A 288,358-nucleotide genomic window follows, 5' to 3' on the forward strand; every position below is an offset into this window, starting at 1 on the left:
TTTTGGAGTTTGGCACAGATTAGGGTCTAAAGGTTGGAATATCATCCTCTGCTGCTTCAGTTTTGACCTTTATTTTTTAAAAATCTGGGTCTCTCCTCCATCTTTATGATGCCCCTAAAACCTGACTCACTTTTATACACTTGATACATAGCAAAAAAATATGTCTCAAATCACAGTTTTGCTCGTTTAGACAAAAAGACGCTGCTGGGATGACTGCATCTAGGTCCATGTTTACATCTACATCCAGTAGTCCATGGAACCTAGGCACCCATTCTTTACATTCTAAAATAATTTCTAAATACAGTGACATTGTTACACACTACAGCAAATAGTCAACCTGCAGTGTAAGTGAGTAAAACTCCCTAATTTTATTCATTTTTGTGACATTCAAGAAAATAGAACATAAGGGAGATGTTAGAGTATTAGAGAAAAGAAAAAGAAGAAGAAAAATGCACCTATCATAGTCTTTTATAGATTGTTAGCTAAATTGTTTGTGTTGGTTTCTCATTAGCGCTTGTCTCTTTTAGTAAAAACATCCAATAAATGTAAAAGATTAAAAATATATACTTGTTTTTTGGTGGTGGTGGTGGGTAGGTGGGGGTTGTAGTTTGCCTATGGGAAGCCCTGTGCTGGATATGGTGCTGTGTATATACTGTGCATATATTGAAAAGGGCAGTGCGAGCTATGACATCATCGCCTGCACACTGCCAGTGTCACACTATAATCAGGGAGCTGATAAGAAAGGCCGCAGAGTGCAGCGTGCTACGTTCACTGGGATTACAGCGTGTGAGAGAAATTATGCTGTGTCACACTCAAACAACGCATTGAGTCTGAGATGGATGACCTCCTGGCCAAACAATGGGCTGCTGGCTGGACTAGAAATCTCCCAGTTTGCATGGTTGGTATGGCAACGGTGCTCTATCAATATAGAGGCAGCAGAGATCACATCTGAGAGGAGGCTGAACAGCAGAGAGAGAGAGAGAGACTGCACCTCTGAGCAGAGAAACCCGAGATAGTCGGCCTCGGGTGCTTCGTGAACATCTACCCTGTGCTCCAGTGTGAACTAATGAATTAATGACTGGGTGCCTGAGTTCCATGGATGAATCATTAAAGAACCAGTCAAGGTGAAGAGGTGCACCCCACCTCTGTGTCCCACTGGGCCTCGGAAAGAAAAATGTAAAGCTGATACAACAAAAACATAATATACTGTGCAATGAGTAATCACGTCGATCTGCTCAGCTCTATAAAATGAGTGGAACCTCAGCAGCAAGGCTCAGTTTCACAGGGGAATACAGAGCGTGTTGCTCTCAGGGAAGAAAATGCTGACACAACTCACTGTGCTCGAATTACTGTCAGCCTCAAAAGACCTATGGCAGGCAGCAACACACATAAGATGGTGGATCCAAACATGCATTCATTCAGCCTTACCCGTGACATGCACACAGGCTGCTAACTGGTTTTAAGTCAACAAAGTGCCATAGCTACCAATGATTTGCTGAGTCTCTGGCCTGAGAGTAACAAACCAGTAACACCTGGGCCAGCAGTCTGTTATTTCTTTCAAAAGGAAACCAGAAGCTCAAGACACACTGTTGTGTGTGTTGTTAAACCACCCCAACAGGCCCTGCCGCACATAGGAGTGGGGTGGGGTGATGTGTGTTGCTACTACAGGATACAAATGAAGGGTGGGTCTGCCTTGGGGGACAAGAACACTGTGTTAACAACACTAAATCAACAAGCAAGCAGTAAATAACACTCCAACTGAGGTGGAAAGTAACTGAAACTTAGTGGCTCTTTCAGTTAGGTTTTTCGGTACATTTTAAGAACAGTAAGTCTATGCTTTTAGATGGCACAGTCATGAAGATATTCTACATAAGCTTCATTTGAAACTCCTTTCCTTAAAAGGCAACCTTTGCTTTCAGAGACAAAATGGTCTTGAACTGCACAGGAATTGTTGTTCAAGTATTCACTTTAATGTGGATTTAGTCAGGACCTCACCTATGACCACAATAGGCTGTGTGACATTCACAAGAACTGTTAAAATTAGTCTCTTTTGCTTGAGTAGCTTTAACACAAGTAATTTTACTCCTCACTGAGTAATGTATACTGCGGCTCCAGCAGGAGTACTTCTATTGAAAAGGATACTCTTTCCTCTCCTGGTGAAGGATCATTAAGGTTTTAATGAATTGGCTTCAGCAAAGGACAAAGCACAGCTACGTGAGGTTCTGGCTTGCGAGCAGACGTCAGATGAGGGAGACGATATGTGGAATGTGGAAATGTCATCTGTATTATAGCCTACTAAGTGATAGTATGATATGATGACATGATCAGAGCGAAGCACGGATCTGACCAAAGTAAGATTAATCAAGCTCTCAGGCTCGATTATGTGCTGAAAATAGCAGCAGCTTAATGAGATTGCTATGAAGTACTTTGCTGTGATGATGTTATCTATCTATCTATCTATCTATCTATCTATCTATCTATCTATCTATCTGATCCTTTGCTTTCAGGGCCTGTCTGATACACAACACACCAATCCTGGACAATTGCTGTAGGCTGAGGTGGAAGAAAAAAAAAAAACCCATTTGCTTAGTCAAATTAACTCATCTGCATTCGGAACAGATGCAAATACCAACACTAAACCCTAGATTTTAACCCTTTGCACTAAATTGTCCTACAGTTTTCTTACATGAAAATAGCTCTGTGTAGTCATGGTTGAGATTTTAGATAGAAATTTCCTTGGATGTTTAATTTCCCTTACAATACAACAACTCCTCCCATTGATTTCTAGGTATCCTTATTTGGGAGGAGAACGTCTTGAGTGCATGTGCCATTCATTGAGAAGGAGTGCTGTGGGCGTCATCACACGGGAATCATCCAATCACATGTCAGATTCTAGTGAGATGGGCGGGGCTTCTGAGGGAAATCCTGACACACAGTGGCTGGTGGCTGAAGGAGGGGGCGGGGCTTGCAGACGGAAGTGTCTCCCGACTGGTCCAGCTGTCATCTAGAAGAGAGAAGAGACCATTTACACCGGCTGCCTGTGAAATGCAGAAAAAGGGAAAACGCTAAAATATGGCAACATCTAAACGATAAGGTCATGACGCCGAACTGAAGGTAGCTATGCCCGACATATATCTAAATACACACATTTGTCGATACGTTCAAACGGCCGTCGAGGTTGCGTCACGGTGTTTCGAGATGTAAAAATGATGACAAGGTTTGGTAGGCTGTGTGACATTGAACATACAGGACACGAAACAGACGAGGTCGTCTAAAGAGCCATACACCATTTCTAACCACTCAAGTCCTGGAAAATTCCGCCGTCCTGTCGTCGTTAACGCTGTCGTGTACGTTAGTGAAATTTCGAGGTGACGTTTTAGCCGTTGAATTCGTTTATTGCTTCCCAGCTGGTGTGCAAATATGCTACAACGTCTCTGCGGTATCGGCTATTATCCTAGCCTAGCGGCTTGGTGAAGGGAACTACCCTAGATTCAGAACAGACAGGAGACGTCATCAACATTTTCCTGTATTTAAATGGTTGCGTATGAGGAGGTCATTGCTGAAAAGGGAAGATTATTTGGTAAGTGTCCATGCTGTAAGCCCCCACGGTGCTTGAGCGTTCACGGATGCACTGTAGTGCATAAACGTACTTTAAAATTGACTGCTGGGATCTGCATGATTAATAGGGCACATGGAAGGTGGCGGAGCAGCTGTTAGCTTGCTGCTAGCTGCGTAACGACCTTTAGAGACGTAAGCCTCACCAGCACAGGCTGCTAGCTGTCTGCGCTGGTGAGGCTGGGTGTTTTCCGTGGTTGCCTGCCTGCCTGCTATCCGAGTGTTATATTTCATCCAGGCCTCCCATGGCCAAGCGAGTCAATGATTTAATCTCATTGATTGCATCACAAGACCAGACAGGGTGCAGCCCAAGCACATTTACAGGGTATGGCGAGGCTTGTTTTTTTTTTAGAGGCCAGATCAACTTGAGTGTAACAGTCTTGTGTTTTTTGTCACCCCTCCCCTGCCCTTCCTCAACCCTTGTATTAGGATAAAGAAGACGGTGAAAGCCAAAAGTGAATTGAAGATTTACTGGGTGTCCTAAATGGGGGACTACGGGTTTGGAGTTCTGGTGAAGAACAGCAGCGGTAACAAATCTGCTTTCCCTGTAAGGATCCCTCCTCACCTCCAACCCCAGCACCCACACCACCCCTCCAACCCCCCCAGCCCCCCTTCCTTCGTAAACAACACCTGCTCCACCAATGGGGGCAGTGCTTGGCTGTTCCCTGCCGTAGCCCAACACAGTAACATGCAAGATGAGATTCTGGAGTCAGACAAGTCCAAGGCCTTGGACCTCCAGGACATGCAGGAGAAGTCTCAGGTCCAGGCCCAGCCTCAGGCCTTGTCCCCGGGCCAGCAGGAGGCTGGGGGAGGACTAGGAGAGCTTGAGGGAGCTCTTCCTGAAGACAGCCCTTTGGAGAAGGGTTCTCTGGAGAGCAGTGGTGGAAAGGAGAAGCTGAGGATGGAGTCCCCTGTGCTCAGTGGGTTCGACTACCAGGACAGCCTGGGAATGGGTACAAGCTGTGCACAGTCCACCTCCTCCTCATCCTCGCTGACCAGCTTTAACAACTGGTCCCCTGCTGTCCCATCCACCCAGTCTCCAGTGGTTGGGGAAGACGTCGGTGGGTTCTTCGGCCCGGCTGGCTCTAACGCCAACGGACCTCCCCTGCTGTTCCAGAACTTCTCCCACCATGCCGGCCCTGGCTTTGGAGCCGGAGGTAGTTTCTCCCCGCAAATTGGACCAGTCTCCCAGCACCACCCACCCACACCTCACCCCCAGCACTACCACCCCCATGGTCAGGGGGTCCCACAGCAGCACCGGCGCTCTCCAGCTAGCCCTCATCCACCCCAGCCCTCCTTCCCTCCACATCCCCATCGCACAGGACCGTTCACCCAGCTGCCCCACCTCACTCCTGCCCAGAGCAAACCCCCTTCACCTTGGGGAAGCTACCAGAGCCCCTCCACTCCCACATCCACGTCCTGGAGCCCCGGTGGGTATGGTGGCTGGGGAGGCACGCAGGGGGTTCGAGAGTACAGGCGGGGGGTAGGTGGAGGGATGACGGGTCTTAACTCCATCTCTCCACTGAAGAAGTCCTTCCCCAACAACCAGGTAGATGTAGATCTTAAACACTTATAAATGGTAGCAGATATTTGCATTAGTTGGTATGATAGCACACGGTACATTTGGTGAGCAGACATGCATGAAACTAATCCATCTGTCCTACAGGTTCCTTCTCAGAAGTTCCCCAGAAATAGCTCTGGTTTTAATCACAAGGGCTGGGTGGAGGACAGCATGAGTCGCAGTGACAGTGTCTACCCTTTCCAGGTGAGCAGATCACAGGTAATACTCTGGCTGGTTTTAAAGGAATTACGAGATGTGATGCCTAATAGTACTAAGTTCAGTTTAGTTTTAGAGTGTCCAGCAGGAGCAAAGGATATTAACCACATTAAACACGCTCATCTGTAACAAATGCAACAAATAAGCCATTGAGCAAAACGGGATACGTGACCGTTAAGCCAACTAAACGGATGAATTGAAACTTATTGTGCATGTGCTTATGTCTGAGGCCTTATCTAGATCATTGCGTTGAAGGAGAGCAGTGTTATCATCTGCTCTGATCACATGGCCGTCTCTTGTCCTGATTTGAGAAGTCTTGTGCTCCTCTGCAGCTTTGCATGCTCTCAACCCATTTAGATACACAGTGAAGCACCCTCAGTTGTGTTAAGTATTACTCATATCTTTTCTGTGCTTTTGGGATTGTTTCAAATGCTAATATCTTTTTACCTTAGGCTATTCAATTAGAATTTGTATTGATTAGAAATTGGGCAAGTGGTGACACATTTTTTGCCTCCTAAGTAGCATATATTCTGATCTGATGCTCTCAGATAGACAGGAAAGATATGATTGCAGATATACACAGGTGATTTTGTGTGACATACTCTCGGCTCCATTTTCTGTTTACAGTGCTTTCCGCTGAACGTCTCTACGGGGATATTCTCTGCAGTTTTTTTATTAGCTATTAGCATCATGGCAAACTATGTCAGGGCTCTTGCAGCTTGTCCCGGTTTAGACGGTGATGTGGGAAGTGAGGAGGCTAATTGTTGTCTTCCTCTCTTTCAGCAGGAGAGAACACGGTCCTTTGATGGTTTCAGTATGCACTCTCTGGAGAACTCTCTGATTGACATTATGAGGGCTGAGCAGGATTCCTTGAAAGGTTGGTTCCCACACTAACAATAGTTAGGAGAGGATACTTTCCCTCACCGCTGGCTGTAGATAAATACAGCCATTTGTTGCATGTATTTGACAGCAAATGAAGAATGGGTATTATCCTCACAGTGCCGACAAGTGATTGTGTTGATGGCGGGGCTTCAGTTTGAACATACATGCTGCTTATTGGGTCCCAAAACTGTGTGCGCTAGTTTTACTTGTGATTACACTTCTTCTTTGATAATAGAGTTACATGTGTGGTTAGGATTTTGAGACTTTTTGTCTTGCAACACACTAAAACCAACATACAAATACAAAATTATAGTAATAATACAAAATTAACCTAACATGTTGAAGTACATGTTGATTATACAATGTAATGCCTACAGAATGATGACACCATCTGCGTTTAGATTGGTTCCCTATAAGCCTCGCTTTCACTATGTAATTCTGTCTGCCACTGGGTACGATCTCCTGGGAAAATGAAGGCTCGATTTACAGCACAAAAGATGTGTGTTAGCCACTGCGCAACCAAAACAAGAAGAAGATAGAGCTTTTGTTTTTCTGGGTAGCTATCAGTAGCTATCCCTAGTCACCAAAGAGTAGCTATGTAAATTCTATGCAGTTATCATTCCCAGTAGCAGGAATGGCAGACATAAATACTCCCCATCCATTTCAAACATTGGAACTGCTCTCATGCTTCCATGCGTCATTTATAATAACATAGATACTTCCAACTGACGGCAATAGAGAGCAGAGTCACAAGTTTTACACAACAAAAAAACGAGGCAATGGTGAAGGAGGTTGTGATAATGAACCTTTAAACTGAGGCAGTAGACAGTGGGGGTCTGTGAGGCCATTAAATACATCTCTACATGTGGAATGAGAATTATTTTAACTATATTACGGATTTATTTTGTTCCGCCATTTTTTAAATGTCCTCATCATCTTCTATGGAAATATCTCACTTTAAATATGCCACACTGCCCCCACAATCTCCGCTGGTACTGCTCTACTGATCTGTATCCGTAAGCTTTCAAAGAATGGTAAATAGGCTGCACTTATATAGCACTTTTCTAGTCATCCGACCACTCAAAGCGATTTTTTACACTACGAGTCACATTCACCAATTCACACACGCATTCACCGAGGCTGTCATATGAAGCGCCACCTGTTAAACACACTCGCACACCGATGGAACAGCCATCGTGAGCAGTTTGGGGTTCAGTATCTTGCTCGAGAATACTTCAACATGCAGACTGGAGGAGCTGGGGATCGAACCGCTGGTGTTCCGATTAGTGGACGACCCGTTGAGCATAAAGGAGCCCTAACTGTGGAAACTGTGGTTGTTGCTAAGCTTGGAGGAAAACTAAAAGCAATCCAGTTAGGTTTTTGATAGTCGTGGTGACAGGGAGTAACTCCCAAAAATTCGAATGATGATTTCGAATATTGCACAGTACAATGCATCTTCCTGTACATTGTTGCCCCCTAATTTCAATAGAATATAATTTAAGTGCTGTTTAAGCGGGGATGTGTATCTTATATACCTCTTAAAGGAATACTTTTCAGATACTGATTTTCAGCCAGCTTTACCAGTGCCCAGGTCTCCCTGCTCACCCCTCAGCTCAAATCTGCCAGATGACACATTGCGTGTCATTGTGCAGATTTTCACTGGCTCTGGGGCTGTTCGTCGCACCACAGATTGTACTTCGGCATTTTTGTATGCCCGCCCCCACGGACACAAAGCGTATAGAAATGGACCAAACTTGGACCAAACTATAACACTCAGCAGTGCTGATTAAATTGAATCCAAGATTCTGTTACTGTATTGCCAGTTTCTATCATAAAATGTCTTCAGAAACCTATTTTGGTGCACAGTTGACTGTGATATGAAAATCTGAACAGGAAGCGGGCACCATATTGTTTATTTTATTGTGAAAATCGAGGCTGAAAGAACTCAGATCAACTGTGTTGCTTTTCTCTCACCTAAAATGTCTTCAGAAACATATTTTAGCTTGCTGTTCAAATGTAATATGAGATCCCTTGCAACTAGCAGGCCACCATATTGTTTTTAGACCAGCCACCAGCGGGAGCATTAACTGTAGTTAGTTAGTTAGTTAGTTAGTTAGTTAGTTAGTTAGTTAGCATTAATTGTGGTAGTTGTAGGTTTTCTACCTTTTGAGCAAAAGCGAGTGCCACAGTCCTTTTTCACTGTTTTCTCTGGCCATGTTGTTCCAATTTCAAAAGTATTTAAGCCTATCTGCTGCATAGACAGCCCAACTTTATGAAAAGACCATCTTTCCAGCAGTGAAATAATTATTTAAGTACCAACCAAAATGCGTTCACAGCAGTCAGAATCAAAGTACCAAAAGCTGGCGTGGCATATCTAGGTAGAATATTTTATTAGATTATCAGAATTTGGCACATTTTAGGCACATTTGTACTTTGACGACTGCTTTAGTTTAGACAATTCACATTAAAGAGATATGATTTCCTTTCTCTTGTAAAAGAAGGATTTTGTGGTATAGTATCAAAAAAATGCTTTTGCATCGTTGCAAAATGCATATATGTCGCATTCAAATCAAATCGCCACATTTCTCTTTTTCTGTGTGACTCGTGAAAACCGTTGCCTGCAGCATTTTTGCTGTGGAGGCTCTTTGATCTGAGCTAACTCTCTCATTAATAAAACATTTTAGTTCAGTTTTTGTTGCAGTCAGTCTTAATAGAACTCTGTTTTTCCATCACAGCCAGCTGATGCTAATGTGGGCCAGCTGATGCATGTGCCTTCTTTTTTTGAAACTTCTCTTTTTTACAGCTTCCTCAATTATAAAATCCGCTAATAATTTGCAAGTCTAACACATGTCCTTGGACTTATTCCAGCATTTCTCTCGCACATGATATTACACTAACATGCAGTTTTCTCTACATGTATGTGTATGCAATAGCTACATTCTTCTTACTTTCCCCAAATGTGTGCTCCTTTAGAGACAGAACAGAATATTACCCTAAACCATTTCAAGATAACTTCAGTTGGAATAGATTTATATGTTAAGGGAAAGGAGTGAAATGTCATGACATGATGTTCTGAGGCCTCTCCTGTTTTTGTCATGTAGGACGCTACAGCTTCTCTCACCAGGGTGGAGACGGGCCTCTACCTATGAATGGTATGTAAATGACATGCATACAAATATGCAGCGCTGTAGCAGAAGTCAGGGCTTGAAATTAAAGTCTGCCAAATGCAGAAAAAAATATTATTTAACCATGCAAGTAAAGATGTAAGATTCAGTCCTTCATTACCATTTAAACGTAGTTTATAGGAATTTGGTGAGATCATACAAAATATACATAATATATGAAATCCCATAACCCCAGTGAGACATAAAGCAAGTAGTAAAAAACAAAATGACTGTGACACACCCAAAATGGCTGACCAAAAGGAGATGAGACCAGACCGGCTTCTTGGAGTAGAGAAATAATACTGTTGTTACATAGGTTCGGAGACCACACAGAGCAAATAAATTATACTGTGAGCTGTCAGAGGCAGATGATGTATGGTTGTAAGTTTTATTTATCAGTATTTCCATGCATAATGATGAGCGTTATGTTCTGAAAGACATTGAGTCACACAGTGTTTCTTCAGTCATATGCGGAGTTAGTGAATGTGTAGCAAAAGAAATCTTAGTAAAAAATAAAGGTCAGCTTTAGTTTGTTTTACATGCATAGTGATTAATGAGGCGTTCAGTTACTGTGGGCTACAGTTACATGCCATGTTGGGTTCTCACTCTCAATTATACAATATATATATATATATATAGATGTATTGCTCTCAATTAAATGCAGTTCATGGATACTGGTGTATTTTTCAGAGTGGCTGATACTTCAAAATACAGAAGCCATTTTAGCTGGTGATCCAACAAATTAATTTCAAGCCCTGGCAGTGTTTTACTTGCTGTTTTTGACTCTGCACCTTTTTCAAAAGCCATTTCAAGAGTGTTTTGTGTTGTTTTACATGCAGCAAGAAGTTATGGCAGAAGACGAGGTAAAGATTGTGGATGTGTCTTGATTTCTTCCATGTGATTTTTAGAGAACGGTGATGAGCCCTGAGATAATGACTTTGTGGTTTTCCTTTTGTGTTTGTCTGCTTGGCTGTTAAGTGTCACTGATTATTGTGCCTTGAATATTGTCAGGGTTTAAATCCCCTTTTTTCTGTAGGGTGTAAATGCCTTCCCATGTTGCCTGCTGAGACCTTGTAGTGTTAATACTCATGCTTTTACTGTGTCATCAAAAATGGCAATCATGGCTGCTTTTGTATGTATTCTTTGATGTTATTTAGTTAATTTACATCTAATCAAATCCCCTGCTCATTATAATATCATTAATACTTTTTCAAAACAATAAGAATCTTGGTTCAACCTCACTGTTGGTGAACCCGTTTATGTAATCCAAATCGTTCTCCCTGCTAGGTCACTCGTCTCTGTTTCCCATGGAGGATGAGCGCTCCTTCGGAGAAGATGAGTCTGGTGACCAGGGGCTCGCTGGCCTAGGTTCAGCCCACTGTTTCCCACACCTCAATGGTGAACGTGTGGAGCGATATTCGCGCAAAGTGTTTGTTGGAGGGCTGCCCCCAGACATAGATGAAGGTAAAGACGTGTTACTGTCACAGAAGATGCTTTTCATCTGCATGTTGGAGATCAAAAGCTTTAACAAACCCGTAATTTTCAACTTTCTTCTTTTTTTATCGATAATTTTTGTATGGCGGGAGTTGATTAATATCGCAAAATTTGTAATGGGCACGGCAAAATACGAATGCTGACTGATTTGAGTTTCCTTTTTCAGATGAAATTACTGCCAGTTTCCGCCGATTTGGTCACCTGTTTGTTGACTGGCCTCACAAGGCAGAGAGCAAGTCCTATTTCCCACCAAAAGGTAAGTCTAACCAGTTGGACATTATATTTCTGCCAGCGTGTTCACTCTACAGCTCTGTGATGATGCGTATTAGCTAGTTCTGCACACTCATTGTTCCGTTTGTCCAACCTTTCCAGGATATGCATTCCTACTGTTTCAAGATGAGAGCTCTGTTCAGGCCCTGATTGATGCCTGCATTCAGGAGGATGGCAAGCTTTACCTGTGTGTCTCCAGTCCCACCATCAAAGACAAGCCTGTGAGAGTCATCTTGTTTTGCCGCTACATGCTTTTTATCCATCTTGCCCAGAGAGTACAAAACTAACACAAATGTTAAAATCATAGACTCGCACAAGCTTTCTTTTTTTTTAGTGTGTCTGGTCATTTTATCTCAGAAAACTGGGAGGTTCAGTACAGCTTTATTTATTTTGTGTGTGTGTCCAAATGTGGACTTCGTAGTAATTCATTAGATGTATATGTTTAGTTCACTGCGCATTAAAGTGCAGAATTTTAGCGAAAAATCGACTGATGGCTGCTGCATATTGAACAGAATAGTCCGCTTGTAACACTCAGTTTCCATCTTCAGTCTGACATTACATCCACTCTTACTGGTTGCCATGATGAAGAGGGGTTCATTTTTCCCTAACCGATCACGAGAGACTAACGTGTCCGCCTGAATCCAATTTAATTTTAAGTCCGCACTGAGGCATTACCTTGCCAAAATACTGGTTCTGCGTGTGTGTTAAGAGTGAATCAGAGCAAAGTAAGACAAACTATGATGTTGTGCGATATTGAGAGGACACTGATAGCAGTGTCTATCTTGTCATTGGTTCCTGTGCACCACCTCATATCAGCGTTAGTCCCCCCATGGTGCTCATTGGATCGATGGATTGCCAACTGAGAAACAGCTGTTACATGTCATGATGCCAGACGAATCAGTGAAGTTGGTGGCGAGGGCGGATTCAAAGGTCTGGACCCAGACAAGACTGGTAGCCAAGTGCTAATCATGATCAATTGAAGGCTAATTTTGACTGTAGTGTTTGTTTGTTAGTTTATATGTTCAGTTATATAATGTACATTTACGTATATGTTGCAGTGTTCTGCCCCACAGCACAAAAGGTGGGGAAAATGTAACAACAGTGACCTCCCCAGTTGGAGCACCTACTGTATTCCCCCTTCATTGCTTCCCGTAAAAATCCACAGCCACCACCAGCAGCAGTGTGCTGCAGTGGCAGTCAGACTGAACCAAAGAAACGTGTTAATCCATATTACATGAGCAGCAAGCCGCTTTCATTTTCACAATCCAAACTGTATCTTGCTCACAAAGTAGTAGAGCCTGACTGAGAGGAAATGAATGCTTTTCTCATTTTGGTCTTCATAGGTTCAGATCCGGCCCTGGAACCTAAACGACAGTGACTTTGTAATGGATGGCTCTCAGCCATTAGACCCGAGGAAAACTATCTTTGTAGGAGGTGTCCCTCGTCCCCTTCGTGCAGGTGAGTGTATGCGGTGACTCCTCTAAATGTATTGCAGTCTCAGGAGTCAGTTAGATCCCATTAACATACATTGTGTTGCACTGCTCTTCCAGTGGAGCTCGCCATGATCATGGACCGTCTGTATGGTGGAGTCTGTTATGCTGGGATTGACACAGACCCCGAACTCAAGTATCCAAAAGGGGCGGGGCGAGTAGCCTTCTCCAATCAGCAAAGCTACATTGCAGCCATTAGTGCCCGATTCGTTCAACTGCAGCATGGGGAGATTGATAAACGGGTGAGTCCATCGGATGTTAGCAGCTTCCCATTCAGGTCTTAAAAAATGAAGAGTGGATGTTCATGAAATATTAATTTAAACCTATCCAACATGCTGCTGTGCACGCATTTCACATTTTTCTCAACCTCCATTTTAACACAGTTTTTCTCCTGTCGTCCATTTTCTTTTTCTTTTACAGGTGGAAGTGAAGCCATATGTTCTGGACGACCAGCTGTGTGATGAGTGCCAGGGCACCCGCTGCGGGGGGAAGTTTGCTCCTTTCTTCTGCGCCAATGTGACCTGTCTGCAGTACTACTGCGAATACTGCTGGGCGGCCATCCACTCCCGGGCCGGCCGTGAGTTCCACAAGCCGCTGGTGAAGGAGGGAGGGGATCGACCACGACACATCTCCTTCCGCTGGAACTGAGGCGAGAGGGCAAGGGAGGGAGAGGATGCAGGATCGGGGAGGGATTGAAAGACAGGGGTAGTAAGGGAAGGGGTACGGGCAATGACATGAAAAATAAATGCACTTTTCTTTTAAGTTAAAAAAAAAAAAAAATCTTAATTTATTTTTTATTTTATTTCATTTTAATTGGGCCTTCTAAAAGAAGTAAATGCTAAGAAGAGAGTGAAATCCCATTTATGTTTTGACTTTAAGTGTGCATGAGCATATGGATGCATTAGATTTGGATTTAGATGTTTTCTGACTTGACTGTACTTTTCTTTTCGTGTTAGCTGGCAAAGCTGCTTACATTTGTTGTCAAGAGTAACATAAAATTTAAGTGAGGTTCATCATACCTAAATCAGTATACTAACTATGGAAGTTGAGTTTAAGAAGGGTGCATTTTCTTACTTTTTGCTTGCAGGATTAGAGAACAACTGTACCATTTACCAAAGGTTGAGTGCAAATGGTTGGGTTGAACAGAGGAGGAACGCCGTTTCCGATGGTCGGACGATTGAGTTTTTCTAAGAAGCTCACGTGTACAGCATCTGGCCACGTCACAAAACAAAATCTCCCCTCAGTCTGGCCCACGTGTTTCGATTGCTGGCATGAGTTTTTAGGTTTTGGTTTAAAAGTCGACACTTTGTAACCAGAAAGGGCAAACCAAAGATTGGCCTAAAACGCATCATCAAAAGCAGATGTTGATCTGAGGGTTTTCAGGATAATGTTGTGTCCTCCTGTCATTCGGCGGAGGAAAGGCTGGAGTTGTCTGGAGTTTCGGTTTGTGGGTGTCGGCTAATAAAGACACAGCCCTCAGGGCTCAGGTATTGGCAGTAGTATTTGCTCACTTTATATTGTCAGGGATATTAGCACTGGAAGCTAACATGCTAATGTAGTACAAACTAATGGGAATGCACAGTCCAGTCTCCCTGAGCTGTCCTCATGGTGTACCACTGCACGCTCTACCATGACTGGAGCTTCTATCACAAGTGTTGTGGTTGGATATGGTAGTAGCTAGAATTTGCTGTCACAGAGATAAAGATATTATTTTATACATGGCCTGCTGATTTTTGTACAGTGTTTTATAGCTGATTATTTTGTCATGAACATATATACATTTATTATGCACTACTTTTCTAAATATTTTTTTCAATAGTCATTTTAGGCACATTTTTCACAGATGGGAGAACTCCTTTTGCAATACCTCATTTTTTTCACTTGGTGAAAAATAATTTTGTACCTTTGTTACTAAGAGATCTGCATTTATGGTAAACTTAATTTAAAAAAGAAAATGAATGATATTAATATAATTTTCAATTAGCTTTTATATATTTAAGTGCTGGTAAATCTGAAAATTGTCTGGTGCATTGGTGTGATTCTGTAGATAAATTAAAAAAAAAATGAGGCTTTCATTAGCCAGTCATATATGGATTCTCCTCTGTCCTAATAAACATAATTACAGGATCCTAAGGCATGACAAGACCTTTCTAAACTGATTTTGATAGTCTTGAAAATATATTCTGATATTTCGCTCCTAGGTGTAGTCATTAAGGTTATCAATAGGGTAAATGTTTTGGCTTTGGTCAATGTGAAATCTTCCCTTCTATCACCGGAGTGGATATCAGCTGTTTGAATATTTAGATCTTCTTTCTGGGACTGCCTGTAAGTTCTACTTATTCTTGGCATGCATAATGTAATACAGAAATAACATGGCTAGTGTTAATGCAGGACCTAATGTAATGCACTAGATCTCCTTTTTCCTTTTTAACTTTCTTTTCCTTATCTCTTTGAGATCACCTCTCTTGTAGCCTCTCTTTACATGATGGAGTCTGCCTTCCTTACACAGACATGATGTTTATGCAATCTACACAGTGACAACACTTTGGATGCGTTTTGTAATGTAGAGGACACTCAGTAGGACATAGGTGAGGAGACTTGATCACTTGACCCCCTTTGTGATGTGGCATGCTTTGGGACATAACCTGAATGTGATTTAATGTTGCAAGTTAACTTTGAGCCATTATGTGCAATACTTATTCTTTCCAGAAACAAGTCTCCGCAGTGTAAGTCATTTAATCCATATAAACCATGCAGTCATTTACACATTATTTGTTTCCTATTGTTCATGCTGATGTCTGCAAGAAAAAAAAACTAATTTATACCTGAATTTATTTTTAAACATTAGTTTTGTGCTTATTTACTTATTTTGCTACAACCATGCTACTGTGATTGAAAACATTGTATATACTAGGTCGATAATGTATTTAGCATTTGCTATATTTTCAATTGAAATGTATAACTATCATTTTGATCAGATTTTTGTTATATTTTTTGGGGTGATGTGTTAAACTCGTTGATGTGTCTAGTTTTTCTAATTGCTGTATTGTGCTCCACATTTTCAGATGAAAAGAATATTGATTATGTCTGTTAGTATTACTTGATTGCAAAATTTCAATAGTTTTTAATTGTATGCTGGGAAGGTTATATTTATTAACTTTTTTTTTTTTTTTTTACCTGATATCATTTTGATTTTTATTAAGTCATTTCACATTTATACGTAAGTTCCAATTTTTATATTTTCTTCCTGATTAATTTACGCTACAATACAGACGTCAGTTTTTATAGTTGGTTTGTAGAATTGAAGTAAAACAAAGATCTAATGTCATATATTCATTTGCTGCCAACTGTTTGTAACTGTATGCATACATTTGAAGTATTTGTAATGTGAGTTGTTGAACGAATAAAACAGCTGTGAGGAAGAATTACATGCCCAGTGTTGGTTTTTCCTTTATTTGAGTGTTTTCGGAGAGGCTCCTGTTAATTGATTTGCCCTGTGAAGGTTTTTTACCTCTAAATGTGAGTCTTACACCTGATGCCGTTGTTATGCCACAGCAATTTTTTGGCACATCTGGTGGGCTGAGTTGAATCAGGTCAGAGGTATTTATAGGCTGAGGCTTATTTCAGACCTTGGTGAGTGATAGGCCTATTTAGCTCACCCAAATCCCCTGTCTTTGCCCTAACAAACCTTTTCTAGTCTTAAACATAGGCAACAAAATGTCATGAGATTTTCTAATTTTAATACAAAAATATAATTCAATAGCTGATTTTTTTAAATTGACATACTAAACTCCCGATGAGCTGTAAAATGTGATGCATTGTTTACAGATTAAGCTACAGTATAAAAAATGTTAAAATTAGAACCACCTTTAGCCTGAAATGCTAATTGCACATGAATGTATCGGCAGTATAATAATGTAGTACAGCAGGATATCACTTCTATTTTTAAAACCTAAAGTTCACTTTGCTAATAATCTAGGCGGTAATTAAAAGTGAAATTTAAATAAACTTGAATTTAAATTAAGTTACAGAAATTTGACTTTTTTTTTCATAGACTGAAAGACGCGAACCGCTTGCCGGAAGCCAAGGGATCGGGATAACACTGCCACCTGCTGGCTGAGAGCGGGACAGGCACAATTTAGGACAACAGAAAGGAAAAATTCAGCCCAGGTAGAAACATACCTTTCATTCGTCAGTCTCTAAAGTAGAGTTTACTTAGAATAAAAATGGTTAGGACCGTGTATGTGCCCCTGTTTGGCTCACAGCAGGGCTCCAGTCAAAGACATGTATCAGACCGGACCATGGACGAGACTGAGCCCCCCTCTCCGCGGGACAAGCGCGGGAACAAGCGGGGTAAAGTTAACGTTAGAGGCCAAAAAACTCGGTTCGTTTTGAAAGTCAAATTTCCAAAACTCGACAACAGCACTTTGTCCAAGAAGGCGACAGAGGGGGAGACAACAGAGAGAAGGTGGACGGCAGAGGCCACTGCAAATAAAACCAAGGCGACTGTGAGCAGCGGAGGTAACGGTTATACCCATATACCAATGTTAGCTAAAAGTGGTTAGCTCAAGTTAGCAAGTTAGGCTAGCCGTCGGTCAGTGCTAGCTAGCAGTCATTTTTTGCCTGTGTACCATAGTAAACCAGTGACGTTACTGTACAGTCTATGTGAGTGAACCCAGCAAAATGAGTACTAGAATATCTTGGGTGGACACAATTAAAGATGCACAATATATTGTTATGTTACAGCAGTGGTTCCTAAACTCGAGGCTATTAAAAAATCTGATGTGTTACAACTAACTAGCCTTTTGGCTAGTGTTGGTCAGTGTACCTGGGCTTTGTAAAAATAAATAAACACACACACACACACACACAAAATTTGACATATCTATCTATCTATCTATCTATCTATCTATCTATCTAACTATCTATCGTGAAATACTGACTATTTTCACATTTGTAGGCCACTAAAAGTCAGTCAAATAAAACAAACTCAAATGGAGATCATACTTTGGCGAGACTGCTCATAACTAATCTTGATAATAATAATAATAATAATAATAATAATAAAAGAAACAATAAACTTTATTTATATAGCACCTTTCATACAAGAAATGCAGCACAAAGTGCTTTACAATAAGGGCAGTATAAGCACTGAGTGCTTCACATGAAAATAGACATATACAGACAAGGTTATTCAATATAAAAGGACATTCAAAACAGTTTAAAACATGGATTAACTGATTCATAAAATCATAGTTTTAAAACAATAAATCAGAAAATCAAGTAAGATTTTAAAAGAGTTGCAGCACCGTGAAGTGTAAATAAAAACTAAAAGCATAAAAACAATTAGTTTCAGACCTGTATCAGAGCTAGTTAAAGGCTAAAGTGAACAGATACGTTTTTTTATATTTATAGGTCGTGTGTTCCATAGCTTTGGGGCGTAATCTTGATCACGACTAGAAAGGGTACAAGCTTAAATGGCTGGAAACCACTACAGTTAAGTACACTATTCCTGCAATAAACTACAATTCATAATATCATCAAAAGATTCAGAGAATCCAGAGAAGTCTCTGTATGCAAGGGGCAAGCCTGAGAATCATTATTAATTGCCCGTGACTTTTGACCCCTCACGTGGCACTGCATTAAAAAAAATGACATGATTATATAAAGGATAGTACTACATGGGCTCGGGAACACTTTGGAAACCCACTGTCAGTAAACACAGTTCATTGCTGCATCTACAAATGCAAGTTAAGACTGTCATGTGAAGTAAAGTCCAAATATCAACAATAGAAACGTCACTGCCTTCTCTGGGCCTGAGCTGATCTGAGATGGACTGACAGAAAGTGGAAAAGTGTGCTGTGGTCTGACGAGTCCACATTTCAGAAGACAGAAATTATAGATGTCGTGTCCTTTGGGCTAAAGAGGAAAAGGACCATCCAGATTGTTACCAGTGCAAAGTTCAAAGCCAGCATCTGGGATGTATGGGGGTGTGTTCGTGCCCAGACTGCCCACGGCATCATGGTTAACTACACATCTGTGAGGGATCCATGAATGCTGAAAGATACATACAGGTTTTGCCGCAACATATGCTGCCATCCCGATGACGTCTTTTTTCTTCTTAAGACAATGCTAAGCCACATTGTGCATGTTACAATAGCGTGTTTTCATAGTAGCAGAGTGTGGGGAATAGGCTGGCCCCCTGCAGTCCAGACCTGTCTCCCATTAAATGTGTGGCACATTATGAAGTGCAAAATATGACAACGGAAACCCCAGACTGTTGAGCAACTAAAGTTGTAGCTCACGTAAGAACAGACAAAGAATTTTACTTTTTAAAACTTCAACAATTAGTGTCCTTAGTTCCCAAACACTTACTGAGTGTTGTTAAAATAAAAGGTGATGTAGTAGTGGTAAGCATGCCCCTGGCCCTGTCTCAACTTTTCTGGAATGTTTTGCAGGCATCAAATTCAGAATGAGTGTGTATTTTAAAAGCATTAAATATATTGTCTTTGTACTGTGTTTAACCGAATATAGGTCAAAAAGGATTTGCAAATCATTGTGTTTTTATTTACGTTTTACACAGCGTCACAGCTTTTTTAGATTTGGGGTTGTACTTTTGTAAAACATTATATATGATAATATTCACATTTTTGTTTTAGATTTTGTCATTAGTTTTGATTCAGCTGAATGCCTTTTTTTGTTTGTGATGGTGTGCTCAGGATTGTATTTAATGGTTTTCATTAAAGTGTTATTGTGTCCACCCCTGGAGTTAACATCTGTTTCATCTCAAGTTAACCACACAGACGTAGGTCTGTTACTTTATTATCACAAACCTTTTTCAGATCGCCTTCCAAAGGTCAGAATCTTAAAACTGGATGATTGTGGTTTAAATTATCTTGTGTAGCTATCAAGACAGTAAAATGTCAAACACAGACCTGCTTTATTCAAATTGGCAAAACTCACCTAAATAAGCAATGAACTAGTTCTGCATATTGTGGGAAAACTAAAACTGTCGCATTTATGTTTTGTTGTCAGGTGCTGGCGCTGAGTCGGACTCTGTTGGTAGAGATGTTTTCTTCTTCTCCCAAAGACCCACCAGCACAGCAACAAACGAGAAGGAAAAGGTAGGCCCCTATGCAAAGAGTACATTATGTGCAACGATGAAGCGTAATGGGGGAGCAGATACTGAACAAAGGAAAAACGATACACCCTAAAACATTTTGTAGTTCAGGTATGTTGAAATGAGAATGATTTTGGGTTCAACTGACAAAAAAATCAAAACACGTATTGTGAATTCCATAATTACATGAGGCCGACTGTACATTCAGTCTCCTGAACTAACAGGTATGTTTAATTGACTATGTCACTTAATATTCAAGATAACCAGTTTCCCGTTGAGCTTCCACTATGGCAATGGAGGTTATGAGTGCACAGATGACAAAAAGCAGAAGGGTGGGCTGTGTGTCCCACTCATCAAGATAAATAGGAGCATTATTGCAGGTGCTCAGTATGTATCTTCAGCTCTACTATTTATTGCAGCATCTGGGAGGTAAAATGAATGGCGTGTGCCGCAGTCGCTTAAAGTTTAACCACTTTGTAGTTGAAGACTATCTCGAGCCCAGTCATTGGCTTTGAAGAATGGCATGTATATGTGATAATTATTGTGCATTTATTTATTCAAATACATTTTTTGGATAACTCTTCACTATGTAAATGTTCGCTGGTACTTCAATACTAGCCAATACAAGTCAGAGTGACTGTGTTTTATTAACTCTGTAGTCATTGTTCACAGAGGACATTTTAACATGTCACAGCAGGAAAAGCACAGGTCTAAATGAGGCAATTAATGAGTATGTTTGCATGGACATTTATGATTGGATTTTTTTGAGTATCCCGTTTATGTACTTGAGCATGTGAACACCATCCTGTTTTCAGAAACATGAGAGGCTTACCGCCTGTGCTGGTGTGTTTTCAGCTAGGAGACATAGCAGAAATACAAACAGTGGCGGCTGCGATAGTGTCTCACTTCTGGAGCAGAAGAAATTGAGTTTTGTCTTTCGGTAATCAAAGATGCTGCATATCTTCGTCAACTGCTCCCCTGTTCTATATACTGTGACTCTGACTAGCTTGTGCCAGTGTGAAGGGTAGTGTTGTAGGTGTAGTGTAGCTGCTTTCAGGAAAAACCTTTGGTGTGTAAATATGGTGTTTGTGTGTGTGTGTGGGTGGTGAGACGATGTGATTGGAACAGAGAGGAAATTAGACGTTAAGCTGTCAAGTGTTAGCTTAGTAAGTGTACAGTGGAGTGTTGAATATTTCGTGTTGCTTCTATCTCCCATTGCCGGTTTGTTTTTGTAAACATGACAGCACCTGATCGTAAACTTTGATTAAAAGCAAAACCCTCAAATTCACATTGATTCCGTTTTACTTGCCAGACGTGGCTACACATTTTGACAAATGAACGCGGGTCTTAAATAGACGCTGTGTGTGGTTGTTTCTGTTTCTTGTATAAAACCTTTATGGTGAACAAATGATTCGTAATTGATATGTTTTTAAAAAATGGTTTCACTCTTTGGCCTATATGTCCACTATGTTGACTAATGTTAAGCGGATTCTATCCCGGGCTTGAAAAATATGCAATTAGCTACTAAATGCAGGAGCCACTTTGACTTATCCTAAGGGATCCAGCTAAAAACAAGTTATGGCTGGTCGCCGGTACAAGATGGCCACCACAGAGACTTAAAAAAAATGGAAAGATTGGTTAAAGGGTTTTAACTATTAATTGAAGTTTTTTGGTTACCATGTTGCTAGTATTTTTCATGTATAAGGGGAGTATGAATAATCAGATTTGTCTGTGCTCATGTAAACACCATATCCCGAATATGATCATAACTGGGATAAGCTTCATAAACAGGTTAATCATGTCTATGTAAACAAACTCAGTGATGGCTGACTTCTATTTAGCACACTGTCATGGCTTGGTGGGACACTTAAATAGAACAGAGCTATTGTTTGTATCAGTAACGCCTGTGTTTTTCCTTCTGTGAGAGGTCAGTTTTTTTCGGTGAAAAGTCCTGTTGATAAATGTGCAGACTCTGCCTGTACTCATCCTCCTCCACCATAGAGACACACATGTACTTTGTGTCCTCTGAACTCATGAACCAGACAACCAAGATCTTTTTCTTTTTCTGGGAATGTACTTCCTATCCCACATAGGCCAGGCTTGCAGTTCTTAGGACCATCTCCAAGATGCTGGAGGAGAACCAGCTTATCAGAGAGAGACTGGCCACCGTCAGCCAGGCCAACTGAGGCTGCGTTCACTGACTGAAATTACCCACAACTGTGGCAAGTCACTTACCGTGTTTTATTTTACTTAAATACATCATCAGTATTTCTCCACATCAAAGTTCTTACTAGTTATATCTTTAGTTCCTTAAGCATGCAGGTTTCAAAACCAATGTTACAACAAGGCACAGTTTGGTGGTTCATCCGTGTTTGTCCTCACTGGTAGTGTGCCCTGCGACAATAAGACAATCTGCATAACAATGTATTTACCAAAGAGAACAGTCTTTTACACAGTGTTCAGTTAACAGTGTCCTTTTATTAAAAGAGTCCATGTTCACGTGTGTGTGCTAATTTTTTAAAATTCAAATCAGCCTGGTATTTTACAGTTTCATCATGTAGGCAAATTATGATTTTTGGCCATGAGTTATATACAAGTCCAGTACAGCACATGCTGCCTTTGTACAGATTTTATTGCTCAGTGTAAGCTGAGACTGTTTCAGAGCAGTTTAGTATATAATAGTGTAGTATAGTATATAATTTTTCTCTCAATTATAGTGGATAGAGAAAATATTATATCAACATTATTGACAGTATACTAACACTATAAACATCTTTCTTGTTATAAAGTTGTGTTGCATGAGATTGAACAGTTATTTATGATATTGAGTTCACAAACCGATATTACAGCATGTTGCAGGAATTACAATACCATGAGGTTATCTCACATAAAACTATCTTCATTATCCACCAGAGGGCACCAGCTCCTCCAATATCAATGTCTGCTGCGGTAGTTATCAGTTCATGTTCACACAACTCTCTCATTCTGTGTTGACTCACTCCTTTTTACTACCTGCTCACAGAAATTTTACCAGCCAGTTTTATAGTAGCATAAGAAAACTAATAAATGCCTGTAAATCTGTGGGTGGTGCAGCATCCTGGCTGTGTTAATGATGTTTGTTAGTATTATATTTTTTGCTATAAAAATGTACAAAATGGCTTGTGCATGCTTCTATTAGTGGAAGAACATTTTTCTAAGATTATGTAGTTCTCATTTTGCTGCTTGTATGGTTACAAGAGCCGCTACATTGTCAGCTGCCGTTACCAGTACATCCATTTTGAGAGGAAACAGAGCAGATGATTTCGGAAGACCTTTGAATTCATCTTTTATTGCGGGTCAAATCTTTGGTCAACTGGCTTTATTGACATTGTTCAAACTGTTTCCACATTCGTCATTAATAAACAAAAAGTGTTCAAGAATATTGAATAATACCACTGACCTGAACTTGTTCACCAAAGGTTTCAAGTGATGAATGTGTCACCAAAGGTTTGCTCTTTTTATCAGAATTTATATTACTAAATCAACTTGGGAGCATATGGCTGTGATTATTTTAACTGTAAAATAATTGCTGTTAGACCATGGACAATTTACTTTAAATTGTTCTGCAGTTTCTTAATGTTTTGATTGATGAGCCTCATTGCCTCTGTGTTTAGAGGCCAGTTGTTTTACCCTTTTCTGCCCTGAACACAACATGGCAGCCTTATCAGAGTTCTCACTAAAGTTCAGCACAGTATGTGCTTTAATATGCAGCAGTGAAGGGTTTAATGCACCCATATTTACAACTGTATTATGATATGTGCAGATATCTGGCATTTCTACCGCATTTAAGACATGTTGTTCTGGCATCTGTAGACTTGGGCAATATGGTTTATCATTAAACAAGATATTGGCTGGCCACAGTAATGATCCTTATGTATCCACAATAACACTATGATATTCAATTGTGCAATGTCTCATATGAATTTTGCCTATTCTCTTGCTTTCTGTATGCTTCACCTCATTATTGTGGTGTATCAAAAAAAGTAACAACATGCCAGCATACATCTGACACTGTAAGTAACTACCCTTTTAACGTAAGCATATGCTGTATTACATGACAAGCAAAAAAGCAGCAGTGTGGCAGCTGTGTTGTTGTGTTGTCTTGGATGCAGCAGGAAAGATTTCGTTAAGCTTTCGTTAGCAAAAAGAATGCAAGTGCACCTATTTGGGGATTCTTTGTTTTTAAATCAAACAAAAAAAGTAGAGCCAGAGAATATTTGATTCAGTTCAGTTCAATTCCTTGTCATTCTCTATGTACACTAGCATACGGTGAACGAAATGTCATTACTCACGAATCCAAGTGCAGTAAGAGCATATAGCAAACAAGCAAAGACATTCAACGTGGACATGACAACATTAAAGTTCAATGAAAAGCATTGCGAATACTCATAAAAATAGAAATAGGTAACTACAGAGAGTTAAATAATGCATTGTAATGAACTAATAAAACAGCAAAATGATGATCTGGGTAACAGTTAAAATTAGTTTCAGGGTATATTAAAACCATAGTACATTAAATTGGGGCAGCAGTAGCTCAGTCCATAGGGACTTGGGTTGGGAACCAGAGCGTCGCCTGTTTGAGTCCCCGTCCAGACCAAAAATATAGAGCGTGGACTGGTGGCTGGAGAGGGGCCAGTTCACCTCCTGGGCACTGCCGAGGTGCCCTTGAGCAAGGCACCGAACCCCCCAACCGCTCGGGGCGCCTCACCAAGGGCAGCCCCCTCACTCTAACATCTCTCCACTTTGTGCATGTATAGGTCCTGTTTGTGCATGTGTGTGTCTTTCGGACCTGTGTGTAATTGACAAGCAAGAGTGAAAACATTGAATTTCTCCTCAGGGGGATTAATAAAGTAAATAAACTTAAACTTAAAGACATATATACATGTATGTACAGGATAATAAATAGTTAAAAGCAATGGACAGAACATGAACAAAGTGATTTGTAAGCTGTGCGATGAAAGAGTTGGCACTAAAAATGGAAAAACCACAGATCTCTGCTCCGTCTTTAAACTTACCATCCAACAGACTATCCACAAAAAACTCTCTACCACAGTGACCAATGAGTCCTCAGTCAAGTGGAAGAATGTAAGCCCATATCTGTGTTATCCTCATTCTATCAAAGGTGATAAACGTACTACTGAATAAAGATAACCTCACCAGTTGATTGATCTGATTTATTGGTCTCAGCATGCCATTGTGTATAACAGCTCTTACTGCCTGTACATTGTGGGCACTTATGGGTATTGCATATGCATTCCCAGTCTATCTATGTGGGTCAGTTGGGGATTTAAATATTGCCTTAGGCACCTGTGTTCATGAATGTGATTTTCCTCGTTACCCAGCACCATGCCACAGAATCCTTATACCTGCCGTGTATCATTTAAGATAAGTTTGATGAAAAGTTGCACTCTTGATTTGGTGCTTTCTAAAGCAAAACCTGCTCAACTGGTTTCAACAACTTATTATTTTGAAAATAATTGATTTGGGCACATTATTAGTTTACTTCTATATAATACATCTACGAGCAGCTTGGATATAGCGTGTAACGTGGCTACTTTCAGAAAATTGAAGGCACTTTGGCACTGTTTCAGAAACGAATCCTGAAGATCACAGGCTGGTGTGCTCTGCAGCAAATAGAGCTGGTGGTTTGAATCAGTAAACAGGCGGTTTATTGAGAGTGTTTTTACAGCACTGAAGATAAATTGCTTCTGGACTGGTGATTAGCAGTTAAACAGGCCTTTTAATCAGAGCTGTGGTCTGCTCGGAGACTGGCAGACTGTGGCAGCTGTACCTCCAGACCACACTGTGAAGCCTGTTGACCGGCAGTGTGCTGCATTGTTTACATGGACAGAGGCCCCAGGATGTTGTGCAGTTTGAAACAAGCTGGTTTTGTTGTACAGAATCTGTAGTGAGCTGAAACACTGGTCGAGAGGAGACATGTAGAAGACACTGAGCTATAAGATGTAATGTAAAGGGATATAGTATGTTGTGCATTAAGTCTTGTTTGGGTAGCTGTGAATTCATGTTTATATAAATTCATCCTATGTTGTTGCAGCTCTAAAATTCAAAGCCTTTGTTTGGTTTCTAAGCAGCTTTCTGACGCTGGGTTTACTCAAATGCTGGCATCGTAGATAGCAGTATGGTGGTGCTTCTGAGAATGATGGATGATTCATCGTGTTTTAACACCTACTGTACCACATCCTGACTGAAATGGCTCAATGTGAGAAACAGGACCCAGTAATGTCAGCACATTTGAGAGGTGTGGGTGTGGCACATGACTAGCAGGGGAGCTAGCTCATTCGTTTTATCTTTTTTACTCATTCTCATCCTCAGCAAAATGTTAAAGTAATGTATTGTTTTGGTTGAACTTCTTCACTGTAGTACTTGCTCTCCCTTTGACAAATAGTCGTGCTGTCTTCAACCTCTAGATGATTTTGATCACAGAACACAATATAAATTGACTATACCTGGATGTACCTTTCTTTGATACAGATACATGAATTTGCTTAATTGGCTCATCAAAGTCCTGATTAAACAGCATCATTATTACACAGGTCATGTGTTGGGATGGTCACAATAAAGGGCCACTCTAAAATGTGCAGTTTTGTCAAAAAACACAACGCCACAGGGGTCTCAAGTTTTAAGGTAGCGTGCCATTGGTATGTGGACTGCAGGAATGTCCACCAGAGCTGTTGCACATGAACTGAATATCGATTTCACTATCATAACTCCCCTCTGATTATGTGACCAGGAATTTGGCCATACATCCAACTGTCCTCACAAATGTGGTTATGTGTAACCACATCAGCTCAGGGCCTCTACATCGAGCATCTTCACCTGCAAGATTACCTGAGACCAGCCACCTGTACAGCTGACGGAACAGTTGGTTCGCAAGGTTTGCTGAAGAATTCCTGAGCAAACTGTTAGAAATTGTTTCAGGGGCTCTCATTTCAGTGGTTGATCTCAGAAAATCTTGCAGGTGAAGAAGCCGGCAGTGGAGGTCCGTGTTTGGCTCACTAGACTGGTTGGATGTACTGCCAAATTATCAGAATGACATTGGAGATGTCGTATGGAAGTAACATTACCATTCAATTCATGGGCAACAGCTCTGGTGGACATTCCTGCAGTCATGCCCATGGCACGCTCGCTTGTGTTGTGTGGTTAAACTGCACATTTTAGTATGGCGTTTAATAGTGACCAGCTCAGGGCACACCTGTGTAGTAATGATGCATTTCTAGTTTTGTTAAGTGTAAAAGGTGGTAAAATGCTTCAGAGAGCTGGTCACTGGTTTCCCTAACCAATCAGTAGAGATCAACGACTCACCCAGAATCTGACGTCATTAGTATCCATGCCTCGGGGGTGCCGAAAACAAGCGAGCATTGCCCGTTTAAAATGTCTCCGTCGTCGTGCACGCCCAGCTGCATCGCCGTTAAATCCAGTTTAGCAGCTTCCTTAATTTGGTCCTCCATTAATGCGAGTAGTGGTGAAATACCCCGATAGCATCGTTAATGTGGTCTGTAGGATTTGTAGCGGTCGCCATTGTTGCTATCCTTACCAGTTACCCACCGACGTACAGCTTGACATCAGCGTGGTGCTGATTGACTAATCGCTAGACCCCCAGCGTTCATTGGTCCGTCCATCGTTTGGATGAGATAAATTGCAAATTCATTGAAGTATGCCAGACCAGAGATGCAAGCCTACTCAGTTGAGTGGGCGGGGTCTATGGTCTGGAACCAGGCTAGGGAACTATGAAGTATGATGAAAACTGTCTGGGTTTCATTACATTTTATCTGTTGTTTGTATAACAAGACTAATTCTGCAGACTCACTAGCAACTCTACGGGGTTGTATTCAGGCACAGTGGTACTTAGAGCTAAATGCTAATATCAGCATGTTAACATGCTCACAATGACAATGCTAACATGCTAATGTTTAGCTGGTACAATGTTAACCATGTTCATTATCTTAGTTTAGCATGCTCGCCTGCTAACATTTGCCAATTAGCAACAAACACAAATTACAGATGAGGCTGATGGGAGTGTCATTAGTTTTGCAGATATTTGGTCATGAACAAAAGTTTGGGAAATTTTGAACCAATAAGGGAAAAGACAAGTGGTCCACAATGTTATTAGAGTTCATCTTGAGGGGGACATCAATGTGTATACCAAAGTTCATGGTGATTCATGCAACAGTGGTTGAGACATTTAACTAAACATCTCAAATGTAAACCTCACCAAGTCATTAGTTTGTCATCTGGGGACCATGGTTCCAAATTTCAAGACAATCCCTCCAATAGTTAAGATATGTCATTGTGGACCAACGTAGCGTAGCAGCTGACAGATAGAGAATGCCATCCATAGAGCAATGCTGCTAATGTGGCTAAAGATATTGATTACAGTGGCTTCAAAGAAAAAAAAACAGCTGGCAATCTAATCTATCAAAATCCCCACACCTTTTTGCGTAAATGTTCAACACAAGATTTTGTAGTAAGTTCTTGTTTTTGCTGATGGTAAGAGGAAGCAACCACATTTTTGGAAAGTACGGGGTTTGACAGCATGTTAGCACCTCCCTTCCTCTCATCCCTGACGGAATTACTGAACAAATTCCAACTCCTCAAGAGCATTTCATTATTTTCACTGTCAGACATAGTTCAGGGTGTTGAAATTTGCAGGAAAATGAACGCTGTCACAGAGTTTCATCAGCTTTACTTAAGTCAACAGGCAGCATCCCTTTCCAAGCCGAGAGCAAACTGCTGTGACTCCTTTAGTTCTGCGGAGAAACAGAAGGCACATTAACCTACCAGGCTGTTCTCCACACTTGAGAATGTAAATCATGAAATAAAAATTAAAAAGAAGTGGTTCTTTAATCTGTTCTCAATCCATGTGAATACTTAGTAGGGATGCACCGAATATTCGGTAACCGAAAAATATTCGGGCGAATATTGCAGAAAAACATACATTCGGTATTCGGTGGAATAAGTTAAAAGCAAGGCCGAATAATAGCGGCGTGTTTTGATAACGCAATCAGACGGCGTGCCGTGACGGGCGGATTAAAATGTTAAAGTGTTAAAGTGTGGCGATCCGTCCGTCACGGCACTCGCATTTGTGACTAAAAATTGTTTTGAGCGAGCAAAATAGGCTTAAATCATTCAGCACGCTGTACGAGCAGCCTACGGATTTCTACCACCAGCAGAAACGAAAGGCGAATCCCACCGATTGTGGGTTGAACGGGGGTCACAGACACAGACAGTAACGTTAATGTATTCCTGTCAAATACGGCGGCCATCGGCTTACCCGGCGACGGAGAAGTCAGCTCCAATAATATCCTCTTCTTGGCGTCATGACTGCCCAGAAGTACCTGAACAGCCGAGCCAGCTGAACACAGACCGTACGTGATGTGTCAGAGGAGAAACAAGCCTTTCACATTTCTCTCTTTTGTGCTTTCAGTGGCAGGTAACGGCCCACAAACCTCACTGCACTTTAGGGACTGTTCGTTACTTATGAAGGGACTGTCAGGGGAGGAGGGTGGCTGGTTGATTCTTATTTCTTTTATTTATTTTATTTTGATCCCCCCTATGTTAATCACTTATTGATGCTGTTTTTGAAGTATGAATAAGTCAGTAAGTAATTTATTCCATTGAAATATCATTGATGTATTATAGAAAAGTGATTTATCTTTTCATAAATGACAAAAGGCACATCTGCCTAATTTTTGCTGTGGTATCGTGATACTACTCAGAACCATGATATTTTCATTGGTATCACGCCGTGGATCCCAATTTTGGTACCGTGACAACACTAATCTGGAGGGGGTTCATCTGCAAAAACTAATGAAAAACTAAACAATGATATTCGGTATTCGGTACTCGGTATTCGGCCAAGCGTTTAATAATATTCGGCTTCGGCTTCGGCCACAAATTTTCATTTTGGTGCATCCCTAATACGTAGTTGATAGTTGGTAATGTTTAGTAATGTAGGCTCATTATTAGACTGGTCTTCTTTAAATGGCCGTCATCTATACTGTACTCACTTCAGAATGAGATGTTATTGCATTACAATTTGCCAATATTACTCTACAATTGATCATTGTAGCTGAAACAACAACAACAAGCTGTTACAGAAAACGGATGGATGTTTATAGGTTGCCTGTATTTTAATACTCTGTTTGTGTCACGTTGTAAATGATGAAAATGCTTCTACAGTCATGGCAGCCAATAGACTATAGATAGCTCTCCTTCATTGTCACTGTTATTTTAATGTGTAGTAATTGTAAATACTGTCTGTCATTTGTAAGAAAGAAAATTATCCCCAGAAGCCATGAAAATGACAAATGAGGGAAGATGGTTTTGGGAAGGGGGTATATTACCTGTGGATCACCTGGTTGTAGCTACACTACAGTGTAATAATCACTCTGCCTGGAGCAACTGGCAAAGCCATGTGAAAGGCGCCACTCTCACTCTCGGCAGATGGTGCTCATGTTTGTGTTTGTGGGTTAGAGCCAGAATATATAATTTCAAGTGTAAAGCAAGCTAAGCATGTCGTTTACATTATGTACTTCACTTGCCTCCATTTTAGCACGCTTACTCCCAAACAATGTTCATCAATCCACTGTTGGATTGCATTTAAGCCCATTATCTGGCTCAGAATTTCTACACATTTGCACATGAAAGAGAGGAAGCTCAGTGACATGACATTGCTGTTAATTCCTCATTGCTTGTACTATGAGCCTAAATAACCCTATGACCTACTTAGTGTGACCGTGTGTGTAATAATTCTGTCACTCATGTTCACAATCTTGTGATAACTAATATTTCCTAAATGTTAATGTGTTCTAAAGATGCACAAATGTGACTTCATAAAGTCGCAGCTCATTTTCAGGAGGAAGCTTTCAGGGTTTCGATGGGTGGTTGAAATCCTTGAAAGTTTGTGATTTTGAGTGTAAAAACGTCAAGGCCCTAAAAGTTTTTGAAAATACACAAATAGACATGGGCCATTGAGAGTGCTTGAATTTATATATTTTAAGCAAGAGTAGATGTTGAAGTTCTCTTGATTTTTTTTTTTGATTTACTTAACGTTAGTAAATAGGCTTTGTTCTGCTGTCTGCATGTGTGTCTCCTGCAGTTGTGCTGTTGTTTCAAGCGCCACCTATGCAGCACAGTTGAGTGTTCACACATTCAAGCCTCTCTCACTTTTTAATTTTTTAAAAAGCCCAATCAGTCTTTGGCATTAGCATTGGCAGTATAAAAACAAAATCAGGGAGTGCGGCAAAATGCTGCCTGCCTATTTTTGTTCATACAGAATGCGCCTTTTTTGGGGCAATGGGGGGCGTGAGCAAGTAACAAAACGTGTAGCTCAGTGTGTGACGTAAACAGTGACGTACTCCGAGGGAGGCCGCGGCTAGTCAGTCCTTCGGCGATTCTCTCATAAGTTGGCCCGTCCTTCACCGTCCCCATCACTTGACGGTTAATGGCCTCTTCATTTGCGAGGGTAAAGAGGGCGCGCAATTCCTTGTCGCCCCAGTTGCCAGCGGGTCGCACGTGCCGCGTCATCAACAGCTCCTCCCACAAGTCATCAACAGCCGTGGCGGAAGGGCGCCTCGTTCTTTTTAAACCAAAAAGGTTCCGCCAATATGTCTACCCTACGAGGCAGAAAATTGGGCACCTCGGATCAACTTGCCAATCCAGGCTCTGTGTATCTAAACGCTCGCAGTTTGCCGGCAAAACAGCCCAACATTCGGCAAAAATCTGGCAGTGTAAAAGGGGCTTTACTGAGCTGTCAGTTCAGCATGCCAAGATGCCACCAAAGTATTCAAAAGTATGGCTAAATACATACTTGTGGCATCTGGTGGCAATTTTTGCAACTGAATGCTTCCATTCACACAGTAAGTATCAAATGAAGTAGAAAACAAGGTATCAAATGAAGTAGCCTACTCTATGGTATCAGTATCACTTTAAGTGTACTGGTATTGGTACTGGTGTTGTAATGTTTTAAGCGATACCCAGCCCTATAAATTTGTGAGATAATGGCACTGAATCATTTTCTGTCTTTAGCTTTTTGTGGTTAATGTGGGTCAAAGTTAAAAAGTTTGACGTGCTCCCACAGATATCACGTGCACATTTGCATAACTGTAATGTTGTTGTGGGTGAGACGGGGGATTTACTGTAGCTGCAGTGCTTTCGTCAGTCAGGGGATTAGTTTAATATGTTTTGGCTTTTGTAATATTATGAAGTGACTCGCTTCAAACAACAGCAATGTGTGGAAACACAATGAAGGGCTGAAAGATCCGTCAGCTAACTGTGAAGTAATAATTGCACTGTCAGAAGAACCTGAGGATGCAATAATGAGAAAACACGTCTGACCACTTTCAGCATCCCAGGAGATAATTACTCCCTCAGACTGAAGCTGGTTTTCTCTTTGTACTCACAAGTCGCATTAAATACGTAATGTCTTCTGCATTGATTACATTTGCCTCCAATAGCCAGGTTATACTTATAACTAGAGCATAAATGGCATAATTGGGGTACTTGAGTATACTTTTGTTAGCTCTGTTTAATTGCCACACTGATGATAGTCATCTCTGTGCTTCTTGACTTTAAGGATGTTGGAAATAAGTTGCAAAGTAGAGAAGTACAGTCATATACATTAATGTATAGAAAGTAGCCTGCACTCTAACCACCAGCCTTCAGTAAATAAACAGCTCTGGGAGTGGTGGGTGCCAGCTTTATAACACAGGACTCATCTGAAAACATGCAGGCCAAAATGCGACCCAAATAAACTCCTCTCTGTAGATTTAGGAAAACAACTTAAGAGCTCGTTCTACTTTTAGCTGTAATCCACTCTACCCTATACTTATAAAGACATTAGACATCAGTTATCTTGAAGCTGTCCGTGGTTGTGCCTTTGTTTTTTATGTCGTTTATTTTGACTGTCTTCAGATGAAATATTGATTCAGTCCTGATTGGCCCGTGATGGCTGCAGTGAGAAAGTCCATGGGTTGCTGTGTGGAGCGGTTGTTAGTGTGTTTAAGTCAGCTTTGAACATGATGAAGCATGTCCGGGAAACAACAGCGAGACAAAAGCTGACACTAACATCACTTTTTAAAATTGTGTGGAAGGTTATATTATCATTAAAGTCAGTTATGTAAGATATCAAGTATTTTGTATCCAGCACATGACGTGAGGATTTATAAAGGTCTGTGTCCCTTTAAAGCAGGGGTTCTCAAACTTTTGTGACTTACGACCCACTTACATAATTAATAAATACTGATTAATAAATATTTTCTGTACATTTGTGAATCCAATTTTAATATATTCAGGGTCATATTTCTGCACCACACGCTTTGAAGTAATGGGGCGGCTTGTATCCCACATTATGTTTTCATTCAAAATCTGATCCATTTTGTGTCACTGCAATCGAGGAGATGTTAGCTAGCCAACAATGGTTGTCTCTACCATAAGGTGAATCATGATTTACGGCGTGTTACTAAAATATCAGCTGTCATTGAGATTATGCATTTTAATTTGATGGGTTTTTTTATATTCATGTGAATTCTTTAGCACATTTATATATAAAAATACATTATTTGGACAATTTTAATTACAGTTATTTGGCAGTACCCCCGCAGCCCACTAGATGACACTCTGAGGCCCACCAGTGGACCACCTCCTGCTTGTTGAGAATTGCTGCTGTAAAGATAATGAGGATAAAAGGTATCTGAATAAGACTTTTTCCTTTTGCCACTCAGATGTGTGTGTATATTTGTAAAAAAGCATGTGTTGATGTTCATATTAACAGTTGCAGACTGTAGACATTTGAGCCATGTGTGTACATTTGTGTGTGTGTGTGTCGGTGTGTGTGTCGGTGTGTGTGTGTGTGTGTGTGTACTCCACACTGTTGCTAGCAGAACTAATGCAGGTGAAGTGGGGCAGAAGAGAGAGCAGTGCTAATTACTGTTTGGCGTGATCAATGTGAGCTGAGGACGTCCGTTCTCTGGTCTGCTGCTGCTCTGCCTCATACGGAGACTCTGATTCTGTAACATTTGCTCGGATGGTCAGGTTGCAACAGCTCTGTCAGTAACTTCCCTCGTGTGTGTCCCCCCCACAGTTTGATACAGACTCAGCAGGGACCTTCTCAGTGACCAGTGGACAGCAACGAGCTATTTGGGCCTGGTTACTTGAGGAAAGGCTACACAGACAGATTACAATGGTGGAAGATTAAAGGGGGGATTTTATGCAGTGTCGGATTGCCCTCAAATTATTTAAAAAATCAGGCTACTTCTGTTGATAATTAAAGGGACACTTTACTGACTTGTAATGCCATTAATTAGTCTAGATTGTTTCGGTGTGAGTTGCTGGGAGTTGGATATAACAGCCATAGAGATGCACACTGAACATATCAATGTGCAGAAGGAAGCTTGCATCTACTGCTAGCTCACCTAGCACCACTTAGCCAACTAAAGTTACAGCTCAGCCAAGAAGGACACCATTAATGTTTACATCTCAACCTCTCGCCCACGAGTAGAAATGCGCTTCCTTCTGCACGGTGATATGGTTTGCGGCTGTAGTTCAGGTTCCTACATGAAACTACTCCCAACAAGGTCTGTGGATTATCTTGAGTAACCAGGTCATGATTTCTGGAAAGAGACATTGCTGTTGAGTTTTTCCAAATGTATTTTCTTTGGCGCTTTGAGCACGACAAGCAACTCACACCTAAATTTAAACGTTCGCACACCTGTTCCATCCATGCTGCAAATTCAGACCACTGCTATTGTTACTGTTTAACTCTCTGCTGCTGCTACTCAGGTGCTCTAACTTTATTTACAGTTGACAGAACAACTATTCCATCTACCGCTGTTAGCATTACTTTGTAAACTACTGATGTTACTGCTTCTTTTGACATGTCAGTTTTAATCTGCTTTTTGACAAGACATTGGATTAACCCATCATTCCTCTGCAAATTATGTTGACTCATGATGCCCTTCTCTGCGAACATCCATAGACTGTTTACACACAGTAAATGGTCTCTGTAAGAGTCAAAAAGCACAAAGAAGACTTTATACAGGATGATACTCTCTGTTTTGACTGCTTTTACTTGATGAGACTGAGTTTGATTTATTTAAGCAAAGCAATCTTTTATTTTCCTGTGGTATTTTCCCCTATCATTCAGTACTGAGTGGTAAAACACAGTGATACAGTATTCTAGAATAAGAAGTCAGTGCATTTTTGCCCAGCAGTTTTATACTGTACATAATTAGCAAGTTAATTTTTGCCCTCTTGTAGGAAGCACACTGAAATGATAGATAGGCCCTGTAATTGATTTGCATGTGTTTACAGGAGAGCGAGCTCATGCTGTGAGAGCACTTTGCGTCACATGGAGACTAATAATATTGAGGCGCTAGGGAGTCGAGCCCCTGATGCCACTGTAATCCTGCTGATTACAGAGTGAGGGTTGATCACAGAGCTCCGGACAGCTCACTCCAATCACTTCACAGGTGGCCTCGTGTGGGCATATGTATATAAGAAAAACTCACATACTAGACAAGGAAACAGACGTGAGAGTAAAGATAGAAACTGGGAGCAGACTATAGGAGACAGCATGGAATAATGCACATTAATGTTGCATCAGCAGCTGTGCATGTCTTTCATTGGCTGAATGAACACTAAACCTCACTCAATGACATTAAACCTTCTGCTTTGTATTTCCTCATGTCAGTTGTAACATCTATGACCTTTTTGGCTGGGTTTCAGGGCACTGCGTTGCCTTATCCCATCAGTGAATGGTTAGAGGCCAGATTTAGGAAGGCTAGAGCTGCTGTTGTACTTCTCATGATGTTTCCTCAAACTCCGGAGCCCTACAGGTATGAGCTTCAAACAGGCACAAGACGCCTCTGTCTCCTCCGACAGAGCAGAGACTGGGACTAATCGCAGCGGGCGCCACACACCTCAGGAAGGTAGCAATTTTCCATCATTACCGTTAAATCCTGCTTAAAAGAACCGGATTCCACAGACCTAATTACAAGGTGTTAATAATAACAATGTAATGACAGTCATTTTAAAGCCTGCCCAAAACCATAATCCATCTCCCAACTGACTCTCACATTAAATGTGCGGTTTCTCTACAGTGATAGTTGGCATTCAAAAGCACCGTGATTCTTATTGATTACCATTGTGATTACTCCCACAATTGGTGTGTCAGGTCCTGCGTGTTAGGGCTTGAGTCAGGAGCTCTGTCAGCTTTTGTTAAGTGGAAATACAGCTCTTCAGATGTCACATTGATGTTTTTCATCCTGCTGCTGGTGGTGCTCGTAGAGACAGCCAGGCCAATCCACCAGCCTAATTGCAGGATGGAGTAGACAGGGGATTGATTTACTTAAAATGAGTGTTTTTTTATTTCCAGAAAATACAAGGCCTCATCCAAAAGTTGTATGCATCAATTCAGCACATCAAGCAGGACTATTTTCCTGTACTTTCAATGTCAGCAGAGCGTTTGCAGTCTGCAGAGTGAATAAAATACAGTCAGTATTTATAAAATCGTGTGAGCTGTTATCAAGAAACAGTCTTCCTTCTGCGTAATTGCTGCTAAATGAGGCTGACGTGCAGCTGATCGCCTGTCTAGTTGGAGGTGTGGCGACACAGGGATCCAGACCAGAGGGCCTCAAACGCACCGTCCAATCACAAGTCTTCCGCGAACCCGGATCGGGACGCATCACTGAAATTCCCGAGAACCTCCCAAAGTTTTTCCAGCAACAACATTGTAACAACTGTGGACTCTGTGTGTTTGCACTCCGTGACAAAAGAGTTATGCGCTCTCTGGATTGGAATTAGACATCGATCCGGGCCCTGAAAAGACAGCATGCCATCCCCTGGAGACTGGAGAGACGAGTGTTCGACAGACGAGGATGTACAAGCACCGCGGCCGAGGAAGCGCGCGGCGCAGGTGTCGTGCCTGCCCTTCAGCGTGGAGGCGCTGATGTCGGACAGGAGGTCGCTGAATGCGACGGACAGAATAGATGGAAAACGTCCTTTGAACGATGACCAGGCGCACAGGTCGGATTTGTTTTCCCAACAACTAGTATCTATCAAACCAGAGCCATCGGAACGAGGGGACTGTGCGTCCTGGATATCCAGCCCCATTAAGATGACAGCACCACCCCGTAAGTGAAGAGTTATTAATAGGAAGGATCCAGTCTAACATGGTTTACATAGAGAAAGTTTACAACTGATACATTTAAAGTCTTGTAAATATATAAATGAAAATAGAGATTCAGTCTTTTTTTGAAAGCACATTGATAATATAGTTAATTTAAGTATTTATAAATAATTTATTTTTGTACAATGAATTATTTTCACCCTTTTTTGTCCATTTATGACTGGACCTGATAATCTACTTTTAGAAAATCGTTTTTTTAAATCAGATTACTTTTTTAATCAATCATTTAGTATATACAAATTCAAATAATGACAGATGGTCATCACAATTCACTAGAGCTTATTGATAATAATGATAACAATAATAATTATAATAAACTTTATTTATATAATACCTTTGATACAGGAAATGCAGCCAACCGGCCAACAAGGGAATTCAATATAAAAGGGACATTTAAAAACCATGTGAAACAAAAATTAGGTAATTAGATGATTTTCATTTAAAAGTGGAGGTTATTTGAGATCCTATTAATCAAAATCTCAAAGTATTTAGCCTTCATAAGGTGAGGTGATGATCAGCTGTCCAAACCCAAACTTAATTAGTTAATAGTGACTTAAAAAGGAAAAATAGCCCTCAAAGAAACAGAAGAAGAGAAGCGGCAAACAGGGAAGGTTTTGCACTTATCAAAATTGTTGTCAAGAACGTTTCTGTCAGTGAACTAATTGAATAACTGAGTAATTGTTTCAGCCTTTATTTAAGTATAAAAGTATATAAAACTGGGTGAACTCTCAGCCTCACATCTGTCCCATGTCCTGTAGGGGAGCTCAGTCCAGCAGTGTGCTCTTTGAGGAAGCACAAAACCAACCGCAAGCCTCGCACTCCCTTCACCACCACACAGCTTCTGGCCCTGGAGAGAAAGTTCCGTCAGAAGCAGTACCTGTCCATCGCCGAGCGAGCTGAGTTCTCCTCTTCCCTGATGCTGTCCGAGACCCAGGTCAAGATCTGGTTCCAAAATCGACGAGCCAAAGCCAAGAGGCTTCAGGAGGCCGAGGTGGAGAAACTCAAAATAGCAGCTGGCATTGGGCCCAAGGCAGTATTCCACCCAGGCTTCCCTTCCATAGGTTTCCCCCTCAGTGTTAACCTGCAGGCTGGATCAGCAGCACTCTACGGACTGGGCTGCTCATACAGCCGCAGCCCCCTTCTCCCCGCCACACATCTGGCCATGTACGCCTCACAGTTTGGGCACAGCCTCTTCCACCTCTCCTGAGATGAAGCAGCATTACACAGACAAAGAGGCATGGAAGTGTGTTAAAAAAGAGGACAGGAGTGTATCATGAAGTCATACACCTTATAAAAAACCTAATTAAGGACCTGAAGTGGAACTGAAGCTTTATAATCTTACTGGTGCAGCTGGAGTTACAAGGAGAATTTATAAATGTCCTTTTACAAGGCTGTAGCATCTTGAAGGTCCTGTGCTGTTTGTTTATGCCGATTCAGCAGGGGTCACTGATGATGAATAGGAGACTGACCAGGCAGCGTGTTTCTGATTATTGTACCAGATTGCATATATTGCAGCCTTTGTGAGTTGTTTTTTCTACTCTTCTTGTTTTCCTGGATGAAGTCAGCATTGGGAATAATGTATTCACTTGTTTGCCTTGAACATGCAGGGATATTGTTTGTTATACCCCTCTCAGAACAAATAAAAGGCCACAATTGGAGAATGACATTTTGGCCTGGCGATGTGCAGGCTTGTTTAAAAGCCAGAGCATTCCCAGTGACTCATTTATTTATGATAACCCTTGGATTCATTTACTATATCATAATGCATAGCTACACTTTTGAAGGTAATATTTTGTGTGTTTGCTATTACATTAAAGCTTTTAGTTAACCCTCTGTTTTCTTCTCCAATTGATCTCCTCATGTAGCTGGTGAGCTAACTCTACTCAAATGCAGTTGTCCAGTGATACACAACCTTTAATGGGTGTTTCAGCTCTCCAGTTGAGTCTTGTGAGCCCTTCTGATTCTGACTTCCAGCTGCCTCTTCGTGTGTACTCAACATCTAGGACAATGCTTGGTGGTTCTGTCAAGCTATGTTTTTTCTACAAATGCTCAGAGGAGTTACAGATCGCCACACTGATTATGCCAGGAAGCCTCACAAGCAGATCTCTGTGGTGAACAGATACGCTTGAGATCTTTTGTGTATGCAGATTAGGGTCTGATATCTTGAGGATTCCCTCACAGCACTGTGGGCCTCACCGGATTGATCTCCTGTTGACATTTATTATTATGGATCACCTTTGGGAGCGCAGCAACTCCCATTATCAATTGTCATTTCCCATCTTCTGATCGTCCTGTCCCAGCAGACATTTTGATTTGTCATAGCAGAAAAGGCACAAGTGTTACTAATGACACAAACAATGGCTCTATTTCAATCAAGTGTATCAGTAAGCCGTGATAGTGTGACATTCATTTAATTCATTACTCATTTTATTTTCCTCCTGTGACATGATCATGAAGGGTTTAGTTCCATCCTGGACAAAAATAACTCAGGGTTCCCACTGCTTCCTGGAAAACCTGGAAAATGAGAGAAAAAGTGATCTTGTGCTGTTCTGGAAAATTATCCCAACAATCTCCTATATTCTTTCAGCTGAGAAAGAACTACCACCGAGTATCTGTCAAAGCTTCCCAAAACAGATAACATTCACAACTGATAGGGCAAAGTTACGATCAGGATCATATCAACATTCAAATGATAGTTAATGGAAGAGAGTACTTTGAATAGGCTGCGCTCGGTTATGTTGTGGAAACATACCCCCAAGCACTACAGGTTGGATGACATTACAACTTAAGTGGCCGAAACTCAGAATAAAGCAGAATAGAGTGGGAACCCTGTAAATATCTTCTCTCATTGCTGTGCACACTGGCCATTATTTTCTGCCTCTCTACTGTAATTTGCATTTTTTGCGTAAGAAAGTATGAAAAACTCATTTTTAGTTTAGAGCCTGTTGAGACATACTTATTTATAATGAAAAATAAAAACATTGCAGTGTTTTGCATTATCTAAGCTGATAGGCGGTCCTTATTGCAACAATAAATCACTTGGGCCTACCAAAAGTGTAGCAGTTAAACAGTTAACTCTGTGGAAGTGTTCTTTAGCCGAATTTGAACAAAACACTTTCCAAGACCTTTGTCCTGCAGTTGTTTGGAGAAAAACAACCAAAACTTTGCATCTTAAACAAGGTTTAATCTGGGCTGGAATTAAAAATTTCTTTAGTATTCTTCTGAGACTTTGACTACATTCAGGCTGCAGGCAAAAGTGGCCCAAATCTATTTATTTTGCTTCTGCATTACACAGTTATTTTTTTCTTAACAATGTGAAAATGACAAATCACATGGAATCTGATCATTTTAAATCAGATTTGGGCCACGTTAATATGCTGTCCCAAATCACATAAAGGTCCAGTTTTTGCATTAGGCCTGTTTCCACCACAGGAACTTCGGGGTAAATTTACGGGGCCAGGGCCGTTGGTGCGTGTCTCCACCGCAGGAACCACCCCCGAAGGACAGAGTTCCGGAACTTTTACAGGGGCTAAACAAGTCCCTGCCTCGGAGTAGGAACTCAGAACGGCCCCGAGAAACTCCTGGCTGGGGCTTGGGGATTACTTGGTGCTGATTGGATATACTCAAGGCGGAATGTGACGTCAACAGAAAGCAACAAAATAGTCGGCATTTTTAAAACTCAGCAGACGAGGGTTAGCTCGTTCATAGCTTCCACCGCCATGTAAACAAACTCAATAACCGGTCCGTGAAAAACATATTTTTTTCCGGCAGATATCTTAGTTACAACATGATTGAGCTAGCAAAGCAGTTTTGTGTTGCTATGTGTGGTATTTATTCAGTTTTGGGAAATCACGATGTCTAGAAAGCATCAGCAGACAGGAACAGCTAACAGCAGCAGCAAAGCTAACATCAGGACGTCATCTGTTAAAAGCCTCCCGTTGTCGGAAACGACATGAAACTACTCCAGTTAGCTCAATCATGTTGTAACTAAGACATCCGCTGGAAAAAATATTTTTTTCACGGGCCACTTTGTGAGTTTAGTGAGTTATTACAGACTCCGCTATCGGCTAACAGCTAACAGCTAACAGCGTCCCTACGCCACTATGTCGCCCGGTCAAAATGGTCGCGCAACGATTATGTCACATACAGAGCCCGGTAACTTTACAGGAACCTTCCTCCTACTACGCTCTCTCAGTGGAGACACGGCGGTTGAGAGGGCCGAGCGAGAGGACGTTCCTGTAGTAGTTCCTGCCCCCCACATAGTACCAGGAACTTCTTCAGTGGAAACGGGCCTATTGTGACCTCACGTTGAACAGTTGTATGGGAATAAATGTGACGTTTATGACACTCACAGATGGGCTGAGTGTCTCGCCACAGGAGTCTTGAGTAGCTGCGCTGACGGATGTTGTTAAAAGTAGCCCTTGACATTCTGAAATTTTGGATGAAATCAGTTACAGTGAGGCCATTTACCCACCACTCTGGCTCACATGGGAATCTGATGCTGGCCACATTTAAAAAAAAAAAAAAAAAGAACAGCAAAACAAAAAAAATCAGATCAGAGCAATAAATCCAAATTCAGCACTAAGGTTTGCAGTGTGAACATAGCCTTTATGTTGAATTTTTGTGCTCATTAACCAAGAGACCTTTGAAGTAAGGAAGCTGTGCATGACGAACCGAAACATATTAGTGAAACCACTGAGCTATTTAGTTTTCTAATCTGCTTCAGAGCTTCACACTGCAAATAGAAAGCCTGGTGTAATACTGTATGGCTGCATGTATGAATAAACTAGGATCTGCTGTATGTATGTGGGGGTGGATGTTCAACTGGGTGGTCCGAATGAGGAGGTGTTGCACTCTTTAATGAATACTTATCCAACCAAATTTCCTCTAAAGATGTGAAATTATGTCTGCAAAAATGAATGTTTTCTTCAAATAGCACATCTCATATTGTCTTAATTGCAAACATGTGTTTTCACATTATCCTCTTGGACACCATACAGGTGGAGATTTACTCCTTTGATGTGAGCTGTATTTTTAAACTGTGTAAGTGAACTCAATCTGTGAACTTCGCAGCGCAGCGTTACACCAGGCTGTCCCTTTGCAGTCCCTGGTTTAATTGTCCTTGTCCCTGAATTCTGACTCCAAAGCTCTGTGAAATTATATGTGTAGACTCAGTGATAACAGCGCAGGGCATTATACGGTCTCTCTCACTTTCTGTCTTTCTGTAAACTTGGGGAAAGCTTGTTACCATTAGCACATATTTCACAGTCCATTTGCTCCCCTCCATTTTGAAATTAAACCCAGCATTAGGCTGATAGCGAGGTCTTTAATGGCTTTGATTGCTCAGTAACCCCAGCCTCCAGTTTCAGATGCTTGCAATGTGAAACCTTAGTGGAGGAAATGATCACAGCCCAAAGTGGAGCAGCTGACCTCTGATAAAGAAAAAGAGAGGTCTTATAATGGGTAAAAAAACACATAAGATTGAAATGATGAGGAAATGCATTATTTTTATGGAAATATGCTTTGATAAGTTATTAATACAATGACTGAGCTAATGTGAGTTTCACAGGTAGAGAAGTCAGTGGGGATTCAAGTTATGCAAGAAACATATCCTCAGCCAAGAAAAGAAAAGGTTCAGAAGAGCTCATAGAGGCTTAAAGGATAGGTTCACATTTTTTTAAGTCTCAATACAATACTCACAGGCCTTTATGTAAATTGAGACAGTTTCTGGACACTAATCACTCCTGTTCTCCATACTGGCTGTGGGGAAATTCACTCCTAACTCGATTCTACTGTAGGAGCTGTGACAAAATCCACAGTCCTTGTTCTGTGCAAAAATTCTTTCTAAAGTTTGGCTGATGATAATATGAGGTATTGAATTCAAGTTTGTGTCTTTCAAAGTTGCAACACATTCTCACTCTGACCTCGTCACATACAGTGGTGGAAAAAAGTTTTCGGACACCCCATGCATTTGTGAAATATTGCATTAAGAATCACTCTTAGGTCTTCAAGTGCAATTTCTTTTAGTACAGTCACAGCCAAAATACTAAATAAATCCTAAAAAAGCCATTAAAAACTTAAAATTGATTGGTTCCATAAAAATACATAAGAAATTTTGAGTATTGGGTCATTTTGGTACCAGTGATGAAGGTCGTTCTTTTTATTAAAAGACACAATTTTTGTTGCCAAGCTTCGTGTCTACATAAAGCCAGCACATTTGAAAGTTCTTCAGACACAAAAATGGCTAAAACAAGGAACCTAACGCAGGAAACACGCCTGAAGATAAAGATTCTCAGCCAGGAAGGATACAGCTGCCGCCAGATAGCCAGGAAGTGCAGATGCAGTCCTTCAGCAGTTGGATACACTCTGCAGAAATACAGACGAACCAACAGCTTGGAAGACAAACCAAGATCTGGGCGTCCAAGGGTTTCTTCAGCAAGAAATGACCGCATCCTGATCCGCATGTGCAGGCAAAACCACCGAATGACATCACAGGAGCTTCAGCAGCAGTGGTCAAACCAAACTGGTGTCCAGTGTTCCACCCGCACTGTACGTGGCCGACTTTTAGATCATGGCTTAAGGTCCTACAAGGCTATCAAGAAGCCCCTGATCAATGAGAGACAGAGGTTAGCCCGGCGTCGTTGGGCCCAGGCACACAAGAACTGGACAGCCAGGAAGTGGAAGAAGATTTTGTGGTCAGATGAGTCCAGTTTCCAGCTTTATCTTCCTCCTACTAATGTGAGGGTACGCAGAAGGCCAGGCGAAGCATTATCTCCAGCATGTACAGTACCTACTGTCAAGCATGGTGGAGGCAGTATCATGGTTTGGGGATGCATGAGTGCTGCTGGTGTTGGTCATCTCACTGTCTGTGATGGCACATTGAACTCTACCAAGTATTGTACCATTCTCGAAACCCACATGCTCCCTTCTGCGCGTGCACTGTTCCGTCGAGGTAAAAACTGGATGTTTCAACAAGATAGTGCCCCTTGTCACACATCCAAGGCCATTAGAACTTGGCTGCAGGAGCACAGTATCCAGGTCTTAGAGTGGCCAGCTCAATCCCCGGACATGAGCCCCATTGAAAATCTGTGGTGGATTATCAAAAGGTCTGTTTCAAAGCATAAACCAAAGAATTTAGAAGAATTAAAAGCAGTAATTCAAGAAGAATGGGACAAGATTACCCCTCAACAGTGTGAAAGGCTCGTGGGGAACATGCCAGCCAGGATTAGAGCTCTACTACATGCCAATGGCAGGACTACTAAATATTAATTTGATGATGTGATGGTTTATTTATTTTTTGTTCAGTTTTGAACACATTCTCTGTTATTTGTTGACTTTGATACTGTCAAGAATTTAGTTTTGGTAGTTTTTCTTGTTGTCTAATGCAGCCACACCTTTTGAAACACAAAAAAGATTTTTCCACAAATATTTCATGATAATATTTGAGATTGTGTAAAATTTTAAGGGTGTCCGAAAACTTTTTTCCACCACTGTACGTTTGGTCATGGACTTTCCATGCCCAGATACGATGTGAAAGGTAACCTGGGTGTGCTGGATGTTGACCTTCTCGGATGCCATGCCATGTTAAGCCTGTCACATACATTGTTATTTTTTCAAAATAGACTTCCGTTTTCACGGGAAATTTAACGTTTACAGACTCTTTCAAAATAAACACACTACGTTAGTAAAACCGAGAATAGATGTTTTTTCACCTTCAGCAGCTAACGTACGTGGTTAGGTTTGGGCAATAAAATCACATGATTAGCTTTAGGAAAAAAGAACAGGGTTTGGCTTTATAATGTTACGGAGTGTGAACACCGCTCTCCTGGGTGAAAGCCATTTTTTTGGACCCATCAACCACACCTCCCGCCTGCCCCACTTGGACTTTTGTCGCCTTAACTTCAGTTCTTGTCCCACTGCGTTTCCCCCTGATGCCGCCGATTGCCATTAAACTGTAAGGGTGATCAGGCGTCTATCATGCAAACATAAAAGGACAGCTTTTTTGTCATTGTCTGACGCCGCAAGTCACTGTCCAAGCGCCGGATTTCAATGACTTCGGGGTGAGACTTGGATGAAAGTTACAGTCCTTAAAGTACCAAATTTCCTTTTTGTGTTTGCCAGTGTTTTCTGGTGATTTCTCAGTGATTAAGTAAATAATAGCCTGGGCTACTAATTGAAGTTTAACGGTATGTCTCATGTACTTCTCTCAATTCGTAGTGACAGTCCAGAAAGTGACACTTTTTTTTAATATAAAAGTTACCAACTGTAGCTTTAACAGTCTGTTTGCATTTATTTTAGCCACAGCGTAATCGCTAATTATCTCTTCTATCTAATTAATAAAGGTTACATTTCCTATTCATTAACTTGTAGATAGATTTTAAAGGCATTTATGCAGCATGTCAGTACATAAAGTCTTGCAGTTCTGCCATAATCCACAAGGTGTCGCAGCCTCCCATCTGTTGCTGCTCAGATTTTAATAAGGACATACAGTGCTGGCCACTCTCATATTTATAGACTTATTCTTGGCATTTAAAAGACATTTCAGACCTCCATATTATCGTAGAAAAATTGTTATCTAACTTGCAACTTACAGTCTCTTAGATAATGTCTGTTGAATTCGTCATGAGAGCCCTCGTGAATAAAAGATGAAACTTGTATGTGTTGCTCCATTGTGCTGATGGTAAATGGCATGAGTGTGGGGACTGGGGATTTCTAGAGCTCAGTGTTGTGGAGACAGAAGCATTTTAGTCTTTGTACATGCATCATTGCAAAGCACTGTTGCATCAATTCTGCTGAGACTAAGAATAAGATTCAATCTGATCGAGAATAAGTGCAGAGAAATATTGTGTAGTTGTGTAGCTCTCTTTATTGTGATAAATGCAGATATTCACAGCAGCTGTCTAATTGCTTCTATCACACTGGCATTTCATTAAACATAACTGCACACAATTTATGAATCCATTTACTGTGTTAAAAATGTGTCTAAAGCAAAACAAAGCAGTCGGAGCCATTGTGTTAAAAGGACAAGAAGAGCCAATGTGGGGTTTCTCACTGCCCCCTTCCTCTCCTGTCCCAGCCTGTTAGGCAAAACTGAGATTCGGAGGAACATTTCACCATCTAACTGCACGCAGGAGCAAAACTGAAATATAGTACGCGCTTCATCGCACAGCAGAAAAACACAAATTTAAGGATCACTTCCCACAAGGGTGGCAGTAATGTGAGAGATGACAAATAAAAGAGGGGTAAGGGAGAGGAGAGTGGGAGTATTTTATGTGGTACTTCCACACACCTCACAGGATGAGGAGGAAAGCACTGACATTTGTGTTGTTGGAAGTGCTGTGATTAGAGGACATGCTTTCATGTCTTCATCAAAGCCGTAGAGCAGGTGTGTTTCCCTGAACAATCCCTGCTCTATCCTCCACATATGCAGTGGATTTCTGCATCTCTAAACATCTTTCCCCCCTCTGCCTTTCTGTCTCAATTTCATTCTGACTCCTTAACTTCAATGTCACACAACAGGCAGGAGGGGCTATTAACAATCATAATATAATTAGGCACCCAGTCAACCTTTGTGATTTTGCTGTGAAGTCAATTTGTGTGCTGATTATAATGGCAAAGGAGCGCCCTGCACAAACTGTGGTGACAGGCTTAGATACAGTAACAAGTTGACAGATTCCTCACAGGGAGAACCTGATCTCAACTGAAGCACGCAACCTTACACACACACACACACACACACACACACACACACACACACAGAGGCAGACCTCGTCCTCAGAGTAAACCCACCTCTAGCAGTTTCTGTCCTTTGTTTAGTTCTTTCAGCTGCTTTTCAAGAGACGTTTCCATCAGTCAGGTCCGCCGAACGACATGACCTATTTATACACAAAGACTCACCTAAAAAGCTTTGGCTTTGAGGTTATATGACAAAAAGCTTCCTCTGGGGTCATGGCTGTTTTTTTGAAGATCTGGGGCACCAATGGCAACAGGAGGAAGAAGTCCTCACAGAAATGAGAACAACACACTCCAGGATATTGTTTTTTTTTTTTTTTTTATTAGTTCTAATGTTAAAGGCTTAAAATACTTCACCATTTCACCCCCTCTCACCCTGTGTGTTTTTCTGTCTCTTTCTCTAATTCTCAACTCTTGTGGATTTGCTTTTATTTCCCAGGGTGTTATTGTAGGAAAACTGTTCTCACCCCCTACAAAGCAGCAGCCTGGTATTATCTGCGTGCTGATGTGATTGTTTGTACGTCCAATGCTTTTTTGAAGGCCTGAGATGAACACATCTGGGCTCAGCATTGCTTTGTACCTCTGAGACTGAATAACAGCATGAAGTTTCATGGCAGTGAGTGTTTACAGTACATCCAGTACATACTGTCCTCCTTTCTCTCAGATTTGTTTCAGCTTAAGCTTACAAAGTACCATACTTTTAAAATTAGATCTCTTCTATGTTTTGAGGTGACTTACAGATAGGATGCACCAATGTCATTAGAGTCTTGCAGTGACATCCATACATTGCCCCATGGGAGGTTTATACCCTCCGCTCAAGCCTTTTCAAAGCGCTGCCATCTGTAGCCATCACCATTGTCCGTGTCTTCTCACAAATCTGTGCGTCCGCTCCGTCTCCTGAGATCCTATGAGTCATCAATCTCCCCCATGGCCTCTATTGTACTGAAGGAGATCTAGCCCTCCAACACTTTCTGGTAACTTCATAACACACTCGCCGACATGAGATATTCACCCAGTTACACGGAAAGACTGATGCACACAGACGCATGCGATGGGGATTAAATTCCACAGATGCCCTAAGCACTGAAACCTGAGTTATGGTACATATGGGACAAAGCCACAGTGTTGTAACTCTCTGCAGAGGCTCCGTTCAGCTGTCACCGTGTTTTCATATTTGTTTGAGAAAATGTTGAGCAAAGCTGATAGCATCTTTTCCTTCTCTGATTTGCATCTGAGGAATATGAGGCTTATGCTCACTTTCCCATGTCATTTCCGTTCATCACTGAAGATGTTTGTCTTTTCTGTGGCAGATAACAGAAGTAAAGATAAGACTGCTAGCTGTGGAGGCTTAAGAATCAAGCGAAAAGAAGTAATTTGGCCCATGTGGTCCATAATTTGACCCCGGTAAAACATCAAGGGAGGACTGTAAAAGTTTTGTGCTTATTCTTCACATTTTCAATTCAAATGTCCACGTTGATAAGATGTAATACATGCAAATAAAGCTGGTCTTGTAAAGCATGTAATTCAGCAAAACAGGCTTGACCCCCTGTCTGGACACATATTGAATTATTGATAAACAGAAGGTGGGCTAAGCAGGGGAGCAGACTTCCAGATGGGACAATTAAAGCAGATTAACATAGTCCTCAAAAGGACCATCCATCTCCACTTCCTGTCAAGCAGTCTGTCTCCCCAGTGTTGATGTAAACCCTTTGAATACAAATCCCTTGTTGAAACAGACGATGATGAGTATTTGTTTTACCTCCCCCTTGTTACGCCAGCGGCTCTTTAGTACTGTTTACACCATTACTTCTCATAATGCGTATACATTCACTACAGTCCTGTTTACATTCACTTTATTCATTTGCATTGCTGTCTACAGCAAATCATATTACTTTACTCATATTTTATTTATGTTTATATTTTAGCCCTATGTTTCAGCTTGCACTATTTTAGGGTTTAGATTCAGATTGTGCAATTGCAATTGTTGGACGTATGATAAAATAAAGAACTTGAACTTGAGTTTGTTGGTTGGTTCACAGTTTTGATCCAGACAGAAATATCTCAACAACTGTTGAATGGGTTGACATGAAAGTTACAAAGACATTCATTCTCCCCAGATGATGAATCCTAATGGCATCATCAGTTCAAAGTTTTAATTTGTCCAACTGTTGGAAAGGCTGTTGATTGTTGTAATAAATAGGCGGAGCAAGAGGCACATCTCTGGCAACTCTGAGCAAAACCAGTTATTTCTGACAGAGCAGGACAGATACTGGTTGCTTTTATTAGTGCTGTTTTACATATGCTGAGCTAATCTACTTACCATGTGTTTTGCTCATGCTAAGGCTAATGCCAATTGTCTTCATGGTAAAAATGTTGGCATTGGTGGGGGGTTCGAACCCAGGGTAGGGGAGCTCCTCTGTGTGGAGTTTGCATGTTCTCCCCATGTCAGCGTAGGTTTTCTCCGGGTACTCCAGCTTCCTCCCACGATCCAAAGACATGCAGGTTAGGTCAATTGGTGATTCTAAATTGCCTGTAGGTGTGAATGTGAGTGTGAGTGGTTGTCTGTCTCTATGTGTCAGCCCTGTGATAGTCTGGCGACCTGTCTTGAGTGTACCCCGCCTCTCGCCCAATGTCAGCTAGGATAGGCTCCAGCCCCCTAACAGGATAAGCAGTTATGGAAAATTAATGAATGAACATTTTACATAAACTGAGCTAATCTACATACCATGTGGTTTACTCATGCTAATGCTAATTCTCTTTATGGTAAAATGTTGGCATTCTGGTATGTAAATGGAATGGAAGTCAGTTTACATCACAACTTTAAGGAACAGTCAGTATCATTTCTTTCTTGTGTGTATATGAAACTGGTTTAATATAAGTTTTGCTGGTCATTTGTTGATAAGGCCTATGAAGCATATGTGCAATAGCAACCAGATCATGTAAACCAATCGCCAGCATAAATGTTGCCATTGTATGCTTCTACAAACCATGGATATGTTACATTTGTATGTTATTATGTAGCGGATATGTTTTAATTTAGCATGTCTTTACATTTCAACAATGCTGTGGTTAAAGTGGTTTTATCTAGGCACAAAAGCCACTTGATTATGGTTGGCAAAAGATCATGTTTTGTCTTAAAATACATATGTTACCAGCTCAGTGGCCTTGTAGTAGAGTGTCCGCCCTGAGACTGGGAGGTCGTGGGTTCGATCCCCGGCCGGGTCATACCAAAGACTATAAAAATGGGACCCATTGCCTCCCTGGTTGGCACTCAGCATCAAGGGTTGGAATTGGGGGGTTAGATCACCACATGATTCCCGAGCGCGGCACCGCTGCTGCTCACCGCTCCCTCAGGGGATGGGTCAAATGCGGAGAACAAATTTCACACACTCAGGTGTGTGACAATCAGTGGAACTTTACCTTTACCTTTACTTTACGTTTGATGGCACAAAAGTTGCCAGCAATGCATTGATGCCTCACTAAAAAAACACGTTTGGTGGCACAAAAACTGAAACTTAGCAACGGGTCACTAAAAAACAACCTTTGTTGTCGTTTGTTGGTCTCAAACAGTGGTTTGCTGCTTGGCCATTGTCTTGCCGAGGTGTCACACCATTCACCATCCGAGTCAGCTCTTACACATTTAATCAGAACTTCATCACTTAACAAACATAGGAAACGTACTAATGAAATGTATCTGTGGTTTGCAGAAATGTACAATGCCAACATTTTCTTAGAGCAACTGGACAGGATCATGGGAAAATATATTTGTACTTTTTGACATAATATATTTGATAACTTGAATTCTTAATATATTTTGGAACCTTTGCATTTGTTATCGTCCTTCAACTCGTTACCTGTAAGCCTTGACGGCTGCAAACCTGTTTAGTTGTGTGAAGATAAATGTCAGTAAAGAAGAGTTAACGCATTTCAGGGTGAACATCAATCTTCATTTAACCAACACATTTACAGTCCTGAGTGTAGACCTATTCTGTATCAATACTTTTGATAATGTCCAAATTCCGGCATAATTAATGGCATTCCCATCAGCCTCAGCTACTCTTTGTGTTTTGTGCTAATTGGCAAATGCTAGCAGGCTAAAGTAAGATGGTAAACATTCCACCTGCTGTCTCAGCACCATAGCTTTGTCATTGTGAGCAAGCTACCATGCATGTAGCTGAAAGCAAGAGCCGATAACATGGCTATAGACTCTTTGCTTAGATAACTTGTTGATACATTTAAGGATGATGAGAGTGTGTTATTAAATCACAGCTAATCCAAGCACTTAATTATCATAATTAATGTTGCCACACTATGAGGAGCCAAAGAGCCTGATAAAGCTTGTGGACCTCTCCAGATTAGTTGAAGTTGGTGTTTTAATCGTAGGATGAATTGTGTTATCCTGCGTTCAGACACTGATGAGTGAGACAGCTAAAGAGAGATCTGTCCACTTAAAAGCAGATTCTGCTGACAAGTGAGTTTTACTAGAAAGACTGTAAAGTCATGCACTACAGCTGTAACATGGGGGGGTAATATAGCATCAGTGTGGTGTTATGAGCACAGAGACCTGGGTTCAAGCCCCCGAGCATCCACCTTGCTGTGGTGTCCTTGACAGATTTACACAAACACCCACACATACTGAATCCCTACCAGCTGCAGGGAGGCTATTCTGTAGCTGACCCTGACCTTTGACCTCTCCATGGAGGAGCAGCAGGGAAGAGAGATTTTTCCTATGGGAGTCATATTACATTGTTACATGCGCAGTAAGCCCAGCAGGTTACACGGATTACAGCAGCATTTTGGTCAGCTGGTAAATTGTGAGGGCAGATGGCTGTGTAAGTGGTGGGCTTTTTTTCCTGTTCTGTTGTTAGTAATTCAACAGCTTTTCATTAAAATCAAATATAGTAACAGTCTGTCAGGTAGAGGCAGAAAAGCTGTCAGTCGTCCTCTCTTGTTTAAGTTTCTCTCTTAATGGTATCACTGAAGGTGACAGAAAGGGCCCGATTTTTACGCATGGTTGGAGCGTGACGCTCAATTAAACAGTTACGTGGCAGAAACAGAGGTTTGGTTCTCTGGCCACTGCCAAAAAAAGGATCCAAAATGCTTGTTCCCACAGTCTCCCAGCTGTGTCTCTTGTGCGCTTGTGTGTGTACTTGTGTGTGTGTGTGTGTGTGTGTGTGTGTGTGTGCCTGAGCACATTTGCATCTGCTCGTGCTCGTGTGGTCCCATCTGAACTTTCCAGAGGGTAAAAGAGGCTCCTGCTGTGCTCCTGTTTGACAAGTCACTTCCTAAAATAGACCAAATTGTGTCTGCCGTCTGCTTCCCTCCTATGGAATAAAAAAAACCCAACAGCAACACAAATGCACGGCCACAGCACCATCCTGCCGAGTGAAACTGTGTTGTCCCGACTCTCCTCTTTGGCCATGTCTTGTTTTATGTTCATTTTTGGTTTAATGATTCATTCAGTGCATTAAATATCAATTCTGCCTGCACTGATCTGGTAAAAGAGATGAAAAGAATGAGTCACTTCAGCTTCAGCAATGACACTAGGCTGTGCATCAAAGTACTTGATTTTTATTTATTAAAGCACCTCATGCTAACATATTTTTTTGTGCGAAATGGAGCTCTGTGCTCACGTAGCTCACGACAGTAGGGCTGTCCCCAACCAAGAATTTTCCTAGTCGATCAATAGTCGTCATTTAGGGCCATTAGCCGACTAGTCGCCTGCATGTTTACGATATTAATTTAATTAATAAATGATATATTTTGGGCAGGGCAACAATGGTTCGAGTTCAAGATGTGAGAAAGAATAGTATCAGTAACATTGTTAACACTGTGCTACATTACAGAGAAATACAAAACCATACTAATGAACCTTCATTAATATAGGCCTATATTTTATCTACAAGTGCACGTCACACACTGAGCGAGCCACCTGTTAATGACGCTGTCGGCAAAGCAGTAATGATTGTGGCTAAAGGTCAAAACACACCGGCGCCGTACGACATGCGTCAAAACAGCTACCCCCATTATTTTCTATTTACAAACCCACACCGGTGGCGGCTCAACGCGTGTCGATTTGTCCTATTTTTCCAGCGTCACCGCCCTTGAAAAAGTGCTATTTTGTACTTCCCAGCTCCCATAGTTAATTAATAACATAAACACAACTACAATAAGCAACGTACCGTCATTGTCTAGTTGTCGTGGTCGTCCTGCGTTGTGTGTTTTCTTCTTGCACTTCTTCTTGTCTTTTGTTCTAATTGGCAGTTGGCAACCAGTACCGCCACCTAGCGGACTGGAGTGTGCAATAGAAATCCAGTTGACGCCCCGCAGCGCGACCTTTTTTGTGTGTGTTGGGGGTGGCACTTGACTCGCATCAATGATGCCGCCGTCATATGACGCCGCCGTCATATGACGCCGCCAGTGTGTTTTGGCCTTAATGGGCATGTTGCTACTTCCATGTTTCAGATGATACATTATGTTTTTAGTCAAGGAATGAAGTTGAGTTTATATATCACCTTGGGTTCGTCCTGCACCTTCTCAAAATGATCCCACACTTTGGATTTCCTGTCCGACATGTTATTAACTAGCCTGTGGAATAACCGCAGGTACCAGTAAATTAGGGGCCATACACATGCCGTGTCTTGAACTTCCTGAAAAACGCGAGGTCGGGCTCTGGGCACTACTCATGTGCCTTTTTTTGTGCCAGCTTTCAAGCGCGTGGGGCAAGTTGCGTCTGAGGTTGCTAAGCAACCTTAACAAGCATCCTATAGCCTATTTACCTGAAATCCTGAGAGCAGAGCTGATCTTCTTCCAGGTGCTGTTTATAAGTGTGTAGGCCTATCGTCCGTGAGACAGATGTAAAGCTCTGGGTGGCCCTGCACTAACATGATCAACTCTTCCATATTTATCACAGACTGACTATTTACATTAGAAGGTAAAGATATCTCTCAGCTGTGATTGGTTTGTAACATGACTTATGCCTCACAGCTGAGCTTGACCTCTTCCTGTGTCTGTCCTTTCAAATTAAATTCCCACATGGTCCAGTGATATAGTTTTGATTTATTTTGACAAGGCGCAGCTCCTAATAGAGTTATATGTTTTTTTTGTTTTTTTTTCTGCGACCAAGGGACCAATGAAATCTTGGCGAGCAATGACTTTTCCGGTTGACTAACATTGGTCAACTATTAGGGGGCAGCACTCGAATTGAGAACCAGTTACAGTTGAGATTCTGTTCCAAATTGTCTGATCCATCAGAATAATATGCCTCAATTCCTTTTATCAATGCCGGGATGTTTTTCTGACAGCTCCACATTGGGAGTTTGCAACAAGAAGGAATCATGGCAGGCAGGAAGAAATGGTCCAGAGTTTGGCTTCTTTTCACAGTGAAAGACGACAACAGCGCAGCTTGCAATGCCTGTAAAAACGATCATTTTAAGTGAGGGTGGAAATACCAGCAATATGTTGAAACAATGAAAGGTTAAAGCTTGACTGATCCTCCACTTAAAGCTAAAGAAAGAACAGAATTTTAACATGATCTCTCCCCTCTATCACTTGTACTTGGGTTGTAGTCCCCTTAAACGTGGCCTCTGAACACCCTTTAATGGCAATGTTAAGTCCTACAGCACAACTTTCAGAGTCTGTCTGAGATTTAGTTCCCTCAAGGAGAAAGTGGACTGTTAACTGCTTTAAAGCCGTTTTCTTATCGTACGGCTTGTCACAGTCTGCTCCCAGTTTCTTCCTGAACTCTCAAGCTGTCTTTCTATCCCGCCGTCCTTATCTCCCTCCCCTCTCCTCCTTCCTGCTCTCTCTGTCTCTCTGTTGGGGATGTTTGTGCAGCTTGTCACCGTGCCATCACTCGAGTGGGATGTCTGTCGCTGAGTGGTCTTCTGTACTGCCCTCCCGCTCTGTTAATCCCCTTTTCAGATGCACAGAGCAGAACCTAAAAAATATGCCTGGCTTTTATATTCTCCAAGGAGTTGCTGGCTATGATTGTAGATCGTGTTTACACCACCCTGTCCTTCTGTCTTTCTAATCCTGACAGACATATTCTAGTCAGTGATTTACTATAGCATTGCAAAAATATTTTATTTTTTACCACCTGTCATACAAACCCATGTGTATATTTACTGTATGCAGAGAAAAGGTCGGTCTAAATTACCTCCTCCAGTTCCTTCTGTGCAATGCATTTTAGGAGTGTAGTGTGTACCAGTGCCCCCTTAACCCTTTGGAACAGAGTTACAAGTGATCGTGGTTGAAATCTTCCCATATGAAATCAGACCCAAGACTCTGATAAGTCATCAGTATTTTCATAAAACAGAATACACATAACATAAAACATAGTAATGATAAAGCAGTTAAAATCACCAAAAGGAAATTTTAAACAAGTAGGTTTCCAGAAGCGATTTAAAAGAGGAGAGCTGAGTTTTCAGCCCTGATCTGCTCAGGCAGCTCGTTCTAAAATGGAGGAGCTCTGACTGCAAAACCTCCATCACCTTTGTGAATTAATCTAGATCTCGGAACAACAAGAAAAGATGCATCTGAGGATCTCAGGGTGCGAGAGGGAACATAGGGCAATAAAAGATCTGTTATTTAGCTTGGAGCAAGGCCTCTCAGGGCCTCTTTATAAGCAATCAATAAAATCTTAAAATCAGTTCTAAAAGCAACAGGTAACCAGTGTAGGGAAGCTGGGATTGGTGTGATGTGGTCATATTTTCTAGTCCGCAGAGTTTTGGATGAGCTGGGAGAGGAGTGAGAAGGATTTTTTACCGATGCCAGAGAGCAAGGAATTGCAATGATCAAATGGAGTGGTTATAAATGCATGAATAACAAACAGATGTTTGTTGGAAAGGAATTACGTATATGATCCTGGAGATATTTCTAAGATGGTGGACGCCAGATTAAAGTACTGAATTTATATGTTTATTATTGCTCGCGGTTCGTTGACAACTTAAGTGTCATGCTACCAATCAGTCGAACAAGTCATCAAATCAAAAAGAACACTGCTTCATTACCAGGCCACTAGTGGTGCTCTGTAGGCTAATGTTAGCAACCTGTGCTCCTACCTTGCCATTGATCACTGTTATAAGAGGAGCGGCAAAAGTGCAGCAACTTTGCTGCTGGACTTAAGTTAAATTTAGGGCACCATATGCCTTCAAAGGAGGGAGGAAACATGGAAATATTGCTATGCATAAATTGACAATAACAAAGTTACATTAGCTAGCTGGTTAGCTACCGAGACATCACCATACTACTAGTGTTTTTTTGTTTGTTTTTTTTGTGCTTGTTAAAAATAAAAGGACCATAATACATTATGGTTATTGTCTCTAAATTCTCTTATTAACAAAGAAACTTTCTTCTTGTTGCCTGTGCAGCTTCTTGCCAATGATTACTCATAACACTCAAAGTGTGCCTCTGAGAAATCTCCATTTGGAAGGCCATGCAGCTCTATCACTTCAACCTATCTCTCTAGCTCAACAAGAATCGGGACACCCTACACTGAGACGTGAACACACAAAACGTATAGGTAAGGGCTAAGTGGTAGGGACAAGGGATGTGTAGGGACTGAGCCTCAAAATACAAATGAACATGCTACTGTTAGAGTTTGGGCGTAGCCTCTCCCTTTCCTTGTGTTTTCCTGTTTTCCCCTCCCTATTGTGTCATGTTTGTCTCAGTCTGTCTGTGTTGCTGGGCGTGGACTCTGGGTTCCCTCCTCCTGCCTGCCCATCTGATCTCCTGCAGCTGCTGGTTCTCCTCACCTGCACCTAATCTCCAATCAAGCCCTGCAGTGTATATAACCTTGGTTCAGACCTCCAGACTCCGCCAGATCGTTCAGTTTCCGTTGTGGTACAGACGTCTAGGTCTCCTTTCCTAAGACTATTTGGATCATTTGTATTTCTGGTGTTTTTTTCCCTGGACAACCAGTTTACCTGTTTTTTTCTCTGTGCCTCAGATCCTCCACGCCAGCTCCACCACTATACAAGACTCGACCTGCCTCACTTCTGTCTTCAGCAGCCAATTTGGTTTCTCCTCCTTCAACTCCACCGCCTGCCCTGCTCCGCCGAACCCAACCTCCTCAGCCTGTCCACTCCAGCCAAGCCTTCAACCAACTTTCCTTTTTTGTCCAAAAATAAACTGTCTAAACTGTTCAGTCTTCTGGTGGTGTCTGCTTTTGGGTCCTAATATTGAACTGCCGTAACAGAACGATCTGGCCAGCATGGACCCATCAGACACAGACCCTGAAACTGTAAATTTACAGAAAGCCGTCTCCAGTCATGGTCAGTTATTAGGACAACATCAGCAACATCTCCGAGCACTCTCCGAAAGCAGCCAAAGCATGGTAAATCAAATATCTGAACTTACACACCAAGTGTCTCTACTCACGTCTCTGCTCACTCCTTCAGTGTCCCCAGCTCAACCTCCTCAGTCCGTTCCACCTGCTGCTGCTCCTACGCCATCTCCACCTCGGGATTCCTATGCCACCGACCCAGAGCCCTTCTCCGGACAAATGGACAAATGCCAAGGATTCCTCCTGCAATGTGCCATGGTTTTCCAGCAACGGCCTCAAGCATTTACTTCGGACCAATCTAAGGTACAATATTTACTGGGATTATTAAGAGGAAGAGCTTTGGCTTGGGCGGAGGCAATTTATTCAAGTCAATCTGTGGGAACCTGGTCTTATGAGGATTTTGTTCACAAGATGAAAGCTGTGTTTGATCATCCTGACTATCAAGGCAATGCATCTAACCGCCTGTTGAATCTTCGGCAGGGTAACAGGAGTGTGGCTGATTATTCTGTTGATTTTTGGACCTATTCTGCTGATGCCAAGTGGAATGAGGAAGCCTTGCGAGGAGTATTTGTTAACGGATTAAGTGAGCAAATGAAAGATGAATTGGCAACCCGTGATGAACCTGCTGACTTGTGTTCTTTGGTTTCTCTTGCCATTAGGATTGACAACCGTCTACGTGAACGTCGTGCAGAAAGATTCGGACGTTCTCAGCAGCCATCTGCTTCTCGTCCCCTGCCCTCAACACCTACAAGAATCCAGCCTTCTGTGAGTTCCTCTGTTAGAGCCACTGTTTCACCTCCCGAGGAGGAGCCTATGCAGTTGGGGCGTGCCCATATAACGCCTGAGGAGCGTCTTCGGAGAATCAGGGCTGGTGAGTGCATTTATTGTGGCCAAACGGGACACTTTCTGGCAACCTGCCCTATTCGGCCAAAAGACAGGGCTCATCAGTAGAAGTGGGGGTACTGGTGGGCCAGACTAGTTCTTCCTCCCCATCCAAGCCACGATTACAAATACAAGCCACAATCTGTTGTAACCAACTAAACTTGCCTCTTTTCGCCTTAGTAGATTCTGGTGCGGAAGAGAACTTTCTGGATTATGAAGTAGCCATTCAGTCTGGAATAGCCCTGGAACCTCTGGAAAGACCCCTCACTGCCAATGCCCTGGATGGAAGATTGCTGGCTCATGTCACCCAACAAACTGAACCCATCACCTTGGTACTCTCAGGAAATCACAGGGAAACAATCAGGTTCAACATTATTTCTGCTCCCAAAACACCATTGCTGCTGGGATACCCATGGTTAAAATGTCATAACCCCCACATTGATTGGTCTGCCGGGAGGATTGTGAGTTGGAGTTCATTTTGCCATTCATCATGTTTGCAGTCTGCTTTGCCTCCCACAGAGGGTGCTGTGGTATTACCCAGTTCTGAGCCTCCAGATTTGTCTTCCGTACCTGCTGATTACCATGACCTTGGTGAGGTTTTCAGTAAAGATCGTGCTCTTTCTCTGCCTCCCCACAGACCTTACGACTGTGCCATTGATCTCCTCCCTGGTGCTCCTTTGCCATCCAGCCGCTTGTATAACCTGTCTCAACCCGAAAGAGAGGCCATGGAGAAGTATATCAAGGAATCTCTGGCAGCTGGCATAATCCGCCCTTCCTCCTCCCCTCTCGGTGCTGGTTTCTTCTTTGTGGATAAGAAGGATAAGACCTTACGCCCCTGCATTGACTTCCGAGGTTTGAACAATATCACAGTGAAGAACAAGTACCCCTTGCCATTACTCACTTCTGCTTTTGAACCTCTCCAAGGTGCCACCATATTCACGGAGCTGGATCTACGGAACGCATATCACCTGGTTCACATACGAGAAGGAGATGAATGGAAGACGGCCTTCAATACTCCACTGGGCCATTTTGAATACTTGGTGATGCCATTTGGCCTGATAAACGCACCTGCTGTCTTCCAGGCTTTGGTGAATGATGTGTTGAGAGATTTTCTAAATCGCTTTGTTTTTGTCTATCTTGATGACATTCTGATTTTTTTCCAAGACCCAGTCAGAACACATCTTCCATGTCCATCAGGTTCTGCAGCGACTTATGGAGAATAAACTGTTTGTCAAAGCAGAGAAATGTGAATTCCACTCCAGCTCTGTGAGTTTCCTTGGGTACATTATTGAGAGCGGGCAGGTGAAGACGGATCCAGAAAAGATCAGAGCAGTTGCTGAATGGCCACAACCCACCACCAGAAAACAGCTTCAGAGATTCCTTGGCTTCGCAAATTTCTACAGGAGGTTCATTAGGGATTTCAGCCGTGTTGCTGCACCACTTACTAGCCTAACCTCCTCTTCAGTTCCATTCTCCTGGACTCCTGAGGCAGAGGTTGCCTTCAAGGAGTTGAAGAATCTCTTCACCTCTGCGCCTGTCCTGATGCAGCCAGACCCATCCCGGCAGTTCGTTGTAGAGGTGGATGCATCCGACACAGGAGTGGGGGCAGTCTTGTCTCAGCGCCTTGAACCAGATCAGAAGCTCCATCCCTGTGCCTACTTTTCTCGACGTCTGTCTCCAGCTGAGCGCAATTATGATGTTGGTAACCGAGAACTTCTGGCTGTTAAACTTGCCCTTGAAGAATGGAGACACTGGCTGGAGGGGGCTGAACAACCATTTGTGGTGTGGACTGACCATAAAAATCTTTCCTACCTTCAATCCGCTAAGTGACTGAACTCCCGCCAAGCTCGCTGGGCACTGTTTTTCAGCAGGTTCAATTTCACTCTTACTTACCGCCCTGGCTCCCGTAATGTGAAGCCAGATTCCCTCTCACGTCAACACATGGTGGAAGACGCAACCTGCTGTCCAGACACAATTCTCCCAGCTGAATGTGTTGTTGCTGCTATAACTTGGGAGATTGAGTCAGCTGTGAGAGAAGCTCAGAAGGATGAGCCAGATCCAGGAACTGGTCCCCCTAACTGTCTGTTTGTCTCAGATTCTGTTCGTTCACAGGTCCTGCAGTGGGTGCATGCTTCACGGTTCTCCTGCCATCCAGGGATTAATCGTACTCTCACGCTGCTCAAGAGATATTTCTGGTGGCCCACCATGGACTCAGACACCCGTGCCTTCGTCACTGCCTGCACAGTTTGTGCCCGAGGAAAGTCTTCTCACCGCCCTCCTGCTGGCCTGCTCCATCCTCTACCTGTTCCCAGTCGCCCATGGTCACACATCGCCTTGGATTTCGTCACCGGCCTACCCCCTTCCAATGGTAACACTACTATACTGACCATAGTTGACCGTTTTTCCAAGGCAGTTCATTTTGTTGCTTTGTCTAAACTTCCTTCAGCCAAAGAAACTGCGGACCTAATGATTAATCATGTTTTTCGTCTCCATGGTATCCCAGTAGATATTGTATCTGATCGAGGCCCTCAGTTTATCTCTCGAGTTTGGAAAGCCTTCTGTCAAGCCCTTGGTGCATCAGTTAGCCTCTCCTCTGGGTTTCATCCTCAAACAAATGGCCAGACTGAGAGAGCTAATCAAGATCTGGAGTCGGCACTACGCTGTGTTGCTGCTTCAAACCCTGCTGCCTGGAGCACCCACTTAGCCTGGATTGAGTATGCGCACAACTCCCTGACCAGGGCAGCCACAGGTATGTCACCTTTTGAAGCTTCTCTTGGTTCTCTTCTCTCTGTTCCCGTCCCAGGAGAGCGAGTTGGCTGTTCCTTCAGTGCAGCATCATCTTCGCCGGTGCCGTAAGGTCTGGAAGGACACCCGTGCAGCACTCCTCCGAACCTCCAGCAACAATAAGCGTTTGGCGGACCAGCACCGAACATCGGCTCCACAATATGAACCAGGTCAGACTGTTTGGTTGTCCTCAAAGCATATTCCTATAAAGGCAGATTCAAAGAAGTTGTCACCTCGTTATCTGGGCCTATTCTCTATTGAGAAGATTATCAACCCTACTGTTGTCAGGTTACGGCTCCCCAGTTCAATGCGAATCCACCCAACTTTCCATGTCTCCCAGCTTAAACCTGTGGTTGTCAGTCCTCTGTGCCCTCCAGCCGCACCCCCTCCACCCCCCCCGGCTTATTGATGACCATCCGGCTTTCACTGTCTGCCGCCTTCTGGATGTCCGTCGGCATGGCAGGGGGCTCCAATATCTGGTTGACTGGGAGGGATATGGACCAGAAGAGCGGTCGTGGGTTCCCCGTTCCTTCATTCTGGACCCCCAGATGGTGAGGGAGTTTCATCGGTCCCATCCCTACAAGCCTGGTGGGTCGCCAGGGGGTTCCCGTTAGAGGGGGGGTACTGTTAGAGTTTGGGCGTAGCCTCTCCCTTTCCTTGTGTTTTCCTGTTTTCCCCTCCCTATTGTGTCATGTTTGTCTCAGTCTGTCTGTGTTGCTGGGCGTGGACTCTGGGTTCCCTCCTCCTGCCTGCCCATCTGATCTCCTGCAGCTGCTGGTTCTCCTCACCTGCACCTAATCTCCAATCAAGCCCTGCAGTGTATATAACCTTGGTTCAGACCTCCAGACTCCGCCAGATCGTTCAGTTTCCGTTGCGGTACAGACGTCTAGGTCTCCTTTCCTAAGACTATTTGGATCATTTGTATTTCTGGTGTTTTTTTTCCCTGGACAACCAGTTTACCTGTTTTTTTCTCTGTGCCTCAGATCCTCCACGCCAGCTCCACCACTATACAAGACTCGACCTGCCTCACTTCTGTCTTCAGCAGCCAATTTGGTTTCTCCTCCTTCAACTCCACCGCCTGCCCTGCTCCGCCGAACCCAACCTCCTCAGCCTGTCCACTCCAGCCAAGCCTTCAACCAACTTTCCTTTTTTGTCCAAAAATAAACTGTCTAAACTGTTCAGTCTTCTGGTGGTGTCTGCTTTTGGGTCCTAATATTGAACTGCCGTAACAGCTACATACTTGAAATAAAAATGTAGTTTAGAATCAAGCCACTACTCTGGTCTTGAAAAATAAACTGTAAAATTTGGTTACAAAGGAAGAGAAACAGTGGGCTTTGTACCTAAACAGAAAGCTAACCAAGAGTTGGTAACCAGACATTTTCAAACTTTGTCAGAGATAGAGGTGTGGCCATGTGAGATTACAGTAACTTCAGCCAATGAAAGAAACTAGATTTTAACACATTTCATTTTTTATTTTTATGAAATTGCATGAATCACCGTCTTGTGTTTTTCACTTAAAACTGAAACTGTGTAAGAAAAACACTTGAATGCCACATTATGTTGCGGTTAAGTCAACAATGGTGTGGTTAACATGTGGTTATGTTTCAGCCCAAAAACCTCTTGGTTATGGTTCAGAAAAGATCCATTTTTGGCTTAAATTACCTTGTTTGGGGGGCACAATCCTGTCTGAAAATTCAGCAATGTCCTGGTAAAAAAACAACCACTTTTGTGCCTTAAAAGCTGCTGGTAAAACAGCAGTGAGTTACTAAATCACAACCTTTTTTTGTTTGTTTGTGCCATCCCACCATCCCCTCCACCTCCCTATGGAAAAAGTCACCTTATATATTGGGTCTGTTTTCAAATGCTGATATAACATGTATGAAATGTACAAATGTAATGTATTGGTGGTTTGCAGAAATGCACAATGCCAACATTTGCTTCTGGTGCCAGGGCTGCAATGGCACACACGGAGTGGGATCAGCTCCAATCCTCTCATGGTCAGCGCTGTTTACCAACACACTCAGGCCAGACAGACAGAGGCCATCACCTATCTTAAGCTCAGGTGGAGGGGACAAGTATCTGGGAGCTTCCCTGCATAGTTGTCAGCAATCACTCTGTTGTTCTGTCTCTGTCAGTTCCTGCTGCCGATGTTGTGCTCTTAAAGAGATAAGACACATCTGCTCTCCCCCACAAGCTAGCTGATTAGCATTCACATCGTCACAATTCACCCATAGGGCATCCTACCAGCATGAGCATTAACATTGGCATCATTAATAGCATGATCTCCGCTCAGAGCCCTCTCCGCCAGACAGCACCTCTCTCCAGCTAAGCTGTGCACTGTGGCTGGAGTGGACATCACCCCTGTTGAGCACACTATTCATCAGCCAGCCTAATTTGGACCCGGCTTATTATTCATTGTATAATTGGACTTGCTTTCACTGACTTGGCTTAGTACTTATTTAACATGCTTCAGTGATGTTTTCTTCTCTGCCGCACTGACAATCTGTGATAGGCCACAGTGTTATTTGAGCAATTATACGGGCAATACATCAAATCTGTCTTTATTTCTCTGGAGGATTTGATCAGGGACGAATTTAGCAAAGACCCAGGTCAGCTCATCTCCATTTCATCTCCAGTGGAGGTCACTCCATGAAACAGTATCAATACTGGATCAGTTTATGAGTCATTATGATCTCAAATGATTTAGGCATCAGTTCTGGTACTCTGAGGTTTGTGTGGGGAACAAAAACTAAGAAATATTACAGAACTAAAAACAGATAAATGAGGTAATTAGATAAGTGGATTAAAGGGTTACTTTGGTCTTTTTCAATTTGGATCCTATTTTCTCTTGTTTTTAAAAGTGACTAATAGAGACAACAGTTGGTCCAGTATTGACCAAGAACGCTGTAGCCGACAGCAACTAAACAGGCTGCACTGTAACCAGTTGGGGCATTTGTGCACAGTAAGTGCGAGTGTTGTCAGTTATGTCCACTAAAAGTGCTTGTTTTTGCCACTGACAGGCTCAGACTGTGTTTCTAAGTGTCTGACACATTGTGAAAAGGATACAGACATTTTTGATAAAGATTAAGATCATTTTTGTTTGATCAGAAACACACCCGAAATTACTACTGCCAAACCCACAATACTCCATTTCAATAAAGAGTAATTATATCATCTTAAAATTTAGGCTAAGGCTGCAATGTATTGTTAATGGGTAGCTGCGTACCATCAACTTACGTACACTAAGGCGGAATTTATACTTGTGCGTCAGCTTTATGCAGAGCCTACATTGTAGCCTACGTACATGGCCTATGCCATTGTGAGCATTTATACTTGTGCGGTGGTGTATCTGTGTCACTCTGCAGTTACACCTCCAAAACACTGGTCAGTCGTCTGGGTTTCTGTTAAGTGCTGTTAAGTTTAGCTGATTCCAAACACACCAAAAACACACATTAAACACACATTAAACATGGCTTAATAGAGACAATTTCAAACACAAAACAGTTCGACTTAACTATAACCTGCAGCATACACAGACAAACACTTGTCTTTTGCTGGACACATTTTCCCCACAAATACAACATGCTAATGTTATTAGCACAAGCCTATAGCATGTTACGTTGTATAAATTAGCCTAGCAGCTAGCGATCTTTTCCTCTTCTCATATGAAGCCAGGGACAACAGCAACATTTTACAAAGGTAACTTTACAAAATTCGGCTCCATTAAAACTCACAAGGCTCACTGACAAAACAATTGTCTTATACTAAATATGTTGTCCCAACAAATATAACATGCTAACGTTATTAGCACAAGCCTGGGGCATTATACATTGTATAAATTAGCCTAGCAACCAGCGGAGGCTTCCTCTGCTCATAGGAAGCTAGGATGAATCCTAGAGAGTAAATCCCCTAAAGAAAACACACACACAAGACTTAAAATGCTATTTTTGAGGAGGCTTTATTATCTACACAATTTTATTGTTTCTTATCTCTGAAATTTAAGTAAATAAAAGCTTTGTTTCCACTGAGGGAAATGGTTTCAGCTCACAAAAATAGACAAGAGGTCTGTGTTGCTGCGACCATGTAGTTACATCTCTAGGAAGTGCACATCAGGCTAAGGCTTAGGTTATGGCGTCAGCTCTACATTGATTCAGAGCCTACGTCATAGCTACTGCGTCGATTCAATGCAGAGGTATAAATTCCGCCTCAGTGAACGTATATTGACGGTGCACAAATGCCCAAAGTGGTTACAACGCAGTCTGTTCGTTGCTGGTGGCTTCTGCGTTCTTGCTCCACACTGGACCAATATCAAACATTGTGGTTCCCATCAGTCACTTAGACACAAAAACACAGTAAAATAGTTTTCAGGTTGAAAAAATATGTAAGTTACCCTTTAATGAGGATGTTTCTGAACAGTAGCTCTGTTCTTCTCATTAGGAAGCCTTTTGCTTCTACTGTACCTCTCTGTTCAACAGCATCGTTTCTCGCTCTCACTCACTCTCACTTCCTGCCACTTACAGATGGGTGACAAATTGAAGGAAAAAAAACTCATTAAATGGATCAAGCAACATAATGGAAGCAGATGCATAAATACAGAGCATGAAGGGCGACTCAGTGATTTAATGAAGGTGAAAATGATGTGAATCATATGATCTGATCACAGTCACAACAACTTACCATAAGTCAGCACCTCCGCCACTGTCATGGAAACCCCTGATATATTTTGAAGAGTCACTCTTCAGTAGAGTTTCAGAGACTTGCATGGTCTTTATATTGATTTTTCCTTTAATCTGCCATGCATCTGTGTATTCTAATGTTTATTTTGACCCGTGGAAAAAGTATTGAAAGTCAGAAGGTCCCCATTTGTTGTGTACTCCCTTTCTGTCTTCTATAATAATTCTGTTTCTCTGCTCTCATCTCTCTCTCTGAAGAACCCTCTCTGGTTCTCCCTTTCCCCTCATTCCCTTGCTCCTTTCCCAGTGGTGGGGTCAGAGAGCCTGTCCTCTCCACTGGAGCCAGTTGGAGTGACGAATGGCAACGCAGCACTGCCGGCGGCCCACAGCACAAACAGTAAATAGAGCGAGGGTGGAAGGAAGAGCGCGGAGGGGTGTGATAAGAAAGAGAAATGAAGAGCAGGAGTAAACTAGGAAGAGGAATCGAGGGGCTTGGCGCAAAGGACAAAAACTAAAGGTCAAAAGATGTGCGGGGCGATCTTGTATCTATTTTTGAATCACTGGATGAAATGTGTTTACATTCCTTTAAAATGTATTCTACTGTTTAGAAAATAGCCTCTCAAATTCCCACTAGATGACTGAGTGTGTTGCAGCAGGGCCCTGATATGTCTTGTTGATATCTTCTTTCTCTGTCAGTTAAAAATGAATGTAGAGCATCTGTTTACCTCAACAAGGAGACCAGACAAACAGAGCGACAGCATTTTTCAACATGCAGTGCATGGAGTGCTTTCATGTCTGTCAGCATGTAACTGTGTTGACGCACTTTGGATGGAGCCACCAACACGCTCACTCTCAATTATGCTTATCTTGATGTCGTGTGAGGTATTAAAAATGCATTAGGCTCTCGCGCAATTATGATAGCTCTGCCAGTTGTGAATAATACATATTTAATGGAGAGTAATACAGATCACGGCAAACTGTTTAATTGCATTTTAATTCCCCAAGATGCCGACTGGAGAGACAGGGTGACATGGAAATCATTAACTACATTAAAAATCCGCTTTTCACGTGGCCAGGTGTGCCCGGCCGTAAGCAGACGGCCGCAGACCGCAGAGGATACTGCATTATGGATGTGACAGCAGTCTGACTTTGGTGATACTTGTGGGTTATGTGATATTTACAGAGCATCCTTTGAGTCTCCCTTTTTAAGTAGCCATTGCTTGATACTTACATAAGACTCTGTCTCTTTCCTTGCCCCCTTCTCTCTCCCTCCCTGCCTCAGTAAATCATTTCCTCAGGGCAAGTCATTAGCATCATCTGAAGTTGCCACGTCTAACATCGCTCCTCCGACGTGCCAATCTAAAAAGACAGTATCGCTTTGAGAACCCCACAAACTCCACGGCAACACAAAGATAGCGAAAGTAAACAAATTCTCTGTGTTTACAGAGTGCAGCTGACATTGCAGGGACTCTGGGCTGGGCACTGGAGCAGGTGACAGTCACACTGCCTACACCACACACATAAACACACACATGCACACACACCCTGTCTTGTCGCCACCTCAGCCATCACTCTGAATGATGTCAGTCAAATTAATTACTGTTCCCTTCCCGTGTCACGCTTGAGGAGGTTTCACAGAGGCAAGGACAGTCCGGGGCCCAGAGAAAGTGGGCTTTAAAGGACAACTGTGTGTGTGTGTGTGTGTGTGTGTGTGTGTGTGTGTGCAAGCAAGCAAGCAAGAGTTATCATCACAGTATTTACACTTTTTCATATTCCTAATGAACATGAACTGAATTTGATTAAAAAAATCTGTCCTCTAAATCTTTGGAGACTTGCCTTTTAATGAGAGTCGTTCATGATTCTTCAGTCACTTCCAAGTGTTGATGTGACAACACGCTGTGGCCGTTTTACACTTAAATACATCTCATTCCGATTTTTATGATTATTAAAGACCTGGCGCATCGACATCGAGATATTCATTAGTTTGAATAAACAAAAGCTTAATCTCAAATCATCTTAGATTTTGATTTATTAATAAAGAGATAGCAGGCAGATTCATGAGGGGATGTTTAACGGGGTCTCGCAAAAATAAAATCCATCACACGTCCTTGTCGCTGCTCTGCTCTCCCTCTGCACTTCAACTACCTCCATCTCCCTCTCACTCCCATTCAAGCATCTGAATAAATTAGGGCATGTAAGTTCATGTGACAGGTGCATCCTTGATACAAAGTTACTGAAAACTGAAATGTATAGTCACCTCTCCTTGTTTTGGCTGTGATCTAAAAATTCACTTTTAGTTTTAGGTATTGTTGCAAGAGTTCAGGCATTCACTTAGGGGTAAAAAACAACTTTAGTGCAATAAATGAATGAATGAAACAAAGTCAAAAGGTGCCACAGTGATTGCACTGCTTTATTATTCCAGGCTATTTACAAGTTCAGATTGGGCCTTTGACTTTGCTAATGATGGCAATATATCACCAGACCAAACAGACACATGAACACCTGAGTTATGTGAGAGTGAAATTTTGGATGTGAGACACAGCTGGTCCCGGTACGTTTTACCCTTTAGACTCTGGTGTGAAATGTGCTTGAGGAGGTTTGATCTGTGGAGGTCAAAGCTGCACACAGCACATCACACATACACCACACAGCGGATTTCACCAACATGGACACATACACTTTTATTAAGCTGTGCATTGAGATATTTCCACATGGCTGAAGCAGACACTTCCCAACTGTTTCTTCTGATGGCTTATAATGTTATGAATGAAACATAACAACATTAATTCATTCGTCAGACCTCTACTACATATTCTAAAGAGATCGTTTTTTAGCAAAGTACAAACACCTAGAGCTTTTGTTTGTGTCATGAATGATCACTGTAGCTCACGCGAAGTTAGCATATAAAAAAATAAAATAAATAGAGTCACCAAATTAGAGGTGGCCGGTGATAATGATGGCTATGCATCATAGTCTGCCACACAATGCTTCACGTTATAGAATAATTCCTGGATCTTGTCATAGATTTGGCTTTTATTTTTGATAAGTACTCACAGAGTTAAGGAAATAGTTTGACATTTTGGGACATATGCTTATTTGCTTATTGGAGAAGCAAAGCATCTCTAAAGCTCACTGATTTACTCTGCATATCTTATTTGGTTGTTTTGAAGAGAGACAGTAAAAACAACAAGGTTTTCCACAGGATTACATGTGGGACTATTTCTTGACCGGGCTCACTGACTTGACAGGCACTCCAGGAAGTCATCCAAAAAAAGCTGACTTTCTGGAATGAGTCAGCCTGAAGCTAACCCTCCCAAATTGTTAAACTTTTTCTTTAACTGCTGAGACCTGGGAACACACACTAAGGGTGCTTTCACACCTGCCCTGTTAGGTTCGGTTCAATCAAAGTCAAGTTTGTTTGCCCCCTAAGTGCAGTTTGTTTGGGCAGGCGTGAACACAGCAATCACACTCTGGTGTGCACCAAAACAACCAGACTGAGACCTTCTTGGAGAGGTGGTCTCAGTCTGGTTACAGATAAACTCTGGTGCGGTTCATTTGTGGTGAGAACGTGTTCTGACTTCGATCCGAACCAACTGCAGTCACGTGACACATTGTTTGGGTTAAACATGAGCATGTTACAGTCCTGGAGGATTATTAATGTGTATCTCCTCCTATACTGCCTTAATATTCACATTCAGCACATCCAATGTATCAAAACATTGTTTTCTAGTTGGAGCCGCGCCTCGTTTTCAAACTGTATGGTTTGACTAAAATGAACAATGACAGCAATATAGTACACGATGACCAGCGCTAAAATCAACCTGCGTAGTTGTCCCTCCATTGTAACATAGAAAGTGTCACATTTATCTAGAAATCTAGAGCAGCTTTCCTCACGCAAGGCATTTGATCTGGTCTGCTTGTAAATGCTGCAGTGAGAACATGAACCAACTCTAGGCAATTATGCAACTTTGTAACAAAGTTAGTCCCTGATTCAGACCAAAGCCAGACAACTCTAGGTCTGATAATCAGATCACAGGTTTCAAACACACCCTCAGCTTAGCCAAGTTTACATGAAAAAAGGCAAACTCTGCTATTATTCTTTTGGCTAATGCATACTAGCATACTACGCTACATTGTTAGTAAAAGAAGTCGGAGATATCCCCCCATGGGTTTATCTTTGATCTCTATACAACAGTGCTTTATCATTTTTTTTATACCACATCTCCACACTTCCTACTCTGTGCTGATATTAATTTCTAGTGCCACTAAAGTGCACCACCTTACAATAAATGTAAGTTTTGTAAAATGCAACTGCATTACGGTAATATTAGCTTGTCGCTCACAAGAGGCAGCAGAAGTATCAGATGAATGTTCGTTCCACAACACAGTTTCAGATTAGATTATTTGCTTTCAAAATAAGTCAAACTAATTACGTGCAGACTTTTGGTTTCGTCTCCAAATGTAGTGGCTTCAATGATCTGTGGGCAGATTTTCAACTAGTCTGATCATCTGTCTGCATCTGACTGACAGCCAAACCTATGTTGTTATAAAGCAAGATTATCCTTTAGTAATTCACTTTAAAGAGCTAATTAAAATTGATTAATCCAAACATAACATTCAGACAGTTCATTCAGCTCCTACATGGTCACAATAGTCAAAGACACCACAGGTCAAGCAACACCTTTGTTTAGGTCAGTGTCTTCTCCTTAAAAGAGGTCATCAGCTGTTGTTTGCAAAAAATACAGGACACAAATATGAGACTCATCCATAAAACACTTTCAAGCGACTAACAAATACTTTATGAGGTGTCTGTTGAGTAAATTTGGTTTAAAGTCACAATGATCTGACATTTGGATGAGCTATAAATTGTGAACCAGCCGTGAGATACAAGCTGCATTTTTCACGTCTGTGTACTTTCACCTCCAAAAGAGACGACTTCTCAGAACTTTCTTCTAAAATCACAACATTAATAGATGTAAAATCAAATCTGGGTTCATTCTTGCTTTAATATTTAATCACATGTGGATGTACTTAACCTACATGCTCATCTTAAACATGATTTGGTTTGACGCTTTACTGCTGGACTCCTCGCAGAGCACAGGATGTTAATGTAATGAGTAACAGTATTTCTGTGTGCTGTCATGTACTTTGTCATAGAGTGCATGCTGGGTGCTGCATTTACACTAAATTTGGAGGAGCATGTTTTGACAATGTTTGTGTTTGTGTACGTGTGTGTGATGGTATTGAAGAGAGCGGTGTCTGACAGCATTAGGGTGTGTGCTGCCCAGTCATGGGATTATCTATCCCAGGGGCGTGTCAGCACCGCTGCGCTCCCAGCTTCCTGGCACAACAGCGAAGAGTCTTAATCTCAATCCCTAAATCCCCTCTCCTCTTTCAGGAGCATCTTCCACTTGAAGACGGTGCAGCAATTGCGGTGAGCACGGCGAGCTCACTTTGACAGTCTGCACGTGGACAGGCCACTCGCCTAATGCAAACACGGGTACATGTAGGGTCACCGTATCCTTCAGTCACACTACGAGTCAGCACAGAGAGCAGCATCCTCGTTTGAAGTCGATCAGACCGGCCTCTACAGGAACTAGGACTCTTAGCATTAAGGATGAGTCAGTGCTGTGAGAGAGTCATGAGTCATTTCTTGTTTAGACTGACTGTCTCTATGTTGTGGCCTCCTGGATACAGTCTGTGGCAGCCCAGCAGGATGGAGAAGGCCTTGCGGAAATCTGCATTGAAGGCATAGATGATGGGGTTGAGGGAGGAGTTAGCCCAGCCGAACCACACGAACACGTCAAACGTGGTGGGGCTGATACAAGGGAAAGCCTCCCCTCCGCTCGACTGCTCGCAGAACGGCACCATGCAGTTGAGGATAAAGAACGGAAGCCAGCAGCACACAAACACCCCCATGATTACTGACAGCGTCTTCAGCACCTTGGTCTCCCTCTTGAACGTCATTTTGAAAGAGCTCTCAGAATCTGCGATGCTGGAGCCTCCGCCCATGCTGTCGTGTCTGTTCTTGGCACTTTCAGCCGCGCGCTCCAGGGCAGAAATCCTCCTGATTTGTCTGTGGGCAATGCGGTATATTTGGGTGTAGGTGGCCACCATGATGGCCACAGGGATGTAAAAGCTTATAAGGGAGGTGGAGATGGCGTAGGTCCTATTCAGGCTCGAGTCACAGTTCTCTGGGCTGCGGTAAGATGTAGCATTGAAACCTGAAGAGCTAGAGGACCCAGTCAGAGGGGTGTAGGATTTAGTTTGGGCCTTGTGCCAGTTGAGCTGCACCGGGATGAAGGAAATTAGCACAGATAGTGTCCAGGTCACACTGATCATCACATAGGCAACCCTGGGTGTCATCTTCCTCTCGTAGCGAAAGGGGCTGGAGATGGCCCAGTAGCGGTCCAGGCTTATCACACAAAGGTTCAAAATGGACGCAGTGGAGCACATGATGTCAAAAGCCACCCAGGTGTCACAGAAGGAGCCAAACGGCCAGAACCCGGCGATCTCTGTCACCGCTTTCCACGGCATCACCAGGATGGCAACCAAGAGGTCTGACACGGCCAGCGAGATCACAAAAAAGTTGGTCACTTTGGAGCGCAGATGTCTAAACTTGGTGACGGCAGCACAAACGAGCATGTTTCCCAGCAAGGTGGTGAGGATGAGCAGCGAGAGGAAACAGCCAGTTAGGACACGGCTCGACGGAGCCTCGTCCAAAAACCCGTTGTCGATTACAGTTGTAAGGTTCATGGGATCCATCCCTGAACGTGTTGGGGTTGGGGGGAGTTCATTTAAGTCATGCTGAAGAGTTGTGCTACATTATATCCACAGGGTTAGAATCTAGGAGGCTCCTGTGCTTCAGCCTTGCAAACAATCTTTGCCATTGTATCTTCTGACAAATGACAAAGGATGAGATGTTTGAAGCAAACCCTGTCTGGGCAGGACATTTGGCCCCTGACTCTGTAAATTAGATTTGACATCATTTGAGCTGCAGAGCTGAAGAAGTAGTGGTACCTTAATTCCTCAGTGGAATGACTCTCTCTGCCCAGTTTATGGTTCCCAAACTGCTGTGATGTTAAGCATCCTCTGTCTGCTTACTGAGGTCATCAGCACCCCTGTGGATTAAACAAATTAATTATACAGCATTTGATATATCTGTATTAGTTTAGATAATAGTTATTATCATAAAGTGCAACATTGGTTAGAATACTTTATTTTGGTTTTAGGTTTATTTAAGCTCTTAAGGTGAGTAGGGGAAAACAGGGTTGGTTGTCACATTCATTATATTATATTATATTTTGCTTCCTGAAGGGCCCTGTTAAAAAGTGTTGGTTCTGAATTTTTCAAAATTTTGATCAGAGGTCCCCAACCAGCATATTTTTTGAGTGAGACACTTAACACTGAGGTGAGATGAATGTTTTTCATGTCAAAATGTTAACATCCAGCTCATCTGTGTTTCTCTGCTGGCTTTTACACAATGGGTTTACATTATAACAGTTATTACTATTAAGAAGTATGAAGGGAGCACTTCAGTTTAGATTAGTTAGATAAGTTTAGTTTTTTCTTAGTCACAGTGATGAGTCTTCCTGTAGGTAGCAATTTTTTTTCATTAAATGGAAATGGGAAATGGTGGAGTTGAGTGTGTGGAGAGAGCCTTGGAGTAAGAGACAATTAAAAGGCAAAACCACATGCTGTATTGCCAACACATTCTCACTCCGACCTCGTCATATATTGACGTTTGGACCTTCCATGTCCAGATACGACGTGAAAGGTACCCTGGGTGCGTTGGATGTTGACATTCTGGGATGTGAAGTTCTGTTACATGCATCGTCTTCTTTCAAAATATACTTCTGTTTTCACAGGAAATTTACGGTTTACATACTATCTCTTTCAAAATAAATGTACCACATCAGTGCAACACTGCAAATTGATGTTTTTTTTCTCCAGCACGTGGTTAGGTTTAGGAAAATGGAACAGAGTTTGGCTTTATAATCTTACAGGATGCGAACACTGGCCTCCCAGATGAAAATTGGTGTTTGTTTGACCCATCCACCACCACTGCCACCCGCCCTACTTGAACTTTCGCCACCTTAACTTTGGTTCTTGTCCTGCTGTGTTTCCCCCTGACGCTACAGAGCGCCGATAAAATATAACAGCGACCAGGCGCATATCATGCTAACATTAAAGGACAGTTTTTTTCGTCAGTGTCTGAAGCCACAAGACACTGCCCAAGTGCTGGATTTGGACGATTTCGGAGCAAGACCGGGTTTGTATTGCACATACCATTCTTATTATTATTGTTTGTTAACTACTAAGTTGTTTATCTGTTGAGTTACCACTGGCTCTCATTCTTGTTAGTAATGAATACAATAAATAGAAAAATTGTTGTTAGATTAGGTGTTTGCTAAAATATATACATAAAATAAAATATAAAACAGTAGGGAATGCTTATCACATTCTCTTCGAGGTTGGTTGTCCAACCCGGTCTCACTCCGAAGTCAAAATCTGGAGCTTGGGCAGTGACTTACAACTGACAAAAAAGGCATCCGATACGCAGCCGGTTGCTGTTACAGTTTAACAGCGCTCGGTGGCATCAGGGGAAAACACGACAGGACAAGAATGAAAGTAAATGCAGCAAACATCCACTTTCACTCGGGAGAGCGGTGTTCGCATCCTGTAAGATTATAAAGCCAAACTCTGTTCCATTTTCCGAAACCCACCCATGTGTGTTACTTGACAAAGGGAAAAAGGTCAATTCGCGTTGTTGTACCAATATAGTGCATTTATTTTGAAAGAGACAGTGTGTACACAATAAACATCCTGTGAAAAGGGAAGTGTATTTTGAAAGAAGACAACACATGTAACAGGCAGAACTTGACACAGCGTCCCAGAACATCAACATCCAAAAGGGTACCTTTCATGTCATATCTGGACGTGGAAGGTCCATGATCGGAGTGAGAATGTGTTGGGTTGTCACATTTATTGTTCTTTGTATGCTTATATGCTTGTTCCATCTCAATCAAATTCAAATTCATTTTTAAAATTATCTCCAGTTTTATTTCTCTTCTATTAAAATAACAAGGATAACCAGCTCCATAGTGTGTGACTACTAATGCCACCATTAGTAGGAGGAATGTTGTCACAGACAAGATGTTTTTGACAGTCCATATCTTTTGAGCAGAATAAGGTAAGGAGAGAAACGTCCCTCTATTTCTATACCTAACACTTCGGGCTTCCATTGCACATTGGAAGAGAATCCATTAAAGATACTTTTATTAAGGGATCCAAATTAAAGTAAAAACGTTTGACAACCAGTCCCGATCTCTCCTATGCGATAGCTGATTGCATTGTGCATTGCTGTGCAAATGATCCGATTACAAACAGAATAAATAGACAGAATAAAAAGGGATTTCCCGTGAGCGCAATGTTATTATTAAGGCATAACCAATAAGAGTCACACCTTCCTACGTGCATGCCCCAAAATTTCTATTCTGATATTAATCATCATCACACTCACCTCTTACTCACAGTGCCAGCTGTAGCTTGATGTTGACATTTCAAAATAAACGTCCGGTCACTTTCATGGGAACTTAACAGCTTAAAGTCAATCCAAAAGGGCACACAGTCTCCATGTCCGACAAACACAAACCAGAGCACAGCACAGTCCCATTAAATCCTCGACGGGCTCCACATCGCTGACAGTTAATAAATAAATAACACACACAACAAATACTCAGATGTCACTCAGCCATCGCCGCTCCGGCTGCGTCCTGCTGCAGCCTCTGCTTGCGTCTGCGGCCAAAGCCCGGAGACTGTGCGCTCCCGCGGCTCGGCCTAACACCGGCGCTCTGACGTTGTCCCATTCAAGAGAAAGTGAATGAGAGCATGTGACTTTGGCCCTTTGGCGACCAATCACGCTATACTGCCTTTAATGCACAGCACGACGCAGTGCTTAACACTTGACTTTTTATCAGTGGCCTCTTGTGCAGACTTTAGAGGTTTACAACATCATTAAATTTACCTGTTAGCAGCAGTGCTTTCTCTTCAGCTGACCTGATTAAATCTTAAGTAACATCTTAATTAAATTGAGATGCAGGTTATAAAATTGAGTGAGGACGGGGCAAAACATGCGTGGTCAGTGTGTCGCTGAGGCCACCTAATGGAGAAAGTGAACTATTGCGCCTGTGGAGGGAAATCAAGCTGCAGGGACATTAAACTCTCCCTGTGAAGGTTTTTACTCCTGTGCAGGATTATAATGAATTAAATAGAGATATTTATGAAAGACAGGTTTATGCCCAGACAGAAGATTAGATCAGAAACTCTCATTTTTCATCCACCTGTGGCAGAGTTTTCCATGCAAAGACCAATGTCACCTTCAGCAACAGTCATTATTTCTGTCTGCTCTGACCGATAAATCGTGCACTGCTTGGAAGAAGAATCCTAGCAGTGTCTGTCAGCATGCCCGTAGTTGTTTTATTTAGTTCAAGCTGGTATCTGGCATGCAGAGCATCATGGGATGCAGAAACAATCGTGACATGCCAGCTGTCACCTTGCAGTGATGTAAGTAGTTCTGACAGGAGGAAAAGAAACAGCTTTTACCCTTTTCCTTCACAAGCATCCACCCTATAAGACGTTTAAAAGATGGGTCAAAGCCATGACACTGAAGGAGTGATAATAAAATAAGAAATACACACTGCATGTCACCCAAAATAGGCCTAATTCCATTAGCCATTTCCCTTACCATATCTCACTCTGTCTGTTAGCCTTAATCCAGATTATGCACCAATAAACTACTCTGACATTAAACACTACATTTGTAATATGACACACAAAAAAATAAATTATGTAAAAAAGAAATAGCATCGGCGTAAAGTCAAACTCGTTCTTGGTGGGTGTTGGCCTCCGCCAGGGTTGTCCCTTCTCACTGACCCTATTTGTGACATTCATGGACAGGATCTCGAGGCGCAGCCAAGAGGAGAAAGGGGTGTGGTTTTGGGGACCTCAGAATTGCTTCTCTGCTTGTGGCAGATGATGAAGTTCTGTTAGCTTCATCACACTGTGTCCTCCAGCATGCACTGGGGCAGTTTGAAGCCAAGTGTGAAGAGGTCGGGATGAGAGTCAGCACGTGCAAATCTGAGGCCACGGTTCTCTGCCAGAAGCTGGTGGATTGTCCCCTCTTTGGGTTGGGGGAGAGTTACTGCCTCAAGCAGGGGAGGTCAAGTATCTTGGGGTCTTGTTCACAAGTGAGGGTAGGATGGAGCGTGAGATGGATTGGCAGTTGGTGTGGCTTCTGCAGTGATGCAGGCGCTGTGCCGGACCATTGTGGGGAAGAGGGAGCTGAGCTGGAAGGCAAAGCTTTCGATTTACTGGTCCGTCTATGTCCCAACCCTCACCTATGGTCATGAGGTCTGGGTAGTGACTGAAAAAATGAGATCACAGATTCAACCGGCCAAAATGAGTTTCCTCCCTGGGGTGGTTGGGCTCTACCTTAGAGATAGGGTGAGGACCTCGGACATCTGGAGCGAGCTCAGACTAGAGCCACTGCTCCTTCTCGTCAAAAGGGGTCAGTCGAGGTAGTTTGGGCATCTGATCAGGATGCCTCCTGGGCGCCTCCCGCTGAAGGTGTTCCAGGCACGTCCCAGTGGTAGTCGGTCCCGGGGCAGACCCAGAACACGCAGGAGGGATTATCTCATCTGGTCTGGGAGCACCTTGGGGTCCCCCAGGAGCTAAGTTTGCTCCTAAGGAGAACTTTCTTTGTGCTTTCTTTGTGGAGCCAGCCTCAAGTGGCTATTCATAGAACTGCGGTTTTTGCCACGTGTTGGCTTTATTTATCAGACCCAGATGTTGCCTCATGGGCAGAACTGATTACACTTTAATATCTGTTTATTTACTGTAAGTAATGAAGCTCAGCGTAAGTTCAATCAGGAAGACTTTCTTTGCGCTCATCCATTCACAGTTCTCTCCCTCCTACTCCCACTGCTTCCTCTAATCAGCTGAATACGGTCGTTCACTCTTCTAATTATCCAGTCAAACTTTGCCACGATCTGTATCCGGCCAATCAGGATTCTGCTGCAAAATTTTTAATCTGCTCTCTCCCCTGCTGTTGTCAGCTGTCATTTTAAGCAGCAATTGTCGCGCCCTCCTCCACCCCGTTCACCTCCAGTTATCATATCCAGAGTCCAGAACAAGCTCAACAAAGGCTCATTCCTCTACTCATCCAGATGATCTGCACTTCTCCATCGTCCTCTCATCTCATCTTCACCACCTCTACCACCACCAGTGTCTAGACCCCAGGGGTGGGTCCTCCTCAAATCATACAATCTCTATTGGGTCTAATCGCCAAAGACTTTCCACATTTTTCTTTCTTATGTGCACATGTTGATAAATATTTTTTACTAGAAAAAACAAGTCTATCCTGATTGAAATATTGTTATTGTGATATTCAGTATCAACACTCTGCTGATCACCTCCCTCCAAGATCATTTAAAATTGGCCTAAAAGCCTGTGAAAGAGTAAAATATCAGTGTCCTTTTCTCTTTCTGCTTATTAGTCATGTGTTTATTGTTTTCATTCTTTTGTAAAAAGACCTCATGTTCTTCCCTTGTTCCATGGTCTTTTTCTGAGTGCTGATTTGAGGACTTCAAAGACACAGCAGCCAGACAGGATCCACAGTTCAAAGGTCAGAGGTGAGACCAGGGACCGACAAGCAAGCTGAGGTGCTGAGGTACTTTTCTGTGTTCAAGGGTGCAGCTGCTGCTCCTCTTGACTCGTATCACACACAGTTCACAGGCTCTCACTCCACATGGAGGCTGCTGCTGCATTTACTGTGAGTTAGGGTTTATCAAACATGGTGATTGTCTACTCATCTGAACTTTCCTTCTCAAACAAATACAGTGAGTCACTGAGTCATTTGCTTCAGACAGTTATACGTGACAAAGATGATGAGAGCAGATAAGGCAAACCTCAACTGCAGACGCATTTTCGCACAGTCTGTCAATCACACCATGCGCTCATGGAGACTTCTGCTGATACAACTTTAGCATCTCCTGTGCAGCCATTCAAGTCATGACAAAACTCCTGAGTGCTTTTATTCTGATGTGGGCTGACAGGTAGCTAGCCACCCGCAAAACACACTAGAGCTATGAGTAAGACAGCTGAGAGCAAAACGAGCTGTTTTAGGACCCAAAATGTTAGAAAACCTCAGCCCTACCTGCTGCTACTGCGGCTGTGGCTACATGTTTGTGCGTGCACATGTGGGTACATGGCCCTGCATATTCATCAGTCATGCATATCTCTGCAGGTTGAAGTGAGTCCATGTGTGTTTTTGTGCGCTGGCATGCAAACGGGTCATGTCTTACTGTTCTCCAGATGGGTAGAATAGATAAAAGAGACAGTGAATCGCTTTAGCGCTCTCTATTATGTAAGAATTTACACAGACTGAATTAAATCTTACTTGCTTGGCCTTTTCTCTGTTGACACCCAAATAGCGGCTCATAAAACATAGCAGTGAAGGATTTACAAATACTCAGTGAGAACAAATTATGAAAGTAGTTGATTTATTTGACGATAGCAAATTAAAAATATGAATAACCTTTTTAACATTTTGAATATTACTTTGCACCATCCAACAGGCTAAATACATCATAGAAAATGTCTGACAATGTCAAACAGTCTCATATAAATAAATAAATATGCTGTGAAATAAATAGACATAAATAGTGATGATAAATACATAGATGCTATTTAAAAAAAAAAAATCTGATTTAGAAACTGCATAGTAATGCATTCTCCGGTCATATCAACCTATCAGTGACAACTGAAGCAGCCCTGCATGAGGCAAACAACAGGCCAGAGTTTTCATCTTCTCTGTGACAGGTTTAGTTTCTTGAGGAAAAGTGTGTATGTTTTAAAAGGTAGCAAACTCCTTCTCTGCACCATTCGGCATATGGGGTTAGCCTGGAAGAGAACCAGAGACATTTCGGTATTACATCTCACACCACTGCTGAGCTCAGTATGTTTCAAGAAATCATACAGACATTTTTTGGTTGACTTACCTCCTGATGTGGGTCCAGAGCCTGCAGGTTTGCCTCAAGTTCCTGGAGAATATGCTCGTTCCCTTTATGCACCGTCACGTTGCCAAGAAGGTGTTTTAGCTCCCTGACATAGACGCTCACACAGGAGGACTGCAATTGAAAAATGACCGGGCCATGAAGTCAAAACAGTTGAACATGGTGAACTGAGTTCAACGTAACAAGAAGAGCAACAAAGCTTGGTCTAGAATCCTGGTTCCCAACCTGGGGGTCCCAATCCCCACTAGGGGTCACCAAAGCTTCACAGGCCTTCCTGATTTGAAGGTGTTTTTCTTTTTAACATGCAGCAGGTGCAGGCCTGTATCTTAGCACTCTTTTTGTAAAGTAGAAGATGTTTAGATTATAATTCAAGATATAACTGGATAAGGGCACGGTGAAGAGCTGAACACAAGCTCTGTTCATAGAGCCTTCACTCTCTGCTAAACAGCCTCATCCTGCTTTAGAAAAGTACCCAGTTAAGACAACCAAAGAGCTAATAGAATAATGGCCAAAGGTCAGGGAGAAGAAAACACTGAATTTGTCAAAAAAGGAAGCCTGTTTAGTGTGTGTGATTGCTGGAAATAAAAAATAAAAAATTAGGAACACTCATCTCTAATGCAAAAAATTCACAGTAAATAATCTGCTCAAAATTTACCCAAACTGCTAGTTTCACACAAACCTCCTGTAGTTACTGTGTTCATATTGTTATGCATTAAATATATTATGAAATATCTGTGAATTATGTCACATAGTCAGAGGTCATCCGTTTACTCAGTGACAGACAAGGGGTCCCTTAAGGAAACAGTTGGCAACCGCTGGTCTAAAACATTCAAGGAGCAGATTCAACACTTACCGCGTGTGAAGTCATTTCAGGTCCTGGTATGCGCACCATGTCTGGCTATAAAGACAGAAAATTCATTTAATTGATTTATTAAGCACGGGATATTTGAAGTGCCAGTTTATGACATTAACAGTCATTGAGATACATATAGTAAGGGCAAAGTCACAACAAGCTGCATGTGTGATTTTATCAATGCATCATACTCACCGATGTGATATTGACTTCTTTCTTACTGCAGAGGTGATGGAGTATGTCCAGTTTTGCTTTAATCTCCCCGTTCAAGGTTTTGTTTAACTTGTAACTGTAGCATAAATGCAGCAGGGCAACAAGGGCAAACACACACTTCATCTTTATGCAGCGTTGTCTCACTCAGTCTTCCTTAACCAGCTTCTCTTGTCTTAAGTGTGAGAACTGATGTCATCTGTATCTGCTCATTCTTATATACACACAGAGGTCAGAGAGGAAAAGGAAGTCATCAGCATGTCATCTCAAACACCTACCTGGAAATGCAAGTGAATTTTTTCCTGAAGTGTTATGTGCACATTGCACATTTTCAAGTCAGCAGAAATTAGGATAATTTTAAAATCTTTTAAAAGTGGCAAATGATTAAGAAACCACTGCAGACTATCGTTTTGACGTTTCATTATCTCTATTATGAGTGAACGGCAACAATCCTGTTTTACTGCATTCTGTAAAAAGACAGTCTTGCTAAGAAAACAGGGCTCTAGATATGACAAGGTTCCCAAGGTCATGAAATTACTAGAAAAGTTATGAAATTAGAAAAACTGATTTCTAGGCCTGAAAATGGTTTGGAATACACAGAATGTTTTTGAAAAATTTTGAATATGCATCATTTTGGCTACTATTTAAAATATGTTCATAAAAATGGCAAAACATATGTAATGTTTAGTGAAATTTGTTCCCTGTTATACTAATTTAACATATAGTGCTGTATTTCGTCTCTGTTGAAACCACAGACTGTATGGAAAAAGATGTAACAACTCCCCAAAAGTGAAGTTAAAACATCTTGATCACCTCCTGGTGGCTGGCTGCAGTGAATGTCATATAGCCTACTCCCTCCATGTTAGTGGATGAGATATGGGCCTAACCAAATACTCAATCTACACGTCAAATTAATTTTTCCCAAAGATGGTTTCTGTCATTCTAGGTAGTTCATATCACACTGATGTATATTCACATGTTTGTTTTTCTGATAAGTTTGGTATAATAGTTATTTGACAGGTGTTTGCCAGGAACTCAACAATGCAGCAATCACTACTGTGCAGACTCCAAGTGACGTCACCAGCACAAGATGGCAGCTGCCATATCCAGCATATTTTGGCTTAATTTTTGTATAAGTAAGTATAGTAAGTGGAGACACTTTGTCTATCTTTATATACAGTCTATGGTTAAAACGTTATTAATAAAGAAAGAAAGAAAAACACACGCACATCCAAACCAGAAGAAGGGCAGAACAACAGAAAAATCAAACAGCTCAGACTTTTTTTTTTTTTTTTTAAAAAGTGCGATGAAGAGCCTGACGCTCGAAACGTTACTAACTTGAATAAATTACGACTGAGCATTGGAGCCCTGCAATGTGCGAGCTGTTTGATTTTTGATTTTTCTGTTGTTTAAAACGTTATTAATATCATGTGATACACATGGACCAGATCAGCACTGTGTCATTGCCAAGGCCAGGCCGCTGTGATGGACGTAGAGGAAAGAGAAATACAGTGACCTTTGTCCTCCTAAGCAGTTCACCACTAGTTCAATTACAGTATACTTCAGTTCAGACTACCACAAAGAATCACGCTGTCACATCAGGAGAGATGTGGAAAAAATGCCAACAAGTCGTTTTGTAGCAGGTTAACCGAGGTTTTCAAACTAAGATATGAGGCACATGAGTATGGGATGATGCCCGACAAGGTGTCCATTATCAGGAATTAATGGCCGATGAGCAGCGGCCTCCGCGAAGGCCAAAGACTTCTAACTATGAACACCTTGAGAAGAATATTCATTTACATTTTCACGCATTTTGCAATTGAAATGCTGAGTTTGTCACATAGCACATGCCTTATGCAATGGAAACATTATTGACTACTCCAGTAAATCTTAGATGCAACTTAGCAACAATGGATATTTCTAGTCCGCTGAGCTCATAGAACCTTTTTGGCTCAGCTATGACCCAGAAAGCTAAACTTACGCTAGCAAGATTAAAAATCAATTACATTGTGTGCGGCTGACAAACAGTAAATATAGTTTGACAGTATGTTTAACAACAGGACCAGCTAGTTATCCAGCTACCCAGCTATTTATTGTCATATGCAGCTAGTTGGTGGCAGGAACGTCTGAGCAAATAAAGCTAGTAAGTGCTAGCAGTTTGCTTATCCAAAAATGCCTGGGAAGTGCATGTATAATAATATATGTCAGTATCGAAATATGGCCCCATCCACTTTAAACTACTTAAATAAAGGAAATTTGGTAAAATATTATGGAAAAGTTTTGAAAATTCTTTGGTTAAAATGTGCAGGACCACTGCTGTGAGTACTTTGTTACCTTGCAAATGTCTTGTCTAGACATAAAGAAAGCACAATATTTGGAACTGTGCTTTCAGAAAGAAGAGGCCTCCAATATTCTGTTATGAGATGCAGACATGTAAATGAAAATGTACTGACTACAACAGCCACAAATAGTGCCATCTTAAAGCTTCTAACATTTGATTCTGAGGTAAAGTTCAGCAGTATCCTACTGTGTTATATTGAATGGTACAGTGAGTTTCCTGTGAATATATAAAACACAATATAATTTCTCATTTTGTCCACTTCTCAGACTGATAAACTGATCGTCTTCTTCACAACACCCCTGCAGTTGTTGCTAGTGATTCAGAAGTGATGCCATTTATGTGGGAAAGCCTGTGCACATTTCACAGGTTGCACTCTTGTTTCCTCAACTGGACAGCCCCAGCTCAAAGCTTCCTAAATACATCACCCTGCTGTCATTTTTTTGAAAATTAAATTGTGGTAAGAGAGTGGGCGCCCTCTCTGCTGACATCATACCAAAAAATGCACAGTGACCTCATTGGTGACCATATAGACTGTTCATCCTTCTCAAGAATCTGCTAAATTTGAAACATCCTCTCACATTCATTAGTGCAATACTTTGAGGTCTGACAGCAGATATCAATGCTCCTACTACTACAACTGTAGTAATGACATCAGATAAACTGAGAAAGCACCATCGAGAGCAAAATATAGCAGTTTCTTCAAGTAAAAGGAAGTGTGTTCTTGAGGGGTGCAAAGAAACTAAGCTTCTGCTTTTTTTGTCTTCCCCACTGTCCAAATGTCCTCACACCTCAGTTTCTGTGGTCAGAATTTTTTTTTCGTTACTTGTCAGACTACAGCGTCATTGTGAGCCATGGTTGAACTGTAATGTCTGGTTGACTTTTCCTACGTCCAGTGCATGAGCAATTCTGATGACTCACACCAGCATGCCTGTGGTGCTTTTTTGTTTATCTTTAACAGATTTGTTAAAGAGGGGGTGGGGACATCCCTGACATACATTGTGGCCACTGACGGCACTTACAGCGGTGTAAAGGTTGGCGCAGTTTCGCCCGGAAACGCCTGCGGATGTCAATTCAATGTTCAGTGTCTGATCAGTGTTATTCAAGTGAATATATTTAATGAGATTACTACTGACATGTTAATGTGAGTAATAAATATATTTGGTAACACTTTACTTGAAGGTATCTACATAATAGTGTCATAACTATGACATGACACTGTCATGAACTTGTCATAAACATTATGTACATGTCATAAACGTTTATGACTGCTGTCATTAAGTGTCATTCGGTTTTTGTAATGACAAGTTGACATTGTTTTGGCTGTATTGATTATGACAACTTGACATTAATTAAAGTGACATTACCAGAAGATGTCGTTGTCATAACAACTTGACATTAACAAAAAAAATGCACCTCTTTTTGTGTTTATGACAAGGTGACATAATGATTATTTTAATTAGATGTCCAAGGTTACAGACTGATTCTAACACTCGGTCAGATAGATGTCTGGCAGGATATAATCTCTCAAGACAGATTCTGCAATTTACATTGTAAAGGAAGAAAAAAAAAAGTTTTTTTTGTTTTTTTTTACCGATGGATTTCCAGATTGGGCAGGATATGACACAAAACTGGCTGTCATGACACCATTATGACAGTGTAATGAATAAATTCTTTGACCTAAATTAAAGTGGTACCATTTTGCTTGTTATTAAGATATCATGATATAGTTACATTACTTTTGGATTACTCTGTCACATCACCTGAGATGCACCATTACTTAATTGCCAATATAACAATATAAAGTTAAACCTTATAGATCAGCACAAATCCTAATTCTAATACAGACATACACAAGATCTCTCTTTTATGCTCTTTGACAGCCAACTGCAAAGTTGTGAAAATTAGCCCAAACAGCCCTTCACAGAAAAATGTATCAAGAACAAGGCTACAGTACCGGCAGTATGCAAAATGTCTCAAAATAAATTATGATTAAAACTGTTATCATCATTAAATGTCTATTTCTATTTTGAGGCCATGAGATAAGCATTGTCAAACTGAATTTCTTTACAATACAACAACATAAAAGAGGTTGTCCTTCCAACCATCTAATGCAAACATGAATTTGTTCAAAATAATATCAATAAATAAAATAAGATACTGGCCTTCATCATCATATCAGATGATGATGAGACTTTAAAGGAAAACAACATTGCATATGAAATGTAATTTGAACTGTGCATTTAACAGGCCAAACACACTCAACTCACTGTAGCTCACTCACCAAACTAGGGCTGTGTTGAATTTCATACATAAGAGCCCCTTTTCCACCAACATTTCCAGCTTATTAGTAACAATTCACTATCAGCCGAACTAGCGTGCTGTCCTTGTGTAAGACATAATGTTACAGAGGGGGTTCAAATGATATATTTACTATCACCATGGGCATCGGTCAGAATGCAATGAGCCAGGAACTCCAGGAAGTGAATCTTCAAACTTAGGTTTATTTTTTAGAGAGTTTAGCTGAATTTAAATGATGAATTCAATAAAGGGTACAAAAACACACATAGGTGGTGAATCTGGAAGAAAGCAAAAATAAGATTAAAACCTAGAAGGTTATATTATAATAAGTGAAATAAGGTTACATGTCCATCTTAAAGAAATAAGGTTATTAGTAAACTAACATGGACATAGGACAAAACTAAAGAACAGATAACTTAAACTCTTAGCAGCACTGCCGCCCCATGCAAAGGTGAGGAAGAAAAGAGTGGTGAGAGGGAGTGCAGGCTTTTAATAAGGAGTGACCAGGTGAACTCAATCAGCTAAACAAGGAGTGACAAAAGGTGAAAACAAAAGCCAATCAGAAATGAGGAAAGGAGAGGAAAGGAAGTGAGGTATAGGAAGTGACGTGAGTGAGAAAAGGAATGAGAAAAAATAAGAGAATAAGGATCTTTACTACACATGACGTTAGTAACGGTGGATGAGAGACTGTGAATGGAGCGTACTGAATATCACTGTCTACATGTTTACATGTTGCTTACTGAACACATGTATTGATAAAGTATTGGCTTCTTACTCGCTAAGGGTTAAAGTCACTTACAGTAACGAGTGTAGCTGCTGTCAATTCGAGTTACCCATCCTTCATTAAAACACAAACAAAGGGAAGCTTGTAGAAATGAAATAAAGTTTTCAGCAGCTGCCCATGCCAGGAAGTGTGGAACGTTGCAAGTGTGAGTCCACCAATCAGCGTTCTTCAGCAAACAGCCTCGCCCCTCAATCTGAAAAGTCCTACCCCCCTACTAGGTACTTTTTCCAGGGTAAATTTGGGGTTGAGGGAAAGTGCATTAATGCGCAGAGGTTTTTTTAAAATTACGGGTAATTGATAAAAGTTCTTGCAGTGGAAAAGGGGCCATAGTCTTTATTATGGGGAAACGGTTCAGAATCTCCATCTCTGACCCCGACTTAAAATACTCAACGACTGCTAGAGGTGGGGATCTGTGGCATATATACATCCTGCTCATTGTGGGGGGAAGCACGGCATTCGGTGGTCAGCAGTGTGCTTAAAGCATCTCTCCTATCCTCTTCTTTCAGCCACCGCACCTTAAATTTTGGCAGTGTGACAGCTGCAAGGAGAGCATCTTTGCTGTCCAACGCCGACCCAAATCGTGTCTTGATGACCTGTGAATGCAATATAGAACGATTTGATAAGCTTGGCTATGTACAGTGTAATTTGTGCTGCATAGCTCAGCGGGGAGCATCATGTGAGTTAATGAGGGACTGTAACATATCTGCGGATTCACTACAAAAAAATAATAATAGATCAAAATAAATTTAAAAAAATAAAACAATGTATTTGGCTTTCAGATTTAAAATTATAAAACAGATCTACCTGTACTATGACATTAGGCAGACCCGCTGTCATCCGGGAGAGCCTGTTTTGCAGTGCCAGCGTCTTTGACGTTAAAATCTCCAGTGTTGGCAGGACACTGCCACGTATGTTAAGCTCTCAAATGTTTTCTTAGCTCAGTGTCCATCTTCACACAACACTCATCCAAGTAGCTTGCAAAAGTTTTCCTGTCTGATGGTGGCCGTCCGCTCCTCGTTACCTGTCCAAGGACAGAGGGATGTCATATGCTGTAAAGCCCTCTGAGGCAAATTGTGATTTGTGATATTGGGCTTTATAAATAAAACTGAACTGAATCAAGATAAAAGTAGCAGTGAAAATAACATAATGGAACTGTAATATATAATACATGTGCAGTATATGTACTGTCATAGTACCAGTACTGCAGATTTTTTGTTATGTCAAGCAAAATTAATCGACACTTAACCATGAGACTATACCAAATACTCTCAGGCCATACCATATACAACGTACATTTACTTGAATTATGTGGTGGGAGGCATCCTCTTGCACTGCCAACTGTGCACTTTCTGGTCACAGCAAAATATTACATTACATTTTTTTCAGCCGAAGCTTTTACCACAAGTCAACCACATGGGAACAACACAAAAAACGGTACATCAGCTTAATCAAATATGCTAATATACTTCAAGTGCTACATTTACAGACAATAAGGGTTTTTTTGTTTATAAGTTTGTATTTATTGGCCAAGGTTGAGTCTGAACAAAAGAGTTTTCAGTCTGCGATGGAGGATGTGTAGAGTTTATGCTGTCCTGATGTCATTAGGGAGTTTGATCCATCGTTGTGACTTAGTAGAGCAGTAGCCGGGCCCCCTCCGTAATTAGCAAGTAGCAAGCAAGCTGGGGTGTATGGCTTGCAAGTTTTTTCACCTAGGATGGCAAAGGCATGATCCGCCTTACTCTGCCTCTGATTGGCTTCCACTGATATTCTTACCACAAGCAGCAAGTCCTAGCAAATCAGAGGGAGAGTAGGGCGGACCATTCCTTTGCCATACCAGGGAAAAAAATTTGATGTGTTGTTTGACCATGTCCTGAATGTAAGATGAGCCTGAGCCATACACAGCACTGTAGGCAAATACCAGGGTCTTAAATCAGATTTGAGTGGCCACCAGAAGTCACTGCAGGGTGCGGAGGAGCGGGTTAAGATGAGAGCTAAAGAGAGAACTTGAAATCCTGCCTACTTTCTCACCTTTGCACAGCTGTCCAATGACACAGTACCTGCAGCCCTATCAGATTGCACAGGTAGTCCATCTCCTCCAGGATGGCACATTCGTACGTGCAGTTGCAAGATGGTTTGCTGTGTCTCCCAGCACAGTCTCAAGAGCATGGAGGAAAAACCAGGAGACCGGCCGGTACACTAGGAGAGCTGGACATGGCCCTAGAAGGGCGTCAACCCAACAGCAGAACCGGTATCTGCTCCTTTGTGCGAGGAAGAACAGGAGGAGTACTGCCAGAGCTCTACAAAATGACCTCCAGCAGGCTACTGGTGTGCATGTTTCTGACCAGACTGTCAGAAACAGACTCAATGAGGGTGGCATCAGGGCCTGGCGTCCTCTAGTGGGACCTGTGCTCACAGCCCCCACCGTGCAGCTCGATTGACGTTCACCAGAGAACACCAGAATTGGCAGGTCTGCCATTGGCGCCCTGTTCTCTTCACAGATGAGAACAGGTTCATACTGAGCACATGTGACAGGCATGAAAGAGTCTGAGGACGCCGTGGTGAATGTTATGCTGCCTGTAACATCATCCAGCATGACCGGTTTGGTGGTGGGTCAGTGATGGTCTGGGGAGGCATGTTCTTGGAGGGTCAAACCGACCTCCATGTCATAGCCAGTGGTACCCTGACTGCTGTTAGGTACCAGTATGCAGTGGGCCCTGGGTTCCTCCTGGTGCAGAACAATACCCGGCCTCATGTGGCCAGAATGTGTAGACAGCTCCTGGATGAGGAAGGCATTGATGCCACTGACTGGCCCTCTTGTTCCACTGACCTAAATCCAATTGAGCAGCTATGGGACATTATGTATCAGTGCATCCAATGCTGCCAAGTACCACCATAGACTGTCCAGGAGCTCACCAATGCCCTTACCCAGGTCTAGGAGGAGATCCCCCAGGACACCATCCGCTGACTCATCAGGAGCATGCCTTTATCCATGCTGGTAGCATGTTTTCCCAAACTGTAACAACTTTGGTGATTGCGTTCCATCTACTGCCATCGTCAGGTCAATTTTTTTTATATAGTTTACAACTAAATGCAAGGCCTCCAGGAGCAAACAAGGCTTTGAAGCCAAATTTGACACAGCAGCCAAACCATGTAATTACAATTTCCAGGTCCCTCACGTGATGCTATTGGGCCAAAAAATACTTTTGTTGCTGTAGATTTATAATGTGAAGGAGACATCTGTAAATCAGTGGATACATTTTGAAAGTCTAGAAGAGCCGCACAATTAAATAATTTTATCCCCACTGAAGTCATTGAAGTGCCAAACCGGAAGTAAGCCACTCAGCCGGTGGGAGTCTCATATGTGATTTGCTTTGATGCAGAAGATCCGGGTAATTCTATGTCCAGGATGACGAAGCTGAACTGGGCAAGTTTGATAGGATTGAATTGGACCCTGCCTCCAACACTGTATCCAGTTTTCTTTATGCATCCATGCTAAATACTTGCAAAGCTAATGGCATTCCCATCAACCTCCGCTGTACTTTGCTAACCTAAGATATTGTTAGTGATGGTCTGAAATGAATGAACAAATCTTTTTGAACGACTCTTTTAACTGTCCGATATGTACCAGGTCAGCCCATCGAACGTCCAGGTTCTCATGACGACCTCCTCCCACTCGCAGTTACTGTAGGGTACCACTCGCACAGCCTGTAAGTGAACGTGATGCGTTTGAATCAGACTCCAGTTCAGACAGCCTACAGCTGCCTGAGGTGGGGGACTTGAGTTACATGACTTGACTCGAGTCCGACTCGAGTGGCAAATCATAGGACTTGAGACTTGCTTGACTAACACTGATGAAAGATTCAACTTGACTTTGACTTGGTATTCATGACTTGAGACTTTACTTTGACTTGAAACAGATGACTTGAAAGGACTTGAATTTTTTATTCAATATTTGTATTTTTCTAGATATTGAGAATTATATTTTCTTTTTAAAATACGATGACAGATATATCACAATGGAGGAGGACCCATCAGCTGATATTCGTGCCCACGCTACCACTACCTCCTGCCCGCAGCTCTCCTCAGAGGAATGGCAGTATGTACAGCGGCATCATGAGCTTCACCGTGTGATTTTATTCAGTTCTATCTGCATGATACACGTGAGTTAGGTTTTTAACTCATTAGTGGTGAAAGTGCTTCGCCACCAGCGACACACTGTCAGCGAGGTTTTTTGATGGTCCCCTGTTCCTGCTCAGCTCGCATTTGGGAATTGTAACCGTGCGTTATTATGTCAGCTGCTCTCTCACAGCAGCAGCTACAGTATCTCATGTGAGTAGATTCTTTCACCCTGACCAGAGGGCTCGAAGCAGGAGAGGAAGTATTTAAATCCTTTAGTAAAATAACTAATACCACCTGTAAAAATACTCTGTTACAAGTAAAAGTCCTGCATTTAAAATACTACTTCAGTAAAAGTATGTAAGTATAATCAGGAAACAGTATTACAAGTAAAAGTACTGTTGTCAACAACTGTGTATGATCTCATTAGATGATTGTGACTCATGCATTAATGTAAAAGCAGGATTTTACTGTTGTAGCTGGTTGAGGTGGAGCTCATTTTGAACTATTGATTATTTACATGATGTGTTAATCTGCTGATTATTTTCTTCGTTATTGATTGTTTGGTTTGTAAAAGCTCTGGAAATAATGAGAGATAAGATAGTGTCACACTTACAGTGCCCAAAGCGACACCTTTATAATGTTTGTTTTGTCCAACCAACAGATCAAACCTCAACATCAAACTCAAAAAAAAAGAAAAAAAGATGCTCACATTTGTGAAGCTGGAACCGTGAAATGGTTTTGCTTTAAAAATGACTTACGATTATCAAAATGGTGGCAAGTTTATTTTCTCTCAGTTCAATAACTGATTCAGCTGTACATTTTTATATGTTGTGCAAAATCTTAATTTGTAAACTAACTAGAGTAGAGGGCGGCACGGTGGTGTGGTGGTTAGCACTGTCGCCTCACAGCGAGAGGGTTGCCCGTTCGATCCCAGGTGTGGGAGCCCTTCTGTGCGGAGTTTGCATGTTCTCCCCGTGTCAGCGTGGGTTCTCTCCGGGCACTCCAAAAACATGCAGGTTGGGGACTAGGTTAATTGATAACTCTAAGGTGTGAATGTGAGTGTGAATAGTTGTTTGTCTCTATGTGTCAGCCCTGCGATAGTCTGGCGACTACCCCGCCTCTCGCCCGATGTCAGCTGGGATAGGCTCCAGCCCCCCTGCGACCCTCAAGAGGATGAAGCAGTTAGAAGATGAATGAATGAATGAATAAATGAATGAACTAGAGTAGAGGTAGACAGTGGAATGAGAAGAAAAGACTCAGATTTGTACTTACAGTACCTGAGTAAATGTATTTAATTACATTCCACCATTGGGTGCAGTTTATGATATATTATTTTTATAAGTTTGTGAGTTTGATCTGACCAGTGACTTAACTCGACTTGCTTGACTTGTTGCAAGGACTCGACTTGCTTGATTTTCACCACAGTGACTTGAGACTTACTTGAGGCCTGAAGGTCATGACTTGAGACTTGCTTATGACTTGCACATGTGTGACGTACCCACATAGCTACACTGACTGAAGGAGACCGAGTAAACCATTCTCACGAAGTGAGACATACCCTGCTGCACAGAAAAAGTGAGAAACGGATGCCGTCAGGTCATGTTTCTGTGCTTAGAGCAAACATTATATAACATTATAGGTGCTGCGCAGTGATGGGTCGGGTCCGGGCATTTTTAGGCAATTCTCAGCAACTTCTGGAACCTAAGACGGTCATCTACCGCTCTGAGCTAATTGGCAAGTAGCAACTCAACAGTGGCTTCACAAATTGAGTAAGCCATTCACTGTTGTGTAGGAAAGCAGCCATCCGTGCATGGAAAGGCAGATTTGAAACCACTGTAAAAAATTCAGTTATTAAGACAAAAATCTGAAAATACACATATTGCATCTAGACAGCATGGAGATGTTGGTAATTTGTTTGTAACAATGATTGATTTGCTCCATAAGTGAAAAACTGATGTTTAAAATTGCCATTTTTACAGTGACTCCAATTGTTCACATTAGAGCAAAATTCAAAATGCTGTCAAAAATTCAGTTTTTGAGATAAAAGTCTGAAATTTGCCACACATCATCTACCATGACTCTCGAATTTTGTCATTTTTTTCATGAACATTGAAGATTTATTTAGCAAGAATTTGCATGTATATGTTTACAGTACCGTTTACAGTCAAACATTTTGATGCACTGTAGGCTAAATTTTTGATAAATCAAAAATCTGAGAAACGTAGTTTTTGTAGGACAGTCTGAAGATGCTCTGTAGCAAGTTTGGTGTCAATTGAGCAAAAATTGTGGAGATAGGTTTAAGAAGTTGTTTTTTTTTTTTTTTTGAAAAAAACAGTGATGAACTTCATAATTTTTAATAGGTTTAAATGTACAAAAGTTTCTTCAGTACTGGGGCTACAGTTTGATGAAAGTTGTGAAGTTGTAGCACGTATGGTTGATTTGTTATGAATTTTGAACTTTAGACGCTTGCTGTAGCGCCACCATCAGGACTATTGGCTTGAGTTTACAGCTGAGGATATCTGGCATGAGACTGGACCTTTGTGCAAAGTTTGGTGAGTTTTCACCCATGGGAAGTATGATTTCCTCGGAAGAAGAAAGAAGAATAATAATAAAGATAACTTATCAGAAGTTAGATGCTTGACTAGACACAATGAAACATTATTTTGTATTAGTACTCCCCTGTTGCTCGGAATAATGTTACATTCCACAGATGCTATTACAGCTGTAAGCTCGCCACTTTAACAGCCTGCTAGAGGTCATGTTGTCACAGGAAAGAGGACCGCTGGTGTCGGAGGAAGACACAAACAAACCGAGAGACACTGCAGACACTGACACAATTCTGGGCTGTACGTAGAGGAGCTAGAGGAAGATGGTGTTCCTGAGGAGCCGGTGCTCTGACAAATAGAGCTGCCCGTGGCATAGGCAGTATAGGCGAATGCTAAGAGCGCCGCCATCAAATGGGGGAAGAAAAAAAAACATCAAAACGTTTATCTTTTACTATTTTTCACTAATACTATTACTATAATTATTATTTTATTAAATACTGAATAAGGCCACAACAACATAACTACATAGCAAAGCCTACTAAATCACAGAAAGGCCTTTATTTCTGCACCCCCCTCCCCAGCTTGTCACACTTTACCTGCTCTCTGGGGGAGATGGGTGAGTTATCTGACGTCACGTGAACCCTGAAACATGCTGGAAACAAAGCTCTCTGGTGCTCACTCAACTACCACTAAACTACTGAGAGGGGTTTATGTGGAGAGAAAGGAAAGGTAAACAAAACGACAACAAATCTGTCTTGAAATCAGCAGGAGGAGAGCTAGTTATTGTTACCTCCAAGCAGCTGGTGGCCGTGTCAAACAGCTCATGGAGGTTGCACTGTTTTTAGTTTATAATCAATTCCCAAATCACGATGTTTGACAAATTTGGGCCCAGACCCTTAGAAAAATTCCATGATTTCCTAAGAAGAGTGACTGTTTAAATGTGTATTTGTTTAGTAGATGAGGATACCTAAAAGTTAAAAAGACCTGTCTGATTAAAAAATCCAAAGGCTCCCAGTTAAAGTGGGTAAATAAAAATGAGTACACTGTCTTGTGTAACTGTAGGAGTCACACTCAGTCATACCGAAAGTGCTGTGTCATTTTATTGAATTACCAAACATTCAAAGTGCTTTGAATTGACTGAAAAGTGGCCTTTTCAAGAATCAAACAAGCCTTTATCAGTGAAAAATCTCACACTGAAGTGAAATGTTGAAGAGAGATAAGATAAAGCTTGATAAGACATAATCGAATGTATTATTTCTTCTAAATGCATCTGTGAGATCTTTGTGACTCATACTGTGTGTGATGTGGGGGATTCAGCTGCAACGTTTTGCAGCTGTCATGGAAGTGATTGTGGTGTATTTGTCACTAACACCATCAGTGTGCTGGTGTGAATTTGTAGGAATTCAGGGTGATCATCAGTGTTCTTCCGACAACTTTAGGGGAATCTTTGCATTCAGGGAAAGTGACTGAAAAATGACAGTTAAGAAATACAACTGTTTGTCTGCAGTCACAATTCTCAGACCAATGTCCACCACCTGTTCTCAACTCAAATGTGTACATGTCATAGGGTCAAATATACAGCAGTAATATGTGTTACAAAGGCAAATGTACATATTAAGTATTATAATTCCACAGAATTTGTTTCAGTTGCTATTACCTGACACACTTAGGCCTCCATAGTCAATATGTGGAACATCTGATACTCAGTTTCTGTACCCCTACGATCACCTTTGGGGGTACCCCACCTATTAAAGGGGTGTCTCCTGCCTTACCTCTCCCCTTTTGCTGTTGTACTCCATTGGAAGAGATAAGTGACTTTGCTCTTGTAGTAATTTCCGTGTTTTAGCGCTGGTAAGCTACGTTTTTAAGTACATTTAATGCTAACATATTCCTGTGTCACTTCATTTGTGTAGGGGCTCGAGTTATAGGGTCGTAATTGACGGAGGATTTTGTTTTTACCTCTTGCTGTCAGGTATGTTTCTATGTTTTATCGTACTGAACTGAATGTAACATGGCCGCCCCTTTTGCTGTTGTGCTCCATGGGAGAGGGGCTCGAGTTATATGGTTGTAATTGATGGAGGATTTTGATTTAACCTCTTGCTGTTAGTTGTCAGGAATACATGGAGATTGTCTCCAAAGATATCCACGGTCTAGGCCTCTGCATATCAACACAACCCAACATGTACATGCTGTTTGCTTTAATGGTGATGTTGAGTTAACACGTGTTGGTTAGACGGTTGTTAGTCCATTCAGAGACCTGGTAGAGCTCGGAGCCAGCTGCTTAAAAGTGTCAGGGTTACATATGTTATGGTACTGATGCCCTAAAGCCCCCCTCTTGGCCCTGTTGAGTAATCAGTCCATGGTGATGGCTGCAGACAAACACAAATGCTTGCACGGTGCTTGTTAACATGAACCAGTGACCTCACCATCACAAACCGATTACTAAGGATGTGCGCAGTTGGATTTTCTGCTCATGCGGGAAACATTTTACTTGGTTTTGAAAAGGAAAAGTTAGTTACCCCTGCAGTGATGTGTGCAGTCTACACTAATGGAAAGATGAAGGTGCGTGTGTTTGATCTCTCAAAATGGGACCTGCATGTTGCTAGTAGGTGTCATGCAAGTGGGTGAACCTGAGACTGCTGAATGCGCGCGCGGAAAAACTTTGGTCAACTCTTGAGAGATCGTGTGTTGATAAAATCTGAATTGTGCATTTCCGTTGAGACGACATTTAACCTTGAGCTTGGCACATTCAAAGCTTAACCTCAGTACAGTAAAGAAATGTGACTGAAAGCGTAGGACCTGGCAAAGCATAATTTTTGTGAAGTCTGCTTCACACCTTACCAGTCTGCTGTCTCACAAAGTGCATGCAAGTAAATGCTTACTAGCTGACAATGAGAGTGATAACCTGTGTGTCCGTGTGTGTATGTGTGTGTGTGTGTGTGTGTGGTGAGAATGTGTACAGGGTCGGAGAGTACTTTTCTGAAACAAATAAGCTTTAAAGGCCAACAATTTTATTCCCGATAATGTAACTACAAGGTCATTTTAAGGATAAGAACTTCAAAGGATGAAGGGAAGGGCAAATCAGTGTGTAGAGATAACGTACAATGATGACAAAGGAAGGCCGCGAGCCGCGTTGAGTTTCCTCTGCTGAATTTGTATTATCTAATCACTAATGCGAGTAGAAAAGGGACTTACTGGGATACAAGACACAAAATTAGTTAGTTAGTGAGATCTCTATAACTTACTGCACTTTTGAAGTCTTTCTTTGAGTCAACAAGTGGCTCCATTAAAAACATAAAGTTGAAAATTAGACCTGAACAAATGAATAGAGAAAAAAAAACAAATGCCAATGCTTCTATATTGAGCACAAGCGGTCACTGATTCATGAATGGGAAGATTTTGTGAATCCTCAAAGCTCAATTCTGAGGCCGTTCTGTAAATTGTTTTCTAATGAATACTAAGTATAGCAACTTCTGATCAACCCATATCAATTGCCCTTAATGGTCCGACAAGTTGTCGGAGTAAGCATGAAGCCCACACTGTAACTAACTGCACTCCCTGAAGAAATATTATCATAGTTTTGGAAAAATGAAATAGTGATTCCAGAGAGAAGCAGACAGAGGGGTCTACAGTCTGTGTTTGAAGGATATATCCAGGACGTCAAACTGACTCAGCAGCAACAACAGGTTAAAAAGACAAAGATAGTTAGAAGCTAAAGCCGAACTATAGGCTACAGATCACAGTGTAAAAGTGAACCTCCACAGACAATGAATATAAAGGGAAACTTTGCTGATTTTGAACCAGCTGTGTGGCATCGCAGTGTGTGCAGATGAACGGTGGTTGGCTTCGCCCCGGTGCCACCGCCAGGAGCTCCAATGGAAGTCACTGTTCTTATGCACACAATGCGATGCCACACAGCAGGTTGAATATCAGCAAAGTTTCCCTGCTTCCCTTCACTGGTTCCTGTACAGCAGGGTCAGTCTTTTTTTCAGTATTATAATCATTAAAAAACAACAGCAGCATGTGTATACATTCAGTAGGCTATATCTTCAGTAGCTAGATAGCTAACTACACTTTTCAGGGTTTGATTTTGGTTTTGGAACAGGGAAGATACCTCCAACCTCTCCAGGTAACGAGTATCATTAATACACAATGTGCCCCAGGCACAACATTTAGCTCCAAATCCACAAAACCAGCCTGACAAAATCTGAACCGATTGCAATAGGGTCAATGGAGCACAGTTGTGATGTTATTGGACCCTGGTCTGAGCCGACTTGATGCTACGTTATGATTGGCCAGTCTATGTCCGGGGGCGGGACTTAGCAAAGGGTCAATTGCAGGCTTAAAATAACAACTTCTGTTTAGTTCCTACCTTTTCTGGTTTAAGTCCCACCCACTTTGAGTTTGAACCCCCGTCCATTGCGAGTAGAGATACGGATACAGATAATTTAGTTGCTCAAACAGACACATATACAGAAACAGATAATGAAGTACTCGCTCATTCCTGGTAAACATTAACAACTCTCCCTGAATCGAAAACTAGAGCGCTAATTCTCAAATTTGTGATGTCATCAAGGATAAAGTCTGGTGCTGCTCCATAGACAATGAACTGGGAAAGCACCCAGGGGAATGTCCTGTATATGGGTGCATTCTCTGCTTCAGAACTGAGAACGCTACGACAGAATAAGGGTGTTTTCATATTAGGTATAATTGATTCTTGCTGTGGATGAGTACAATCACAAAGCTAAATCTGGGTCTGTCGATGGCAGACTGCACTGCCGCCAACCTGTGTTTTCTATAGGAAGGCGCGCATACAGCTTTTATATGTATTTCTCTTCATACATATGCTTCTTCTTCTTGGTTCCTTTTTTTTTAATTTTAGATGTATTTAAGATGTTATCATACTGTAACATCTTTGCGGCAAGCTGCACACACCACATACTTCCTTTGAAGGCCTAGCTGCATGCAAAACTGTGTTTTTATCTCATTTTGAGGCAAAGATAAGCACTGAAAGGCTGTTTTATTTCAAATGTTATGTGATGACATGACAAAGAACACTGAAAGAGAAAGCTGAGAGAATAACATACAGTGTGAAGCATTAGGATATGTAATAGGTATGAAGAAAGTTATGAATCCAAATTAAAGATTTGAACCTCCTGCTGGTGCTTTTATATTTTTTAGTCATACTGTGATATATAAAATGTAGTTTACAAGTTAGTTGCTTTTTTTTTACTGAAGAATAAAAATAAAGTGATTTCAGATACTGTAAGAGCTTGAATACCAAATTTCCTATTTGTATTTTATAAAATAATCCGCTTACTCATTTATTCATCTTTACCAGCAGTCCTTATGACGCTAATCAGAAACCGCACTCAGGGACATCCACGTCACTTAACAGCCATTTGTAACAGCACACACTGAACAGGACTTCATTCATTCTCTCTAGCCCCACCAAGTGTTTTCAACGTCATCTAGCAGTAAACGTCTTATTTCAGCCCTATACTGTTCCTCAGACACTGAAGGCCTGGTGTCCTGGTGCAGAAAACACTTAATAAATAAGGCCTTTGTCAGATAAGTCATTGTTCCAGCTGTTAAGGTTCCTTTATTTCACATTGTGGTCTATTAAACTGTAAGAGTTTCTGATAGTTTTTTAGCCCTTTTCCTTCAGTGCTTTCAGTGTAATGGTCAATCCTCCAGCATCACAAAGCTGAAACTCCTCTTCTACCGCATCGTCACGGGGCTGCCGAAGAGCAGCACTGTGAACCGAGGCCACTTCATCCTCATATTCTTCTTCCACCTCAGCTTCCTCAAAGTCATCTGGATACTCTTGGTCTGAGACATCAGGAGCCTCCGGAAATACTGTAAGAGAGAAAGAGTTGTTGAAGGCTTTTGTTTTGATCATTCCTGTTTATATACATAACTACCTATTAAAACCTTGATTTGTAGCTGTATAGATGTATAGCTTTGGCGCTTATAGGTGCTTATCAGTCTCAGACAGTGAGAATAATATTAAACTATTCTCTTGATGTCTGGTAAAAAAAAGCACAAATGACTTTCTTGATAGAACATTTAAAGAGCCCCTCCAATGAAAATCAAGTTTCAACCTTTGTAATATGTTCATATTGAGTTTTTTTTAAATGCCATAAGACGCATCATGAGTCAAATAAGTAGTCAACACTGTGGCTGAGCATTCCCACTTTAAAACTGAGTGAACCAATAACACAAATTCAGACAGCGTAGGGTGTCAGAGAAGTTAGCTGGAGCTACTTATCAGTATTTTACAATCTAAGTTTAACTTTCACTTCAACTTCTACGAGCTGGTGATCAGGAACAAGGTCTATCTAACATTAACAGTGCCTGAAATTCATTTTTAAAAGGGGGGATGGGGCTTAATAACACTCACTACTACTTTGTTTTACTCATAGTTTTCACGAGACGTCACGTCCAGTAAGTTTTTAGCAGGTTTGTGGTTTGTTTTGTGAAAAATGCCGGGCAGTTGCCATTCAGTCGGATGCAGTGAACAGGCAAGGTTGTTCTTATACAGAGTTCTGTCTGAAAAAGAAAACCCAGAGAGGAGATTGGGGATTCGTGCTATTAGACATGCCTCTGTCCCCAGGGAGGGACAAGAATGGCAACCATCAAAGCACACACGTCTTTGCAGCGAACATTTCGTCAAAGGTGAGCTCAAGTAAACACTGAGCAATTTAGTTATTGTAGTTTTAGCGCTTTATGTAATCGTTCTGATATGGTTTGTTTTCATGTACCGACGTAACAACTCCAGTGGTCTTGACGAGTTAACGTTACACTAGCTAGATAAGTTATCTGGTTAAGAGGAATGTTCATTTTGAGTCTTAACAGCTAACAGCAGTTTTTGGAAGGAAGGGGGTGTTACCTGTCTCCAGGAATGATGGCATACACCTGACTAACTTAACACATAACTTATAACTTGAAAAATGTTGGACATAATCACTTTTTGTATCGTTAGAGGTACCAAATCTGATAACTCGTCGTCCCTTGACTGGGTACCATCTGTCTTGCAAAACAAGATGCTGTGAATGTCCTCCTAGAACTGTCATCATTGTCAGACGCTGAACCGGAGCCACCTACTGAGGATGGGCAACAGTGTGACAATAAATCATGCAAGGAAAAGATTACAAAGGGAATGTAATGACCTCAGAGAGGAAGACCATAGGCTGAAGGACATTATTAATTCGGGAACATTTGATAAACTGGCTTTTAAACAAGATGATAAAAAAGTGGAGGCAATGACTGGAATCCCCACATATTCCAAGTTACAGGTAGCTTTAACGTTAGTGATTTCATGTCTGCAAACTGGTACAAACCTCTCTCCCTTCCAACAACTGCTATTAACTATTGTGAAAAGCTGAAAATGAACCTTCCCTTTTCATTGGTTGTATCTTTAAGATATCAATTCCAGCTGCCAGCGGAATATTTAGAAGCACCATTGAATTGTTGAATGCAAAACTTCTTTAAGCACTTGTGTTTTGGCCAGATTAAGTTAAGCTGTCAATGCCCATGACATTTAGACAGCTCTTTCGTAAATGTGCCTGTATTATTGATTGCTTTGAGATTTTTATTGAAAAGCTGAAAGACCTAAGAGCAGGAGCACAGACATACTCAAATATGATGTAGCAGATTCAGTTGGTCTGTACAATGCTGAGCTTAAGATCCCAGCTTTTACTAAGGAGAAAAAGCAACTGGGTCTAGTGGAACTGGAGTCCACACGAGGATCAGTTAGGATCCATGTAGAGGGTAAAGCCCCCTTTCCACCAAACACTTTCGGTATGGTAACTGTGGAACCAAAAGTAACCCTTCAGACATGGTACATAGACCCTAGCGTTTCCACCGCAAACAGTTATTTTTCACGTGGGCGGGACTGTCGTCACTCACTGCTCCGTCCAGCATTCACTGTATTTCCTCATTACCGCTGACACAGAGGAAAGTCTGTATCTCATTTATCGTCCACAGAACAAGGCTCCACGCCGACATTTTCTGAACAAAATAAAATAGTCTGCAGTGAGAGTCTCTTAATGGGATATTTGAAAATAGCAGGTTTGTGCATTTAGTCCTTCTCAGGCAAGTTTAGGGTTTAGTGTTGCTAGAGCCAACAGGAACGACGCTGCACAACAATTTTTTTCTCAGAGGTTTAGAATATATGCAGTTCACATAACCTGGTCGAAATGACTATATATAAACGCTTGAAGATCCAGTCATTACTTAAAGTATATGTCATATAGAAACTTAAGTACTAGTCAAAGGTATCACAGTGACATTTAAGGTGTGCTGATTGACAAACGTTATCAACTCATACATTGAGTAATATTACAAGTTAATGTGACACCTTAAAAGTTGCCGGCAGTCGGCCCAGTGAATTAAGTTATTTTTTTTCTCAGACTCCAGCTGCTGCCGTACAGAACGGTTCCATTGGTGCCATCCACAACTTTTCACAGTGGAAATGGAAAAAAAGTGTACCGAACTTCCGAACCTAATATATATTTACTAAAGTGTAATGCAATTCACATACAAATGGAAGCTTTCTCATAGGCTTAGAATGATTTCTCTATATATACACAGGCAGGGCACGGTCTGCTGGAGGCTGCCCTCTTGCATCGCCATATTTGAATACAGTGGCCAAAAGGGATATACGCGCTTCGCCTTTCGCGTTTACCTAGAACTTGCTGTCACTGGAGACAGAGAAGGTGAACATCAATCCGGGGCGCTTCTGCATGAACCTGCTTTGTACTTCTATGATTCTGTCACACTTTAAATGGAGGACCACACATATGTTTTGCATATGTTATGAATATTGGCGTTGCTTATTCCAGGTGGAAAGAACTCTTGAGGGAGAAGGATTTCACAAGGGATGCGGAAGTCGCCTGCTTTCTGCTAGACAGGTAATTCAATCTGATATTTTAAAATCATTTTGTCTTCATGCTTGCAACTACTTTTCCCTCTCGTCTAAGTTCGAGTGAGGGCTAACATTACATTTACGTGCTAACGTTATCCTAGCCTTGACTACTGTTATCCCAGAGCTACAGCTAAATGGTTAGCCTAGCCTACAGCCTAATCTGTTGATTCATCTCGCGCTGCTGTGAAGGCTGCCATCCTCTCCTCCTCCTCTTCCCTCTGGGTAGCCGAGACACACCTCTTCGCCTGGCCGTTACTGCACCGCTTCTACCCCTACGCCCCCTTCCTCTCCCTGGTCTTCCTCCTCTTCCTCTCCCTCTTCCTCATCCTCTCCCTCTTCCTCCTCTCCCTGTGTCCTGTGGAAGAACACTCCGGAAACGCATATATTATAATTGTACCAACCTATATTTGCCGCACTGTGCCGTGACTATCACATAAAACATGTTATTTTAGCATTACTGTGCTAATGCTCCTTTTACCAAAACAATTAGAAATAAAACACTCTTAACATATATCTCACAGATAACCTATATCTCACTGGTAAGCTATAACATATTGTAACATGGTTTAGATTCCTAAATAAATATTCACCTCGTCGCTAGATACTCCTGAAAAACTCGAAAAACTCTGCTGTCTGCGTAAGGCTTTTTGTCCTATGAGGCCACTGTCACTTACCCGACGGGAGGAGTGAGTGAGTGAGCGCTGCAATCTAGAATTTGACCGCTGATGTCACTGTTACTCACCATTTTTACACACTGAGGCTTTAACTGAACTGAACCGTACTGTACTGCTCAGTGGAAATGGGGCTATAGAGACAACCATTCACGCTCACATTCACACCTACGGCCTTTTTTAGAGTCACCAGTTAACCTAACCTGCATGTCTTTGGACTGTGGGGTTAAGCTGGAGTACCCGGAGAGGGCCCATGCTGACACAAGGAGAGCATGCAGGCTCAATGGGGCCTTTTGCTGCTCTATTGAGGATTTTGAATGACAGGTTTGAATATTTTAACACTGTTAATAGTACTTTTACAAAGGATCTGACTGTTTCTTCTATCACTGATAACAAGATGTTTCACTTTACCTTCTACATTACAAATAGCTTCAGCAGAATCACTCCTTATGGGCGACGCCAAGTGTTCACTGCACTCCTCAAGAGAGGACAAACTTTCATCTTCATCAAAGTCCTCAGGATAGAGGCAGTCACAGTGGCTTTGTCCTCTATCACTCACATGATGTTCGTCCTCCAAATCACTGGAACTGGCCTCCGTGTTGTGCTCTTTTTCCTCCCAGAGGTGGGACTGACTGAGAACATCTGGCTGTAGTGTGGTGTCTGTGTTTTGCCCTTCTACATTATTGTCACAGCTCTTCCCTTCAGATACAGACACATTAACCCAGCCAGTCTCTGTGTGCTTGATAGACTCCAGGTGATGTTGCACATTAGCACTGTTGAGTACACAGGCAGCTGTTGGCCTGTTTTCTGGGTTGAGGCAGAGCATGCTCTGGATCAAAGAGGAGATGCTGTCGGAGTAGATGTTGGGCACGGGATCATACTCTCCTTTGGTGATCTTGTAGAACAGACTCAGGAGGTTTGTGGCTGCAAACGGAGGTCTGAGGGCACATACCTCATACAGCAGACAGCCAAGAGCCCAGATATCAGACTTGGAGCTGTATGGGACGTCCTGGCACAGCTCTGGACTGAGGTAGCTGGGTGTCCCAACACATGTGGAGGCCATGTCAGCTGTGTTGGTCATCACTCTGGATATCCCAAAGTCACCTAACTTCACCATGCCTTGCTTTGTCAGCAGTACATTGGATGTTTTGATGTCCCTGTGTAGTACCTTAGCTGTGTGTATATAATGTAAAGCCATAGCGACCTGTGCAAACCACCCCAGCACTGTATCCTCTGTGAAAAACTCCTCTGGTTTCCTCTCTTTCACTTTGTCATCTAATGTCCCACCATCGCAGTAGTTCATCACAATGTAAATGAATCCATCAGAGTTCACAAAGGCATCGCTGCATTTAACTATGTGAGGGTGCTCCAGCCTCCTAATGATCTCAGCCTCTTGGAGAATTGCCCTTTGTGTTTTTGCTCTCCTTGTATCCTCTACTTTTATCCTCTTCACCGCGTGCAGGCTCTTCTGCTCCACGTGCCTCATCAGGAACACTTCCGCCGATCCTCCCCTGCCCAAACACAACACCGTCTCATACTCCTCCATGTTTTGTCTGGAGCTTTTTTTAATGCTTGGGTCCTGACCTTTGAATCCACCCACTCCACTCAAGATGCTCAAGATGACTTTATACCGAGTTCACAGTGCTGGCTCATATCAGGAAAGGTTAATAAAAACAGTAAAAACAGTGACGAGGCGAGCAGCACCGCTGTCAATGTCAACATACCTCACCAAGCGTCTGTGTTCAGTTTCGTTGCCATAGTAACCACCTCGCTGTGACGCCCTAAAATCGGATAGGAGGAATAATAATAATGAATTGTTTTTTTTTCAGTAACGATAAAGTTAGTTAGTTATTAATGAAATAGTCGGCAATGACATCTTATCGATTTATCTTTGCAGCTCTATCACTGTATGAATTGCACTATGACTGTATTATCTGAGACTGCACGCTCTGATATATGACACTGGGTGGCGGTGTGGCCATTGAGAGGCTGCAGTCTACCAAAAAGTAGCCGAAGAAGAAGAAACACTTGCGCTGTCAGCCGGCGCAGGTTTCTGCGCAGGTCTATCACAACATAGCATGAGCGCGTGCTATTACAGACTGTGTTTTTTCGTAATTTCTTAAATTTTAGCAAACATTAATCTAAAATGCCACCTAAGGGAAAAGGTGGTAAGGGTGGTAAAGGTCAGTGGTCCATCAGCTGTCTGTTGTTAACGACGTGATATGAACTGTTAGCTTAAAGTCAGCCACATAAACTAGCTAGCTGGTGGCAAAGAACTAAAGTACACTAGCTATAAATGTTATGTGGTTCACAAGATTTAACATTGTCATATCGTTTGCGACAGTGTTGTTGTATGTGACGGTCTTTCATTGGTGTTTAATCTCGTAACTGTGTAGGAGCAGCCTCAGGAAGTGCAGACGCTGACAAGAAAGAGAAAGCACCAAAGGGAGGCACTGCTGTGAAGGTAACATTTATTACACTTAGCTGCACTGGAAAAGTCAAATGTGACACAACAGGGGATTTTTTTTTTATCAAACGATGACTCTTCCTCCCACCTCAAAGCCACTTTTGGATGAGCTGGCTGGGAGGAAATGATACCTCAAATGTTAAGTTTTTTCTTTAGAGTGGGGACCAGATTTTGCACTTGGGCATGCCTGATTAAAAAATAGAATAGGAGGTAAATCAAAGAACCATGTACAAATTTCTGTAATCTAAAAAAGTCAAGAGACAACCTGTTGCACCTTTGAAATTATTTAATATTAGAGATTTTCCATCTTTGTCAGCAGATATCTTCACAGTCACCGTCTTTCTTGGGGTCGGGTTTGACAGTAATTTCAGTTTTAATCACCATGTCACAAAGCTTGTGCAATCATATGTTTATAGTCTTCAAAATACAACAATGCAACAGCGTCTTGGCTTGCCTGAATCAAAACTGTATGAATCGACTCCAGACTGTACAGAATTCAGCTGCCAGGCTTTTACCCAGAACCAAAAGACGTGATCACATCACTCCAGCTTTAGCCTATTAACACTGCCTTACACTATGTTTTAGTAAGGTTTTACTGACTACTTTTAAAGCTCTTCATGGTCTATCTACCAGCTGTATTTCCGACCTCTCAGTGCCATACTTTGCAGTCCTCAGGCAGATGTTCGGTCGTTTGTCTGTTGCAGAGGCTCGGCTGAAAAGGAAATATGACAGAGCGTTGGCTGTCAGGGCCCTGAGGCTCTGGAACAGTCTGCCCGAGGAAATTAGGTTGGCAGAGTCAGTGATCTCTTCCAAATCCCTTTTTAAAACATACTTTTATCAGAGAGCCTTTTCTAATTATACTTGAGTTTAAATTCATTTAGACTGTCTTTTATTTCTTCTGTTTTTATACACTAAATTGTTTTTATCAGTTCTTTTAAAAGTTGTCTTTTTCATATCTAGTCTGTTTTGATTATTGACATGTAAAGCACTTTGTAACTTTCAGAGCTACAGTTAATTCTCAGAAAATACCTCAAGCGTCTTGTTTTATCTCAAGGCTATTGCTGGGAAAATACGATTTGGCTGCATGAATATGAGCTTTGGAGAAGTTTAGGAACTTTGTGACGTACATCATAAGCTGTATACACGATCTACCACTGGGATGCTCTGTTTATGTTTACTAAGCACAGTGTCTACAGTGATTTTAAGTTGTTCAAGGTTGAATTTTAATCACGATTTATTCCTGGAAGTCTAACAGTGCCTTTTATGATCTGTCCTCTCCCCCAGGTTCGACACATCCTCTGTGAAAAACATGGAAAATGCATGGAGGCAATGGAGAAACTGAAGGCTGGAGTCCGTTTCAGTGAAGTAGCGTCACAATACAGTGAAGACAAAGCGAGACAAGGAGTAAGAACACGCACACAAATCTGTTCTGCAGCTTTTTTTTTTGGCTCTTGTTTATCATGACTCATTTAGAAATGAAACATTTGTCACAACTAAGTTACTAAGTCAGCATTTGTCATATCCCATGGTATGCGGTGTGGATAATGTCATTGTTGCAAAGTCAGTTTAACTGGAAAAATCCAAAGAACACAATAATATTTGTACATATACGGTCATATAAATAGGGTCTGTTTATGGCAGCAAATCCCATAATTATGTCTTCATTCTGGATAGGGAAAAGCTGCATTAAAATTAAAGCACTGCCTTTTTTGAAGGATACATTTCAAGACAGAAAATTGGCGGTGGGAATCAATAAAGGCCTTGCAATAACATTTTATCACAAACTTACTTAAGTCACGATACATTATTATTGCGTTTTAAATGTGCTTCGATATACTGAGTATTGCAACTGTTCACAATGTCCCCAAAAGAAAACTTTATTTGTCTGTATTAACTTTATTTATTTTTTCTAATAAGATAAAGTTTTCAGTCTGCTTATCTCACTTTAGTAATTTTTATAGCAGCAAATTGTATCTAGTGTGCAGAAAGAAGGTTTAATTATTATTCTAGCAGGCTAACAAAAGTTTAATTTGTATTTTTAATATCAATAATTTCCATGATAAAAACAAATAGATGAGATGATGTACAATAAACAATATATTGAACAGGCCTAAAACTCATAACGAGTCTTAATGGTTAATGAATTCCAGCATGATGAAAAATAGTGTTTTACTTCCCGTTTACTCATTACAGAAAGTTGGCTGAGCATATGTGCTATATTTCACCAACTATGTACATCCCCTGCTTATTCATAACTGCACGCCAGCACCACACCTACACTGGTGTACTCTCAGATACTGGGAAGTGTCAGTGGGGATGAGGCTGTTACTCAGGGACACTGTAAATATTTGACTCGCTGGAGTCATTACTTGCAACAAAGCACTGATCTCACGTCCTTATGTGTGACCTTATTATGTCTGGTAACTGAAGCTATAAATATAAATACTCCAGGTTCCTGCGTTGCTCGCTGCCTTCAAAGCTTCACAGTTTCAATTTTCAGTACAATGAACTCTTTGTCTTTGTTGCTCATATACACTCACCTTTGTCCCGGCTTTGGATCCCTATCAGGTGCATACAATGTGTCTTCTTGTGTCATGTCAGGGTGATCTGGGATGGATGACGCGAGGATCCATGGTCGGACCTTTCCAGGATGCAGCATTTGCCCTACCTGTCAGCTCCATGGATAAACCGGTCTACACAGACCCCCCTGTCAAGACCAAGTTTGGGTACCACATCATTATGGTAGAGGGGAAGAAGTGACGATGGGCGTACAAATTCTGCAGTGTGCTATGTTGAAAACCTGATTATTTTCTAATCGATGTTTGCTTTTTATTTTACAGAATGTTTAAGAGTAAGAAAATTAAATGACCCTCGTGTGTCAGCTTTGTCTTTGCCGAATGTACACTACCTTACTGACCATTCAGCCTGTGGGAATATTCTTACAAACTTAACTTTTACATTCAAACAATTCACTGGATTTTCTTTTTCAGTTTAATAAAGTTTGTGGAAGTCAAACCACAAATGGCCAAATAAATACATTTTCACTCAAGTAGTTCAAAACGTGCGAGCTCTGTTTGTGTGTGCATTACAGAGTGACAGAGAGAGATGTGATAGAAGAAGTGTCGGCCTCACTCCTAAAAACTCTAATTGTTTCAGAAAGGGAGGTGTTGCCCTTTCACTGATGTGCAGTTTTTATTCATTTCCAGAAATAAAACTCATATTTCCGCAGGTGGAAATATCAAAAATAATGTTAAGTCTTTATTGCGGGCAGTGTTGGGTAGGTTACTTGTGAAATGTAACAGGCTACACACTACAGGTAAAAAATGTAATAAGCAACGGTCAGTTACTTCATCACAGTAATGTACCTTATTGCATTTTGTTACTCTTGTTCTTTTCTAACAGATGTTTTAAACTGGGCAATAAAGCTGAAAAATTGCCAAAAATAAGACTATGCCAAAAGAAGGCATTCCTGCACGGCCTAATCTGGATGTAACCCCTTTGTAATCACCAACATTTTTACCAGTAGTGTGATTTAATTACACATTTTATGCTCAGTAATAACTGATTTCAGTCACATTCACATGGAGCTAGTTACTCCCAAACACTGATTCCAGGGACAAGTCACACTCGGCTGTTTGAAAAAAGTACACACATTTTTATAGATGCTGAATATGAGACAAAACAACAATAATATGAAAAACATCTGACAACAAATATCATTTACCAAAGAAAGTAACAATCATTACAAAATAATTTGTTACTGAGGAGCTGCTGCAAACATGATTATTTTCATTATCGCTTATGGTTTATCCAAAAATGTTAGGTTTGTCATAAAATAGTAAGGTATGCCTTTTATTAAAGTCAATAGTCATGTCCTCAAATTGCTAGTTTGCACTGTTTTATATATTTTCATAATGTACAACATTTCAATAGCTAACAGCAACATTCTTTGGGATTTGACATCTATGACTCATGAACATCGAGGTCAAAGAGAAGATGGGTGTGTCACTTTCATTTTTGACAGACTATAAATATCCCCTGACACAGATTTCACCAATCTGAATTAATGGTGTATGGATATAGATTTGTCTCAATATTATTTCTATATATCTGTAAATACATTTGTAAACTCACAAAAACATTTGATATATGTCTGCAAATACACAAAAAATCCACTCATTAAATATCTCTAAATACATTATTTTACAAATAAATTAAAAGTTTCATTGATAGACTGTGGGTTCGTTGAAATGTGTAAATGACACTGTCCACAGGTGTTAACGTGCTCTCGAAAATGGCCAAGTGGTACTGACAGATTTTGTTCAGAAAGTTTGTCTTAAAACTCTATTTTTTGTAAAATGCAAATCAGTTAGCGTAGAATTGAGATCCATAACTGCCTTGTTGATACACAAATTTAATTTTTGTAAATATTAGGAAGATATTCACGAATGCCTTTCATTTATTGGTAAATTAGGGACTGTTCATTACTTGTGGGGGGGTGGGGGGGCGTGGTACAAAGCATGTCATAATTTTTCAAGCACTGGGGACAGACTTGTGTTTTGTTTTTTGTTTTTTTTTGTTTTTCTGGCTTGGGGAGGTGCATACAAATTTAAATGGTTGTATTCTGTATTTATTTTATTGCAGATTTTTAAAGAAAACGTGTTTGGATGGCATTTTTTTCTTTAAAAATCGCCAATATTACACCAGCTCCAGGATTTCCACTTAACCTTTTAACTTTCAAACATAAAAGGGTAAATTTAAAAAAAACAAAAAAAAAAACAATTTAAATATTTTATGGTGAGGGAGGGTCATGCATCACTCCGGGAGGCTCAAGGAAAAATATTTGTAGCTTCGGGGAGGGGGGAAAAAAAGGAAAGAAAAAAAAAAGAAGTCACACCTCAGCCTGTTTTTTTTTGTTTGTTTGTTTGTTTTTTAATTTATTTGTGTATTGGCGAATTTTTTACATTTCTGTAAGTTTACTTATTTTTGTTTTTTGTGGAGTGTTTTTTTACTTGCAGTTAACACATTAACACACAGTGGACCATAGTTACTGTAGACCGCTGTGGAGATGCTCCTGGTCACCTCCAGGCCGCTAGGCGGCAGCAGCCCGCAGAGGTCAGTAGAGCACAGCCAGAATCAGGAAAAGACAGTTGACGTTGTTACGCCTTGCTAGATGATTGGCGAGGTAAGATGGCGGCGCCAGAGGAGCCAGAATTATCTCAGGCGCAGACCGAAAAACTCCTTCAGTTTCAGGTAGACAGCCTAAATTCCACACTAACACGTCTCTATTTGAAACCTCACATGTTAATACGCTATCGTTGACACCGGCTCGCTGTATTTAGGCGGAATCGGGCGTGTTTTAACGCTTTTTGCACAGTCAACTTACCCCCAGCCCTCGAACGTTACCCGTCAACTTGAGTCATAGCTAACGTTAGCAAAGCTAGCTAACGTTAGCTAAGCTAGCTAACAAGTTAGCAGACTTTAAGGGCCATGGGTGGACAGAAACAGCCTAACGTTTGTTTTGTTTTACTCAAAGACATACACTAAATTCATCTTTGTCAACCAGCATCACTCGTGCAGCGTTTTTAAATGTGATTTCTGTGACTTTACGTTAACTTGGCTAACGGAAGATGTGCACTGACGCTCCCTACTAAACAGTTGCTGAGTTAACATTAGCACAGCAGGCAAGATCGAGCTGTCACTGAAGTTTCTCAGCGACACAACACAACAGTTTTTAGCTACGTTAAGATAAATCATTGTTTTTATGAAAACACGGGTGATGCATATTTCCTCTTCGTTCAATAAGTAGCCTGTTCTAAAGCTAGCAGATTTAGACTATAATTGGTACGCTCTCCGTCAGTTGATGTGGTGGAGAGCTAGCTAGCGTTAACCATAAACGTCAGCCTGCTTGGGATAAACGATTTTTCTCTGTGCATGTTGACGTTAATTTCGAGTTTAGTTAGCTGCCCAGCTGAAGAGTAGGTATTAAGTTACATTAATCAATTCATTTCAAGTCTTTCACAACCGTGCCAGTTTAGTTTTGGATGATTCTTGCCAACTTTTACATGAAGAAGTTGCCCCAGCTAACCGGTAGCCTGTAAGCCACTGAAGTAAGCCCCGACTATACATACCTGCTGTCCTGAGCAACATGAAGCCTTCAGACTGACTTTCTTTTTATGTCTTAACAGGATCTAACTGGTTTGGAGTCAATGGACCAATGTCGTCGAACATTAGAGCAACATAATTGGAACATAGAGGTTAGTCACATGGGGAAAAACACAATTTAAAAGTCTCACATGATTTACAATTGCATTGTCATGTCTCTCTTTACATTTTACTTCTTATACAATTGCTGTGAACTGTGTTGGCTTGCTTTGATTAATCCGTCTTTTTTTTATTATGACTCTAATATGATGGGCTGAAATGTATGTGTTTTAGGCTGCAGTACAAGACAGACTTAATGAGCAGGAAGGAGTGCCCAGTGTGTTTAACCCTCCACCATCCAGACCATTACAGGTCAATACAGCAGACCATAGAGTATATAGTTACATCGTCTCAAGGCCACAACCCAGGGTAGGTCTGCATATGTCTCTTAATGTTTGTGTTTTGGGATCAGATTTCTGCATAGGTATCATTTATATTTACGGCACAAAACAAGATACAAGATTTCTCTAACAGTATACTGTAAAACTATTGCAAATGCCTGACACACAGCCAAATTCTAGCATGACTTTAAAGGTATACTATGCAGGATTTTCCTTAAAAATCAAAGCATAGACTCAGAAGAAATCCCTCCCACTCATCTCTTACAATCCACTAGAAGTGTGTTGTGGTGTATTTTTGGTTGGGACATTTATGGGCGTGTACCCCCACAGCACTCAGGTGAGGTTGGGGCTTCATAAAAAGGTAGCAACCAGGTGCCAGACTATAAGCAGCAGGCATATAAAAGGCAAAATGCAAATATAGTGAAGTTAAAAGTGAATCTGGGGTTTGCTTTTACTTAAACTTTTGCTGGCAAGCATGTTTACAAACTGTAACCCACAATCCTGCATAGTATACCTTTAAGCCAGTCCTTACGTAAGGTTTAATCTAAGTGGTTTCTTTTGTTCTATGTGATTCCGTAATTTTTCATTGCATCTTAATGTCACAAAACGGAACTGGAATTTTGTTTTCTACCTATTTTCCACTGTTTAAATGTAATGTAGTGCTATGGTTCTTCTTTTCAGGGATTACTAGGATGGAGTTACTACTTGATAATGCTCCCTTTCAGATTTACATATTACACACTTCTGGACATATTCAGGTAATTCAAGCGCATTAATTTAAACTTGAAGCTTCTGGACAGAAGAAGGTAACTGATCACCACAATGTTCTGTTTTCTTCAAGGTTTGCCCTGCGGTTCATCAGGCCAGATCCTCGTGGTCGGGTGACAGACCCTGTTGGAGATGTTGTGTCCTTCATTCATAGTTTTGAGGAGAAGTATGGTCGGTCGCATCCTGTATTTTACCAGGGAACATACAGCCAGGTGAGACCAGAGAACAGATGCCCAATTTCAAACACAGTTCTGCTCACAGTTCTGGACAAGATGAAATTACAATGTTTTGCGTTGCTTTTCTTCACTCTGAAACATGTAGGCACTGAATGATGCCAAACGGGAGCTCCGTTACTTATTAGTGTACCTTCATGGGGAGGATCATCAAGACACTGACGAGTTTTGCCGGTATGGTACTTATTACCTTACTCACCTTAGTGTCAGCTGTTATACAGCACCTGTTGTTGCTTTGTCATGTTGTTGCTGTGTCATACAGTTGCTTGAGTTTATTTTACTGAAGATACAGTCTGGTTGGTGTTTGCCATATGTTATAAAGGCACATTAGCTCTAGTTTGATATTAGTTTATTAATGTATAACCTGTGTTGGTATATCCATGTGCACAGAAGAAAGTGTTCCCTTTGTAAATGGTTTGTTCTGTGCTGCTGATCTGTCACTTCCTAGCTCCACGTTATGTACAGAAGAGGTCGTAACCTTCCTCAACACACGAATGCTCTTTTGGGCATGCTCAACCAGCAAGCCTGAGGGCTACCGAGGTATGCAAATGTATTATTTAACCCACCACTTCATATCTACGCTGTCAGTGACTATATAATATGGGTTGCACTGATCATGACAAATATATGAAATATCACACTTCATTATGTGCATGTCCTGTGTTAAAAAGATATGCGACAATCGGGGTGGGATGTTTGTGGCACAGTTTGGTCTTGGTTTCATAACCGTTACACCCCTCACAAGGACTAAGTGGGATGGTTTGTTGTGTGTGTGTGTGTGTGTGTGTGTGTGGGTCGACAATCTAAATTAGATTAATAAAAATATAGTTGCAGCATTCTTGAAATGGTGAGATTTGACAGTGTGATATTTGGGTGTGTTTCAGTGTCCCAGGCATTGCGAGAGAACACCTACCCATTCTTGGCCATGATAATGCTGAAGGACCGCAAGATGACAGTGGTGGGCAGGCTCGAGGGTCTCATTCAGCCAGAGGACCTCATCAATCAGCTCACCTTCATCATGGATGCCAACCAAACACATCTGATGTCAGAGCGCCTTGAAAGGTACTGAATGTCAATAAATTCACGCTAGAGTGCTCGATATGAGACGTCTCATCTTTATCTATATTGGAGAAGACTGGAAGTTATATCTGTTGGTTTTGAGATCAGGATTGAGGCTCAAAATGTGACAGCCTGGTGTCTGCGATCAAGCAATTCAGTTTATTTCAGTCTGACAGTTACAGTCCAAAGCATATAGACATATCGCTAATGTTTAATTTAAAAGACTGACCTTTTTATATATTTCACTTTGATACTTGGTTCATTATAAACATTGCAGTTAGGATTAAAATCTAGCTTCACAAATCTCAGTGGGGATCGGTTATCTGATTTTTAGCAAAAAATTACTTTCAGATTTGGTGTTGAAACAATACATCTGTAAGCAGACAAATCGCTGTTATGAATCATACCTCCCTGTGACACAGTGATTACATCAAAGGGAACCTCCAAAACCCAAGCATACCATAGTACATGTAAATGAACTCAGTCAAAGCACAAATGATTTCAAATCTTTGTCTGTTTAATGCCACACTCTGCTAGTAGACCAGAAACATTTCAGAGTTTACAAGTACAGATTTTATTTTTTGTTTCAGGGAGGAGAGGAACCAGACCCAAGTGCTAAGGCAGCAGCAGGACGAGGCCTACCTGGCCTCCCTCCGTGCCGACCAGGAGAAGGATCGAAAGAAAAGGGAGGAGGAGGAGCAGCTGAGGCAAGAGGAAGAGAAGGTCCGACAGAGTGCTCTTGCCGAGGAGCGGAGACGACGAGTGAGTCCTACTTTCTGTTAAGCTGATGTTGTACATGCCGGTCTATACATGGAGACCACAACCAATGAATTAAATTAGTAGAGACAGTCATCTCTAAAAAATAATTAACATCCATAAAAACATAAAATTCTTTTTGGGTTCATGTTGTCAATTTTTGTTTTGATTCCAGACACTCGAAGAGGAGAAGGAGAGGAAGTCAGAATGTCTTCCCCCAGAGCCACCTGCAGATGATCCAGAAAGTGTCAAAATAGTGTTTAAGCTGCCCAATGATACTCGAGTAGAGCGACGATTCCTCTTTGGGCAGTCTCTGACGGTGAGCATCACTGTGTTCAAAACCCAGTGTACACACCTTGTTGACCCAGACTGATTTATCCAGTTGTTTTCAGATTTGACAATGGCTAGTTTGTTCAAATAAATAAGAAGCTGCGAGTGTCAAAGGATGTGCTGTGTACAGCGAAGTATCTGGAGGCTCATCCAACTGCCCCCAATTCACTTGGGTATTTTTTTCTTTCACAGGTAATATACGACTTCCTCTTCTCTTTGAAAGAAAGCCCAGAGAAGTTCCAGATAATTACAAACTTCCCTCGCCGAGTCTTGCCCTGCCTTCCGACTGAAGAGCAGCCCAACCCTCCAACATTGAAAGAGGCGGGACTCAGCCGCTCCGAGGTCCTTTTTGTTCAGGACCTTACGGACGATTAATAGATGACGTACCTCCTGTACATGGAAACACATTTTCCTCCAATGCCCACCAATCCCCTTTTTTCTTTTTTTCTTTTGTTAAATGGCCATCATGCACAAGGGATCATTGAGATCAAATCCTAACCTGGAAAAATCTAACCATCCTGCATCCAGTCCTTGTTTGGTTGTGTTTACGGGGTTCCCAATAGCCTGGAAAGTCTTGAATTTTATCAAATAAATATTTCTTGAAGTCCTTCCTTGAACTCATCTTTGTATCCGTGTGGACAAAGAAGTTGGTTTTCCATTGTCTGTACTAGCTACCAGTTAATTCTTGTCCTTCCTCACCAGTAAGTGTTGCAGCAAAGGATTAATCATCTACTGAAATGTACTGAAACAGTAGCATAGCTTTGTGCAGAACCAGAACCATATCCCAAATTAATGTCTGGGCAACTGAGGAAGGCAGGTTGTATTAATCCCTACTGACACACACACAGGATGCAGCATGGAGAAGTATGGGTTTGTGTGATGGTGTGAATGCCTTGGCTATTTTTATGTCAAAGACTTGATGTTGTATCCACATGTCCAAATTCAACATGCCGTTTGCTCAGAAGTTTGCAAGTTTCCTCCGCAGTGATGGTCAAGCATGGCACTGGTCGAAATTGGGGTTGGCATTGCTTCAGGTGTTAATCAGTGGGGTGTAGAGAGCAAATGGTTGGTGGATTTGGACATAAAGGAAAAATGGGAACCCTGTTTTAAATGAGCCATGACCTGTACATAAGTTGGATATCTAAAATCCCAAAATTTACCATACTTTTTTTTTTTCTTTGACTCATCTGTGTCATAAAATGACCAAATGCAGGTTGGTTACTATGTGAAGCAGACTGCCTCAAAATGATGAAGTTTAAAAATACAATATTTAACAGGCCACAGCTTTTCCATGTGGCTTTATCTAGTATAGTACAAGTCTGCCCATAGTGTGCCTGTGGTTACTCATAGATGCCTGTTTTGCCTGTAACATCTAAATGGGCTCATGTAAAGATGTAATTTTCCAACTATAAATTAAAAACATTTTAAAAATGTGGGTTTATTGAGAATGTTGGACGATTGTGATAACGATGCATCATATAAGCAGCTGGTGACTGTGTGAGAAGCTCACTTTGATGAGTGGGATATTTCACATAGTTTTTAAAATGACTATTATTTCCAGTAGGAATACACTGACTCATACACCCTCCCTGACCCAATCCTCTGAGGGGGTCCGGGAAGACATTTTTTTTCTTATGCCATACTGTACTATCACTTCTTTTTATACATCATTTTTATATACTTTTATAAACATACTATGACTTTTTTAAATGCATAATCATCCTTATACATTATTTTTAAAAGGATAGTATACTAGTATAGTATACTATTTTTATGGCTTTTTTAATGATTAACTATACAATGTCATTTTCTGTGGCAAACTATGACATTTGTATGACATAGTATACTATGACTTTTTATGACATACTATAGAATGACATTATTATGACATACTATAGTATATCTTTTTTTGAGTTTTTTTAGAACATTATAGTATGACTTTTTATGACATACTATACTATGACTTTTTTATGACACTAAACTGACTTTTTTATGACATAGTATGACTTTTTAATGACATACTATACTATGAGTTTGTTATGACATACTCTAGTATGACTTTTTTATGACATAGTATGACTTTTATGACAAACTATAGTATGACTTTTTTATGATATACTATAGTATGGCATTTTTATGACATACTATTTTATGACTTTCTGGCATATTATACTATGACTTTTTTATGAAATACTATACTATACTATGACATTTTTATAACATACTATGAGTTTTTTTATGAAATACTATACTATGACATTTTTATGACATACTATGACTTTTTTATGACATACTATACTATGACTTTGTTATGCCATACTCTAGTATGACTTTTTATGACATACTATATTATGACTTTTTTATGACATACTATACTATGACTTTGTTATGCCATACTCTAGTATGACTTTTTATGACATACTATACTATGACTTTTTTATAACATACTATATTATGACATTTTTATGACATACTATACTATGACATTTTTAAGACATACTATACTATGACTTTGTTATGCCATACTCTAGTATGACTTTTTATGACATACTATATTATGCCTTTTTTATGACATACTATATTATGACTTTTTTATGACATACTATACTATGACTTTTTTATGACATACTATACTATGACTTTTTTATGACATTATTTTATGACTTTTTATGGCATATTATACTATGACTTTTTTATGACATTATACTACGACATTTTTATGACATACTATGGTATGACATACTATTTTATGAAATTTTTATGACATACTATACTGAGGTTTTTTATGAAATACTATACTATGACATTTTTATGACATACTATAGTATGACTTTTTTATGACATACTATAGTATGACTTTTATGAAATACTACAGTATGACTTTTTTATGAAATACTATACTATGACATTTTTATGACATACTATGACTTTTTTATGACATACTATACTATGAGTTTTTATAACATACTATAGTATGGCATTTTTATGACATACTTTAGTATTACTTTTATGACATACTATTTTATGAAATTTTATGACATACTATACTGTGACATTTTTATGACATACTACAGTATGACTTTTTTATGACATTATACTATGAGGTTTTTTATGAAATACTATACTATGACTTTTTTATGACATACTATATTATGACGTTGTTATGACATACTATACTATGACTTTTTTATGACATACTATATTATGACTTTTTTATGACATACTATACTATGACATACTATGGTATGACATACTACAGTATGACTTTTTTATGACATATTATACTATGAGGTTTTTTATGAAATACTATATTATGACGTTTTTATGACATACTATAGTATGACTTTTTTATGACATACTATATTATGACTTTTTTTATGACATACTATACTATGACTTTTTTATGACATACTATATTATGACCTTTTTTATGACATACTATACTATGACTTTTTATGAAATACTATACTATGACATTTTTATGACATACTATACTATGAGTTTTTTATGACATATTATTTTATGACTTTTTATGGCATATTATACTACGACATTTTTATGACATACTATGGTATGACATACTATTTTATGAATTTTTTATGACATACTATAGTATGACTTTTTTTATGACATTATACTATGAGGTTTTTTATGAAATACTATACTATGACATTTTTATGACATACTATACTATGACATTTTTATGACATACTATAGTATGACTTTTTTATGACATACTATAGTATGACTTTTTTTATGACATATTATACTATGATGTTTTTATGAAATACTATATTTTTGACTTTTTTATGATATAATATGCTGAGTTTTTATGACATACTATAGTATGCCATTTTTATGACATAATTTAGTATGACTTTTATGACATACTATTTTATGATTTTTTTTATGACATACTATACTATGATTTTTTTTATGACATACTATACTATGACTTTTTTATGACATACTATTTTATGACTTTTTATGGCATATTATACTATGACTTTTTTATGAAATACTATACTATGACTTTTTTATGACATACTATATTATGACTTTTTTATGACATACTATACTATGACTTTTTTATGACATACTATACTATGACTTTTTTATGATATACTATGGTATGACATACTACAGTATGACTTTTTTATGACATATTATACTATGAGGTTTTTTATGACATAATATATTATGACTTTTTTATGACATACTATATTATGACTTTTTTATGACATACTATACTATGACTTTTTTATGATATACTATGGTATGACATACTACAGTATGACTTTTTTATGACATACTATGAGGTTTTTTATGACATAATATATTATGACTTTTTTATGACATACTATACTATGACTTTTTTATGACATACTATACTATGACTTTTTTATGATATACTATGGTATGACATACTACAGTATGACTTTTTTATGACATATTATACTATGAGGTTTTTTATGACATAATATATTATGATTTTTTTATGACATACTATATTATGACTTTTTTATGACATACTATACTATGAGGTTTTTTATGAAATACTATACTATGACTTTTTTATGACATACTATATTATGACGTTTTTATGACATACTATACTATGACTTTTTTATGACATACTATACTATGACTTTTTTATGACATACTATATTATGACTTTTTTTATGACATACTATACTATGACTTTTTTATGACATACTATATTATGACTTTTTTATGACATACTATACTATGACTTTTTTATGACATACTATGGTATGACATACTACAGTATGACTTTTTTATGACATTATACTATGAGGTTTTTTATGAAATTCTATACTATGACTTTTTTATGACATACTATGACGTTTTTATGACATACTATACTATGACTTTTTTATGACATACTATGACTTTTTTTATGACATACTATACTATAACTTTTTTATGACATACTATATTATGACTTTTTTATGACATACTATACTATGACTTTTTTATGACATACTATACTATGACTTTTTTATGATATACTATGGTATGACATACTACAGTATGACTTTTTTATGACATATTATACTATGAGGTTTTTTATGACATAATATATTATGATTTTTTTATGACATACTATATTATGACTTTTTTATGACATACTATACTATGAGGTTTTTTATGAAATACTATACTATGACTTTTTTATGACATACTATATTATGACGTTTTTATGACATACTATACTATGACTTTTTTATGACATACTATACTATGACTTTTTTTATGACATACTATATTATGACTTTTTTTATGACATACTATACTATGACTTTTTTATGACATACTATATTATGACTTTTTTATGACATACTATACTATGACTTTTTTATGACATACTATGGTATGACATACTACAGTATGACTTTTTTATGACATTATACTATGAGGTTTTTTATGAAATTCTATACTATGACTTTTTTATGACATACTATGACGTTTTTATGACATACTATACTATGACTTTTTTATGACATACTATGACTTTTTTTATGACATACTATACTATAACTTTTTTATGACATACTATATTATGACTTTTTTATGACATACTATACTATGACTTTTTTATGAAATACTATACTATGACATTTTTATGACATACTATGAGTTTTTTATGACATATTATTTTATGACTTTTTATGGCATATTATACTACGACATTTTTATGACATACTATGGTATGACATACTATTTTATGAATTTTTTATGACATACTATAGTATGACTTTTTTATGACATTATACTATGAGGTTTTTATGAAATACTATATTTTTGACTTTTTTATGATATAATATACTATGAGTTTTTATGACATACTATAGTATGGCATTTTTATGACATAATTTAGTATGACTTTTATGACATAGTATTTTATGATTTTTTTTATGACATACTATACTATGATATTTTTATGACATACTATACTATGACTTTTTTATGACATACTATTTTATGACTTTTTATGGCATATTATACTATGACTTTTTTTTATGAAATACTATACTATGACTTTTTTATGACATACTATGGTATGACATACTATAATATGACTTTTTTATGGCATACTATAGTATGGCTTTTATGACATACTATTTTATGACTTTTTATGGCATATTATACTATGACTTTTTTTATGAAATACTATACTATGACTTTTTTATGACATACTATACTATGACATTTTTATGACATACTATGGTATGACATACTATAGTATGACTTTTTTATGACATACTATAGTATGGCTTTTATGACATACTATTTTATGGATTTTTTATGACATACTATACTATGACTTTTTTTTATGAAATACTATACTATGATATTTTTATGACATACTATACTGACTTTTTTATGATATACTATTTTATGACATTTTTATGACATACTATACTGAGTTTTTTATGACATACTATTTTATGACTTTTTATGGCATAGTATACTATGACTTTTTATGACATACTATAGTATGTCATAAAAAAGTCATTCTATAGTATGTCATCATTTTTTTATTTTTATGACATAGTATTTTATGACTTTTTATGACATATTATACGATGAGTTTTTTATGACATACTATAGTATGACATTTTTATGACATAGTATTCTGACTTTTTTATGATATACTATACAATGAGTTTTTTATGACATACTATACTATGACTTTTGTTTATGACATACTATACTATGACTTTTTTATGACATATTATACTATGAGTTTTTTATGACATGCTGTGTCTGTACTTGACAGAAAATAAATCATGGATTAATGGGAGCTCTATCGGTGTGCGGATCATTTTTTCCTTTTTTGATGCTGTGTCTGTTCCACGTTTTTCTCCTCACTGACTTGGTCAATCCATGTGAAATTTGGCACAGTGGAAGTGTGAAGCAATATTACATCAATTGGCCAAAGGGGGGCGCTACAGCAACCGACTGAAATTGCAAACTTTGAATGGGCATATCTCATGCCCCTATGTTGCAGAGACATGAAACTTTGCACAGAGATACCTCTCCTCATGAGGAACAAAGTTGCCTCAGAACCCATAACTTCTGATTATACAGATTTTCCGCCATTTTGAATTTTTTGAAAAACACTTGAAATCGATCTCTTCCTAGGAAGTTTGACCGATCTACATGAAACTCGGTGAACATAATCTAGGGACCAATATCTAAAGTTCCCTCTTGGCAAAAGTTGGAAAACTTACTAAAACTGAGCTTCTATAAGGCAATGAATATTGCGGAGGGCGTGGCTCATCACATAAAGGTGTATAACATCTCAAGGGTTTCACCGATCACCACGCAACTTTGTAGGCTTATGACCACACATAGTCTGAGGGGACCCCTCCATTATTGACCCGATCAAACAAAATGGGGGCGCTAGAGAACTAATTCCTTATCTAGGCCTAACCACCATATCGATTTTTACTAAACTTGGTAGATATGTAGAACAGGACGCCTCAAGGTGACTGGAGAAATTTAACTTTAATTGACAACTGGGTGGCGCTATAACAACAGAAAAATGCTTAAAAATGGCTAAAATGCGACCGATTGCTGTGGCTCCCCCTGTGGTCGAATGTTTTGTTGTTTTTTTTTCAAATTTTTGGTATGACTAAGTCATGGTATGGTATGCTGTACATAATCACGGAAACTGTCAGTGTGTCATTCTGTCTGTCCCCCGTTTTTCTACTCGCTGACGTGGTCAATCTATGTGAAACTGCACATAGGCACTGAGGATTGGCATAGGTAGAAGGTGACAAAGCCACCAATGGGTATGGACTAGTTTATGATTAACTATACAATATGTCATTTTCTATGGCAAACTGTGACATTTTTATAACATACTATATTATGGCATTCTTATGACATACTATACTATGACTTTTTTATGGCTTTTTTATGATTAACTATACAATATGTCATTCTCTATGGCAAACAGTGACATTTTTATAACATACTATATTATGGCATTTTTATGACATACTATACTATGACTTTTTTATGGCTTTTTTATGATTAACTATACAATATGTCATTCTCTATGGCAAACAGTGACATTTTTATAACATACTATATTATGGCATTTTTATGACATACTATACTATGACTTTTTTATGGCTTTTTTATGATTAACTATACAATATGTCATTCTCTATGGCAAACAGTGACATTTTTATAACATACTATATTATGGCATTTTTATGACATACTATACTATGACTTTTTTATGGCTTTTTTATGATTAACTATATAATATGTCATTTTCTATGGCAAACTGACATTTTTATGACATACTATAGTATGACATTTTTGGGGCATTTTTATGACATACAATATTACATGTTATTTTCTATGGCATACAATGACTTTTTTATGACATACTTTAGTATGACATTTGTTTGGCTTTTTATAATGACATACTATGACTTTTTTATGACATACTTTGGTATGACACTTTTTGGGGCTTTTATAATTATATACTATAGTATGACATCTATGACCTACTGTATAATGTGTCATTTTCAATGGCATACTATGACTTTTTTATGACATACTTTAGTACGCGATTTTCGTTGGCATTTTATAATGACATAATATGCTATGACTTTTTTATTATATACTTTGGTATGACACTTTTTGGGGCTTTTTAAAATGACATACTATAGTATGACATTTCTGGGGCTTTCTATAATTACATACTATAGTATGACATTTCTGGGGCTTTCTATAATTACATACTATATTATGACATCTATGACCTACTATAAAAATAGTCATTTTCAGTGGCATACTATGACTTTTTTATGACATACTTTAGTACTGTATGAGATCTTCGTTGGCATTTTTTAATGACATACTTTAGTATGACATTTTTTGGTAATGTCTTATAGCATACTATAATATGACATTTTTTCTGTACTATGACTAGTATGACAATTTTTGGCCTCTTATAATAAAATACTATAGTATGACATTTTAATGACATACTTTATCATGACATTTTTTTAATGCCATACTATACTATGACATTTTTATGACATACTTTGGTATGACATATTTGGGGCTTTTTTAATGACATACTGTGGTATGACATTTTCTTTGGCAGTGTCATATTATACTATGACTTTTTTTGGCATACTGTAATATGACTTCATGGCATTTTATTATATACTTTAGTATAACATTTATATGGCTTATTATACTATGACAGTATGATGTTTTTATAGCATATTATACTATGACTGAAATTTTCATGAAAATTTTATTTTCTATATAATTTTCTTTGTCATACTCTATTATGACTTTATGAGTTTTATCACATACTGTAGTATGACCTTTATTGAAACAACAATTTAATAGCAAACTATTTTATGATATATTATGATGTATGATACTATTATGTGTTTATCATGGTTTTTTCATGGCATACTCTACAATGATGTTTTTATGACATTTTTTATTACTTACTATGACTTTTTAATGACATACTTAATCATGATTTTTAACATGATTTCTCCATGATACTTCAGTACTATATTTTGATGGCATTTTTTCTATGGCATAATATACTATGACTTCATGACATTTTATGACATACTTTTGGATGACATATTTCCTTTGGCATTTTATTCATAACATACTATAGTATGACATTTCTAAAGCATAATACACTATGACTTTCTGACAATTTTATGACATACTATCGTATGACATTTTCTATGGTATACTCTATTATGCCTTTTTTATGACATACTTAAAGGATAACTTAAGTATTTTTTAACCTGGGCCCTATTTCCCCATGTGTATGTGTGAGTATGATTCATACGTACAACTCGTTCTAAAATTGGTTCAGTATTGAGGGAGGTGGATGCAGGCGGCAGCCGCGAAACAAGCTAAAACGGTAACAGGGGCAAATGCATCCCGTATAAGTTTGCGCATTAAAAGTGCTTTTTTTTCGCCACTGACTGGTTCAGATCGCCAGTGCTATCTCTGTAAATAGCATACTAAGTGTTTCCCTTACCTCTGGGCTGTGACGTCATCTCGCGAGAGCTTTGCTCCCTGTGTCTGTAGCTCTCTCTACTCGTGGGACAGCCGTTTTCTTGAGGGAGAGGTGTTTCGGGATTGGATGTCTTCTCTTCTTTGGCTGGCAGTAGTCATCTTGGGAGAAGTGAGCACTGCAGACCCGATGATCTGCAAGGCGCAGTGTCTGGACAGGAGTGTTAGCATCCATTTGTAGCACAACTAGCCACAACTTCAGCATCTTGCCGTCCGACAGAGGCAGCCTATGAAAGCTGTACAGGGTGTTGCGCAACATCCTGTTCTTGCAATTCGGATAAGCACAAACATGAACCATTGTTTTCAATCGATGCAGTAAAACTCTCAACTGTACTCCGGGACAACCAGAGCCACTCTGAGCGGCGCTCAGCATGGCTCCTCTGTTTTCTTCCGGCAACAAGCAAAGCTCTCGCGAGATGACGTCACAGCTCAGAGCAAGTGAAAGGTAAGGGAAACACTTAATATGCTATCTACAGAGATAGCACTGGCGATCTGAACCGGTCAGTGGCGAAAAAAAAAGCACTTTTAATGCACAAACTTATACGGGACGCATTTGCCCCTGTTACCGTTTTAGCTCATTGCACGGCTGCCAGCTGCATCTGCCTCCCTCAATACTGAACCAATTTTTTTTGTACCTATGAATCATACGCACACATACACATGGGGAAATAGGGCCCAGGTTGAAAAATACCGAAGTTATCCTTTAAGCTTGACTTTTTTTTCCCTTGACATTTTTTATGGCATTCTATACAATGACTTCATCATGACATTTTTATTACACTATAGTATTACATTATGACATTTTTATGACAATAATTCTTATAACCTTTTGTTTGGCATACTGTTCTGTGACTTTTTATGACAATTGTATGGCATATAATAATACTGGGATGTTTTATATTACGTTAAAAAACTACAACTTTTTTTTTTTCATTGATTACTATTAGCATACTACAGTATTAAATTACTTTTCAATGACATCCTTCATTTTGATTTTTTTTGTATGGCATATTTTAGCGGACATCTTTATGATATTTTTTATGACACACTTATGACATTTTATGGCCTTTTTTTACATTTTAATAGCACACTTTAATAGAACTTTCTAATCACATACTTTATCATGTTTTTATGGCATACTATATGATTTTTCTATACATACTTTAGTATTACATTTTTATTACATATGATTTTTATCTATTTTTATTACATGCTATATATATGACATATTTATAACATAATATTGATTATTTATCACTTTTTAAGACATCTTTATGGAATACTATACTGACCTCTTTATGAGATTATTTATGACATAATGTGACACATCTGATAGCTGAGTGGGATCAAATACTACCACTGGTATGGCAGAGTATACTACCATTTTTTAAACACACATTTTATGATATACTGTACTATGATATATTGTTTTACTGCATAGTATACTATGAATTTCTAATGTCAAACTATACTATGGCATAATATACTTTTAATTTTTAATTTCAAACTGTACTATAACATTTTTTAATAACACCATTCTATCACATTTATATGACATACAACCACTCCTGCAATCCTTCAGGATTTTTTAAAATTCATGACAGGCTGCGACATCATGACACTTTTATGGCATACAATACTATGACAGTTTTTAATGGTATTTCTTGTGATAAACTATAGGCTACTGTGACTTTCTTGTATTTTTCATGGCATTGATGATTGAAGATGTTATGATTATATAACTGTTCCTTGTCAAAGTCATTGTTATGAGGTCAAATGGCCAAAGCCCAAACCTTGAGGGCCGTGGTTATACTACTTTTATAGAGACTGAATTTCTCACAGAATTTGAGAGACAGCTGGAATCTCACACCAGCTGTTTACCAGTCTGGCGTAGACCCTGCTCATCTCAGTCACTTTGCTCCTACTTGCCTCCAAATAGTACTGTGATTACACCCCAGCACTGAGGGATCAGGGTCGTAATCATTTTTAAAACTGCATTTTAAACTTTCAACAGCTCAAGTCAGATAAGACGTTATATTGGTATACATCATACATTTATTAGTGAACAACCCTTTCAAATCAGCCACAACAATTAAAAAAAAAATATGATTGCACTACTTGGTAAAGCATAACTAGCAACTTTCATTTAAAAAAAGTACAAATCTTAAAAATTTCAAACAGTATACAGATGTATATATAATACACTAACTAGTTATGTTAAATGCTACAAACAATATGATTCCAATGGAATGAAAAATTATAACATTAATAAGAACCATTTCCTATATATAATATATATTAGTTGTTTTCTCCCCCCACCCTCCCCAATACAAACATGGAAAAAATGAGGTAACTGTAAATGTGCAAGTACCAAAGCAAAATATCTGCCTAACACAGAACACATGCCCCTGGCTCTGTTGGCGGGTGGGTAGTCTGGTGTTCAGGCAAGGACCCCTAGAGGCCAGGGAGAGTAAGAACAGTAAACCACTATCCCACCACAGCAAAAGTCATTGGTAAACAATAAATGGCATCTACGGAGCAATCAATCACAAATCCTAAATAAATTTTAGCTGCTTATTGGAACACATTTTTGCACCACACAAGCTGTGAGATTATTTAATAACTCTTAACAGAAAGACTACAAGACTCTATTCTCAGTTGTCATTAAAAGTTACCTCATTACCTAGGCCTTAATGGGAGGTTCTCTTTTTATTTCATAGGGTAGCTGGATATTGTCAATTAAATATTTACTCCAAAAATAAGAGTGCTAACATTAACATGAATTAAGGTATCTATATGTGAACAATACATTTTAAGATATTGATACACTGAGAGCAAGAGCCTGATAGGCAGGTACAGTACTACACTGAAATAAGTATGACAACACTTTATTCTTTTTTTAAATCCCTTAAACTATATTGATTTTCACTGACATTGTTTAGGGGTATTAGTATAACATGCTTTAAGAATACATGGGATCCATGACAAACTATTGCATTCACGCAAGTGAGTTTTCATACCTACAAAGCAGAACATCTAGCACCTTTTCACTATGGCTTTTGATAAACTACAGTAGTTTCAGAGCATGTCATTTTCAGTCGTTAGGGCAATAACAGTAACACAATGTATGTAAGAATTGCTGGATTCAAGACCAGTTTTTTTTCTCTATAAAATGAAGTTAGCGCAATAAAATCTTGTAGTCATTCAGTTCTATTACAAATGTGTGCAGTACAATGCATGGCAGTTATCAGCTGAGCGTTAAGATCCAAACCCCCAGAACCCAAAGCCAACTAGAGCTAAAAATCAGTTGGGATCTGGTTGACAAGCATGCATATTGTGCACCATTAAATAGGTCCCCACCAGATTTTGAGATATCCTCCACTATAACACACTTGTTTTACTTTTTTTTAAGTCATGCAAAACACCTCTGAAGAAGATTTGGGAGTGAATTAGGTAGGATAGTGTGCGCCACGGCACATTTAGAAATGGGATCACAACCGCTATGTTGAACATATGGTTTGAGTAAAAGAACAAAAGTCAAAAAGGTTTGAATAATACACTTGTAATGAGTTGCAGTGTACATTGCCTCTTTTCAGTGAATATTAATGACATATTTACTGATCTTTTTTTCTTGCATGCCTGTCTTTAAATGATGTAATATCTACTATTTCCGACAAAACAGAATATTATAATTGATTACATTAACTTATTTGTGGTCTGAGGAAAACGACCACACTAAATTCAGATATACCCTTTTCATGGCATCCTTTCCATTTGAAATGGACTGTTCTCCTTTCTTTTTATATACTGAGAGGCCCTGAGTGATTTTTTTTTTTTTTTTACTTACAATATATGCCAGCGAATAGATATGTACACATAGGTTAATTCTCAAAGCTGTGGGTTTAACTCATTAAATGGCTTCTTTTTTTTCTCTTGAAGGTGGCACACACATCAAAGACTCACATTCACTTAAGAAACAAAAGTAAAGAAAAAGGCAAGATCCCTTTACACATCAAAGCAAAGGTTAAAACTGCCTGTTAGTGCTTACTGGGGCAGTTAAGAGACAAGAGTGAATCCAAAGCAAAAGTCCATTTGTTGCTCTTTTCCCTCCCACCCCAAATATATCCTGTTGTTGTTTTTTTTAGTGTGAACACAAGCAGGGAACTAGAAGTCTAACAGTGTTCCTACACTACTAAACACTCCAGCTCTGTGTCATCTGAACCCCGTCCTGATCACTGTGATACACAGTTGGCGTTAACGTGGAGTGTCACCAGTGACTTCTACAAGGGTTTTCAACATTCTTCTGTCTTCAAACGTTTATCTAAAAGCATTCACACTGAAGCTATACATACAGTTGCTCTTTTACAACACCATTACCATAGCCTAAGACAATGACCTGACCAAGTAACCAGATTATAACACATACGTTACACAAACATGTTAGTGCTCCAACTGTTTCCTTCTATGTATTTTCTCTAGAAGATAAAACCAATAAATAAACCTTTTTTTTTTTTTTTAAAAACGGCATACTTTTAAAACAAGTGGAAAATGACAAAGTATTTTCAGGATTAGTAATAGGTTTGTGCTTGTCAAGGTCATAAGAAGGCAGATCTGAAATCTTGAACAGTAGGCTATATCTGTATATTGGATTTGGCTCACAAAGAAAGAAATAAAAAGCCCAGTCTTCCTAAAAAGGGGAAGAAAGTTCATTTAAAACTCGCCACTCACTGCACATATTGCTTTCTGCACAGGCCTCCAGAGCTCTATGGCATCATCAACATAGCCTTCAGACGAGGACTCCCATCTTTAAACGCAGTCAGGGTGGAACCACATGCTAGTCTTCCCTCATGGCGCTCTCTGAATAAGCAAGCAGTTCTTTTAGTATGCTTCTTTGTCTCTTCTTTTTCTTAAAATTCGATAATTTTGGTGGCAATGCTTGAATAAAATATTGCTAGTCTGAATCAACAGTTCATGCAAATCCTAGCATGCTGCCCTGTATCCAGTGGTTACACAATGCATTGGCTCTGTGAACAGGACAAACATACACACACAATATGCACGCACGCATACACACTTGCCAGAGGAACAATGCTGACGTGGAGGGTGGATGTAGCACTTGTGCAGTTATGCCAGATGACCTCAAAAAGATGCAGTCCATTAATCCATGACTGCTTTTGTACAGATCTGTGTTCCAGAGTGGATTATCTGGGGTAGAAGAAACCCCACGGTTGCATGTCCCGTCACTTGCAGTCCACAACCTCAGGCTTAACAGAATCTGCATTTAACCACAGCAAGTCACACTGTCACGATAGTATTGGCAAATCTAAAAACAAATAAGGGGTAAAACTGTTGAAATGATCAATACGTTATTGCAGAACATACATTATTAACAAGTCACTTTGCCCAACACCTACACAAACATGCATCTATGATGGTCAGGCGTCGCCTCCAAACACAGATACCCATGTTGAAGCATTCCTATTATTTCTCTGCTAATTGCACAAGGTGTCCAGCCCATCATCCTCCAGGCTCCAGACTCACCTCTTCCAATGCAGGACTCCCACTATTCATGAACACCACAACCAAATCCACTAAATAAAAATGTAAACAAAAGCAGCAAATAATGCATTGTAGGGGAAATCTTTGGAATCTGCAACGAGGGGGCAGAGAAAGAACTGGCTGGCGATCCCAGAACTCTGGCTATAGGCTGCGATAGGCAGTGGGTTTCATGAGACTTGGACAATGAAGCACAGCAGAGGTACAACAGGCTCCAGAAACAAATCCTGGATTGCTTATTATTTAGGGAGGGGCAGGAGTGGTGGGTTGGTAAGCTATATTTACTGGAGGACGCAGGTTAGGTGGCAGGTGTCCCCAGTTTTGGGACAGACTCTGGTGTGTGCAGCTTTCCAGTTCAGCACTCAGAGACAGTTCTCACTCCACCTCCCGGTGTACGTCCGAGGCATCAGCTCGGCAGATAGGACAAGTGCGATTGGTCTGGAAATTAAGCGGGAAAATGAATCATTACGTTGTTAAGCACAGCATAGCAACATACTCCCATTAAACTATGAGGATACTGTGAAATGGTTTAATTGTTGAAACTGGCATCAACTTACCTTTAACCATTTATCCACACACTTCGCGTGGAATTCATGGTTACAAGGTAATACCCGAAGTAGCTGCCTACACTCAAAGTCACTAAAGCACACAACACACCTGAGGGGAGGAAAGGAATATAGATAAATATAGATCCATATATATAAGTGGTTTCTTCTATAAAAGAAAAGGTAAGGAAAAGGCTTACAGCGTTTGTTCAGATAGATGATTCTCTGAGTTGAATCTGTAGGACGGAAGTTGCTCTATATCTGCTTTAGTGAGTCCACGTGGTTTCGCTTCACCCAACCTCTCCGCCAGATTCAGTAATGCCTACACAGACAGAGAGATGGGGAGGACAATGCTTTATGTGAAATATATTATCATTTACAGTGACTTACAATGGACTGAACACTTACGCTGAAACCAATGGAAACAATACGAGCTCAATCCCATTAGTGTATATTGTCTATTCAATGTGTGAAAAGAGACTGCAAGTGGACAAATTTGTTCTTCCATGAACCACCACACTAACCTCATAGTTCTCCATCTCCACATCATCCACATCCAGGTCTAGGCTGATGGCTGGGCCCACTGCTGTTGGAGGCACAGGAAGCATTGACCTGAGTAGGGAGAGAACAGAACTTTTTGAGCAAACATTAACATAGTCCCTGCAACTTAACTTTGATTGTGAGCAGCACCTGCTCTGCAAACACCAGCACTAAGTGCTAACTACAGCTAGTCATCCTTTCTGGCCTGCTTCTTCATTCCATTAAATTTTTTTTTTTTGAAAAGCACTGATACAAAAGCCAGAATACAGTGGATTATTAACTAAATCAATTAAAATTTTACATTTAAGTAAATAAATATATGATCATGACTGCTATACTTCATAAACAGGGTAACTGTGCTGCAGGTACTCACAGGAAGTAAGGGAGGAAGCCTGGGTAGTAAGATGGAGGGGGAGGAGGAGGTGGGAGAGGTTGCTGCAACCGATATCTCTGTCCACTCACTCGCCGGGGCAGCATGTGGGGATATGGCTGGGGAGAAATACAGAGATTTAGAGAATTATGTAACAGTGAGTGTAGAGTGAGTTTAATAATAATAACAATAATATTGATATAATTAATTATAATTATATATAATGATAATTACTTTATAACGATAGCTAGTTAAAGAAAAGTCTAACTGCATTGGAGGGACATTGTGAGGGCCACGAGGACAAACTGAAAATTCTTGTTGAGCAAAGCAAGTAAGAAATTAAAAAAATAATAATAAATACATTAAAAAAAAAAAAAAACAAAAAAAAAAAAAAAAACATCTATACACCTATAAACAGCAACAAAAGTTTTACAGTAATGTGACACTTCTTTTGGAATACAGAATATGCAACATGTGGTGGCTTTAGAGTTGTCGGAAGGCACCACTGACAGTAATTACTAATACTATTAAGTAAAGTAATTTTATGATTACTTCTTCAAAAAGAAATAACAAAAGCGTGTAAAATGCCTTGGCTAGTTAAGACAGTAGATCCCAAACTTTTTTTTTCTCACATTTGACAGAAGTTTTTATTAGCCAGAAACAAAAAATAGCTATGTTGACTTTTTACTGATGTAAACATTAGACTTTGCCTAAAGTATCAGACTGTTTAAACACAAGACCCATTTTATTGTTATTACTATGCTATGCAATTCTTTAAGTGAACTTGAAGGCAAGATAAGCTTCTTCATATTTTGGATTGAACTGATGCATTTGTGAGTATCACCAGCTTTTCTTTTCTTCACCGTAAAAGGTTTGTCCATTTTATACTCTAAGTGCCATGTACGTTTATACATATGTAAGAGTACCTGTTTCTTTACTGTTCAAAATTAATTAACTTCATACACCTTTTAAAGAGACATTTCAACCTAACATAGCAGGAGGAACTACACCATGATCAGTTAAACAATTAATGTAATGTAATACAGGAATTAATGTTATTAGACCTGTGAAAATGGTCTATTAAGTTTAGTGTTACTCATACTATTACCCTCTGCTTATAAGCACCCTATGGGTTAAAATAACACTCTTGTCCCCCAGCAACCATCTTTGTGTCTTTGAGCTAGATAGACAGGGGCAGACTGCTGCCGTGGAGCTCCTCTGTCATTTCAATGATGACAGGATTCAATGATGGAATACCAGAAAGCTAGAATTATTATTACATCACTTGTCTTTCAGTACTTTCCGGCAGTTTCTTATAATGATTCCTAATGATATGCTCAGTTAAATTAATGTGACTTAGACCGGGATAAGTAGCATAAAATAAAAGAATAGATTAACAGATTCAAACTGACAAAGTTAGTCAAGTCTTTGTTAAAGGGACATTGTGTAACATTTTCAGTTGTTTATTGGCAAAAATTGATGTCTGCATTCATAAATATGTCATCACTGGTGTACTATTACCTCCACCAATAATCTGACTTATTCTCGTAAAAGGAGAATTTCGGATTTGTTTGTACATTGTGCGGGTAAGTCGTCTGTGGGTTTCCATTACGTTTCGCCATCTTGAGAATACACCCGCCAGCAAGGGACATACAGCACCGCCTTCGGCGTTTTCGTTGAGAGCCAGGCCAGCACTGCGTGACTGAGGAGCCGAAGGAGAGGAGCAAGAGGCGCTTCGCTACTACCCTGGCAAATTTGAAACAAAGTCCCACTCTTTGAGCATAATGCAGGATCATGCATATGCAGCATCATGGGAGACGGAATCCTTGTCGCCAAGAAAGCGCAAAAGGGAATAGAAAAGGCAGCGTGACCGGCGAATTAAAAAAACGAAGGCCCACATCGGGGTAGCCTTTCCCAGGTAGAGAGCTGCTGAGGGAGAATGGTAATGCAATCACAGGCCAGCGCCGCTGTTGGCTGTTAGCCGCTGTTAGCGGCCAGTCGCTAACAGCCTCATCCCTCTCCTCGCATCACTGCGCCGCTGTTAGCTGTTAGCCGCTTTTAGCGCTGGCCTGTGATTGTATTACCTTTCTCCTTCAGCAGCTCTCTCCACCTGGGAAAGGCAACCCCAATGCTGACCCTTGTTTTTTTAATTCGCCGGTCACGCTGCCTTTTTGATTCCCTTTTGCACTTTCTTGGCGACGAGGATTCCATCTCCCGTGATGCTGCATAATACATGATCCTGCATTATGCTCAAAGAGTGGGACTTTGTTATGCGGCAGTAGTGCCGCTGGCCACTAACAGCTGTTAGCGGCGCAGTAATGCGAGGAGAGGGATGAGGTGTGTGAGGTTGAGCCACTTGTCAGTTGTCAAAGGACAAGACGTGATTGGTTTGTTTCAATTTACATCCGCCCTGACAGTCCTACGTTGTAAACACAGCCAGCATGGTGAGGAGGGGGTTTGTCAACTCGCGTTGCCTGTGTCTGTGTAGGAGCCTGAATGAATACTCCATGTAGTATCAGATGACATGGTTTCATCAGTGTTATCATAGCTTTTTGGTACACAGCGGCTACAGTTGTTGCAATACGTGTTTGAAACAGTGAGGCGCTAGAGTGCGCCATCTGTTTGAATACAATATATGATTTCAGCGTTAGATGGGAGAAATTCCTACACACTGTGGCTTTAAAACAACACTTGCCCATTATGAGACGATGAGCTTTGCTACAGGTGTGATGATGCTGACAAAAACTCCACAAAAAGGGATTAAACAGTCTCTTGCAAAGCGCGTGCACAATCCACTGTCCAAACAATCCCATTTCCACTTTGTAAATATCTCCCACAAACAGACTCAAAAACATTTTTAACTAACACTACCATTTAAGGGAGGAAAGAAAAAATAATTAGACTTTTAGCAACCAAATTTTAAACCCTTTAATACCCTCCAAGGCATTTTTAAGGAAATAAAGTTCAGTGCTATTGAAGACTTTCAAAGACCTGCAGATGCCCTATGTGCTGGACAACCTCCCGCTGTGAATGTGTCAGTCTGAAAAGGTAAGAAGCAGGTCATGCTAAAAATAAGTCATAAGTGCACTGTCAATCTCCCTGGAAAATAAGGGTCTGAACATGTCTCTGAGACTTTCTTACCACTCCAAAGGGAAGCTCCTGATGCAGAGGCTCTTGAGGAAGATACTGTAGGGGCAGAGAAGGAGGCAGCGCTGGTGGGTGATGAGAGGGAGGGTAGGAGAAGGTCCCTAATGGGTGCTGGTCCCCTCTTAGGTCAACTTCATTGTCTACCCTCTGTAGAGGCTGAGAAGAGAGAGATGTACAGACAAGGGTTGCAGTCAGACATATTTATTTCAATCAACAAACCAATGATTACATTCTACTATGAGAACATGTGTATGATGAGGACTACTCACCATGCGTGGGTGCTGAGGCTGTAAAGGGACAAACTGGCTCAAAGGAGTAAGGTGCGGCGGCTGGTGGGGGGGTACAGATGGGGTTGGGTGCAATACAAAATGTTCGCTGGAGATCAGCGGTGGAAAGGCTTGATAAGACACTGGCATATGCTGCATGGTACATGCCTGTATGAGCTGCAGAGAGGAAATAATACACACAAGAGTGGACATTAATTTATATGTTACTTATCTTTTTTTCATGTAATCATTTCAACAGTCAAACTCAACACTGTGAAGCAGCCTCTGCCTAACCAAAGTAAATGTGCTTCTTATAATGACAGTGAGGCAGTTACAATGAAAGCATGGTGTAAGCTTGTAGTGAACAGAAGCGATGCGTTACATAAAACCACAGCAATGACGGAACTGACACCACGCTATTTATCACACTGAGGTCGGTTTGTTTCTACAAATAAACCAAATTAACAACAGGATCATATTTCATGTTGCTTAACTGTTTCTAATAATTGCCCTAACATTAAGACGAAGCCACAAATCCTGCACAGTAACAGCAGCAGCTCATTTGTTAGTCATGAACAGTGACAGATTGCATGGCTGGTGTGGTGTGCTACATGGATGCCACTGACATTTGGGCTCTTCCTTTTCAAACTCACAGGAGGAGGAAGGCAGCAGAGCAGAGAGAGCTGTCCGCTGAACATTACCGAGCATGCTGGGAGCTGCTGAGTGTTGCACCCTGGAAGGGGCTGCCCGGTGTGGATGGGAAATCCATGGGTCGTCACCGTCGTAACAGTGTATGATATTGGAACGGATCCCTGGTGCATCTTGTAAGAGAAGAGACATGGAGTGACTTCTCATTACACCAATACAAAACACCCTGCGTGTTTCATATTAAAGCTGCACACTACCGAGGAATATGTTTGGTCAGACGAGACAGCAAGTCACGTTGAATAAATGTAACTTATTTACCCTTCAGGTCATTGTTGTTCGGTTACCTGGTCGTGTAGATCCACCATGATGGGGCTCTGCTGGGGCAGGTGAGCAGCAGGGTGAAGCATGCGTGGTGGTGTGCTGGTGTGGCTGTATTGTCTGGACTCATCTAAAGGAACCTGTTGGTGATGTTGGGAGAAAAGCAGGTGATGGAAGTTCTCATCCTGGACCAGAGAAGTGTGCAGTACAGGTCTGTCTCGTCTCCCCCACTGGCGTCTCACTGGTGGGCTGTAACATCACACAGAAAAATGATTGTCACAGATAGTTAAATACACTATCCAAATACACATAACTCTGTCGGGTAGATGGATCACATGCTATTTCCTTAAAATTAACTCTCAGTTGCATTTTTCTACACTGTGTGCACAATTATTAGGCAAGTTGTATTTATGAGGATTAATTTTATTATTGAACAACTACAGTGCTCTTGGTCAATCCAAAATGTTAATAAACCTCAAACTTGAATATTTAAGAAAGTAAAAGTGAGGTTTTGGCTTTCTTAGGAGAAAATCCATGTGTGCACAATTATTGGACAACTATTAGTGTGCAGAATTATTATGCAACTAAATGAAAAATGAAAATTTTCACATCTCACTTGTTTATTTTCATCTATTAAAGTGAGAATAATAAACAAACAACTCAAAATCTACAAACATACATTTCTGACATTTCAAAAAAAAAATTCAGTGACCAATATAGCCACCCTTCTTTTCAATAATGGTCATAAGCCTTCCATTCATGGAGTCTGTCAGTTTCTTGATCTGTTGACGATCAACTTTTTGTGCAGCAACAACCACAGCCTCCCAGACACTGTTCAGAGAGGTGTACTGTTTTCCTTCCCTGTAAATCTCCCGTTTAAGAAGGGCCCACAAGTTCTCAATAGGGTTTAGGTCAGGTGAGGAAGGGGGCCATGTCATTATTTTTTCATCTTTAAGGCCTTTACTGGCGAGCCACACAGTGGAGTATTTCGACGCATGCGATGGAGCATTGTCCTGCATAAAAATCATGGTCCTCTTGAAAGATGCAGACTTTTTCCTGTACCACTGCTTGAAGAAAGTGTCTTCTAAAAACTGGCAGTAGGTTTGGGAGTTCATTTTGAGTCCATCTTGAACCTGAAAAGGTCCAACTGCCTCATCTTTAATAATACCAGCCCATACCAGTACCCCACCTCCACCTTGCTGGCGTCTGAGTCGAAGTGGAGCTCTGTGCCCATTACTGATCCAGCCACGGGCCCATCCATCTGGTCCGTCAAGAGTCACTCTCATCTCATCAGTCCATAAAACCTTTGAAAAATCTGTCTTCAGGTATTTCTTGGCCCAGCCTTGACGTTTCAACTTATGTGTCTTGTTCAGTGGTGGTCGGGTTTCAGCCTTCCTTACCTTGGCCATGTCTCTGAGCACTGAACACCTTGTACTTCTGGGCACTCCAGGTAGGTTGCAGTTCTGGAATATCACAACACTGGAGGATAATGGGTTCCTGGTAGCTTTATGTTTGATTCTTCTCAAATCTTTTGCAGTTAATTTGCGTCTTTTTTTCTCAACACGTTTCTTGCGACACTGTTGACTATTTGCAACAAAACGTTTGATGGTTCTGTGATCACGCCCCAATATCTTGGCAATTTCAAGAGTACTGCATCCCTCTGAAAGACTTTTTACAATTTTTGTCCTTTCAGAGTCAGTTAAATCTCTTTTTTGGCCCATTTTGCCTGAGGAAGAGAAGCTGCCTAATAATTATGCACACCTTGATATAGGCTGTTGATCTCCTTAGGTCACACCCTCCCTCGTTAGACAAATACACATCACCTGATATGCTTAAATCCAATAAGCATTCAAGTTTATACAGCTTGGAGTTGGAGAATATGCACAAAAATGATGATATGGTCAAAATACTCACTTGCCTAATAATTGTGCACACAGTGTATGTGCACGACTGCTTTTCAACGTAGACCATTTACATGTTAAAATATTGTTTTCAAACTAGTGGCCATACAGTGCTAACACCACTAACTTATCAGACACAGTACTTGTTCAGTTCTAGTGTTTTTCCCTTTAGGTGTTATTAAAATGTATCAATAAAAATTACGGCTGAGTGATATGATGAAAATCAAATACTACAACATTATTTTGATAAATAACCATCTGTAATCTGGATATGATGACGATATAAAGGTGAAATAATTAATCTATATACTGTCAACCATTAAAATAATTGCCTCCTATATGATACTTGATTAATCAGTCTGAGTAATATTTTAGGAGGAAAAAAACTCTGATTCCAGCTTCTTAGATCTGAATATTTTCTTTACTCCTCTATGACAGTAAACTGAATATGGACAAAACAAGACATTTGAGGACATCATCCTTGGATTTGGGAAACACTTCGACATTTTTCACCATTTATTGTCTTTTTATAGACGAAACAATTCATCCATTGAGAAAACAATCAACAGATTAATCGACAATGAAAATAATCATTTGTTGCAGCCCTATTAACTGAGTGGGTAAAGGTAAATAATATAAATATCTTGAACAGTCTGGTAAATTTGGAAAATTACATCACTTTGTTATAATGCAGCATTTAAAACCAGGAAAAGACAACGCTCACAGCATTACAATATCCAAAATTTGAGACAATACCTAGTCTCATTTCACGGTATCGATATATTGCCTGGCCATAATAAAAAATCTGCCTACAAGATGTGATAATTATAGATATTTATATTACATGTATGTATGATCTAATAAAAAAAGTGGCATGTTTATTATAATTTTGGCATAATAGTAGTTGGTACATGTCATCAAATACTAACACACTTTTTTTCTCACAATGTAGCAGTTTTGTTTGTCCTTTGAAATCTTAAATATCTTGCGGTAAAACAAGCACGCCGCGCTTTCAAAATTTTGTTTAATGTATGTCAACATGTGGGCTTATGGTGCTTCAAAATCACTTTTACTTTAATGAGTCTGTGAGTGGTTTCACTGGATAGAGGGTGGAAAACATGTTGCATGTAACAATATACTGTTTATTTACTGTTAATTTACATTCAATAAAAAGAAAGGTGCAATTAAGTTTGTTTTTTTTATTTGCCTGAGGGTGAGGCAACATGAGTCACACACAAAGCTGACATTTGGTTGATGTTGAAACTATCCCACTCTAATTTTGAATACTTTGACATTAGATACAACAAAATAAACGTGTCTTTATAAGAAATATGTCTTGAGGAAAGATAAGGCAGAGTTTTGTACCTTCTCCTGAGATGCACTGGGGCGTTGCAGGGCTCTCCAAGGAACCTCCTTGGGTTTAAGGGGGCTGTTGGTGGCAGCCTATTTACTGCTATTTCCCATGGTCGCATTGGTGACGTCGTGCAGACGAGTCACGCTCTGGGAAAGGAAACTGTACAGTGGAGGCACTTGTATGTTGCCTCTGATTGTCTTAACCCTGCAAAAACACACCAAATGACAAAATCACAACCCTGCTTCAAATTCATATCCTTAATCTATCAACTGAGCACACACTCCGGCCATTACAGAAAGCCATGAGATAAAAAACATAATAATGACAGCTAGTTTCAGTCGCTTTAATAGGCATATACCAGCTATCAAGTAAAATGTAACAAGTAACACCCTATATCATCTGTTAACCCACACACCCCTGTGGGATTAGATATTATGCTGTAAAATGGAATTATATGACTATATGGTAATAAAAATAGGGGTTCAAATAATATCTCTGAGGACTAGGGATGCACCGAATATTCGGTAACCAAATACATTCGGCCGAATATTGCAAAAAAACACACATTCGGTATTCAGTGGAATAAGTTAAAAGCAAGGCCGAATAATAGTGGCGTGTTTTGATAACACAATCAAACAGCGTGCCGTGATGGGTGGAGTAAAATGTCGGCAGTGTGGCGATCCGTCTGTCACCGCACTTGCATTTGCGACTAAAAATAGTTCTGAGTGAGCAAAATAGGCTTAAATCATTCAGCACGCTGTGCAAGCAGCCTACAGATTTCAACCAGCAGCAGAAATGAAAGGCGAATCCCACCGGTTGTGGGTTGAACGGGGTTCACAGACACAGACAGTAATGTATTCCTGTCAATTACGGTGGCCGGCGGCTTACCGGCGACGTAGAAGTCGGCTCCAATAATATCCTCTTCTTGGCGTCATGACTGCCCAGAAGTACCTGAACAGCCGAGCCAGCCGAACACAGACCGTACGTGATGTGTCAGAGGAGAAACGAGCCGTTCACGGCCCACAAACCTCACCGCACTTTAGGGACCGTTCTTTACTTATGAAGGGACTTGTCAGGGGAGGAGGGTGGCTGGTTAATTCTTATTTTATTTATTTATTTATTTTATTTTGATCCCCCTATGTTCATCACTCATTGATGCTGTGTTTGAAGTATGAATAAGTCAATAAGTAATTTATTCCATTGAAATATCATTGATGTATTATAGAAAAGTGATTTATCTTTTTATAAATGACAAAAGGCACATCTGCCTCATTTTCACTGTGGTATCGTGATACTACTCAGAACCATGATATTTTCACTGGTATCATACAGTGGGATCCAATTTTGGTACCGTGACAACACAAACAACGATATTCGGTATTCGGCCAAGCGCTTAATATTATTTGGCTTCGGCCACAAATTTTCATTTCGGTGCATCCCTACTGAGGACCACTCACAGTGCCCAGACCAAATGTTGGTTACAACAAGCTAAATCTCAAACAAACCTATTCAAAGTTAACTACACTGTATCCCCAAAATGAATTGGGTAATAAGTAGGAATGATTTCAGAAAATGTTTGTGACTTTCTATTTTACCCAAGCACATGATGTGACGCAAACAGGCATGTTAGGGAACTGACACTTTTTAATACTAAAATTCATATTCACTTGCTTCAATATCCAAGTATCACTTTCAAATGCTATTTTAATAATGAACAACACATCTGAAAAACCTAATACATGTTTAAGGCACATAGACAGAGTTATTCAAAATTATATGACAAATACCAGTATAATGTCCTCTACAGGTGACTAATTAGACTGATCAAGATCTAGGTCATTTGTAACCACATTCATTTTATTTCTAATAAAGAAAGAAAGCCACTTCAGTTATACACAGTCCATAGTTTCGTTTTTAATCTAAGGATTTTACAAAGATTTTGTATGTGTTGGGTTTGAGCAAAATGCTTAAATATACTTAATAAATTAGTGTTAAAGTGGCAGTGTAATTAATGCGGTATATTCGGGGGCATAATAAATAGGGGTCGCTACAGCCTGCCTGAACAAAAACATGGAAAGCCATGTGCTCAAAAGACAAAGCAACAACAAAAGATGTGGAAGGCAAGCGGGACCGCTCGCTACCGTACAATTTCGAAGGCCAGTGCACCGTTACACCGTTTCTCACGAGTATTATGCAGAGCCCAGCACACACCACAGCTAAAATGACTAACATTGTCACTGTGGCAGCCGTTGGTTCCTCATTGTCAGGGCAAATTCGACGTCCCCTGTTGAAGGAGAGCAGCTAACTTTAGCCAAGCTAGGCTAACGCTTTGTCCCAGCCTAGCAGAGCTCAGCAGTTGCACATAACCGCCGTTTGCAAGCGTTTTTTTAGCTAGCACACTCATGCATGTTTAGCACATCTGTTAAATTATTACTGCTTATTCCACCCGTGTTACATGTGACACCCCAGACTGAGCCCAGCATTGTATGGACAGGCATTAGCTATGCGAGTTGGCCAACAACACAGACCACATCTTACTTTCTTAGCTAGTTTGCTTGCTCGGTGAGAAGGGGAGATGGCAGGTGTCTCAGCCTCCGAAATGTTGTGTCCCATCAAGTTCTCCTTGCGTGTAATCGCCTCTAACCGACAACCACCACCCGACAGAAACTAACGTTACCTGACTATCAATCGACTGTTGTTTCCTCCGACAGATTTTTTTGACAATGTCGGACGGAGCTGCTGTTAGCTTGCTAACGCTTGTCGGCTAACACACGCTTCCAACTGCTGCATAGAGAACCCGTTTACTCCAGAAACCGTGAACACCGGCCTGTCCGTTAACGGCAACGTTTACCGAAGCAGGGAATAAAACCGTTAAACGTTCGAAAAGACAACGTTAGCTGCCCAGCGACAGGAAACATTCCTTGGCGCGTGTACGTTCCTTGAAATGCATTGTTATGACGAAACCACGCCTCCTGTTCGGAGTGACCAATCAGCGCGCAGCAAATACAGACAGCAGACATCCAGACAGTCTTTGCTACAATGTATCAAAACAAGCAGTTCCTGTTGTTGCTGGATGCAAACAAACACAAAGCTCCATGAGAGGCTGCAGGGCCACCGAAACATTATTTAACTACATATCCCTGACCCTAACATTGAGCCTAATGACTGACCGGATAAATACTGTGACCTCCTTTCTTTTCTCCTTCCTTACTGCATCTTTCCACCTAAAGCACAGCCACTGCTATACACTGCTTTCTGGAATTACTGTCACTGATGACTCAAGCATTGTACTTGACTCACTTGTACTTTATTTCCATTTGATGCATGTTATAGATTAAACTATGCAGTATTTAAAGCAATTAACACTGAAGCTCCAGCTTGACCTATATACATTAAAGTACTGCTTACATATGAATGCATTAGTAGTGACATTCACTCTGCATAATGAGTACTTTTAATCAGTGTTGTAAACTAATGAAGTCATAATATTTAGTTGCTGTACTTAAGTATTTTTTGGGAGTATCTGCACTTTATTTGAGTTTATATATTTCTGGCATTTTTTACTTTTGCTCCACTAAATTTCCTAAATAAAATGTATACTTTTACTCCAATACATTCCCCTGATGTGAAGAAGATCTTGTTTTGTTTTGTTTTTTTTCAAGTGTAACCTACGCTTCATTTTTAAGACATGTTATGAAGACATACACGTCAAAATCATCAGAATTCTGACCACTTGCTTTTTCAATTACCAGCATTTACTTGTACATTTACTTTCAATACTTCATTTCATATCATAAAACTACTTTAGATACTAACAGTAAATATTTTTACTCAAGTCATATTCTAATAGGTGACTTTAACTCCCACCAAAGTCATTTTCTGGTGAGTTATCTGTACTTTTACTCAAGTGAGGCATTCAGGTACTTCATCCAACACTATTTTTACTTGAGATACTTTAAGTGTGGTTTGTTGCTCTACTGAAGTACACGCTTGAGTAAAACTCTGAAAGCAGGACACTGACTTGTGTATTATAATGTGTTTTTTTATAATGTAGTAAGCTATTTAATGATCTAATACTTGTTCCACCACTGACAGTCACTTTATGTAGGCCTACAGAATAATCAGAAAAGGTTTCCACAGGTAGAACTGTTTCAAATGAGGACTCTTGTGACACTTCAAGTACCAAACATAACAGATCCGTGTGTCAGTTTTGATCATAAGGAAAATCTCATTTTAATTTACTAGCTGTAGCCCACTGATAGCAAGTGTTTCCTTTGTAGAATACACTGCCTTTAGGTCTCAAACTCTACTGTGGCCCACAGTCTGTTTTGACTCACTGGAGGCCACGGTGTCCTACTGTACACTACCCAGGCGGTTATGTAATATTGCACTTGCATGATCGAGTGAGAAACACCCTTCATCAGCTCTGTACCAAATTTCCCAGCTACAGTTTTGTAGGTCAGCGAATGGAGCTGCAAAAGATGATGCACTTGAGGGTTACCAAGCTTTATTAGGCCTTATAAGCTACCTATCAGGCCCACTTTGTCCAATAAGAGTTAATAAATAATGTCTCCGTCTGTTCTGAATGCTCCACTGCAAAGCATTTGAGCCTGTGTGATCTTCTGAATGCATTCAGAAGTGTGCACCTAATAAAGAGCTGGGTGAGGAGAGTAGCAGCGGTATGCAACATAGACTAAATGTAAACATTACAACATCGCACTCGGTAGCAGCAAAACAAGGAGGGGCTGGAGGTTGAGCAGGATGACAGCCCTAATAACCCGTCTAACCATCTCCCGTAAACACGCGCCGATAATCCCCAAAATTCAACCGAGACAAAGCGACAACAAGAGGAGTAGTGTAGTTACCTGATTGTTAATATGCAAACATCTGATCAGTGATATTTCCCTTGTTATGTTCACATCTCGTTAGGCTAAGTGCGGCATCCTACGGTCAGCTGTTCCCGTGTGGAACATTCCGTGGATTTCACCACTGCTGTAAAAAAGGTGCTTAACATCAGAGTCTCGTATTATCCCCGCACTCTGTGTGCGTGTAATGCGGGTTTATGGCTTTGCAAGCCCCGAAATCACTTCCGTAGTCGCCACTTTTTGGTTTTGAAAATGATAAGCCAGCCCCACGGCTGCTTAGAGTTTCTGCAGTTCCCCGTTACACCCCCATTTCTGCGTATTTCCAGTGCAGAAAGCACAAGCCATGCTGCCATTTTTACCGTAATGGACAGAAAAAAGTGTGTCAGGCTGACTGGAAAGTTCAGGGTCGCCTGTGAAAAGCGGTCATTAGTATTCTGAGAGGAAAAAAACAAAACAGAGGGAAAAAGGTACAAGTAGTAAAAATACCAGTGTAAAATACTGCTTATGCAGCTTCTTCTTCTAAAACATGGGGAAAATGCAATGAGGTAAGAAATGTTCCATAAATTGCAAAAAAAAATGAATTGGTAAAATTATTTTTAAAAAGCTAGAGAAAAGCTATAGTTATAATTAGCATTAGCCTATTATATATTGTATAGTTTTTAAGATTGTTTTCCAGGTCCAGGTTTTCTTTTTTTTTCAAACCAATTTTACTGTTTTTAATTTTCTCTTTTTACCGATTTCTTGCTAATTTTTTTAGTCATTTCTTCTTTTGTTACTCATTGCCTTCTTCACGTGTTTGAAACAAACCAAGCCAGTTTGCTTAAATATAAAGGGTTAAATAAAGGTCATGCATGACAGATTTTAACTCAGAAAAATACAGAAACTATTACCAGCAACATCTAGCCTACTTTAAGTTTAAAAAAATAAAAGTACTCTTTATGTAGAATGGTCCCTTCCTGAGTGTAACATCATTGTATACTTTATTATTGGCTTATTATAATAATGTTTGATATAATCAGCCTTGTAATGTTGTAGGTAAAACCAGGTTTACCTACTTTATTGAGAAGCTTAACTCACAATCCAGAATGTTTTGTGTGTGGAATCCTAAAGGAGCTGTATACAATATTCAGAGCATTGTTATAGCAGAAAACAGCTATGACTCAGCTGCCAGACTTTTAACTAATCCCAAGAGACAAGACCATATAAATTCCACCCTTGCAATGCTACACTGGCTACCTTAAGTATGGGAATTATTTTAAACTTTTATTATTATTTTTACTCTTAAAACTCTACATGGTATTGCTCCAACATGTATTGTAGCAGCTGCCTGCTCTTCTCAGGTGGGACCCTCCTAACTGTTCCTACAGCCCACCTCAATACATAAATAAAGCGGCCATTTTCTGTCACAGCCCCACAGCTGTGGAGCTCCTTGCCTGTGCAAACTCAGTGTCTTCATTTAAAACACTCCTCAAAACATACTTTTACTTTATTTTATTATTTATTTATTTTAATCATAGACTCTGATTTATCTGGTCTTAGCTTATGTTCAATGTTTTAATTGCTGTTTTTATCTTGATAGCGTATACTATTTTATTTGTCTCATAAAACACTTCCTATACAAATTAAGTTTATTATTATCATTATTATTATTATTATTATTATTATTATATGCTATGTAAAATTGTAATGGCGAAATGGCATCCTGACCACGACCACAAGATAACATGATATTAAAACAAAAAACAGGGTCATGACACTATCTAAAGCTAGTGTTTGGTTTGTCCATTCTGGGCTACTGTAGAGAACAACATCGTGGACCTGCTCTGTTTGTAGATATAAACGTCTCATTATAAGGTAACAAAAATACAACGATTGTTAGTTTCAGGTGATTATACACTGATGAAAACATAGTTATGAATATCATATACCATTTTTGCTTATTTACCCCTCTAAATCCTACGCACTGGACCTTTAACATATCTCATTTTAACCCATGTTGTTGATGCAGTGTCCTTAATTTTTGATTTATTTGCATTTTTGTGATCAGTTATCACATTTTGGTATAAACACAATCTAGTAAAAACAAACAGGATGTAAATTGAAGCAGACTTATTTCCCAAGAATCCAGAGAGACAAACGCCCTCAATCCTGAGGAAGTGGATAATGCAGAAAAATTGACAATGCTTCAGCAGCCTGATATATTTCCTCCACCAGGAAAACAAAAAATAATGTCTCTTTGAAGAAAAGTATGCAGACAACAAAGTGTTAAAAATAGAGGAACTCCAACTTATCCCAAACCCAAAATGGAAGGTAATGAAATATACAGAAAGAGGAAGAAGGGAGGGTATAAATAATATCAGACACACCCTCCAACATGCTTATACACTGGGACAAGTTCACTGTTTTTATCATTCATTGCATGTTAATTACACTCTTCTGTAACTCTCATTACAAAATTCCTTAATTTATGATCCAGTGTGCGTCATTTCTTATCAGGCCTCATTTTATCATCTTGTCTATGTGGACAAGACAACACCCCGACTGAGCCTTATTTAAGGTAGATTTTTTTTAATCTTGTGTTACTGTTTACTGGAATTGCTGTGGTTATGTTCCCACCTTTTTATATATCTTTACTGCGGGTCAGGAGTGGCAGTGTTGTGATGAATACTGTAAATCATAAACCAAAGTCTAATTGGAGTAGATTGTAGGAACATGTTGCTGGGATGAGCAGCAATATCCAGACTGATCTTCCTTATGAGTATGACAATGACACTATGCCTGTGGTTTATTAAGATTTACCTGTGTCACTTTATAAGTCACATTTTTGTTCAGCTAAGTGAGTAATGATCACCAGACACACTTACCTCTCCTGAGGTACTAAGGAAAGATGATTATCCACCAGTCTGATCCACTTTGATACTTTTCCTGACTTTCTACACATTATAGGTCAACTCAACAAATTAGCATCATACTCCTGTTTGTAGCTGTGCTCAAGATATTGGCACACGCACCCTCAAGATGAATTGTCCCTTGACCCTCGTTAGGAATTATGAGCAAAGGAAAACTGAGCACCTCTATTTCCAATCAGGTGCATAGGAGACGTGCAGGGATGAGCAGAACACATAACTCCCGCACACGTGATTTTAATGCTGCAACGTTTTGGTAACTAGACCTTCATCAGGCAAACCCCAAAGTTAAAATCATTATTTTTGAATGGAATTATGGACACCCACTCCAGCACCACCACCTCCCACCCACCTTTATCTCCATTTCAAATAAGCTCTGGCCATAAGCCTTGTGGTGACAAAAACGGACTTTCTAACAACCATCTCCAAATCCAGTGTTGTAGGCCCCTCTGTCTTAATAAAACAGAAATAAAAATAAAAACTCAGCCTCACTTTGGAGCATATTTCATCTAGTGTCATATGATACCAGTATCTTCACTCTAGAAGATTTTAAAAAAGACTGAGCCTGATACAGCAGGTTTTATTTGCTCACCTGCTTAATATTAGCTCCTCACCTTTGCCATGTTCAGCGTCACCTCTCACACATGGTGCTTCTTCACACTATTTTTTGACCAGGAATTACGCCATTGCCTTTCTGCTCCTCAAAACAAGAGTGTGGGGTTTTTTTAATGATAACAATACATTTATTTATCTGTATAACATATAGATCGATCGCCACTGCCTCCAAAAGCCCCTGAGTGCAGCCACTGTATGACAGCTGGATACTGTCAGTTCGGGCCTTGATGGGCTTCTTTGCCCGGGGCACCCCACAGTCTAGGATTGCGACTGACTGCTAGCATGCTTGGACCCCTGACTCCCCCCTCACTTTTATTTGCACTATCTATACTACAGTTTTCATTGCACTTTTAATTATTATCTCCTGGGTTAGTGCAACCTTAAGGAGCTTTTATTCTTTTAGCCTTATCTGTCACGACAGAGTTGATGTATTTATTTCACCCAGAAGTCCTAATTGTACAATCTTGTTATTCAAATCTGTGTTCTTGCTGTACTACATGGTTGTCTACTGTGTGTCTTGTTTGTATATGATGGTTGTATCTGCGATGCAGCTCTGTTGCACTATGTACCCGAAACAAATTTCCCGCTTGGGACAATAAATTTTATCTTACCTTATTAAAACCATGTGTATCCCCATTAAAAAGGCAGTTCTCTCTCTCCAGTGCAGGGAGTAAAACTGCTGACCATTTTACAATAAGTAGCAAGTTAAGGCTATATTCTTCTTACATCTGTTTGATAACAGAAAAAATATAATGAATGAAATTAAACAAATGCTTTCAAAATCCAAAGAACTTTCTGGAGTAAATACCTGTTTTGTTTGGAATGTACACAACATTTTTGTTCATTATTCAGGAGTCCAAGTGTGTTTCCATGTACCTCTATTCTAAAGACCCCATTTTAAACACCCAAAACGGAAAACAATACACTGTTAAATGTTTTCTCTCAGAGTAAAGAGGTGTGGATCCATGCTTTTGTTCTGAGGCAAATGTCTGATTATGAATGAATCCAGTGGGTAGAAGAGAAGATGATCCTTTGTGTGATGGCTTTTAATTAGGAGGGCAGGCTGAAAGGGAGGGGGGCTCATTAGGGAGGTACATGGATCTGTGCTCTCTGAAAAAGGCATCGGACCACTGATTGGTTCTGATGGGATGTTTGAGAAAAGTGGGTTTTGCTCAATGGAGGCAAAGAGACTGTTGTTGTTACCATGACAACAGAAGCACCCCCTTCAAACAAAAGAGCTCAACGACTCTGGTATGGATGGACGCTGGTGACCCAGTATGGCAGGATGCCATGTGTTACTGGTGACAGGGCTGGCCAGCCAATGATGGGCCGAGGAGTTTGCCTGGTCCTGTCTCTCATTACTACCCAGCCGTAATTAAACAGCCATAATGTTGCCATGTCTGAGAGCAAACAACAGGTGGATATTTTCAACTATTTCTCCTCAGTGCAACGCTTTTGTATGTTTTTTTAACAAACACACTCAGGGAGGAGGTTTAGTGCCGTGTTATTGGCTGTGCGTTTCTTGTTCCTGTTAATCATTTATATTTACAACTACAAGACGATAATTTCCAGGAGGAACAAGAGGCAAAGGTCTCATCTTGACATCAGTAAAGGAGAAGCTCCTCTTTGAATGTCGTCCGGTAAGTCTGACTGCTACATTTTACTTTAGATTTAGCTTTTTGAAGAGTTAGTGCAACACTTTTAGTAACCATATAGGATGATGAATGGTTTGTCAAATATACTGTATGTGTATTTAAAAGTGCTGATCATGAATAGATTGGAAACTCTGCTGCTTTCTGTAATCCGACACAGTAAAATATCTTGTACTGTAAAACTGAAGGGGACATTTATAGCCCATGCTTATCTTTTGATAGATACATTTTAAAATTGAACAATTCTCAGAAGCGTGGAGCCATCCATCCTCTGACGTTTCAGCATTAAAGCCAGTTTATTCTCATATTTATTATAAATTGGTTGTCACTCAGAACATCCAAACCTACCAAAAGAAACTGTGGAACTGGTGGCAAAATGATAAAAGAGATTAAGGGAGCCTTAATCATTCATACAAAGATTCATTAACACAAACTCTGGCTTCTCTCAATACCAAAAGGTGATAATTCCTTAATTAATTTAAGATTTACAAACTGAATTATCAATTTTAAATCCAGCCGAGAGGCATACTGTAAAATGTCCTACGTGTTGTTGGTCTGTCTGGTCTGTTTTACTCAAATGTTTTAAATATTCTACTGTACAAGTTCTTGCTTACATTGGAAAATAAGGTGTAAACTTATTTTCTAGTTTGATATCATTTCACCAGAGCAGGCAGTATATCCTCCAATGTCATCAAAATCAAAGAGGAAATCACACAGGGCAGAAAGCTGATGCTGTTCTGCTTTCTCAGTAATGAAACTTTCAACATGTTTATGACACTCCCCTCAGTGATGTCACAGTGGGTGATGGAAACACCTGCCGTGATATTGCTAATTTGGGTGCAGCTGTGTGCAATATGCTGTTAAATTTCAACCCACAGAAATCAGGGCAAGAGCTGTTTTCTGCCCTTTTGAGTGCACGTAGTTAGGTCATACATGTTACTTATGTTAAATGAGGAATAAAATGTTTAATGTCAATATCTTTTACCACAAGTTGTCTCGATAAGTGAGACAGATGAAATGAATGAATGAATGAAATGTCAGAATTTTATTAAAAACATCTCAGTCATCTTTTTTTGTCTTATTGGTAGGGCTGCGAGTTACAATTTTTTGCATTATTGATTGTTGCATTTAGTCTATAAGAAGCAGATAATATTAAAAAATGCCTTCAAATTGTTTTGTCCAACCAGAAGTCAAAAAACAAAGTTTTAAGAAGTTGGAACCCGAGTTGAGCGAGACATGATGTCGGCATGTTGGTCAGTGGGCTGACCCACAACTTCAGGCCTATTTCAGTTCACAGATATCTGTATATATGCGCAGAATCTGAAGGCAGTGGGACAACATTTTGGTATTTCTGGTTTTTGTTTGTAGTCACAGAAGTCCAATCACAATTGAGTGCGCTTTGGTTATATGCAGGTAGACAATTTGTGAGGCAAGCAAAATAGGCGGAACACAAGGGCCGAAAAGTAATCTTAGAGTCCATCAGTTGTCTGCTGTGGCGACTATTTAGCTTTTTATCACCTGATTCATAAACAGAATCTGTTTGTAGAGATAAGCCGAAATGTTGGTTTTTAGTCTCACTGTAAACAAACACTAGCACATAGAAGATGAAGTCTTGGCCGTGAACATGGTAAATATTCTAGAGTGCTTCAGGGATGATGTTTTTCTGTAGGCTGACGCAGAAGTTACTATCGGCCTGCTTCAATCGTCAAAAGGCCTCTGGGATTTTTCCATTGGATTTTGGATTATTGCTGAAAATAAGATCTGTGACAAACAAATGTTGATGATACCTACATGTTTGTTCAGCAAGCTAATCTTCACTAATGAACTCCATTTTCCATGACTATTAAAGCCTAAACGCAATCAGCAGGAGTAAAATGCTAATGTTAGGCTGTAAACAAATGACACTATGGTCACATGACTTAATTTCAACACATGATAACAAGACTGTAAAGCTGTGTTGGGTGCGGCTCGGCGCGACAATGTTCAGTAGTCTTATTTAGCCACTCGTTAGCAACCGCCTCTTTTAAGGCACATAGAAACTTTAACATTAATGAGTGGGGTTTTTACTGATGGATTTTTGTCTTTTAAGCTTGAATTAACCGCAGACCTTATTTCAGGCATTTAACCAAAAACACAAAAACGATTTACTTTGAGATTAGGGAACCATGAGTGGTAGAATTTTAACTCATGTGTGGGTTTTACAGTAGGTCTCATTCCTGAGGCACTCGATTCCTGCTTAACATGATTTTAGCATGCAGATGTTAGGATTTAACTCAAAGCAACACTGTGCAACTTCACAGAAGTACTAGCATGGCAGTAGACTGATATTACTCTTATTATATTGTCATGGCTAGTAAAATAGTTGACAACTTATCTTCTGGTAATTGACTAGTTTTATCAGCTCTACTGATCAGATTGTTCCTTCTTTTCATTTGCAGACATGAGGGGGATCACAGGAAGTATGTTCCTGTTGTGCCTTATTAGCTTAACTAATGGTGAGTATTCAGTTACTTTTATGGTCATTTTGTAATTATGTCTTTACATTAACACTTAACATTCAGCTTACACTGTGTGTTTTCTACAGCAAATACCAGTCCTACAATCAACGGTTTGGTTCACCATGTGTGTGAAGACACCCCCATAGGTATATACAGTCTGTGTGTGTGAAACTGTTTTTGTTTCATTTTTGTGACTTTATATTCAAACAAATACTGCCCATGTTTATATATGTTCATCTGATGTTGTTGTCACAGGTGCCTATGCGTTTAGTATAAACGCAACAGATGCAGACAACGACCGGCTGACTTATGCACTCACTGAGCCCAATGCCGCATATTTCGCAGTAAACAGTGCCACTGGAGATGTGTCAGTCAAAAGGGAACTAGACAGAGAGGTATGGTGCCTTGGAAGTAGAGCCTTTAGTATTTAAAAGTTTCATCTTGATTCTGTATGTGTTTTTCCAATTTATCAATATGTTTTCAATTTTTTTTATTCTAGGCCTCTAATGTAATGCCGCTTGGAGTTACTGTCTCTGATGGTCTCAATAGTGTAAGTGGCATTTTATTTAGTGTTGAGTAATCCAAATGTATTAAAAAATGAAATAAAATAAAATAAAAAGAAATAAAATTAAAATGATTGGCCAATCTCATTCAGGGCGCCCTATTTAAACTGCTTTAGCAGTTTAAATAGGGCGTAGGCAGGTTAAACTGCGTAGGCAGGCTAAACTGCTTTAGCCTGCCTACTGTTGCTGCTTCCTCTGCAAGCCTCTTTGCAGCCCGCTTCCACTCCAGCTCTTCCTTTCATATGCTATATCTGACTTATCAACGTCATTTCTGACATTGACACTGTTGCTGGATCTGTTCTGTACCCAGGGGGTCTTTGCTGCTTCCGTGTAGGCACATGGAAGGGCAGGGAGGTTTGCTCTCTGTGCCTTAGGCTTTCCTCGCATATGCATGGAAGGCAGAAACTCTAACAACAGAAAGCCAGGCAGTCACACCAAAACTAGGGCAGAGTGAGGATAATAGTAAAATAAAATTTAAAAAAATATAAAGATGACATCACATAAAAACGGGTCTATAAAGATGGGTTTTAAAATAAGCCACTGATTCTGCGAGCCTTATCTCCTCTGGCAGATCGTTCCACAGTGGAGGAGCACTGATGGGAAAAGCATGATCACCTTTAGACGCTTAGTTGCTGGGCACCTCCAATAAACCAGCAGCAGATGATCACAGTGTTCTTGGAGGCAAATAGTTGATAAGGGTGTTAGCAATGTAGCTCAGTCCTAGCCCATGTAAGGCTTTGTTTACAAGGAGGAGGACCTTAAAATCAATTCTAAATGTAACAGTAAGTCAGTGCAGAGCAGCCAAGACTAGCCTGATGTGCTCTCTCCTCTTGGTTCTGGTTAACAGTCGAGTTGCAGAGTTTTTTTGAATGAGCTGAAGTCTCTCAGTGGTGTTTTTTGGGAGGCCAGTAAAAAAAGTGCATCATAGTAGTAATGCAATGGGAAGTTTGTTGCCTTATTCACTTGACTTTATTTTTTAAAAAGTTTAAAAACGTCTCACACATCTCTTGTGAGGTATCAGTAAAATAATGTCTGGAGGTACTGACCGAGTCTATTACCTAGAATAAAATTCTGGGGTTGCAGTGATTTGCTAAAATTAAATTATAAAACAAAGATGCTCTTGCTTTTCTGTGTGCCTTTTGATATTTTTTCATTATGTCTCTCCAGATGTCATAAAATACATGTAGACATTTTATTTCATTTTCACTCCATTCTCCTACATTCTCCAAATGTAATTCATTCAATATCAGTTTGTTAGTCATATTAAAAGAGTACACCATGCACTGTCTTTCAGATAAGCAGAACCTTAAATATAATATTAAACGATACCAACGACAGCAAACCCATTTTCCTGCAAGCGGCATATGATGCTTCGGTCCAAGAAGTAAGTCCAACATAAATATGTTAAGAATAATTTTAACCTATTTGTTTATCGACTTCTCTACACCAGCATCTGCTGCCAATCCATCATGATGTCAAATTTTCTTACACTGTTATTAATGCTGAGAGACATTTGTGTGTGTTTTTTATTCTGTCTGTTTTTATCTCCATCCAATTCATCAGAATGCCACAGTAGGTACATCTCTGTTTAGGGTGCAGGCAACAGATGCAGACACTTCAAGTGCTGGTGTTGTTAAATACAGCATTGATGAAGTAAGCTTCCTCTGTAAATCATGTAATTGATTAGTGTCATAATGTGATCTTCCTTTAACTTTACTGAAGTATAATTTACACTGTATTTTCTAGGTCACTCCAAATGATGGCTTCAGTCTTTTCAGCATCTCAGCCACAACTGGGGAAGTCAGATTAAGTGGACGTCTGAATTTTACTGCGCTGAGCACTTTCTATCGGCTGAAGATTAACGCAACTGTAAGTACTACGCAGTAACGAAGCAAGGAAATACACGTCTTGTGTCTTGCAAATATGAGACTGGTGTCGATCTTCTTTAGCATGTTTCCCAAAATGTCAGAATAGTCCTTGATACGGGACGGTTCATTCAAAGTCCCCCTCCAGGCACGTTTCAAAGTATGTCAGAATACTCTGCTATGGTTAATAAACTCTGAAAAGGGGCTGGAGGCAGATCTACTCTTTGTCCCTCATTGAGAATGTCTGGATCCACGTCGCCCACCACTGCTACTTGCAGTGGGTTTCGCTTTTTCTTTGTCCATTGCTGGCACAGCGCTAAAACAAAGTGTGGAGACAGGTCTGGCTATGTGAGACTAGCGATAGGAGAGATACATGTTTGAGCCTCAGTCAGACCTGGACTCAGCTGAGGAGTCTGTCGTGCACCAAAGTTGGTGACTAGCATCATCTGCTATGATGTTACAGTCATTACAGTTTAAATAAAAAATAAAAAAACTAAACACCATATTCGCTGTCAAAACTTTTACGACGCCAACGCAAAATCTGATTTGACAAGTCTGCAAGTTTGCCTGGTCTAAATTTGAATCTCAGATTTTAGGGGAGTACACGGACATCACTCATCATCCCATGTGAAAACACCTCTCCAGTGACAAATTTTGCACACATACAAATCAGTTTAGTAAAGGTACTTGAACAGGCCAAAAAAAACAACAACTTTGATGTCATTATTCATTCTGTCTATACTCAGTGGTTATATTACTACATGTCTTTTTTTATTTTGAAATTTCACTTTACTAGTCTATAATTATGTAAAATATTTCTAGTACAAGCAGAAAATCTCTATTACTTAGGCCTTACTATAACCTACTTCTACTTTTTTTTTCCTAATTTCAACATCCCTGTGTGTCCCGTAACAGGATGGTGGAGGCCAGTGTTATTTTACTGACACCAAATTCCACTCAAGCACTGTTTTTTCCATCATTACGGTTGTGGATGTGCCAGACCTTGACCCACTGTTCATTGGTATTCCCTACATCGGGAGAGTTGAAGAGAATTCTCGACCGGTGAGTGCTGATTTATTTTATTCAGAGTGCTGCATTGGAAAAAACGTGCTTAACTGGACTGATTTTAATTTTTAAAGAGCAAATGAAGAGGAAATTAAGGTTTTACCATCTACTATATGTCATCCAGTGCATTCCAGCATTCAGTTATGACACATTTTCACATTTCTTTGCTTGACGTCTGCTTTTAATTCTCATGTACATGTAGCTATGTGTCCCTGTGTGAGCCCAGGCTTAAATGAATAAGTTTGGTCATTTTGTTGGACAAAACTGCTGCAAATCATTGTGTGATACAAATCCACAGGCAGTACACCTGCTTTTAAGTTGTTTGTAAATGAAGAGACTTTTTTTCTTCGCCAGGGCCTGTCTGTGTTTACAGTGACTGCCATAGACCAGGACTTAGAAGTCAATGATGATATCATCTATACCATTGAAGGTGAGCTTCATCAACTCAGTGAAAACTATTTGTGTTTGTCACTGAATGAGTGAAACATGTTTTTGATTTTTCCACATTGTTTGACAGATTCCACAGCAGAGGGCTTGTTTACAATCTCTCCAACTGATGGCATCATATCTGTGTTGTCAAACATTGACAGAGAAGCTATCGGTGACAGTGTTACCCTGACTGTAAAGGTACAGTTCATTTTTTAAGTAATACATCAGTTTTGGTCCATAAATAATGTTTGTTCTGAAAGATTTTCATTCTTTAGTTAAAAAAAAAGTTATTACCATGATTTAAAGGAATACTTTAGCGAGCAAGTGATTAGCTTACCTTAGCATACTGGAAGCATGTGAGAACAGCTGGCCTGGCTCTATCCAAGGTTAAAAAAAAATCCACCTACCACAAATTTCTGCTGGTTATCTAGAAATCTCACAGTGTCAAGATTCCTGTACCCAGTGAACCTGGCCAAGTCAGTGTTCCAGCATGTAACTCCCAGTGGAAGGGCAGGGAGGTCCTAGAGCTGAGCCATACCACCAAATATTAAATTGTAAATGGAAAAGAAGTTTTCTTTGACTAAAGTGGTCCTGACTGGACTTGAGCATAGCATTAGTTCAGGAAGGCCATGGTATCAAGCTCAGCTCACATCCCAGCTCCATCAGCTGATTGATAGAGGGGAGTCAGCTGATGGATCACATGATTGGCTAATCTCATTCAGGGCGCCCTATTTAAACTGCTTTAGCCTGCCTACAGTTGCTGCTTCCTCTGCAAGCCTCTTTGCAGCCCACTTCTACCCCAGCTCTTCCTTTTTCTATGCTGTACCTGACTTATCAATGTCATTTCTGACATTGACATTGTTGCTGGCTCTGTTCTGTACCCAGAGGGTCTTTGCTGCTGCTCTCTCCGCCTTAGGCTACCATGTAGGCGCATGGAAGGGCAGGGTGGTTTGCTCTCTCTGCCTTAGGCTTTCCTCGCATGCTCATGGAGGGCAGAGAGGTGTCCTCTCTCTGCCTTCGGCTTTCCACGTAGGCACATGGAAGGACAGAGAGGTCCCAGAACAGAGCCATACTGCCAAATATCGAGTTACAAATGGAAATAAACTTGTCTTTGACTAAAGTGGCTCTGGCTGAAATAGTCGTTTTGCATTTCTGTTTGTGCACAAATTACACAAACAAGATGTAACCTGTTAATAAGCTAGTTGGAGATGCTGGTAGGCTGATATTGTCATTCAACTCTCTTACATGTTAGAAATCAGTTTTGCCAATCCTCTAATTGGTCTTTGAGTCTATTCAGTTCTAAAGAGAGAGGGGGGTGGAAGGTGGACTATTGCACGCAATGGTTCTCTAAGTTATTAATAACTCAAACACCACTGGTGAGGCTGCATCACTAGATGCAAAGCAAGTGCTATACTACATTCACCAGCTGTGGATAACCATCTGCAATACGTCTCACCTGTTCCTTTTCCTCACTGGACAGCCATCTTTGCCTGAAGTGGGGGTCAATGCCTGAGCTGAAGACACTTGCTTAATTCGTGTCAGGCACTGGTTACCTCCTTTCAATGTCCTCCAAAAACAAATCAAAGCATTCGAATACTAATTTAGACGTCAATTTCCATGGTAACAATTGAAGCTGCAAAGCATTCAGATCAGCCCTAGTAGAAATGTTTCGTGAAATAAGAGTTTTGGAGAACACCTTTAGGAGACAGGAGGGACAGCCTTCTGCTGTGTGCTTCTCTTATTGAAAAGGAGTTGAGCACAAGGTCAAATGGAGGTTTCTTGGCAAAGAACCAAGGAAGTGAGACTTAGCGCAGGGGCAACGTCTTGATAAGACTTCATAGCTTCATCGTCCCTCCTCTGGTTCCTGTAATGAGAGGTGAGGGAGCAGTCAAGGGTTTTCTGAGGGAGGGTTGTGAAAACGAGGTCAGATACACCTGTAAAGGTACATAGAAACAGGAAATTAAACAGGCCTGACCTTTGTTCCTGAATATAACCTACAATAATGTAATTTATGTTTGAAACACCAAACCAAAGAAGGAGGCATGCTGCAGTTTGTGAAATATAATTAAGCATTAAGCCACAAGAAGCTGTGTTTTACATGCAAGGTAGCTTAAGTGGCACTGTTAACTTACCATAGATCATTGTGTAGTTTGTCTGCTTTGGGTGGAGATAAAAGGCTGGTGGATTTGCCGGCAACGACAGTAATTTCTCCATCAACATGACATGACAGTGGTTTCCCTGGCTGCTCGAGCATAAATCCCTGTAGGTTCTGTTTGTTTCTTTTCGGCATCTTCGTGTTTTTTGTGCATTCATTGTACTTCTGACTCATACTTCTCTCGTCCTGGGGGATGATAAATGGTACAGCAGTTAATTGGTGGTTGCCCTCTTTAGCTTTGTGTCCCATATGACAACAGGTGACTAATTGGCACAGTAATACTAAAATTGTAATGTGGTCACATTTGTGTGTTTATAGAGTGTTTTATAAATGCCTCAAACGTGACTCAGTCAATCATAATAAAATCTGGAATGCTCTATATTATAACCAAAAATAAATGTTTTGAGTCGTGAGATCTTATTTGATTAAGAACTTTTATTTTGGTAATGCTGTAACTGTGGAATTGTGATATTTTGTTCTATTTCAGGCTACTGAGGTTAATAAAAACATCCACGGGATCCATGCCAGCACCACAGCAGATGTACAGATCAGCATCATCGACGTCAATGACAACCCGCCGGAGTTTTACATGTGTGGACACTCCTGTGTAAATGAGAGTCACTTCACAGGAGAGGTCATTGAGCACTTGAGCTCTGTTTCCTTCAACATGACTGTCAAAGATCTGGATAAGGTGAGAAAAAGAATCACAAAAAAAAGACGACATCCTTCGACAAAAAGATGCAGGTTTCCTGGATAAGGAGTGCATCAATGATCAAGTATGAATCTTCTTTTTTGGCTTTTCACAGATTTCCAAAACTAAACTAACCCTGGAGGGGGAAGACAAGGACGTGTTTTCCGTAGAACCCACAACCACCATGTCAACCAGCATCGTTCAGCTTCTGGTCAAGCAGCCCCAAAAACTGGATTATGAAGTGACACAGCAAATGGTTCTACAAGTAAGAAAAATCAGAAACTGCTTAGGAGTCTGTGAATATGATTAGTAACATCTTTCATCTTTTGGTCATCAATGTGATTCTCTTCTTAACCAGTCTGAGGTGTTCCTTATGCTCGTGTTTTGCTGCAGATCATTGCCATAGATGAAGATGAACCCACCCTCCGCTCCACTGCTACAGTTACTATTAACATCAAGGACGCTAATGACAACAGCCCCAAGTTTCCACAGGACACATATAAGTTGACGGTGCCTGAGCACTCTCCTGTTGGGACAATATTGGCCAACATTACTGTAAGTCCTTTACTATCTCGATTCTTACTCAGTTTGAGTATACATGTAAGACACATCTGAATAGCACTCATAGGGGCACACGTTGTTTTTTTGTCTCCCAGGCAGAGGATCCTGACACAATGGATCAAGGCAACATCACCTACAGACTTCTTCCAGACAGCATGTATGCCAAACCACTTAATTTGCTTATTTGAATGTCCCCACTGTCACTGTGCACCTTGTGCTGTCATGCTAACGAGACAACACCATTGAACTGCCTGTATCTGTGTTTCAGCCTACTGTATTTTGACGTGGAAGAATATACAGGCACGGTTTACGTGAAGAATGCTAGTCTGGTGGATCGTGAGGTCAGATCTCTGTATTCGGCCACTCTGCAGGCCAGAGACACAGAGGGCAAGCCAGGGTCAACAGTGCTGGAGATCACTTTGACTGACATCAACGACCAACCCCCAGTCATCAACAGAGAGTATTACAGGGAGTTTGTTAAAGAGGGTGAAGACCTTAAAGTTACAATTGAGGTAATTGTGGGTTTGAAAAATAAGAGAACAGTAAATATTTCCATCTCATAGGTGTTGATGCTATTTACAACAGGAATTTCTGATTCATTTAAAGGTACTGTATGCGACATTCAGAGCATTATTATAGCAGCAAACCAAGATGTGCTATGTAAAGACCAAGTGCGAAGTCACAGTACTTTGGTGTGTGTTGTAATCCAAGCTTCTCTGTTTTTTGTTGTGATAGACAGTCAGCATGTGAGTTCCTGTGTGTGTATCCCGCAACAATCGCGGCTGCTTTGCACTGCACTCATATGACGGTTACAGCTAATAACGCATCCATGGTGATGGAACAGCGTTGTTGCATAAGCGTAAAGCTCAGCTTTCGGTTCTCCACCACGTTAACACCATTAGCACTGTTGCCGTTGTTAGCATTGTTTGCACTGGTAGCACTATCAGCCACTAGCACCGTTAGCTGCTAGTCAGCGGCTCAGCCATCTTCATGTCGAGAGCTGTGTTTAGACAATCCCGGCTCAGAATCTGACTTGTATGCACTGCATGTCACTTATATCTCCTTTAAAGTGTTGTATCAATGAAGAAATAAACCTAAATCCCATAGATTTTGTGTTAATGGAAAATGAAAACTAAGATGTTAAACGCTAGGAATGGAGGATGTGGACTTCTTTTTTTTTCTTTAGTCTGAGGCTGTTAATCATATTTAGGCTATAGCCCCAAATTTATAATTAAGAGATGTCTTTAAAAAGCATTTAACCACTGTAGCACTTTACACTATAAAATTTTCAATCTCATGATGGAAGGTTTAAAAAAAAAAAATCAAAGATCTAAACTGACACAGAAGAACCAAAGACAGGCAAACTTCACCGCCAACAGTTTGGTTGAAGATTTGGTTGTTATGTTCTCAGCAGCTAGTGTAGCCTCCAGCCTGCAGCAGAGATCAGGAGCAGGCTACAGAAGTCTGGTAACCTCACCTCATTCTAACTCCACATCCTATAGTTTTTTCATTTTCAAAATGTAGTCACCAGCCCCAGCCAACGCTGGCTCAGGTTCCATCACTAGAGTCAATGTACTAGATTTTGTGCAGCTCTTTTTGGAGCCAGAGGGTTCCAGAAGAGCCTGTATACAACTTTTTTTTTTTTTTTTTTTTAAATGCAGTGGTACACCCCAGAACCTGGGAACAGACTTACTGTATGTGTGTAAGATTAAAGCTACAGCACAAAACAATATTTTAGACAACAGCATTCTTCCAATGTAGTGAATACAGTTGAGAGGGTCCTCTCCTGCTTCAACATGACATCGCACGTATTGGCAATGTACTGTAGTGTACTTGCAATATTAATGATCATTTGTATTTTAACTACTAACACTGTGCTACCTTGAATTCATGAAGAAAACGTTTCACATGCCACACGTGAATGAAGAATCCAAATACAGAGAAAATTCTTGATGAATTCAAGTAAAAAGGGTGCCCATTTAACAACAGTAAAACTATATCAAAATTTCCTTCACAAACACAACTCGAGCAGTACAAACCATGTCTCATTTATCTTGCCGTATGCTCAGTACTTCCCCAAACCATTTTGGCTAAAACCTTGTGATTTAAAACTCTTCTGCATAAATAGTCTCAAGCATGGGTTAGTATTGCACCTGGGGAAGCACATGCGTTTGATTTCCACTCATATATTCCACTAAAATCCCGCCTCCCAGATTGGGAAGCAACAGGAGTGGGTGAGTCTCAGCAGAACTCCTCCTAGTTTTGCTGTTGTTAAACATGGCCCCAATTACTTCAATTCATAAAGAATTTTCTTGTTCTCTTGGTTTATTTTTCTTCATGAATTCAAGGTAACATGGTGTGAGTAGTTTATATATAACTGATCATTTAGTAAGAAGTGTAGTTTCTTAATCATTTCTCTGATGTTTCTCATTTGAACAGGCTACTGATGCAGATGATGCTGATTCAGTAAACAGCCAAATCGTGTATGCAATCGAACCAAGCAGGTTCAGTGATAACTTCACCATCGACCCTAACACCAATGTGTTAAGAAACGTAGGTGTGCTTGATCGTGAGGCCCTGGACCCAGAGCTGGGCGGTATAATCGAGGTCAATGTGACAGCTACTGACAAGGGTACTCCCCCATTGAGCGACGTGGTCACAGTTATCATCAATATAGAGGTATGTCTTCAGCAGTTTGTACCAAAGTATTGGTGCTGTGTTGCTTCTGAAGCTGTCACTCCTGGTGAGGATGACAACTGTTAATGTTTTCTTTTGATGCATTCCAGGATATCAATGACAACACACCACAGTTCAAAGCCTCCTCTTACAATTTTTCCGTCAAAGAAGGAGATAAAGGTCGGTATATGACTTTGCAAAGTGCCTTCAAGTGTTCATAAGTGTGAGGCTGGATTTTAACCATATTTTTCCATCCAATCAGGTGCCTTTGTGGGTTGTGTTCATGCTGTGGATTTGGACCAAACGAAGGAATTTAACCGCATTTCTTTCAGTATCATTGAAGGAAGCTTTGGTAGCTTCATCATTCGCACCTTTGCAGATGAGCGGGGTTACAGTGGAAACATCACTGTGGACCCTGACATTGAGCTGGACTACGAGAGTGCCCACAAGCATTACAAACTGCGGGTAGAGGCAGCAGATATGGATCAGAATAAAGCTGTGGTGACAGCGGATGTCCACATCATTGACGTGAATGATGAGAGGCCAGAGTTCTTGCCAGTAGGCCCTGTGGAAGTGGATGAGAACACCACCATCAGTGGGGCTGTTGGCAACTTCACAGCAGTGGACAAAGATGGAAACCACTCACTGGTCTATGAGCTGGTATCCATGAAATGCAGATGTGAAGGCTCTTGGACACCTTGCAGCTGGTTTATCCTGGATCCAACGGGGGATGTCAGAGTCAACCCTGAGCACACAGTGGATTATGAACAATGTGACGAGGTGGAGATAGAAGCTCAGGTGGTCGACGAATACACAGAGAAAGGAGAAAACAACAGTGTCAAAACAGGTCAGCACTGTGAAGTTATTCAGATAACAAAAGCGTAACATCTCCAAGTAAAAGCATGGAATCATAGGTCAGGCACAGACCTACAAACACACTTTTCACATCACTTAATTTCTTTTTTTTTCCTTTTCTGAATATTTTCAGCAAAAATGGAGATTGACATTAAAGACATCAACGACAACACTCCTGAATTCATTTTGTCAGATCTGGTATTCGGTGAGTGAATCAGTTTTATCTAAAGAAGAATTTTTTGGCTAGTGACCCCTTAAACTAAGATCCATGCTGTCACACTTAACAAGAAATATTCAGCAAAAGTCATATAAATAAATAAAGTTACTCTTTTTCTTTACAACAAATGTGAAATATGCAACATATGGTTTACTGATAGTTTACTCCTGTTTTTTTCTGTTTGCATTGTAGTTGTGGTGTCAGAAAAAACAAGTAAGGGGACAACAGTTGCAAGAGTCACTGTGAGTATGAATGAAAAACCAATAACTTACCAGGATTCCAGCTTGTTAATGAGACATGGGACATGATGTCCAGACATTCATGCTTGTGTCTCTTGCTGCTTTCAGGCTACAGACCGTGACTCTGGACTAAATAGGCAGATTAAGTTCCAAGTAACAGCAGTCCAATTTCAAGAAACCAACAAAGACCCAACCAACAAGAAGTTGCTGTTCAAAGCTGAAACCACAAATGACGGTGACGTTTATAAAGGAATTATTCAGTAAGTACAAAGTCATTCATCAGCATTATACTGCTATATCTCATTCTACTCTGAATATGTGCTTTGGTGTTTACTGCTGCACTCATTTTCGCTTTCTGACCTGGACCGGAGCCTCTCTTCAAAGTGACTGTTAGTATTTCTTGCTGGAAAGTCAGTCAAAGACTACAAAGAGATACAAAACCACAACAAAAAAAACTAATCATAACGACTACAAAAAGGAGCAAAATAACCACATAAAGATGTAGAAACACTTTAAAGATTCACAACATGACCTAAAAAAGAGACACAACTACAAATAGAGACATGGTGATAACAGAGAGACACAAAAGGACTACAAATGACTACAAAGAGACATAAAAACTACAAAGAAAATCAAACAATTACAAATAGACTCAAAACTACTAAAAAGACACATAACAACTACTAAGAGAATCAAAGACTACAAAGAGGTGTAAAACTACAACAAAGAGATGCAGAACAACTACAAAGATACATAAAATGTAAAAAGTTTACAAAAAGAGACACAAAACATCAATAGAGAAACAAATCAACTAGAAAAATAAACAGTGAGAGGGACACAAAATGGCTACAAAAGGATTACTCCAAAGAGACACATTACAGCTACAAAGAGACTCAAAAGGGCTATAAAGAGGCTCAAAACAACCACAGAGAGACACAAAATGACCACAAGAGACACAAAACAACTACAAAGAATCAAAAAATGACCCCAAAAAGACACAAAAGTTTCTACCAAAAGACATGTAACAACTATTAAAGACTCAAACAACTACAGAGACTTGCAAAACAACTTAAGAGATGTAAAATGACCACAGAGGAATGCAGTGACTACAAAGATGCACAAAACAACTACAAAGAGTTGCAAAGTTGAAAGAAAGAGACATAAAACCTCAACAGAGAAGCAAAACAACTAAAAAGAGATAAAAAGATTACTACAGAGAGACTCAAAATGACTAAAAAAGAGGCTCAAAACCACCACAAAGAGACACAAAAGATTACTACAGAGACACACAACAACTATAAAGAGACTCAAAATAACTTGAAGCGGCTTCAACTACAAAGATGCACAAAATGACCTCAAAGAGACACAAAATACCTGATAGGAGATGCAAAGTTCAAAAAAAGAGACACAAAATGACTACAAAGAAAAAAAAAAAACAATTGTAGTAATAAACATTAATAGTGGAAAACAAAATAAAAATGACTGCCAAGTGTTGCAAAACTGCAATAAAGACACACAAAAAGACCACAATGGCAAAGAGACACAAAATAACTAGAAAGACAACTTCGAAGCCATCTACAATGAGATGGAAATTGACAAAAAAGAAGTAAAAATGACCATTCATGATTTCCCCCACTTTCCACAGAACTACCGAGGGGCTTGATAGGTCCCTGAAAGGGAAGTATTTAGTAACAGTGAATGCAACTGACACCGGTAACCTCTCAAACAGCACCATACTGGAGGTGAGTGACTGCAATCATTCAGCTAGGTTTCTGTTTCAATTTCAATTCAATTCAATTTTATTTATAAAGCCCAATATCACAAATCACAATTTGCCCCACAGGGCTTTACAGCATACGACATCCCTCTGTCCTTATGACCCTCGCATGTTTATGTTTATGAGCATTATACTGTCTGTGTTGTTAACACAGGATGCACAGTAAGACCTCAGCCTGTGTTAATACTTGTGTTGTTTTTATTGTTGCAGATTATCACAGTTGATGAATCATTTAAAGTGGAACTTGAATTCAGATCTTCCAAAGCCGAAGTCGAAGAAAATGAAATTAAAATCACAAAGTACGGTTCTGCTGTGTTTTAGTAAAATTTAAATTGGATGACAGTGAAGTGGAGAATGTTTCTATTTTTTAAGTTAACACATATCTATGTTTCTCATTGGGGACCTGGTGTTTTCTCTGATATCTACATTTCCAGTGCGCTTCAATTTGCCACCAAGGCCAAGGTTGAAATTACTGCAATCAGGGTGAACAGTGCTGAAACCGTAAGGCAAGTTACCTCATTACCTCTAAATCTAAATCACTGTATGTCAAAATAAATGCTACAGTCTGCGAGTAAAGATAAACTATTGGCTGGTGTGGACAGGCTCTCCAAAAAATTCTCAGCTTTTCATTTCCATGCACTGTTGTCCACTAGGTGGTGTCAGTGTCCCTGTAAACAATCACATTGCTGAGGATAAATTATTTACTGATGATTGTGAATGATAATTGCAGCTGCACCAGGGGATTTTAGATTAAGAACAGCTGAAATAGTTAATTTAGGTTCTTTATTTTAGGTGTGTAGTTGTAATTGTTGTATTCTTCTCTCAGGGCTGCAGGTCAGACTATCGTAGAGGCATATTTTGTCTACTTGAACGGGACTGCTCTCAGCTCGACTGAAGTGGAAAAGATCATCTCTGATCCTGAACACTCTTCTGTGCTCATAGGGCTCGGCCTCTCGGACATTGTGAGTATGAGCAGTTTCAGAGTTTTATTTTCTGAAAGGGTCTCTTTTCTGTGATGTTATACTTTTTCAACTGAGTTAAAGCAGCATCACAAGTTGTGAATTTTTTGAGCAGGTGTCCATAAATCTCCCGTTGCTGATGCTGCACAACGTTCCACTGTATTCAGTCCTTGAAAAGGAAATCATAGCAAACAGCACAAAATTACTGTTAACTGCAGCAGTTTTTGTTTTCAAATTGTTGTATCAAAGTTCCACATGTAGACATCACTGATCTCAATGAGGAAATCCGTTTCTTTGACAGATTGTTGCAAATGATTACAAATAAAACTATAACAGATTAAGCCTAATTGGAAGCTAAAATTTATGATAATTCCTTCAAATTTTGTCTCATAGTCATACATTCATTATTTCTGAGAGAAAACTAAGATGAAGATTAGTGTCATCGTCACAGAACAGCATCATCATTGTACTTTATTTGCTTCTGTGATTTGTTTAGCTGCACAAATAATCAGCAAGAACATCAAGAAGTGACGTCATAACTGAGATATAATCAAAGTGCTCATACACTAATTAAGATAAAACTACTGCTACTAACTACTACTTTTATTTTACTAACATTTTAGACAGGGAAAATGTATCTATATAGCACATTTCATACCCAAAGACAACCTAAAGTGCAAGTAAAAGCACAAGAAACAAATGCTAAGGAAAACTAACACATTTGATTAAAAACATTAAAAATTAATAAAAAGGTACAAAGGTAGGTCTTAAGTTTAGATTTTAAAGAAGTCAAATGTTCCACATTAGAGCAGCACAGAAGCTAAAAGCAGCTTCACCATGTCTAGTTTCGACTTCAGAAACAGCCAATAATCCAGAGCCACCTGACCTGACAGGTCTGCGAGGTTTGTACGAGGTCTGGAGATCTAAAAGTATCTTGGACCAAACTCATCGATGATTAATGGACCAGCAACAGAATTTCAAAGTTGACTCTGTGACAAACTGTTAGCCGCTGTAGCCATTGATTTTAATTCATAAATGAATGTGTCAGAACTATATTGTTGGATCTTACAACAAAGTGTAAATGAAGCCCTAATAGGTGCACAGATACAACAATATTCTGAAGATAGATTTCTTAACTTGTGTTTCAGGGGAAGACATCGGCGGTAGTAGAAGAAACAAACCCTGTGCAGTACGTTCTGCTGGGGATAGTGGCGGGCCTCGTCATCGTGCTGGCTGTTCTCACCACTTCATTGATGTGCACTCGCAGAAAGTAAAAAAAAGGAATATTCTGTAGTCAAAGTGACAATTAGAGAGAACAATTTTTTAAGATATTTTTCAAGGGATTTTTTGCCTTTAATCTATAGGACAGTTATTTAACCTGAAAGGGGAAGAGGGAGAGGGGATGACATGCAGCAAAGGGCCATGGGTTGGAGCTGAACCTGTGGCCACTGCGGCAAGGACAGAGCCGTTGTGCATGGGGTGGGCCGTGACTTGAAGCCGTTACATCAAAGCCAACAGACTCTACTGACAACAACAGTAATTTTACTTTGTAGAACACAGGAGTTGCTGGTCTGCCAAGAGCTTGATCAGTTAGTGTGTAGGGTAAAGGGTAAAGGGCAAATATTCAAATATAGCATATATTTAAACCAATATTGATTTTTCTAGGTGGCTAAATTCCTCTCTGCTCTGGCCCCGTCCACAGCAAGTCGGATCACCGTGTTTAACTGGATACTTTTAAACATTTAGTCAAGGCTAAAAATGACAATAAAAATCAACAAGTTTGCAAATTTTACACATCTCTACCTGGAAGTGATTGTTGTGGTTAGCGTGACATCACATTGATTCAGTCTACTGCTCCAGCTGCAGCAGCGAAACAGGCTGCAATGTGATCCCTACGGCCAACTGCGCACCTGTCAGTAGCAAGAAGTGCTTGTTTTTGCCACTGACAGGCTCCGATTATTATTATATGTGTCTGACAACATTAGGGACAGATCCTACAGAGAAATTAAATGTTTTTTTCTGTAGCTTTGACTGATCCGGTCTATTTGTTATTGAGTGTAACCAAGTCTTGCTCAAAGAGAAGCTCGTTCTGAAATCTCGCTGAATTTTCCAAATTGTCAAAATCAGCTAAATGTTCAGCTATTGCATTAAAAAATCTTTTAGATAATTCCAAGCTATACTTTCTGTACTTCAACACAAACAACTCCCGCCAGCACTCCTCTGTCCAACTCTCAGTTTCCACCGTTTTTCATTCAACAAGTCACCTCTAGTGAGATTTCAGAATGACTTCTCCTTGAGCAGGACTTGCTCACAATAACAAACAGACCAGCGAAAGCTGATTTCTCATTAGGGTCCTTTCTGTAATGTTCTACATTTATAATGAAATTTTAGCCTGTCAGTAGCAAAAACAAGTACTTTTAATTGACATAAATTGCACATTTTGGGATTACACTGCAGCTTGTTGTGTCAGCGATCTCTCCATATACTGGACGAATTTAAAAAAATGTTGTCTCCTTTACTCTCCTAGACGCAAAAACATTCCCTTTAAATAATAACCACAGTTAATCCCAGTAAAGCCAAGCACTGATCTAACAACATCCATGAGAGGTACTGTGCCTGTTTACTAATCGACTCACTTCACACCACAGCTACAGGAGGAAGCTGAAGGCGGCTAAAGCCATGAACTCTGCATCCATGGTGACTTCTGACAACCAGAAAAGTGGTCCTGTGGTGCCTGGGACCAACAAGTACACCATGGAGGGGTGAGGAGACAGCAGCATTAACAAGATAAATGAGTGAATAAGTGGCATGAAATATAACACGTGTTTGTGTTCCTGTGTATTTCATTACCCGCTAACAGGGCTAATCCTGTCCTCAACCTCAACATCGACACGACCATGGTCCTGGACATGGACGAGGAGAGCTCAGATGTGGACAAAGTCAGGTAAAGAAAACCTCTCCGTGACTACGGTCTCCACCATCTGTTGATAGCAGTGATTTGCTCGGTCACAAGGTGGTGGCTCACAGTGACACACGACCTCACTCTCCACTCTGCAGCCGTGCTGGTTAATAAACTGGGAATGTTTCCATGTGAACATTTTGTCACAGTGTGCTCATGACAGCATGTTGTGATTGGGAGCTGGCTTTCTGCTCCTGACGTTGGCATGAGACCTTTATTTAAATCAAACACACGCGCTTTATAAAATTATGAACTGTGCATATGGAGATAACTTTGATGACTTTTTACACCACAGCCTCAACTCCCTGGACTACAGCAGTGATGTGACCTTTTCTGAAAAGGATAGGCCCATGGTGAGTTTACATTTTAAACTCCATGTTCAGTTGTACTTATTACAATACGATCTAGTTTCAAAACTCCTCTGCTCCTCATTAGCAGATGATCCAGGAGGAGGAGGAGGAGGAGGAGAAAGACAGTGGGCCACCCGAGTACATCGAGCCTCTGGGTGCAGCACTTGCCCAGCGGGGCAAGAAGAAAGGCTCCGACAATCCTCGCGTGGGTTACGATAACCCCGCATTCAGCACTACAGACCTGTGATGGAAACAGTGACGCTGACAGAGGCCTCAGATGGACATTATGTTGCTTCTCTGTAATCAGGCTGACCAAATTACACTTCGATGGTGTTGAAGTCCTTGTGTCTTCACATAGCCTTCTGTTGTGACCATTAGTAATGTATCATTGACTCCATGCACAAGATTCAATCTAAGGTGATGAATTTGCTTTGTCTAAACATTCAGTTCAAGGGAAAACACAACAGAAAACCAAAATGAGAGACGTTACTCCACTATACACACACTATAAGTGTACCACATAGTATCTCAGTCTCATGGAATTGGGTTTGGTTATTAAATTGACTGTTTAGTTGTCCAACAGTCAAAGTAATAGTTTGACATTTGGGAAGATATGCTTATCAGGAGAGAAGATTGATGCCACTGACACATAAAGCTCCAGCCAGGAGACATTTACCTTAGCGTAGCTTTAAGACTGGAAGCAAAAAAAAAACAAAGAAAAACATCTAGCCTGACTTTGTTCAAAGCTTAAAGGAGCACTTCACTCCCAAAATGATTATTTGTATATCAGTTGCTCACCCTGTGTCACACTGAATTCCTGAGGAAAGCTTTGTTCTTCTCGCATGCCTCCACGGTGAACGAAAAATCCAAAAACAGAAAATTCATGATGAATTGAAGCATAGGGGTCCATGTTTAACAACATCAAAACTATATCAAAACATCCATTTAGAAACTGCCATACAAGTATACAGTATAATCCAAGTTCATTTATCCAGACGTTTGCTCAGTGCTTCCCAAACAGATGGCCCTTTCAGGCAGAGAATTAAACTAAAAGTGAAATTTATCCGACTCTGTGGACAAATGCAGTAATTTTCCTCGCTGAACATGGGAGCTGCTGGTCTTTCGATGCCTCAATCAATTAGTTAGTTTGTGTTATTGTGTGACAGTGTTCACTTCTCAGTTCAGTTCCTTGTCCGAAAGAGCCGTCTATTCGGGAAGTGCTAAGCATATGACTGGATTTATCAGACTTGGGTTATACTGCACGAGTTGTGTGAGAGTTTGTAAATGGATGTTTTGACATCTGTTGTTAAAGGTGGCCCCCATTAACTTAATTCTGTTTTTGGATTCTTTGTTCATCATGTTCACGTCACAAGTAAAACGTTTTCAACATGAATTCTATGTAACACGAGGTGAGTGACTGATACACAAGTGATGGTTTTGGGGGTGAAGCATTCTTTTCCTGTGTTAAGTCTAAGTACATAAGTAAGGTAACTGCCTGCTGGCTGTAGCTTCACATTTAGTGCAAAGACATAAGCATATTTCCCCAACGTCAAACTCTTCCTTTTAAAATGTCTTAAAACAAGTCTTATCTAGACCAATGGTTCCCAACTGGTCCATCAACAGGGTCCAGATTTCTCCTCAGTTATTAGTTCAAGGTCCACCCATTTTAAAATGTTCAGCGTCATGTTGTCGAACTAGTTTGCTGCCTGTTAAGTAGCTGTTTGTCATTCACTCATTCCACAGCAGGAAACAGCATTTCAAAATAAAAGCTCTGTGCCAGAAATTTCTTTACTTCAAAATAAAGTGTGTTTTTTTACAAACACATGTTCCCAGGTCACTTGCGGTCCATTCAGAACAGACTCATGACCGACTTTTGGACCAAGACCCACAGCTGGGAACCACTGATCTAGACAATAAAAGATTGGACAGAAGCAAAGGGAAAGCAAACAAAAACATTTGTTGCACAAGAGAATCACTTTATTTTTGTTAACATATTAAGCGACGGTTTAAAAACTGTTTGGTTTGCTTTGAAATAAATTGTATTATACGTTATGTCAACACACAATGTTAATTTTTCTTGCAGCTGATGCTACTAGAAAGAAAATCCAAAAACAAAAAAAGTGGAAAATATTGCATAATGTCGGTGTATGAATGAATTGCTTATTTATGACAGCATGTCCGCCAAAAGGCTTAACTTTGTGAGTGTTTAATTTGTCAGTGTTTGCTTTGGGTTTGAGATACTTGTTGCTGAAATAAAACCCCATGCAGTGTGACTTAGCGACTTCCTACAAGCAGCGGAATGCAAGGATTATTTCACTCTTTACTGACATCTAAATGAATGTATCACAAGTGCAATCTGTGAATAAAATCACTTTCTCCAAATGTGGATTCGATTGCACTTTCGTGAAGTTAACGTATGAACACCAACATCACTGACACTGTAACAGCCTCTGAATTAAAACACACTTAAAATAAGCTTCATCACGTAATTTACAACTGAATCACTAATCATGGCATTAAAATACACTAAGTAGTAATGATTAAAAATACCCTCATATCAGGTGTCGATTGTCCTCGTCATCTGTACATTTTTATACTTTTCACAATACAAACAAGTCAAAATGTGGCAAATCTAAAAGCAGAGTATAAGACGTACAAAAGCCTGCACTAGTGGTAGGAACTCCTCTCACACAGATCAATTCACCATTACGATCAACTCTAACTTCCGTACTCTGGAAACAAAATGAACCTCAGGTTGTAGTGACTGACCATGAGGCCATAAATCACAATCAAAAACTGTGAGTCACTCTACTATCATCGTGTCTCTCCACTGAAGCCTGTAAGCGACCAGGAGAAGGGCTGGCATGGCTTCGTATTTTCTGAGGTGCATTAGAAAAAAGTATCAACAGCGACATGACTCAGCGGACAACTGAATGGTCTGAGTGAAAAACATTAAAGGAGAAGAGCTAAAGATGGCATTGATATATCACCCTCATTTTCCAAATATGGAAATATGGAAGTCCAAGAAAAAGAAGCAAAAAAAGGAAACTCCGTCTAGTATGGCTGGTTCTCGATGCTCTGTGATAGAAAGTTAAATGCTTTTGTGCTTTTCCTGTCCCATGTGAGGAGCTGATTTTCTTCTCACACTTTCACGACAATGTCACGTTGAAGTAAATCAGTGTATCACAGACACGTATATCCTGTGATTTCTTACACCACGGGTTTTTTTCTTCCTCCAATCAGCTGTTGTTTTCTCAACAGGACTCTTGTGTCACTCTGCGGTGTGAGCTTTGGAGCAACAATGTGGCTGCTGCATGTTCTCCATCAGCTGACGGAAGGGGTTTCTTCTGCGTCGGCTCACCTCCCCATCCCGGTCTCCCCTCTTTCCCGCCCGGCCCTTACCCGAGCCTGAACCAGAGCCCGAACCCCCCTGGATGGACTCTGATGAGAGGGGCTTGGCTGAGGGGTTGAGCGGCGGAGGTGGAGGCATGGAGGGCTGCTTCTGCTTCTTCACCTGTTTCTCCAGGTGTTTCTGGATGGCTGAGCCCAGCACAGCCACCTCCACCACTGCCCCGTACACCTCCCACGTCATTCCCTTTTCATCCCAGCTGACCTCCTGCACCGGCTCCTCACATTTCTCCTTGCAATTTACTGCCTCCTTTGTGTCCTCTTCAGCTGCTTCCACCTTTTTCTCTTCGGTTTCTTTCTCCTCCTCTTTGTCCTCCACCACCTGCTCCTTTGTACCCTCTTCCTCCTCCTCCTCCTCCTCCACTATCTTCTCCTCTATGCTTGCATCGTTCTTGATGTCAGGAAAAGTCGTGACGGTGGGTGTTCTTGGGGTCATAGGTGCTGTGGCGACAGAGCGAAACTCCACCTGCTGACCCACCTGCAGCTCAGCATCTTTAGTCTCTGTGCCTACACCTTCGCATCTCCCCAAAGAGCTGGGGAAGTAGAAGGCGTGGTCCCCCTCAGGAGGGGTCATGGGGCTGGTAGCCGCAGACTGACACTGCACCACCTCCAGGCTCACCTGGGTGCGGATGTTGTGGCAGCCGAAGGGAGCTGGAGATTCAGGGACAGGAGGCTTTGTCACGTCTCTCAACTCACGTGCACCTTCATTTTCTTTCTCTTCTGAATTTGCAGACTTAACGTCTGTTTTTGGTTCATCACATGTGGACACAGAGGATTCTACGGTTTCATTTTGTGGCAGGTTTGTGTTTGAGGTGTCCTGTACATCAGGGGCAGCAGGTTCTGTGAAGACATTTTCCTTTCCATCCTCCTTCTTTACATCATTGTCTTTCTCTCCGGGTTCCTCATATTCATCTATTTTGACCATCTCTGGCTCGATGGTAAAAAGAGATGACTCAGCCTTCTCTTCCTCTTCCTCATCATTGTTGCTATAGTGGGTCACCAGGATTGTAATGTCTTGATCCATACTGCCCATCCTCTGCTGCTTACTCAGCTGATTACTATCCTCCAGAGTTACTTGAGAAACTATTAACCCGGCAGCAGGGCAGCTGGTGGAGCTCTCTGGAGATGTATTCGAACTGAGGCCCTCGCTCGGCTCCTTTGATGTGGCAAATTTCAAAGCTCCAGCTTTCTCTGACTCTTCCAGACTTTGTGTTGCGGGGGAACTCTCCTGTTGGCCACTCTCCCCATGCTCCTCACTCTTTTTCACTTTCTCCTCCTTCTGCACCGTCTCCCTCCCGATGAGCACTGGGAAAGCCGTGGTCGAGGGCGTCTTTGGGGTCATGGGGGATGTGGCCACAGAGCAGAACTCCACCTGCTGACCCACCTGTAGCTCAGCATCTTTAGTGTCAGCGCCCACAGCTCCAGACTTCCCAAAAGAGCTTGGGAAGAAGAAGGAATTGCCACCCTCAGGGGGCGTCATGGGGCTGGTGGCCGCCGAGTGACACTGGACCACCTCCAGGCTGACCTGTGTGTGCATGTGTTGCTGGCCGGCAGGAGCTGGGGTTCGTGGGTCTGAGGGGCCTGGGGTTGCTGGCACAGGCACATATATATTTTCAATGTCTGCGTCTTTTTCTGTGGTTTTATCCTGAGACGTCTCCTCCTGAATTTCACCATCTCCATCCCCACCACTCAGGAGCTCATTAGAGAGTGTCGCGTCGTTGTGTGTGGCTGCTGTTGTTTCATCATCTTCAGGCTGTTGTGTCAGAGAAATTGCGTCAGTCTGTGTAGAGTCTTTTACACAACCGCCTCCTGAAAGCACTTGATCTTTAGATTTTGCATTCTCGTCTCCCTCTTCAACGTAGCTGGCATTCGTGTGATGTTTTGGCTGATAGTCCCCTTGTGTTGTTGACTCTTGACTCGTGTTTATCTGAGGTCCCTCGGGCTCAGCGCTGCCATCTGAGCCGCCTGGACGCTCTCCATCATCCGTCTTCTCACAAGGCTTGTGGTCCTCTCTGAGACCTCTCATCTCGTCTTTCAGACTTCCCATTTTGTCTTTGCATTTAAGTGGTGGAAGTACCTGCAGGGCACAACACAGCACTGACACACTGTGCAAATTGTAATCACTAACTATAAGAAGCTCCAGCATGTGCAGAGGATAAAACAAAGGTTTTTGTGATAAAAATATTCTATCATACGATGTCGATGTCAAGTATGCAAACACTGACATGTAACCAAGTTACATCATACATATGATGGAAATTATTCTCATGCTTATTTTGTATCGTAAAACACTGTCATCTGGGATATATACTATTATTAAACACATGCATTTTACATGTTATTTTTTATGTTGGATTCTTTTATCCAACATTTCACTGTTAGATTAGACATCAGATTGCATCTTTCTACCCTACAAATGTGCTCACATAGCTCATAATCAAGTTCTGTTTGTTCCATAATCTCATAAAAGCAAAGCCATGCACAGGAATCTAAAGAACTTGTCAAATCTTTTAACTATGAAAACAAACAGGATGAAACAAATTGCAGGAAAGCACGAGTAACAGACATACCTCAGCAGTCCAAGTCAGACTGAAGTCTTTCCATAACTCTCTCTCTCACATTTGGGTCAAGCACCGCAAAAATCTCACCGTCGATCGAGACCTACATCTGTCCGAATGTCTCCCCTGTTGATTGATAGTGATTGCAGCGGCTACAGGTTTGTCTCTAGAAGAATCTATCTTAGGCAATCCTCGCTCTTTAAAGCTGTGGCTGTGTCTATTGAAAAGCTTCACATTTTCCTGTTTCCCTGGAAACCACGGTCGGGCTCTGGCAGTGAGTGGTAATGTAATGACAAAATCTCTGTACAGCTCTCTAATCATCAGTAAATCATAGTAATTAACACCAGGTTCTCAAAGCAACACAATGGCAAAGTGTATGCAGAGATATAAGCCTGTGAATCAATGAAGTGGCTTTTGGGGGAGACTGTTTCATTTAGAGGAGGCAAAAATTGAAGATAAAAGCTTTCATGTCACTACAGATGATCAGTGTGAGCACTCCTGAAGGGAGGGTGAAGTATGCAGAAGAGGGATTTCTCTTCTTAATAATGAATTGCTGTTTTTAGATAAGACAGCAAGCTGCATGTCTGTGAGGGCCAAATTTGTTTGACCACTCTCAGTGTTAAGAAATCACTCATAGTAAAAAAAAAAAAAAAAAAAAAGCAGGCTGAAAAGATTAAAAAAAAAAAAAAAAAAAAGAAAACAAAAAAAGCCACTTCCTCTGAACCAAATTTGTGGAGGCAGATCATCACAGTCTTATCAGAGGACCAGAAAAGCAACAGTCTTGTGCAGGGAATATTTTAAATATTAGTAAATGTGAGTGTTCTGCTGCAACAGTGAGAGCACATGAAAGACAGCGGGGGATATCAGCTGAAGGAGCCTGGAGGAAGAGGAGCTGCGCCTCCCACACATGCACACACACTTGTAAACCACCATGTCTTTCAGACTCGTTCCTCCCCCCAACCTCTCCGCTTTGCGACAAGTATTTCTCCAGAACCTCTGTAATTCAGCTCACCTGGAATAATTGTGTGGGACTGAGGATGTTTACCTTCCCCTCATTTTTTAAGAAGCTTCCCTTCCTTGATTTCATTGTAATGGTGGGCTGCAGCTTGGCCAGAACACTATGTACTGACAGAAGTAGTCTCACCATTAATTCAAAGGCCTCCACCAATCCCTGGCCGCTGCAGAGTGCTGTTGCCTAGCAACCACGTTAGTGTGATGCAAGGGAGGTGTGCTGCTGAGGGCCAAGGTAGACAGCCCCGATCATATTCTCGTCAGGAGCCATCAGCCTGCCAAAGTCCATCTCCATGTTGGTATTAATGACCGTGGTGATTTGTTAGCGAGCCAAAACAGGATGCAGCACAGACAGACTAACAGTGTTATCTCCACTGTGTGTGGCAGGATATCACATTTTTTAAAAACCTGACAAACAAGTTGGTATCTGTTTTTATTTCCCAAAATAGTCACATGTAATGAAATCTATAATAAAGCAAGTAACGCAAATGGAAAAAAGGAGAGAGGAGAATAAGAAATAAAAAGACAATTTATAAAGATTTCCTTTGGAATGTTAGCTGTGTTGAGATACAGTATGTATACTGTTGATATATATATCTATCTCTTCTCGGGTTCTCTGATGCCAACATACTTCCATCCCAACATTATTACTTGTCTAAAAATGGATGATGAGACAAGTTGGCTCCAGTGTTTTAGCAAGAATTGTTCATTTTTTTAGGGATCATTTGGTCTCCAGTTTCTGTCCAAACTCCTTGATGGTGTCCGTGGCCTTGTCTGCAGCTTTTTCTATGGCTGCCTGAGTCTGTTTGCCGGCTTCTTGAGCAGCTTCAGATAGAGTGAAGCAGAGGAGAAATATGTGAAACAACAAATCAAAGCTAAATTTGAGTGATCTGTATTCCTACAGTCCCATATCACACACAGTGTTACACATGTCAAATAATACATTTACAGTATTTCCAGTATTACCTGCACTTCTACACATTTCTGCTCTCACACATAAACTGATTTTTTACATGACATTCTTTTAGCTTATCTTTCAGTGACTGTTAAATATTCAATTCTGGACCTTGTTTTTTCTTCATCCTCTGACAGCTTGTGTCTGCACTCTAAGAGCAATGCATCTATTGTTACATCACAATGCTACAAAGACAGAGGAGTGTGCACTTTACCTGTATTGGCTGTTTCTTTGGAGGAGTCTGCCACCTGCTGCACAGCGTCTTGAGCTGCCTGCACTGGAAAACACATGACAGAGACTTACAGTAACTGACCTCAGGAGACAAAAGACTAATGCAGTTTGCTTTTCAAGACTTCAACCCAAAGTAAATGGCTTAAACTTTGAAGATCAGAAAGTCCAAACCAAGAAAGATTCTTTTCTCTGTCTGCCTTACATTTGCTCTGTGTCATCTCACAGCTGTAGTTTTGTACCTGCAGTGTCTGTGACTCCCTTCGCAGCCGAGTGGCTTGTGCCTTTCAGACTCTCAAAGGTCTTCTTGAACGAGGCCATGGCTCCTGTCTTTGTCCCTGCAGCGTTCACACATCCATCTGAGCCGACAGCAGCAGGAGAGGCTGTTTAATACCCTCTGTTTGGGCCCAACACCACCGAGCCTGCACGTTCCAGCCGGATTAACCCAAACAAAACCCACCCAAAGAGCCCTGATCAGACTGGCATCCCAACTATGTCAGCACCCAGCCAGGGGCCAGAGCCCGCTCAGCAGATTTTACACATCCTGTAATCAAACCCCCCAGACAAGAGTGAGCAAAAAAGGGGAACATGTGAGGACGATGCATAATAGCTCCTCACTGAGACCAACAGGCATCTAATGAGCGATCTACTCCAAAAGTGAGTTTAAACAGGATCAAACAACACTTAACGAATGGTTTCTTTTTTTACTTTTTATTTACAGAGGAATGTATGTCTGGCTTAACACATAAACCTTTATATTGACAAGTCCTGCAATTTAAAGCACATACTGATTTGACAACCATTATGATTTCAAGACATAATATATTGACTTTAACTTGTTAAAATCTTCAGTACACACAAACACACGCACACACAAACATGTATACTCTGTCAATTTCTAACAGATTTACTGGAATGATTTCACAAGCAACTATAAAGATACAATGTAAAAAACTCTTACTTCAAAAAAGTTTAAAGAAATCTCCAAAGAAATGCAAAAAAAACAAAACAAAAAAAGAATAAAAAGAAAAAGAAAGAAAAGAACCCACAAACAGGCATTGTCGACACTTAGGAGGATATTATTGTTTTCATATCTGCTTGCAACCGGACATATTTATTTTTTCCACTCCCAATGTCTCATTGGAAGATGATGAACATCTATTGCACATTTCTAAATACAGACACACACAAGTACAAAGTCACAAGCCCTGGCTCTGGACTCATTTCATTGGGAGGGAGTCAAGGAAATGAGACAGAGAGGACAAATCCTACATCTCAATAAATACCTACACCCAACACATTACATTAATAACATGACATTTACAATATATAATAATAAAAGATTTGTCTTGAAGGAAGAACATTTTTCAGTGGGAATGCTTGTGGTTTTTTTTGTTGATTTTTTTGCAACGGGGGTATAATTGTAATAATTTCAGCATTTGTCCTTTTTATTATTAGAAATATTATTGTGCTGCTGGTTGGATGGTGGCTTGGACTGGTGCTTTTATGCTTCTGGCTCGTAGTCCTGGCTCTCCTGGGGAAAGAAGAACTGATTTTAAGAGACAGCAGGCAGCACAAAGAAGATCCAGGTTAAACTCAGCAGTAAGACTTTAATTAAGGCTCATCGGCGTGAGATTTGGCTTGAATCTATTTAAGAAGAATATGACAGAGGGCTTATGGTGACACATTATCGCGCTCTGCTGAAGGCAATGATGTCACTCCATCACAGCTGTAAGCTTCTCTGCTGCTTCAGTGCCTCTCTCCAGCCTGCAGAGGGCAGCACAAGCCTACACCAGCTTCAAGGACGTGTCGTGAGCACATTCCCAGCATCCTTGTAACCCTGCACACGCCTCCTCCATGCACATGATCATAAAAAAAAAAAGAAAAAAAAAAAAGACACAGCCTCCAGGAATGTGCAACAGTCTTAGGTCATCTAATGTGTTCACAAAACCAAGAGTGATACTGGATGAGATGGATTTTTATCTCCAAATCCTCCCTAACAGGGCTTGATTCACTCTGCAGCACTCTGGCTCCATGTTCACAGCAATGCAGGGAGACCCTGACATTACCCACAATGCATGGAGGCGGAGAGCGTCATCACCACACCCATTCAGACTGAGCTTGCACATCGCTGGTGTAGCAGAGGGTGGGGGAGGGGAAAGCGATGCGGAGGAGAGGAGTAGGAGAGAGAGATGGAGGAGGACATGGATGACACAAGCTGCTGCCTCTGTGAAATTCACTTTTAATTTGTCAGGGAATATTTCAGTTATATTCCTTCAACCGATGAATGCAATAATCCACTGACGGGAGACTGGAAGTGGAGATGAAAAGAAAATCAGACTAAAGGCACTAAGTAAACTGAACATCACTACACATTGTGCAAAATCTCACATCAATTCATCCAACTTAAGCTTATTATTATTACATTTTTAAGATCATAGTTTTGTAATTAAAAGCATAATTCAAGCAGTACTTTAAATCATAATCTTCTCAACATTATGTCCACTGTGCAGCATTTTTAATTTACTCTTTGCTTTTTAAAATCTGGTTTCAAAGGAAAAGGTTCTGCACAGTTTGTCTCGCCCCTGACAGCCAAAATCCAAAAATAACCATCTGTGTCAGACTCGCATCCTTCTACACACACACACACGCCCAACGCTCAGTGTAGGTAGGTGGTGCTATATTCACTGTACTCGCTGTACAGTGTGGCAATTGGCTTGTTGAGCCCTCTGTTTTCATTTCCAGAGAAAAGGAGAATTACCTCAGTGTGAGCTGTAGTGTTTGTGTGGGACAGAAGTGGAGGGCAAGTGTGGAGTGCTATTGAAATGCAATACAGCTAAAATGTGTAACCATGCAGAGCTGGTGAATACTGATGAGCCTCCATTTACTGTAACTGAGTTGACTCAACCCTGAATGCGGTCCGGCTTTACAGGCTTTTCACAAAACATTTTAAAAAAAGCTATTTTCAGTATAATCATATGGTTGATTTGAACACACAGACATGTAGAGCAGCTACATGTATGACCTTTGTATCTCTTAGGCTGATTACCTGCTGGGTCTCATCATATGTCTCCCCTTCTGGCTCCAGCATTGCCTCTCCCTGGCCCTCCATGGCCTCCTGCCCGTACTCCTCAGGCTGCAGAGACACAGAAACAAAGATGGAGACAATGAGGAAAGAAACGATCTACAGTAACAGAAGAAACTATACATATTTGTAGTACATTATCATTACATTTGTCTCACAGAGCTCCCAGAGGGCCTAAAGACTCTCAAAGACATCTGCATGAAAAAATATTCTGTCTGTTGCACAAAAAATATTTTTTATCTGTTTCGTTAGTTGCAGTGATAGTTCATAATTCACGTAGCAATATGTCCTTGCTCTTTTTGTACAGCACAGGATAAATATGAATGTTTTATTTTGTATGAAAATATGAGTTAATAGAAAGTTAAATCAATCTGCACAAATGTGAGTGATAGAAATTTTAAGAAGAAGACATCTGCCATTACAATCTTCTTTGGATCAGGAAACAGCCGCAACTCCGGAAACAATATTCTTTCATTCAGGTGGTTAGAGGAGTTTTTTGTCAGATGGTAAGTACAATAAATTCTTGTTAATGTTAAATAACTTTGTTGATTTTTAGTTGTGCCAGCACTTTGGCTCTAGGGATGGCAATGTCGCTCTGTCAGTCTGTCCACCACTTTGGCTCAGACTGAAATATCTTAACAACTGTTGGATGGATGACATTGGTAAACACATTCATGTTCCCCTCAGGAGTTATTGTAATGACTTTGGATATTCCCTTAACTTTTCATGCAGCACTATCATTAGGTCCAATACTTTGGTTATATGTCTAAACGTTAGCATGCTAACATGCTAAACTGAGATGGTGAACATGGAAAACATTATACCTGCTTGAAGGAAAACTTCACCCACAAAATCACCATTTGTATATCAGTAGGTCATGCAGTGTTACATTTAACTTATGAGAAAAACTTTTTTCTTGCATGCCTCCAGAGAAAATGGAGAACATATTGATTTATTGAATTAATGGGGACCACACACTAATATCAAAACATCAGTTTACAAAATCTCACACAACTCATGCAGTATAATCCAGGTCTCATTTATCCAGTCGTATGCCCAGTGCTTTCCAAACACATACATCTTCACTAAAACGTTACTCTTTAAAACTGAAGTGAAAGTGAAAGTTATCTCTACTTTCTTCAAAACCAGACTTCAATACTAAGGTTTTAGGAAAAACGCATGTGCTTGGCAAATACTGAGCATATGAATGAATAAAATGAGACTTGGATGTTAGAGGTGGTCCTGAATTAATCAATAAATCAATAGGTTAGCCATAGGTTCTCCATGAATTTAAGGTAACGCAACAACAAGTATTCCTATATTGTCAATTAGCATTGTCATCGTGAGCATATTAGTAGGTGAATGACGTTGACATTTAGCTCAAATGCAACCAGATGGCCCAAGTAAAGCTAGCATGGCTGTAGACTCTCGGCCTCATTCGCTGTAAAATCTGATTCTAAATTCTGCGCCTCCAATGTAATGGCAATAGATGAGAAGCAAAAACTGGAGCTTGAAAAGACTAAAACTAAGGCGTAATTTATACTTCTATGTCGAATCCAAGCAGTACCAACATCACAGGCGTTGACGTAGAGCCTATGCCATACCCTAAGACGCAGCCTGACATGCAAATAGGCATCACAGCGACACAGACCTCTTGTCTAATTTGTAAGCTGAAACCATAAAATTTTTGACTGACTTTGATTTCACAGATAAGAAACAACAAATTGTGAAGACAATAAAACCTCCACTAAAATAGCATTTTAAGTCTTGTGTGTGGTTTATCCTTAAGGGATTTATCCTGGCTTCATATGAGCAGAGGAAACCTCTGCTTGTGGCTAGTGCTAATTTATACAATGTAAAATGCAATAGGCTTGTGCTAATAACGTTAGCATGTTGTATTTGTGCGGAAAATGTGTTTAGTATAAGACAGTTGTTTTGTCGGTGAACCTTGTGAGTTGTAACAGAGTCGAATTTTGTAAAGTTACCTTAGTTAAATATTGCTGTTGTCCCTGGCTTCATTTGGGTGGAGAGAAATCCGCTAGCTGCTAGGCTAATTTATACAATGTAAAATGCCATAGGCTTGTGCTAATAACGTTAGCATGTTGTATTTGTGGGGAAAATGTGTCCAGATAAAGACAAGTGTTTTGTCTGTCAATGCTGTGAGTTATAGTGAAGCTCATTTGTGTACTTGTGTTTGAAATTGTCTCTATTGTCTGTTTAATGTGTGTTTTGAATCGACTAGCTTTCACAGAAAGCTCTGCTAACAATAACTATAAATATACTGTTTTAAAAATCGTTCTTACTCAAGTGGATGGCTGAGTCTACATCACAACTATAACGACAGTGGTGAAGAACTCATCAGGGTCACTTTCAGAGTGAACGACAGAAACACTGACAGCCAATCAGTATTCATCTGAATTAACTGGGCATCCCCATTCTACATAGCAGATGACATTGTGGAGAGGTCATTGAGATTATAAAAAGCACCCGTTTGATAAAGCAAACCAAACTACACCTGCCAACCATGTCATCACGCAGCTGAGAACCTGCATCTACTGATGGCCGAGAGGCTCATGCTTGTGACAGTGCCAGATGTTAACATCATGGCATCCTCCTCGGCTGAGCTGAAACGTTACCTAGCTCAGTGCGGTTAGGTGCTGACTAGCAGTACGCTTCTTTCTGCACAGTGATACAGTTGCTGGGTGTAGTTCAGTGGAGAGAAAGTAGTTCCTACATTAAACGGCTCACAACAAGGTTTGTGGATTATCTTGAGTAAGAGGGTCATGATTTCTTTCTTTTTTTGGTGCTTTGAGCACCACAAGCCAAGTGACATCTAGTTCCACTATATTTAAGAGAAGGCAGAAATCTCTGTGGTCGATATCTCCAGCACTCTGCAACTGACACCAAAACAATCTAGACTGATAAACAGCACTACAGGTCAGAGATGGGGACTCGAGTCATTGTGACTTGGACTCGAGTCGACTCGAGTCGCTGTTATGATGACTTGTGACTTGACTTGACAAAAAATAAAAGACTTGAGACTTGACTCGACTTGAGACACAATGACTTGAATGACTTGAGTGTTATTCACATCATGCTTTCGGTTAGAATATAAAATTAATAAATTAATTTAAAAAATAATGGCGATTACCCGGTAGGAGCGCAGGCTGAGAATGGCGTTGTCATGTTTGGATCACTACCCTGTCAATCAGTCATGCCCTCTCTACATACCTTACGTGTTTATTGGAGAAACAGGTCCTCTTATATCAGATAGGCATCAACATGTCAGTGGGAGGGGTACCGAGAGTCATCGTCTTCGGCTTTTGGAATTACCATTATTACAGCAAAAGACGAACAGCACAGTGCAAGACATGCGGCATAAACATCTCGGACAGCCAGGCGACAACTTCAAACTTTGTTTGTCATTTAAAGAGCCATTCTGCCCAGTAAGTGCTTGTCAATTAGCTAATATTATCTGGTTAGTTGGTAGTTAGCTAACGTTAGCTTGATACGATACGGTGGTGGGGTGGGCGGGTGGGTCGGTTTGGTGGAACTTGTTTTTTAATTTATTTGCTAACATTAACCCCAGAAAACGTGAGCGAACATTCCAACCGGTTCATCACAAGACCGGCTGTACGTTTTATGAACGAGCAACACAGGGTTAAATGAGCTAAATGGGTGATTTTGGCCGCTGCCTTGGTTAGTGTGTGTGTGTGTGTGTGTGTGTGTGTGTGTGCGCACACGCATGCATGGGGGTCGTCCCTGCAAAGTAAACATTGCAGCGATGAAGTCAATGTTTACTGACAGTTACTTATATCTTGTCCTTTCACTTTATTAAGATCAGATTCTTTCACTTTATTAAGATCAGATTCTTTCACTTTATTAAGATCAGATTTTGCAGGTAAAATTACAATAATAACATGACTTGACTTGGACTCGACTTGACCTATTACAGGACATAACCTGTGACTTGACTTGACTTGACTTGCCCAAGAAAAAATGACTTGGGACTTACTTGAGACTTGAAGGTTAAGACTTGAGACTTACTTGAGACTTGCACATGTGTGACTTGGTCCCATCTCTGCTACAGGTAAGAGAAAAATATGTATTTTTGATTTCAGGGGTGAACTGTCCCTTTAACCGCAGCTGGCGTAAACAAGCAGACAGGGCTCCATCATTGCTGCACCTGCTACTACGAGCCCTTTCAACAACACTAGTGGGTCACCACACATTTATTTTTAAACCCAGCACTAATCAAGTCAATTAGGTCAGAGAAGAACAGACTGTAATCCTATGTACTGTATCAAGCTGTTGTTATTGCTGTAAGCGCACCAACACGATTAGCAGGGCCTTAAGTGCTGCACAATGGGAGAGCACCATAAAGACACACCTAATCAGACGGATCATTGTCTGAGAAAAAATGAACATGGAAAAAAGGCTGTGTGATTAGGACAGAAAAGAAATATCAATTGGTGTCTGATTGGTCACATCTGAATTCAGTTGAGACTTAAGTACAAGAGAAGCCTTTTATTCCGACTGTTTAGCACAGCTCTTCCTTTAAAAGATTATTCTAAGCACTCTGAGTGACATATTCTATTGTATGAATGGATGTGCGAGTGCATCTACACCTTACGGCCCAGCACAACCTAAAACTGAACAAAAAGTATTGCTGCACATGTGATAATAATGTCAACAGTTCAACAATCTGTCATCAGGGTGTCGAAATGACTAGTTTTATCACTCAGATATGGCCTTCAAGAAGCCTATTAGAGCGGGCTGTCAGATTTACTAGATTAGCGAGTCAGTGGAGAGGGTCCAACTCTGGGGGATGAAGGCTTTGGACAGCACGAGGACCTCCCTGTTTCACTGACAGTCTGACAGCAAAAGACGAAATGTCAACATGCTGACGACACACGACCAGGTCCTTTAACATTTCTGTGAATAAAAATGTGTATCACTCAAATTTCCGAGCTTTGGATATATGTTGAATGTTCTGTGTTTATGGGTTGTGTTTCACCTCTCCTGAGGTCACAGTGTGTTTAAACTGATCTGAGAGGAGACAGAAAGGGGTGACATTAGCAGAGGTCCTCAAGGGGCCAGGGTACAATAATGGAATGGCTGTGTTGAAGAAAGCTGATAGTCCCACAGAGAGATGGTTTGGGTCATTCAAAGCATCTCAACAGTGAAACAGGCTGTGAGCTGGAGCTATTTTATGGTCTGAGGCAGCTCTGTGTGCAGAATTCTACCACGAGAACCCTCAAGCTTCCTCCAATAAAACAAGTGTAATATAAAACCTAAATGCAATTTCACTCATTCCTATTTTTCCTGTATAAAGGCTGTCAATCAGCAGTTCACCCATGTACATTTTGCAGCGTGAATGTTGAGGAAATCTGTGGAGCGTCCTGTTTTATTCTCGCCAGCGCTGAGCAACATGTTTTTTAACTTAAATACACAAGTTAACTTTTTCTCTGGCAGGAGAAATTCAAGTATAGCAAACATCTGTGCTGACAGCAGACGAATAAAACAAATGCGGACCAGTAACTCTATATTGAAGTGACACGCAAATTCATCAGCCCGTGTTTATCCCTGCTGTCTAAATCTGGCTCCGCTACAACCACAATCCTGTCCAGACATTAATGAACACAACTTGCAGCAAGTTGCCAACTGTACGTGAGACTTGGATCTGGAACGGAGGTTTCTTTTTCCCTGTCACTTGTCCTCAGGCATGTGTGCACAAACATAAGTAGGCTCAGTCGAGAGTAACAGGAAGCTGTTGCATCGTTACCATGCATATATACAAGGCAGTTTGTAGTCAGTTCAATATATGTCTGCCATTAAAGAAATTTAATTTACTCATCAGGATGAGCATTCCTCAGCTACAGTCGTATAATATCTTCTGTAGCTCTGTAGTCTGAAAAAATAACCCTGATGATGTAATCACAGCTGCTATAGGGCTGCATTTTGGGAAATGTAGGATCCAGTGTTTTAGGGATTAAAAGTCAGGATATATCAGCCGCTGCTGCTTCAATTTTGACTTTCCCTTTTTTATATCTGTCTTGTGAGCCTGTGTTAGTCCATCTTCCTCATCGTCCACCCCTTTAAAGATGCATTATTCAGTTTAAAGCACAAAGGACGTCTCTGAGTGCATTCTTAAGTTGAATTTAGCAGGGCTGTACCGAATAGTTTGAAGCTTCATTCAAAAAATTGATATTCAAATTCTAAATCAATATTCGAACGCTGCGCAACTTTTTTTTTTGTTTAACCTCTGTATTTTAGAAAAAGATTAGGCTTAACTAAGTTTATTAGTGTTATACTATTTGTAAAATTAGATTCCAGTTGTTGCTGCGTAGATTGTTTCTGACTTGCGTGATCCAAACATTTCCAATAACTCCAGAGCAAAAGTCCAAAAGTCAAAATTTATTGAAAAAAGATAGATGTGATTATTTCTAAAATGTTCTTATCAAACAAAATGTTCTGCTTCAATCCAAATTTGTTGCGTTCAGTCTTTCAAAAATGAGATTTTCTCTGTGGTCAAATAACAGTTTGCTCTACAGCTTGCCACACACAGAGGCCCACACCTGTGGTAACGGGATGGTCGAGCAGCTTTCTGGTAAAGTTTTAAAAGCCTTACTGTCCTTCATAACCCAATCCACCCTCTGAGAAGGTTGAAAATATTCAAAACAATGATGAAGCAATTATTCAATTAGTGATTAGTTGATGAACATGAGAGTTTTGTCATGTGAAGATTTGCTGTTTTTGTGTTTTATATTATTGGAAATGTCATATTTTTAGGTCCTGGACTGTCTGAAGGGAAAACAAGCAATTAGAAGGGTTCTGGAAACCTATAAGATATGTACTTCTAACAATCACTATTTTTGAGAAATGATTTATAGACGAATTTAAAAAAAAATAGGATTAATTGAAAATAATAATCACAGGTGGTTGCAGCCCTGTTTGTGCCCCACCATGACAAACGCAACACTGACCGTAGATATATATATTACATAAAGCTTTAAATATGCATGCTTTTCTTCGATCACATCTGATGTGACTTCACAGTTAAGAGCCGACTGATATCCCGTAGGTGTGCGTGAACACACTGCAATATTTTGTCTGATAACAGGAACACACTGAAGACACTAGAACAGTGTGTTACACTTCACCAAGTGTGCTCGCGGGGAGCTGATGGAGAACATAACGGCGTACGTACATTCATGTCAGTAGGGAACTCGTCCTTTTTCACCAGGCCAGTGGCGGCAACGATGTTCCCCATGGCTCCAGTGGTCTTCTCAGCCACTGCAGAAACACAAAAACATTGTGCACACACACACACACACACACACACACACACACGTAACATTATCTCAGCAGATCCGGCAGACAGATTAAAACCATGCACATGATGTCTGCCCTCTTTTGCTTCCCAATTGATTATTGTACATAATGACCACTTACACATGCCCTCTACAACACACAAACTCTCCCCCGTCACCATAATGAATTTGCCATTTCCCAGTTACGACTAAGTGTCTTGATACTGTAATGAAACTGAGCTTGTTACTATTGCTCTAATGATGTTTAGGTTTGACTAACAGAGGGAAAACTCACCTGTGCCCACACTGTCTTTGGCCTTGCTACCTGAATTTAAAAAAAAAAGAAGACATTTATTAGAATATTTTTAGCTTTCTTCAAGGACCATTTGACATTTTGCATTTCAAGATTCATTTTCATTTGTGTGAGCAGATACACTTGCCTAAAATTAACCACCGCAGACTGACTTTTACCAACTTGATACGTCAAATATCATCTACCTCATGATTCATGAGGCTACAACATTACCATGGCAGTATTAATTTAAAGATATAGTATGCAAGATTTTCCTAAAAACAATGCATAGATCATTTATGACCTCATAGAAGTGTGCAGCTGTGTATTTCTCTGCCTGTATTTTCTTTATTTTCCTTTTATTTTCTGTGCTTATGGGCGTGTGGCCCCACAGCGCTCAGGTGAGGTATGAACATGTAGTGACCAGGTGCCAGACTGTAAGCAGCAGGCATCCAAGAGACAGTGCAGAAAAAATGCAAATATAGTGTAGTACTCTATAGTATAGAGTGAATCTGGGGTTGGCATTAACTTTCACTTTCACTGCCCAACATCTTTACAAACAGTAAGTGACAATCCTGTGTAGTATAACTTTAAAGATACAGCACTGCACGTGACTAGCATGATTCACTTTAAATAGACACTACCAACCACAAATCTTTCATGCAAGTAATGCAATATCAGTTTTTTATTTTCAGCTCCAGAGGTGGGTAGAGAACACTCATGGCTGCAGCACTCGGGTTGCTTGGCACTTTTATTGTGAGCCATTATTAAACTTTGTGGCCGGCTTAAAATCAAAACTACCAATCAATGCTCTGACCTTTGGCAGATCTCATCCATCTAAACTTTACTCCATCAAGCTATCTGAGCAATCAACTGTGTGCCCACTGGTCCTGATCACTCAGGCCTTGTCATCCTCTCCACTGTGTAGCAGTGTACATGCCTTATTGGTCCCCGAGGGCCTTTAAAAGCCAACTGCAGGGAGGCGGAATGACGATGAAGTACAGAACAGTCACTACAAAAGGAGAGCCTCAAAGCAAAACGTACATCTAAGAAGTGCATCCATTTAAGCATCTGCTCTGGTGTGGAATACCTCTACAGTAACACAAAGGGATGAAAGCCACGGGTAAGAATTTAGACATATTAATAGTTACTAATGACTTGTGCTATACTGAAGCTTATTTTTCTCAAATGAACAAAACATTTGCACCAAAATACAGAATGTTGCAAGAATTTCCTTTAATAAATGTAAAATAAATCATTTTTAAAAATGTTTTAAAGCTCATGAAGTGTTTAAATGAAAAAAGGTTTGTAATAGAAAAGAAAGATTTCCAAGTACAGATCTCTGGTGTGGCTTTTAAATGCAACTTAACGCATTAACACATAAATTTAATTTGACATGTAAAATCTCCCTGAAAAATCTAAAATTATAGTCACCTAAATATTAATAATATACATTAGCATCTCAGGCTGTAGCTATTAAGGAAATGTTAGTAACAGAGATACTTAGTTAAATGTAACTGTAGCTGACATATACTGAGTGTGTCTTACTGGGTACAGAGATGCTCTGTGAATGACGCTGCGAGTTGTGACATTAAATGGCATCTAGTACAGCAGGGTTTTCTCATTTCCGCCTCTCCTTGTTGCCTTACTCAGGCTGACTGCTCAGCTCAGCTGGGTGGGCGGTCTGCAGCAGCTGTCAAAAGGTGGGCCACAGGCCTATCAGATCACTCTTACCCCTCCTCCAAGAGGGGCCTTCAAGCAAATCATACGCAGCTTTCTAGGGCACCGCTATGCTCAACAAGCAGCACGCAGAAGCACAGAGACGCCGCAGAAACACTCCTTTCCCTTTCTGTGCACCACAGGCTAAAGACATGATGAGACACAGCGTGGAGAAGACCAAACAGAGCCTGCACATGTTCTGACTGCAGATTGACATGTCTGGTTCTGGCGATCAGTGGCAGGGACACGGTGCTAAATATGTAGGTTAATTGGATTCCACCTAAACGCAGACACGTCTGACAACTTCTCCTGGAGCACCCAATGTCTCCTGAATGCACCTAAAACATACTGTCAGTGGGATCAATGGTAGAAGCTGGTGACTGTAAAGCTACCAGCAGGGGTGTCACTGGAAGTTTGGGCCCTCCGACAACAGCTCAACAACTGACAAAATAAATATCTGTAAATGGCTGGCAGGTCCCAGGGACTGTGTCCAGCTCTGAGTGCCCTGAGTCATCTGGCCCTCTCCCCATTCCCCCCTCACAGAGCTACTGTAAGCTAACAAGCAGAGCTGGCCCATATGGAAGACATTATTATTATATCACATGCAACATGGGGTTTGTCAGTGAAGATATACAGTTGGTGAATTATCTGAAATCACATCAAATTAAACAATACCAACTTCCAGCCTCCTAGTCAAGATAATTTTCTGCTTTTCTTCATCTTATGTAACTGTAAACAGTAAGTCTTTGGTGTTTGTTTGTTGGTTGGACAAAACAAGCCGTCTGAAGACATCACCATGGAATCTCAGGAAATTGTAATGAACATTTTTTACCATTTCTGACATTATTTTGAATGTATTTAGCTTTTATTTAACCAGGTTGGTCCCACTTATCTCTTTAAAAAGGGAGACTTGGCAGCCAAGAATAGCAGCAACACAGAGTTTCAACAACTAACATAAAATTGATGTAAATAAACACAAAAGCACACAGATTTGATGACGTTAAAGCCTGGACTCGATAGATTTCACCATATTTTTAATACGACTGAGGGTCACCATGTCTTGAAACGTAAGATCATTCTGCAGATTGCTCCATGCTGCAGGTGCAGACAAACTAATAGTGATTTTTTACTCAGTTCAGTTGTGACTTTGGGCACAATAAGACACAAAAAGTCCTGCAAACAGCGATTGTAACTTTCATAGCTCATATTTAAAAGAGAAGATAAACAGGTGGGAATATGCTTAGAATAGCTTTGTAAATAAAAAGATACCAGTGACCCCAGCCGCATGTACACAAAGCAGGCCAAGTCACTTTGGAAGTGGACAGGAAGTGAGAGATCCACAGTTTGTAATGATGATATACGCCATCCGGCATGTGAAGACAGTGGGCAGATGGTTTATCGAATAATAAAGAAAAGAATATTTAGATTAAATGCTCATAAACACAATCGTTAATTGCAGCCACAGACAATTTAAAACCCAAACTATGTAATTAAACTATGTTCTTTAAAATGTGGTTGATATCACTTTGACCAGCATTTGAATTCATCAAGCTTGCTATTAATTATTTAGACAACAGAGCTGGTGAGCACCGGCTATCATGACATTAAAATTTCATTATTTCATACTGATTTTACACCATTAAAGAATAACACTGAATTATTGCCCAGCAACATAGATAATTAAATTATGCATAGCAGTGCTTTAACAAGTGGAGTGTAAACCTGGAGTACGATGACTGTGAGAGTTTCTAATGTTTCATGTTGGACACAAGATGATCAAAAAGATCGAGACAATGTTTTTGTCAGTTTCTGTTGCAGCTGCTTGCTAACCTCTCTCAGGTCCAATCTCGTGTCACGTGTATTTTAGATTGGGCCAATAATCTCAGGCTTGTATTTGGCAATTACACTTGCAAAATCATGTAACAGAGGCGCTGATCTGTGCAGATATCTGTAATGGTGTCCATTACAAATAAGGCTGCACTGTAAAAGGACAAAAACAGAGGCCTTTAGTCCGCTTGTCTCCAGGAGGTGACCACGGGCTGAGACTGTTTTACAATCTGCTCCCGTCCAATGCACTGACATGTGGCAAGAGCTGCTCCCACCATTCTGCTGCCCCACCCCCACCCTGTTCCCATCTCCTGCCTGTAGCCCAGTCAAGTCAGGCGAGAGGGCACGAGGACATTCAGAGCCTCTCATCACATCACGTACATCAAAAATAACTCCTTATCCCAGTGCGTCCTTTTTAAAACTACAAGCAGATATCGGATATTTGGCTAAAACAAATACAACTGATCAACTTTCAGGCTGGTTTAATTTTTAAATTACTGCTGCTATAATGAAATTCTCTGAATTTTGTTGAAGCTTGTTTTTCTCAAATGAACAAAACACTGGCAACAAAATACAAAATGTTTTAAGACTTTCCTTTAAAAGATGTAAAATAAATACAGAAAAGAAGGATTTCTGCCACCTTGGTTTTTATGAAATACCAGATTAAGTCCCAGATTGAAACATGAAGGTGTCATACTGTCGCCTAACTGTGCAATGATGGTGCAAAAAGACATTGAAGACCAAGCAATACATTCAGCCAGCTGGTTCTTATAAATATGAGGGGGAGCAGGCTATTTGCTGGAAGTTACTGTATAATTTAACCATTTCTGTCCGGACATATGGGGATGCTGCAGGGGCTGATGTATAAAATATTCTCTCTGCTGATGTCTTGCTGCTCATGCATATAGGAGGAGCATTGGCAGTCTCAATGGGCCTCTGTATGATTTGCATGTAGCAGATTTGTGATTGTCTTACCTACAAACATTACTCCTTCTTTAGTCTTTTCAGCTGCGACCGCAACTCCTTCCTTGGTCTTCTCTGCGGCCACAGCCATCCCCTCTTTCGCTTTAGACAAACCCTTCATAAACACATCCATCTTGGCCGAGTAACTGTGGAGAGATGGACCATACCTGCTGTCAGACACCATCACCACTGTCACTGTGTACACATGTGAGTTTCATCTTATATACATGCATGTGTGACATATTAATAACCAGATATATGTGATTTCTATCTAATTCTACAACCCCCTTTGGATATTAGTCTATACCTATAAGAGTAAAAGAAGGCAGCAGCGCCTCCTGTGGCAGGTCCTGACAGCTGCAGCCCCAGCCATCAGGCTGTAGTAAAAACCCTCAGTTCACTCATGCATTCAACCCCCTTTTCTCACATCCTCGTCAAAGCATGAAATATTCACAAGCAAAAAGATTTCAATGAAATGGTTAATTGTGGAGGCGCTCATTAATTATTGCTCGCCTGTAATGCTACTCTCAGTGGCAGCGAGATGGTAGGGCTGCGCCTGGGAAAAAAAAGAGAGCAGGCCTTTTTTTTAAGGGGACTGTACATCATATTAAACTGGAAGGTGGCATGCATCGCAAGAGCTACACAAAGTAGCTGGGGGAAGGGAAGCACGATCTACACTATTATATGCACACGCATCACGGTTTGAACGTGGAGTTATATGGATTGTAATGTGAAGCTTGTCCGATCACGCGCAGGGGAACATTTAAATAAAACAGAGCAGGCTGCAGGACTAACAGCTCGAATTATATTCCTGCACCTCACACCAATCCTCCCAGTCCCATCCTGGGTGATGCAGGTGAAGCCTTTAATTTGCACATGCATATAATTTCACGATGTCTCACGTTTGTGTCCGTGCCTGGCTGAATTTCTATCACCACTGCATCATCTTCCGGACACACATTTATAATAATCTGATACGAAAATCAGGATGATTCATATAAATATAAATATGCATGCTGGTTAAAAGCTTTAAGATGTAACCAGTGCCTTCCAATGTCGACGCTCACACATGCATGCTCCTCAAATGGTGGTGACCTCTATATGTTTTAAAATAATAACACAAATAAAGCAATGCAAGGGGGAAAAAAACAGTCCTTACCTATTTACAAATAGCCGTCGACTTGTCCCCTTATGATTCAGTCGCACAGTCGAGTCACACTATCGTCTAAATGGGAGATATTTTCAAATGATCACTAGGTGGGCCTTCCTTGGGCTGATCTCCACCAACAGGGACGGCCCCCTTCACAGTGCGGCTGAGACTATCACGTCCCCCCCCCCCCCATCCTCCTCCTCCTCATCATCCTCCTCCTCCTCCCCCCGCCCCCTCCCTCTCCACTATCCCTGGTTCCCTCTACTATTGATCAGCCACAGATGTCAACTGGTACATCAGGGGGAAATGAGCTTTACAGAGACACAGCATCTCATCTTGTCCCTTTACTGTTGCAGCAGTAGCCATAATGGAAAATCATGTCACATGGCTGCTGAGTGAAAACATGAATATAATATTGACACCATTAAATAGAATTTAAAGGACTCTGGGTGCAGTTATTATCTCCACTGTGTCAATATTTAATAGATGCAATAATGCTACAATACACTTTTTATTTAGACTACTTGACCTACTTTCCTAATGGTTTCTCACAGACTCCATTTTGGATCTAACTTTACTACTGCCACTCCACAGTGCACTTAAACCGGTGCCATCTTTATTGCCTCTCATTAAGAAATGTATCCACCATTCCATAATAAGTGCAATGTCAAACAGTTAATTGCATCTTTATTTTTAACTGCCCCAATTAGCCCATTAGCTCACAGAGTGGACTATCATGAGGTGGAAGATGTTTAAAACCAACCATACCACTCCTGTGTGCTGTGCCAATACTGTCATGCGTAGAGCAGGAGTGATGTGAGGGTGATACCATGTTGTGAAAGGGATGGGGGTGGACTGATTCAGCATTAAGGCTGTGCTGGGTATTGATTTTTTTATGAGGGGGGTGGGGGGACAGCCAGGGAACTTAATCGATGCTTTTAGTCGATATATAATATTCTAACCTTAAATAATTCAACAATACCACTATTTTCCTCTCCTTATAAACAAACAAGGTGACCTCTGCTTTGCATATTTTATTGAAATTTAAGCTACGTGCTCACGAGCTGGTGAGTTTATCTTGTATTAATTTACGACCTGCCGCAGCCAATCAGAGCGGAGGATGACCTCAGATCGAACCATGGCGGAATATCGAACATTCCATGAGGTCATGACGCGTGCCAGCGGACCAGACCCGAGCCACAGACCAAACACTGAACTGCGTTAATGCTGCTGTCGCTGGATACCACGCATTGAGCTGATTTACAGCCTCGGCGAAGGGTTAAGTACCACCCCTCCTTCTTTTATCCCCTCTCTGACGTATATGCGGTGACGCCATCCTTGTTGTAGTGGGCGAGCGATTGCGAAATCGTTCCTCTCCCCCCCTGCTCCAGCTCCCCCCCTCCAGTTTGAGGAAATCCCAGATAACTACCTCTCCTTGAAATTGTCCTGTCTCATCTTGCTCGGCGAGCATGACGAGGCAGGCTGTGGCAGCAGCCCGGCATGTGTCATTACGTGCCATGTCATGAGAGCAGGTAAACTAGAGAAGTGTGACCACCACACTGACAACAATGCACTTTATCTGTAACATCCACCTTCCCGTGTATTAGTTTAATTTTCCTGTGACTTTGCTGGCTGCAGTGCAACAATCATCATGACCTTATCTTTCATCCTCCCATCAGTTACATGTGATTTATGAGCTCACACAAATTCATCTTAAACTCCATCCTCCACTGAGTCCCATCAGGTGCTGTCCAGGGTCCTGAACTGAAGTGTCTCTGTCCATGGTGCTGAAATGCTTTACCCAACATCACACAGTCCTGCACAGGAATGCAACATATCAGGGGTTACTAATGTCTTCCATCAACATGCTGTCAGAAAATTTTACAAACGCAGCTGTCTTTAATGCTGCAAAGGTGCAGCAGATGCAGTCTCGGTTTCCTCACTGTCTCTTTGTACTTGTGAGTCACATCTGCCCTCTTGTGTTCATTTGTCGTAACAGCACGCTGGTCATTTTGCATTTAGAGCATCCTTCACTGACATATTAATGTTAAAAAGTTATTACGTTTTCATAAAAACACACACTCTTTAATTGACTGCCAGCAAACGAAACACGTCCATCTTAGCATCCTTTGTTAAGTATTAGGAATATTCAAAGCAGTGTAACCAAACTCATCTCATTAATTAGAGCAGCAACAACAACAGCATTAATTGTAATTAAACTCACTTCAGGTAGAGTTCCTGGACAAACTGAGAGAGTGGATGTTTGCACTTTTGCATTTTAATGTAAGGCAAATTGAATTTACTTTTAATGAAATGTGCTATATAAATTAAATTTCAGTGCCTACAAGAGGAACTGTTCCAACACTACATTGATCATTAGGCTTAATAAGCAGTGTGTCTAAAACATCCCTAAAAAATGCCCACACTGTATCATCCCCAGTTATTCTCTGATGTTCTATTTCTATCAGGGTAAGCTGACACGTTTGGAAAACTATTTTTTTCACATTTCTGTTTAGATTCTAATTTCACCAAGGGACTAACAATACTAACTTTGGTGTCATCTCTGATCAAACCCTCTCCTTTGACCAACACATCAAACACATCACCAACTACTGCAACAGTCTCCTCTACGGTTTGTCAGACAAAACACACATGGAAACTACTGTATATCCAGAACTCAGCTGCTTGTCTTCTCACACACTCCCGGACCCATGACCACATCACCCCCATCCTTCATAACCTCCACTGGCCCCATCCCCAGCGTATCCACTTCAAACTCCTCATCATCACTTACAAAGCTCTCCACAACCTTTCCGAGCTCCTCCACCAGCACACTCCCTCCTGCACTCTTAGGTCTGCTGACGCAAACCTCCTGCCCCCCCTCTATCAGGACTAACCACCACACTTCGTGGGAAAAGGGCCTTTTCCATAGCTGCTCCCACCCTCTGGAACTCACTCCCTAAAGACATCAGAGACTCCCCCTCACTCTCCACCTCCAAGAAAACCCTCAAAAAACACCTTTTTAAAACTGCCTATAACCTTTAAATTAAGTGTTCTGGACCATTTCCCTCCCTACCTCCCTATGGATTTTTTAATTGCTGTTGTTGCTCTCTGTAAAGTGTCTTTGAGTATCCTGAAAAGTGCTATATAAATCAAATGTAATATTATTATTGAAACTGTGATAAAACAAAAGCTACAGTAAACTGATAGTTGTGGGAACATACCTTTCATTCATTCATTCATTCATTCATTCATTCAAACCTTTATCTAAGACTCTGGAAATCAATTAAGGAGACAATGATGCCGGGCATGAACAAAGACAATAAAAACAATCAATAACCAAACAAAGAACCATCATGCATATCAATATAAACAGATATATAAAACGACAAACAATAGCAATGAATGATCACTATAAGTAGAAACACAGAGTGATAAATATACTAAGGTGTAGATGAACAGTTAAAAGCATTCACACTCAATTAAAACAAGATCTGGAATAAGGCATTTAAACAGCCCTAAGGGTGGCAGAGTGTCCAAATTTAAGGTCTATTGTAGATTATTCCATGTATAAGGTTCACTGTGAGAGAAAGACATTCTCCCTAGTTTAGTTCTGATTAAGGGAGTGTGAAGCAACAACCTATTCAGTGAACGAGTACCAAGATTACGCGATGTCAGAGCTACAAGGGAAGAAATATTGGGTGGAAACATCTGCGTCAAAGCTTTATAAATGAACAAATACTGATGCTGTTCCCGCCTCACAGCCAAATGTGGCCAGATAACCTTTCAGTAAAGGTGGCAGTGATGGGTGCTGTAAGGATCACCTCTTATGAACCTTAGGGCTGAGTGGTAGACAGCATCCAGTGATTTCAGGGCGGAAGCAGCAGCTTTTCCGTGTGTAACATCCCCATAATCCAAAACAGCCAAAAATACAGATTCTACGATTCTTTTTCTTTGTATAAAGGAAAACAATTCGTATTTCTGTACAGAAAGCCAAGTATTTACCTCAAGAATTTCAGTATGGTGCTTAAAATTATGACTGTCGTCCAGCCAGATACCAACATATTTATACTGTTTGACTCTCTCTACCTTTAAGGTATTAAATGATATAACTCAGGACCAAGTAGTATCAAAACTTCTTCAGTCAAACGATACCTACATTCAATCCTTCTTGTATTGATATCTAGGGCTTGCAGCCAATCACTGCAAGTGTTCTTCAATTTAATGTGACATGTGATTGGCCCACCACCACAGCAGCTACAACCCATACAGTCTGTGGTGTGATAAGGTTGAGCACAGTGTAAATGACAGAGCTGGCAGCAGAGGTTTTATTAATATGTAGGAATTTGTGCACTGAAACAGTGTTATGATTATAAGGGGGGGTTATAAATTATTACTGTGCATGATTCAAATATATAATAATATACTATAAAATCTGTCCTAAAACAAATGAAGCTCCTGTGAAAGTTCAGTCAGGAAGACACCACCGTTCATGCTCAGGCTATAAGTTTTTTTCTCACCCTGCCATTCACTCCTTGCAGGTAAGCTCACTCACTATCTCTAGGTGTCATCGTCTGGGCAAGTCAATTGAGTCATCAGCTGATTCACAATCAACCAATAGCACAGCGTCACGCCTTCTCTGTCAGCCTATCATCTTACTGCTCCTCATTTTAAATATGGTTCTTTCTCTGCTGTAGTTCTTTCATGCTGCCGTCATGCACGCCCTCCACCTCCCCATCACCACCTAGTCTTTACAGATTCATCAGCCTCATCCGCCTCAGCAGTCAGCAGCCTCAGAGTCATCAGCCACCACAACCATCAGTGTCTCCATGGACTCCATGGGGAGATTTATCCTGCTGCTGCTCAGATGTCCCTCGATCACAAAATATCTCCCTCTGGTGTCCAAGCGCCAAAGACTTCTGTTTGATCTTAATCTGTACCCTCATATTCTGTATTAAATACCTTGGATTTTATTTATTTATTTTTTGCCTTTTATCAAACAGGACAGTAGTTAAGGATGAAAGGGGGAGAGAGGGAAGCAAAGGACATGACATGCAGCAAAGGGCCGCAGGCTGGAACCAAACCTGTGGCAGCTGCAGCGAGGACACCGCCCCTGCACATGGGATATATGCTCCACCCACTGAGCCACTCGGAGCCCCGGTGCCAGCTAGTTTCTGTGGGTAACTGGCTCTTAGAGGTGAGTTATGATGGCTAATGTTGAGAGAGTGTTTGTAAGTGGTGCTAATAGTTCACACTGGAGTGTGAGTTATTTTTTGCATCTTTAGCTCTTGCAGATTTTGGGGGATCAAAGGTGGTTCGGGTCACTGGTCTGGTTTAGTGGCAACGCAGGAGTTGCAGTATATTGTGGATCTCCCTAATGTCTTGTTGGTCATTATTCTTGGGGTTTGAAGAAAGAGCTGGTCCTTGTAGCTTGAAGGTTGCACTCTGACATGCAGGGACTTCCCCTTCACACATGATGGGCAAAGTAGTCTAAAGTAGCATTAGGCCCGTTTCCACTGCAGGAACTTCGGGGTAATTTTACGGGGCTGGGGCCGTTAGTGGAACCACCCCCGAAGGACAGAGTTCCGGAACCTTTACGGGGGCTAAACAAGTCCCTGCCTCGGAGTAGGTACTCAGGACGGCCCAGAGAAACTCCTGGCTGGGGCTTGGGGATTACTTGGTGCTGATTGGATATACTCAAGGCGGGATGTGACGTTTTGTAAATAACAACATGGTTATCATAGTTTAGCTAGGCTAACCTTTAGCTTTTAGCGGTGTCTGTAATAACTCAATGAACGGTCCGTGAAAAAAATATTCTTTCCAGCAGATATCTTAGTTACAACATGACTGAGTTAGCAAAGCAGTTTTGTGTTGCTATGTGTGGTATTTATTCAGTTTTGGGAAATCACGATGTCTAGAAAGCATCAGCTGACAGGGACAGCTAACAGCAGCAGCAGAGCTAACATCAGGACGTCATCTGTTAAAAGCCTTCCGTTGTCGGATACGACATGAAACTACTCCAATTAACTCAATCATGTTGTAACTAAGACATCCGCTGGAAAAAATATTTTTTTCACGGACCGTGACCGGAGTTATTACAGACACCGCAACGGCTAATGGCGTCCCTACACCCCTACGTCGCCCCGGTCAAAATGGTCGTGCAACGATTACGTCACATCCAGAGCCCGTAACTTTACAGGAACCTTCCTCCTACTCCGCTCTCTCAGTGGAGACGCGGCGGTTGAAAGGGCCGAGCGAGAGGACGTTCCTGTAGTAGTTCCTGCCCCCCAAATAGTACCAGGAGCTTCTTCAGTGGAAATGGGCCTATTACTATCACTCTAAAGGTTGTGGTATTGGTACTGGTATCGTAATTTTTTAAACAACACCCAGCCCTAGTGCTGGGTAAGAATATATTCACGGTAAAAACAGAAAGAAAAAACATTCTTTCAGCTAAAAAGGAAACTAGGCTGCACTATGTGTTGCTCTTTCACAATCAAAGGACACAGCTGAGCCTCAGCCACAGCAAGCAGGAGGTCTGCAGATTCATCGAGCAGTAGGCTGCTCTCCTCAAAGGAAAGTACTTCAAATGTATTGCAAGAAAAGGCTGCTGGATTTGTTGCCAGGCTCCTTTTCTGAAGTCCTTAAATGGGTCTGAGTAGTTCCCAAATCTAGTGGCACAGTTGCTAAGATGTAAAAGTAGGGAGGGTTTCATATCAACCTCATTGAGTTGCGCATGCTCCTTTTGACAATGTGTGTCAGTCAGTCAGTCAGTTGGTGAAAAACACTCTCCTACACTTGAAAAATGACTCACCGACTCAGTTTACCAAGCTCAATACACATTATAGGTATTTGCTTCAGCCAACAGCTGTTATGTCATGCTGACTTGTCGGAGTGGTTTCCAGTTACAATCATTCTCCGGAGAAGGATTTTGAGCTTTAGTTTATCGTGTCAGAGCAGCTCTGTGATATCAACAGCCACATTCAGACCAGAATTAGTAGGATAGATGTCACTTCTACGGTTGAGGTAACTGATGACTGTGGGAGTTAATACTGAAACGGGTACTCAAATCTAGGACCCATGACTCAGCGTGGGTACATACATGAAAAGACACACAAGTTTCCACCATGTAACTTCGTTTAAACTAGACGTAAGGTAGGATTCTGGAGTGATAACCCATACACAATGCATGCTGGGAATGGAGAGGGATTTGCCAAATTAAAGTAATGTCATGTAAAGTGCTAATAAGCTAACAGATGCTTCTAACGTTATCATGAGTCTTTGAATGTAAATAAATCAGCTATTATTTACATAATCATTCATCAGTAATTAAATCACATACTCATGTTAGTTAAATGAACAGATTTGATGAGTTCAATCAAAGAAGTATGAACCTTAATTCCATTAGAAAAATGAACACATATTACTATCAGATTAAGGAACGACTGGTCCCCCGCCATAGAATTCACTCCTACTCTATCTTTTTCAAATAAATCTCTTCCCTCTCAGATAACACCCTCTCTTTTCTAAGTATTAGGACTGGGAATAGGCGCTGCTTTCATAACTCAGGATAATTTGGCTGAAATTAGTGTCTTAGTCATGTGACTCTGTCTAAAAGAGAGTATACATATCCATGTTTGTTGTATTCTAATATGTGTATTGAGATATTTGTATGTACACTGAACAAAAATATAAACACAACACTTTTGTTTTTGCTCCCATTTTTCATGAGCTGAACTCAAAGATCTAAAACATTTTCTATACACACAAAAGACCATTTCTCACAAATATTGTTCACAAATCTGTCTAAATCTGTGTTAGTGAGCACTTCTCCTTTGCCGAGATAATCCATCCCACCTCACAGGTGTGGCATCTCAAGATGCCGATTAGACAGCATGATTATTGCACAGGTGTGCCTTAGGCTGGCCACAATAAAAGGTCACCCGTAGGTGTGAATGTGAGTGTGAATGGTTGTCTGTCTCTGTGTCAGCCCTGTGTTGGTCTGGCAACCTGTCCAGGGTGTACCCAGCGTCTCGCCCAATGTCAGCTGGGATAGGCTCCAGCCCCCCCGTGACCCCTAACAGGGTAATCAGTTACAGAAAATGAATGAATGAATGAATGATTATTATGTTAAATGTCTTCTTTTCTTTCTTCTTCTTCTTCTTCTTATTAATCATAATCACAATCATATTAATATCATCATAATAACAATCAATATAATTTTGGACTCCATTTATTCCTTCATATGTTTATTTATAAGTTAGTTATTTTTCTCTCTAATTATTGGGTGTTAGGGGAGGGTGGGGTGTGTGTGCTATAATGTTTGTGTGTATACCTGTTAAAAAACTTCTGAACAATAATAATAATGAACAGATTTGCTGTCATTAAGCTGAGATACTTGGATAAGTTTGTCATTTTCCTGCTTTAAGTTCAATTTTGTTGTTATCACAATCCTAATAATTTCTACACTTAAATTAAAATGTGGTTAGCACTGTCGCCTCACAGTAAGAGGATACCAGGTTCGAACCTGCCGACCAGCTGGGGCCCTTCTGTGCAGAGTTTGCATGCTCTCCCCATGTCAGAGTAGGTTTTCTCCAGGCTCTCTGACTTCCTCCCAGTCTGAAGACCAGCAGGTTAGGTTAACTGTGACTTTAAACCGCCTGTGGTGTGAATGTGAGTGCGAATGGTTGTCTGTCTCTACAGTATGTGTCCGCCTTGGTGACCTGTCCAGGGTGTACCCCGCCTCTCACCCAGTGTCAGCTGGGATTGACTCCAGCCCCCCTGTGACCCTAAATAGGATAAAGGGGAACAGATAATGGAGGAAATGCTTGGCTGATCTTTCACTAAAAACTGTCATTGAGATCAAATTGATTTCATGAAATTGATTATATGAATTTACAGTGTTCTTCCCCTCTTTGATTATTCCTGAGATGGCCCATCTTTTCCCATTTTACCCACTTTTCTGACACAAACCTCTGTGTGGCAGCTGCCTGATAGAAAAGCTGCCCAATCTGAATCCTGAGAACAATCTTTATATTTGAGGAACTTTTAAAGAGACTGTTTATGGATAATTCAAAGGAGGTAATCATAAGCAAACAAGCAATCAAACTCCTTCCTAGTTTTAATGGTTAAAGTTTCTGCTGCTTTTAATAAGTTTAGATTTATGGGACTCAGACTGATTCCAGTAAACACATCACAGTTTGACTTAGTCCTGATTGGCTCCCCTCGGTGAAAAAACCCTTCCAGCTAACAACATTTTAATGAACAGCACCTTGTAAAGGCTCCTCTCAGCAGGTTTACTTTATGTGAATTAGAGGAGTTGCTGTTTGTTGTAAGAGTCCGGCGATAAGCCTTTGAGGACTTGGTTTTCCAATCCATTTAACAAATACCCTTTTACTACACTACATTAACTTGCACAACACTTTAAAGAAAACACCTTGTCCTAAGCTGTAGCACATCTGAAATCAAAATCATGAAAATTGAATAATATCTGCGCTGTAACCTCCAATTTCTTTCAGAAGATATGCTCAGTGGTCTGCAGCACAAGACTGTGGGTGAACAGGCTGGTGTTAAACTGTGAATGAGGGCATATCTGAAGTAGACTGTGCAGGCTCCACAGAGCCAGCAGCAGGCCAAAAATAAAGGTGATTCACCAAGCGTTATATTCTGGGAAATAAATTGTGAAATAAAATGTTCCCTGTGTGCAGTCTGAAAATCGCTAGCATAGTCAGATTTCTCAGCCTCAGTCGCCAGTGGTCCTTTCAGCCCCCAGTGAACCCGCCTTTATCTATCATGGCGTCTTTACGACCCCAGCTCCTGCACGATGCTTTTCCTTTTACAGATCCATTGAGTGGAGTCAGTCAGTCACAGCAAGCATTATATAATTCCAATCAATCTGAGTTATAAAATCTTGACATAGGTCAGGCTGTGCTACAGCTGAAATTTACAGCTGTTTAGATTGCAAGTCATTTCCCTGTGGCGTGTGCATACACACTGCATCTGCCTCCTGGAGCTCAGTGAAAATAAAACCCTGCCTGTGAGGGACTTCAAATCTGAGTTTTACTCCCTCTTTGAGGCAATCATGAGTGATTGGGTACATTTACCGTATCAGGATGCATTAATATTCTTTAGTCTGCCATAAACTGCAAGAAAAAAAGGAGGGGGAGTACTTGCTGCAGGTCTTTGAGTGGAAAACATTCCTGACGTTTTTAAGAATGATGAATAAACCAGCAGAGCAGAGTCGCCCTCAACACCTCTAGGTGGCAGCAGAGACTGTTTATCTTCTCCAGGGGTGTGATTACTATTCACAGCACTAACCAGGGTACATATCAACCCAAGACATACATGAATCAATTCAGTTTAATGTATACCAGTGGCTGCACAAAATGAAATATCTACTTGTGTATGACACACCTCGGGAGCGTGAGTGTAGCCGTTGTTGGACGTAGCATGATGCTGCTGCTGTCATCACCTTGAGAAGTCCGAGCTGTCTGTGTCTCTGTGCATGTGTGCCACCAGCAAGTTCAGCATCGACATGCAAAATGGCTTAAGATGAACTCTCATCTCACATTTGAGATGCTGATTGAAGAAGCAAAATGTGTGTGTGTGTGTGTGTGTGTGTGTGTGTGTGTTTATTGCACATTCTGTCGCCTGATCTCACAGTCAGTGTCATTACGTGTCCTGTTTACAGCTACGGAGGATTTGTGCTCCATTTGTTTGTGGCACACGTCTGTATTTGTCACAAAGAATGTGACCTCTCCATATCTCACAAGAATACACCCACGCTTTTCATAATGTGTGTTAATTTATGTAACACTTGTTGTTAACATATTTGTTTAAGTGTTCCTTTATCCACTGTATACATTACACATCGTGGGCATGTCTATAGTCTGCAGATCGAACTATCCTTTGGGTTTAATAATGGATGTGCTAAAATTAAAGGCATTATGCAAATCGAACATACAAAGTGCTCAAAGCTATTCTCCATCTTCTTTATGCATGCGGGCTTAATTCATTGAATCTGTGTGAGAGCACTTTCAATAAGGCTCGAACCCCACATATAGCACCTGAATGTAAGCCAAGCTATACAGATTAACAATGTGACATACTGGAAGCAATATTACAATTATGTCATAGCAATTTGTTATAATGTCTCTGGGCTGAGCGAAGGAACAGAAGGATATAACTTATGGGCTCTGTGTGCCCGCATGTGTTTGTCCGTAAATTTGTCCCTTACAGGAAAAGGTTGCCCATTTTTCTTTTATTTGTCAATTTTTGGCAGTTATATAAACCCATCCCAGCTGGCTGGTTGCCTGCACAATTGCCTGCTATTAATGTTGATGCATAATTGCATTACATAATGTGTTGTGCTGTCTTTTAGAGGAGTCAAACAGCTGTGGCTATTGGCTGTCTCTGCTGTGCACAGAGTCAAGCACTCTCCTCCAGTACACTGCCAGACAACTGCCTAATCATAAATGGGAGCTGTCACAGGTCATTGTCAATTTTAAGCCATATCAATGGGGCTTTTGTAACTGCTACAGCACTTCAATGCATTTTGTCAATGAATTGTAAGATTTTAAGTCCAGGGAGATTTGATTCATTTATATTCTTTTATCAGACTGCCGCTAATTTAAACACAGCAGTCGTACAATGTCATCAGTGACAGACAGAGAAATCAATCTCTGTTATAGAGATAGAGAGAGAGAGAGGGAGGACGAAGGAGAGCCGAGCATTTGCTGCGACCGGCTCTGCCCGTCGGTTCCCCAGCAGATGGTAGTGCAGCATCGCGGAGGAGCATCTCTCAGAACAGGATGAAAATGGTGCAGGAGACGAGCTGTCGGAAAATGAACGCTGCAGATTCCGAGGTACGAACCTTAATAGGATAATAGGGTAATATCTTACCTACACCATCATTGTGCAAGGCAGCACATTTAAAAAAAATGACAGAATCACGAATGACAGCAGTATATCTTTCAACATCTCCCATATGGTGTACCCAGGGGGACGATTAAAAGTGGAGCACATTGATAGCCGGGGTGCAATGAATGTATGTGCGTATGGCTGCAGTTTTGAATCCAGTCACTTACGTAAATGAATCCAGGATTGAGTGCAATCATAATATTCAAACTGCAGATTAAATACTTGATACGGCAGGAGCAAAGACATCCAGCTGGGTTAACAGAATGCAAACAAGGAGCGGAGCAAATATCAAATGGGCTTACATGTGATATGTCAAAAGTGTTTACAAGGGCTTCATTTGCATCACAAATAGCATATTTAATGGGAGGATTTTGTGATTTTGGTGTCATCAAACGTCGCTTTGTTGTGTGATATCATAGGTATTTTCATGTCAGATGTAAAGCACTCTCTACCTGTTACAAAGCTGAAACACTTTGCTATTTCAGATTTGGCCTTTTACAAATTTGCCATGCACTAAGTGCACATTGAAGCGAAATCAAACTGGCTGATTCATCCGAGCTTCCAATTGCCTCTGCCCCTAAACACAAAGTCAAGTATTGTTTCTGGGCCGTATTGCATGCCATTTGGGAAATATCTCAGCTATCTTTTAGCTCTATATTGGACGGGCACAGATAGATTCACACTCTCAAAAATGCTGTGAAGGAAGTTTGTCACACTGTAGCAAAAGCAGCAAACAGGCTCGGAACAGCAAGTGGCCGTATATATAACAATGCAGCATCTTCTGTTGCTTACCAAAATGGAAGTAGAAGGCGGGATGTCATGCTCAGGTGATGCAGGTTCTGAAGCCAAATTTATTGACAAGAACAGAAGAGTTTTTAAGATGAAACATATCTCACCATATATGTTCTGACAAAATATATCAGTGCTGGAAACATGAGCCACGAGTTCTAAGGCAGAGCTGTATCCTTTGAAGTCGTGCAAAATGGCTCTCATCAGATGAAGAGCTCTGCAGACTGAGACACCCAGCATATAAAAAAATGCTGTGATTGGAAACCTGGTAAGCTAATGAGTTTGCACTTCTATCTTCTCAATTTGTACAGGCTTTTGTGCCAAGGCCTTTGAGGCTTTTCTGTGCCAAGTCTTGTAATAGTGTTCTCATTGTTCGCCTGAGAATCTGACACTTTTTCATAAAACTTAGGGGGGGAATCCAGCTCCAAACTTTTTCACATGGGAAAGACAAGGAGGCCGGGAAAAATCACTGTGAATTATGGATATTGCTGCAGTGAAATTAAGATGACAAAGAAATGGCATGAAGAAAAGAATTCTGTCTTAAACGGCTCCAAAGGGTGGATATTTCACAACTGCATCTGAGCTGCAATGCGGCGTAACAAGTCATAAGTAGTTCTTGTTAAAGACTTATGAAACCATATTGCTCATTCCTCCTTCCCCCTCTCCTTGTGTCAGCCTGAGAGACTGAACTCCTGCAATCTTATAGGCAATAACCATCTGTAACTATTAACTATTGGCTCCTCAGATAATGTGTATATTAGAGTCTCATTTTCCCTGTCAGAGTTGTTGCTGTAGAAGTGAAATGATTTAAGGCTGGTTGTGTGGTAGTCTCCTCTCTCTCTCTCTCTCTCTCTCTCTCTCTCTCTCTCTCTCTCTCTCTCTCTGTCTCCCTCTTCCTCTTTTGGTTTGTCTAAGCAGACCGCATAACTATCTGATAAATGAGCTACAAATGAGAGAGGGTTTTTACACTTGGGAGTTGTTCAAATTATTGGGAGGGTAGTGACCACAGTGCTTATTTGAGCTTAAGATGCAGGCTGTTGAGATTTGCTGGGAGCAAATCTAGAGGCTGGTTGAGTCTTCAGGCATGTCCAATCCTATCCATTCAACCATTAATGCCTGAGAGTAGACCAGAGGAAACATTACAGCCCTCAGATCAACTCTGAAGCAGAGAGACCAGGGTCCCTTTTCTCCTCTAACTCGCTGCTTCCTTTGCCCATGCAGCCTCGGTGAAAATTCAATAATTCTTACACACGACAAGACAGCACAGAACACTCTCCATATCCTCCTCCTCACTATTTTTAAACTACTGCACACTCAGCAGTTTTTTTTTTAATCATAGTGACTTTCCATGTGATAATCAGCTGTCGGGGGAGTTTGGGATAAAATATAGCAATGGACAGACTGTGCACGTTATCACATCTTGCACTATTATTATCGCACTACTATGTTATGTAGGTAAACAGCTGTAAACAGGTCAAACTGCTGAAGAAGAGCAATTTAAGACATAAGAGAAAGCTATTTTTTGAGAATTTGGGGTGTTTGATATTTACTCTTAAATTAGGCTGGGAAAATATTTTTTTAAAGATCAAGGTCTCAACCATTAAACCTTGTAATGGGCCATGATTTAATTTTTGTTTCCCAAATAGCATACATAATGTATATCAGAGGTAAGATCTGATGGAGTTGACGTCTTACGGAGTTGTAAAAATGTTATTTATTTATTTATTTTAGCGCAGTCGTAGTGAGTAGCCATTTCATTTTTCAAAGTGGCAAAGACTTCTCTTAATGCTGATCAAAGTACTCTTTTTTTTAAAATAGGGATGCACAACATATATTGGGCCGATAAATTGTTGGCTGATAATGGGACATTTCTATAATTATGCATTATTCTGATCATAAAAATTACAGCAGATAATAGTTAATATGAAGCCAGACTGCTTTCATTGACTCAACAAGGGCAGCATCTACACACCCGACACAGTATGTGGTGGCACGTGTTCCTTTAAACTTGGTTTACGAGCCACTAATAAAAACAGAGAAGAAGAACAAAACCTGCAGCGCGCTGTCTTGAGGGTAAAACATGTCTTGGTGTGGACGTCTTTCACAGTTCCAGCACCGTGGGTCTGATCTCCGACCGCCCAACACAGGTTAAACGGTGCTGAAGAATCATATCCAGAGTGTTAGCATGAGCTAATTAGCAGTGGCGGCTCACATCCAACACCAAGCTTTTGAGAGGCCCAACTCCATTGTTAACCCTATAAATAACCGCTAGCCATGCAACGCTACAGTTAGCAATTACTTGTATCATTACCTCTCTGGCTGCGTGTGTGTGAGACACAGCAGCTTGTTTCTCTGAGTAGAGCATTAATGTGTGAGGTGAATCAATAACGAATTGCTATTCCTTTTGGTAGCTGTAGGCTAATCTATGGTGGGACGGTGAGGCAGCGTCTGGGTGTGTTTATTAAAATGCAGCGTGATGATATACACAATTTCATACACCAGATGTAACACGGACCTGCTGATGCACATCCAATTCGTTCATAGGAGTCAGCTGTCACTGTTTGTCTCTGTTAGTAGAGACTCCACTCTGCAGTGTAGTTTATACACTTTTCTGATACACCAGAGAATCACACAGTAACACTGGGCTTCTCTTACTGTTAACTATGAATTAAATACTGATTAAAATTCATTTTACTTTCACACCCTTGTATTTATTATGTTCATCTGTAGTTTTGGGTTATATGGAGGCAGGGGCGTAATTTGACATTTGACACCACGGAAGCCTAATGTTGACAGGTATGAAGAGTCACGACTGTTCTTTGTTTTTGTTGTATTAGCAATAGCGATGTCAGTTTGATTTGGTTAGGTCAGAGCTATGGAATATTAGATCAGCCGTATTTTCTCACTATATCTCAGCCTTTCTTACCCCCAGTTGTACATAAACTACAGGTTCCACACTTCTTTTAAAAATGCAAAAGTGTGAAATTATCAGTTATCGAATCGTTTGACAAAATCCATATCGGTACATCCATATTTTTCAACCAGAATTCTTATTTAGTGTTGATTTAGACTGGCTACGGAGTTGACCTGCTACGGTTGAGACACACCCAATATTATTAAATTAATTTACCTAAAAATAGAAAGCTTACCAGCACTTGCACAGGGTTCCTGCTTTGCCTTTTTGGAAATCAAGGAAAGCATGATAGTTCAAGTTACAGTTTCTTTGTTGGAAACTAGGAGTCTTTTTGGCATACAGTAGCTAACCCCTTTTATGCCTTAATAAATGATTTTTTTTGTAGAAATCAGACAGAGTTGATAAACTCTTGAACACATTTTTTAAATAGTTTGAAGGTGTGAATTCTTGTCTGGGATGAGGATGTTTTCTGGCACAGGGCAAGTTTAAAGTTTAAAACAGTGGCTCCCAGCTGGTCCAGCCACAGGGTCCAGATTTCTTCTTAGTCATTAGTTCAAGGTCCACACAGATTAATATATTCAGCATTGTACTTGCATTTGGCGATGTCGTTGAGCTCATTTGCTGTCGCTGTAAGTAACTGTCCATTATTTGCTCACTCTACAGCAGAAGAACGGCACTTCAAAACAAGAGCTCCGTGCCAAAGAAATTTACTGTACTTCAAAATAAAGTGTTTTTACAAGCTTGCTACATTGATGAGTCACTTGCGGTCCATTCAGAATGGACCTGTGACCCACTTTTGGACTGCGACCCACCAGTTGGGAACCACTGGTTTAAAACAACGAAAGCATATCATATTTATTTCATATATATATAAATCCTTTAAAAATCATGTTTCACTTCAGAAACGAAATTAGTGTGATTATAAGTTATAATTTTAATTTACCTATTTATTTTTTGGTACGACATGATATGTCCCAGTTCTCATGAATGGGTGGTAAACAAATGACTCCAGTTTGAAGTAAGAATTCCTCTGTACAGTTCAGAAGTATAGTACATACACACACCCCTCTCTCTAATTCACACACAAATACACGCCCATAAACACACACAGTAATTCTATGAGGCTCAAGGTTGTCGTGCTTATTGAATATATCAACTTAACCACTGATGTCATTGATCAAAAAGCCAATTCCAGTTCTATTATTGTGTTAGAGGGTAAAACAATTGCCAAATGACTTTGTACGGTGCACTCACTTGGTAAACAGATCTGAGATCCATTAAAGCCTTGGAGATTATCAAGCCTCAGTCCAACAATTTGTGGAGATTGCTCTAAACACCTTGCTGGTGACCTTCCTCGTCCAGTTGAAAGTCAATGGGAAACGTGGCAAGGAGCCCGCCAGCACCACAAGCGCCCCCTGCACTTTAATTACAGCGCACCTCAATAGCCGGCTATTTCCTCGTCCCCCTCGTCTCCATTATGTAACCATGTGTCCCTATCAATACCTCGGACCCACCTTTATGGTCAAGATGCGCCATGGGCTTAACAGCCGGACACATGTAATCAGGGAATCTTTGCTCCATGATAGATAATGCATAGGATGAACTGCATCTCATCAATATTAACGTCAGGACTTTAGTCCATGCTGTGCCTTGCGGTTTACTGGAGCTGCCTCGCTCTGACCTCTGAGTGAGGAACGTGGGTGTTTTCCATGTGCTTAATCATAATGCACAGTGCCTGCTGCATTGATAGGTTAATGTACCCGAGAGGATCAATGCAGTCTTGAGGACGTCTAGTACAACAGACATTTAAAGGTTCGGGAAAGGCTTTAACAATGAGTGCAGTCTGTCTATGTTAAGATCTCGATCCAGCCTAATTAAATGGGGTTGTGTAAGGTCTGGTGACTGGTTTGATGACTTACTGTAGATAATTGGCGAAAGCAGCGGTTCTAAAGAATGCAAATTCAAGCAAGAGCTCATTAAGAGCACATAAACAATATTTTCTACAGATATTTTGAAGAACTTCTTCGTAAAGATCAGCGTCAGTTCAATACTTTCTGCAAAACAGGCGCAATAATGAATGTTTGCAAACTATGGGGTCGTAAATCAGATTAAACTCAAAGCTGTCTTGATGTGTTTTCCATCACAGTTATATAATGTTGTACTGATATTCAGGATATTTGAAGATATCTGAGCCCGATCCCTGAATAACACTGACTGGCAAGGGATCAACAGTCGAAGCATTTTCGTACTGGTAATCTCCATAAAACTTTATGCAAATCTGCCCCCGAAAAAAAGGGATAGGCTTTTTGCCTCACACGGAAAACTCAGCAATAATTGAAAAACAAGTCAGAAACTATTTTTATCCCTCTGTGCCAAGATAATGTTTTCAATCTGGTATTTGCAGGGAGGGAATGTGGTGTGCAAACATGAAAAAGTCTTTCTTCAGCTCTGTTTTAATTTTTTTAAATAACACCTGAGTTACTGTATCTTTCTCCTCTGAAGGGGAAAAAGCCTCCTGCATGGATACAGAGAAAAACATTTGCTCCCAATGAATAAATAATGAAAGGAAACGAGGTGCTTGCATTAATTTGCAAAGCATAAAATGCAGAAATTTTCAGTCAGAGTTTTAAGCCAAGGTTTTTTGGGGGAGATCATTTACCTCACGGCGGGGTGTTACAATATGCAGCCAAATATAGCAACACTTTGGTGGAAAAACTTTAAAAATGTAGTATACTTGACAGTAAATGAAATGGAAAACATTCTACAACCTTTTTATTTTATAAGGGCTGCTGCAGGATCCAAATGCAAACTAAGAGGAATAGCTGAGTGTGCTTTAAGCTGAGAGATATAGGAGTCACTTCATTTATATATATATTGAAGGAAAATGTTCTTTTCATTCTCCAACTGTGCATGTTACCCTCATCTGAATCTATCCATGCTAAAATGTATACCCTGTTGACATTATATACACATTGATAGCTGTGAAAACATCACAGCTTTTCTGATATTCGCCAGTATAGTGACAGCATAGCTCCTACACTGCTGCAGAGCTGATGAAGAGAGTACTCACTCAATTTACAGAGGACCACTGAGCATCTGCAGGACAATTGTCTCTTTTATTTCCCAGTGTCTGGCAAGCCATAGCAGAGCTTTACGGTCCAAGAACTGGAAAGCTGCTGCCTTTTCTTGGTGGAGACCTGAAAGCAAACACAGTCGTGTGCCAGTGGCTGGTCAGTCATTTATCTTTAGAGGACAAGCCATATTGTAAATCCGACTATAAAGCTGTTGAATTAGATTTCTTTTCGCTAAACAGCTCTGCAGAATAATAATTACTACGTAGCCTTGGGCTGGTGTTTCAGAAGAGGTCCCCACCTATAGCGCTTGTGCAGAAATGCCCTGGAGCAGACCTGAGTTCGTTTACCTCCAATACTGCATTATCTCGCTGTGAACAAGCAGCTTTGTTCCTGTACTTCAGTCTCCGAGGAACATCTTTCTTCGCGCTATCTGAGGAAAAAATCCTGATAATGTAGGTAAACATTTTAACATCCTTTCCTTGGCAAGGATTTGAGCGAGCAGAATAAATAATAAGAGCAATGATCTGTCCCACATGGAAAATTATTTGTGACTATGAAGTATTACATCACTTAACGGTAAGACTTAGGGGAAAAAAAAACTTAATTAGCACCTCCAGAGAGCAGAAACAGATCCAAGATTTCAAGGGTAACACTCAGCCAAAATCTCAGCCAATATATTATCTCTCACATTAGCTGGTACCCCGCTGCAAGAGAGTACTCTTTCCATTTAGAGATATACAATATGGCAGACGCTGATGAATAAATGTAAGTCCTGGTTGCAAGCCCAAATATTCTCTGTGTTTAATAAACCAAGCTGCCATTGAGCTACTCATACTCTACTTCTACCTAAGTAAGGCTTGTATCGCAGCAGCATTATGAGTGTATGGCTGCATTTCATATTAGAAACCAGAGGAAGACAGCATCATTCTGTTTCTTTTATGTACAAGAGGATGAAATGCTGCGGAGCGTGTTGCCCTGTTCAAAGGGAGGACTTTTGTGGCGTCAATGTATTTCAAACTCACGAAATACGACCGAGCCACACTGCTCTTGGTTGGAGCCGAAGGTCTTAATTGGCATGTGATTGCCTGTCATGAGTCATCACAGGAATGCTGGATGTTTTTTTCAATGTCAGTGGCTGTGTGCAAACACATGGATCCAACAGATGGCAACATTGTTCCTTCATCACCAGAACAGGTTACTTGGCGATCTGCCAGTGAGGTATGGGTGCATCGACAAACCCTCCAAAATAAAAACAGCCATCAAAGACAAGTGTGGGCGATGACGATGTGACTAATTGTTGCCATGGTGATCTGGTCTTTGAGATAACGTCTGACGGTAAGGGAGAAAGGAGCGAGCCGTACAGAGAGTGGAGGAGCAAAATAAGAGAGGGAAAGGGGAGGAGAGGAGGAGATGAGACAGCGAGAGAAAAGGAGCACTAATGTTCCATGTGGGAGAGGAGAAAGGAGAGATGTGACCCTATAATGTAAGGTCAATTCAATGTCCTCCCAGTCAGTTCAGCGATGTAAATACCTTTCGACTCATTTATTCAAGAACTGGCCTTCATCCTCTGAGAGCATCACTTCTCACTCCACAATCACTCGTGTTCAAAATGGATTTTAACACAACCACGGTCACCATTACCAAGGTTATTGCTAGTGAGGGTTTGTGTCTCTGTTTCTCTTGGGAGCATGTGTCACCAAGATGAAAGGGGTTCTTTTACCCCGAGTTTAATTATGTTACGATCCCTCCCACACCTAAAAGTCAAAAATTACATGCTCATGTATTTCTGAGGGGGAAAAAACGTGAGCTGCAGTTTGCAGGATGTACTCATCCCTTCAATCACCTCCAGGATCCTTTCATCATCAGGCTTTGTCTCAGACCGAGGTAGCATGGCTGGCGCGTGCAGTGTGTGTTGTTTGCTCAAGCAGTGTTACCCCACAGCAAGTGCCGAGTCAGTGTCTGCTGTGTTAATGTTGTGCCAGGGAGAGATGCCTGGCCGCAGACTGTTGCATCAGCCCTTCCTTTTGTTTAACAGGACAATGAACACTGGATGCTAGTAAACGCAAGACAGGGAAAGTGAGGGGAAAAACTAGAGAGCATGAAAAGTAAGAGGCTCTTCATTTCAACAGCATAACGTCATCCTGTGTCTTTGTTAAAAAATCTGACTAATCCAGTTTTCCCCATGGTCAAGGTCAGCTCTTTAATAAGGCAGATATAAATCACCACTGGGTTTATATTTCCCCTCAGCGCTATCTGAGACCCTGCAGTACTGTTGTGTTATGTATTATCACATGGGAGCTGCCAGTGGTGTGGCAAACTATGCTGAGCTGTGGCTTGTCACAGCGCTGTGTGTCATATGACAACCTGCTACCTGGCAATAGTTTCCACTGGGGCTGAGCGATAAGAGGGGCGCTGCAGATAAGATGTCTCCTATTCTGGATGTGCCAGGAGCCCATGCCATTTACAAGGGAGGAACTGATCATTTTTAAAGAAGTGTTAGGACTGCCAGGACTCTGTTTCACAGTGTCCCACAGCACAAGCTGGATTTGTTTTTCACAGCATGAAAACCTCCTTTGTAGTGCGTTTGATGCCCCTCACCGAAAATGTCATTAACGGCAGAATTTGTTTTAGCGATGACTGGTGAATAGCAGCCACCACTGTACGTGACTAATCATTACTCACTCCTCCGACTGCAGTGTGCCTGATAACGACGCAGGAATGTGGACTTGTCTTCACTCCCACACAGGCTGTTGCTAAATGACAGTGAAGTGACGAGTCCTGACGATTCTGACATGATACATGTCGTCTTTCGCCGAGCAAAATTCGTCAGTAACACCCGTCACGGTGCCACTTGTCAATGGTGCTCCTGCTACTCGTCGCTGTGCCTGTCACTGTGATGTTACAACAAAAAAAGACGGCCCTGTTCCCTTTTTCCCCTACAACTGCATCACCTTGTGTCCTGTATAATGTGAAAAAGCCTCTATTTTGTACATTTTCTAATGCAGGAAAATTGTTGCAAATGTTTTTCTCCAGCCACATCATGCTGGGAGAGAATGTGTGTTTTGTTTTTTTTATATAATGCACCCCTGGGTGTCCTCTCTGCTCTCTCCCTATGTTTACAGGACAATTTGTTTCAGCAACAACCTCTCAGCAGGAGTGTGTTAAATTAGTGAGGCCTGTGTGGGCATCGGGCTGCAGCGTATGTGTGTGTATTCTTCCTTGTGTGCTTCACGTAAGCTTAAACTAGGCAGTTGCGAGAAACTCCGCGTAATAGCAATCAGCTAAGGCTTCATTAAAATGTAAATTCTACCCGAGCCTCTTGTGAGTCTTTACAGTGCTTCCAAAATAACCGAGCGAAGGCCTTCTGGGGACTTAACGTATGATCTAATCTGAGTGTCTTATTTGAAACCTCCCTCTCTCTCTATGAAGGCAGAATTGGAGCGCCCCGTCTGATTTGGGGGGAACAGAACACTTAGAACCGATGCCTGGCCGGCTTTCAGACCGTCCCGCTTTCCCTGTTTGTTTGCTTTTCAAGAGCAGCACAAAGCTAATTAGACAGCTGGTGTTGAGCCAATTTGTGTCCCTCAGTCTGTTGTTTACCCACTTTTTGCATAATGCAGACGTGATTGTTGACATTGTATGATGCTGCTACATGGTCACAAGTGGCCATTTGGTTTATTTTCTTGGTGTAGCCTGAGTGGCAGGAAGCGGGGCTTTCTTGGTTCGGGGAGGCACACGTGTGTCAGTTGTGTGTTTTTATGTAGTGAGCACTCATTCATTTTGCAATTAGGACAGATACACAAAGAGATTGCACTGCTGCTCGAGATCAAGTAGCCACAGAAAACCCACTGACCGCGCTGTGGTCACATAACGGTCCAAATCAAATTACCGCACTCAAACTACAGCTCATTCAAAATCTTGGATCCAATCTATAATGAAACAATACAACTCCTTCAACTGCTGCTAAATTTCTGTAACTTTTTTTCCCCATCAATATTCCATTTTGTGATTATCATCGTCATTGTGATCATTTTCCTGAAAAACATTTCATCTAAATTATTCTGAAACTACAGAGGCATTAAAAGAGTGCAGACCTCCACCAAAGTCAAAAGTCCAGTCTTGTATGACTGTTGCAAATGCAACTATTATGTATGTCTGGATATATGTCCAAAACAGAGTGATGTCAAAATATGGTTGTGCCCAGCCGAAGCCTCATCATCTCAGCCGTGCATTTATTATGTACTTATACATTTGAAATATTTCATTTTTCCTTAATATCTCAGATAGAGTTCATCCAATTCATATTTGGATGTGAGCATAATTAAGAGAAGAGGAAGGAAACGTACTTTAATAATCCCTGAGGGGAAATTCAAATTTTCTTTGTCATGTACAGACGGGCCTGTGATACACACGCATACACAAACAGGAGCTATGCATGCATTAAATGGAGAGTTGTCAGAGCAAGGGGGCTGCCCATGGATGGGCGCCCCAAGCAGTTGGGAGTTCTGTGCCTTGCTTGAGGGCACCTCGTGGTGCTGGCTCCACACTCCATATTTGGTCCCGATGGGGACTTGAGCTGGCGACCCTCTGGTTCCCAAACCAAGTCACTATGGACTGAGCTACTGCCACCCTGTGACACATATGTGTGATATGTGTGTATTAACTTTGTATAGCTGCAAATTAGTTCAAGAAAAAAGCTTATTTGCAACTGTACTGGTTCTTCCATGACACCACTGTCCTGAGGCAAATTTGTGTTTCTAAGGGCAGCAAAGGAATGACCCGCCCTACTCTTGCCTAAGGTCCTGTTTATATGACAATGATTTCAACCGAAAACGATTGACTTTAGTTGCATTTTGGCTTATTGTTTACACGACAGCGGTGTTCTGGGTGCCTGAAAACGCAACCTTTTGAAAAAAAGGTTCCAGAGTGCAATTTTGTGGAAACAGCACTGTCTTCATCGTCATGTGAACTTGCAGTTCCTCTGAAAAAGGAGACTATCACAACAACAATGGCGGATTCCCGAGCTCTGTTTGTGCTGCTCACGCTATTGAATTTATCAATGCTTCTCCAGCAACGTGTAGATTTACTGTAGCAACTCCACCTCATCGTTCGTCCAGACAAATGCTCGTGCGGTTGCCATTTTGTTTGTTTATACATCACTGCTCTGTAGAAGAAAGCACAGGTGCACAGGCGTGTGTTGTTTCATTACAAAGTCACACTGCCAACTACTGGCCTGGCATGTATACTACAGCATTTTTGGTCATTTTTGCAGATCCATGTGCATGGCGATTGTTACCAAAACATTGTCGTCTGAATGTGGAACTTTTTTCAAAACGAAAATGACAAACCTAATCAACCCAACTAACAAAGGCAACAAGTACTAGCCAGTCAGTGGACGAATAGGGCAGGTCATGTGATCGCCTTCTTAGGAAATGAAAACTTACGTCGCTAAGTGCTCCCTAGCGACTGCTTTCTGTATGAAGTTTGAGCAACTCCATGTGCAGGCTACCCCCAGGGGATTACTGGTGCCTGTGAATATGGATTGTGATATGAAGTAATCACACTTCTACAACTGACAATGTTTTGGCATCAGTGAACTTTACTACCAACTGTTTCAAGATCGATGGCATTTATTCCACCAAGGCCAAATGCCCTGTCTTGCAATGTTAACAAAAGTGAAAAATAATTTGTGTATCTGCTCTGTGATTCAGATCTGCTGCAAAATTTAATGGGTTTGTCCTTGCCTCGTGCTTCACCCCTCCACCCAGTTTCATTAAATAAGGCCAGTAGTTTTTCAATCCTCGTGACAAAGAGACAAACTGAACTGAAAACATGACCTCCTTGGCAGAGGTAACTAGGATATCCAACCATGGAGTGAAAGCTAATTATTACAACAGAGCAAGTACAAACCTGCACTTTACACATTTCTACAGAAAACTGTACTTTTGGTCTTCACTACATTTATATGACGGCTGTAGTTAAAGTTACTTCTAAGATTTTTACCTGTGCCATGTATGATATCCTACTTTAAATATGCCTTGACTTTTAAAATATGCCATAACCCCATCTGTATTTTCTTTTCCCCTGTGTTCTGCTCTTCATGTTTTCTTTGCTTATTGCCCTTTTAATGTAAAAAATGTTCACAAATAGATAGATTTACCTATAAAAACATATAAAAAAAACTCAAAATTGTGATAAAACTAAAATACTTTACATAATTAACAGTATACAAAAGCATTATAATTAGGAACAGTTGCATCATTAAAAATGCAGCTTATGGGTCAGTGCATCAAATCTGCCTAATTAGTACGTCTTATTTTATTTTATTTGACATTTTAAAGGTCTAGTGAATAGCATTTAGTGACATCTAGTGGCTGACGTTGCAGATTACATCCAACTAAAACCTCTCCCGCGTGCCAAGCGTTAGTTTGTCCATTCTGGGCTACTGTAGAAACAAGACTCTGTGGGAGAGGGCCCGCTCTGTTTGTAGATATAAACATCTTATTTTAAGGTTAACAAAAAAACCCCCAATGATTCTTATTTTCTGGTGATAACACACTACAGAAAACATACTTATAGAATATATTACATTTCTGCCAATACACCCACCTTAAGGCTGCACACTGGTCCTTAAAAACAAATATATAAAAGGTCAAACATACACTTGACCAAATACATAAAATTAAAATGCAGAGCATAACACCATGAGGTTGAATGAATTACTTATTTTCATTTTACTTCAGCTAATACTTTATACTTTAATTAAGTAACCTTTTGAATGGACAAGATGTTCTTTTAATGGATTTTCCCCCATGGTCATATTGTAACTTTAAATCAAGTAAGCATCTGAAAGCATCTTCCATCGCTGTATTCTGTACTGTACTCACTCTGTGTGAATATGTGCTAAAGCCTTTGGATTAAATATTATAAACTTCACTAAAAGGCAGTCAATAAATGTGGGAAGGCAGAGTAATTTGCTTGACTTTTAAGGTCGAGCAAATTAAAACCTAAAAAGTTTTGTGAGATGGTAGTAATAACCTGCGGGGGGTGTTCAGTATGTTTTATGCACCACGTGCGTCTCGTGTGTTTCAGATTCCCAGAAGCTAATTCATACCTGATGAACACAAAATATTTGTTCAGACTTTCATTCTCTAATTTCACTGCTGAAGTTGTCTATCTCACAAATGACACAATGCTTTCATTTGACATGTCTGAGTGATGTGACCCTTAAGTTCCCACGTCTCCAGCCTCTCATTATGACGAATCAGATCAATGCACATTGACACGTAACATCCATCAATCCATCTTGTATATCCACTTATCCTGTTCAGAGTCCCTGGGAGCTGCAGCCTGTATACTGTAGGTGCTGCAGACTCTGCACAGGTCACCAGTCTATCACAGGGCTAACACATACAGACAAACACATTCACACTCACATTTGCACCCACAACAGGAAATTAAGAGTCTCCACTTCACAAGATCTGCATGTTATTGCACTGTAAGAGGAAAAAAGGAGCAACGGGAGGAAACCCACGCAGATACGAGGAGAACATGCAGACCGCACACAGAAAAGCCCCAGCTGGTCGGGTCGGATTCTTGCTGTGAGGCAACAGTAAACCGCTGAGCCATCCTCATGCAACAACCAACAAAATAAGTTGCTCACTACATTTCTGCTTCATACAAAGTTGCAGACTGTGTTGGGGGTAAAATGTACTTAATTAAGTCCGGAATGGGCAAAACTACATGTTGCAAAATGCCACATATATATAAAAAAATAAACAGCAAAATACTGCAATCCTATCTACTGAAGTAGCATTATTGCTCCTGGCTGTCTTTTCCCAGGTGGTTCCTGTACCATGAATTATAATGAATTATAACTTGGACCGGAACGGAGTGTATGTCGCTGCTTATGACAAAAGAGTCATAAGGGAATTTACCAATCATGTCATATCATTTAAACTGTTTGCAATATATAGTAATATTTCATTTTAAAATGGCTAAACCATCACATTTCTGCTCTCCCCCATCTCCTCAGTGACAAACTGGGCAGGAGTCTGAGTGTGTTCGATTAGAGGAGGACACCACTTGGGAGTGATTAAAGTTTGATGAAGCATGCGTCTGCCCACAGACAGAAATGTTGTTTTGGGGTTGTTGCACTGGTTACTCTGCCAAAGTGACACACAAAATATTTTCTAGAGGTTTAAAATTAAAAAGATATAGAACACTTATTTGGTACAAATTACTCTGAGAATATTCTACGTATTCACCTTGATGCAAATGATAACATGGTATGTTTATTCCAATGAATACATGGAACATGCATTCACTTGATCCCTGCATTCATTTTCAAGCGATTTAATGCTGCAGCAGTGACCCTCAGGGAAAAGAAGCAGAAGGTATCTGAATAAGAAGCTAGTTTATTTCTACAAATGTGAGAATTAGCTTAACTGCTTTCAATCATGTCGTTCTTCAGGTGAGGATCTCTGGAGAATACTTCAGGAAAGAGAGGCATGACACAGAGCGAATGAATGACAAATGAGTGGACTCAACAAGCTGAATCACATCACTATGATAACGTACGTGTCCCTCTATTTATCATAATTAACAGTTCATCCATTCTTACAGCATGTATGGCTGCTTTAATGAGTTTGCCTCCAACTTTATATTTCACTAAAGACAAAGCAAATTACACCATTTGTGTGTGAAATTATTATAATTCAGGCTAGTGTTGGGCAATGTGACAATATATACCCTCTGATTACATATATATGTCTACCGTCTGAGATTTTGCCACACTGTTTATACTTTGGTATGTCCCTTTAAAATCTCGACTCTTATTATGCCATAGATAATCTTTATAAACAGACATCTGCATATGAATGCAGAATCTATAGGCAACGGTTCAATATTTTGGCATGGGAAGTGTTCTAGTTTCGGTTTGTAGTCAGAGTAGTACTGACCAATCACATTTGAGCAGCAGGTAAATAGTCCATGGGGACAGGTGGTACAAATGGGCTGAAATGCAATCTTGAAGCGCATCAGCTATCGTCTGATGATGATATAGCTTCATATTGGCTTTTTAAAAATGTATCTGCACTTCAGGCTGTTTTCATTCATTTTTCTATAACCACTTATCCTGTTGGGGGTTGTGGGGGGGCTGGAGCTTATCCCAGCTGACATTTGGCGAGACAGATAGCTAGACTATCGCAGGGCTAACACACAGAGACAGACAACCATGTCTTTGGATTGTGGGAGGAAGCCGGAGCACCCGGAGAAAACCTACGCTGACACAGGGAGAACATGCAGACTCTGCACAGAAGGGCCCCCCCTCACCCTGGGTTTGAACCAGGAACCCTGCTGCTGTGAGGCAACAATGCTAACCACTGCAACACCATGCCACCTGTTTTTATGCGTTGTTCATATGTATAACTACGAAAAGTAATGCACCAGATTTGTGTAGCCCATGGAATCATGAGCCAGTACTTTGTGTATAACCCATGAAATCTGAAGGCTGTGATCATGTGACCAATGTGCTATCAGAGTAAAGAAAGTTTAATGTTCGTCGTAACCAGGTTTATTTTCCTTAACCTAACCTACATAACTTTACGTTACGTTACGTGACAATGGCATTCATGGGGCGCTAATTTGTAAGCTATTATATGAACTGCTGTAGGAGGATATGTTGCTGCACTCACATGCAGATTTCTTTTCATAAAGATTAGCTGAAAACACTGGCACACAGACGAGACAGTCTTGGTGCAGATATCCGCTGGCTGACACAACACATCGACAGCTGTCCCCAGAAGCTTAGCGTCGTCAGACTGTAAGCTGATGGGTTCCAAGACTGGGCCATAGTGTACACTGTTGCATGCTGTTTTATGGCAGAATTTGATTTTTGTATGTGTGCAATTTAGTGCATTTTCTCAATTAATTTTCCAAAGAATGTCACATCTATAACCTTATCACGACATGAAATGATATACAGTGATGACGGATTCCACTCCATCCCTTTGTCAGGTGAAAATATAGTCATTGTCTTGAATAAGTGTAATCCTGTCATGCTGCTTTCGGAAAGGGCCACAACACCAGCTATTCAAACTCCTGTAAACACCTGTTCTAAAAATACAAATATTTAAGCTATACAGACAGAGTATTACTAAGTATCATAATCATCCGCACACCCACTGAGACTGTCCTGTCAGACACCACGCTGCCAGCTGGTTCAAAATTGTGAAATTTGTGACAACCAAAGCTAAATATGCGTACAGTTTTCCCCCAGTGAAAAGCTCGGTTGCGTCAAGGCAGAACAAGACAAGTCTTTCTCTCAAAGGGATTCATGCTGCAGACCACAAGAAGCTTTTGAAGGCAACAAAAGTTAGTGTGTATGTGTGTGTCATATTCTTTTTGTGATATGTGGCTCTTTATTTGGTGAAGAATACCACCACTATTATTGTATTTTCCATCCTACCTACAGGACAAACTCCTTTTCTTTGAATCAAGGCTGAATTTGGTTTAACCGTGATTAATGAAGCGCGGCTGCGCTGCATTATGTAACGTGCTGCATGACTACACATAGCGTGAGGATGCATAATGTATTTACTGTATTCAGGATGATACTGTAGGTAGTCTCCTGCCTGTGGTGCATGATGGCTGGACCAAGTGAACCAGTTATTTCACTATGTTAGTTGTTTGTCTTTGCTTCACTGCCCCAAACACAAATTCACATTACGTTCACGTTGCTGCACTTGACAAACCTTCTCAGTGTTTTCTAATTGCCTATTATTTCCATAAATTCAATTGTGCCTGAAAGGATATTATATTTGTCAGCACAAAAGTCTGCAACAAAGCTTGTTTTTGGTTTTGTATGAGATTTAAGATTAAAGAACTCGCCCCCTCTAGAAATAAATAGTTAAAGAGTGAATAACTACTGATCTGGACCAAAGCGTGCTTGGATAAAAGTTGGCATATCGAGCTGCGGAAAAGCATCAGACAAGGGAGTAATTGGTTTCTTAGGGACACGTGGCAGGGTGTCAACTGAAAGGTTACAAGAGGCCATCAGACGTGCCGCTCCACACACCAATGACCATTCTAAAGAAGCCCTCATCATCGCCCATTCACATCACGTTTATCATTATGTCAATACACGTACAGGTATCTTGGCAGAGACTAATGCTTGTAGATACTTGTGGAAACTTCTCTTTGAGTCCTCTTAGCTTTTGAATGTGATATAATTGCATGTAGCATAAAAGAAAGATCAAAAGGAAACAGAATAAAAGTTCAGTGCCGAGGGGGGTCAGGGGCCGGCTAAGAAAAGAAAAAGCAATAACCCAAAAGTAATAAAGGTTGCACCGCTCCGAAAGTGGGTGTTTGCTGATTTGTTTGCCCGTGCTTTTGGTGCTTATGTGCATATTTTCCTTTCATGCATCTCATAGTCGAGACTGAATGAGATGAAGGCTATGTTTGGGATGGCGAGCTCTTTGTCTAAATGTGACTCTTTATTTCCTTTGTCAGGGGGAAGTCAGATCGCGACCCTTTGCTTCTGTCAGTCATCCCTTCAGCCCCGGGGGACGCAGTCTGTCTTTTTCACGTGGGCCTTCCATCCACGGCTGTTCTTTTGTTTCAGACTCTATTCATAGATCATAAAAAGAGAGACGTCTTTTCTCCCTGTCTCTCTCTCTTTAATCCTATTTTTGTCCTTGTGCGGCTTGATTAAGTTGTCATGTGCGAGGCTGTATCCTCTCGCAGCCTATTCATCCTTGCAGTGTAATAATTATCAGAATGGATGCATCTTATACACACACACACACACACACACACACACACGCACCACCCTGGGGGAGGCTACAGGTGGGGAGCTCACGTCTCTTATCATCAACAAACCAAATCAATCAGTAATCACATTCCCATGGAGCGTCGTCTTATCAAAGTGGAGCAAAACTGGGCATTATGTGATGCATGTAAAGCATGCTAAAAATGTCCTCCTGCGTCTATATTTGCACACATGTTCATGTTTCTGTGTGTGTATGTGTGCCTGGTTGCACTACATGCCTGTGTGAGCCATGTACAGTATCTGCTCCCAGAGTACTTAGCCAGAGGAGCTGTCTACTGTTTGAATAAGGGCAGTCAGTCACCGGCACTAAAGAGAACATTCATCAAGCACTTTCACAGCTTACACCTGTTTCTGCTGGCTAAGACAGACAAGCTGGGACGGCTGCGGTGCCACATCACTCTCCGCGCTCTCCCCAAGTGTTCCTGAGGGGGCTACACAAACATATTGTTCCTGATGCTTTTCACATTAGCTCCCTGCAATGACCATCACCATTTATAGGTAAATAAAGCTAACCCGCCCCGGCGTGACAAGAAGCGCGCAAATGAGGACACGGTTGTTGTTAAATCGCGAGTTCACCTGCATCTCTGCAGTAGTGGTGCATTTCAAACAACATCTCAGCGTCATCATCCCTTACGGTTAACTTATGCCTGACTTCACCGAGGGGGACATGACCTCACACACTGCTAGTGGTTTGATACAGTTGTTGCCAGTAACAGCAGGCATGGATGCCCGCTGCTCAGCCTTGTTAAACTATAGGACTGTAGCGCTGCATAATTTCCTACTAATATGACAGCTGTGTTCTAATCATGATAAAGGGCTGACTGTGATGCACGAGGACCCAGTGGCCTCACCTTAGTGCTCAAAGCGTTGCTCCCTTTCAGTACTCCGCTGCATCACACATAATTGCCTAACTCCATTCTGACATGGCCACTCAGTGGAATTGGGCCTTTCTAGCTCCACATATCACACTCCTCTCTTTGGGTGAGGTGTGTGTGCGTCTGTCACGATTTTGTTGGTGCTCTCTTTAGTGTGCATTTCCTTATATGGACAGGATATGGGCATTATTAGTGTGATCCATCAGAGGATATGCGTCACTCTTTTATATTTTCTTTCCTCCCGCCTCAGGTTTTGATATTACACTCTTATCTTTTTCGCGCTCCTGTTGTCTGCCGTAGTGCAGGAGAGGGGAAAAAAAAGGCTCCTCCACTCCTCTCGCATGCAGTACACATTCACGGCTTTATCGATTTCCTTTAAAATTGTATTTGCAGAAAACAGGAAGAATGTGGGCTTTAATATTTCCTACTCTCTGCAACACCTGGTCTGGGGTTGCTAGGTAACACGTTGCACAGCAGTGTTTGATGTGTGTGTGCTCTTTGCAAATGGCTTTGATCCTCAGCACACTGACAGACTCTCCACAGAGTTGCCTTCCCCTGGTAGTTTTGGCACCTCATCACACTGTGGAGACTAAAACGTAACTGAAAGCTCCCAAGTGAAATGGAATACCTACCTTGTTAGGCAAAGTAGAAAAGGGAAGCTGTCCAGCAAAGTTTTAGCTTTAAACTCTTTTCATTAAGAATGCTACAGGACCAGGCAGGCGGTGCCTCCGAGTTACAGAGTCATGTGACAAAGGAGACTGCAGCTCTCTGGAAGCAACAGACTGCATTATGTTATGCTCTCATCAAGAATGAAAGAGATACTGTTTAATATAACAGACTTTTAAAGGGCTACCACTTCAGTGCACCCGCAGTCAAGTGCATTAAAGTGACACAAAGGTCAGGCATGTTTGTGACAGTATCCTTTAAAGGTAAACCATACAGGATTGTCACTTACTCTTTATAAACATGCTAGCCAGTGGAAAGTAAAAGCCAAGCCCAGAATTACTCACATCGTGTTGCGTTGCTATGGACCAATTCAGGGCATATTTTGGTTGCTAGGAAACAACATTGTTGTTCCACTTAAACATCCGGCCCTGCCACTACAGCACAGGTCTTGAACTGAAATACACACAGTGGGAAATTGCAAAATTAGTTTTAGGACCTTGCAGCTCAGTGGTAGGTTGTTCCCTTCGGCGAGGTACAAACTTGATGTCAGACATAAAAGCCTATCGCTTTCACAAAGAAACGAACCGGCACAAAGCATTGATTTCAGTGGTCGAACAAAAGAACTGGACACCATCTGAAAACTCCAGTTGTCTGTTGTTTCATTACCAGTAAGTTTTCGCAATTGTTTGGAGAATGAAAATGACAAGACACACAACACACACAGATACAAATGCTCCTCTCTCTCTGTTGGTTTGTGATCGTTCGCTTGAACAAGCTTACTTACTGGTAATGAAATGAGCACTACAGGCTACTGGAGTTTTCCGATGGTGTCCAGTTCTTTTGTTTGACCACTGCAGTACATGCTTTGTTCTGGCTCGTTTCTTTAGGCGCTACCAGAAGCCTAAGTGGAACAACAATGTCGTCACCCAGCAACTGAAAGATGCCATGAAAGGGTCTATATTTGCGTGTCTCTTGGATGCCTGCTGCTGAGGGCAGCTGGTCGCTACCTTTTTATAAAGCCCCGACATCACCTGGGTGCTGTGGGGGTCCAAAATACAGGCAAAGGGCAGTCTTTACATAAAAAATACACAGCCACACACCTCCAGTGAGCAGATCACTTCTGTGAGTCTATACATTGTTTTTGAAGGAAAATCTGCGAAGTGTTTCTTTAATGCATAGTGGGATCTTCAGCATGATACTTCCCTGTGTTGCACTTAATTAAAACACTTTCCAAAACACTCCCTGCGCGACATTTTACTTCTGCACAGTGACATTTTATTTTTTCAACATAGTAAAGTCTGTTATCCAGGCACAGTAAAAGGCTTTGTTAGGGAGAAAAAATGTCTTTCTATAACTCACTTCACTGACGGCGGAACCAGTCAAATTTATTGCTTGAAAAAACACACGTTATAGCATCTGTTTTTAAGCTGATGGGTACATTTTCAACTGGAAAACCATTTTGAAGATAATCAAATGTTTTTAATGCATAATTTACAAACATTATTCTCAGTACAGGCATACAAATCAGCATATAAAAGAGTTCCCACCTCTTACTGCTGTTGTAAATAAAGCCCGTCTTAAAGATCCAAGTTAATTCTACATTTTATGCAAAACAATTTATTTATTGTCCACCAACGTGAGGTAGCTAAAGGGTAACTTTTGGCCTGTGACGAAACAAAGAAAATCAAGATATAGAAAGCACAGAATTATTAGAAAACCATTTAATCACTGAAGCCTCACGTTGTGTTTGTGTAAGCAATGTGTTTGCTTAATTTTACGAAATGAAAAGACACACTATTACAAAGCCGAGCCATGTGAACTAACTTGAGAAATGTAGTTTCAGGTGGGCATTTTCTGAGGTAAAACAGTCTGAAAGTAATCACACTCGCTTTGCTATTTGCACCTGCACAACACTTTGGGCCGGAGGAAGAGACGGAGCGAGCAAGAGAAATGGGGTGTGCAGCGACTGGCCCTGCACGCCGGTGCATTCGAGGTTGTGTGAGGTTATTACAGGTTTGATTATTGAGTTCCACAGGGCAATTGGCTCAAATGAGGGCTGACAGCTTTGGAGGGCAGCAAACAGCTGGAGAGCTCATCTCTGCCAGCAGCCATATTAAGACCATTTCACTCCCAGGTGCATCAGCTGCTATGATCTGTGATTAAGGCATAACTAATGAAGAGTTGATGAAAGTAATCAGGTGCCACTGCATCTGCAGACGCTTTCAAGATGCTGGAACTGTGTCTTCATAGCTTTACAGGAAAATAAACAGGCAGAATGTTAATAATGACTTCGGGGTTTAAGGTGGAACCCCGGCATTAAATAGATTCTTTACAAGCTACTCGTACTGTCATCATCCCTTAAGAGACTAAGTACAGTGCAACAAGCTCATCTGTCACAGCCATTTGAATAAGTGCCAATATACGTCGATACGGTGTCACACAAGTGTCACTTATATACCGATTCATATCTGTAGCCTAGCAACCAATCAACAGCTGGCAGCTAGGCAACAAACTAACCAGCTTCATTGCGTTGTACTTCTGCGAGAAAAGACATTATGTATGGCACTGCCTCTCATGTAATACTGCTTAATTGTTAACTCGAATCCTAAACTGCAGAGCCATAATGAAATGATCTTTTGAATTCTTCTTTCGGGCGGGGTTGGATTTGGCTGAAATCCATGTGCATCAATTTTTGAGTGTTACACTTACTGCAAAACGATGTCAAAGCCTGGTGGAAATGAATTGACATAATCTCTCCTTAGTGCAATATGTATGAGCAACCACTCACCGTGGCAAAAGAAAATTTGGCCCGATGTAATGCACAACGTGGGTGTTCGGACCCCTGAGCAACTTGTAATTGCATTTCATAATGGTTATTTCTTCCTCCTTACCCTTTTCTCTTGCAATATGGGAGATAATGGAGCGCTGCATAGAAAGGGAATGATAAGGTGTTTACCAGGTTCAAAAGATTTGTGTGATTTTGCCCGAAACTAGCATTTTTGACTTTGATGTAACCGAACACACAGACAACCTGTCATTTGGTCGGTGGGGAGCCCACCACACACGCTGATAGTAGCAGTAGGTTTCATTCATCATTTAATTCTTCGGAGATGTCTCATCAGCCTGTCACCTGTTGTGCTGGCGGTAAACAAGAATGAATGATGAATTACAGAATTCAATTAGGTGACAGCAGCTGTCACAGAGGCTAGTTAAACTATTTGCGGTACTAATCATGTGAAAGTCTGTGGAGAATTTTTTTCTTCACAGTGCTGCTTGTGGTCTAGCCTCCTGTTGACAAACGCTACATCACCGTAGAGGACAGGAAGCCGAATTGCATCTCAAGGCTGTTTCCATGTAATATTCATTGTCATCTGAGAACACAGCGGCCTCAAGTTTTAGATCAAAAGCATTTCATTTCAGCAACAAGGGAAAGCGTTTGAGCGTGGAGGAGGAATTCACAAAAAGCCTTGGTCTGTCTTTGATATTTTTGTTTTCTATCGGACCTTTGGCAGTGAAAGAGTTCAGTCCATGGACGGTCATGCTTCTAACAAAGAACTGCATCTTTGGGGAGTTACATCATCTAGTGGCATGAAGTTGTACGAATCATCAATCAGGCTTAGTGTTACTTAAAGCAGGAATATTTTGCTCATGTTCTGCGCTGAGTTAAACGTACATTACATGAGGCAGAGGCATTAATCTTCCTTCCTGGCATCATGGTGTTTGTTTGATGCCATTCCTTAACATAGACTTGCTTTCGACATTCCTCATGCTGCATCTATTCAGCTACAGTAATGCAGCTCCACATGTAGTCCTGCCTAGGCAAAAAAAAAAGTGTGTTACAACCATAATCTTAGACAAGCAATCAATGTTTACGAACATGACGCAAAACCCTCGCTAATCTGCCAAACAACAGAGATAAAACTGGAGCACTAACAAGTGAAATGGAGATTTTCTGCAATGAATCATTTTTTATTTTTCATTTCGTATCATCACAATATGTGATACTGGTATTTTGTGCACAATGTCAGCCACCCGTTCACTGTCAGCTGTCACTGTTGCTACCAGTCCTCAGAGCTGTCTCACTGACATTTTCAACAGAGTCTCGACTATCTTGCCTCGGAACTAGAAATATCTAAATTTAGGGTACAGTATGTGAAAACCATGTGAGATGTGGGATTGAATGGTTTGTTTCCTTCATACTTTTAGATTAATACCATTAAAGGCACACGCACGACTCCCAGGGAAATCTAATCTTTGTATCTCTCCATACATACACATCAATTTCACCCTCCTCTGTAATGCTTGATAAAGTGCGAGATGTAAAGTGCTTTGCTTTTGCATAAAATTCCCTCGTAGGAGTTGACATTATATTCTCGATGGTCTAATTTAAGACTGATGAGGAGATAAAGCACATTTATTTCTTGACCAACAGGATTTGCCTTCTACATCCATTTTTTCCTCCCACATATGTGCACATGTTGAAGTGATATATCGAAGTCCAACCAGTTCATTAAATATCCATTTGTAATTTCCGGAGCTTTACAGATAGCTGGCCTATTACATATTTAGTTGACTCCGCTGCTGCACAGCACAGAAATCAATCTGCAGGGAGATACAATATGCAGTGGCTGATGTGAGGACCCCCTCCATGCCACACTTATACATGTTTTATTACATTCCTCCCACAATTGATCAGGAGCTCTTCTGATTAGCATTTGGAGGACATCTTTGACAATACTCAAAAAGGCATCAGAAACTGCTAGCACAGAAGATGAATAGTTTCACTGTACAAAGAGATACCAGCTCAAAGCGGGAAGATCAAAAGTCTGAGTAATCTGGTAAATCTATGTGAGGATGGACAGTGGACCCACTTGATACAACTACAAACATACTTTTGCATTTATTTACTGTACCACTGAGAATTATTTATTCATTATTCAGACTTGCAATAATGATGCAAATGTTGTTGTTTTTTTGAAGGGGTGGTCAGAAAAAAAACACCAGGAAAAAAATCATGAGATACTCTGTCAGATATAATTTCCCAGGAGCAAACAAGCTGACATCACAAATGATGGCAGCATCTTCACAACGCCACGTTTAAGCCGAGGATACACACTATATGCTCCTCAGCAAGAGGACGAGTAGGAAAGCAGTAAACGCTTGTTTATCTTTTGTGCAAGCCGTGATTTGCATTTCAAAGGAGGTATTTATTTCGAGATGCAACAGTAAATAGATTCAGTAAAGCAAAGCACAGTACAGCAGTAAAGGCCAGTGTTTAGCATCTCTGAACAGCAGTATAGAAATCACATATCATTAATTAAGACAAAAAGCAATGCATAACATTAGTGTACAGTTACATGCGTTGTTCAACAATGACTATACCAGGGTGGGGAAACATGTGACAAAGCAGCATATTACATGATCAGAATTACAACAAAGTGATGGTGAACTCATAAAAAACAAGATTTACAATTATTATGATTAAGCTTGTGGAAAAGACAGTCCATTCTTTTGCGCCGCAGAGCACACCAAGGTCTGAAGTACTGATGATACTCTAAAGTGTTAGATTGATAGGATACTTGGTCCCTGAGTGAAACAGGCCATTTATAACAGCCTGAGTACAGCACGTCCCTGACAGCAAAAACTCACCTAATAATCCTTGAAACCTGGGACAACCTGACTACTGCGCTTCAACGCCAAATAAATGCTTTGAAATAGACCAGAAACTACCTCATGGTTTTATCTTTTTTTGTTTTACAAGGTTAGTATAACACAATGCATTCATCTCTTTACATTATTGCTTGAACAAGATATTTTTCTTTAACTGTAACTGCATAAATACCACGGGGGTTATTTCACATTATGAAGTAGTACAATAGCAGCACACTGAAAGACAGGTACAAGGTGCAAGTTAAATCAGCTGGGAGTTTTGTGTCGCAGATGATTTAAGTTTAGTGTCAGTGAGGGCACATCCTTAGGACTGATAATTACGTGTGTGTCGGGGGAAGGTCCTGTCTTTTTGCAGTGCATAATTATTTCATGTTACATGCTTACTCCCAGAGTTAAGTTCTGCGCTTCATCAAGTCCTGAGGGACGTTGGAGGGCCAACTGTTGTTGCCTCTCACTTCTTCCTCTCTGGAAAGTGGGGCTATGTAGATAAGCTTGCGTTCCACTTTGGTTGGCTCATCTGCTGAAACGCCGACTGTGTGGAGGATATAAAGCAATACCCCGACAAACCCTGGCAGTGCAGCTAAGAGAAGGAAAGAGGTTAATGGGAGCCCATCCCATTCGCATGCTAGTATTTAATGAGTGTGTTAGGGTGAAATGCAGTTATCATCAATGGCATCTCTCAATGAAAGTCATTTAAATAATTCCAAGATGCAGTTAAACTGTGAGAGCGAATGTGAGTGTTGCCAGGCAATCAGCCGTCCTAGCAGAGAAGGCTGTGGTAATAGTCTACACGATCCAAAGGGACAAAGGCTGTTTCGACTGTGCTTGCACTGAGCTGGATTTACAAAGCAAACAGCTGATTGCATGACTCAAGAGTCAGGTATGTGCCTTAAATATGTCAGCCTCCTTTGCTCCTCCTTTAAAAACACAAGAGGGAAAAGACAGCTACGTCAAATGCAACAGCTTTAAAAGACAGGTTAAGAGTCTTATGAGTGCACAGAAATTTTGGATATAACATTTATCCTGGCTGTAAAGTGGTACAGAAGGTATGAGCCGACAGCGCATGAGAGTCAAATATTATCTTGGCAAAGCAGAGAGCCAAGAACAGGGCAGTTCAAGATACCACAAGCAGACCTGCTAGTTCAAAAGAGGGTTCATATTGTGCGTCTACCAATAAGGACAGACCCCGAGAGAGTACGATAACACTGAACTGGTGTCAGCCAATGTGTGCCTTTCATCGGGGGTGCGCCCTGGGTGACAATCAATCAATACCAATGAAGTTAACACAGATAGCTGCTGAGAAGACTGTAATGGTAGATAGGAAAATAATTTTAGATTAATTATTTCCTAATGTGAAGTTGCTAATAGTATGTAAATATGTGGGCAAATTATAGCCCTGCTATTTGGAATCTAATAGCAGGGTTGTGCTAGTAGTCGGGCATAGCCTCATAGGGAATAGTAATTAAAAAGTATAGATAAGCTGAAGAAAATGAAAGATTACAATAATGGATCATAACAAATGAGATCTATTCTAACTTATCTGGGACTTCACATTCCTATAAACTGTTCCCACTCAATTCCTCTCCCAGTTTTGAAATTATTACCACATAATGTGAAATCTGCAGATAGTGTGTTTCTTCCCCACGGTGTGCAAAGGAGGAATCTCTCCCATGGCTGTTAATATGTAAGAGCAGACCTCCAAAGCTTTGACAAACAATTGAAATGTGAAATGAATTAAAATTCTATTTTAACATTTTAGTATGCATTTATCATTGTTGTAGGCTCTCTTACATTCTCATAAACACCGAAAAAAAAGAGGAAGTTCTAGTATTTCGTCAATTGATATGTGCATCATACGTTGTCTAGGGTAGTGGTTCCCAACTGGTCCAGCCATGGGGGCCAGATTTCTCCTTAATCGTGTGTTCAAGGTCCACACAGTTTAATACTTGGCATTTGGCCATGTCGTCGAGCTAATTTGCTGTCTCTGTTAAGGAGCTGTTCGTTATTCACTCTACAGCAGGAAATGGCACTTAAAAATAAAAGCTCTGTGCTAGAAATTCACTGTACTTAAGAATAAAGTGTGTTTTTTACAAAGTCAATACATTCGCAGGTCACTTGGGGCCCATTCAGAATGGACCCGCTACCACCAGTTGGGGACCACCTAACTAAGGCATGGCACCCTTTCCTCTATATTTGCCCACTGTACAGTGGCCCCCTGTTTGTAAAATATAAAAATGAATGCCCATTTAGACCAATTAAAAATGTTTATAGGCAAATTTAGACTTAGGCTAAATCCCAATTATTCCCCCACCACTTAGCCCTTATCCCTCAGTTTTGCATGTTCTCATCTAGGGCTGGGGTGTCCTGATTCCTTTTGGGTTGGAGGGGTAGGGCACAGGCCAAACCAAGTGTTATGAGAAATCATAAACAAGATGGCTGTACGAACAACAAAAGAAACTTACAACTGTATTTTCTACATGAATAAACATTTAAAAATTAGCATAACCATCGTACTATCATGATTAAATGTTATTTCAATGTATAATGGTATTTTCCTTCACACGAGCATAACAAAGTGTTGGGATTCACAGGACCACAGATGATTTATCATTTGGTAAAATCATTAAAGGCTTTTTACTCTGCATGCTCTTTGTCTTCAAACAAAGAGAGCTAGGTGACACCCATCTCCACAGAAGGTCTCACCTCACACCTCAGTGAGACACAAGTCTCACAACTTGAATGGACAGGACTTTTACAGTGACATGTGACTCTGTGATGTCACAGGCCTGTAGAAGATTTGCTCCCTCCAAGCCTTCTCTCTTGTTCCAACTGCGGAGCATCCAAGACCTCTTTCCGGCTGGGCCTGGAACAGCAGAGGCCCAGACCCTTGCTCCATAGCCCCAAACCACTAAAGCGAGGGCAATTGATCATAGACTCTTGCAAACACAAGGTTTGCAACTAGCTTTCCAGCAACAAGGAACTAAGTGAGTTAGCATCCAGCGTTTAACTTTGCTAAACCCTGAGCGACCAGTTTCCTTGGAGTTTCACCTTTGGAACAGAGGACACAACAAAGACTGCAGCTGAAACCACAGTTCTTCTCAGCGTTCTTCTGCTGGCTAACAAAGCAGCACACCACCAAGTGACTCTTTCTCCCATCCATTCAAGGATTGTAACAACTGGGCATAGCTTATCACAGCTTTACAGGCTAAGCAAGACTGTTTAACTTGTTGTATGTGATTTAATGCTGTCATTGAGTTATTGTTGTGATAGTTTGCAGTTAGGTCATTGATTAGTTGGCTTCGCCAAAGCTAAGTAATTAGTTTGCTAACACTGTTCGCAAACAGATTCTTGCACACAACTAAACAATCTCTGCACTAATCCAGACCATTTGCGACACACGTCACATTGACACAGACTCATCAACAAATAGGCTTTCACCAGAGCTACACCTCATACAAACACCTCCCCCGACCTGAAGCCAGCCTTGATTTGGCCATTTTGGTAGTTCTCTGTTGTCAGCCATTTTGTTTTGTAGGCCAAACGGCTCTTTGATCACCACACCCGCCTTTCTCTTTCTCTTCTTTCTTTCTCTCTCTCTCTCTCTCTCTCTCTCTCACTCACACACACACACACACACACACACACACATATACAGGTCTTGCTTGTATATAGTTAGTTAGAATTTGTGTGTTTTGGTTTGCTTTGCTAGTTTGTGTATAAATATAATTCTTTGGAATCTTACCTGCTGTCTGTTTAATGTTGCACAAGAGTGAATGAATAGTCAACCTCTGCTGCGTCAAGAACTCCGAAATCCTTCAGGCGTTACTGTTACTTAATTTTGGTTGTTGTCATTAATTTAATTATTATTCAAAACTCCAAATTAATAGTTTAGTGTATTTTATGAGACTGATATCGCTAACTGGCTATCATTTTTCCCTTTACGGGAATAGTGCCCCACGAGGTGATTTAATGTTAATTAAGTCACATTATTTAACATATTAATTATTAATATATTAACATATTAATTATTAATAATAATTATTAATTATTTCCAATAGCCAATTAAATCCCTACATATTTGGTGCCTCTTGGTGAGACCTAATATATTGATCCCAACATATTTGGTGCTGCCGTATGAAGCCCGAATTTATGTTCCCAACATTTTGGTGCCTCCGTGTGAAGCCTAATGTGTTGACCCCAACAAATGGAAATTGCTAATGTGTCGATGTCTCGGTAGCTAACTAGCTTACGTTACATTAGACATACTTAGACAGCTAAGCAACATTGCAAAGCTCAGGTCTGTGCTGTCTCGACCTGAGCTAGAGATGATTATCCATGCTTTTGTTTTACTTTTTTTCTTTTTACTTGTCTGAACAAATCATCTCTGAACCGTCTTCAAATATTTCAGAACGCTGCTGCGAGGCTGTTAACCAGGTCAAGCAGATCAACCCACATCACTCCCATTTTAGTTTCTTTACATTGGCTTCCCATCAGGTTCAGGATTCAGTTCAAGATACTTGTTCTCACATATAGAGCCCTCCAGGGTCAGGCACCTGAATACATCAGTAATCTCCCCCGTCCATATATCGTCAGTAGGTCCTTTAGGTCCTCAGATCAGGACATACTGTTTGTCCCCCGCTCCAGACTGAGAACAAAAGGTGATCGTGCCTTTGGCTCCAACACTTTGGAGCTCTCTTCCATTAGGTTTATGGTCTGCGGTCTGTTCAGAAATTTTTAAAAAACAACTTAAGACCCATCTCTTTAAAATGGCTTTTGTCCCACCCTAAATTATCCAGTGCTTGTTCCCTGGTATGTTTCTGTTTGGGGGCCTCAGTAGCCTGTATTTGCTCCATGTTTTACTTTCTGTTTGTTGCCTTGTTTTATTTGACATATTGCCTTTGTTTTTATTGATTGCACGTTTCATTGTTTGCTAGATTGTATTTTGTGAAGCACTTTGTGGATTTCATTTCTGTGAAAGGTGCTATATCAATGTATTACTATTTGTATTTACATAGATATTGCTGATTTGTGCATGACAGTCCGTCATTCTGACATACTTCCATGTCGTATACCCCACGTTTGTTGGCATATGATGTGTAAAATTTAACTGAAGTCCAGCAGCAAAGTTGCTGTACTGCTGTATGTTACCACTGATATAGGAGGAGCATGGGTTGCTACTGTTAGCCTACAGAGCAGAAAAGCAGCAAAAGGCTTCCTGTTGCCCACACAAAAAAATTGCTGCTGCAGAGACCAGCATATTTGTGATCTCCAGCAACACCCGCCATATCTGTTTATGTAAACGCCAGCATAACAATGACGTATCATGGTTTTGAAGGGTTGTCCCATTTCTTGGAAGAAGTCAGCAACCACTACCCATTGTAACTCTGTGCTGAGGGGCAGGTGGCACTCAAAATCAAGGGGTAGGGGTAGAGATATGACATTAGATTGGGTCTTAATAAGGGTTAAATATGCTTTCTGGCTCCAAACAGATTTTTTTTTTGGCTAAAAATGACTCGTTTTATAGTTAAGGTTGCCATCCACTGAACATTGTAGTGCTGTTGCCAGACTGAGGAGACTGCATGACATGGTAGGTCTTATAGTACTTTAGGTCTTTAGCTGTGATTCTGACAGGTGTTCAGGTTTCGTCCAGAGTTGACAGCTTTGTAAAATGACTAGCCCATAAATCCAACCCCATGAACTAGGGTAAGAAATGTAGCAGGAACCCAGAGTAACAGCAGCTTTAGCTTTGCTTTTGCAGACTTCAACAAAGAGAGAAGCTACAAGGGGTGGAGGTAAGCACAATCTATGTTTGCTGCTGCACTGGACGGGGCAGCAGGCCAAGCTACCTTGAGGGAAATCACACCTCTGCAGCACAATGAGAAAGATGGGGGCTGAGCTGCCATCTGCAACTTATCTGGAGTCCGACATTTCTTTGAGCGAGGTAGGTTAAAGCTCTCTCGTCAAAGGGATCACAACCTGATGCAAGCAGGCTTGTCTGCTGAATTGGGATGGGACTTAGCTGTCACAGTGAAAGCAGGCTGACGACTAAACAGAGGCTACTGTGGTCAAAATAGGTGAGTCTAACTTGTCCAACATTTCACTACAAGGGCCGTTAGCTCTTTGTGCATCACCACACTCGCACCACTCATCCAGAGAAAGCCAGCTGCGGTGTTCAGCGCTTTAGAAAAACTATCAAAGCACTGCTGTAGGTATTTCTTTCCCCATGTGGATGCAGTGGCAGTGAAAGAGGGGGGGGTTACCCACAGCTTTCTGGATATTTGCCAAGTCGACACAGACCAGGCAGATGGAGAGTGTGCCCAATGAGGAGAGGTTGAAGTAACAACCTGAACACGAGCTGCCTAAACTTACTAGTGCCGCCTGCCTGGCGAGTCATACAAAATGACATCGCTGGCTTGCAGCAAACATCTAAGAACAGCAGAGCACCCGCAGCAACAAAAGGTCAGCAACAGAAACCAAACTCTCTCTCTCTCTAGTAATACTCCTACGGCGGAGCAACTTCAACACAGTGGAAAATAACAACTAGAAATGTGAACAGCCAGGTATTTCCTTCATTAATCATTGATTGTTTAGTTATTAAAGATTGCTGAGAAGATGTTTATCAAACTAGGCTGTCTTTGCAGTACAGAGATACTTTTGAAAGTGGTGCTACATGAGAAAACTGTGGGCTGTGGAAATTGCCTTTGCTCAAGAGGTAAAGAACCTACAACTACCAGAATGCTGGACCAACAAATGCTTTCGCTGGTCGGTGACGTAATGCAAGCTTGTCCAATTTGACATAAGAAACAACATGACGGCTGGTGACAAACGATCTGGAATTACAGTTAAACAGTCATCTGAAATATGTTTCTGAAAACATTTAAGGCGAAAAAATTAGGCAACGCAGTCACAGAACCTTGGTTTATATTTGATCAGCACTGCTTAGTTTTATTGTTTGATCTCACCCTCAGTTTTTACAATACAGGAAACAGTATGGTGCCCACTTTTTATTATTTTTCAATTATTTTTATTGTTTGTTTTTTTTTTTAAACAAAGAGACAAGAAATATGGAGCATATACACTCTGAACCCACAACATCCAACCCCATCCTGCCCCTCCCTAAGACTGGCCTTAACAGACAAACAAATGAACACTGCTAAATACACTTAATACACATGAATGTACAAAATATACAGAGTCAAGAAGGCACCCACATTTTGTTCACAAATTCTCATATTACAGCCAAACAGTGCACTAAAATGTTTCTGAAAAGTTTTAGGTGAGAAATAGGCAACACAGTAACAGAATCTTGGTTTGTATTTGATCAACACTGCCTAGTTTTACAGTTGATTTGAGTTTGGTCTGTTTGAGAGAGAAAGGGACAGTCTTTCCCTTGATCGCTTCTATACTCTCTGTGTCCATGATGGCGGGCATATGAAAATGCGGGAGGACAATCTGTAGTCCAGCAAAAGCCCCAGAGCCAGCAAATATCCAAAAGAGATGAGCAGGGTGCTCTGGGCGCTGGTGAGATGGAAGTTTACCACAGTTCATTTACATATACTAACCACATTATTATGATACGAAGCTGGTTGAAAATCGGCAAAGTGTCCCTCTGAATTCAGTTTATAATGATATGACATGACATTGGATGGGCTGGAAACACAGAATATTTGGCGTTTTGCTTAAAAAAAAGTTAACAAATAATAATCAAAATAGCTGCTGATTGATTTGTCTGTACTAAGCCGTTAACTAAATAATATCACTGTACTGTAAATCTGTCATGGTGCCACAGGGTTTAGCGTTTTGACTAGATTACTGAATTTTTCATCTCCTGCAGCAGATTTTCTTGGTGAGGGAAAAGAATCCCCTAACTGTGAAAACTGTATTTGTATCTCTTAAAAGTATCATTTGCAGTTTATCCGTCCCAGTTATTTGCCGGAGAGGAAACTCCCTCTTATCCTTTCCCTAATATGTGCACACAGTGTGCACATGCATGCATGTCTGGTGCTCCTGTGGGTTAGAAAGCTCTCTATATATGACCTGGATTATGAGGATGTTGCGTCTTGCCTGGGAACAGGTTCTGCTTCAACTGAGCGATTTAGCCCTTGGTAGTTGTCAACTGTGCTTCTAAAAAGCTTAATATACATTTATGACAACCTTCTCTGTTTTTTTTTTATACTCCGCAGGCTGTGTATTGGAGTGAGAGTATGATTTTTGACAGATGGAGGAGAAAAAAAATATCTGAAGAACTTCCCTTGGGGACATCTTAAGGGGATTCATTTCATTCTTTGACTGCATTTCTAAATAGAGAGAAATGCAACGAGCTGACACATCAAACATTGTCATGGCAAGTTGAAAGTAGAGTTAAGCTCTTTATGTCTACCTCTCTGATTTGAAGAAACCCTTCCAGTGAACTCATTCAGGCTACATTTTGATACGAGTGTTTTCCATCAAATGAGCATTGTCTTTCTTGGTTCTTTAGATCACACAATTTGCTTTAAAAATCACATTAAATCGCCATTATCACTCATCTGGGAGAGCTTTCTACTTTACCTCCCCCTGAAAAAAACTCTATTTATTAGTCTGGTAACCTTGAATTGCAACAGGAAGCAAAGAGTTGCATTTTAGGGGCCCCCATAGAGGATATCAATCAGCCATAGTCGACTAATAACTAGTGCAGCATTTATCTCCTTGTCAGAAAAGTGAGGAGAAAGAAATGATGAAGGGAGAGAACCTCGACTGCTGTTCGCATTACAGCATGGATTTCCGCAGCCCTCAGGCTAAGGGGGGATGTCAAGGGGGGGAATTTGAAAGGAGCGGAGAGTGGAGGGAATAAAGGCAGGGTCTTGAGATGGCATGCCTGAACAGTGAATATAGCTGAGACCTTTTGAAAAGTCAGACAGTTAACTTCTGACTGATTCACTTCATCTCCATCGGCATTGTTTATTTATGTGGCAGATGGGTTGCATAAATTTCATTGTGGACCTCACCGTTATAAACCTAACTCAATTAGCCAGCCGGGGTGTTAGCAGACACTTAGCTGGATCCATCGCAGCAAATCACAATGGGCAGATGGGTGATATTTTTCATTTTTGGTGGCTAAGGCTCAAACCCATTATTTTTCCTTGTTTGTGTGAGTGCCTGACTCATTGAATAATCAGTTTGATTAATAAAACCAGTCTCCCTAGGCATAATGTCTTTGGCTCACGCTGTGGTATGGAACCTAGTGTCTGTGTAGAAAGAGGAGAGCCTCTCCGTTACACTATGTGTTCATGTGTTGGGTGGATTCTTATTGTTTTTTTTATCCTCTAACAGTGTTACGGATAATGTGACAAATTTATCATTAATGCTCCGAGCTTTAATTCAAATTAACTTGGCTCGTCACATCATGTTTTCTCCACCTGTCGCCTTTTGTCTTCCACTTCTCACCCCTCATTACTCTTTTTCAGTCCTGCTCCCATATTTCCCTTCCCATTGTCCACTTACCTGTACCCTCCTTAATAGATCTTTCTTTCACTCACCATCATTTCTCTTCCTCATTTTAAATATTTCTCACGTCCCCACTTCATCTACATACCAGCCTCCTCTCTCCGCCTCCTCATCCATCGCTCACTTCATATCGCCCTTTTTCTCTCCCCGCCAGTGAGCCCACCCTGGCAGCCTTGGCCCTCTTAAATGCATCATTTCTTCCAAGAGATATCCTTCTGCACTGACCTCTGTGCTAGCTGGCTGCCTGCCATCTCCACTCAATGGACTCATCAATCCATCTTGGTTCTTGGATGGCCTTGATTTTATTGTCTCACACAGCCCTCTGTCATCCTGTTCATCTCTCATCCTTAATGTCATCCTTTCAGATTTTAACATGTCTGCATTTTCTGAGCACACAGCGTTTGATTACATTGAGCTGGAATGGCAGAGTCCAGGTGGGCTATTGTTGTCGAGCCCTTGCCGAGGCCAACGGATGCGCAGGCATGGACGTGCCATCTTTGCAGAGTCAATCATGGGGTTGTGAAGGAGCAGTTACTTTGAAACTCGATTTATTTTTCTCCACATTATTACTGATGATTGATTGGACGTTTTAATGCATTGATGCTTTACGTTAAACGATGCTTGCACATACTTATCAATCATGTTCGGCCGCTTAACTCACAGGCATTGCAGAAAAAACAATAGCGTTGCTGATTTGGCGCATTACGCTCGCTCCTCAATAACAGGCTCCATGATGAAAGTTACAGAGTCTATTGATGGACTGTAAAAACTATGATCATGAGGGAAACAGACTGTTGGCAAGCTGAACCGCCCTCCAAACTATGTCTGTATATCCATTATGAATGAGCATGCACACAGTCCTAGTAGGGTATCATTAGGATTTTACTGATATCAAAAAAGATCAAATACTTTATTATTACTTTTTTTAAAAGGAAAATAATTATTTTTTTTCTTGTATATGTAATGACAGAGGAGCATTTGCTACAAATATCTGGTCAACAAATGTCTATCTGTGATGGGCCTTAAAGGTATACTGTGCAGGAATTATCGGTTACTGCCTGTAAACAGCACCCCAAACTTAAGTGAAAGTAAAAGCCAACCCCAGATTCACTATCTTTATATTACTGTAGTGGGGTGTTGGTTTTTCGTAGCTTCCCCACAGTCTGGCACCTGGTCACCACCTCTGTATAGTCCCAACCTCGACCAAGTGTTGTTACTGGCTGGGAGCTACACGACTACTGCCCAAGGGTTGCAGCCCCAGAACATTGCAATCACAGCAAAATAAGAAGAAAATAAAAAATACAGACAGAGCGCAGAGTCTCTGCAGGAAAATACACCACCATTCACTCCCAGAAGCTTTACTTGAACAATTGTAAGAATTAGCAATAAAATATTAGTCCTTGAGCTTCTCAGAGGCTAGCAGAGATAGAATGTTTAAGTTAGCCTACACTTTTGAACGTGTTGCCCTGTCAGCCATGACAGGAGAGCACAGAATAAAAAACATGCAGTTGTGCAATGTCAAACAATGTCGGCAGCTCGGCAGCTTCTTCATATGTATGTATATATATATATATATATATATATATATATATATATATACACATACATACATATATATGCATATACACATATATACATATATATATATATATATATATACATATATACACACACACACACACACACACATTATATATATATATATATATATATATATATATACACATATATATATATGGCATTCGGTAGGAAAAGGTGCATGTCGGAGATAGTAGCAGGCTAAGGTCGGGCTTGGACAGACACTATCCAGGTTCATGTAGGGTTGTGCCTGATTTTTTGGACCTGATCAAAGCTCTAACTGAAATATGTCTATTGCACCTTATTTGAAAAGTACAAATGCAGAAAACAACATTGTCGAACCCACAGTCAGTGCGGTCTGTAAGATAACATTGTACCAGCCTGCACAGTCAGTTGCGGTCAGCTGGCAGTAAACATGCTAGCAGCTCGCTAACTGCTACCCCCGAAAAAATTCTCTCAACTCTGAAGAGTACAGTAAGAGCATGGCTTACTTGCAGATGAAGTTTGCTACATTATAGAAAATGTCCCAGATCAACACTCAAGATGTACTGAGCATGCATAACAAATTTCTCTGCACTTTCTTTCTGATCACCTGGTCTTCTCTCTCCTCTGTGGGTGAGTGGAGTCATGAGGAGAATGAATAAATGCATGACCATTTACGCCTTGTTCCTTATTTGCTGAGAAATGCCTTTATGAGCTTATTGCAGATCAATAAGTACTCTGCCACGCTACCTACAGGACAACTTACGGGCAGGTCTGGGAGTTTTCTGTTATATATGGACATGCTAAATGTCAGTCATGCTTCCCCAGCTCTCCAAGGCCATTATGAGCATTTGCTCGGCACTATTTATAGAGAGCCTCAGCATGTTTAGTCATGAAACACCTGACCCTTCAAATCAGAGCCCACTCAGTTGAGCATTGGGAACTTGCTTGTATCGTGTTTTTTGACCTCCATAGCAACAGCAGCAGCATATGGCAAGTGAAATTTTGAAATGAGGTGAGAAAAATGCAAATTCTAAAAAGGCGAACGTGTCCCCTGTAACCTTCACCTTTGTCTCTCATCAGCCTTTCATCACATTCTTTCAAATATGCCTTTTTTTTCCTCCCTGAAGGTCCTCGAGCTCGTGGCACTGCTTCTTTACAGTCACAAGTCGCGACTGCAGCACACACAGAGTCGTGTGTTTGTGTTCCTGCCTCAGACTGAAGCCCCAGGTTTAGACCAACCTATCCAAATTTTCAGGTTTTCCAAAGACCGCAGTGCAGGGCAAACTTCACAGACAAGGAACAGAGATGGAGGGCACTTACTGCTCGTACACTCAGAAGAGAGCCTCCTTTGCTTTTAGCTTGATTCAAATCGTGTTCACTCATAAAATTATTTAAAATGTGCTCTTGGCATTTTAACACCCACTTTCAATTTGAATGTGACTACACTTTTTTGGTGGGAATGAATGGGAATAATAAAACTTGCATATTATCACTACAACTCAAATGTGTTTTTCTGAGGGCTGCATGAAAAATCTATGAAAAGCCAAGTTTCTTAAAATAAAATCACAATTTGCTGCAGATGCATCGCAATGGTTTTGAAATCACCCCATCGCTGCTTTTATTTTTTCTGTCTACAAAGGCAAAATGGCATTTAATTGCTATTGCAAATGTACATCTGTGTGACTGTGAATATAAATGAGACTGCTAGGCCTCTTGTTCTCATGGTAACACAAGTAGGATGTGATGTGTTGATTGACCTTGGGGGTGTGGAGTTTCCTTTTCAACATGAATTTAGCAGCAAGGTATGTCTCAGGGTGTCTGCATGGCAACAGTTTTGCAGTTTGTGATAGCGAACCGTCAAACGCTTGTGTTGGCTCATTTTCTCTGGCTGCATGTATATTTGAAGAAGTCTAAATAGTTTATGTAATGAGAAAACAAGTCTGTCAGAAAAAGAAATTGCATTCATTTCATTCACTGCACTTACCTTATTAGGAAATGACTGCAACCATTCAGGTGATCATTGTGTAATGTTTCAATTTACACAAGCAATGCATTACAATGATACATGGATCAGTGTGTGTTGCTATGGTGGTGCGTCAGTGAGCCTGTGGGGGGCACTCCAGCACTTTCCCCATCGTCCGTCGCTCTCTTCCCTCCATCATCTGTTTCTCAGCTTTCCCTCCCCATTTTCTGTCTTCCTTTTGTTCTGTGACTCTATCACTCCTCACTCTTCCTCCCTCTCTTTCTTGTACTAATGCGCTCTCTCATCACGGCTTCGCCCTCTCTCAAGTTCTTCCTCCTCTCCCTCCAATATTTCACTTTTGGTGGACACCCATTTTCCCTCCTTCAATCCCTCTTTCTTATCCGTCCCTCATGCTCATTTCTGCTGTCTGTCTGCCACTTTCTGTTCAGGATTTTTTAATCGATACCGAACCCTCCCCTCCCTTCACATCCACATGAAATAAAATGTACACACATTAGCAACAAGGCATAAGTAGCTTGACCTTCTCTTTGTTGCACCTTTTTCTCGTTCATTGCATTTCCATATTGCAGCAGGGCATAATTAGTATGGCTATCTATACAAGAGTATTATCGGGTTGCCGTTAGATGGGGGAAAAAAATAATAATGGGAGTCTGATGACACAGGACGTTCTTTTTTTCCTGCGATTTCACAGCAAGTGATAGCGAGTTTGACGTCAGCTCATCCGTCATTCCGCAGATTCTTGTTCATTCAACGTGTTTAATCCTTGGGCAGCGCTGAAAAGATAACTGGCCATCAAATTAAAGGAATACATTTATGTGAAGTTGTCAGAAATGTGAAATGTGCTGTATGTTTTGAGAGATATAAAAGAAGAGCTCCGTGACCCGATCTTTCCGTGAATAAATCCACCTCTGTCTTTTGGAAAGGACAAGAAAAGGGACGGAAATATTTAATCATTTCTGCTTTTGTTTCAAATCATTTGCAGATTCACAAACAATTGCCCAGCCATTTAATCTTGTTGGAGCTCCAGGCTTAAAAGTGTCTTCTCAAGTAGACAGATATTTATCTAAAAAATGTCACCATGCCAAGTGTATTCATTCATGCCAGGAGTTGTAATCGAGTTGACAACATCTGCACTCCAGGGATTAAGTGAAAGAACAGCAAAACGCTGGGATAGATTGGGCAAATCATATTCAATCACTTCGCCTGTGGATAAAAAGAGCCACTTTAAAGTTTGATGTGACTTTCCTGTGTGCAAACCAACACTCAGCTGTACCTACGGCATCCAATTTATTTCATTAAAACATTATTGATTTCTCCTTTGTCACAAATTATAATAAAAAGCAGGCCGTGTCAAGAGATGGTAATTAATGATTAGCCCTTATATGTATTACTTTGTCAGGAAATGACTGATTGCTGCTTGATGGCTGATGGCCATGACCTTGACTGGGGAAATTACCAGCGAGGTGGTAGACCAAGGAGATAGGTTGCATGAAGCAGCCATTTCCTAATGACTGAGTTATATCATATCACTTCTACAGCTTATGGCTTCATGCCCCAAGAACACACAGATAATTAATTTTAAACCACTTCTCCAAGTTTAATTTCACAGGGATCCACAGACAAATATCTACATTTGTTAACTATGTGGATGATTAATCAATTATAGGTGAATCTCCATTAATAACTTAATTAAAAGATATATTAACCGACAACTCAGAAGACGAGAAAAGTGCCGTGTAGACTTGTGGTTTGGGTGTAGTGCCAGATTACGTCACTAAGTAATGCCTCTGTCTGTTTAATGAGATGGAGTCACAGTAAGGACTAAATGAGGATTCTGTCTTCCCGTGTCCTCCATGAGTGAAAAATAACACATAGCTGTGTTCACTGTGGACGTCCTGAGAGCTAGCTAATAGCGCTGGACCTTAAAATAATCTGGATAGGGGATCACGATAAAATTTATGTCGATAACAATGATTAAAGTTGAGATTTTTACTTGATATGAATTGATCTAACAGCCCATCATACATCAGAAATAAATGTGATAACAGCCAATAACCGATAACTGCTGCCTCTTTCTCTGCCTGAGCGTCACTTCCTGTTTGCAGGAGGGCGGGGCAGAGCCCACAGAATGTTTTACTGGGGTCACCAAAGACCGTGCTCATTGTCCATGAGGGCAACAAAATGGACACAGTATGATCAATTTATCAAACACCTGTTGAACAAGCAGACCACAAACTTGAGCAAATGTTGCCTCTCCGGCCCCCCGCCCGCAGTGACTTGCTGCCTCCTCTTAAGCCACACCCAGTTTGTTTTACACAGCCACAGAGCTTGTTATGCTGAAGTACTGAAAAGCTCCGTTTCCACTAAACACTTTTGGTATGGTACCTTTGGAACCAAAAGTAACCTTTCAGGCATGGTACCAAGATCCTAACGTTTCCACCGCGGACAGAACTCTGTCCGCTCAAGCTGATTTATATATATATATATATATATATATATATATATATATATATATATATATATATATATATATATATATATGTATATTTCCTCATATACCTATACATTTGTACCTTATTTATCATCCACAGAATGAGGCTGCAGAACAAAATAAAACAAGCTGCAGTGAGAGTCTCTCTCCATGGGATAATTTAAAGTAGCAGGTTTGTACATTTAGTCCTTCTCAGGTAAGCTCGGGGGTTTAGTGTTGCTGTAGCCCACAGGAACGGCACTCCACGACACTTTTTTTTCTCAGAGTGAGGATTGGGATATATGCAGTTAACATAACCTGGTTGAAATTAATATATATTTTTAAACGCTTGATGATCCACTCATTACTAAAAGTGTATGTCGTATAAAAACTAAGGGAATGGTCAAAGTTGTCACAGTGAAATTTAAGGTGGGCTGATGGATTCATATTGTCAACTCATGCGTTGAGTAACATTATATGTTAACAACCCACCTTAAAAGTCGCCGGCAGTTGGCCCAGTGAGTTCAGTTATTTTTTTTCTCAGTCTACAGCTGCTGCAAGAGGCCAGCCACAACTCGGCCCAGAGCAGCTTGATCGTCCGCTTTTGACCAACCAACAGACTGCAGTGTTCACAGCTCCACCTTTTAAGTTTAAGTTTATTTACTTTATTAATCCCCCTGAGGGGAAATTCAATGTTTTCACTCTTGCTTGTCAATTACACACAGGTCCGAAAGACACACACATGCACAAACAGGACTTATACATGCCCAAAGTGGAGAGATGTCAGAGTGAGGGGGCTGCCCTTGGTGAGGCGCCCCGAGCGGTTGGGAGGTTTGGTGCCTTGCTCAAGGGCACCTCTCCAGCCACCAGTCCACGCTCCATATTTTGGTCCGGACAGGGACTTGAGCAGGCAACCCTCCGGTTCCCAACCCAAGTCCCTATGGACTGAGCTACTGCTGCCCCTTTTAGTACCAGATCTGTGTGCTAGGTACCCCAACAGAGGGGTGACCAAAAATGGGGACGTACAGAACAGTTCAACTGGTACCATCCACAACTTTTCACAGTGGAAACGGGACTAAGGCGAACTTATGTTGTTCTCCAAAACTGTTGACAAAAAGCTAACACCATGTCAATGTGAAGTGATTTGGATATCTCAAAGCATGGATTAAGACGTTCTGCAAAATATGCAACCAAGACCAGAAATGCAACAAATTGAGTTACAGATGTAACTAAGATTCTATGAATTCTGGATGACTGCCAGTTTGATCACCTGAAAAGGTACCATCCCAGGACTACTCCATGATTTTACTATGTTAACAAGCTAAGGCCAGGGCCAAGGTTTGTATTGTTTTGTTAAGGCAGATAAAGCATATTTGCAAAGTTAAAAAATATGCTAGAATACATTCTAAACCAAGCCGTGTTTGCACAGTTACATGTCATTGTGTTTCATATGTTAAACAAACAATATTCTAGCAAATGAACTCACATTTTCTATAACTGTTTTTTTTTTGGTCATAAGTGCTTTCACACAGAATGCAAATATTATGCAGCAGAAAAGTGAGCGAGGTTGATTTTTTCGGGACACAATAAAAGTATCAACCAATGACATTGCACCTGTTCTAATGAGGATTGTTTGACAACAAAAAGGCTCCTGAGTCCAAACCAAGACGGCAACCTAGTGTTTCTTTCAACCTTATGAGAGGCAGTGCATACAGATCCACTCCTTTCTGTTCTCACTTTTAAAAATAAAAGCCACATAAACATATACAATTCATTTACCAGAGGGAACTCAAATTCATTCTGAACATTGTGCTGAAAGGAAGCTCAATTAAATAGCTTGCAGTAGCTTAGTTATATGACAGCTTACCTCAGACAAACTGCCAGATACTTTGAGTCAATAGGATCCCAGAAGCTGTGACAAATTTGCATCACTGCTGGCGAATCTATTTGCAGCAAAACTTTTTATTAAACAAGTGTTGCTACTGTCACTAATTCTCATCACTGTTGGCACGAAGAGTTTTGATGCGAAATATTCACAGGTGAGCAAATTTCTTAATTTCTTAATTTCTTAACCCGCCCTGCTAAATATACTAGCCCAATGTGGCCTTTTACAGACGCTGAGCAATCAGGCTGTCCTTATTGACGAGCCCCGCAATTGTTTGTTTTTCAGGCACTTCTGCATTATTAAGCCCTAAGTCGGATATATGAGAGCTTTTTGGGAAAAAAAATAGATTTCCAGTCAAATCAAGACTTGAATGTTAATAAGAACTCTATTAACAAGGCAAAAACTCATAATTAGGACAACTTAGATATGACATGTTAATGGAACCATGCGTCAGACAGCAGAGAGCATTACTGATGATACGGTGCTATCTTTCAGGACAAGGAGTACTTTCTGACAAATCTAAACAAAAGTCATGAAGTTTAAGAAACACTCTCTTTTTTGTATATACACTGCTCAAAAAACATTAAGGAAACACTTAATCATCACAGTATGACACCCAGGAAGTAAAACTTCAAGGATATCCATCCATTTAGGAAGCACAAGTGATTGTGAATCAGTTTCACCTGCTTTGGTGCAAATGTAAGTGACAGCAGATGCAACCCCCAAAAAGGGAATGGTTTTACATGTGGTGTCGACAGACAGTTGTTCTTTCCTTATCCTTCCTGACTGATTCCTCTCTTTGTGTTCTGCTAGTGTCCTTGTCATTACTGGTAGCATGAGGCGGTGCCTGCAGCCCAATCAGGTTGCACAGGTAGTCCAGCTCCTCTAGGATGGCACATCCATATGTGCAGTCCCAAGATAGTTTGCTGTGTCTCTCAGCACAGTCTCAAGAGCATGGAGAAGATACCAAGAGACTGGCCGTTACTAGTACTGCCAGAGCTCTACAAAATGACCTCCAGCAGGCAACTGGTGTGCATGCTTCTGACCAAACTGTCAGAAACAGACTCCATGAGGGTGGCATGAGGGCCCGACGTCCTCTAGTGGGACCTGTGCTCACAGCCCAGCAACATGCAGCTCCATCATTCACCAGAGAACACCAGAATTGGCAGGTCCGCCACTGACACCCCGCTTTCTACACAGATGAAAGCAAGTTCACACTGAGCACATGTGACAGGTGCAAAAGAGTCTGAAGACGCTGTGGTGAATGTTATGCTGCCTGTGACATCATCCAGCAGGACAGGTTTGGTGGTGGGTCAGCGATGATCTGGGGAGGCATGTCCTTGGAGGGTCGCACAGACCTCAATGTCATGGCCAACTGTATACCCCAGTCTTGTCACAAAGGTAGTTAAGTTTACAGGTTTTTCAACACACCTACTGAAGATTTCATCACCATTGATTCCCGTTCAATATAAGAAAGAAGGAGCTCACTCAAAGATAACAGTGATGCTCTAGACATGCGAAAGTTTTCCTTCCACTCCTCATTGACAATAGTTCCACTATTAGAATTGTCCCACCAACTGCCGGTTCAAGCAGTCCTGATTCAAACCGTTGTTTCTGGCCGAAGCTGACATAGACCAAATTAACACTGGGCGCAGCAGATGCCTGCGTTCATTTGTGAAGTGGTGCAGCAATAGTAAGTTTAGGTGTAAAGTAATCATTAGACCGCTGGTGCTAACACAGCATAAACAAAGCTGTTGTTTGCAGTTGTTACTGTTTCAGGCTCATGCTCATTACACAAAGCATCATGGGCATGCACAAATTGAGGCGATGATGTCATTGCTTTCCAAACGCTCCATTTTACATGTCCACACAGATACACAGTAACCAGTTTTGAAAAAATTGCCCCTTAGAAAGTGTTTCTAAAACTCTGTCTCCATGTAGACAAGAGGCCACATTTAGCTAAAAATCCACAAAACCAGCCTGAAAATGAAGGAAATCTGAAATGATTGCATTAGAGCCAGTGGAGCACAGCTGTGTTGTTGCCGGACCCTGGTCTGAGCCGGCCCGATGCTATGTTGTAATTGGCCAGTCTGTGCCTGTGGGCGGGACTTAGCGAAGGGTCAATTGAGTCATGTGGCTCAAAAATCGGGCCAGAAATTGTATAAAATCGTACGATGAACACCCATCTTAAAACAGCGAGATCTGCACAGTATGCTGAGTCCCATCTCATTTATGTCCTCCAATGAAGCCTGGAATCTGTGCTGCATTATTTGTGAAATTAAAATTTTGTTTGAAGTTTTCTGGCCATTGGCATTGTTTTTTTTAACGATTAACCAAAAAATTGTTAGCGAATCCAATAATCTATAAGGGAATGTCATTAAAATTAACATTCCCATCTGATGATCAGATTTGTAAACAGGAGTGGATGATGGCTTTATCCAAATATCTCACACAGTTTCAGCACTGTGGAGACAGTTCTGTAATATCAGCAGTTCAGGGTCCAGTTATGAGCATAATTTATAATGTATACAATAGTTCATGTAATTAAGAACAAGACAGGATAAGTAATTTGGAGCCTTTACTCCTCCGCTAATTTAGATAAACTCACTATGGGCCTGTCATTTAATTAATGAGATGCATTCACTAATCTGTAACTGGTGATTTGATCCACACTGATCTATCATCAATCTATTTCCACAAGAAATACAGAAAAGAAAAGGAATATTCATCGTTTAGAATATGTAAATGATCATTAACCATGTGCAATGCTCAATTTGCAAAAGAAAGGAGACCCAGAAAATTGAGAGAGGGGCAATCCTGCACGGTGGTTAACATGGAAGAGTCCCAGAATACGGATCAACTGGTGAAAGCGTCAGAGGTGGATAATGTCCGCCATGCAGAGAGGGATTATTTTGTCAAAGCATGGATCGTCTGCCAATACACAGGCCTATGCCCACATGGTGTGGGGCTTAGACAAAAGCATCGAGACATTATTTTCAGGTTATCACTGTGCTTCATTCTACGCTGAGAGGAGGGCGCGTCGGTTCAAATTAGTGGATCACAAAGTGCATTTTAAATAGCCTTCATGATGTTAGATGAGAGCGATTTCTTTCTGTATAGCTACGGTATGTGTTCTGTTTGTTTCTATACAACTTTTGATGATGGAAAATTATCACAGGCTTTTAGCTTCAAGTACAATGCGAACTCCACATCACAGACTGAGCAGAGGATGCTTTTCAAGTAAACAGATGTTTGGACAACCTTGACGTTAGCAAATTCAACTTCAATCAATCAGCTTCACATCTTCTTTAGTGTTTAAGAACACTATATAACTTCACAGCGCTTCATAGGAACAGGTGGCCAATTTATGAAAATGTTGATTTGGAAATTCTCCTCTATTCTAGGGAGTAATTCCTGAACTGTAGCCACACAGTTAGTCTCTACTTCTTTCACATATAGCACTGCATGCACCTACACGTGCATCTATGAATATATTACAGACACACACATTTAGAGGGGATAGGTAAGAGGATGTAGGTACTCTCCAGCAGACAAGTATAATCTCTTCTATAAATCTCTGTGCCGAGCAGCTTATCCAGAGTCCAGCCTCATGAGTAGGAGGCTCTTGTACAACAAAATGCCACAAAGCAAACATTGCATTTAACAAAATGTCCTCGTCTGTAGCATTTACTGCAATTACATGCAATTTAAGTTGGAGTAGAAATTACCGAAGCGACCGAGGTCAACAGAACACCCTATTAAATGAATGGCAGTTCTAGGAATATAAAAGCAAGGGGGACCCCTGTTCCTGGGAGGCCATTTTTTAAATAATCCTCGTGGGGTTTACAGCATTTTTCTGACAAATCAAAGCACACACAGGGGAATGGAACGGATGTGTGTGCTGAATCTTTAAGTTTGTGGCAGCTTGTTAGATTTAAAGTTCAACCACGTCGTCCATGCATTTTGATTTAACCTTCACAGGTTATTTTTAATTTTTCATTTGAATCATGAAAGCAGTAATGGGGGGAAAAAGACCTACAATTAGAGGCTCATGCGTCTGAATTCCGTTCCACCAGAAATCTGTAACAGAACAACATTCAAGCGATTGTCTTTTTGATCGACGCTCCCAGTTTCATCTAATGGTGGTAGGATTTCTCCTCTCATATGCTTTGTTAAAATAAAAATCAATTATCTGTGATTAAAACAATCCAGCAGCCGCCGGTCCCTAAAGCAGGAGGTGATTTAGAATTATCTGTCAGCTACGTTAGAGAAGAGATGGCAAAACGCCATCCTCGTGTGGTGATGAATCTGCTGGAATACCAGTGGAACAGAAAAAGCTCCAGCTCACACACACTCACACTGTGTGGGGATATTTCTGCTGCACATACAGCTTCACATTTTCTGTGCTGCAGTCCTAAAACCATGCAAGAAAAATCGAAAGCTTCAAGTTCATCATACTTATTTTGTGTTTTCTCTACCCTCACTGTGAGATAACCCTCTTTGAGTTCACTCCACGTCTATCATAAGAGGCTGTATTCCCTGCTCTCCCATAAAAGGTTGACCAGCTCCCCACCGCCATCCTTCTGCTCCCCCTCTCTTCACTAAAATTGCAGCAGCTACACTATGCTGTCATTTGTAGCTTGCACTGAGACAAAAAAGCCTTCTGGGTAACATTGTTTGAATGTGCCCAGCTCAAACAGACTCCCAGAATCAACAGAAGTGTTCGCACAAATCTTACAGTCAGTCTTTATTATTGTGGAGAGCAGAGAAGCTCCAAATAGTCGACATTCTCTGCAGACCCCTGCAGCACAGTGAATCAATGAGCCAAAAGTACATAAAGATTGCGCCAATGTCTCACCACAAATCAAAGCTTTATGGCTTCATATCAACAAATTTTCTCATCTAAATTGGTTTGTGGAGCTCTCTAAAACTTTAAGAAGTTGGTCACTTGGATTTTACTTTCTGTCTGAAGCAAACAAAGCACTTCATTTGATGTACAACTGGTAAAACTGCAGTGATGCTGGCACACGCACACGCTATTAGCTGCTAATCATTCAGAACACTGAGTAAGTGCTAAACAAATCAAAGTCCTCAAACAAAAGTCTAGTCATGTTTGTTTTGTCATCTACAAAACAACAAACCTGCGGTTATTCATGATATTAACTCAGAATCCTTTTGAGCCAAGCCATACGAACAGCGAGGCTGAGTGGAGGGGAGTCTGGGCTTCTTCAAAGTCTAATTGAAAGAAATGCATTTCAGCAGGGCTCTTAGCTGTCCTGCCTTTTAGTTGAAAGTCTGGGCTCTGAAGCCAGCAGGTAGGCTTTTACACTTCTCATGGTTAGCTCATTAGCTTAGCTGCATCCGCCAGACAGAGCCGGAGCTCTGAAAACATGCCAAAAATCAAAGTCAGGACCAGCCAAAGTGACTTCATTGGCAACCGGCTTTACAATATGTGTGTTCACACCATGATAGTTGGCTTAGATATGGATGCTGTGTTTCTGCTCAACGCCTAGTTGTGAGAGCTTCAGGCTAAGTTGGCACGATTCACTGTAGATGTAGAGGATGTGCTCTTGCATGGGAGAATGTGCTCCATACTTATCTCATATAAGAATATTTTCCAGCCTGAGATTATTTTGTAAATGTACCCTGCATGTCTCCAAGTGCTGGCTGGTGTACACCACCATGACCTCCGCTAGATATACATCTCTGTAACCTCTGGGTCTTAAGTCCACTTGGGTTTTTTCAACAGTGTAAACTTCCCATCTATGTGCAGTGCTGCTCTTGTACAATGTACAGAATGTTTCCTAGAGAAATGGTATTTTGCCAGTAATGACAGAAGTCGTTCTGCATTTATTGTGCGCACTGTAAAGTTATGTAAACAGGAAAAAAAGTGCTGCTTTCTCGATTAGGTGGAACAGCAGAATGAATGACTGTTTAATGGATATGACTTCCCTATCTTGTTTTCCCTCAGCACAAAGAGATTTGTTACACAGAATCTAATTTATTTCAAATGTGAACCTTACGATTAATAGACAGCAGCAAAACAATTATAATCCACACAAGTGAAGCTTTTTAAACGACTGGCTGTAATGAATATCCAGTGTCAACAACTTAATTTGCTTTTTCATCAACCGAGTGCAAACCGTGGTGCGAGTGGTAGATTAGCTTTGCAGACAGAAACAGCGATGAGCGTAATGTTTTTATTCAATTATCGGATTTAAAGAAATTCCATGAGAGACATCATAAAGTGTGTGTGCTGACACCAAAGTTAAGCCAATAGCGTTGCTGGATGATTTTAACAAGATATGGTAATTTGTTAACTTACTGGGAGTCTTGTAATTTCCTGTCTCCAAGGTTCTGTATGTAACTTTCAGATAACTCTTGTCATTCATGACACCAATGGCTATTAAGTGAGCTATAGTCAGCATTTTGTTGCTCACACTTACACTATATAGGCGTGAGCGAGTGCCTGGGCATCAGCCATATCATGACAATTTGTTTGTTTTGCATCAAAGCTAACTAATGTGCTAACAGTTACCGTTACAGAGAAATCCAATATTCCTCCTAATACCGCCCCAATATCCGATTAGGTGGACATAATAACCCATAATACACATTATTCATCCCTACAACAGAATACTTTTTCTCTAACCTGATATGAAGTGTGCGCTGCACATGCAAACATTTTTATGATTGCTTCTGTCCAGTGCTTTCGTCTGATTACATTTGACCATAGTTGTCTTTGTTCTGGGTCCCAAAAACACAACAAGATGACATATTAAGACTCCTATGTACAGATACATCCCTGTGGTAGAGTCAGGTTTTGCCTCAAGCTAACAAAGTGACATCACTGTGACGTCAGCTCCAGCGTCTATATTTTATTTGGACCACTGGCTCTATGATATTGAGCAGCTTACCATTCCAACCTACTTTATCAGCTAACATTACCAAGAAAACAACGGCAGATCCATGCTGCGTAGCTTTACAGCTAATTGGCTAACCTTAGCTGAGGCTACAGTTAGCTAGTTGGCTGCCCAGCTAGCTATAACTTATCTACGCTGCATGGATCCGGCATAGGGATGGGAATCTCCAGGCACCTCATGACTCAATTACAATTCAGAAGGCAACAATTCAATTATAAAACTGTTACCAATGCATCAAAATTTTTCATTTCTACACTTGATTTATTTTTCTCATTGTGTGACTACTTGATACTTTTAAATATAGCATATTGCATTAGTAGTAATAATTAAATTAACAGATTAATTTACATGCATACAATCTGGCTCTTGTACAGTCCCTTCTCCCTTCAACCTAATAACCAAAACGCTTCCATACCCAAGCTTTCAAACCAGTCAGACTGTATCCATCTACCGTTGCTCAGGATAAACCATTGTGGGATATTTTTGGCCGCATAGTGTGCTGTGTTAACATACTGTAATATTTCACTGCAAATAGTTTGAAATTCACACACTGTTGAATAAGAAATGGTCTGCAGCCTTTTTATTTTTAAAGTTTACCACATTCATTAATGAATTAATTAATTTGAAAGCATCTTACCATGTCCTGCCTGTATAACAACAACAAAATAAGGGGGATGCTGCATGCCCTGCTGTGTTGTTTAACGACACCAGCAGTGGAAGCAGCCTCTCTGCCGCACCTTCAGCACAGGGAAAAGCCAAGAATCTTAATGGGACAGGCAAAGGCGTTTCTGAGCTGAGACAGACTGAGCAGAGTTACTTTACTCTTCACAGGGGTGTTTTAAGTTGTTTAATGCTGCAGCGTGTGTTGGTCAGCCCGTCTCCGAACTGCTGATCACTGCTCCTCTTCGGTCACGTTAGTCTCTGGGTGATGGTGTAAAAAGTATTCACAATATGCAGTACTTCACGTTAACCTCGCAAATGTAATTATTTAGAAATTAAATTAAAACAAGCTTGCAACTGCTGCAGTTATCTCGAGTGTGTCTGCACTGTAGACTGTCCAGGTGCTGCAATGCCCTCACAGTTGAGTCGTTCTATCAACATAACTTTAGTAATAAAAATTTAATTATCCATCATTGATTGTAAATCAATGCAGAATAATCCACGTTCGCCCTGCATTGCATCTAAGAATTTATTACTTCCCCCAACACGGTTGACTGCTTTCTAACGTTAGCTAGGCTGACTGAGTAATTTGCACACCAGCCCTGGAAGTCTGGATGCATTTGCTGATGTTATCTACTCAATAAAATATTTTGTTGTGTTAGCTAGTTAGCAATTTCTCCATGTTAGCAAGCAAGCTGACATTAGCTAACATTAGCCAGCTAAAACCACAGTAGGCTATCACAATATATTTCCCATGTTTGCCATGTTGCCAAGCTAGCAATTTCTCCACGTTAGCAAGCAAACTGACATTAGCTAACATTAGCCAGCTAAAACCACAGTAGGCTATCACAATATATTTCCCATGTGCTTCACCAAGAATTATTTTTTGGCACTCAAGGTACCGAATTCTGTTACAGGGCACTGAATTTGATGAGTTTAGTTGTTAAGTTTATCAGACAACAAATGAGACAAGAATTTTTAGTTAGCACACCCCACTGCTTGGAGACTACTTTTCTGTGTGGAGAGCAGACAGTAGGTCTGGAGACAGACCTTCAGTTAGCAGCTGTCGCAACTCAAATTCAGCCAGTGCAAACCCCAGCTTTTAGAGAAAGTCCGTCTTTGGGCGGCTGCAGAAATAGTTACAGCATGTTTGGACTCTGTTGTGGTGGGTGCTGGTTGTTTGTTGACTCCAGTGTTGCCAACTTATAGTTAGCGACTTTTCAGACCCCCTCTTTTTCAAAAAAGCGACTAGCGACAAATCTAGCGACTTTTTCTGATGTTATTGAAGACTTCTGGAGACTCTGTTGTGAGAGCACGTATCATTCTTATTTTTCTCAACAAGCAGCGGATGCTGCCGTGGGCTCCCCTCTCGCCCCGAAGCACTCACAGACGGCCCAGTCCTCCCTCCCAGCAGTAGTCAGAGCAGGAGATGTTAACCCCTCCATGTCCAGACTGCAAGTGAATAGCTCATGCGCGGAACCGCCGCTGGCTGATCCCGACCTGGTTTACAGTCCGGGCGGGATGTAAATGTAAAATTTTCTTTGTCTAATATAAATCACTGAAAGAAGGTTCATTTGTAGTTCTAAACATATTCAGGGTGTTTTTTTACTCAGTTTTTGTCTCTCCCACGACGTCATTCCTCTCTCCTACAGCAGCCATTACAATTACATGCATATGGACAATTATGCAAATTAGGCGATGACGTCATTTAGCGACTTCTAGCGACATTTAGGACAGCCAATAGCTACTTTTCTTACTGAGGAGTTGGCAACAGTGGTTGACTCTAGTGGACTCCATTTCTGAGCTAAGGTTAGCTACTGTTACACACTGTAGTGTAACTGAAGAGAGGCAGAGCACTTGAGAATGTGCATTACATTACATTCTTTGGAGTTTACTATAAAATTTGTCCTGGGTCCTTTACATAGAAATCAGCCTACAGGCTGTCAATGTCAAGTAAGAGAGACGGACATAGTCTCAGTTTTTAGGTTAGTTCCAATGTGTTGACCCATGGGTAATAACAACCGATTATTACATGGAAAAAGTTACATGGTACCTTTAACTTAATTTGTTGTGCAATGCAACAAGGTAAGGCTTCTGTATGTGGATGTGGATGTGTGTTTAGTTGATGAAACGTGTTACGCCTCATCACTTGTGCAGACTCGGTGCACTTAATATTCTCCAGACAAATTCCCATCCATAAAATTTTCAGACAGAGACTGTCTGACCTGTGGCCTGCCCCGGACAATAACAAGGTCTCCTGTGCTGCTGGAGCTGAGCGGCCACAGACAGCCTTTGTGCTGTATCTCATTATCAGATTGGCTCTCCCTCCTCCTCCTCCCTCCCGTAATGTAACATGCAGAGAATTTCTGTGCTCTCCGCGTGATCCCCGAATGTCACTGAATCTGGGATATGAGCCTGCCAGTTACGCTGCGAGCTAAGGGGTCCCTCTCATTTCCTCTCTTAATAATGCATACAATGAGTAGCGGTGGCCAAATGCATACAATGAGTATTAGCAGCCAAGAAGTAAACACTTTGAAGACAAAGCCTTGGAAATGGTGAATCACTCCTCATCAGCCGTTCAAAGTCCAGACATTATCACAATGCCCACTTTTTTTTTTTTTTTTTTTTACCCTGGCAGATGAAGGCACCGCCAGGACCAGAATAGCTTACTGAGAAGTGGCCAGGAGTGATGGAAAACGCAGTGTGTTTGTATTGTCAAAACAAAAACACAAATTTGATGAAATGTAGGGGCAAAAAAATAACAATAGCCAGTCCTGGAAAGAAGAAACATTATGAGAGGAGAACAGCTCATTAGCTGCAACTGTTTGGCTGTTCAAAACAATGTGTCACTACACATTTCAAAATGACATCCTGCGGTGATAAACAGACAACACTCCTGTCGCTGTGCTAAAGTCAAAAACATAAAGCCACTCAGACAGCATAATCTTCAAGACTTCAGTATCTCGCTCCCTCTGAAAAGTGCTTTTTTGTTTCTTTTCAAATAATGTAAGCACTTTATCTATATGTACATGTACAGCGCTTATAGGCTCACGTAAGAAGCTTTAATTCAGCATATTTTAATGTGACTGAGGCAACTATCATTTTATTCAAAACAAACAAGGAAATAAATAAATAAGCAAGCAGCGTCAGACGGGTTCAAAGCGGTGCTTTCTAACCTCGACTCACTGATCGAGGAACATGAAAAGGGGCCCCAGGAGATGGTGGGTTTCACATACCAGCATGATTTATGGTCTACCATAACAAATCAACAAGTTTAACTTTAATTGTTTTCTTTGCGATGGGAGGTGGGGTAGTTAATACAGAGCAATGATTGATGGCACAGGGCACCATGTTTGGCTCGGCACTTTGTCTTTTGCAGTGCAGCTCAGGAATTGAACCAGTTGATAGAAGCAATTAATTTGAGGAGGGGAATTTTTTTTTGATTTAGGAAATATACAGGTTCTAAAAATATCCTGCAAATTGTACCACTGCTGTGTCATCTAATGGAAAGTAGTCTCCCAGTCTTTTTTTAAAAATTGTTTTAGGGGAATAATATAAAAGAAAATAAGCCCTTTGATGTCCTACATTGTCTTTGTATTCTTTGTTTTTCAATTAACATGGGTTTACACCTGTTTGCACATAGATTAGTATTCAAATCTTGTGTGTAAAACTTCATCTGGGTGGGTGACATTTAATAAAGTTAGCTTCTGTTTAAGCTACATTAGTTTGCTAAGTAATTGAGACAACCATTTAATTAAATGCTTTGCTGATGATGCTTCTCTTGGAATACTGGCTGTTAACCATTAATCAGTGGTGCACACCTAATTTACAAGGACAACAGTGCAGGGATGGGGCCCGCAAAAGCGAGGAAATGGTCACACCGTTACATTAAATCACCATTAGTAATTAGTGAAGCTAGCGGCACCAGCAGCACTGAGGATATATTGTGATTACACTAAATCACAGGATAAAATAACCACTATAGCTGATATCACAGCTGATCAGCACTCCATAGATCACAGCACAGCACTTTAAACACTCTTTCTCTGTGATAATCGTAGCCATGTGGTCTAAAGGTGCCTCTGAGTGCTGCACAGAGTAACCTTGCAGCTCCTGCCAGTAACTCAGGGCATGCCAGGGTAGGTCTATTTATTTTTTGCATTTGTTCCAGCCTGCTGGCGACTGATGCAATAGACTGTAGATGATTTACTTCTGTTGATTATTGAATCATGGAGGAAGAGAAGGAAAAAAAAAAAAAAAGAACGCCTTGCCCAGAAAGCTACGCCTGAGTTTTAATTAAGTTTGGACAAAAACTGGTCTTTCCTCAGTCAATTCATAAAAATGACCTTCATTGTGAATTACAGTAATGAAATATGATGAGCACAGCTTGGGAGCGTTGATTCTACACCATACAGCGGGGTCGAGGAAAGAATGATTACGGTTCTGTGAGTGAGGCTGCACAGAAAGTTTCTGTTGTTACAACCGGTACACAATGCATACTGAAACTGCAAAGACAATAAATCAAACATAATTGATTGCAATACTGTCTTGGAGTGTTTTTGCGAGCATCAATCACATTTAAAATGAATTACAAGGACTGCTGCAAATGCTTAGGATGCAGGGCAAACTGAGATGGACTCACCACAACAAACAAATGATGCTGGAGCATTCGGTGCTGGAAAGGTGAGCAGCACAAGAGCAAAGGTTCATCGAGTTCAGATTCAAATTGAAAGCAGTACATTGATTAATTTGTGAAAAATCTGTCTAATCAGATTATGCGACTGATTTCATTTTATTAATGTCCACATTCTCATTTGCAATATATCAACACTTAAATCAGCAACAACAAAGCAGAAAGGACATTTGGTCATTTTAATTTTACTTGTCAAATTAAGTCTGCTTAAAGCATTGATTAAAAACAGGACCAAAAATAGCCCATTAGTATCAGTTAATATAATAAGTTGATTATAATATTTTCTTTGTCCTTTGTAAATGACAACATACTGTCAGTTTCTGAGAGATGTTTCAAAAGACTATGCTCTTTGGCAGATTTTTTAGGCAACACTAACCTACCGGTACCAGGTAGAGTTAGGGCTGGGCGATAAAACGATCTCGAAATGGGATTGCAATAAAATGTATGTCAATGACGATGATAACTATAGTCGGTTTTACTCAATATGGATACACCTAGATAGATGCAAACAGTGTGTCATGCAGTGGAAGTTAACAGACAGCTGTCCGTCAATCTGTGTTGGGGATGCACATCATTGTACATGCCCACTGTTCACTGCAAAGTTTGTGCTGAGGTGAGGAGGAACTGAAAGTAGCCTGGACATAACAAAAAGAGTGGAAAATGAGTGGAAGTGAGGAGCAAAGCGGTGGTTGAATCTGAAGAAGAGATTGCATTATCCTCAAACACAGACGACATCGTAGATAAAAAAGGCTACACGATGTCAATAATTTGGAAGTGGTTTGGCTACTTGAAAGGTGATGACGCACGGACAAAGACGTTCTACAAAATATGTCGTTGGTTGGTGCCAACCAGGGCAGGAAACACAATAAACCTTATCCATCACCTGAAAAAATGGCATCCCAGTGACCACGCTGAATGCATGAAAATCCGGGCCAAAACTGCATTAAGTCTACCAACAAGTGTTCAATGGCCTTGCATTTCTGCTGCTGCGGGCAGTGCTAGCGGGGCTGCACCACAACAGTAGTGTCCCTTTTTTGCCGCCGTAACCGCATATGAGAAGCGATCGAAAAGGAACAAAGATAGAACAGACGCAGTGTTATACTTTCTAGCCAAAGACATGATGCCCATGAGCACCGTGGAGAAGATGGGTTCAAGAAATTAATTTAAGTGCTAGACTGCAGGTACTGTACGAGCTCCCAGGCAGGAAATATTTTTCTCAAACTGCTCTGCCCCAGCTTTACGATGAGGGCCATAGGAAGCTGGAAAATCATTTTCAAACTGGCAGCATTATCAAATTATATATCGTGATAAATATCGATATTGATCGATACAGGGAAAATTATTGTGATAATATTTTTTGCCATATCGCCCAGCCCTAGGTAGAGCGAACTTGAAAAGGAATATTTCAACATTTTGTGATATTCACTTTCTGGCTAGGAGTTAAATGGTAGGATTAATACCGCTCTTATGTATGTACAGGAAAGTATGTAGCTAGAGACTGCAGTCAGTTAGCTTAGCTTAGCATAAAGACTGTAAACAGGGGGAAACAGCAAGCCTGGCCCTGCCTAAATGTAACAAAAATACCTGCTACCAGCCCCTCCAATGCTCACTAATTCACGTTATATACGCTTGTTTAATTCACAGAAAAAAACAATGTTCAAAAAATTCACTGTTTTACAGGGTGTTATGTGGTTTAATTATAAGAGAAACAACAAGACAATATAGATAGGCAACAATCAGATCCACCCCTCGCTCCTCCATAGCTCCACCCTCTTGTCCAAATATCTGCATGTCTGCCGCCAGAAATCCAAGATGTCTATGGCCAAAATCTCAGACTCGAGGCTTCAAAACGGCAGTCCACAAACCAATGGGTAACATCACGGTGGCTACATGCATTACTTTTACAGTCCATGGCAACAATACATGCCTGCTGTGGACCCTTGCTCTATAGATTACAAAAACCTTATAGCCAATGCCATTTATCACAAAATGTATAAAATAAAAGTGAGCAGGGACAACACATTTAATTACAGCATTCTTACAGAAAATAACAAGTCAGATTTATAGGCTTCTGAGTACTTTCTCAAGCACCCATTTTTATTTTAAGGATGACATTGTTTTCTCCACAACCATCTGTTGCAAGAGAAATGTACAAATTCATTAACAGTGTGAACACATGCTGCCAGGGCCTAAAATTAACTTCTTATAAAAAGAAATTTGGTCATTATTATTTAGGCATGTGATGGGCAAAAGATGAAAAAATAGAAAATATACAGAGCGCAGGGCACAGCACATCAATCAACTCACATTTTCTGAGAAGCACTCTGTTTTTTTTAATTCCCCTTGTTGATATAATTTGTGCACAAATTTCATTTAGGTTTTTTTCTACAACAACAAATACAATCTACAAATTAACCAACTTGTGTTTGTCCAGCAAAGTTTTGGACAGATTTTAAGGATGGTGACACATGCTGATCCTCATTTGAAAAGCTCAAAACCTTTGAGACCATAAATAAATATTTTGAGACCTCCTGAGACCCTGTGTCCTCATATGAGGACATCACATTTTGGGTTTACTCGACCTTATGTTTCATTCTGATTAACTTACGACTGCTGTCCTTGATAATTTTTTTGTGCCATCTAGTGGTAGTAAAAAGACAATACACTAATCCACGTAAAAAGATGGTAGGCATCTCTGCCAAGTCAGTCTACAGCCAATACCAACACAAAAGTGGACAAGGTACAAAACCTGATCACATTTATGGTTGAAACTTGTTTATTTATGATAAATAATGTTTGTAGTTTGATATGGCAACTAATCTGACCAGTTTTAGCAACAGTAACAAGCTAAGACGAAATTAATTAGGAAGTACTTGTTTGAAGACATTAGGAGTTTATCATCGTCTCAATTGTGGACATTGGGACTTAAATATCGTTGACAACGTTGACAATGTGCAAGTTTTCTATTTTTACTTATCGGGTTGTACTGATCCTAAATAGCTAGGAAAAATGAAAAATGCATACCAAACAAAAGCTCAGATCTCAGGACTATTTGAACCCTGGTTCACTGTAAACTCTGACTTACCTTTGCCACTGTTAAAAAGCAAAAAAACAAAACAAATTTCAGCCTAAACTCTTCCTAAATCTCCGACATGTTATGGTATGTTCACACCTAACGCAATACAAGCATTACCTACAGAGTTGAAAGCTACAAATAGCCACTGCAGCAACCAACAAACTTCACTCTATAAAATAATCAGTCAGTCTCATTTTTATTCAAGTACTTCTTCATAGACCAAGAAAAAAAATGTTTGATTTTCAAGGTATTCCAGTACTTAAATTGAGTGCCAAGTTCAAGTACTTCAAGCACCTTGTACAAACCCTGTAATTAAAGAAAAAGACAGGCTGAGTTTACATTAAAAATGTGACAATATGTTAATGCATTCAGCCTTTTCGTTGCATCTGGTGCCTCCAATCACACAATTTGCACTAAAAAAAGACAAGTGTAACCCTGGACTGAGATACTGGATCTGCTGTATGCTGATAAACTGGTCCTGTTCTCCTCCACACTTCACAATTTAGTTTCAGGTCTATTCATCTATCGTCCATTGCCACGGCAACTGTAAGACAGTGGTCTCACGAGTGCTGAACAAGACAGTTTTGTGTGGAGTGAAAGCTGCTCTGTGAGGCACATGAGGACACTTTGGATGTCTCCTACTGCATCGTAAGCTTATGCAAAATTTCATTTGGACACTGGGCGGACCCAACAGTGATATAAAACAACAGCAAAGCCCAGATTATGCAAGGCATGAAATCTCTTGTCGATAATAAGAGGAGGTCATGAAGGGCTGAGGACAGACAGGAGGTTAAGTCTTCCCACAGGGAGCTGGAGTGTAGAATAAAGAAAAGAGTCTTTGAGGAGCATCGTCTGCAAGAAAGCGGCGTAGGGCAGGTATAGAGAGTAGCATCAGGAAGATTATTAGCTAAAGGCACAAAGGGTCAGTCGGAGGTGGAAATGCATATCAACATGAGTGAGCATTACCTGCTGGAAACCCCATAGTCAAGAAGGTTTGGATCAAAAACCTCAGACAATTTCACTCAGGTCACCGGGCCAGCCTAGTAGGACCTCTATTACTAACATCCCCCACCTCAAAGTCACACTCATCTTGGCTCATCACAGTCCCCTACCATCTTTCCTCCGACCTCGTCCTCCTCACCTGCAGTCCTGATGTCACCAATTCTACAGTTGTAAATCATTCCAGCTTTCCATTACAAATGTTTTTTTTTTTTTACAGCATGAAAACTTCAGAACTGCATCTAAACTCAACTCCTCTTTTCAACACGGTGCATAACTTTGAACATCTTGTAATTTACTTTGATTGCACGCGCAGGAAACTGATTTGAATTTCGATGTGAAATGGGCTACCCATCTCGGTGGCCACATGTTCTTTTTACACCTGAGCACATCTTTTAATATTTGATCCAGAAATGGCTCCATCTGTCTTTTTCAATCGTCTCTGTTGGTTGTTTCAAGTCAAAGTCAAAGGTTGGTGAAAACTGTTAATCTGTGTTGCTGATTATCAGCTGTATGAGCATTCCTTTCTTGCAAAAAGATGCAAGCAAAAAGAAAAACTTTATTCTTTACTCTCTCAAATGAACTCTCCTCTGAAGTTGGCCATCCTCTTTCTTCACCCCTTCTTTCTTTTTCCTTCCCTTTTAGTCCCGACTTCGGTACATTCTTCTTTGCTCCAAGACTCACCAAAGCTCCCTTTGTGAGAGTTTAATGATGCATGCAAATGCAAATAGACCCATGGACATCTCCGAATATTGGTCCTGAACCCAGAGGGAACGAACAGTGCAGGGCAAACAGACTTCTCCTACTTCTGAAGAGAATCATTTTTAACCCCTATCCCCAGGTTGGAAAAATACATACATAAAATGAGTTCAGCAGCAGAAACCAATTACCCCCTCCTTCGCCCATTCCTCAGCACAACAAACTCTTTTATTGATCTGGTGATAATTACCTCAGTCACATCATAAAGCACCTGGAACAGATTGGTGGCTCAAATTATCGATTACCCCTGGGCTACCCTTCGTCGTTCATTGTATTGCCGCTATACATTACTTGATGAGATCTGCTTTCCCGTGCTTTCCCGTGCATTTCTCTTTGGTGCCGTGCAGGGATACTTTGACAAGGAGGTTTAGTGGTCAAATGCACGCTATTAAAGTCATTTGTCATCTTTCCTTAGTCTTTAGGTTGTCCTGTCGGCCACCCCGAACCAAGGTTAACCTACCGTTAGCTAGTGCCCGCACCTCCTCCCCAGCACCACAAAAACATTTAATCTAAAACAGTTTTGGTCCAAAAATGACCTTTCATTTGTGGTGGTAACTTGGGGCCTGCCCTGGCAAGCACCAGCTGTGTCTAATGCTTCATTACACACCTTCCTTGAGGCATGTCAGTGCGTGACCCTGAAACCTCTGCCCACTAGCCACACATACATCCCCGACCACAGTCACAACAACAGTCTGACCTCCACTGAGGCCAATACATTTTGTCTGCAATAAATAATGAGGTTGGAAATATCATCTCTTTTTTCCCCCTGTGTTGTCTCAATTTTTCACAAAGCTTACTAGAAGGTGCCTGTATTATTTTACACGCCTTAATTTTTTATAGATCACCATGGCAGCCTGTCATAAGTCTCCCTCTGCTTGTTTCCACTGAAAGGAGAACAAGACGACACACAGGATATGTTCTGCTTTGTTGCCGAGTCGGTCTTAGCTTTGTGCTTGTCTGGGTATCAGAAGAACAATGGCTCCTGGCATTTCCCCGGATTCCTCTTTCTTCAAACACGATGAAAATACATCCGAATTTGAACCAAAAATGGCTACACAACTTGCAAAGTGAAGTCTGTGGATACAGATAAATGTCTTCCACATGCTCACCTGGTTAGCTTTGAGAATACACACTAATAAGCTAATTTAAAAGTCGAATAGATGGCACAACTTTTTTTTATGTAAAGACAGTTCTTTAGTGGTAGTAGATTCATTAAACACAAGTGGATTAATCAGCAGGTCAACTACAGGGAGCAGCATTTAATTAGTAAATCTACATGTTGCTTCCCGAGAAAGGGTCAATAATGGAAACTATTCCCACGATATGTAATTACTGTATTTGTAAGTGGGCTGTTCGACGCTAAGATCCATTGAAAAACTAATTTCTGGTTAAAGAGAATGATGACTGTGATGTAATCTCTCGTGTACAGTAACAAGCTTATCAGATGAATAGTTTATAATAAATAGCTGTCTATCTGTTTTGTAGATTAATGCCACCCCGACAAGTGCCTTAATTAGGGGACTAAAAGATACCAAATGATTTTCACTGTGAGAGCATTATCCTTAATACCTATTCAACCACAGGAGTCACATTGAGAACTGGAGCATAATCTAGCATCCAACACAAACCCACATGATTAGCTCCACATAAAAGTGCATGCAGCCTCTGTGGAAACCAGCACAAAAGCCTGATTTCAATGAGCAGGACTTAAAATATGTTCCTATAAGAGCATGTGTTCGTTCGTATTATTCGCGAACAAATAACGGATGGTATTATACAACGAATGAGCAATATCAGGCAACATTTTAATAAGATCTAATCCTGTATTATAAGAAAACATGTACATGATTGTGTTGTTGATTAATCTATCATCCTACATTCATCAACACTAATTCTATTTTCCCCTTCCACTCCGCAGCTTCTCATACTCAATATTGGGAGAAGTTAATATCAGGGAGCAGGAATTAACATGATATAGCATGGGCTGGATAGTGCAGCTCTCTCTGCACACGAGGTGCCGCCTGCAGGAAAAGGTTGCTGAGGATGGAAAGCTCACCTTAGCCATCTGCAGTGAACCGAACTGGCTCTGGGCAGGTGTTCAACATGGCCAGGTGGAAAGCAGCTGACACAGACATCGCTCCCCCGCGCTATTTGTCACTGTAAATAACAATTGTTTCTTCAATATTAGAATTGGACAGGAGCGAGCATGCAGCCAGTCTTCCTCATTCTCCTCTAATTTAGGCAATTAAAAAGAAAGGTCATGTGTGGAAACAGATGGCTAAACTTTAACTGTGTGCTGAGTCTGGAGGCTGAAAGAGACAATTGGCATTTTACATGCACCATTCAAGCACTCAGGATATATGGGAGACAGACAGTAAATGGCAAAATGACTACCGGTTTTATTTACTACAGGCACCAAAGTGTATATTTATGCAAAGATTGCTTTGCAGAAAATCCCACGGGAGGCTTTGTGGTTTGAGCTGTGCACATGTTGTTCATACTTGTTTGCATGTTAAAATTCTTGCTCTCAATAAGACTTTCCGTAGAAGACATTTTGATCCCTCTGGGTGTATCTAATGCTTTCCATCCCTCTGTAACATACAACTTCAATAAAGTAAAACGGCTTAAGTTAGTGATACTCAGCTGCTCCATCTAAAAGACGAAGCGTTGTCTGATGTAGTGTCAGACTGTTTTTGCACGCTTTTCTTTAATCATCCACTGCAGAGGGAACTACTATAGCCTACACCATGAAAAAAACAACAACTATTAAACCAACTGAGAGTGCATCTGGGAGAAGAAGGGATACATTTTCTGTGCTCAAGGACAGGACAATTAAAGTAAAATAAAGTCTGCTAAAGTTAAAACAGCCTGGTGAAGCTCCCAAGAGTAACATAGGAAGCTCGTGTAGGCAGTAAGGTGGGGAGGAACAGCAAACAGAACGTTGTCACACTTCCACTCCCTGTGGAGCCGAGCTTAAAGGAGGGGAGACATGAATCTGGAAACAGTACACTGCCTCCAGCTTCTGTTATTTTCTATCGCAATGTTTGTGAAATTCCTGCTGATGAGGTGATTATACTGGAACATGTGCTTCTTTCAGTGTGACTAGTTACTGACAGTGGTTAATGCTTATGCGCGTACAGATATTTTAATCTACTGTTTAAAAACGGAGAACAGCAGACACAGTGGCTGGCTCGGTAAGGTGTTGTTTAGCACCCGGATTTGTGCGTGTGTATTTTCATGCCAACATCTGACCTCATTGTACATACAGACGCACTCTGCAAACAGTATTTGCTCTAGGGATTTTGTGGGGGGGAAAGGTTTTTCAGCCAACATCTACTGTCCATGGTTGTTAAGGTTCAATGAGCCTTTTGAAGTGAACAGAGAGCGCAGAGTGTATGCACTGTGACCGGCAATTTTGTTTCAGCATGCTCATCATTTCACCTAATAACACCGCTGCTATGGGATGGATGTGAGATGAAAGTTTTCCTCACACTTCAAAACCTACTGAGGAAACACTGTCTGTAATGAGAAGGGACCTATTATGCTTTTCCTTATTTTTTTGTCATGTACATAATGTTACTGCACAATGTAGGATATTTATATTCATTTTAGCAGAGGATGAATACAGGTGCTCCTGCACAGACAGTGTGAGGCAGCCCAGTTACCAGAAAAACATTCTGGCATTGTACATTTCTGCAAACCACAAATATGCTACATTTGTACATCAACATTTCTAAGGTGATGCAGTATATGAGCCGACTTTGTCATCAGAAGGTGGAGGGGATGATGGATGGTGTGACACCTAGACAAGACGCCTGTCAAGCTGCAGACCACTGTTCCAGACCAACAAACAACAACTTATTTTAGCAAGTCATTGCTGTAATTTCCAGCAACTTTTAGCCACTAAACATAAGTGTTTATTTACAGAGACATCGCTGGTTTTCTAGCAAGGACTGTGCCCCCAAAAACAGGTATATCAAGCCTAACCATAACCAAGTATTTTCTTGTGCCTAAACCTTACTGCATCTTGATCACAGTGTTTTTGAAAGTTTCAATGTATTTTTCTACATCAGTGGATTTCAAACTTTTTGTGCCCAAGATAAACCAAAGGGCAAGCCAAAATCTCAAGGCACACCTTTACAACTGTGCACAATAGTTTGTGTTATCACTGTTACCACGGCAATAAAAATAAGAAAAAACTAGTCCATACCCATTGGTGGCTTTGTCACCTTCTACCTATGCCAATCCTCAATGGCTATGTGCAGTTTCACATAGATTGACCACGTCAGTGAGTAGAAAAACATGGGACAGACAGAATGACTGACTGACAGAATGACACACTGACAGTTTCCGTGATTATGTACAGCATACCATACCATGACTTAGTCATACCAAAAATGAGAAAAAACCATAAAACATTCAGCCACAGGGGGAGCCACAGCAATCGGCGTCCTGTTCTACATATCTACCAAGTTTAGTAAAAATCGATACAGCGGTTAGGCCGAAGAAATTTGCTCTCTAGCGCCCCCATTTTGTTTGATGGGGTCAATAATGGAGGGGTCCCCTCAGATTATGTGTGGTCATATGCCTACAAAGTTGCGTGGTGATCGGTGAAACCCTTGAGATGTTATACACCTTTATGTGATGAGCCACGCCCTCCGCAATATTCATTGCCTTATAGAAGCTCAGTTTTAGTAAGTTTTCCAACTTTTGCCAAGAGGGAACTTTAGATATTGGTCCCTAGATTATGTTCACCAAGTTTCATGCAGATCGGTCAAACTTCCTAGGAAGAGATCGATTTTAAGTGTTTTTCAAAAAATTGAAAATGGCGGAAAATCTCTATAACCGGAAGTTATGGGTTCTGAGGCAAATTTGTTCCTCATGAGGAGAGACATCTCTGTGCAAAGTTTCATGTCTCTACGACATACGGGGCATGAGATATGCCCATTCAAAGTTTGCAATTTCAATCGGTTGCTATAGCGCCCCCCTTTGGCCAATTGATGTAATATTGCTTCTTTCGCATCCTCCCATGACCCTCTACCACTGTGCCAAATTTCACATGGATTGACCACGTCAGTGAGGATACAGTGGAACAGACACACAGACAGACACACCCACAGACAGAGTTTTCAGATAAGACAGGTAGCTTTTGTGACAGTTTTTTCAATGTTTTCTTTCGGTAGTAGATTGTCCTCGCTGGTATTTTGTTGTAATTTGCTCTGTACAATAAAGCAATCCATTGTCCCACACACAGCTTTCTGCTTTTAAATGTCATCATCCCTCACACTGGCTGTCAATCAGGGCTTTTGATGTGTCACACACTTATAATTCCCACGTGCGAAGGGCGATAAATAGGTTCCCAGAAGGTGTTTTTAAATTACATAAATTACATTTTTTGCTAGTTTGCCTCTTTATTGGGAAATGAGTGTGCACAACATACTGATACAGTCAATTAAAAATTAGTTAATAACATTTTGTATATTGCAATAATAACGTGTGGTTGTCACAAAATGCCAAAGCACACCATTTGAGAGCCACTGCTGTTTTTTATTAAACAATAAAGCATGTAAACATGTTCTAATAGAAACCCAAAATACAAGTATGAACATGAAAATGAGCGTAACAGGTCGCAAAAGATCTGAGGAGAACTACACTGTGATTTGTGGAGCAGTTCTGATGTGTCTTTGGGGAATGTTAACGTCTGCAGTTTATGGAGCATATGACAACACTTACTGGCAGTGCCAGGCGTATTTTTAATGCAAAGTGCAACTTGTGCATTCACTGGGATTGCATCATTTGCTACTACAGAATGTGTGTGTATTCATATGAGTGTGTGTATGTGTGTGTGCTGATTCTGAACAAGCCACAGCTTGCCATGAGCGCAACATTACATGCATCTCTTCACACACCAAAACTGACTATGGCATCACGTCATACAAACCAGCAAGCGAGCGAACAAACAGTGCTGTCAAAAACCTGTAGTCAGTAAAAGTCCAAAACAGCACAAATACTCAAATAGCCCAAAGAGAGCGATAACCTGATAACTGGTCTCCAATGTCAACAGATGGTGAATAGATGACTAGATGAGCAGCCAACAGCCTTTTCAACACTACAGACAGTAACAAGTTAGAAAAAAAAAATCAGCTCCTCCAAAGGGTACTTGCTTGGCAAAGATAAACAAGCACCTGCTTTGTTCTCTGAATTACAGGAAACGCAACACTGTGTAAATTAAGTCATGGTTTAGACTGAGAATGCTTAAAGGACGTAAGATGACTTTACTCAGGATGGTGGGTATTAGCTCATTTCACAGTTATTCTGTAACAAAGACAGTTTCCAATTGTTAGTGCAGCAGTGTCCAACTGGTGTCTGGACACATTTATGGAAAGTTTACTCAGACAAACACACCACAAAGTACACCATGTACATTGAAACACTGTGCTTTGCTTTCATTGTGTTTGTTAGTTTATCTTGACTGTACAGTTTTTCTCTTTATGGAACTTTATGTACTGATGGTATTTTAATGCACCTAACTGGTAATTTAGTAATAACATATTTATGGGGAAAAATTTCACACTTTATGCACAAAATAATGTGTTGCATTCAAGACACTCAGGTATTAGACAGTATCATTATTTTCTATACACATGGTCACAGTTTTACCAAGTCACAAAATGGCAGAAAAATAAAATACATACATTTTATCAATATTGAAATGGAAGTTTAATTTAGAAGTTGAAGTCAAAAAGGTGTTTTTTTCCCCTTATCTCCCCTGGAGTGTCAGCTGTGAAGAAAAAAACAGGCTTGCATTGCAATAACAGAGGCAGTGATGCTGTGTCTCTGTCACCATGAAGTGTGCACTTCGGCTGATGTCAATTAATACGGTGGAGTCTGATATGGAAATTAAGGAGCACTCTATTGATGGCTATGAGTGCAAACAAGACCAAACTTTAAAGCTGCAGTGAGAGATACTTTGTTTTGTGATAAACTTTTTATTGTGGTCTTAATATTTTTAAAACCCACATACTGGAAGTGCTGCATTACAATGTCACATCTAATCAATACATCTCACTGCACCACACATTATTTCCAAACTATGATTTGACCTGTACATAAACAGTATGACTCTGCATCATTAAGCTCCTCATATAAAATAGTGAGCAACTGTTTTGTCAGTAGAACCAAGTGGTTGCTACATGTTCAGCACCAAAGTTGGTGGACTAAACCAGAACTATAAGGCCAGTAAATATCAGAGTTAAGTTTATCAGGTAGTTAAAAACATAACTCCACGGAAATGATAACGTTACTCTGTGTCTGCTGGATGTACACGCACCGTTTATGTAGGCAGTAATGTAAGCATTTTCTCAAAAACTACTCAATACATCAATTATGTCTTAAGGCTATGTTTCTGAGTATTTTTAGTCTTTCTGCTCCCTAGTGGTAGAAAAATCCCTTGAAACAGCTTTAATGGTACCAACAAGAGCCTGACTAATGCTGGATTTTCGAGGCAGATATTGATATCAATCTCTGCAAGAATCTATACTGCTGAAAGACTTCCTTTCACATTACATGTAGGCAAATATTTTTGATAATGATTAGGGTTGGGTACTGTTTACATTTAAACCAATTCTGGTAACGGTGCCCAACGATACCTTTTTCAGTATTTTATTTTCTCTGTAATAATACAAATCGAATTTTTGAACAAGCTGTAGGAGTTATGTGTAGACTAAAAAGCAGTTCTGCTTTTCTGCTCTTTTCTAATCACACATACAGCTAATCTTTAGTCTCGGTCTATCCGTTTGCTTGTGTCTGTGTACATGTCTGCTCGTCTTGCAGTGTTACTAGGCTAATATAGAAGGCTAGGCTAATACAGAAAAGAAAATAAGACTAGACGCTGGAACTTTTACAGCAGATCAAGGCTGCACTGACAGTTTTGGCTCAATGTGAAGCCAATGGAGCGGGTGATGGAGCGATGACGGAGTGGCTGTGGAGGTCCGTGGCCAGCTGCAACTGGCAACTTCCTTCCTCCACCTCCTGTCTGAAACTGAACCTGACCTGGCCTTGAAACTCTGTGGCTGGCTTCCATACTTCAGGGATGCTTTGCAATACACTTATTATCTAAACCTGGCGTTCTCACCCATGTGTGCTCTCAGCTACCAAAATTTGGCACCAGTGGATTTAACTTGAATTGGGACTTGGTAGTACAGACTTTATCCAGTCACAGTACCCTTACATCTACCGAGGAGGGTACCTGACCCTAATAACAATCCACCAAATTTTGTTTTAAGAGTTGTGTCCAAAAGGCTTTCTGTCCATTTTTCTCTGCTTAAAAACTATGTAACTAATCAGCCAACATAAATACAATAAGCTGCGAATTCATCAGACCAGCTCTAATACTAATTTTCACTGATTATGTTTCTAACAAGCCAATTACATTTCGTCAAAGTCTGCCCATATCACTGGGGTTTTTATAATATTTGAGTGGTATAAGTCAGTTCTACTTTTGTTCCCACAGTAAGAACACGTCCAAGACCTAGATAATGAATCCAATGATTATCCATAAAACGTGCTTATATGTGTTTAAGCACAGATTTGAGCGTACAATCGGATAATGAATGAGACTTTTTGTCACTCCACTATATCCTGAGCTCTCACTCTCCTGGTTGCAAAACCAGCTGTTAGCTGTGACTGCGTCTCCAGTTTGAGCCGAATCACAGTGAATCTTAATTAACAGAGGAATGAAAAACAAGGTCCAGAGGATATAAAAACCCCTGACATCCTTTGATAATATTTAGAGGCATTATTCTTACAGTTAGAGATTGTAATTTGGGAGAGTAGTTTATTAGCCCCCTGCCCTTTCAGCCAGATATGACCTTGCAAGCCCATGTACCAGAGGACCAGCTGCAATCCATGATTCATTTAACACCTTCTGGGCCTCCAGAAGCCCTCCAAGCACATGCACTGTTGATTAAACTCTTTGTGGGAGAATTCATATTTAAAGCATACGCCACATGAAAATTAATGATAACCAGCCAAGCAGCAGAACACAGTAGAGAAGAATTTATGAGAGATTCACTCTAATTTACAATTTATTCTGTAATCATCACAATTTTTCTTCCATATACAGCATAATGTAATGCACATTTGTGAGGGGGTGGAATTATAAGGAATATGAGTAGGCTACTCACAAAATGATATAAATGTCATTATAGTGCATTCAAGCAGGAAATCTAGCACAGGGAACTAGAGATTAGCCGCTGGGTGGGAACGCTCCACATGTGTCCATAAGAGGCTAACAGAGTCAGTGAGTGAGTGAATGGGTGATTGAGCAAACTCCACTGAAGTTTTTGTATGGCTCTGAATCTGGTATGGAATTTAGCTAAGGGTCTGTACATCTTTGAACTAGGCCACAGTGAATTTCAAAGGAGCATGCAATGCCCCGCTTACAGTTAGAGCCTTGAGTGGAAAAAAAGAAAAACAGCACTGTGTAAATCTAATGCTGTGAAAAGTAATGCTATAATTTATATTTATACACCCCTTGTTGTTAATGCATGTCATGGCCTCTCTGCCAACGCTTCCTGCTCTGTATGTTCTGAAAAATATCTCCCATTTCACCTGCAGCTTGTACTTGCAGGAACACTGCACATCTTGGACTCAACACAACATCACCAGTCGCTTGTTGATGGAAGCAATCCATCATGTGGAGTTCAAGGGTTGCACACCAGGTCTGTGCTTCACGGTCACGCTCCCAGATCTAACACCTTACCCCCCATCTGTCCTAGACCTTCTACAAGTGTCATTTTACATCTGGCTGGCTGATGGCTGTGTTTATCAAACTGCACAACGCTAAATCTGTAACAGTTCTTTTAAAGGATAACTTCGGTATTTTTCAACCTGGGCCCTATTTCCCCATGTGTATGTGTGCGTATGATTCATAGGTACAACTCGTTTTAAAATTGGGTCAGTATTGAGAGAGGCGGATGCAGCCGGGAGCCGCGAAATGAGCTTAAACGGTAACAGGGGCAAATGCGTCCCGTATAAGTTTGCGCATTAAAAGTGCTTTTTCGCCACTGACTGGTTCAGATCGCCAGTGTTATCTCTGTAAATAGCATACTAAGCGTTTCCCTTACCTCTGGGCTATGTGTGACGTCATCTCGCAAGAGCTTTGCTCCACCATGTCTGTAGATCTCTCTACTCGTGGGACAGCCATTTTCTTGAGGAAGAGGTGTTTCGGGATTGGATGTCTTCTCTTCTTCGGCTGGCAGTAGTCATCTTGGGAGAAGTGAGCACTGCAGACCCGATGATCTGCAAGGCGCAGTGTCTGGACAGGAGTGTTAGCATCCATTTGTAGCACAACTAGCCACAACTTCAGCATCTCACTGTCCGACAAAGGCAGCCTATGAAAGCTGTATGGGGTGTTGCGCGACATCCTGTTCTTGCAATTCAGATACGCACAAACACGAACCATCGTTTTCAATCGATGCAGTAAAACTCTCAACTGTACTCCGGGACAACCAGAGCCACTCTGAGCGGCGCTCAGCATGGCTCCTCTGTCCTCTGCAACAAGCAAAGCTCTCGCGAGATGACATCACACAGCCCAGAGGTAAGGGAAACGTTTGGTATGCTATTTACAGAGATAACACTGGCGATCTGAACCAGTCAGTGGCGAAAAAAAAGCACTTTTAATGCACAAAATTATACGGGACGCATTTGCCCCTGTTAGCGTTTTAGCTCATTTCGCGGCTGCTGGTTGCATCCGCCTCCCTCAATACTGAACCAATTTTAAAATGAGTTGTACCTATGAATCATACGCACACATACACATGGGGAAATAGGGCCCAGGTTGAAAAATACCAAAGTTATCCTTTAAAGGGTAACAGCACCAAAATTGGGGATTTAATCATGTTAATGATACTAGATGATTTGACCTTTAATGTGAACACTCACTGCAGTGCCTTACATAAAACAAACTATGTAGACTTTGGGACAAATTACCTGTGTTAATTCAAGACGTAAAAGATGCAAAAACTCAAAAGGAGCAACTTAAATATGTATGTTGTAATAACACAGTGTCACAGTTCTGCATTCCTGGTCACCTATTCTCATCTGCATGCCCAGTTATCTACACCTAAGCTTCAGTCACACCCACCTCATTAAGGCAACTCAATTCACCTGTACCTCATTACTCACAGCCTGTTTATATACCCCAGCCTCACAGACACTCATTGCCAGATTGTTCTTCGCTACTCATGCAAGGCTCCAGCACTTTATCTTGGACTGATTTCCCGTTGCTGACCCTGCCTGCCTCTGACCTGCCTGATTTGTCTGATTCCCGGTGAATGCATAAGTCTTCTGTCCCTGACCACGAGACCTGCTTCTGTGTTCTCAGTTCCCGTTTGCCTATGGCTGCTTGGCGTTTCCATCTGACGACTACAGTACAGTGTGAGCGTTCCAGTCAGCTTACTTGTGGTTTCTGCTTGGACTGAGTACTTACCTGGTTACGGATCTTCTACCTTCACAAGTACGTCCCCTGCCTGCTCCTCCATGGTACTGTTGCCTGTTATTGAACTAAACTGCGTTTGCTGTTGGGCTAACGCCACCAATCACTTGCCTGCCTCTCGGCCTGGTTCAGCCTGTCAAACCAGGCGGGCTGCCAAGGACTTTGTGGAGAGACTTTGATGGAGTATTGAACTGTATTGCATGCTGTTTACTAGCCCTGCCCTGTACCTGCTGAGTAGTAACAGTTAACATCATTACCAACTGTTTCTCTGTTGTTCTGCTTTTGGGGCCTGATACCACTCATTACACACAGATTTAAGTCTTGTTTTTAGTATGCTAGCAGTGCAGCTCTATGAATGGCGATGTTGACTATCCACCACTTTGGTTTAGAGAGAAATATCTCAACAACTACAGAATGGATTGTCATTAAAATGCGATAGACACTTTAAATGGATCCTTCTTTGCTAGAAGATTTCACCTGCAGCTTCAGCAGCCACTTATTCATAATATCACTGTAGCATGCTAGCATGGTTAACGAAGATGCTTAACATGGTAAATATTAAAGCTGTTAATAACCCCATGTTAACGTTGTCACTGCGACAATGTTAGCATGCTGACATTTGGCTTCAAGCACTACTGTGCAAGCACAGGATCAAAGAGATGCTAGAATGACTGTAGACTTTCAGACTTGTCTGGATAAATGTCCTGATCCCTACCGGATGGATTAACATAAAACTTGGTACAGATATTCATGGTACTGAGGGGATGAATCTTAACAACTTTAATGAACCCCTGACTTTTCGTCCAGTGCAACCAGCAGGTCAGTGTTTTCAATTATGCTGAGAAATATCGAAACATCTACAGAACGGATAAGTACAAAATTTTGTACCACTCATTGTTCTCAAACAATGAACCCTACCGGTATCAGTGATTTCCTGATTTCCCCGACAACTCCAATGGTCTCTGGTTGTGGAATGATTTCACTTTCCACACATCCTGATCTCAACAAGCCAGCTGCATGGTTGCTCACGTGGTAAGCACACGGGCAGAGACTTTGCTCTATAGCCGCTTCTGACTGAGGGAAGTGATCCACAGCAGGAGCAGGGCATCGCCACTCATTCCCACCATCACACCAGTCCTTATTCCCTGTTAAGCACACACCTCCTCTCCGTCTCTTGCCAGAATCCACTCTGTAAGAATGGCATATAGAAAGAGAGCCACCTGGCCGAATGGCACTATCCAGGATTTAGCCAAGTTTAGGTGAATCAAAGGATATTACAGTTCCTGATTTTACGTTGGAAAGTGATGCAGCACGGAGGACATCCAGTTTATTTTCCAACAACTGTACCTGGCTGGCGTGATCCTAGTTCAGCTGGATCTCGCCACAAGATGAATTGCAATAACTTTGGTGCTACCTTTTCTTTTCATCAATTGCTGACATCAAATGATCAAATAATGACCACATACCTGCAAAACGAATAGCATTCTCTTCAGTCGCAAGCATACTTTGTACTAATTACCAAATGTTAACTCACTAACACGCTAAACTATGATGGTGAACATGGTAAACATTACACCTGCTAAATGTTATCATGCTAAAGGTTCTGTGTGCGATATTCAGAGCATTAATATAGCAGCAAATGACTTTTTGCTTTGTAAACATGTAGTGGAGTCATGGCATCCTGAGCAGAGAGTGAAGTCATGCTCCCTCTCAGTGTGTTGTAATCTAAAATTTTCTGTTTTTGTTGCAAATGGTCTGGCTGCACACACACATTAGTGCATGTTAGTGCATGTGAGTCCCATGTCTGTATCCTGCTGGCACTATTTTTTGTCCCCATGTGTGTTTTGCTTAGTTCAGAACATGCTTGGAAGATAAAGTGCATCCTAAATACTAGCTAATCCCCACCTTACCGCTGATCAGTACTACCCCATGAAGGCATTGCCACTGAAGCGCAACTCCCACTCTCCGCTTCCCTGCCAGTTTAACACCCTCAGCTCTGTCAGCACTGTTGTTGTTGATAGCACTGTTCGCCCTGTTAACACTGTTACCCATTACCTTCAAGCTCAGCCACCTCCATGTTGAGAGCTGTGTGCCAACAACCCTGGTTTGGACTGTGCATCATAGATGTGCTTTAAATGTCACATTCAGCTCATTTAAAATGAACATTATGAGCTGGCAGTGGCAATTAGCCTGGCACAGTACACAGAGTCATTTATGTGGCTGTGAACTCTGTGGGGAAGACTTTTGTAAAGATTCTTACATTAAAATAATGCCCAAGCATACAGGCTGACATTTACACACTGGTTGGTGCTGCATGGTTGATTTTCACAATGGGATTTTGTCTATATCACTGGCTTTGTTTGAACTTGAAATGTAAATGCTGCTGCTTTAAAATTGAGTTACTGTATTAACGCTATACAGGGTTTTTGTTTTATCATCATACAGAGAGCAGCATCATAACCAGGCAGCTGTCAGTTGCGCTGATGAAGCGTCACAGTTGAGTGGAGATCAATGTTTTCATTACAAAAACAACAAATCCAGCTGCCTTTGATGAAGTGTTTCTAGATAACCCATCACCTGCACCTGCACCTGAATATTCACAGACATGTTGTTAGCGAGCATTTGCATGAGAAAGACTGAGGCTGGGGGCATTATCACTGTGGCAGCTGTAAATGGGGAGGTTGACGAGAAATTACTGACCAACTGCATGTAAAATGATGTCAAATTATAAGATAAACCAGCACCACCTGTCCCCACCAATACCTCTCAGCTGCATTTTCTGAAGCAAATACAGGTCCACGTGAGCTGAAAATGTTTCAACTTGAATTAAAAGTTTGTGCTTTCTCCGGAGGCTTTGTGACAGCAGGTCGTGAACGTACAGAGACAGGAAGAGAAAGTGCGGGGTTTGGAGGAAAATAACAAAGAGCTAGAGCGAAAGTCTGAGATCATTCAGTGGCCGAGTTTTTTATGTCAAGCACAGGTACAGTTTGCCCACACAAGGTCAGCGCGTATATTGCTACAGCTAACGTCTGTACACTCTGTACATTATGAACAATTAATACAGACCGAACAAACAAACCAGATTCATCTGCTTTCTTGCTTTAATCTAGTTTCTCACATTAATGTGCGTGTGTACCGACAAGCTTTAGAGAGAGAAATACATAGACAAACACAATGAATTAACTAAAGCAATTAGATGGAGAGAAGTTGCAGATCAAGCCAAAGACCGTCTCACCATGGTAGTTCCAGCTACTTGGCTATTGACAATATTGACCGGAGCTCTGTCAGACACAACTGAGCAGTTGTTTTCAGCCGACAGTACGTGTGTTGCAGTGAGAAATAAGTTGCTTTCTATAAATTACACTGTAATCAGCACAGTGTCAATCTGAAGCTGAATCTTGCTCTGACAGCCTATATTTGCCTCACAGCTTTGTAATTTAATGCACCTTATTATTTGAGTCTTTTCAAATGTATTTAAGCATACTATATGAAATAACTGCTGGGTGACATTCATGAAAAGCTATGTGAGAGTGTGTATATGCAAGCGAGTGACAGGAAAGACACTGAGGTTTTTGTTAGCTTGTTTTTACTTCAGCGTAAATGTTGGGAATAACTGGAGGGTTCATATGCACAGTTAATGTTATAGTGTTTGTGTTTAAAGCTGTCAGATTGGTCAGATTCATCTCAGTCAAACTAGCACTTCATTATTTGTCACTTGTCTTTTCCCTTTTAGCAGTAAAGGTTATGTGCTGCTTAAGTAGACATTCCTAATAGACCTGGGTGTTACCACAGTATACCAGGGTATTTAGAAATCGCAACAGTATACTTTTTAATACCAACAAAAAAACAGACACTCATCTTTCTGTTAAACTGTATTGATGATGTATTTTATGTAGTGCACATCACACACCACCAGAGGCCAGTCTCTACTGTTGAACAGGCAGCTGAGCTGACAAACATTGCAACTGCGAGTGGTGGGTATAACGTTAGAGAACGCGAAATTTCCTTACTCTGCCTCTGATTGGCTTACCCTGACATTCTTACCCTTAACCTAACCAATTTCACTTCTCTTGCTCAAACCTAACTGGTATGAAAGCTTTATTGTTAGTTTGATGAAAGTCTTGTGGGTGTGGTCTAGGTAGGTGGTAGGACGCAGAGTCAGCAATGACGTCACACTTGGGGGTTGCTGGTAATGACTCATTAGCTGCTATAAGCCGCACCTGGAAGGAGAGCTGGGGAGGCATTTGAGCTGAACAGGCATGCCGCAAGGGAGATGCCATGAGGCAAGACATTCTGAGGACAAAAAGCATTTGAAATGCAACTACAATTCATCCATGTAAACACACATTCACTCTAAACAACCACAAAGAAGAGCAAGCTGGTCGGCTGACTGGTCTGACGGAACAGCACCTGAGGAGTGTCCAGCGTAGTTGTCCAGTCCGAGTAAACTGGTCGTGAGGAGCAGGAGCGGTGGCCTGGCGGTAAGTGAACCACACACCCCCCCAGATGGGAGCAGTCACACTCACCAAGTCAAGGCACATTTCTCACGTCTAAGGCAACACGTGGGGAGAGGCACTAAGTTATAGGCTTGTTAGCCTTAGTTGATGAGGGTTCACAAGCCAGGTTTAGCATTAGCAGCATAACACTAACCAATCCAACCAATGAAGTCAACCAGTACTGGCCAACTATAGAGACAGTAGAACCTTCACTATTGTTGGAGATGCAACAGACAGCCATGGCAGAGAGAAACCATAGGGAAAAACGTGTTGGTGAAGATTCTCAGCCATCCAGGTCATGGTAATCATAAGTGCTATATCGCAGGCAACTGGACTTGCTTGCGTTTCTTGAAGACGTTTCGCCTCTCATGGAAAAAAACAATACATTTTTATATCTAACTGAATTGGTGAATTATGGGTTTATTTTAACCAAACTAGGGTTGGTGATTCTTGCAAGAGTGGACTACCTAACTAGACAACTAACAGGACTAACCAAGATAGTTTCCCGCGAGTTTTATTTTGCTTCTGTCGAGTTTGAATAGAGTGTGTTTTACGATGAGTTGACAATAAATTTAAGATAACGTTAGTCTTAGTTTAGTGAAAGACAGAAACATGAATTCAGAAGGTGTTTGGTTGCATTGTTTGTTTAGAAAGAAAAAAGGTAAAATAATGCCTTTCTTGGCATTTTGTGAGTTTGTATTGTGTATCTGACAGAAAAAGCTAAGAGAGCTTGTGGAATGTCACAAACTTGGGGTGGGCTGCCGCACACAAATAATGACATTTTCCATATACCCCATTGAAATTTCAGGAAGATATGAAGGTATGACAAAAAAAGATACCGCTACATCCTAATTCCTTCTTTATATAAACAGACTAAAACATGAAACAAAGAAAACACATTCACCAATTTTACAACACATACTGTACATCACATTCAGAAAAAAAAGTGCTGCAAATTGGTAAATTTCAGCAAATTGAAAAAAATATTTACCAATTTGGTGAGACTCAAAGAAATGTTGGGACACTGGTTGTTATAGAGCCTTCAGGATGTTCTGCCGTGTGTAAATTTGTTATGGGTGTCTATCAAATGAGCGTGCCTTGTGGTTCTCCAGGTGTGGTAACTATGTCCCTTAATTCTCAGATTAACTTCCTCTGTGCACGTCTTCAGTGCCAGTGGTGATTTTATGTTGCCACAGCCTCAGGCTGAATGTCATCTCAACAGCCCATCAAATTGAGTGACAACTGCTGGCCTAACCTGTGCACCTGAGGGGACAAATAAAGGACACACGATACACTTTGTTGCCTTGAGGTGAAAAGTTGCATATTGTAGCCTCGAGGAATTTAGTCTTTTTTTCCATAGTGATTGATTTTTTTGAATGGTTATTAGGGGACTACTTGATTTAGGACGTCATTTTACAGCTGCATTATGCAACTAGTTGTAAGAGTAAAAAAAGAAAAGGTTACTACAGGCATTTTAGCCATGTGCAGCTGAACAAGACCTCAGAAAATGACACATCCAAAACAGCCTTGAAGCCTTTAAGTTAAAGTGCAGTAACTCGAATAGCTGTCTGGCCTATGACCATGACTTTTGTACCATTATTTGTGGTGTGGCTCTGTTGTATTTTTCCACAAGATTACACAGACATTTGTTCCACTGTGGGAGTACACACAGTTGATAACTCTTTTCTTTTCTTTTGTTTCCAACCAACCATAAATTTAAATTGGATTTTTTATGGTCAACTGTTGATCTGATTAGCGCTTATTTTGTACTTTTCAAAACCACTTTTCAGATTGGAAGTAAAAGCCCATGATTAGACTTATGACAGCTATTTCTTTCTTTCTTTCTTTCTTTTTTTTTTTGCATCTAAAGTTCAAACCCATTTTCTTGTGGATTTTATGTGTCTGCACCAGGCCATAGGAAGTGTTTTCCACTGAGGAGATTCAACCATCATTAAATGAGAGTGAATCACTACTATTACTGTATGTAGACATTTTATTCATTAAAGCGTCTATTCGCTGAGAATAATTAAACTGATAATAATGGCACTTTGTAATCTGCAAAATGAAAAGTAAGGGCTTATCTTTTAAAGCAGGAAACATTTTAATGAAATTATGAAGTGGTGTTAGATCAATCTAAGTGTGCAGTTTTTAGAAATGCTACTTCAATATCTCTGTGTCATTTTTGATGTGGCTAAAAGTATATTTTTGCTTCAGATGTCTAGGGCTTTATGAGGCAGCTAAAGTGGAGATTATCTGAAGTTTCTGTCATCATGATTACAATCCCCACATTAACCCCAGTTATTATGCCTCTCACTGATAAGTCTTTGAACTAAACCTTGTTTGGGTATCATTATAATAAGGACGCCATATAATGTGATGGAGAACTTCTGTTGAACTAACACTTAACTTTGACATCACTTCATGCATTCATGTTTTCTGAGCCAGAAATGTATGCAAACGCCCACATGAGCAGATTATCCACATTTAGTGATTAATTAAATAATCCCTGTTCTAGTAATTAATGTGGGCATAGTTGCATTTTGGTCATATTATAATTAAGATTAAATGAGCACATCTTAAAGACAGGCCAAAGTACCACTTTAGTTCACAGGGTCAAGGTAATTACACAGTGTTAAAACAGTATGTTCAGAAATTGTTTAACATCTATATTAGTCATGAACAGAATGTAATGTACAGTTATTTTTATGCAGCAATTGTGCAGCTGAGGTTGTTAGATATCAAAGAAAAGCCTGATCACCTATGTAAAATGTCAGTGGTAAACAGTGGTGAGAGATCAGTAAGTATATTTATCCACGTCCTGTACAAAACATATGATCAATTTATAAAATATGATGCATTACCACGGATTAAAGGGCACGCACACCCACATGGGTGTTTGCAGTTATTGTGTCTTTTATACCTGCTCAGGATCGAGCTGTGCACAGCTATGCTGGGCTGGGCTTTAAGTGAAGTCACCAAACTCCATGCACTAATAAAAATGATAGTAACAAAACTAAAAAGGAGAGTGAGAGAGATGTCTGAATGTTTGTTCAAGCCCACACAGTCCTGTACAAAGGTCTCATTAGGCAAAAACACTGCAAATACCTGTGGGTTTGCATAATGGCCATGCAGGATCTTTGAACTACCTAGCAGTTTATAAAATAGTTCAAATTAGCTTCACCTCAACCAGCTACATGAAAATCCTGCTTCCATTTTAACTCATCAAGGTCCACATTTTGAATGCACAAGATAATGACTTGTGCACAAAGTCTTAAAAGTCCTGAAAAATATCATCTTTTGGGACTCTCTTGGGGTAATTTAACACTGAAAGGGTCCATTCTGCCTCAGGAATACTTCTGCTTTTGATAATTTAAGTATGTTTTGCTGATCATACTTCTCTATTTTGACTCCGAATTTTTAATGCAGGACTTTTATTTGGAGCAGAGTAATTTTCTATTGTGATATTGCTACCTTTACTACTATGAATAAGGCATTCAGAAAACTAATATAGCAGCAATTAACTATATGCTTTGTGAAGATACAGAGGATAACGGCATCTTGAGCAAAGAATGTCAAGTCACACTACCTGTGTGGGCTGTAATCTGAGCTTTTCGGTTTGTTTTTGTTTTAGACGGTCTGGCTGCACATGCATTCAATACCCCTTTTTAACAGTCATAGGCTGGTTTGGCTTGGTTTGGGCCATTAGCCCAGCACAGCAGGGATTTGCATTTCCATTACAACAGGGCTACCTTCTTGAAGGTGTATCTTCAACTGATGATGACTTGTCTTGAATGATGACGTTTAAAAGCAATGGGCTGATCCCCAGCTAAAGTCCCCTTTTATTTTTGCTGCATGTGTTTTTCCACAGCAGGGCAGGTAAAAGAAGTTTACCTGTTGGAGGTGAACTGATTGCATAGGTGCAGTTAGAGCCTGCTGTCTGCAGCTCTTCATCTAACATCTCACTGTGGTCGTTTCTGTTTTTTGCTTTCCTCCCTGCCGTATCGTAAGACTTGCCTTTATAGAAGAAAACCCGCTAAAGTAACGCTAATTCGTAAGACATTTAATTTCCTATGGATTCTTCACAATAAAACTCCCCTGTTATTTTGTTATGTATAAAGTTTTGGGGGGTTGGTTGCGGTCTGCAAGACGTCACCATTACCCTGGGTGGCCTGGCCCTACTCCTAAGAAGATGGCACAGCACGTCTGAACTGACAATCTAAACAAAAATCAACGCGGCATGACTTTACTCTGTGCAGCCAAGAGTGCCAATGGAAAAACGGTATTGAATGGAAGTGTCACTCCAACCCTCTGGTTCACCCCCAGGTTAACACTGTTAGCTCTCTTAGCACTGTTGCCATTGTTAGCTCTGCTTGTGCTGTTAGCACAGCCACCTCCATGCTGAGAACTTGTGCAGACAGTCCTGGCCCAGACTCTAAATCACAGATGAGCTCTGAATGTCACATACAGCTTCTTTAAAGGAGCTATATGTAAGAAATCTAAAGCAAATAGTCGTAAAATCCTCCTAATATGTCACAGAGACTAAGGAATAATGTTCATATAACATACTGATCTCACCGACAACAATAGTACAGCCAGAATATTCGCATTAAAAAAAATATTTTACGGTACGCAAATCATGTTTATGTTTTGAATTTGTGTTTTGGCCTGTTGCGCCACCCACCGCCGTCTACCAGTCACGCAGTCAGTAGAGTCTCAGCATCAGTTACAGTTATGACTGAGCTACAGCAGCACGGCAAACAGCATTAGCAGTGTCCCGGTACATAGCATTAGCAGCCGGCTCCTCCTCAGCTGTATCCCGGCAGTAGAGCTTAGATTCTCTGTCCGAGCCCGAGCCCGGCCCGACCTGGCCCGCGGGCCCAAGCTGGGTCGGGCCGGGAGCCCCCCTCCCTCTGACGGGCCCAGGCCGGGCCTGGTCAGATATGATGTTTTTTTTTTTTTTTTTTTTTTAAAGCTATGATTTGATAATGTTATAGGCTATGTATTGTAGCGACCCTGCAGTAAATGTTCTGTTATAATGTCAATGTTCTGTGAGTTAATGGCATATTTGGGATTGAATGAGGTGCGGGGTGCGAGTGTGATGGGGATGAGGAGGGCTGTGTGAGTGCGCGTACTGGTGTGTGTATGAGCGAGCTGGAGGAGAGAGCAGGAGTGCACAGATGGAGTTACAGCTAAGTTGTTGTTTGTTGTTTGTTGTTTTGGCGTGGTTACGGCCAACAGTAACCTGTACTGTTCAGTAATAAACGGTGGTTTAATTGCCAAATAACTGCGTCATCCTTTCCACACGTCCTGGCGGACACTACAGTACTATAAAAAATAAAATTAAACCACACTTTGTATGACACATAGCCTAAAGTTACAACAAACTTAGGGCTGAATTCACAAAGATAGCACCTTGAATTGCACTTCATTTGCACCCGCAGTTTGCTCCATCTTAACGTCCTATTCACAAAGGATATTGCGCTAATGATATACCAGCGCAAACACGCCCACAAAGTTTGGCAGCTGAGTGCAGTTTGCCCCTGATTTGCCCCTGATTGCAATAAGCCACATGGCAAAGTATAAATGCTGGCTTTGCACCAAGAACACCGTGGCAGAACAATGGCAGACTTTGTTTGGCAAAGTACTGAATACTGTATACCCTCATGTAGAGATGTCTGCTGGTGAGTCAGTCTAACAGTGTCGGATGGGTTGAGGCTGTGGATTTGACCAAGTTTGACCACTTAATCACTATTCCCTCTCACTTGTAGCTGTTTTTTCGTTATCTTTTGAATTTAATATGAATTATGGAACCGTTTTTGTTCACGTTTGTTTCCCCCGTTTCGTAAAATAAATTATTGAAAGAATTGCTTTTGAAGTGCATGACAGAAGTGCGTTTTGAGAACGACCGCAGACTGTCACCTGTTCAATGCATCAGTATCTTCGGATGCCATTAAAGTAATAATGATTATGATAATAATGTCAAAATATTATTTACAGACTGATTTAACAGACGATCACTGCTGCCACGATCACTGGAAAGTCTGGGTGAGAGGCTTCCACAGAGGAGCGCCCAGTTTGCACCAGCTTTCCAAAGACGTTATTTACTTCACTCAAACTGCGTGTGGCTATTAGCGCTGGTGTTAGTGAATTAGACGTTGTTTATCAATGAGGCTCATTTGCATAGAAACGGGCAATTTTTGCGCCAAATATATGCATATTACCTCATTTAAATACGTGCAAATAACACTGGAGCACCGAGACACAATCTGCTTGGCAGCGCAGTTAGTGGAGCATTTCACCCTCTGCGTGTGCTTTGTGAATTAGACGGTATCTGTTTGCTCCATTTTTACCGGTTTAGCGGCCGCAAAAGCCACGCAATCCTTTTGTGAATTCGGCCCTCAGTTACAATATTGCAACATTGTGCACGCACAGCCCTTCCTAAAATAAACACCTGTTTTATTACATAATCATGCTTCTGTGTTGCGCCATTCATTAAGATCCTATGTTTCTGTCATTCAAATAACAAGACTTGTGGTTTAATACTCTTAATTATAATAGCCAACTTATTGAAAAATGTC

The 288,358-nt window shown here is 40.7% G+C and overlaps 13 protein-coding genes and 2 long non-coding RNA genes across 26 annotated transcripts; 8 read left to right on the forward strand and 7 right to left on the reverse strand.

Moving 5' to 3' along the window:
• The first annotated feature begins 2,979 nt into the window (after positions 1 to 2,979).
• LOC117261085 (cytoplasmic polyadenylation element-binding protein 4-like) lies at positions 2,980 to 16,121 on the forward strand. 7 transcript variants are annotated; one of them, XM_033633304.2, is made up of 12 exons: positions 2,981 to 3,114; positions 4,045 to 5,164; positions 5,282 to 5,395; positions 6,176 to 6,269; positions 9,376 to 9,426; positions 10,278 to 10,301; positions 10,726 to 10,902; positions 11,099 to 11,188; positions 11,305 to 11,423; positions 12,546 to 12,660; positions 12,753 to 12,934; positions 13,113 to 16,121. In XM_033633304.2, the coding sequence occupies exons 2-12, from the start codon at positions 4,100 to 4,102 to the stop codon at positions 13,338 to 13,340; spliced, it is 2,259 nt and encodes a 752-aa protein (XP_033489195.1). In that variant the 5' UTR covers positions 2,981 to 3,114; positions 4,045 to 4,099; the 3' UTR covers positions 13,341 to 16,121. The 7 variants fall into 7 exon arrangements, with proteins under 7 accessions (XP_033489199.1, XP_033489195.1, XP_078025374.1 ...); XM_078169248.1 differs by having other exon boundaries at positions 6,179 to 6,269; XM_033633306.2 differs by having other exon boundaries at positions 5,282 to 5,380.
• A 701-nt stretch (positions 16,122 to 16,822) lies between these two features.
• LOC144463791 (uncharacterized) lies at positions 16,823 to 22,300 on the forward strand. The gene is made up of 3 exons (XM_078169249.1): positions 16,823 to 17,213; positions 19,728 to 19,816; positions 21,906 to 22,300. The coding sequence occupies exons 1-3, from the start codon at positions 16,919 to 16,921 to the stop codon at positions 21,996 to 21,998; spliced, it is 477 nt and encodes a 158-aa protein (XP_078025375.1). The 5' UTR covers positions 16,823 to 16,918; the 3' UTR covers positions 21,999 to 22,300.
• A 14,252-nt stretch (positions 22,301 to 36,552) lies between these two features.
• On the forward strand, positions 36,553 to 38,882 carry LOC117260770 (homeobox protein MSX-2-like). Its single transcript, XM_033632850.2, has 2 exons — positions 36,553 to 37,001; positions 37,816 to 38,882. Exons 1-2 carry the CDS (start codon positions 36,701 to 36,703, stop codon positions 38,262 to 38,264), a joined length of 750 nt encoding a protein of 249 aa, XP_033488741.2. The 5' UTR covers positions 36,553 to 36,700; the 3' UTR covers positions 38,265 to 38,882.
• A 17,525-nt stretch (positions 38,883 to 56,407) lies between these two features.
• On the forward strand, positions 56,408 to 60,369 carry LOC144463883 (uncharacterized). The gene is made up of 3 exons (XR_013491879.1): positions 56,408 to 56,632; positions 56,739 to 57,377; positions 57,734 to 60,369. It is a non-coding gene; the product is annotated as an uncharacterized LOC144463883 (long non-coding RNA).
• Positions 60,370 to 67,499: 7,130 nt separating this feature from the next.
• On the reverse strand, positions 67,500 to 75,249 carry drd1a (dopamine receptor D1a). Its single transcript, XM_033632769.2, has 2 exons — positions 74,937 to 75,249; positions 67,500 to 72,534 (listed from the first exon to the last, which is right to left on the reverse strand). Exon 2 carries the CDS (start codon positions 72,176 to 72,178, stop codon positions 71,060 to 71,062), a length of 1,119 nt encoding a protein of 372 aa, XP_033488660.1. The 5' UTR covers positions 72,179 to 72,534; positions 74,937 to 75,249; the 3' UTR covers positions 67,500 to 71,059.
• A 3,709-nt stretch (positions 75,250 to 78,958) lies between these two features.
• On the reverse strand, positions 78,959 to 80,721 carry LOC144463884 (uncharacterized). Its single transcript, XM_078169650.1, has 4 exons — positions 80,537 to 80,721; positions 80,342 to 80,386; positions 79,474 to 79,602; positions 78,959 to 79,375 (listed from the first exon to the last, which is right to left on the reverse strand). The coding sequence occupies exons 1-4, from the start codon at positions 80,675 to 80,677 to the stop codon at positions 79,277 to 79,279; spliced, it is 414 nt and encodes a 137-aa protein (XP_078025776.1). The 5' UTR covers positions 80,678 to 80,721; the 3' UTR covers positions 78,959 to 79,276.
• A 16,941-nt stretch (positions 80,722 to 97,662) lies between these two features.
• nek12 (NIMA-related kinase 12) lies at positions 97,663 to 103,944 on the reverse strand. Its single transcript, XM_033633844.2, has 2 exons — positions 102,651 to 103,944; positions 97,663 to 98,498 (listed from the first exon to the last, which is right to left on the reverse strand). Exons 1-2 carry the CDS (start codon positions 103,783 to 103,785, stop codon positions 98,290 to 98,292), a joined length of 1,344 nt encoding a protein of 447 aa, XP_033489735.1. The 5' UTR covers positions 103,786 to 103,944; the 3' UTR covers positions 97,663 to 98,289.
• A 319-nt stretch (positions 103,945 to 104,263) lies between these two features.
• pin4 (protein (peptidylprolyl cis/trans isomerase) NIMA-interacting, 4 (parvulin)) lies at positions 104,264 to 107,756 on the forward strand. Its single transcript, XM_033632722.2, has 4 exons — positions 104,264 to 104,422; positions 104,636 to 104,703; positions 105,991 to 106,110; positions 107,308 to 107,756. Exons 1-4 carry the CDS (start codon positions 104,386 to 104,388, stop codon positions 107,464 to 107,466), a joined length of 384 nt encoding a protein of 127 aa, XP_033488613.1. The 5' UTR covers positions 104,264 to 104,385; the 3' UTR covers positions 107,467 to 107,756.
• A 2,073-nt stretch (positions 107,757 to 109,829) lies between these two features.
• Positions 109,830 to 115,828, forward strand: faf2 (Fas associated factor family member 2). Its single transcript, XM_033633915.2, has 11 exons — positions 109,830 to 109,959; positions 110,895 to 110,963; positions 111,145 to 111,279; positions 111,933 to 112,009; positions 112,093 to 112,231; positions 112,341 to 112,426; positions 112,701 to 112,792; positions 113,137 to 113,314; positions 113,902 to 114,073; positions 114,243 to 114,386; positions 114,590 to 115,828. The coding sequence occupies exons 1-11, from the start codon at positions 109,897 to 109,899 to the stop codon at positions 114,770 to 114,772; spliced, it is 1,338 nt and encodes a 445-aa protein (XP_033489806.1). The 5' UTR covers positions 109,830 to 109,896; the 3' UTR covers positions 114,773 to 115,828.
• A 13,577-nt stretch (positions 115,829 to 129,405) lies between these two features.
• Positions 129,406 to 144,346, reverse strand: rnf44 (ring finger protein 44). 5 transcript variants are annotated; one of them, XM_078169247.1, is made up of 11 exons: positions 144,015 to 144,346; positions 139,161 to 139,353; positions 135,921 to 136,143; positions 135,630 to 135,749; positions 134,932 to 135,105; positions 134,657 to 134,818; positions 131,519 to 131,634; positions 131,130 to 131,217; positions 130,806 to 130,927; positions 130,618 to 130,717; positions 129,406 to 130,498 (listed from the first exon to the last, which is right to left on the reverse strand). In XM_078169247.1, exons 2-11 carry the CDS (start codon positions 139,265 to 139,267, stop codon positions 130,436 to 130,438), a joined length of 1,275 nt encoding a protein of 424 aa, XP_078025373.1. In that variant the 5' UTR covers positions 139,268 to 139,353; positions 144,015 to 144,346; the 3' UTR covers positions 129,406 to 130,435. The 5 variants fall into 5 exon arrangements, with proteins under 5 accessions (XP_078025373.1, XP_033489155.1, XP_033489156.1 ...); XM_033633264.2 differs by having other exon boundaries at positions 135,582 to 135,749; XM_033633265.2 differs by lacking the exon at positions 144,015 to 144,346 and adding an exon at positions 141,688 to 142,108.
• Positions 144,347 to 149,074: 4,728 nt separating this feature from the next.
• cdhr2 (cadherin related family member 2) lies at positions 149,075 to 171,431 on the forward strand. Of its 2 annotated transcripts, none has more exons than XM_033633087.2 (31): positions 149,075 to 149,175; positions 151,626 to 151,682; positions 151,772 to 151,831; positions 151,941 to 152,080; positions 152,185 to 152,235; positions 153,543 to 153,632; positions 153,812 to 153,901; positions 153,995 to 154,117; positions 155,029 to 155,175; positions 155,533 to 155,608; positions 155,696 to 155,805; positions 158,250 to 158,453; positions 158,569 to 158,718; positions 158,847 to 159,008; positions 159,110 to 159,171; positions 159,283 to 159,526; positions 161,454 to 161,693; positions 161,801 to 161,870; positions 161,953 to 162,537; positions 162,679 to 162,750; positions 162,955 to 163,004; positions 163,110 to 163,261; positions 164,647 to 164,743; positions 164,989 to 165,077; positions 165,213 to 165,284; positions 165,605 to 165,740; positions 166,886 to 167,007; positions 168,386 to 168,499; positions 168,598 to 168,681; positions 168,992 to 169,049; positions 169,132 to 171,431. In XM_033633087.2, the coding sequence occupies exons 1-31, from the start codon at positions 149,166 to 149,168 to the stop codon at positions 169,291 to 169,293; spliced, it is 3,879 nt and encodes a 1,292-aa protein (XP_033488978.1). In that variant the 5' UTR covers positions 149,075 to 149,165; the 3' UTR covers positions 169,294 to 171,431. The 2 variants fall into 2 exon arrangements, with proteins under 2 accessions (XP_033488978.1, XP_033488979.1); XM_033633088.2 differs by having other exon boundaries at positions 169,135 to 171,431.
• Positions 171,002 to 175,435, reverse strand: gprin1 (G protein regulated inducer of neurite outgrowth 1). Its single transcript, XM_033633089.2, has 2 exons — positions 175,025 to 175,435; positions 171,002 to 174,531 (listed from the first exon to the last, which is right to left on the reverse strand). Exon 2 carries the CDS (start codon positions 174,499 to 174,501, stop codon positions 172,318 to 172,320), a length of 2,184 nt encoding a protein of 727 aa, XP_033488980.2. The 5' UTR covers positions 174,502 to 174,531; positions 175,025 to 175,435; the 3' UTR covers positions 171,002 to 172,317.
• A 1,103-nt stretch (positions 175,436 to 176,538) lies between these two features.
• Positions 176,539 to 177,755, reverse strand: adirf (adipogenesis regulatory factor). The gene is made up of 3 exons (XM_078169250.1): positions 177,449 to 177,755; positions 177,193 to 177,255; positions 176,539 to 176,848 (listed from the first exon to the last, which is right to left on the reverse strand). The coding sequence occupies exons 1-3, from the start codon at positions 177,525 to 177,527 to the stop codon at positions 176,745 to 176,747; spliced, it is 246 nt and encodes an 81-aa protein (XP_078025376.1). The 5' UTR covers positions 177,528 to 177,755; the 3' UTR covers positions 176,539 to 176,744.
• Positions 177,756 to 177,901: 146 nt separating this feature from the next.
• sncb (synuclein, beta) lies at positions 177,902 to 193,774 on the reverse strand. Its single transcript, XM_033632527.2, has 6 exons — positions 193,565 to 193,774; positions 192,418 to 192,551; positions 187,900 to 187,929; positions 187,502 to 187,587; positions 180,256 to 180,342; positions 177,902 to 178,740 (listed from the first exon to the last, which is right to left on the reverse strand). The coding sequence occupies exons 2-6, from the start codon at positions 192,536 to 192,538 to the stop codon at positions 178,711 to 178,713; spliced, it is 354 nt and encodes a 117-aa protein (XP_033488418.1). The 5' UTR covers positions 192,539 to 192,551; positions 193,565 to 193,774; the 3' UTR covers positions 177,902 to 178,710.
• An 11,552-nt stretch (positions 193,775 to 205,326) lies between these two features.
• Positions 205,327 to 279,669, forward strand: LOC144463885 (uncharacterized). The gene is made up of 4 exons (XR_013491880.1): positions 205,327 to 205,416; positions 220,722 to 220,824; positions 275,419 to 275,509; positions 277,174 to 279,669. It is a non-coding gene; the product is annotated as an uncharacterized LOC144463885 (long non-coding RNA).
• The last annotated feature ends 8,689 nt before the right edge of the window (positions 279,670 to 288,358 follow it).

The sequence above is a fragment of the Epinephelus lanceolatus genome, chromosome 7, assembly GCF_041903045.1.
Source record: "Epinephelus lanceolatus isolate andai-2023 chromosome 7, ASM4190304v1, whole genome shotgun sequence".
Lineage (NCBI taxonomy): Eukaryota > Metazoa > Chordata > Actinopteri > Perciformes > Serranidae > Epinephelus > Epinephelus lanceolatus.

Bases quoted from the DNA above. Each gene is read 5' to 3' on its own strand.
- LOC117261085 (XM_033633304.2), top strand. From the start codon at position 4,100: ATGGGGGACTACGGGTTTGGAGTTCTGGTGAAGAACAGCAGCGGTAAC. The intron at 11,189-11,304 runs GTAAGTCTAACC...CAACCTTTCCAG, and splicing joins GTCCTATTTCCCACCAAAAG to GATATGCATTCCTACTGTTT. The intron at 11,424-12,545 runs GTGAGAGTCATC...TGGTCTTCATAG, and splicing joins CCACCATCAAAGACAAGCCT to GTTCAGATCCGGCCCTGGAA.
- LOC144463791 (XM_078169249.1), top strand. From the start codon at position 16,919: ATGGTTAGGACCGTGTATGTGCCCCTGTTTGGCTCACAGCAGGGCTCC. The intron at 17,214-19,727 runs GTAACGGTTATA...TTTTGTTGTCAG, and splicing joins GGCGACTGTGAGCAGCGGAG to GTGCTGGCGCTGAGTCGGAC. The intron at 19,817-21,905 runs GTAGGCCCCTAT...TATCCCACATAG, and splicing joins CAACAAACGAGAAGGAAAAG to GCCAGGCTTGCAGTTCTTAG.
- LOC117260770 (XM_033632850.2), top strand. From the start codon at position 36,701: ATGCCATCCCCTGGAGACTGGAGAGACGAGTGTTCGACAGACGAGGAT. The intron at 37,002-37,815 runs GTAAGTGAAGAG...CATGTCCTGTAG, and splicing joins TAAGATGACAGCACCACCCC to GGGAGCTCAGTCCAGCAGTG.
- drd1a (XM_033632769.2), bottom strand. From the start codon at position 72,178: ATGGATCCCATGAACCTTACAACTGTAATCGACAACGGGTTTTTGGAC.
- LOC144463884 (XM_078169650.1), bottom strand. From the start codon at position 80,677: ATGAAGTGTGTGTTTGCCCTTGTTGCCCTGCTGCATTTATGCTACAGT. The intron at 80,387-80,536 runs GTGAGTATGATG...CTGTCTTTATAG, and splicing joins AAGAAGTCAATATCACATCG to CCAGACATGGTGCGCATACC. The intron at 79,376-79,473 runs GTAAGTCAACCA...GTTCTCTTCCAG, and splicing joins CTCTGGACCCACATCAGGAG to GCTAACCCCATATGCCGAAT.
- nek12 (XM_033633844.2), bottom strand. From the start codon at position 103,785: ATGGAGGAGTATGAGACGGTGTTGTGTTTGGGCAGGGGAGGATCGGCG. The intron at 98,499-102,650 runs GTAAAGTGAAAC...TCTCTCTTACAG, and splicing joins AGCTATTTGTAATGTAGAAG to TATTTCCGGAGGCTCCTGAT.
- pin4 (XM_033632722.2), top strand. From the start codon at position 104,386: ATGCCACCTAAGGGAAAAGGTGGTAAGGGTGGTAAAG. The intron at 104,423-104,635 runs GTCAGTGGTCCA...GTAACTGTGTAG, and splicing joins AGGTGGTAAGGGTGGTAAAG to GAGCAGCCTCAGGAAGTGCA. The intron at 106,111-107,307 runs GTAAGAACACGC...GTGTCATGTCAG, and splicing joins AAGACAAAGCGAGACAAGGA to GGTGATCTGGGATGGATGAC.
- faf2 (XM_033633915.2), top strand. From the start codon at position 109,897: ATGGCGGCGCCAGAGGAGCCAGAATTATCTCAGGCGCAGACCGAAAAA. The intron at 109,960-110,894 runs GTAGACAGCCTA...ATGTCTTAACAG, and splicing joins AAAAACTCCTTCAGTTTCAG to GATCTAACTGGTTTGGAGTC. The intron at 114,387-114,589 runs GTGAGCATCACT...TTTCTTTCACAG, and splicing joins TCTTTGGGCAGTCTCTGACG to GTAATATACGACTTCCTCTT.
- rnf44 (XM_033633264.2), bottom strand. From the start codon at position 139,267: ATGCGACCATGGGAAATAGCAGTAAATAGGCTGCCACCAACAGCCCCC. The intron at 135,750-135,920 runs GTAACCGAACAA...TTCTCTTACAAG, and splicing joins TGGTGGATCTACACGACCAG to ATGCACCAGGGATCCGTTCC. The intron at 135,106-135,581 runs GTGAGTTTGAAA...TCCTCTCTGCAG, and splicing joins TCTGCTGCCTTCCTCCTCCT to CTCATACAGGCATGTACCAT.
- cdhr2 (XM_033633087.2), top strand. The intron at 159,009-159,109 runs GTAAGTCCTTTA...TTTGTCTCCCAG, and splicing joins CAATATTGGCCAACATTACT to GCAGAGGATCCTGACACAAT. The intron at 165,741-166,885 runs GTGAGTATGAGC...CTTGTGTTTCAG, and splicing joins GGCTCGGCCTCTCGGACATT to GGGAAGACATCGGCGGTAGT.
- gprin1 (XM_033633089.2), bottom strand. From the start codon at position 174,501: ATGGGAAGTCTGAAAGACGAGATGAGAGGTCTCAGAGAGGACCACAAG.
- adirf (XM_078169250.1), bottom strand. From the start codon at position 177,527: ATGGCCTCGTTCAAGAAGACCTTTGAGAGTCTGAAAGGCACAAGCCAC. The intron at 177,256-177,448 runs GTACAAAACTAC...TGTGTTTTCCAG, and splicing joins GGGAGTCACAGACACTGCAG to TGCAGGCAGCTCAAGACGCT. The intron at 176,849-177,192 runs GTAAAGTGCACA...CTCTATCTGAAG, and splicing joins CAAAGAAACAGCCAATACAG to CTGCTCAAGAAGCCGGCAAA.
- sncb (XM_033632527.2), bottom strand. From the start codon at position 192,538: ATGGATGTGTTTATGAAGGGTTTGTCTAAAGCGAAAGAGGGGATGGCT. The intron at 187,930-192,417 runs GTAAGACAATCA...TTTTAAATTCAG, and splicing joins AGAAGGAGTAATGTTTGTAG to GTAGCAAGGCCAAAGACAGT. The intron at 187,588-187,899 runs GTGAGTTTTCCC...GTGTTTCTGCAG, and splicing joins CAAAGACAGTGTGGGCACAG to TGGCTGAGAAGACCACTGGA.